The sequence below is a fragment of the Pipistrellus kuhlii genome, unplaced genomic scaffold, assembly GCF_014108245.1.
Source record: "Pipistrellus kuhlii isolate mPipKuh1 unplaced genomic scaffold, mPipKuh1.p scaffold_m20_p_8, whole genome shotgun sequence".
In the NCBI taxonomy this organism is placed as follows: Eukaryota; Metazoa; Chordata; class Mammalia; order Chiroptera; family Vespertilionidae; genus Pipistrellus; species Pipistrellus kuhlii.
Window position 1 is genome coordinate 44,441,185 of NW_023425584.1, and position 288,358 is coordinate 44,729,542.

A 288,358-nucleotide genomic window follows, 5' to 3' on the forward strand; every position below is an offset into this window, starting at 1 on the left:
AGACCAACTCACTCACACCACAGCTTCCTATCTCAGGCATTTGGAGCTTTTGGGAGCTAGGCTAGGCAGAATTCTGGTATTTATCCACATTTAATAAGTGGAATAATTTTTTTTTTTTAATAATTGAAATCAGAGACACACAAACCAGGCCAGCTTGATCCCTAGACGGTTTTGCTTTCTCCCCTATACTTCTATTCTCTTGTGATCACAGTTCATCTGCCTAAGTATCTGATGACCCTTTCAGCTCTTTTTACACCCCGGAGAGCCTCAGATAGCTCAGCACAAAGGGCTGCCTCTTCCCAAGTGATGAGAATTCGCCAAGCTCTGCTTTGGCGTGGAAGTTGGACAAACCCAGGGGCTTCTCCCTTTCCCAATGAGCAGAGCATTCAAAGACACTTTCTTGGGTGGACTTACATTTTTGTTTAGGCAGCTCTCACAGTTGGATTGCTGAACTCCTTCAAATGGCCCAGTGAGCACACCCAGCCATTTTCCTGAGGCTGCCTCCGTATGTGTGGGTGTCCTACCTGGTGGGCTCTCAAGGAATGAAAGTTTTCCTTTTCATTACCACAGTGACAGTGCTTCTGCCTCTTTGCAAAAACAGTTCAGACCTCCAGCCGAAACCGGTTTGGCTCAGCGGTAGAGCATTGGCCTGCGCCTGCAGACTGAAAGGTCACAGGTTCCATTCCAGTCAAGGGCATGTAGGTTGGTTGCGGGCACATCCCCAGTAGGGGGTGTGCAAAAGGCAGCTGGTCAATGTTTCTCTCTCATGGACGTTTCTAACTCTCTATCTCTCTCCCTTCCTCTCTGTAAAAAGTCAATAAAATATATTAAAAAATAACAATAAAAGCCGATGAAGTGTAGGATTTAAAAAACAAACAAAAACAGCCTAAACTGGTTTGGCTCAGCGGTAGAGCGTCGGTCTGCGGACTGAAAGGTCCCGGGTTCAATTCTGGTCAAGGGCATGTACATTGGTTGCGGGCACAATAATATATATATATATATATATATATATATATATATAAAACATTTCAGACCTCCAGAAATTTATGGGAATTTCACATACATAACACAGACTCAAAAATGCCATTCAGCACCTTCATTTATAGTACAGTGCTTCAGTCACACAGTCACATAAAAAAAAACAGTACACAATACAATTGCAAAACACACATATGTAAAAACTGTATTGTGGGAAACCGCCCATTGTCTTCACTAGCAGAGAGGTGTGGGCAAGGAACCTGGAAAGCTGGAGACCTTGAGCTTTGGCAAAGGACACAGCTAGGCACCCACTGTTTAGTCAAAATAATGGTAGCTGAAGCAACTTCCCTACCAAACAAACAGCCGAGTAAATCCTTACTGATAAGATAGTGTGTGCCTGTTACTGAAATTGCCTGCCTAAGGGCAATGGGTGTATCCCAAACCTGAATAAAAAGGATGGCAAGGCCAGAGCAAAGCAGAGTCCTTTCTTGGGCTTCCGCTTGGCCCCCAATTTCCAAATTATTATTTCTTGTCTTGTCTCTTTCATTTGTGCGCATCCTCCTCCAGAGCTGGAACACGAACCCTGAACCCCGTGAGACATGGGACACTCTCACTCTATTAATAATATATTAGAGGCCGGGTGCACAAAATTTGTGCATGGGGGGAGGGATTGTCCCTCAGCCCAGCCTGCACCCTCTCCAATCTGGGACCCCTTGAGGAATGCCCAACTGCTGGTTCCCCACAACTGCCCTCCCCTGTTGGCCTGGCCTCCCCCAATTGCCCTCCTCTGCTGGCCCAGTGATCCCTAACTTCCCTCCCTGCTGGCCTGATTGCCCACAACTGCCCTCCCCTGAAGGCCTGGTCCCCCTCAACTGCCCTCCCCTGCAGCCCTGAGTCCCCCCCAACTGCCCTCCCAGCAAGGGAGGGCAGTTGGGGGGGACCAAACTGCCCTCCTCTGCCAGCCTGATCACCCCCAACTTCCTTCCTCTGCTGTCCTGGTCACCCCTAACTGCCTACAACTGCCTGCCCTTGCAGGCCATCTTGTGGTGGCCATCTTGTGTCCACATGAGGGCAGCCATCTTGTGACTTGAATTGATGGTCAATTTGCATATTACTCTTTCATTAGATAGGATTTATAACTTTTAATATTTTTGAAGTGCTTCCATAGATGTTTTTTCATTTTAAGTAATGTTTTTAGCTTTATATATATATATATATATATATATATATATATATACACACACACACACACACATTATTGATTTTTTTACAGAGAGGAAGGTAGAGGGATAGAGAGTTAGAAACATCAATGACAGATTCTGTAACATTGATCAGCTGCCTCCTGCACACCCCCTACTAGGGATGTGCCTGCAACCAAGGTACATGCCCTTGACTGGAATCAAACCTGGGACCCTTCAGTCTGCAGGCCTACACTTCATCCACTGAGCAAAACTGGTTAGAGTGTAACTAACGTTTTTATAACCTCTACTGAGTGCCTCCCTACTATCTTTTGGAGGGTCCTTATTATTCTGCTCAATGTTGTGACTTGACATTTCTACTCTATTAGATGATCAGCCACCTCCTGCACCTCCTACTGGGGATGTGCCCGCAACCAAGGTACATGCCCTTGACCGGAATTGAACCTGGGACCCTTGAATCCATAGGCCCATGCTCTATCCATTGAGTCAAACCGGTCAGGGCTAGATTAACATTTTTATCTATTGGTGCCAAAATGCTGCTTACTTACATAATTCTTTCATGCATTCATTCAACATGTAATTGTTGAATGTCTGCTATACACTAGACCCTGGGATATCAAGTGAACAAAACCTACAAAATCTCTGCCTTCATGAAGATTTATATGTAAAACTAATCATCAAATTCAAATCAATTTTACAAAGACCTGCTTTGAAAACAAGATTGGACACCAAGAGGAAAGAGAAAAAAGATTTTTTAAATTGTTAGCTGCTTTCTGCTTTCTTGAAAGAATTAGAGCATTTTCTCCAGAAAATCAGGGATTCCGTTATAATAATGAATTGTGATAACCAATAGTAGAAGGATGTTGCAAAGAATCACAGAAATTACAAGGAGGTGCCCAGATGGCATGGCTCAGTGGTTGAGTGTCAACCTATAAATCAGGAGGTCACGGTTCGATTCTCAGTCAGGACACATGCCTGGGTCTCGGGCTCGATCTCCAATATGGGTCATGCAGGAGGCAACTGGTCAATGAGTCTCATCATTGATGCTTTTATCTCTCTCTTCCTCTTTCTTCCTCTCTGAAATCAATAAAAAAAAATATTAAAAAAAAAGAAAGAAATTACAAAGGTTATGGCAGCTTACTGGTCCGTACTCCTAACTGCTCCTTTATTAAAATGTGGCTTTGCTTTGTGTTTTTCTTAAATCAAATATACCTGAACTAGAAATAATCAAAGAGAATTTAACTAATCCAACCAGTTTCTCAGTGAAATGAGTATTTTTAGCTTTCAATTTATTCTTATCTTTATTAAATCCAAGGATTATCTCAAACCACTTAAGAGGAAAAGCACTGAACAGATGCCTAGATAAGATAGGGGCGAGTGATTTAGTCTTTGTGTCTTGCTGAGATCTCTCCCTCTGGCCTACCCCAAAGGGAAAGAAAGTATCAACACTTTTAGAGGTCTTACACCCTGTAGCAATCAATAGGTTTTCTAACTAATCTGCAGGTCTACCTAAAGCAATACTATTGTATGTTGGTAGTAAATTTGCCTTTGGCACTTTTCACCTGCTTATGTATCACTTTTCCACCTTTTCTGCTTTTTCACCTTCATAGTGATATATTTTCCTCTCTATCTTCACCCTTCTTCCAGTAAGTCCTCTACTTTGCCCCCTAGGGACTTGCCCACCCCGGGAAATACCGTGGAGTTCACGGTACTTGATTTCTGTCCACACCCTTACCTCCCATTGCTGTGCCCTCCTTCATGGCCCAGAAATAGGGATAAAAGCTGCAAAATTTTATTCATACCAAGCCTCCCATTGCCCAGTACGCCCAGGTGTGGTCAGGCCAGTAGAAAATTCAGTTAGAGTTCCCACAGTGAGAATTCACCCAGCAGAATAATAAAACGCTAATGCTTCCCTGGAAGAAGGCAACACCTCCCCTTGCCTTCTTCCTAAAGGTAATAAGTTAACATGGACCATTAAAAAAACACACACACAAAAAAAGCGAAAACCCAGAACTTCGCTGAATAGCCTGGAGGGACAGTAGCTCCAGTAGGGTATTTGGAATGTCCAGTGTCCAGTGAGATAGAAGGAGAACAGTGGCCTGTCCGAGCAGGCGAGAGTAATATTGTTTCCAAGATCCAAGACTTTGCAGTAGCTTTGATATCTGATATAGTGACCTATACCGTGCACCTGAGTTGCTTGCTAATCCAGCAGGAAAAACTAGATCAACCAGTCATTAAAATGTCTGCTCTGCAAGTAATAGAGGTAATTGATGATACAGAAGCCATAGTTTGGTTCTTTCCATTTTAAGAGGCCTCACGGGTCTGCAGGCAGAACCATTCTTATATACAGTATGATTGGAGGGAAAGGATTCTTTGACATAGTGGTAATCTGTAATAGTATTACATTGCCTTCATTCAGTGGATCACTCCACCTTTTGAATCCTGTGATGCTCTGGAAACTGAAAAGAAATAAAACTTTATTTATATCTATGTTGGAGATACTATGGCCAGGTGACCTGTGTCAAATGCATCTGAGTTCCTAGAATGAAGGAAGGAAAGAAGACAGCAACCTCCTCAGAAAGAAAAAAATAATAATAATAAAGCAAGGTATTAGCAGAGACTCATTTGCTGCTTAACTCTTTGTCATGGCAAGCCTTAATGGGTAGGAAAGAGTGATAAGGTAAAGAGCTTAGACTACAAGGGAAGGTTGGGAGACACTTGCCTATTTCTAAGTTCTCTACTCTGAGTTCCCAGAAGGCAAGACTGTGAGATGGTGTTAAATCCCCAGGCTTAGCACAGGGCCTCTGAGCATGCCCAACAAGGAGGTGCTTCCGTGACTCTTTAGAAATTCTTCCCCTCCTTTCCAGGAGCTGCATGGAGCAGCACCTATTTCTCCATAACCTCATCTAACATGCTTGTAGGAAAGTGTCTTGCACTGGTTTTTATTTGGGGTGGAACATAGTTATGTGACTGCATTTTACTGCAGTTTCCATTACATTTTAAAGCTTTCAACCGACACAATAATGCTTTTCTGTCCAATATGAAAACGGTTCCCTTTTTCGGGTTATAAAAAGAATAAATGTTTATTATAAAAATGATCCTAATAGGAAAGTATAAGAAAGAAAGTAAAATTTCCCCAAAATGCCATTTAGAGGTAACCATTAGAGATTGGTTTATTTTTAAAGATATATTTTTAAAATATCTTTTTATTGATTTCAGAGAGGAAGGAAGAGGGAGAGAGAGATTGAAACATCAATGATGAGAACCAATGATCAGCTGCCTCCTGCATGCCCCCACTGGGGATTGAGCCTACAACCCAAGCATGTGCCCTTGACCGGAATCAAACCCAGGACCTTTCAGTCCCCGGGCCAACACTATCCACTGAGCCAAACTGGCTAGGGCCCATTAGAGATTGCTAGCAAGATTATTAGAGATTTCGCCATTTACAGATAACAACTGGTGTTTTGGTGAGCATCTTTGCAAATATCGGCCTGTGAATATAAACATGTGGACGAAGACCCTCCTTTATTCCCATGGCTGATTGTTATTTTGAGATAATGTGACTCTGCCTCTGGATCCAAGATTTCTTTGATGCTTCCTCCCCACGTGGAGTTACACTGCAGAGCAGGCTGCGGCTCTGGCCTCCTCCTCTCACCGGGCACAAGGGCGGGTCCAGGTGCACGGAGATTTGATTATGTTCCCCTTTCTTTCAGATGTGTAGACTAGGCACTGAAAAGAATCCCCACTGAGTATAAACAGGTCAGGGATTACCCAGCATCTTGCTCTCAAGTGAAAGGGAAACAAATGGGGCAATGCCAAGGACTCTAATTTCCCCTTTAAGAGACATCCACATTTTTCATGTGGAAAGCTCGTGGTAAACTTCCCTGGGCTCCTGCCAAGGCCCAGGCAATGTTTCCTAAACAGGGCAGGCCCAGGGTCACCAAGCAGAGGGTCCCCTACAGGCACAGCTGCTTCAGAGTTTTCATGAATCTAACATGTTTTGAAAACTGATGTCTCATGGAACTTTTTTTTTTAAGTTCATGAGAGAGATATTTAATTTTTAAAACCACATGTTAACAGTTTTTCCCCTCAATTATGGAACTTTTATGGGAATGGCTGTACATGATAGTTAAGTTTTGAATGAACATCTTATCCACCTTGGGTCTTAATGGGATTTTTTTAATTGATTTTTATTTATTTATTAAATTATTATCTGTGTACATATCTTACCATCCCCCCCACTCCCATACATACCCTCCCTCCCCAGAGTTTTGTGTCCATTGGTTGCACTTAAATGCATGTATACAAGTCCTTCCGTTTTGCTAAGCACAAAGTTTGGATGTGCATCTTCCATGCGATTGTCCGTGGTTTTGTCAAAGCATTCTAGCCTGTGAAACCATAATGCACTAGAAGTGATCTTGTCCCATGTGCTAACTTACAAAGTGGCTGGGGGAGAAGGCTTGATTATCTAAGCTATGAAACAGAAGACATGATTTGGCACCCTCCTCCCCATTATCATCTGGCCCCACTGTATGAAGACAGGCAGGATGGGATGCATCCCCTCTTAGTCATGCTATGTCATGTGCACCATGCCAAAGAGGATGCCTGGATTACTCACACACTCACAGTTCTGTGCTGGGCACTTCCCTCATTGAATTGTGCAAGGACAGTGACTGCCTGAAGCATGAGCTTTCAAGTTTCAGTTCTGAAGGAAATTGGCAGTCACCTGATCTGTCTTTAATAATTTAATGGTGCAATTCTGGGTTTTTCTCCTTAAGAAGTCTCATAGTCTACACATTATGGAAGACAATCACCTGACTTTGCCCTCTGATTTCCTCATGAGGAGGTCCTTCTGACCATCTTAATTGCAAATCAACCCTTAGATACATTCACAGAAGAAACTTACTGGCAGCAGCTGCGTCCTCCCAGGAGGAAACTAGCTTCTCTCCAGGAGCCAATGTTTGTATGACTGGGTCTTGTTCAGAGTCTGGGCTTCCGGAGCAAACAGAGGATATGCTTTTCATGCTGAAAATGGGATCTTTGCTTTATTTTCCTCACAAAACCTCTACTATTGGTCTACTCTTTCCCGAGGGAAACAGCCATAAGATGCTAAACATGTATTTTTCACAGTGCATAGCAATGATAGGAAATGTTCCAAGTTTGCTCTGCACGCCCCCAAATGCTCAAAAAGTGCGATGGAACTTACTTTCCTTATGAAACACAGCATAGCTACCATTTTAATTTACCAGCCTCAGGAACATACCAAGCTACGGCAATCTCAATTTTGAGGAGAGGATGATAAAGAAGAGTACAGCCAATTTAGACTTAGGTGTTGAGTTGTTGGTTCTGCTCACTCACTAGCTCAGAGTTTCCTCTGACACTGTGATCTTCGCAGAAAGACAAATCACCACTTACCATGTGCCTTCAGGTCAAAACAGTACATTTTAAATGCTTGAGGAGAAGGATCGGTTTGATCTGTTTACATATCTGTTATCCAAACAAGATTGTGAATTCCAGGAGAGCAGAGGGAGGCTGTAGTACTGGGCCTGCCTTGAAATAAGGCTGCAATAAATGAATGAATGCGTCAGTGTTTACCCATCTTCCAGGGTAAAGAGCATTTGGGTTTGCAACTGCTCTCTTGCTTCTCACAGTGTGAAGAAGCGTTTGCCTACTTTGACTTCCAGAAAGCAAGCAACAGGTAGGTAAGCCGGCAGGCACCTCTGTGCACTGAATTCCTTGTGAGTAATGATATCGTATGTAGGAATTCCACCTCTAGTCCCAAGTCTAGTCTCCTCCAAGCTCCAATTTAACGCGGAGAAAGTTCTGATTGCTCTGAACTTACTAAATTTGAACTGTTTGATTAAAGAATCAGGAGGTCAGGTTTTGATTCCCTGTCAGGGCACAGCCTGGAAAGCACACCCAGCATGCATGAGAAATACCCAGAGGTGAAGGATGAAGAAAATGAGAGGTCAACAGGGGGGTTAGAGGTCACATGGCATGTCAGAGGGGGGCCACACACTCTACTTGAAATTCTGTAGTTGTACCCCACAACTTTGCAAATCAAGTCTCAGCTTGGTCTGCAAGGACCTCACCCTGAGGACTCCCTCATCCTACTCTGTGCTCTGGCAACACAGCTGCTCTGGATGCTGACGTCCACCCCCTTTACACTGACTTTAGATGCTTTGTCTCCACTATACTGTATCCTGAGCCTGAAATCTCCTTTATCCTTGTATTTGCTTTGATAACTCTATCAGCATCCAGTGCAAGAGTCATCGCCTCTGGGAACCTCTGGGTATTCGGATTAGAGGCTCCATACTCTTCTGTGTCTCCTCACTTCTGGCCTCTCTCTCTCTCACTTTTGTATCCTAAGCTACATAGTGTCTGGTACACAGTAGGTATTAAAAACAAGCAAACACATCTTTATTTTATTTTCTTAAAATATATTTTTATTGATTTCAGAGAGGAAGGGAGAGGGAGAGATAGAAACATCAATGATGAGAGAACCGTTGAGCAGCTGCCTCCTACACCCGCCCCCTTCTCTCCCCTGCCAACTGGGGATGAAGCCCACAACCCAGGCAGCATATCCTGTTTTCTCCGGAAGCCCAGACTCTGAACCAGACCCAGTCATGCAAACATTGGCTCCTGGAGAGAAGTTAGTTTCCTCCTGGATGCAGCTGCTGCCAGTAAGTTTCTTCTGTGAATATATCTAAGGGTTTATTTGCAATCTAGGTAAGCCAAGATGGCCAGAGGTTATCTCCTCGTGAGAAAATCAGAGGACTGATTGTCTCCCATAATGTATAGACTATGAGATTTCTTAAGGAGAAAAAACAAACAAACAAACAAAAAAACAGAATTGCACCATTAAATTATTAAAGACAGATTAGGTGACTGCCAATTTCCTTCAGAACTGAAACTTGAAAGCTCATGCTTAACGCAGTCACTGTCCTTGCATAATTCAATGAGGGAAGTGCCCAGCACAGAACAGTGAGTGTATGAGTAACCCAGGCATCCTCTTTGGCATGGGGCACATGACATAGTATGACTAAAAGGGAATGCATCCCATCCTGCTGGTCATACAGTGGGGCCAGATGATAATGGGGAAGGAAGAGGATGCCAACGTCACGGTATGTTTTGTAAAATTGTGTCTTCTGTTTCACATACTTGACTTTTTGTCTGGTATGTAAGCATGAGAAAGGAAGTATGACGTGGAATTTGGCTCAGACTTTTCAAAGTTGCTCACTATCTTATTAAATCAGTGTTTCTGTGATTTGGTTCATCCCTGGGCGAAGAGGAGGAGGGAGGCGTGGGAACAGGACACCACTGACATCTCCTGAGTGCTGGTTTTGTTCCCGGGAGGGCACAGGGCACCTCACCTGACGTCAGTGACTCGCAGCAGGACTGGCAGGGTTAAGGATAGCCTCCAGGAGCAGGCTCCCGGTTGTTGTCCTGGTTCAGCCACTTTCCCCTGTGACTTTGGGCAGGTTATCTGGCAATACACACTCACTGAGCTTTGACTCTGTGCTGGGCAGCATGCTAAGGATTTCCATTTTTTTCTCATCCTCATAACATCCTATACGAAGGTACTGCTATTACTCCTGGAAGACATTGAGGAAGAGAGAAGGGAGGGAGAATGATGGAAAGATGAAAAGCATGTGGCTCTGGAGTAATAATACTGCTGGTGTTCAAATCTCAGCTAGACTACCTTTACCTGTGTTTGTTTAGCAAATTATTCATCCTCTTTTGAGACACTTATAGCATTTTGAGACACGTATAGCATACGTAGAACAGTGCTTGGCACATAGGAAAAGCTTAGTAATTACCAGCTGTTATTGTGAGTCAGTGAAATGGCAGGTGTCCCTTTTGTGTAGTACATTGGCATGGTCTTGAGTAACCTAGAGAGGGAACAGGTAACTTGTGTTTAGGACATCTTGTGATGAGACCAGTCACTGTAGGGCACACTCAGGCATGTGTGTGTGGGGATTTAGAACTGTGCCTATGCTCTCCGGTCTGTCTTTAGCCCATTGGGTCTGTGCTTCTCTCTCAGTTCCCCTCAGTTGAGATGAGGTGAGGATGAGTGGGAAGGGGGTTGCCACACCTCTGAGAAGAGCACATCGGGGCTGCAGTAATGGATGATATGGAGAGCTATGGCTTGCCCAAGTCAAAGGCCTTAAGCATCCTGCAAGGGTTGTAGCACACTCAATAGGAAAAAACCGATTGACTCAGAACTGTGTTAGGGGGACTTTTTATTTGTGCTCCAGGACTTTATTTTACGATACTTAGGAGTTTCTTTGACTTAAGATTTGTTGAACATAGCAAAGAGACTAGTCTAAAAAGATTAAACTCTCTCTTGCAATAAAAAATTCATGAATTATTTATTGATCTCAATAGAGTAATGAATTGGATTTGTGCTTAGCTTATTTTCAAAACTAGTACTTCGATGTTAAAAAAAATATCTTTAATCATCAAACCACTGAAGACCCATAAGAGAAGACAGTTTGTATAAGGGCAGTTATCTATTTTTAAAAAATGGAACAGACAGAAATTCACTAATGTTCCTCCTTTATGAACTGCTACTCTAACACTCTTTAATTTTTGAAGGTGCTGTCAGCTCTGATGGCTGAGGGATGCCATAGGCCTCCTTCAGGACCAGCCACCTTGTCTGCACTCTGACAATCTGAAGAGAGAGGTCCTGGGCTCAGCAACCCCAGATGCAAATAAGCCATCATCAGGCGCGCAACTTCCTGTTTCTGTTTTGGTGTTGCCACTTCTCTTTTCCTTGGCCCACCTCCTTCTCCAGGTCTGACCTCCAGCCTGTTATGACAGAAATTTGGCCTGATGTACTTAGAACAATCTCCAGACGGAGAAGGAATGATCTTGGAAACAAAATGACCCCATCATTTGAATAGTTTCCACGAATTTCCTTTGGGGATGTTGGATGGAGTGTCTCTCAAGCAACCTGATGGTTCAAAATGCAGCATTTAGCATTTCCTATCTGACCATAGTTAGGTCTTTTTTGAGATCACCTTGGGAATCTGCTCAGGAGTATGAAAGTGCCTGTTTAAATCCCTAGTATAGAGAAGACAACTCTACCCCCAGGTTTGGAGTGTTGACTGGTATCTGTTCATTTCTAAAGACATTTTCCAAGGTGAACACAGATAAATAAAGACTTAAAATTAGCTGGCAAAGAAAATCAAATAATATATGGAAAAGCTAAAGAATGACAATTATCCAATAAGTTAAGCCATAAATAATTCTTAAGATTATCTTAATAATGTTTACTGACATTAAAAAATTAGCTTAAAAATCTTATAAATATCTCTCTATATAAAAGCCTAAGTGACCATCCAACTGTTCGATTGTTTGCTTGGTAGCTATACTGCACAATGACTATGAGGGGGCAGACACTCTGACCAGTAGAAGAGCTAGACCAATTCCTCATGGCATTGACCATGGATCAGATTGCTGCTGGGCACTATCACCCCAAATATGCTTCACCCACACTCCGGACCCAGAGATCAGTTTTGGCCTGATCTATGCAGGCCAGGCCAAGGGACCCCACTAGTGTACAAATCAGTGCACCGGGCCTCTAGTCTATTATATAAAAAGCCTGTGGTTGTCATACCATCACGCCATAATGACCAATCAGCAGGAAGCTGTGAGGCAAGCATGGGTGGGTGGGACTTGACTCTGGAGGACTTGACTGAAGGTGCAGGTGGGTTTCTGGGTCCTGCCTCCCATGGCAGTGGCAGCCACCAGACTCTGGGTCCTGGGTCTCCCACAATTTCTCACACTGGGCCCCTAGTAGTAAAATAAAATTATGTAAAATAGGTTGAGATTGTTCCCTAAAGATCAGAAAAAATATAAACAAAAGATTAAGCTAAATGGCTCTGGACACTGCTGGTGATGGCTAGTTTGTTTCTATATCAGGTGCTGGGGATGGGGCATAAAGTGGTGTGTGTGTGTGTGTGTGTGTGTGTGTGTGTGTGTGTCTAGAATTGGCTATTCTCTCTGCCTCTATGTTCCCGCCCTACCTCCCCATTCACTCTCTGTAACAGATGGGAGGGGTCTGAGGAATGTCACCTTGACTTGAGTTGACATTATGTATGTTTTACTAGTAGTATGAGGATGAAAATTGGAATCTGTACCCAGAGCCAAATATATATTCAGCACTAAGTTACGTTACTCAGAAGGTTTATTGGATAATACTCTGCTTTGCCTTTTAATGGCTCTGTGGGATGACTTTAGGACCTACTAGGTGCCTTGAAAGCTTCCTTCTATTGTCAGGTGTCGTCTCCTCCAACTCCATCGCTCCACGCTCCACGAGGATCGTCCCCATTTTCCCAGTTGTCTGTTCCTTCTTCCTAGCTCTTTTAACCCAGAGTTTGTTTTGAATGAGGCTGTCCTTCACTCCTTTCTTACATGTAATCTTGGCTCAGGCCAGCACCAGTCCATGGATGCACTCCGAGGGTATCCGGTGCCTTGGCCTGGGCAGTGCTGCCATCACCCTTGAGCTCTTGGAGGGAATTTGATATTCACTGAGAACTGTCTTTCCAAGGACCTGGGAGCTGTCTCTCAGAGTTGCAAACATTCAAGGAGGCAGTGTCCCTCTCTGCTCCACCGGGCACCTTGCTGTAATTTATGTCAGGGCTCCCTGTCATAGACACCAAGAGGTGTTTGCCCTCGGATGAGCACCAGTGAATGAGCAGCGGTTGGCTAGGCACACGGACCAACCGACGCTCTTCCTAGCCCTCGGTGCCTTTCCGTGGTACACCTCCATCTCTGAAAGTCCACATGGACTTTCCCCCACTGCAGTGGCTATTACTGCGTGAAATCCACCCTTACCACTTGTGCTGGAGCCCAGCTTTGTTTATCCTTGACCGTCAGTGCTGCTTTCATTTAGCTTTTCCCTGATCTCCACATGCCCTTGACGTGTTCTCATTCCCCCCAGGATTTCATCTGTCTTTTTCACTGAATATGGGAAGTGCAACTGCCAGACTCTCCTGATGAAGGACAAATTGGAGTCACAGTGAGGCACAGCAGAGAGGGGGGTGGGGCACTTTGGCCAGGGGATAGTGATTAGCATATTATCTGATTTTTTTTTTTTTCCCCCCTGAATGACTGGCCCCAATGTTGGGTAAGGCTTAATAAAATGCCGCTTCCTCTGGGCCCTTTTCTTCCTCCTGCCCTCACCCTTTTCTGGTCTTCCTGCCTATCCTTTTTGTATTAGGGCATTCTCAGGGGATCTTCAGTGAGACTTGGTGTGAGAAACAAAATGCAATTTCCTCAACATGGCTTGCTTACCTAGAGCAAAACTTCTGGGCCTAACTACCCCTCTTCTTTTAGGAGATGGAAGGGGTTTGGGGGTAGGAACTTCCCGGGACACTGCCCTCCTGAGGCTGCCTGTCACTACTTGAGCCAATTCAGCAGAGACAGGGCGGAATCATGTATGAGCGTTTATTCCACCCAATACTGCCAGCAGTGCGGGAGAGCAGCAGGTCACCCATGAAAACCTGCTCTGCACATCCCCATACACCAGCTGCTCAGGGCACTTGGACAAAGATTACATGTGGAAATAACAAAAGGAATAAGAATGGGTATGGGAGATTTACTATCGGGGAAAGGGAGGGAGGAAGAGACTGAACATAAACTGTGCACCAATGGATGAAGATGAGGGGGCAGAGGGTGGGGTGGGAACCTGGTGGAGGGGGGAAGAAACGAGAAACCTGTGTAATAATATGAACAATAAAGATTGATTAAAAACAAAACAAAACAAAACAAAACAAAACAAAACAAAACAAACAAACAAAAAAAAGAATGGGTATGGGAGCCCTGACCGGTTTGGCTCAGTGGATAGAGTGTCCGTCTGTGGACTGAGAGGTCCCAGGTTCGATTCCTGTTAAAGGCATGTACCTTGGTTGTGAGGACATCCCCAGTAGGAGGTGTGCAGGAGGCAGCTGATCAATGTTTCTAACTCTCTATCCCTCTCCCTTCCTCTCTGTAAAAAAACCAATAAAATATATTTTTAAAAAAACAACAACAACAAAGAATGGGTATGGGAAACAGGTGTTACAGGCAATGCTGGCTGGGGTGGGACTCCTTTGTTTCGGCCCCAAGGTTATTCATCTTTCTTTTTAAATGGAACTGCATTCCAAGGTTGACTCCCAGTTCCTGGAGGTGTACAACCCCCAGCCAGGCTAGAATGTGTTTTTTTTAATCAGAACAACAACAAAAAATCACAGTTAACAGAGCATGATTAAAATTTCTTATAACTACTAGTTAGTCCCCAATATTCTATTTCTGCCCCTCACAAGTTTAGCTTTAATCGAAGTGTGGAAGAAGGAAGCAGGGCCCAGGGGTAGTCTGGCTCTTTGGCTAGCTAACTGTTTGTTTCTGGTGTTTTAGGCCTGCTCTATTGGCTTCCTCTCATTTGCATCAGCCTTCAGAATGTGGAAGCGAAAATCCGAGTCCTGCCCGCCCCCCCTGAGTACCCCTCATGCCTTTTTACTTTTTTCCTCTTCACTTGTGGGGACTGGTGCTGTCCTCTCTGGAAAAGATTCTCAGCTGAGAGGACCACGTTTGCATTGTTGGGGCACGCCTTCCTTGAGAATTTCAGCCACGCTCCTTGCTTGCTCGGTCAGGCAAGGCACATCTCTTTAGTCCTGGGGTAAAAATGGATTCCTCATCTGTAGAATGGGTATATTATTTGATCTGTCTAGTGTTGCGAACCCAGGGCCCATCCCCGGTCTGCTGACTTACCCTTTAGGGATGCTTTTGATACCCTTCGGTTAGAATGTTGTGTCTAAGACAGGAAGGACTGTGCACCTGAACAGGGAGGGCTGTTCAGAGACCCCTGATGTGGGAATGAATAAGGAGGTATAATTTCCAGGACTTGGCAGCCAGTGGATGGACTGAAAGAAGAAGCTGCACAGATAAAGTTATCTGCCATTGTCCTGCGGCCCTTTGGTGAGACCTGGATAAAGTCACCTCTCGGGGAACAGGCTGGACTTCAGCTTCCCACTGGCCCCTCTGCCAGCTGCTCCCGTCCAGTCATCCATCATAGATGGCCGTCCTGGTGTCCCACCTGGAAACTGGGGTCCTAGGGGGCAGAGGAGGTGGTCTGTTTAGCAGAGACTGTTGAGTTGTGTTTGAGTCATGGTGTGTTTGATGCACAGTAGAATATTCCTCTATCTGCAGGTATTGGAGCAGGTGAGTGGAAATGGGAGGGGAGTGTTGGTGGTGGCTACTGCTTGTTGAAGACCAAAGGTGGAGCTGAGAACTGTTATCACAGTGGCAAAGCCAAAGGCCAGACCTTGTTTGAGATTAGCCAAAGGGAAGATTAAAATAGAAAAGAATCCCCTGTTTCTCAAGTATAACTGGTGGGAGCTAAATTAAACTCACTGGGAATAAACAATCACTTAGATAGTAGCAACATTAGAATAGAATTCCGTCCCCCAAACTTTTTTTCCTGAAACTTAGCCTAAAAATAGTAAGAAAGTCTATAAATGGGTAACCGAAGGCCTTCGGAGAAAATAGGCCAGAGAAACTGACCTTGTGGGAACCTACAGATATTATCACATTTTCTAAACTCATATGATGGAGGGCACACTAATAGACCATAGTGACATTAAACACAGCCTCAGTTAAAGGACACCGGGCAATTCATCGCCATGTACCTTCTTCTGCTTGCTAGATGCTTGTCAGGATTTCTCCCCTATTTCATTGAGATGGTGATAAGGTCATTTTGCAATATTTTTTAAAGGGAAAAATTAAAAAAATATATTTTTTATTTATTTCAGAGAGGAAGGGGGAGAAAGAGAGAGACAGAGAGGAGAGAGAGAGAGAGAGAGAGAGAGAGAGAGAGAGAGAGAGAGAGAGAAATATTAATTGATCAGCTGCTTCCTGCACGCCCCTTACTGGGGGTTGAGCCTGCAAGCTAGGCACCTGCCCTGACCAGGAATTGAACCTGACCTCCTGCTTCAGAGGTCAACAATCAACCACTGAGCCACACTAGCCAGACCATTTTTCATTATGGCCTATGTTTATTTGCAATTTAAGCTATGTTTCCTTGCCTGGCCAGTGTGACTCAGTCATTGAGACAGGAGGCCACAGTTTGATTCCTGGTCAGGGCACATGCCTGGGTTGTGGACTCGATCTTCAGTGTGGATCATGCAGGAGGTTAGCCAACCAATGATTTTCTTTCATCATTGATTTTTCTATCTCTCTCTCCCTCTCCCTTCCTCTCTGAAATCAATAAAAATATAAAAGAAAAAAAAGTTGTTTTTTTCTGGGTCTGGTTTCCTGCTCAAGTGTCCAGTCCTTTCTGATTTGCAGATGTCTTCTGCATCCTAGAGTAACATGATGTTTGTGAAGGAACATTTGCATAGGTGAGGAGGGTATGTCTCAGCTCCTCTACTTATTTCACAAGGTTGTAGACGCTCCATCAGAAGAGAGCCGAGCATCGCAACCTGGCTCTGTGGGTTCCTCCTCGAGGTTTCAGTTCTCTTCTTCAGGCACGTAATGTCCAATAATATTATCAACATTTGTTAACATTTCTACGCACCAAATATTGGGCTCAGAGTTTCATATCCAATGTGCTATTTACCTTTATAGCAACATTGTGAGGCAGGTATTATTATCACCATTTAGAGAAGGGGAAACGAAACTAGCTCTTAACCTAAAAAGTTTGGTCAAGGTAGTATTGCCAGTCAGTGTGACCAGTGAAGTCAGCAGACCAGAAATAACACAGGGCAGATTTTATATTAGGGACAGGATATGAAGCCCAGAGATGGAGGAACTTTGTGGGAAGATCACGGAGACAGGGAACTTGAGCTGTGATCTGCCCTGTAGCCCCTCCCCCCTTCCTGAGCTGTGGGCTGAGGGTTCAGGACAGAGGCCCTAAGGTTTCTCACAGGGCAGGTGGGAGACACTTGACTACAGGGACCTGCCTGCAGTCTCCCCTGTGGTAGTTTCAACCCGCCTTTTAAGCCTACATTGGCTGTGAAGAGAAAAGCCATCTCAGGGAGGGTGAATATTTTTGCTTCAGCCATTTTGTGAGAATTTCATGTATTGATGCATTAGGAAATTCATGTTTTGGTATTAAGATCAACATTCTCTCTGAGGTTTATAGGCTGCAGGTGGAATTCCTTCTTATGTAATTCACAGAATAAGATACTGGAATCCATGTAAATAGATATTAATTTTGAAATCAAATCTAAAAGTAAGCTTACCCAGCACTTTGGCTGCCTGGTTGGTAGTCGACATTTTAACATCTCTTGCCGTCATCTCACCTCCTTCCTCCCTGACCAAGCAAAGGGCCTCTCTTGGCTCTTCTCCACCCATTCTAGCCCGATGCATCAGTCCAGATGCAGTCCCATGCCAGCTCTTCTGAGAAAGCAGCCTCTGCTGTCCCCACCCCTGCATGACCTGTGGTCGGTTGCACATGAACACTCACATAACTCATCTTAGACCCATCCGATACCACCCCTGGAGAGGGGTCCTTGCTTCCGGTGCTCTTCAGGCATTTCAAGGGGGTCGTCTTGGCCCTTGAGAAGACTTGAATGGTGGGTTCCTTATATTGTGAGCTCCAGGTAGGTCCAGCCCAGAGCTGGGCCCAGAACTGGTTCTCAGAAATGGCTTGTTGACTTGGGGGTAGGGATGGGAGGGGCGGGCATGCACCAGGAAATCATGCCTCAGTGCCAGTGCAGGGACATTCAGGGCGAGGACTTGCCCTGGCTCAGCAGACCTTGTCTCTCATGCTTTCAGTTAGGCCTCTGAGTGTGATTTTCTAAACCTCACAACCAGAGAGGAATAGTCAATAGTCAGAACAGAGGAACAGGGGGTATTAGTCAGGCTTTTACAGATAAACAGAACCAACAGGATATATATATATACATTCTCTGTGTAACTGTATTTATGTCTGTCTATCTATCTATCTATCTATCTATCTATCTATCTATCATCTATCTATCTAGACATTTATTTTTAGGAATTGCCTCACATGTTTCTGAAGGCTTGGTAAGGCCAAACCTACAGGTTGGAGACTCAGGGAAGAGCTGTAGTGCCAATTCAAAGGCAGCCTTGCTCAGGGGAGGTCGGTCTTTGTCCTAAAGGACTTCACCTGGTCTGATGAGGTCTATCCACAGAAAGGAGGTTAATCTACCTAACTCAGGGCCCACAGATTTCCATTTTAATCTCCAAAGAAACACTCCACAGCCGTGTTAACACATAAAATTAACCACACGGTGGGGAAAGAAGGAAGAGGTAAGACATTCCCTTTCAAACAGGGAAGCCGCACTACCTACTGGATTGACTAACAAACACAGAGGCTTTAGGGGGACAAGCCTCGTAGAAATAGTTTCTAATGAGATCAGAAAACAAATAAATGGGAAGGTCAAAGGGAGAGGCGCCACGAGGGCCAGACTGTCGATCTTCCCAGGAAAATGAACAGATGGCCAACCCTCCTGGTGAGACATAAGGCACCTCTCCCAGAGATAGCTGTCGAGGGAGTCTCCGAGTCCCTGGCTCCCCCACACCCAGCTGGGGGCTCCTCTGCTGGCCTGCTGCTGCCCCTCCAGGCCCTTTGCCTCTGGCACCCAGCCAGAGAAGCCGGCTGGGGCAGAGAGCGCCTTGCACCTCGCAGAGCCTCAGCTGTCCCTTCTGCAGCTGAGGGACAGTCTCCCCTGCTTTCCACCTCTACCAGGCACTTCCCTTCAAGGCCCTGCTCTGATGGAGGATGCTAAATGGACAACAACACAACGTGAACACCAAACAAGACCCTCCTCCCTGCCATGCAGGAGCCTTAAGTTCCTGGATCCACCTTGGCAGCCAATGGGACTAGTGCTGAGCACACGGACGGCTACAAGCAAGGGGTGGGATACGAGTGGAAACCATGTGAGCCCTGGGCCACTCCTTCCCAGAGGAGGCCTCCCGTCTTCTCCGCAGTGACAGGCTTTGCAAGCAGCAGAGTCAGCGTTTCCCCGGCAGCAGATGGCTCCCACATAGCCTTTCTGATGGCGAAGCGCAGCTTGGGGACATGATGATGGAGCATGTGGCACATATCCAGAGGATGATGACAGCAGCTTCTGTTACACACACCGCAGTGTCCCGTGGGTACCTGGAAACGACAGAATGGAGATGCCTCCCCACTCACACTCGTCTCCCTAACACTTACTTTGTCTTTGGGGAGAATTTGGTCACATGTTCAGAGCATTATGCTACTACCAGGGCTAATTAAAGGGCCTGGGCATTTTGCTCTGCAGAACTTAATATCTTGATTAGGGAAAGAGATGGGACTGGAATTCACTCCGGCTAAGTGCCTGCAAAGAATTGTTTTCAGGACTTCAGTGCCCTGTGGCTCATGGGCATGGTTCAGATTTTAGCACTAGGAGAAGAAAATCCTGTAAATGATGGAAATCTTACATCTATCCTGGAATTGTTCCAGCTTTGTTAGAATCTAGGGTAGCCCTTCCTCTCCTGCACAGCCCTCCCTCTGGCCACCTAACCCCTGCCACCAGGCTGCCGCCTGGATGTACCAGACATGGGGTGCTAGTGGTGAACGAGTGACGAAAGAGTTCCAACTATCAGTTAGTGAAAGCTTCATGGTGAAACACAAAGCTTCATCACAGCCAATGATTAGGGAGTGATGGTGGTCAGAGGGGTGAGGAAGCATCAGGATAGAAACAAGGGGATGAGAATTTAAGGGGCAGTAGAGGCTCTGTCTGAGAGTTTCATCTCCTGCTAATACTATGGACTTGTGCCCGAGTCTCGGGTAGAAGGGCAATGAGCAGCAACACAAAGGATGGTTTTCACACCCGGGTCACTGTAGGGCATTGGGAAGCCAGGGTGCGTCTCTGGGATCATGGTGACAGGGGCTGGCAGAGGAAGGCATGTTCCCCACTTCCGTAGGGCTGTTTTAAAGCAGATCTGTGCAGACACAGTGTGACATCGATGTCCAACCTTGGTGATAGAGGACAGGCATCCTCATTGGATGTGGCCAGCAAAACTGTGAAAGAGAGCCAGCGTAAAGGAAAGGAAGGAACTAATGTCCAAGAGCTGTAAATAGGGGTTGTCTGGGGGAAGGGGGGTGGTACTCCCCCTTGCCCAGGAAGCACCACAGAAGATAGCAGGCTACCCAAGTGAATGGGAAGAACCAGATAAATGTGTTCTATCAAATTAGCAAAATAAGGTGCCTCAAATTGTAAATATTTCTCTCTTTTCCACGTCCAGTGCGGCTAGAGAGCAGTCCAGTTCCTGAGTAGGTTCTGCTGGGGATTGAGAAAATGACAGAAGGAGACAGACACAGAGATGGAAGGAAAAAGCTGGGGCCAGGTGGAACCACTGTCCTCTGATGGAAAGACAGGGATCCAGAGCTAATAAAGCATGTTTATTTTATACAGCAAAAACCAGGAAGTTTTACTAAAGGTCAAGACAAAGGGTGGGCCCGAGTCATATTCTTGGGTGGGTCCGAGTCATATTTATTCCTAGAGCGTGGCACCTGAGCTGAAGGTCAAGCTGACCACATTCCTGCCTCTGGCAAGGTGTGTTTCCAGGATGTGGCTCTGCCAATGCCACTGGATTCAGCTGACAATAATTAAAGAAATGCTCATGTGCCTTCCCAGGTGTTCTCTACATCAAATACTCATCAACTTATGCCCAATCTTAAGTAATGACATCACTGAAGAGACTGCTTGTTATTCGTTTTCCAATTTAGTTTGAAGGCTTGGAGGTTTCATTTGATTCAATCCAGTTAGATATCAATAAAGCTTGCACATGCCACTGTAAATGAGCTCTTCCAAGAGAAGACTGCAAAGATGCATTATGTTTTTCTCCCTGAAGTTCCTCCAAAGATAAAGCTGTTGAAAAATGAACTTCATATTTTTAGGATTCCACCATATATATATATATATCTATCTATCTGTATTAGCTTTTATTAGGAAGGACATCTTCACACCTGGAGATCAGCTAGGTGTATTAATTTGTGTATCTGCTATTATGAAATTTCTTGGGGATCATTGTCAGCATTTTCTAAGCATCCTATCTTGTTATTACCAATAACTGTACATTTTTATAATGCTCTTAAACTCACAGAGCACATTGACTTAACCCCTTTATGTTTATTCTTCTTAAAAGAAGGCATAGTCCAGGAAACTAAGACTTGAGTATCTTCTTCAAGCAGCTAATGAGACAGAAGCTGCCTAAACCCAGTCCTGGTGTTACACCTGTATTCCCTCCGGAACCCACAGGGATAGTGTGCTATCAGTGTTATTCATGAATCATTTCAAAAATGTAATTTTATCCATACCATATCAACCAGATTTGGAGCTAGAAAAACTGAGTTTCTTCTCTTTGATGTAATTCAGAAAATAGACCAAAATGTAGCTAATGGGATGATGAAGCATTGTGAGAAAACTTAGGCTGTGATTGTGGTGTATGCTTCTCAGAAGTTGGCCAATCCCCTGCACACTGTTGGCTGGGTCAGTACTGCTCCAGCTTAGTGCACTGGTATCCCAGTCCTTGCTTTAGCTGCCTCCTTCTGGGACTATCCTCCTTGTCTGGAAGCTGGGCCTGGTGCAGGTTAAGTCCAGCTTCCCTGTTGTTAAAGCAATAGCCCACCTGAAGCTGTTAAATATACTGTAAAACACCACAAGGCAAAGTACTGTAGGCATAGCCCATCCCCCTTTCTTGGTCACTCTCAACACTGCCTCTTCTGATGTCTTTTCCCTTCAACACCATTTGTGGTGGTCACTTTAACTCGATGGCTCTCCTTTGACAATGCCATTGGTAGCCCCATCATTTCATTGCCCTATTGAGGCACAAAACAACGGCCTCTTCTCTTGCTGAATGACAGCTTTTGCATGTCCCTCCTAGAACTGTCTTCCAAAAACCCACTTGTCTCCCATGTTGTCTTCAGGTGAAAAGCTCATATGATTGATGTGGGTAAACGTGTGAAACCATTGGGCCTGCTCAATGAACTGGACCTCAGCAGTGAACTCCCTCCTTGCAGTTGTTGGCACAATGGCTCACTGTCAATTCAGTAATACAGGAGAACTCCTCAAGGGCCAACAGCAAGGCACAGGGCCAGGCAGGAGAATTTCCTACCTGTTGGGTGGTTACCAAGATTAATTCAAAGCATTTGCTAAGCAAGGCCTGGTGCTATCTTTCTGCACACATTGTTTCAGCATAAAGTGTGCTGTTTGCATTTCTAACATACAAAAGCAGGGGCCATGTATGAAAAAGTGACGTTTGTTTATGAGTCAGAGCACCTTTTGTTTTTCTGACTGTGGTTGGCTTGGTTCCCTTCATTTGGTTACGGTTTGTGCACAGCATACCTCATCGTGAGCTGGAGGCCCGGACCTTGCAGGGGGCTCCCCATGGCTTTGGCCTCACAGATGGGATCTGGGGTTGATGTCACACTGGAGTGATTGCCCATTTCTGTGAGAGACGCTGGTCCCTTCACATGAAGTTGGAGCTAAGGAGAGCCACATTCAGATGTAGGAAACAGATCCCAGGAGCTTCCTAATCACTTGTCTGATATTAATCATGTCCTTCTTTACATTTGTTCCTGAAATATATGTTGCAGGGCACGTTCAAGCTTATTATGGAGGCTGTGAGAAAAGGTCTGTTCCAGGCTCTGTTCCACGAAAGGGAACAGGGTGGAGAAAGCCATGGAGTCATGGGACAGCATGGTGTGCTTGAGAAGTAGCCAGCGGTCCAGTGCAGTTGGAGTGCAGAGCATGTTGGCAAATGGCTCATCTCCAGGACTTTGTTGTGGCTCAGGAGAACAGCTCCAGTCTTGTTTATGCTGGATCTATATCAACAGGTTATTGGATAACTATCTAGACTGCTCAATTTTTTTTATATAGTTATTGATCCTTATACATAATGAGTGGCCCGAGAATTCTCTGGTTCTAGGGAGAAGCAGAGAATTTAAAAAGAGGAACAGAGAGAAATGAGGAGCTTTGTTCAGGTCTAATTTCCTCTGGTGTCTAAGTTTGAATGTCACAGGGTTACCTTGAAATTTTATTGTGCATTGTAGTAATTATTTGCCTTTTAAGATAAAATAGTTTCTCTATTAGTTTTGGGGAAAAGAAGCCAGACTTCATTACAGACTCTATTCCTTTTATGTCATGAAGGTCCTGGGGGAAATATCTGAAAAGATTTTTGCTCATAGCAGGAGGGCTGCAACTCTCACCTTCTCAAAGTCCTTGCTCACCTATTCAACAGGCTTATCCTAACTATCCTATTTAACAATGCAAAGATTCCTCAACACCCATACCCACTTCCCCTTACCCTGTCTTATGCTTTTTATTCTTTATATTACTTATTACCTCCCAAATTACTATCTTTATTGTCAAGTATCTATCTTTCTTCTGCTTCAATATGAGTTGCACAAGGGTGTGGATCTTATTTTTTCTCTGCTCTCTACCCAAGGCTTAGAGCAGTGCCTGGCACATAGATGGTGCTCAGTAAATTTTGTTGAATGAATGGAGTCCACCGAGGCCAGGCTTCGTTTCAGGCCATACTTTGCAGCCTGGGAACATTTTCACGAAGGATGAGAGACATAGAGAAAACCAGTGATGCTCTTAGCTGTGGCTATTGGTTCTCCAAAAATGGAATTAGATTTAATTTGTTCATAAGGTCAAGAAATGAGATGTGATTAGTAAATGCCAAATTGGTCAGTGATGGATGTGCAGGTCTCATTATCTCCTGCTCTCTGTCTCTCTGTTTCGGCCATGTCGTCTGTCCCACAGCCATCTGGTTTTCTCTTTGTCTCACAGATCTTTGCCCATGGAGGCTGAGTAGTGGGGTGAGAGTCTGGGGATGTGGAGTGACTTGTGTGTAACTGGAACCAAATCAGTAGCCCTTAATCCTCATCCCCCAAAGAACGAGGAGATGCTGGGAAGCAGTTCAAAAAGTTCAATGCCACACATTTTCCAGGCCTTGCAGAGACTAGGAAGTGATTAGGGGAAGTGAAGCTATCTTTACTGACCTCTCCTTTCTGGTTTAACTTTGTTCTCACTTGTGTCTGATTCGCTTTGCGCTCCCATGCTTGATGGTTTTGAATTCAGCTTAATCCTTTAGCTAAGCTTTTAATGTTTTGATGGGTGGGGGACCATTACAAAGATTTTCTTCATAATTGAACGAAGTTCACACATCCAGAGGATGATTCAAAACAGAGCAAGCTTTGCTCCTGTGGCAGCTACAATCCAGAGAGTTCACTTAGAATGAAGTGTTTCCCATCTCTCTTCTCTCTCTGCCCCCACACTCTCACTTCTGCTTCTTCTCTAGCCGAGGTTGTCATCCATTTATTTTAATCAACCTGGTCTTCCCTTGGAAGTGGCTCCACATCACATGCAGATAATTAAAGGAATGAAGGAACAGGTGAATCTCCTATTTAGACCTCATGTTTTATGTGGTCCTGGGCTTTGACTTCTCTCTTCCTCTCTCTGGAAGGTCACTAAAATGAAAATCCTAATTTTTAAGGGTTATCTACCTTAAAGTGAAAGAAGCTTCTGTTTGCTTGTTGCAGATAAGAAAGTAAAAGTTTATTAGTTGAGGAAGTGATGCCAATACGGGAGTATCAAAAATAAGCTAATGCTCAAGTACCTGGCTCCCTGCTGGCTCCCAGGGGATGGGTTACATATGGAAAAATCACTAACCAGGGTGATTAAAGGAGTTGGGATCCTGGGCTCAACTGAATTGATTTGGGTCAGGGCGGGGAGGAGTTGATCATTGTATCAGGTCCTCATGTCAGCCAGGGCCTTGGCCTTGTTCTGTCTGGTTTTGTGCAGGTGTGGTCCGTAGGTAGGGTCATTCCATTTCATGGGGTTGGGGCTAAAGATAGCAACTGAAGTCAAGATGCTATCTTTAGCTTGACCGAAACTCTGTTTTTGTGTCAACAGATCTGAGGCTTTGTTCTTAAGACAGTTTGATACTGACCTGAATCTGATGTCTTTAGGACTTAATGATTAAAGGTCAGCAGGAATGGGTTTTCTTCTCATCAGAAGAAGTAAATTATGAAATCTAAGTGTTGTTTTTCTGAGACTGTTACATATGTAGTGTGGGGCAAATGAATATTTAGTAGATATTGTCATTCTATCATTACCTGTGTCCTTGAGATTCAGAATTCTCATCATAGAATTAAGGAAATGTATACAGATATAGCAGTGAAGCGATTTATTAGAAAATTTAGTAATACTAAACTTAAATTGGAAATGCCAGTAAATCAAGAGATTTTTTTTCTTCTTTTAAAACATGTATCTACCACTGAAGAGGCATCTAAACAATAACCAAGCTAGTAGCCATGTGTTGGTATTTTTCTCTTTTCCGCATCCAGTGTGGAAAGAAAGTGTGTCCAGTTACTGAGTAGAGGAGCTGGGGGTTTGGAAATAAAAGAAAGAAAGAGACAAGACACAAAATGGGAAAAAAAAAAAAGGCTGGAACCAGGTGGAACAGGGACCCAGAGCCAATCCAGCAAGTTATTTTATACCTCCAAATACCATGGGCCAAGGACAGAACGCACTTGAGGTCACAGCGAAGCCTAAGCAAAGAGTGTTCTAATTGGTCCAGGGCAGCGCAATATAATCTTGCATTGAACATAGCTTTCCTTGGGATCCATGTTTCTCTCCCTATGGCCTTGCTAAGTACAGGCTGAGCTGAGTTCTCCAGGTTCCCTGGTTTAATAATAGCACCAGTCTCACCTGAATGAACATGTAGAGGAGCTAACCTGCTCCCTATCAGCAAAGGTGTCCTGGGAGATGTTTCTCTGTAAAATATGCCCTTCTGATGACCTGTGTCAAATATGACAACATGTTTGTTTTATGTCCTCTTATCTCTTATTCATATCTCTTATTTTTACTCCATATTTTTGTAGCTAATATTTAAGTGCTTTGCTGACATTAGTTTCTCCAAATCTCCCAAACAGCCTGGCACATAATACCCAAATATTGCTAGTTCTAACTTCTGGTGAAAAGTTTTTCTTTTTAACTCGGTTGTTCCACCAATCATTTATTCTACAATTACATATGGAAAGCCTACTCTAAAGCAGGCTCTGTGCTGGGCACTGGGACATATGGAGAAAAAAAAATTCATCCTAATCCCAAGGAATGTGTGACCTAGAGAGGAGAATTGATTTCAGTCCAACCATGGCATCCATGAATTAATAATGCTGAACACGGTTTAATGCCGTGTTTACTACATGGAGCAGGCCTATTGGTAGGCTCCAAAGGCAAAATGCAAGATGCTCTGTAAGCTTTTAATGGGGCTACTTAACCTGGGCTTAGAGGTAAAGGTTTTCCCAAGAGAAGGCTGCTGAGCTGAGACCCACAGGATGAACAGGCAGTGATTAGAGGAGGGTCGGGGTACAGAGATGGAGTGGGAGCAGCACAAGATCATTCTGCAGATGGTGTCAGGGGCCAGATCATGCGGGAATGAGATCATGTTAAGGCTTCTTGGGCTTAATAGAAATGGGTGGCCAGAGGAGAATCCAAGATGGCTGCACAGGTAAACACCTAGCCGCAGCCGCACACAACAATTTCAATAAAATACAACTAAAATATAAAATGGACATTACGCAGAACTACAGGAAAGTCAACTGACTGGAAATTCTACAACGAGAAGCAAGGAGAAAACCAGAAGGAAGAGCGGAGGAACTGTAAAAACCTAAGGTACAGACGGAGAGGACGGAGCCGGAGAGGAGGGGCGGCTGAGTGCCTGGCTGGCGTTCCCTAGTGGGAAGGAGATAAAAGCTCCAAATGTGCTGGGCCCCAGTTCTGACTGCTCTGAACCCCAGTTCTAGGCCAGACCCTGGGGACCCAGGCTCATCCAGAGGGAGCTGGGCTGTAAGGTGGAACCCCAGGAGAGCAGTGAAAGGAGGTCCCGGAGGCGTGCACATTGCGTGCAGAGAAGGGACAATTGGCTGTGCCCCGGGATTGCCCTGGCAGGAAGGAGACAAAAGCTCAGGACTGCTCTGAATGCCACCTCCAACTCCACTTCCAACTGAACTGAACCCCAGTTCCGGGCTCATTGGGGGAGAACCTAGACTGTTTGGTAGCAGGCGAAAATCGAGGGCACCTTTCTCTCAGAGGTGCTTGCAATGAGTACTGAAGGACCCTGGGGATTACTGAAACTCAGGAACCGCATAGGGCGGGGCTGATGGAAGCCAAGGCTGTAGGCTCCACCCTGAAACCCTGCCCCATCAGGGAAGCTTCGAAAATGCCGAGACAATGAAATAGATCACAAATGAAAGAAATGGAGAACAAAAAGCGACTGGATATAGAGTTCAAATCTACGCTTATAAGGTTTTTCAAGAATTTCGTAGCAAAGGTCGATAAGACCTATGAGGATATGAAAAGGGATCAACTAGACTTAATAAGGAATCAACAAGAAATGATAAGGGATCAACAAGAAATAAAGAATACATTTTATGAATTAAAAAATATTATACAGAGTCCTAAAAACAGAATGGAAGATTACAAGAATCAAGTTAAAGATTTGGAACATAAAGAGCCAGAAGACACTCCTCCGCAGAAGCAAGAAGGCAAGAGAATCCAGAAAATTGAAGATAATGTAAGAAACCTCTGGGACAACTTCAAGCGAACCAACATCAGAATTATGGGGGTCCCAGAAGATGAGAGAGAGCAAGATATCGAACTTCCCCCACCTGGTGAAAGAATTAGACTTACAAGTCCAGGGAGTGCACAGAACTCCAAACAAAAGGAATCCAAAGAGGACCACACCAAGACAAATCATAATTAAAATTCCAAGAGCAAAAGACAATGAGAGAATATTAAAAGCAGCAAGAGCAAAGCAGGTAGTTACCTATAAAGGAGCACCTATACGATTGTCAGCTGATTTCTCAACAGAAACCATGCAGGCCAGACGGGAATGGCAAGAACTATTCAAGGTGATGAATAGTAAGAATCTACAGCCAAAGATAATCTATCCAGCAAAGCTATCACTCAGAATCGAAGGCCAGATAAAGAGCTTCACTAATAAAAAAAAAAAGCTAAAGGAGTTCATCACCACCAAACCAGAATTATATGAATTGCTGAAGGGGGTTCTTTCGGAAGAGAAAGTAAATAAAGATAAAAATTATGAACAACAAATACAATACATAACTATCAACAAGTGAATCTAAAAGCCAAGGAAATTAAAAAAAAATTTGATGAACAATATTAACTGTTGAATATAATAGAATCAGAGGTATGGAAGGGGAGTGAACTGATGATTCTTGGGGAAAAGGGGAGAGGGGGATGTAGAAGAGACTGAACATAAACTGTGCACCTATGGATGAGGGCAATGGGGGGTGGGGAAAGGGCAGAGGGTGGGGTGGGAACCTGGTGGAGGAGAGCAATGGGGGGGGGGTGGGGGAAGAAGAACATTTGTAATAATATGAACAATAAAAATTCATTAAAAAAAAAAGAAGAAGAAATGGGCAGCCATAAAAGGATTTTAAGTGTGTGTGTGTGTGTGTGTGTGTGTGTGTGTGTGTGTAGGCTTCTAATGCTGCTGCATTTAAGAATCAAGTGCATGAACTATCCTGGAAAATGCTATGTGGAACAAAACACTCATGGTCAATAAATAAGCAGATGATACTCTAGGAACATTGCTCCCACTTTTTTTTTTTTTTTTTTAACATGGCTTAATACAAGATATTTCTAGTTTTGTCATTTCTAACCTGTTTTCATTGAGAGGCAGATACCTGGCTTCAGTAATGTGTAGGCCGAAGGGGCTGTTATCTGGTGCAGTCCAACTTATTCTTCCTTCTGTGAAACACACCCTTCTCCAGCCGTTTTGGTTGGAATTGTCTAACTCCCCCTTCCTTACTGTACAGGTTTTACTGGAGAAGGTTTCTGAATGGTTGTTCTCCCTCCAAGTTATCCTATCAACTTCAAGGTGGAAGCCTTGCACCTCTGTCCACCTCTGCCAGGGCATTGTTTCTATTTGATGGCCAATGGCGCCTCCTACTGGGAGAAACAGCTCAACTGCAATAAATACCAAAACAAAGGGTAGTGTTCTGTAACATTTGGTATATTAATGTCTAACATAAGTGGCTTTCTAACATAAGTGGCTTACCCATCTTATGTTAAATGTAATTGCTGTGCACCAGCTAAGAAACTTATTTATTACCTTTGCAATAAGTTTGGCATAATTACAAATGATTAGCTTCTCATTTGGCACATTTTCCAATTACTCTGGATTAAATTAATACAAGTCACAAATTTATAGTCTTGCTGAGCGGTAAAGGGGGTTAAAAAATGGTGATGGAAGGGGACTAGACTTTGGGAGGTGAGCACACAATGAAGAATACAATTGTATTACAAAGTTGTACATCTGCTATTTATATGATAGTATTAACCAATGTTATCCTAATATATTTAAATAAAAATAAAATAAAATAACTAAAAAAAAATCTGGATTTGATATTGAGAAATAATTCAGTTTCTCCTGCTTCAAGAAGAAAATATAACCACTTCAAGATACTGAGTTCTCCCTTCTATTTCTATAATTTCCAGGGGAAAAAATTCCACAATATCATCAAAAGCCAATTTTCATGTCTCTAGTAATCCAATGGGTTCTTAGAAAAGCATCTCTTTTTCTTTTCAAATAAAGTTATTTTAGGGTAGTTTTAGTTTTCAGAAAAGTTACAAAGATAGCACAACACCTGGTTTCCCCTATTGTTAACATCTGCCATCACTGCGATACATTTGCTGCAATCAAGGATCCAACATTGGTACATTACCAGTAACCAAACTCAGACTTTATTTGGATCTCACTAACTTTCTCCTAATGTTCCTTTTCTGTACCAGGATCCCATCCTAGATAGCAGGTTATGTTTCCTTGTCCTACTCTCCTTGGGCTTCTCTGATCTCAGACAGTTTCTGTGACTTTGTTTCCGATTATCTTGACAGTTTGAGACCACAGGTCATGTATTTAGTAGAATAATCCCCTCTCCACGTGGATGTATCTGGTGTTTTTTGGGAAGAAGAGCACATCCATGCCATCATAACTGGGAACACACCACTGACATGACTTAAAGATTAGAGGTGAGCTCTGATCACCTGGTGGGATTGTGGGTTGTGGGGGATGCTTGTTGGATTTTTCCACTGCAAAATTACTTTGTGGTTGTTCTTGCTTCTTTTAATTTAAATATCTTTCTTCTTATGTTATAGATATAGAGAAACCCGACAACTTAACTTCCTTTCCAAAGACAAAAGGAAATGTAATATGGTGGCAAAGGGCAGCTTTTAGGAGACAGAAGGACTTGAGTTTGTCAGCAGTTTTGCCAGTTACTAGCTGTGTGATATTGGACAAGTCACTTCCTAAGCTTTACTAGCTGAATTATAAAATGGGAATAATATCAGTACTTTCCTCAGCTGGTATGGTGAAGGCCAAAGGACAAGAAGTATAACAAGCACTTACTGAGTGCCTCATGCACAAACATGCCTAAACCAACTCTAACACTCAACTGTTTGCTAGTATTTCTTTTTTTTTTTTTTTTAATATATTTTTATTGACTTTTCACAGAGATGAAGAGAGAGGGATAGAAAGTTAGAAACATCGATGAGAGAGAATCATCGATCAGCTGCCTCTTGCACACCCCCCACTGGGGATGAGCCCGCAACCAAGGTACATGCCCTTGCCCGGAATCAAACCTGGGACCTTTCAGTCCACAGGCCGACGCTCTATCCACTGAGCCAAACCGGTCCCGGCTGTTTGCTAGTATTTCTAAATTAACATGATAGCAGTACTCATGAGCACTGTGTATTTATTTTAAAGTCACTACGGAGTTTACTCTTCAGAGCCAGCAATTCCCAAACATGTAATTCTTTCCATTTATAAGCCAGCCTGGGCTTGGGGCCTTTGGGCTAAAAGGCTGCACACTGTGGGAGCAGCGCCCCCTAGTTGTGCAACGTGGTTTCCCGTTGTGGGCCTCTCCCTGGGGAGAGATGACTCCTGACCAGCCATTAGTTGACAATCCTCACTAAGGATACAGTGTTGAGCCAACAGCTCCAGGGTGAACGCTGCCTTGGCAGCCGGGGATAACATTAGATGGAGGGACCTGGGAGATACAGGCAGGGCTAGATCACATGGGACCCCATGGGATAACCCAGATTATTCCTTCCTATAAGCAAGTTGAACATAGCAATAAAACATTTTTTTTCTTTTTTCCCCCCCAAAATATATTTTATTGATTTTTTACAGAGAGGAAGAGAGAGGGATAGAGAGTTAGAAACATCGATGAGACAGAATCATCGATCAGCTGCCTCTTGCACACCCCCTACTGGGTATGTGCCCTCAACCAAGGTACATACCCTTGACCAGAATCAAACCCGGGACCTTTCAGTCCGCAGGCCCACGCTCTATCCACTGAGCCAAACCGGTTTCGGCTAATAAAACATTTTTTGATGAAATTTAGTCTCCTCCAAATCCACCGTCATAGGATCAAAGCAACCCCATCAAAATAATGATGATATCTGCTCTCCAGTCCTGCTCTGTTTTTGGGGCCCTGCTATTGGGTATGAAATGACTACAGTGGTAGTTTGTAAACTTTATAGTGCATTGGAGTCCCTGGAGGGCTCCTTTAAACAGGGATTTTCTTTGCTTTTCTTAAAAAATTTCAAAAATTGATTTCAGAGAGGAAAGGAGAGGGAGACACAGAAACATCAATGATGAGAGAGAATCACTGATCAGCTGCTGACTGCATGCCCCCTGTTGGGGAGTGAGCCTGTAATTAGGGCATGTGCCCTTGACCGGAATAAAACCAGGGACCCTTCAGTCCACAGACCAACACACTATCCACTGAGCAAAACTGGCTAGGGCTCAACATGGATTTTCTATTTTTCACCCGATAATTCCCATGTTGTCAATCTTTATGAGTAGGACTCTGCACGCTCTTTCAGTGGCTCATTTCCTCTATATTTTGTGTTGAGATTTTTTTTTAATGTGCCGCTTTAACAATTTCTTTTTATTTATTTATGGATTTGCAAGAGAGAGAGGAAGTAAGAGAGAGAAAGAGAAAGAAACATCAATTTATCATTCCACTTATTGATGCATTCATGGGTTGTTTCTTATATGAACCCACAACCCTGGCATATGGAGATGATGCTCTAACCAAGGTTTTTTATTGAGTTTGTATTCCTGAGGCTTGGTGTGTGAGAATCTTTGAGGTCTGGGTTTAAGAAGTATAGTTTCAGTGAGATATGAGTTTGATTCTACCAAACACTTCAGTGTAGCTGCTAATTAAACTAAATCTGTGCCTTGCTTATCTGCCACAGTGGGTGCTGGCTTTGTGCCAAGGTCTCTGACTCTGACCCTGGACTTTGACCCTGTCCCTGAAAACCCTTGTATGGCCTTTGAGTGAAGGACAGTTTGTCCAATTTTAAAAAGGATCATTAAACACTATAATGAAAGACAGCTATAGAAATTATATGTGATCCACAGAGCCTAAAGTATTGATTATCAGGCCCTTTATAGAAAAAAACAAACAAAAACTGTGGCTCCCTGGACCATGAGGATCAGCACATGCGTCCAGGGCAAACTCCCTTTCCCAGGGTCCTTTTCTCCTCCTGATGGTCCTTCCTTCTGGCTTCTGGCTCCCAGGCTTTTCTCCTACTTTCCACCAGTAGAGCTCAAATCTTAGGAGATTTGGATGTAAGGGCGATCTGGCAGCGACACCTGTCACCCCATTAATCGCCAGGGTTGATTCGGCTGATCTGGCTGGCTAGGCGGGTGTCCCCCTCCTCCCTCACCGATCCATGTGCGTCCCTCCCGAAGCTGCGCGCTCGGTCTAAGAGGACGACTTTCCCCCAAGAGGAGAGGACCGGTCTTCTGTCAAGGGTATATGAGTAGCTGCGCTCCCCTGCTAGGACCTCCAAACAAGCTCTCAAATCTTAGGAGATTTAAGGCATTTTATCCCCATGCTTTCAAATGTCCTGTAGTTGGGGGGTTTCTCTGACATCTACCCCACCCCAAGCCCCCTCCCCGCAGTAATACAAGAGAAAGAAGTCCTCCCTCTGTGTTTCTCGGCAAGCACAGCTCAACACCAGAACAGGGGCCAGAAGAAGAGCACGAAATATAACTCCCCTTGGGATCTTCATGCGATAGCTTTTTTGCAAAGCTAAGAAGAGACAGCATTCACTGGGAACTCACTGTGGGGTTGTGGTTGCAGTGGTGTGTGTGGTTGTGTTGGTGGTAGTGGTGTGTGTTGTGTTGGTGGTAGTGGTGTGTGTGTTGGTGGTAGTAGTAGTAATGGTGGTGGAGGTGTGTGTGGTTGTGTTGGTGGTAGTGGTGTGTGTGGTTGTGTTGGTGGTAGTGGTGTGTGTGTTATGTTGGTGGTAGTGGTGTGTGTGGTTGTGTGAGTGGTAGTGGTGTGTGTGGTGGTGGTGGTAGTAATGGTGGTGGTGGTGTGTGTGAGAGTGAATGAGTGTGAGAGTGTGTGAATATGTGCGCTTGTACCTTCTCACATACCGTGCCTCCCTCCATCCTATTCTGCTTGCAGATTAGAATTGTTGCTGTTCAGGAGCATTTCCTGACTGTAGGACAATTTCCCCGTTGCTATAACGAAGTCCAGCTCTCAGTGTTTCTTGTTTTCCCCTCCGGAGAGCTTTGAGCAGCCTGGAGCTTCCAGGATTTATGGAAGAATTGTGGTGCAGGCCAGAGAACTCTGGCACTGGGTCAGGACCCCCCCCCTCTCCCCCCCCCCCCCTCCAGCTCTAACCCTGGCCTTAGTTAACACCCTCCCTTTCCTCTTCCTCCTCCATTCACACAAAGGGAGTGGGAGAGAGGAAATGGGAAAGTGACAAGAGGCAGGGGTCCACTTTTAATATACTCCATGTTGTAAAGGAAAGGCTCTCTGTGTGACTGGACTCACTGGAAATTTTGTGGGTGTAACATCGGCCCCGGGCCCAGCGTATCTTCAGGCCTGACTCCGTTACATCCTTACATTCTCTAATCAGCGGCGCTGCTCTCACATTTATTTATAGACACTGATGCCCATTCCAAAGCGTTGAATTGTGTGTGTGTGTGTGTGTGTGTGTGTGTGTGTTTCGGAGAGATTTGAGAGCCTTGGCTCCCGCTGGATCTATAATATCGGTGGCAGCTGTGTTGTGTATACAGCTCTCATAGCAACCAAAGGCAGCTGCTGGCCGGAGAGCTGGCTTCGGCTTCTCTCCAGTTTAGTGCACGACCCTGGAGAACAAAGAGGGTGGGATTGTCAGAGGGAGGTGAGGAGGGGGTGTTGAGGGGCAGGAGGTCAGGGCTCTGACCAGACCTTTGGATGTTCCCATGGGGGCAGGGCGGGATTGTCTTCTAAAGCAGAGGTCTGCCTCCCAGGGTGCCAGTGAGTACAGGCCCCACTGCCTGGGCTCCCCGTGCCTCCCACCTGGGCCAAGGCGCTGGGGCGGGAAGCAGCAAAAGGAGAACTAACCTGTGAGGGCTGAGGGTTCCCTGGTCTGAGATCACAGCCCCTTATTCTGCTCCCTGCCAAGGACAGACAGTAATAGTGAGATCTGAGGGAGACTCCATACCAACAGGTGTGAGGACATACGAGGTAAATTAACTTTCTGTGCTTTGATCACTATGGATGGCCCTAAAGTAGCTCATAAATTGTCACTTGAATTTCTCAGGAGCTGGTACTCTCACTCTTCTGTAATCATCACTGAGCAACAAACAAACAAACCACAAACAAAACAAAACAAAACAAAACAAAGAAAACAAAAACCCTGCATTCTCCCCTCACCAGCCTCCTTCCCCAACCTGGCGCATGTATTTCTCGGCCAAGGCAAGGGGAGGAGTAGGGATGCTAACATGGGCTTAGGAGGAATAATGAGACTTAGAAAAAACCAAACACATTTAAAAAAAATAATATATATATATATATATATATATATATATATATATATATATATATATATATATTATTGATTTTTTTACAGAGAGGAAGAGAGAGGGATAGAGAGTTAGAAACATCGATGAGAGAGAATCATTGATCAGCTGCCTCTTGCACACCCCTTACTGGGGATGTGCCTGCAACCAAGGTACATGCCCTTGACCAGAATTGAACCTGGGATCTTTTAGTCCGCAGGCCGGCAGGCTTATCGCATTTTCTTTTGCTCCCTGAATAGTGGTTTAACTCCCAGTACCCCAGAGGGGTTAACAGACTAAGAATCGAGTGCAAAGCTGGCCTTGCTGGCTTGTTACAAAACTCTGGGGAGTTTTCCATTTTCCATCCTCAAAAGGTAAAAGATGCTGCAGAACCAAAGCCCAGAGTGGAGTGTCCAGGAGGGCAGGGCCCCTACTTCCCGAGAAAGTGTGACTGTGAGCGCCCAGTGCTCCCTTGCACACACATGCCCCCGAGCAGTACCCATCACGTGTTTCCCCGGCGCGTCTCCGCTCCAGGTGCAGCTGCTCCAGGCGGACCTCACCCTGCTAGACGTGGCGCAGGGACAGAGAGAGACAAGACGCTTGTGGGCCATGTGAGATGGGGGGTGGGGGTGGGGGCAGGGGGAACCAGGTCTAGTAGCTTCTTTGTAATTTGAGCATCAACACGTTCCACACCATGGTCTTGTCCAATGCAGTGTTGGAGAATATAACCCTTAAAATTGGGATTCTGTTTTCAATCAGCTTTAGAAAAGCTGAGTAATGCAAAGTTACACCGGTAACTTCAGAACAGCCTTCTTGCAAGTTCTTAATAGCTCCTATGTCTTGTATGAAGCGTTTTTTCCAATGAATTGACCTTGGGACTCTGTGCTTCCACCAGCGTCAGGGCCCCAGATGTCAGCTTTACCGCAGACAGTAGGCGTCTGGGCAGAGAAAGATTGCACTGCTGTAAGCTAAGCAAAGTTTAAAGTCCCTTGTCCTGTGGCATAACAATCCCTCTAGAGTCTACTCTAGAGCATCTTCCTCTGTGAGCTCAGTGTGACCTAGCCTTGAGAGCAAAGACCCGGGCACTGATGTTTTCCCTGTGGTCACAGCAGCTCTGGGGGGAGCGGGGAGTGGGGGGGGGGAGAATAGAGCAGAGAGCTCAGGAGGCTGCCACCCTCCCCATGCAGTCTGAGTGGCTGCCAGCAGGTTGTGTGCAGCCCACAGCAGGGAGGGGCGCCCGGCCAGGTGGAAGGCAGGCTTGGCCAGGCTGCATTGTGCTCGCCATGCCCACCCCCTGCACTTCCAGGGGCTATGCCTCAGCCTTGGACGGCCACGCTGAGAGGCCTGGCAGTTTCAAGTGAGTGAACAGCAAATGGGGGCCTTTCCTTCCTCCCAAGGCTGGCGGCTCCTGTCTTTCTTATTTCATTAGCATTCCCTTTCTCTGCTAATTCAAAAGAACTGATGTTTGAAAATCCTTTAGAAATGTGCAAGTAAATATAAAAAGGGACCTGGCCACCCAGCGCACCTGGTGGGCCCCGGGTGTGACCCTGCATAGGGTCGCCTGCTCCAGACGGCTCAGACTATAGGCCTCAGTCCCATCATGATGCACCACAAGCTAAGTTTGCCCCCACGTTTCTGAATTGTTCAAACTATGTTCATCATTTCACCGAGATGCAAAGAGCTATGAGGAGATCAGGTGCCTAGGACCTGACTTACAGGAGAGAAATAATGAAGTTATTGAAATCTCTCCTTCTTTGACCATAAACAAGATTTTTATAAATATCAGGGTTTTAAAATCCATAGGACAGCCCTAGCTGGTCTGGGTCAGTGGAAAGAGCGTCCACCTGTGGACCACAGGGTTCCAGGTTTGATTCTGGTTAAGGGCATGTACCTTGGTTGCAGGCTCCTCCCTGGCCAGGGCCCAAGTTAGGTGTGTGTAGGAGGCAACCAATCAACGTGTTTTTTTTTCCACATCGATATTTCTCTCTGTCTTTTTCCTTTCTCTCCCACTCTCTTTAAAAGCAATGGAAAAATATCCTCGGGTGAGAATTAAAAATAATAAATAAACAAATAAATAAATAAATAAGATAAAAAAAAAAAATCCATAGGACCCCCTCTGGAACTCAAGACGAGGCAGCACCATGAGGAAATACAGATGACACAAACACCAGCATCCAGTTCCATTTTATTAAAAAACAAAATCAAACAAAATTTTTGCAATGAAATTTCCTGGAATCCACAATCCTTTTCCAATCATTAGAGTTGCACTTTTTTTAAAAAAACCAGTACATAAGAACACGATGGCACTTATTTACACGATAGTCTTCTATATAACAAAAATAGCCGTGTTGTATGCTTGAATGTTTCTGACTCTCATCCTTAACACTTCCACACTCCCAGTAGGAGACAAAAGGTTTATGCTCTCCAAGCACACAGAGAATAGAATCAAGGGGAAGAAAAGTCTGTGTCTCCCGACAGAAGACAAATCCCTTTAAAGACTGTTTTTTAAAACTTCTTTGTATTTCGAGATATAAAGTGCTTTGGAAGGAATAAGGTAGGGGCCCAAAGTGGGGAAGAAGAAAAGAAATTTACACAGGAAATAAACAACTACACTGCCTTAATCATTTAAATATGCCCGTGGCTTTGTACAGAAGATGATGTTTGGGTAAAATAGATACACAACCCTTCACTCAATTTTTCAGCTATGAAGAGAAAAATCAAAGTCCAAATTAAAAGTTACCCATGAAAATGCCACCAGGAATAACTGTGGCTTTTGAGTCATGTGGCAGTTCAACCAGGGAGCTCAGTCTCAGGATCTGAATAGGAAGAGGGTGGGGACTGCTGGGCCGGGGCCACCATGTGCATGATCTGCAGACGGACCAGAGAGACCTCCTGGGGAAGCGAAGTCAAATTCTATGTGTGACGTCATTCATTTTACAATAAAAACACAATTCATGTTTAGAAAGAAAAAAAATAAAGCCATTGGATTCTTTCTTGCTAGTAGGGAGCCACTAGAGATGGATTTATGATGCCATGTTGGACTATTTCATAATGGTAAGTGCATTCTTTGTAGCAGATGTCTTTTTTGGTGGAAATAATGTGCTATATACAGAGGGGTTAAAATAAGTTTTTTTTTTTTCTCCCTTTTAACATTGAACTGGCAATTGCAGGTCATGGTCTGCATCTACAGAATTGGGTGTCACATACAAGCTTCTTGGAAGGTTCCCCTGGAAACTAGGATCATCATTCCCCCAGCTTATGAATATTTTGAAGAACAAGACCCATTATTATTTTTTTTTTTTCAGGAATTGAATGGAATGTAACTTTTCACAAATACAAAATTACTTCAAGTGTTCTAAATATAAGGAACATCCCACTATAAAAATAACAGCCCTTCAACCCTCCCCAACCCCTACATCTCTTTCTAATTATAAAATGGTACAACCATTTCAGATTACTAATGTGAAAGCAGGAAGTCAATATATTATTATGTACATATACAAAAACACATATTTCATACCATCTATATTCATAGAAAAGAAGTATGTTTATTGATCTTCCTTTGCAGTTTGACAAGAATCAAGTTAAGTTACAAAACCATCAGGCCCCTGCCTTATAACTCTGTACCAACATTCTGGCCAGAGGCATCTTGTTAAAAACAGAGCCGATAGTACGTGCCAACCTTTTGCAGAAGGAAGGGCTACTGACAATGAGGTCTTCAGTGGGGTTTGCTTTCAACCTTTCCGGGTTTGTGACATTCCTTTCTCTTTTGATAGACCAAATTCTCAACTACGGAGAGGAATTGGATAGTAAAAGGCAAATAACTAGGTGTTGATGAAATGACAACTCTAGTCAAATCAACTGGCTGAAAGAATGGTGATTTTGCAGCAGAGGGCGCTCTGCCCTCTCACAATAACATCCTACTGAACAGTCAGTGCCATAGATACCAACACAAACGCAGACAGCAGAGTTCCTGTTAATCATCCTTCTTTAACTGCCACGGTTTGGTATTTTCTTCAAAAGAGTGGATACTAATTAACTAGCTCTTATACATGAAAATTCTTTGGCTCTGAAAAATCGTCACATTCTTCAAGAGGACAATATTCTGAGTTGTATAAAGCACTCAGTTTCTCTAAAAGTTCTGAGGGAAAAGGGGACTAACCACTAGACTTTAAAGATGCTGTGGTACTAAGGCCACAAGACATTGTTTTTATGTTTCTGGATTTAGAAAGGACAAGGTCAATCACCAGTATGCAAGAGAAACCCCCTGAAGATTTCAAGGTTTCCTTTGACGAGGCAACACACCTTCACTTTTCTTCATGAGAACATTAGGAGACAATGCAACTGGTCAATGGAAGAAGCACGAGTCCATTTGGATGGTGAGCCGTCTTTGGTTTAGAGAGCACACATGGTCCGTACATTTCCCCTGCTTCTCTAAGCCCTCCACTTCCTTCATGACAAAACCAAGCAGTGACTATGGGTAACTCAGGTTGAGCTACCTTCTCTGCAGATCTTTCTCCTGTGCTCTGTTTAGACTTGCAGCCTTTTAAGAAATGCAATTACTTGCCTTATCATATCATCAACAGATATTGATCAGGTGGCCACAGAGTGAAGGACTCTGTAGTTAAGTGCAAACATCAATAGTGACAAGGATGAGAAAGTCTTTGATCACTGAGATTCCTGAAAAAAAGCCACGGATGAAGCGCTGGAGCAGGCATAGCTCAGAGGGAGGAAAGCAGAGACGTGAACGACACCAGCAGGCTCTTTGCAGAACAAGCTGGTTGTGCAGTTAAGCGGATAGAGAGTGCAAGGTCCACATCTAGGACCAGGAATCACTTGTTTAGTTTTGGGGTGACACTTCAGTGCTGTCCGAAGACTCAACATGAAAAAGTGTGGCTACTGATCTAAGGATCTTTATAAATGATTGTTCCTATTACAGAGGGCCTGGAGTTGTGCGATGGGGAGCAAAGGGGGAAAAGGGAAGAGGTAAGTGATGAGAAACTTATACCTACTTCTCAGAATTAGTTTAGTTTTTAGGTAATCCAAACCTCTGCTATCATGAGTGTTTAACTCCTTCACACACCCACACAAACACACGAAAGAACCAGGTTGGCTCTAAACCCAGGAGAGGAGCATTTATTGAAAAGAATGTCAAAGAATGTCCCTATTCATATCCTGCCACTCTCTGCTCCCACTCCTTGCAGGTGGTATCCATACCACCTTGGTCTGCCATCACCAGATGTGTTCTCTGTCCTGGCCCTGCAATGGCATGGATGAGGGACTTCTGGGACACAGAGCAATGCCCAAGGCACCCCGTGTTCCTCCCCTTAGGAAGCTGGTTTCTTTGTGTCTCTTTTTCACTCTAAGGAAGAGATGGCCTCTCAGATCACTTACAAAGAGCAAGATCTTATGCTACAATGTTAGGAAGCAGAGTGGCCATTGGATACGGTTTGGCCCACACAGTTTTCTAAGAAACCCTAGCCCCTGGGGCCTGGGATGAGCCAGGAAGCTGAAGGTGGAAGATACTAAACGTAGATAGCATTCTGGAGTTATTTCCTTGCCATTATTTGCCTGGGAGACTTTTCTGGCAAGGAAGCCTGGGAGAAAAAGGCAATAACTATAGATGGTCTGTGATAAAATTAGACATGAAAGTGAAAATCGGGCTAGCTCTTTTAAGGAGGAAGTTAATTTGCCTTTAGAGTAAACTGGGTATTGTTTTTTGAAGTGCAACTATAGATGTTGTCATGAATAAGAAAACACCATCATTAATGATGGTAATCACATTAGTGACTCTGTAGGTCTGGAGCCACCAAGGTGTTTTCTGAAAAACGAGAGAAGCATGTGTGTAGGTGTGCACACACAGAGGCAGACAGGCAGAAAGAGAAAGCTGGACACAGAGTCAAAAAAGGGGAAGGAAACTAAGTCAGAGCACATGACACATGCTCCCGGACATTGCCTCTGGGACCCTGGGACCAAAGGACTGAGTCCTCGTTCCACAGAGGGTGTGATTCTACATCCCAGATTTTCTGAAAGAGTTGATTTCATGGGTCTTCTTAGTGGGCAGTCAAGGCGAGGCACTCAATGGATAATTAAATGCCATTTATTCTGCATGCTCTTTGAGAAGTTCCACCTAAACAAAACTCATAAATGAGAAAGAATCCTATGCTAGGACCCCTGTCAGCATTTTCAGTCCTGAAAGCATGGTGGCCGCAGGGAGGTCAGGGCACTAACACAGATAGCCACTGGCACCATGGTGTTCCATACGACCAAACCCAGAGCCAAGAACGTCCAGAGACATTTCTACCAGAATGAGGGAAATGCTGAAAACAAGACAAAATAACCAACAAACCTCTTTGGATGGAGACTTGCCTCTGTGGGTATGATGCTCACTATGTGATGTCAGAATAGGCATGTGCCTTTGCCATTGGTAACTTCCTACCTTCTCAAACTCTCCCCTCACCCTGCCTAGATGGTGCAGTTGACATTTCAGGGGTGACAAGCTCTGAAGTCTCCATCAATATGCAGGTGCTGCCTTCAGGATCGGGACTAAGTTTCTCCCAAAGGGACCAGCCAACAGGTGGTAGCAACTCCTAGAAAAAGAAGGACGGCTAGGGGTTGAGGTCAAGTTGGATGACTCCAGTCTGGGATTCTCTTTGGCTCTTGAGCGCCACATATCAAGTCTAAGGGCTTGCCATGGAAGTGAGGGATATCCTTTTGTTTCAGCACCAAATCAACATGGCTTGTGTGACTTCCTACAAAACAACGGCCAGAGAAATCACAGCAACTGGTAATGAACATCAGTGGTGTGGTTAGAAAGTCCAATTTCCAGAAAGAGCGGCCTGAACATTCATCCATTACAAACTAACGGATCTCGGGCCTCTGATTAGGCAACTTGGGTGGAGTCTAGTTCTCTTGGGAGGTAATTAGGTTTTCACCTTTTTTCTTGTAAGGGCCGGGGAACCTTGTGAGAATATTGTGGAAGCTGGAGACCTGCGCTGTCCGATCGGTAGCTCATCCAAATTGAGATGCGCCATGAGTGTAAACTATGCAATGGCTTTAGAGGACTAAATATGGAAAAGAAGGTATTTCATGAATTCTTTTTACAGGAATTGCATGTTGAAACAATAATGTTGGATTCAAAAAATATATTAAATTATTATTACATGTTTGCTTCTTTTAATGTGGCTAGTAGAAAACTTAAAATCACATTACATTTCTATTGGATGGTGCTGGTCTAGAGACAACAGAAAAATGCAAATCAGTAAATACGCAGAAAGTTTGCATATACTTCTAGAGGGTTCTCCAACCTTTTGACACCCTCCATGAGACACGGGATCCCCAGATCTTTGGTGGGAGGTAGTGAGGAACACTGTGGGGGAAGGGCTGTTTCCATTTCTTCTGCATCCTTCTATGCTGGTTAAAAAAGTTGTTTTTTAGCTACCTAAGCTACAGGAGGCATCTCTAGAGACAGACCTTTGGTAACACAAGAACCTCGCAGATTCAGGGGGTTTGCAACAGAGTCTTTGTGGGGTCAGGCCCACAGGCCTCCGGTGAGCCTCCTGGCCCCCAGCATCCACACAGCGCCCTCTAGAGGTTGCTGCAGCCACATGAAACTGATTCCTCTGCACCTAGTCATGGCAGAAAGAGAGAACCGTGGTCAGAGGACCATGCACTCCACAGGCATTTTCTCTCTGGGTAAGCAATACGATGCATCTTTCTTCTGCTGTTCAATTATCCGTCTAAGTCCACTTGACTAAAGTTATCACTGAAATTTGTTTGGGGCCACATTGACAGAAGGAGGTGTAGGTACTGCAGGCCCATTCTGACTGAGAAAGGAAACTCCAGGAGAGGAAGAATTGCACACTGAGGACCAGGATTTGAGGGGGTCCAGAGAAGGCAAACTCTGTAACTAACGGCAGTTTGAGAACAAGGTGAAACCAAACAACTCCTCCTTTTGGCTGAAAACTTCAGTCACTGAGATGTTCCTTCTTAGCAACCCAGGAGCACCCCCAAAGCTGTTCCTCTATGTTACACGCCCAGCACCTCTGCCTCTCCAAGGTGAAAAGCTGGCTACCTGCCATCGCCACCTGCAACAAATGGATCCTCTGGCCGACTGCTCACCTGTGGTCCAAAGGCCACCGGAGTCTTGGGCACCACCTTGTTAAATTCCTCCACGTTACAGAGAAAGAAGGTAAAGGCCCAGCAAGCACGTGGCTCACCTGGGCTTCCTGCCTCCTGCCTCAGCACCCTCTTCATTCCTCCCTGGATTTCAGCACAGGAGAGGCTGGACTCGCAGACAGATGAGTTATTTCTGAAGGTGGCAATCAGGTCCCTTTAGCCTTACTACCTGAGCAGAAGGCATCAAGTAGGAAAGATCAAAGGTGGTGACAAAGAGCACCCAGCAGTGTCCCTTGACCTACACTCTCTGCTTCAGCAGGCAGCAAGGTCTCATGGCAGAGCCAAACTCTGTTTTGGGATGAGTGTTAATGTGAGGAGAGGGAAAAGCCTCATCAATGCACAGAGAACTCAGGGAAGGCAGCTTCCTGTCCCTGTCAGCCTCCTACAGAGGTCAAGGTGACCATGGCTCACCACTTCAGTCATATGCGTGGGGAGAGTCTAAATGGATTACAAAATTGCCCACAGGAAAAAATAGCATATTTCTGTCACAGTTATTAAAAAAGATACAAACATAACAGTTTCAAAATGCAGATACCTCTTTTTCTTTCTCTGTCTCTCTCCGTCAGGAGAAACTTGACTTAGCCAACTCCCATGCTGAACTTTTTAGACCAGATGGTTCATTGACTTTTACCTTCCTCCTCGCTTGATGTCTGGACTGGGAAGCAACCTGTAAAGGATTCACTGACATCCCTCGAGGTCTGGGGAGGTGTAGCAGATGTGTTGGAATGAAGGTGAGACCCCCATGGTGGTGGACACCAGGCTCAAAGTGGACGCTCCTAAAGCCTTGTCTCCTGCAGAAGTCAGTGAGGTAACAAAGCCTGGCCTAGCCTAGAGGGCGGGGGGGGGGGGGGGGGGGGGGGGGGGAAGGGGGGAAGAGCCAGCACAACAGGCATTTCGCTTTCAGGAAGAATGGGCAGTACCTGGTTTTAAAACCAGGCCTGCAGTCCCAGCTATGAGTCCTACAGCCAATGAGAGGGACCTTAATGCCTGGAGGGGTCTTCTGAGCTCAGAGTTTCAGCCACGCACTGCACTGTAAGTAAGATCCAGACAAATTAAACTGCCTCCCTACAGCTTCCTTCTCATGTCCCACGGCCCTGCACAGAGCCTGGCAGTTGGGAGCCAGTGTGATGTCATTGAGAAGGATGAGCAGCAGCCTCAGCACACTCAGAGTTCAGTGTTGAGGTCTCTGGCAGCTGGGAGTATTAAGATCCATTGAAAAGAATTTAGATTCCTAACGAAAGCTGGCCTTCTTCTGTTTCAGGGTGCTGAGGCCCTTCCCAAAGCCATGCACACTCATGCTGAGAGGTCAAGGTCCTCCTGTCTCAGGTCTCAGAGACTGACAGGGACTGATCACAGCAGGGATGGGTGCTTCGAAACACAGCTCCATGTAAAAGCTGGAGTGGATCGAAGGAAAAACAAAGGAGTGGACCTACAGGAAACTATACACAGTCTTTAAAAAGAATCTGCCAAGGAAATCAAACAACAATTCCAAAACAAGAAAACAACACTGAGGAAAAACTGAAATGAACACTCAGAAGCTCCAAAATTATCCTTTCAGTCTGTGTTGGGGGCCTCTGTGTCTGCAAGGGCTTTGTACTTCCAAGCTGTCGAGGCTGTGGGCTGTTGTAGAGACGGAGAAACTGCATTTCGATCAACTGGACTTTGGATATTGCTTTTCATGACCATTCTTGAGCAGAGCGCCCTGCTGATGCTGAGGTGTTCTGGAGGTGTGTGTGCCTGGTCCAAGTCTCAGGCACACCTCCTCTCCCTTCCCCATGGGTCCTACCATCCCTTTCTTCTGTGTTCACCATCTCACGATTTCACCTCTTCGCAGTCCTGGTCAGTGGAAAGTTCTACATCAGATAGTCCAACCTCCATTGCCATAATCAGCGAGATATCAGAGTCACTGCTGACAGCTGGCTCCTGCTCACCTGGGAGGAGAGAGGAAAGTGCATGGTGAACGCTGAGTTATGGCTTCAAATGATGTCGGTTATTTAGTACAGTTGTCTTTAATAGCATTTCTTTGAAGGTCAAAAGAAGATATTAGAAAAGTTGACTATTTTGTGAAAAACATTAGAGTCACTTACACTATCACCCAAAATAAATTCTAAATGGGACAAAAAGTTAAATGTAACAAAAAAAACTAATAAAGCTAGAAAAAATATATCAAAGTAGGAAAATATCTATCTAAGAAGGGCAAGAAATTCTGTAAGAAAAAAACAACTGAGCAATTCACAGGAGAAAAGATTTATAAGTGCGCATAAAAATAAAAACACAAACACAAATCAAAAGGCCCATATTACACTGGAAAATTTGTAAAAATTTTATAAATGACTGTATTTTAAACATATGGAGAGCTTTTAAACCAATAAGAAAACTAACAGAATAATAGGAAAATGGACAGATTACTATGGTACAATTCACAGAGGAGTATAATAAAAATGACCAATAAATATAAGGTAAAAATGAGCTATTCTTTTTGTTTCCGAAATCTTTACTTTTTAATTTTTTTTTTTTGCACTGAATTTTCTTTTTTTTCTTTTTTCTTTTTTTAATATATTTTATTGATTTTGTACAGAGAGGAAGGGAGAGAGAGAGAGTTAGAAACATCGATGAGAGAGAGTCATCGATCAGCTGCCTCTTGCACACCCCCTGCTGGGGATGTGCCCGCAACCAAGGTACATGCCCTTGACCGGAATCGAACCCGGGACCTTTCAATCCCCAAGCCGACGCTCTATCCATTGAGCCAAACCGGTTTCGGCCGAAATCTTTACTTTTTAAAAAAGATAGCCTATAGTTAAGGGTACATGGAGGTAGGCACTGTGAAATATTCACCTAGTAACTTCATTTTCAGAATGTATTATAGAGAAAAAATCAGATGCAAAAACACTCATTTAATCATTATTTATAGCAGCAAAACATTCCATGTAACCAAGCCCAACAACAGGGAATATCTGAATGAACTATGTTACTTCTAAAGGGCATCTGGTTACAACCATTTAAGCGACATTTCCAGAGAAGTTATAGTTACATTAGAATATGCTCACAGTATACTGAGAAGTGAAGACAACGTATTCAAAGCTTTTTGTGCAGTGAGCTTGACATAAAAAGTTAATTAGAAGCAAGAAAAAAAAATGCTAATAAGTATTGTCTCAGGTTTTAAGACATAGTCATTGTCGTTCAATTTGTTTTTCCATTTTGCTCCCAAACATTCTGCAATTCACAAATCTCATTCACACACCCGAGGCATAATGAGTCCCCACTCTTAAGAATTGTGCTAGGTGCTAAGGACTGTAGGGGAGAGACAGTGAGATGATTCCTGTCCAGTAGGCAGGCCGACCAGTAGCTGCTAGTCAATTACAAGACAATGGGACAAGCACTGGGCTGGTGTGATAGCAGCAGGAAAGAGGGCTACATATCATTTGCTGAATCAAAGCAGGCTTCTGAGAGGGTGCAATGACTAAACTGAACTCTACAGGGTAAATCGTATTCTAGCCAGAAGCGTGAGAAGGAAGCATCGTTTAAGCACAGCAATAGCACATGAAGATGTCTGGAGGTGATAGGGAGCCCTCGGCTGGACATCAGATCGTATTTAAGTATGACTGGAATGCGGAGTCAAGCTAGGGAGTATGAGCAGGGGAATCAGGGGAGCTCAGCTGCAGAAAAGCCAGCTTTACAACTAAAGTCTTGTATGCTCAATTATCCTGCAAGATAAACATGCAATGAAAAGACCAAGCAAAATGTCTAAGTACTGAAGATGGCTGATGGTTATAAAACTTTTGCTCTGATAATCACGGATATAATTTATTTAATGTTGAAATACAGGTAAGAACTCATCACAGTGGTACTGTGACTTTCATATAAATCTAGGGGGGAAAGGCAGCACAGATAAAGCGCCCATTTAGAGTTCCATAGGGATAGCTCAATGCGCCTGCTCAGATAGCTTCTCACCTTCACTCCCAGCTCCTCAGCCACCAGCCTCAGCAGGTTTCTCGGATTCGTCCTCACCGAAGTGTTTTCTAAATTGGAATGTGTGAATTAAAAGCAAAAAGGGCCATGGGGACTGCAAAAACTATGGGCCATGGGACGCTGAAGTCATGATGCTATTTTGGAAAGGGACTCTCCTGCACAGCTCAAAGCAAAGGCGAATTCAAATCAATAAAAATAGAGATTTGCAAAGAAAGGGTTTGCTTTTCATGATGTGACATTGCATCAACCACATTATCTAATCATTTTTTATTTCAAAACATTAAATATTATCTGAAGACATTTGAAATTATTCTTTACTGTGCCCTATGCTTTCAACTGAATTTGGTCTGCTCCATCCTTTTTAAAAGCAGGTTTTTATCCTTTAATCAAGGCAGATGTTTTACTTTGAGACCATGATCATATAAAGGAAAATGCTGTCACTAAGACATTTAGAAGGTTCTCTCAGGTGAGTGTGAAGTAGCTGTGTTTACCTTCTTTCCTGCAAAGGCCAATGCAAAACTAATGTGGCAATAACAGTGGCCTTTACTGAATTCTCACAACAACCTTCTGATATAGGTATTATTAGTACTGCTTTACAGGTTAAAAAAAATCCTCTCAGTCTATTTTATACAATAGTACATTATCTTCTTGACACACTTCCTTCTCTTGGGTTTCATGCATTGTAGACTGTAGAGACACAGAGAGCATTTAAACAGGGAGTGATGTGATCCACCTCGTATTTTGAAAGATCTCTCTGGCAGTTAAGTGAAGAATAGACCGGTAGGACAAAGGACAGAGATAACCCAGGGGAAACTATTGTGGAAAACAGATGGAATGTAATGGCAGTTTGCTGTGGCAATAGGACTGGAGATAAGGGGACAAATTAAAAAAGGATTTGAGAAGAAGAATATACAGCAAAGTGGTGGACTGAACAAGGGCAGCAAAAGAGGAGAAATAATGACTCCCACATTTCCTAAGCAACATGGGTACTTTTTACTGAACTGGAGAAACTGGGAGCCAAACAGGTAGAGATAGAACAAGAGTTGAATATTGCACGTGCGATGCTTCAGGTGCCCATAAAAACAGCATTATTGTGGAGTTAATTGGCAGCTAGATGTAGAGTCTGGAGTGTAGAGGAGAGGCTGTGACTATCAGGAAATTTGGGAGGCTTCAGTGTAGAGAAGATATTGTAAACCATGGGAGCAGATGAGGTTTTCTAGGAAAAGACTGTAGAACGAAAAGACAACTCAGGGCTAGAGTTCCCAGGATCATCAAAACCTATGAGCAAAAACTCAAACTGGTGCCCCCAAGATAATCTGTTTGGCCCATACAGTACTTCTTTGAAAGTGTGAATTAGTTACCGGTATTTAAGTCAGGTTATTTCACATGCAAATTTATATTTGAATTTTATCTTCAAAAATAAATAAATAAATAAATAAAGTGCTAACAGGTGCTCAGTTCCCAGATGGAAATCACCGGGGTGAACTGGGTAAGGCTGTCCCCCTTAGCTCAAGGCAAAGAGGCACCAGGGCACCATGGTTGGCCAACAGTTTGCACACTGGGTCATGTTACTTGCTTGGCCTGTGTAGACATTTGAGTCTCAAATATCAGGGAGAAGGCAGAGCACAGCAGAGAAAAGTAAGTCAGCAAAGAGCCTGAAAATAGAGAACATTGTTTCACTGATTTCTTTTTTTATTTTAATATATATATATATATATATATATATATATATATATATATATATATATTGATTTTAGAGAGGAAGGAAGAGGGAGAAAGAGAAAGAAACATCAATGATGAGAGAGAATCATTGATTGGCTGCCTCATACATGCCCCACACTGGGGATTGAGCCCACAAGCTGGGCATTTGCCCTGACTAGGAATTGAATGGTGACATCCTGGTTCATAGGTCAATGCTCAACCACTGAGCATGCTGGTTGGGCCTTTCAAATATATTTTTGCTTCTTTATCTTCTATAGGTACCCACTCACCATTAACAGTCCATACCCAAGGAAATGAGATATCTCATTGGTTAGGGTGGATTTAAAGACTGATCCCAAGTCATCTAATTCTCAGCTTTAAACCTCTTTGTCACAGCATTAAAGAGAATCTGATTAGCTGGTAAGCAGAAAATACTGCTCTCAATGCTGCCTTGTAACCTACTTTGTTGACCCATAACTACTGTATACTTCATGTATTTCTACATTTAATTCTAAGTAAAAAATTTTTTAAAAAAAATATTTTATTGATTTTGTACAGAGAGGAAGGGAGAGAGATAGAGAGTTAGAAACATCAATGAGAGAGAGTCATCAATCAGTTGCCTCTTGCACACCCCCTACTGGGGATATGCCCGCAACCAAGGTACATGCCCTTGACTGGAATCGAACCCGGGTCCCTTCAGTCCCCAAGCCGACGCTCTATCCACTGAGCCAAACCAGTTTCGGCTAACTTCATAAATTATTATTATTTAATTTGTATTAGACTCACTGGGGTGACATTGGTTATAAAGTGATATTGGCTTCAGGTGTACAGTTCTAGCATACATCATCTGTATATTGTATTGTGTTCACCACCCCAAGACAAGTCTCCTTCCATCACCACTCATCCCCCCACATCCTCTTTATCTCTCTCATCCCCACTTAATTTCACAAATTATTAATACATTTGGTTTATCACTTTCCTCTTTAATAGAAAGAATGTTACCGAAGGAGTCAGAGGTCTCCCTTTGTGAAACAGGCACTGCAATCATAGTTCTGCTGTGGGTTGGATGTCACTGTCTGTAGCAGAGGGTCTGGTTGAAGTTTCTTCCAACCTGAGACGGTAGGACCCTGAGGTCTGTCCTGTCTAGGCTGGGGCACACCTGATCTGTCTTTATCACGTCTCTGGCTCAGGCCCATGCTAGGGTCCACATTCTCATTTTGGAATCCTGCCGCTGGTAAATGTTTGTAGCAGTGAAAATGAATTAAAGTTCCTCTCTGGCTTTGAGAGGCTCAAGTTTTGTATTCTATTAGCTAATAACAATATTAGTGCTTCTGGAGTACTTAGTACATGACAGGGACTATGCTAAATTCTTTAAATAGATTGTCTAATTTCATATCCACAATTAACCTATGACACAGGAAGAGTTATCATTTTCATATGTAGGTGATAAAATTAAAGCTTGAAAAGGTTAAAAATGCAGGGAAGTAGAAATCCCAGCCTTGTCTGATTCCAGAGTCCATGAACTTGGCCATATCGACAGTACAGAGTTGAAATTCTTAACAAAAGATTACTGGGCTTTCAGGGGAGTCCAGATACCTAGAATGACAATCACACTTTTATGGCTATATGCGTATAAGCATTTTTCTGGTGAGAGGGTTTCCTTTATCAAATTCTCACAGAAACCAGATAAGGCTAAGAAGCATTCACTAAGAGCTTTTGCATCCTGGGTGAACTGAAGAACACATTTTTGTCCCCAACAGAGTGGCTTGGCTTTTTTTATTAAAGCATATTTTGGTTCCATGTCACTGACTGTGTTCTAGTCACTTCACATTTAGTCGGTGCTTTCCTCCTTAATTGTTTCTTTATGATGGTTATGCAAAGTTAACGCAGAAAGTTATCCTTCCCAGAATGAGGTTTGACATTTACTCCGCTGCCTGTCTTATGAAAGAAGGCATAGAGCGGTAGCAGGCTGGAATAAGCCCTCCTCTGTTAGGAAGTAACAAACATTGCCCTCGGAATAGTGCTCTCTGTGTGGAGGGGAAATACTGGGTGATGAATATAATCCCCCAGGTGTCCTGATTCTCCAGCAGGTTTGGGGTCACTTGCTGGTCACTGCTCTGCATCACACAGAAGCCCATCTCCCCCCACCCCAATGCACTTAATAAGGTCCAAAGAAGAACAGCATCTTTCTGTCCACTGCTACCGATGCTGACCTTCTTGAAAAGGACATCATTTCCATTCCCCCTGGGTTACACAAGAACACCATTGGGGAGAAAGCTCAAGCAGAGGGGCTGACTGATACTGCTCTCTTTGCATCTCTTCTCAGAATTGCGGTTTCTTAGGGCTAGGGCACTACCTATTTATTATTCTCCATCATTATCTCAGTGGGAAAGTTCATTAGACGTCAAACACAGTGTTTTCTTTTCTTTCTTTTTTTCTTTTAATATATTTTATTGATTTTTTCACAGAGAGGAAGAAAGAGAGTTAGAAACATCGATGAGAGAGAAACATCAATCAGCTGCCTCCTGCACACCCAATACTGGGGATGTGCCTGCAACCAAGGTACATGCCCTTGACCGGAATCAAACCCAGGACCCTTCAGTCTGCAGGCCAACGCTCTATCCGCTGAGCCAAACCGGTTTCGGCCAAACGCAGTGTTTTCAATAAGGAAATGTATTCCTTCCAATTATTTTGTTAACAAAGAATTTCTGAGGAGTTAAACTTCCGATTCGGTTTAAATTTTCCCTCTTGTGAGTGGCTTCTGCAGTGAGAATGGCAGGGCTCTGGGTCACTTTCCTAGGGGTTGTGTGATAATGACAATGACCCTACGGGTCAGGCATTATGCTAAGTGATGGCATACATTATGTGGTTATCCTGACAATGACACTGTGAAGTAGGCATGTGATTCCCCCAATGACCACTCACTTCACATGTTACAGGGGAAGTCAACAAGTCCAAAGTCAAGTCCATAGCAAGGGGCAGAAACGGAATCCTCCCCATGAAAGCAAGTGCTGCTGACGGCTATGCTGTCTGGAGTGGCAGAGCTGTCAGATTTCTATTTGGCTGCCAAGCTGTTCCCACAGACAAGCCTTGGCCACCTCTGGGAACCAAGCGTTCCCAGCTGTGATGCAAATTCATCCATTTGGACAAGCTACTCCCGATATCATTAGGATTCACTGGTATTTTTGCCTTTTCAAATTCTTGCTCATAGTTATAAAAACAAACTTCATGAGCTCAAATCAGGAAAATTCTTCCTTACCTTCTAGTTAGGGAGGTCTAAAGCATTGTTTTTATGCTGACTTGGTAAAGGAGAATTCCCTGGAAGTTTGTATATTAAATTAGGTCACAACTGTCTGAATTCACTTGGCTTTTCTCTCTTCATCATTGTTTTCCTTTCTCTGTGACACTTTATCCAGCAAGATAAATGTTTTCTTCAATGGCTCAAACCTTACTGACTTCCTTAACAGTTCATTCACTGAGTAGTTCCTTACACAGAGAAGAAACACTGTGATATTTGCACTAGCTTTACATAGCTTGTGCAGCAAAAGGAACAAAATCTAATGGACATTTTTGCTGTCAGTAGCTTTTTTACAATCCCAATTAGAAAAATCTACAGACACCTTAAGCATTAAGCAGAGTATTGGGTGTATGGAAGGTTATTGTAAATGTGAATATGATTGAAATAAAATAAGAAAGAGTGAGAAAGAGGAAGCTGCCAGATGAAATTAGAGAGACAGGCAGAGATCATGCAGTCTCACTCACTTTTGCAGTTGTATAAAATTATTCAGAGACTTCATTTATTTATTCACTCATTGATTCAACAGGTATTTATTGATCACCTACTAGGTACATGACAGTGCTGATGAGCTTTGCAGGAGATAAAGATGACCTTAAAATAGGCTCTGCCTCTAAGTTGAACTTGATCTAGTAAAATATATTAGACTTGTAACTGCACATTTAATACAAAGTGATATGTGCTAAAAAACAGGAATAAATAAAATGGCAAGAAATAAGGGGTGGGGAAATTCCATCTCTGATTGGGAAGTCAAAAGGGTTCATAAAGTAGGTGACATGTAAACCTGTAGGGAGAAATCTGATTAGTATTGTTAAGTATAAAGATTCAGAGAAATCTTTATACATTCCTTTCAGAAGAACCAGAGCAAATGTCAGGCATGTAGATGGTTCGGTTTTGGTGTAGCTTAGGTTATGGAGAATGATAAGCTATGTGCCAGATGTATCTGGTAGGTACTCTGTCCTCTTCCTGTTTTATAGGAAGCTAGAAGGCTGGGAACTTCATTTCCCAGACTCCCTTGCCAGCTGGCTTTCTCCTAGGTCTTGCCAAGGAGATTGGAAGGCAGGAAGAAGAGGGAAGCTATTGTACTTCTGGGTCAAGCAGGTCACTGTGGGCTCCAGAAGTGCTTGCAATGCTTTCAACAGCATTGGAAGGAGGAAGATCCCAACTCCTCAATTTGCAGCAGTGCCAGTGGTTTCCCCAGCAGAAGCAAAAGCACTCCAACAGCAGAACCCTGGGTATATGCTCAGTTGCTCTGGGTAATGAATGCCCTCTAGCTTCTCTAGTCTTCTAAACTCTGCCTCCCTCCCTCCCTCCCTCTCTCTCTCTCTCCCTCCCTCCCTCTCTCCCTCCCTCCCTCCCTCCCTCCTTCCCTCCCTCCCTCCCTTCCTCCTTCCCTTCCCTCCCTTCCTATCTCTCTCTTTTCTTTCTCTCTCTCTTTTCTTTCTTTCTTTCTTTCTTTCTTTCTTTCTTTCTTTCTTTCTTTCTTTCTTTCTGTACATCAACTTTATCAAAGCATAATTTACCTATAATAAATTGCATCTATTTAAAGTGTATGATTTAATAAAAAAATATTTTAAAAATATTAAAAAATAAAATAAAATAAAAAATGCCATATCCTATGAGGGGGGAAAATAAATAAAGTGTATGATTTGATGAGCTTTGATGGATGAGTAGTAAATTCCCCTATTTATAAATATTTAGAGTGATTCCCATTTTCCCGGATGGTCTCATGGAATACAGGCAATAGGTTTGGAGAAAGAGGCTGTACTAAAACTGAAGAGGGATTTGAATGCAGGCCTGAAGTGTCCTGACTTTACCATACATGGATTATATTATGTTTGTGCATAAGAAGTACTTGCTTAGATAAACTGTTAAAAAAGAAACAATGTCAGTTTTCTTATCCATAAAATAGTGGTAATTATAATACATTGCTTCATTTCCTGGCACATGCTATGCCAGATAATGCTCACTTATTTTATATACAATATTTACTGAGGACTTTCCCATAAACCTCTTAGCTTCCTCCTTTGTCAATTAATGTGCTGGTAGACAAGAGGTGTCCTCTCTTTCCCTGGCCACTACCCCACTGTTTCCGTAATGTTCTATTTCTTCAGAGTTATTGGATGTAGTTGATGCATCAACATTTCATAAAGAGTTCATTTGCCATGTGACTGCCTCCTCCTTACTGCTTGTACAAATGCCACCCTGTTACAAGATAGTCCAGCATGAGTGCCAGAAGAAATTAGAGAACAGAGCTCTGATGGAAACAGGTCTAATTGAAAGGTCAAGCTGTAGGACATAGCACAGTGGGAAGCTTTTGCCTCTCCCCAGAAGGTGTTGGGGAGGGGAGAACAGGAATAGACTTACATATAAATTCTGAAAAGGAAAGAAGCATTTTAAATATAAGCTGCTAACATATCAGCCACAAGAAGAGCATCAGCAAATGATAAGCTAAATGAATAGCTCAATGCTAAACTGCAGATGGAACACTGCTATGAGAACGTTTGGGTCTCGATCGGCAGGCTTCATTTTATATCATCCTGCTATATGTCAATTGATTTAAGGTGTTTAATTAGTTGCCATTTATGACTGTCCTGACCATCAGTTTCCCCAGAAAGCATGAGAGAAACCTATTCATAAAGCATCAAAACTGAAAGTCATTCATTTGGAAGAACCCTTGGTTGCTGGCACCTCTGCCATAAAGGCTGCTTCATTTGCCTTTGGCAGGTTTGAGAACTGGTCACAGCCTGGTGTTTTGGGGGATGGTCAAAGAGGACAGGGCTCCAAGTTGGGGCACAAATATGCCTTGAAAAACTGATCAACTTGCTGAAACCTGTTTGGCTCAGTGGATAGAGTGTCAGCCTGCAGACTGAAAGGTTCTAGGCTCTATTCCGGTCAAGGGCATGTACCTTGGTTGCGGGCACATCCCCAGTAGGGGGTTTGCAGGAGGTAACTGATTGATGTTTCTCTCTCATCGATGTTTCTAAATCTCTATCCCTCTCAATTCTTCTCTGTAAAAAAATCAATAAAATATATATGAAAAAAAGAAAAGAAAAAAAGGAAGAACTGATCAACTCTCTCTTAGCTAAAGAAAAAAGGCCTGATGCTTTGACCCAGAGTATGGTATATGATATCACACCATATATTTCTGAAATTCCTATAAATGTGTTTACATGACTTCCGAAAAAGCTTAATGGTTTCTCTCTAAAGCTTATAACAGCAACAGTAGTGGTCCAGTCACCCATATCATAAAATCATAACTGCATCCATTCGTCTGGCTCCCAGGATACAATTTCTAGCTCTTTGTGTTTAGAACAAAACCAGAATTTGTAATCAATATTTGGGCATGCAATGGGAATTCTGTGCCATGAGTTTAGGGTATGAATAAAGTAGATACAAATGAGGTAAGCTGTTCAACAAGGCGAGGGCCCGTGAAAGGGCACAGGAAATATGGGGGACATTAAGCTCAGCCACACCTTTGCCTCCCATTCTGCCCTCAAAGATAGAAACCTCCGCTCTCCTGGTCTCTTGGGTCTTCTGTCACTTTGTTTCATAAGCAACTGGATAAAACTAGAAGAGTTTCCTTAATCCATCACTCACTTGGTCAACCAAATAAGCTAATGGCTATAAAGCATTGAGCCCAGTTTCCGGTTTAGAGCAACACTTACTAAAACAGCCTGTGATAGTGGTCATGATAAAGCTGCTCTCCTATTGGCGGTCACAGCTGGATGAACCCATTCCACCAATTTAATAAATGAGGAGGCAGATATGACAGTGTGTCTGGAAAAATATCCCATAAAGTATCGATTTCATTTCATATCTGGACAATGCCAAAATGTAAATAATTATTTTTTTTTAAAGTTCAACAAAATCTTCCCAACAGGTGGGGTCCAGGAGAGATAGCAGTGTCTCTCAAGGGCAAGGTTGGGGGAAGATGTGGGTTCAAAACCCTCAAGAGAAAGGGTAAGATTTTTATGTTTATCAGAAGAAAGTATGGCGTTTTTAAAAACGATTGAGAGTGTGTTCATAAAGGGGAAATAAGAGAGTTGAGGAGTTAGAAGACCTAATCTCACACTGACATGATAAGCATTGTTCAATTTCACTAGCAGGTGCTGTGGGTTCCTTATCTGCTCTCAGAGTATGGGGACTTATGCGTGGACTGTACCAACGCTCCATCCCCAATGCTTTACAAATAGAACCAATATCACCCTAATAAATTCAATAAAAAGGAAATGTAATGGTTATCACTGGAATGAATAAATGAATGGGAACATCTGAAGATATCGTGTTGATATTTTAAAGGCTAAATATTGAATATATTGACATCAATGCTGCATAGTGTACATTACACTAAGGCCAGCCTTTAGAACAGCCAAAGCAAAACTAGGTCTACACCGCACAGCAAGTAAACGGTCCCATTTATTTGCCTGGGCCAGCAATCTTATCCCTGCCTCCCAACCCCTCCACCTTAGTTGGGATCTTCTAAGATCCGATTATGATTATGGTTTCTTGTTGCTCTTTCATGGTTTCAGAGTTAGGCTCAGCTCCTCCCTGTGGGAAGCCTGTCTCTATGGCAACACAGGTGGGTGTGGCTGAGCCAACTGTTGTGCCAACAGCTTGTTAAACATAAACAAGGAGTGGTGAGAACTGAAAAGGTACCCTTTATAGTTGGACCATTGTGACTGGGTGAGCATATCAATGATAAACACAGAATTAGGAAAAGGACTTAAAAACCCAGCAATTTCCCAATAGTAACAATAGAAATCTAAGACAGATGCATTTCATCCTAATAGCCTTGAGTCTGTGTTCAAAAGGCCAAATTCCCTGAACAAATCCCAGTGGGAGTTTCTGGAATTTAAGGAGGGGCATTAAGGTCTTACTATTTCCTGCATCAGCCCCAGAGTGACCATTTCTCTCTCTCCCTCTCTCTCTCTCTCTCTCTCTCTCTCTCTCTCTCTCTCTCTCTCTCTCTCTCTCCTCTCTGATAAACTAATACAAACTCCACAAATCCCTTATGTGCACAGTAACTTTAGAAGATATGGCAAATGAGACCTATTAAAAAAAAATAGCACTTGGCAAAATCACTTCTACTTTGCACACATCTGTTAGAATCTAACTTTCTTCAAAGAGAGTTTCATCCTACCTCAGTAAAGGCATTAATAAATATTAGACTACATCCCTGGTATTATTGGTAAAATGGTTTTAATTAATGAAACAGACTTTTAGATTAATTTCTGTGGAGGTCTTACAGATATTTTCAGAGTACTTCACAATGTCTTTTTTCTCTAGTTACAGTATACTTTTTAAAAAAATATATATTTTATTGATTTTTACAGAGAAGAAGGGAGAGAGATAGAGAACTAGAAATGTCAATGAGAGAGAAACATCAACCAGCTGCCCCTTGCACACCCCCTACTGGGGATGTGCCCACAACCAAAGTACATGCCCCTGACTGGACTCGAACCAGGGACCTTTCAGTCCGCAGGCCGATACTCTACCACTGAGCCAAACAGGTTTTGGCAGTATACTTTTTTTTTTTTTTTAAAGCAACAACACAGGGAACTTTTGTATAAATAAGAGGTGCTGGGGACAGGAAGGGCCTCGAGGAGTTTCCATAACTTAACACTTTTTAAAAGCACCAACACCAGCAGGGAAAATGGGGTTTGGGGTCAGGAGGGGCACACTGCCGAACTTCCCCCTCCCCCGCCCCATGACCAGTCATAAGCTGAAGACAGGGATGAGGCTAACACTAGTTCCGGAATTCGTACCATGGTTTGTGAGCTTTGCACAACATAAAGTCATTTCAACATATGGCCCATGCAGAGTCTGGATTTTTATTGTTTTTAAGGACCACACTGCTGCTACTTGAAATGATCACTAATGTTGACGATGAACCACTCCTCCTCCTCCTCCCTCCCCCCTCAGCCCTTAACTCCTTAGTTGGCCTAAATATTTGTCCAGGACAGAGTTCCTGCCTCACCATAGCCCTCTATGGCAGCATGCTGCATTGATGATTTTGCTAATATTTCTCAGTAGCCCACAACCTAGGAACCTTTGGAACCTTCATTGTTGAAGACTCTGCAGCCAACAAGCATAGCCCGAGTCCCAATAGAATATGATAGTCCCGCAGGACAGGTCTTGCCATGTAGTCTTCAATGTTTATTTCTTTCCCTCTTGCAAATATTTTTATCTTACTTTGCCACAGAACAACAGCTCCCCACACTATTTCTAAAGTCCCCTGCAAAGTGGGATGCTTTGTCAAAGATGATAAATACGGTGCAGAATGGTTCAAATCCATAAAAGCTCAAATCACACATAACGTGCTGCTCATCTGGTGTGCAGCTGAGTCTCCATGGTTACCAAGGGATCATCCTCAATTCCCGGAAACCCCCAGGGAGAGCAGACACCTTCACCCCGGGGGTCTGCAAGCCTGGCAAAAAGCAGCCAGCGTCCTGAGAACATTACATTTGTAAAGCCTGTTTGTGAACCCAGTAAATCCCAGGCGGCCTTCCTTTCCTCCACTCCCCCAAGAGCAAGTCTCCTGGGCAGGGAGGGGCAGGGGCAGGGGCAGGGGCAGGGGCAGGGGCCGGGGGTGCGGACAGCATGAGAGCTGGGTGAGATTTCTGAGGCTATTTGAGGATTTTTTTTTCTTTAAAACCTTGTAATTCCAGCCACATGGGTGTGTATATTTTTCCATTTTATGGATGCATTTTTAGACCCAGGGTTTCTCTAAGAGAGGATGCATATGTAGGCACAAGGGAAGCCGGGAAGATGAAGACGAGGATATCATAGCGTAGACATGAATCAAAGTAAAGGCAAATTCCCAGCAATATGCCTGGGAGCAGAAAACATCTGACTCTACCAGTGTTTCCCAAAGTGTGGTACGCATACCCCCAGGGGTACGGGAAGAGTTTGGTGGGGGTACATGTTGCACCGGAGTTTGGTGGGGATATGCACTGCACCGTGCTTAGCTGTGCCTAATTCTACGTTCTCATGAGTACGAGGGGTACTAAGCGTTACAAAAATTATAGAAGGGGTACACATATGTCAAAAGTTTGGAAAACACTGCATGAGCGATGTATCTTATGAGTTAAGTCATGGTCCTGTGTTCCATAACTGCAATTATTCTTCAAGATAGAAAAGTAGTAACAAAGACAGACTTTCTATCATTATTACCACCTTCCAAGTATTAAGCTCTCCAAATATATTATCTACCCTGGACCTTGGTGGAAGATAAAATGCTGCTCACCTGTGCCCAACTAATTAATTAGTATATTTTAGCTGCCATGAGCCCTAAGGTACTAACCTTGTTGCCTTATCTTTTTTCTGCTCAGGAGTTAATTTTATGATACTAAAGGCCTTTTTCCTTAGTAAAATTATATATCTGAAAAAACCAATTGCAATTCTTTCCAAATGGATCTTCTGCTCTCCTGGATCAAGGACTTAACTCTAGTATTTCAGCTGGTTGAAGTATTTTCTCCGGAGAAAGCACCTCCCTTTACCAGTAGGCAATGCTGGAGTCAATGCTTTGCTCAAACTCAGTGAGTGCCTGAACCACAGGTCTGGTCCACAGCGTTTCATGTGCCCTTCTGCCCTCTACAGCAATGTTGGCTGCCAGGATTCAACCTCCATGAAGATCACAAACAAGGCAGGACTGAATAAAAATGTATTTGTATTTATATATTAGAGGCCTGATGCACGAAATTCATGAAAGTGTAGGTCTTCCTTCCTCTGGCTGCTGGCACTGGCTTCCCTCTGGCACCCAGAACCCAGGCTTCCCTCAAAGCCCCAGCTTTGTCTGGAAGGTTGTCTGGAAAGACATACAGTCTAATTAGCATATTATGTTTACACACACACACACACACACACACACACACATTGATTTCAGAGAGGAAGGGAGAGGGAGATGGAAACATCAATGATGAGATAGAATCATTGATTGGCTGCCTCCTGCACGCCCCCTACTGGGGATTGAGCCCATAACCCGGGAATGTGCCCTTGATCAGAATCAAACAGGAGACCTTTCAGTCTGCAGGCCAAAGCTCTATCCACTGACGCAAACCGGCTAGGGCTATACTTGTATTTTCTATGGTTTTTTGTCTAGGACTGGGGTCCTCCCCACAGGGACCAGTGGTTGTCCATATTGCATGCGTGGATAGACCCCACAAAAGGGTTCAGCTGGGAATTTCCTAAAACTGTGACAACAAGAATTAGGTGAAGTTGGTTGGGTTGAAGAGAATGTTCCAATTCCAATGCCCTTGAATAGAAAAAGCAAAAGACAGACAGAGTGTACATGGACCATAGTGGTAAGACCGCACTTAGGATGCGTGTGTCCCGGGTGTGTCCTCTTTGGGTAGGCTTTCTGGGCCAATGGCATGCGGTTTCTAAGTTTGGCTTTAGAAAGACCGTGGCGGGAGCTCACCTCTGAAAACTGAGATTTAGCAATCTGGGTGAGGCCAGGGTTCTACACTATAATTCCAGCCCAGGTAGGTGTTCAGGCCACACCTGAGAAGCTCCACTGTGTTGAAATGAACATGGACTTTGGAGAGGGACCAGAGTTCTCCTCCCTGCCTGCCAGATACTCAAGGTGTGACTTTTGATGAGTTTCCTGGACTATTCTCCACTTCAAATCTTTGTATGTAAAATAGTGATAATGACTGCAAAAGTGAAATAAAACACAGAAAACAATCTCTCTGCAAGATCCTTGGCACAAGGTATATGCTTAAAAATGTCTGAATTCCTTCTACCTTTTTCCTCTGCAGATAAGTAGGTCTGAACGCTTATTATGGGCCAGGCACTTTTCTAAGGAGTTTGTATTACATTTAAACACCTGAGGAAATTACTTCCATTTTACAGATGAGGAAATGGAAGCTCAGAGAGGTTTAGCAATTTGCCCAGGGTTACACTGGCAGCAGGTGGCAGGGCTGGGCCTAGACTTAGCTCTCTGCCAACAACTTAAATTATTTTCAGGGGTGTTAATTAGAAAAGGATTTCGATACCTCTCTCTGCTGTCCAATAAAGTCCCAGTGCCCTTGCCATTTGGTCATGTCCTCTGATGCCTCATCAACTGAAGTTGTCCTCCACTGTGGCTACAGACACGTACTTTGACCAGAGAGTGTGTGAGTCTATTGTAGGGCATAGGTGCTACCATGTTTCCCGGAAAATAAGACATCCTCCGAAAATAAGACCTACTTACAGGTTTCCTTCTGAGTGAAATATAAGGCATACCTTTGAAAATAAGGCCCCCTCTAGGCTAAACATGAGAAATTTGGTCCACTGATTCTGAAAGAAATAGAGTCACAAGAAATTCACCAGGAAATTCAGGAATTGGATTATGATGATGTTTTAGAAGATGATGACATGATTGTCATTGAATAAATGAGTAAATTCTTGATACTATAGAATTCAGTTTGTCTGGTTTGTGTTGACAACTACCGTACTACCGTACCATATACAGATAATAAATTTCCTTTATTTTCATTTTACAATAAATGTGTACCATATTCTTCTTCATGGAAAAATAAGACATCCCCTGAAAATAAGACCTAGCACACCTTTGGGGGCAAAAATTAATATAAAACACTGTCTCATTTTCGGGGAAGCAGGGTAGGAATACATTGAACCTGACAAGATTGTCCTGCTTTTGGCGGGACAATCCTGAATTTTAACAATTTTTCCTGCGTCCCTTTAAAAAAGTCCCGATTTTTGGAAAGAATCTTTCCAATCTGTCCAATCTTTCTAAAAATCGGGACCTTTTTAAAATGCCGTGGGATGAGGGGAAAAATTGTTAAAAATTGAGACTGTTCCACCAAAAGTGGGACAATCTGGTCACCTTATTGAAGGGCTGGCTTACCTGTAGGGGCATATTTACTCTTTCCAGATATTAGACAGCCTTTAAGTCCATTAATAAAATAGAATAATCTATAGGTTTATTTTGGGAGTTGTCCCCTCTCCAATGAGCTCAGTTGGAACTACAGTTCCATTTGCAGGACTAATTGAGTCATGATCAGAAACGTCAAGTCTTCCTGCTGAGACATGTTAAAGCCTTGACCCCGAGATGGTGGTGCTGAGTCATGTGTCTGTGTGCAGGCGTGCATGTAGACCACACACGTGCAGGTGTGTATATAAAAGTACTGTCTGAAGCATGGACACATGCTTCAATTGGTTTGCAGACAGGAGTGTATATACATGCTTGTGTATGTAACTATGTGAATGTATGTCCTCGACACACACATGTGCACCCACATACATGCTTTACCATAGGCATTTATGTGTGTTTGTGTGTGCCCATGCACACACGTGTGTTTATCCCATTGCATGAATTTTCCCTAACTTCATAATAGGGAAGACATGCCTTCTAACCCATTGTGTTTCTGCTCAAACATTGCTTTCCAATTTTCTAATTAGCTCCATATTTAAGTAACAGTTGCAGTGTTATTATAATGTGTTTTTTTTTAAAAAAATTATTTCTACTGTTTTTGTTGCATAGAGGGAGTTTAAGTGCTGCCAATGCTTTCTGATTAAGGCATGAGTTTTTATATAAATGAATGATTTGTTTGACAAAAGAATTTCGATGGAGCTTAAGTCTATAAATCTACTAATTGTTCCTCCCTGCTGTGATCATTAGTTACCAGTGAGCTAATTAACTGTGTATGCTGTTGCTTATTAAGCACACATACAGTGTGCTACATGATTTTACTAATATGTCTTATTTTAATGAGACCTAGTAGGACAATTTACAACAGTGATTGTCTCTTGGACATCTGTGCATATGAAAGCAGTACTGTTGCCCTGAAACTATCCCTCAATTTCGGGTTGCAAAGCTGTGGGAAATGGCAGAGGACACCTTGTCTCCAGGGTGCTGTCTGACTCAGGTGCAGCCAATTGTTATCATAAGAGAATGAGGCCCATGATGCTGCTGTGCACAGGTGTGCATGCATGTGTGAGGAGCCTGGCTTGCTTCTCACCGGTGTCCTGGTGTGTGCTCCCCAGGAAGTCTCCAAGGTGAGGAGGAGGGACAGTCTACCTCTCACCCTGGCAGCCTCAGACTTATCCAGACCAAGTTCAGTGTGACCTAACTCATCATCACCACAGCTGTGTCCTGGATGGAGCTGGGAGGGGAGTTAGGCTGGATCACTTAACCACAATCTATTTCATTTTCTCCAGAAATTTCCCTGCATTTTTTTTGTTAAAGAGGAGAAGGAAGTGCAGTGAAGACCACCCTATAAGAAGCTGTTGAGTTAGATACCTCGCATTTTAAAATGTTTCCTTGTTGATTTTCTATGTGGGGGTATGGGACTCTATTGCTGCAAGCTTGAACGTTTATATCAATGAGTACTTACAAAACTGTCCCCTAAGGCTACACTTATAAACACATAAAGAACATCAAGACTTAGACAATCTGAAATTATTAGTTTCTCAACAGATCATTTGTCTGTGATCTGCATGCTCAAAACTCTAAGATTATAAGTAGGGTGGCTGCCTTTAGAATACAGCCAATAGAGAGCCATGTGGGGGAAGACATAATTATGACTTTCTAGGAATTCACACTAATGAGCTGTTGACTGATGGGCTGCCTCATGATGATGCTCACAGGTTTCTCTGTAAATGATGTTGTAAGGACGTCATCACTTTATATGAGATCATGGTAATACCGTGTTTCCCTGAAAATAAGACATCCCCTGAAAATAAGACCTAGCACAACTTTGGGAGAAAAAATTAATATAAGACACTGTCTTATTTTTGGGGAAACGGTAAAAGACTACAGCTCAAACGATCAATCAATGAAAAAGATAAATAATGACAAGCAGGCATGCAGTTCTGGCTCAGGACATAAAGCAATTGTGATAATCGAAGTCAAGCAAGGTAATGACATTTTTCATCCACACAGACAAATGGTTGAAGATACAACTTAGAGTTCCCAGGCTTTGGAATCCATGTGGGAAAGGTGCTGTGGAGATACTTTTCTATAAAGACAGTTCGGTTGCACTGATGGGTACTTGGGATGCGTCTGTTCATAAGGGGGAGAGATGTGCACAGTGGGACCAGGGGTACATTTATGATTTATTGAGTGTGAGGCACTGAGCCAGCAGCTGTATCAACATTGATACATTTCAACTGTGAGGAGAATTTTAAAAACGAGGAGATTGAGGCCAAGGGAGGTTAAGTGAGTTGGTTACTAATTCAGTGGCCAGCCAGGATTTGAGCCCAGATCCATTCAATGTCCAAGTCACCTGGCTTTCCCAAGGCCATATTATCTCTTAGTAGGGTCATTTTGATTCAATATGGGTTAATGTTACAAATAGCACCAACGGTATAAAACGAAAATGAAGAGCTTCATTTAAGCTGCACTGGTTTCTGGGCACTTGGTTTTGTGATATTTTCAGGGCATTTGCAGAAATTGATGCACAGTCAGGTGTGAGAGCCTTTCTCCACCACATTTCGCTTTGTTACTATTTCTGCCACTTCATCTTTCTCTACGGCTTTTAATTCCCTGTTTGTACTGTGTAGTCTAATATCAATGGTGATAAATAATAAATCATCAATCCATTCCTACAAGGCATTAGTCTCCCACCCTCCTCATGATGGGGGAACAGTTAAGCATCTGTGTTCCTGTCCCATGGGGGTAGGGAGGGTCACAGTGTCATCCCATAGGAACTGGCTCTAGGGAGGCTTGTCTGCTGGGACCTTGGAAGAATTTATATATATGCATATATGTATAGGTATTTTATTTTCATTAGCACACAAAATGAAAACATATATTGCAATATATTATTTCTCCACTTCTGATTATCGCTATTGTTAGTTTCCTTTAAAATTCAACATATTAATTCATTAATTAATTCATTCAGCTATTTGTTGAGTCTAACTGGATGCCATAAACTAGCACAGTTTCTGGCATCCAGTTAGAGTAGGGGTGTCGAACTCAATCAGAGAAGGGGCCAAAATCTAAAATCCAGCCTAAATCGCGGGCCGAATGGTTTACTGAACAGTCATAAACTGACAATGTTAACCAGAAATGTGAATTTAAAATGAGTGGAACAATCTTTTCCTTAACAGTGCTGTTAACCAACTCACATGCTATCAAGGATTTGGCCCGCGGGCCTTGTGTTTGACACATGTGAGTTAGAGCATGAAGGTGAAAAGCCAGGGTCCAAATTCTATGAAGACCTATATGTTTTGTGGGGTGACACATGCTTTCTCAAGGAATAATGACAGAGCTAACTATCTGAAAGGAGATAATTGTAGGATGACAAGCAGTAGCAGAGAAGATGTCTCAGAGAATACAGCAGAAGGGTATGTACAGCTTGTGGGTGGAGGGAAATGTGTCAGGGATAGTGAATCTGGAACCAGTGGCTTAGATGTGTGATGTGGCAGGTGGAAGTGGGGGAAAGACAGAGAGAGATGCAGAGGCCAAATGCTTACCGATTTGTTTCCATTAGCCAGCTTGAGACAGGTGATAAAAATGTTTTGAGAAAAACAGTGAACTAAGATCAGATTTCTACAGATGATTATTGAGGAAACAGGATCAAGACAGACTGGGAATGGCAAGACTAGAAACAGGGGAGTGAAATGGCAGTCATGGCTAAAATCCAGGTAAGAGATGATAAGGTCTTGAAGGGTGGCAGTGGCAGAGGAAAATGGCACACGAAGAGAGGTTTAAAGAAGAATGAACATGGTGAGGGGATTGTTTTACTATGCAGAGCAAAAGAGTAGAAAAAATATAGGGTAACTGGATGTTATTGGCTTGAGCACTAGGAAGTAATTTCATTGTAAAAACTGAAGTCACTAACTTATAAAATAAATCTATACACCAGTGCATTGCAAATATAACTTAAATGTAGCATGCAATAAGGGAACACTCTTAAAAGTTTGATACCATACACAGTTTCTGAAGCCAAGTATGCCATACAAGGCCATAATTTTTACTATAAGACAAAGCACATATTGAGGGTGGGGTGTGAGATGCTAATACAAAATGTGTGTTGAATTATTGAATTAATTCTTCAATGGCAAGTCAACTGACTCTGTTTTTCCTTTTTTTAAAAAAATTTATTTTAAAAATCAGATTAATTATAAAAATTCATTTCACACCACAAGCATAATTTAACAAAGCAAATAGTATTTTATCTTTGAATTTTCACTCTTCTATATGCTTTAATTGCCAAGACCTCTTCCTCATTCTCTGAAAATTCCTATCATATGTTTCTTTCCCATGGATGACAAGTGAGGGCACTATTACCTCATATCTCTAAGGATACACGTGATGGTTTATAGAATTCTGTGCTGAGTTATTTTGGTTTCCTTGAAATTTATTTTTATTCATTATGTTCTCTCTTTTAGATTTAGTGTGTGTATTTTTTTCCAACTCTCTAGCCATGCTTGCTTTCCATTCCTATTTACAAATGAGGCACTGTGATTAAGTGGATATGGGTGGGGCTTGCCAACTGGGGAAGGGACCTCAATATGGGCCTAAGGCAACTAACAGAATGCTCAGGATGGCGAGGGAACTTGGGGGGCCTAAATGCTATACAAAGTCTTTCAAATGGCCTTCTTTTGAGCAACACTCATTATTATTTTTTTTAATTAAAAATACATTTTATTGATTTTTTACAGAGAGGAAGAGAGGGGGATACAGAGAGAATCATGAATCAGCTGCCTCTTACACATCCCCTACTGGGGATGTGCCTGCACCCAAGGTACATGCCCTTAACCAGAATAGAACCCGGGACCCTTCAGTCCGCAGGCTGACGCTCTATCCACTGAGCCAAACCGGTTTTGGCTGAGCAACACTCATTATTGCAGCCTTCCTGGGGACTTGATGCTCTGAGGGTAAAACCACCTGCTTCTTATTGTTTTTTTCCTTTAGGAGGCTCTTAGATTCAGCTTTCCCTATTTCATGAAGAGAATTTCCACTCACTTGTCATTCAAAATGTGTTGACATATTGTATATTGTAATCTTTTCTCTTTTTTAGTGTCCTTGCAGGTTTATACCTTTTACAAGGTTGGCAGGACTTGCTTAGATAGCAGAAATAGGCATGTGGGTTCAATTTGCTTTGTGTTGCCAAAAATCTTCAGTTGATTCTAGATTAGGGGTGTCGAACTCAATCAGAGAAGGGGCCAAAATCTAAAATCCAGCCTAAATCTCGGGCCGAATGGTTTACTGAACAGTCATAAACTGTCATTGTGATGGAAACGCAGCGGAGTGCAGTGATGACAGCGCGGTGCGGGCCACATTGCAAGGCCTGGCGGGACGGATTTGGCCCGCGGGCCTTGTGTTTGACACATGTGTTCTAGATGGTTACTTTACCAAGACAACCAATCTCTCTCTCTTTTTAAAAAAAATATATTTTATTGATTTTTTACAGAGAGGAAAGGAGAGAGATAGTTACAAACATCAATGAGAGAGAATCATCGATCAGCTGCCTCTTGCACACCCCCTACTGGGGATGTGCCCCCAACCAAGGTACACGCCCTTGACCGGAATCGAACCTTGGATCTTTCAGTCTGCAGGCCAATGCTCTATCCAGAGCCAAACCGGTTTCAGCAAGACAACCAATCTTGATGCCTTTGAGTCTTATATCACCTCATAGGGGCATCTTTTAATTCCATTTTTAACTCTGTACTCTTAGTCTGGAATAAGTGAGCTTCTCAGGCATTTCTCTGCAGGGGCCATGTTTAACGATGTGGTCCAGTATTGGAGAGACAGTTGAGCCAGGGCAGAAACTGGATGTACCTCATCTGCTTTGGTTTTTCCTTTGGGGATAAATATTACTGTACAAGAATGCTATGCAGGCAGAACAAGATACTGTGGGTGAATTATTCTTTGAGATCTTAGGAAGAACAATCAATCGATGGATTAAAGATATATTTTTCTGCTAGTAAAAGTGACTCAAGTGAAGAAATGAAAGTACAGACAGAGTAGTCAATTTGTCCAAGGGCCCACAGGTAATTGGAGGCCAAATCAGGACTGAGGACCAAACTTCCTGCCTCTGGCTAGTGGTGTTTCCATGATATCATCTTATCTCAAGTAGCCCCAGTAGTTATACACCCCCATCCTCTGGGACATTGAATTTCATTTCTGAAATACTTAGACTTACAGAACCCCAAGACTCTGAATTTTCAGAGCCAATACTCATGTCATCCAAAAGGCATTTTCAGCTGTTTCTGCTTTCTCAATCTCTGAATAATGAAACTCCCCACGATTTGTTTTTAAAATTGAAACAGAAAGAGAAATTTTATCTTATTTACACTTCATGCCGCTTAGACACTGAAAAAAGTGCTGACCTGCCAACTGTGATTCCTGCCATTAGTTGCCACATCCCTGCTGAGACCCATGCTCAGTGTGACAGTGTATGGTAAAATGCAGGTCTGCTCAACAGCCTTTTGCCCAGCTCATCTCTGAATAGCTGCCGGGCCATGACACGTACCCAAGCAAGACAGCCTTGGGAGATGGTGCTATCGATAAATAACTCAGAACATGAGACCATCTCCCGGAAAGGGAAGAGCTTAGTCTGCTGGCTGAGTTACTTCGTTTCAGGAAGACATATGTTTCTTCTGAGAGGATAGCGTGTGTCCTGTCCGAGCTGAGTGTTCCAAGTGGTGACAGATTTGTGGTCTAAAGCAATGAACTGTCTCCTAGGCTGTCTGTGAGTCTGCAGATCCTCAATCCTCCCTGTCAGAGGCACCAGACATGTAAGATGGGAAAACCCTGGGAGGCTGGCCCTGTGGGCTTTCTTGGACTGACAAGTGTTTTTAATCCAGGAGGAATGTTATCATGGAAAACCCAGTGGCTTGTCGATTGGAGAGTTGCCATCTGGGTCACTTGATGATCAAAAGGCATGTGCTTATTGCAAAGATCTTCACTCTTCAGAACAGCTGTCCCTCTGTGGAAGCTGTCATTTGAGCTGGAGGGCCCAGAAAGAAGGAGGTGATGTTGCTTTGGGGACCTGGCACGTGATGAGACCTAGGGAGCAGGGTTATGTCCTGCAAATGCTTCGTTGTGTGAATTCATCCACCATGGCTTAGCTGTTTTCTGAAGGGGAGATGACAGCGGGGCCTACAATCTTGAAGGATTGGCCACTTCTGTTGGCTGACACAATGGAATATACTCACAATCACAGAAGTCATCTTGTCAGGGCTAATGTGAGTTTTATGGGCACCAAGGGAGAACATTCTCAAAGCTGGATCTAGCCAGCATATTATCCACAGTCAGGAGTAGCCACTTTGCCATTTCCAGCTTTGATGCAAAAAAAAAAAAAAAAAAAAAAGCCAATGTGGCTACTCACTCTTATTCTCCCTTGTAAACAGTGGAATGCTTTCTTGAGATGTGTTTATTTCTGGATGCATCAGTATATTTTACAGTCACATAAAACCTGGAAATTATTGCTTTGCAAATGCAGCAAAGTGTAGCTGCGCATTTGAAGCAGAACTGTGATGCGGGAACATCACCAACCCTCCCCTTTCCTCTCAGTTGTCTGGGCTCCGAGTCTCAGAATCAAGTTTCCTGGGAGGGTCCTGGAGATGCGCACTTTCTCTTATTTTTACGCCCAGGCTGCGGTCAGAGCATGCCCGGGGCATTGACAAGTTTGAATATTCATGTTCCGAAGGCTTCGTGAACTGTCCCTTAAACAATAGACACAGAACTTCAAAAATGCAAGAGCGGATGTCCTTTCTGGCCTGATTTTTAAAGAATGTGTCTTTAGCAACGAAGACGCCCCAGAGAGGTTTATACTGAGGCCCTCAAATGAGAGAGAGTGCTTCGTTCCAGAGACTCCACACAGTCTCTGATGAAGTCTTTGGGAGTCTCTTCAAAATCGGCATGGACGGTGTATCTCTGGAGAGCTCCTGTGACTGCAGTGACAGTTGTTAATGACTTTTTTTTCTCTCTGAAAATGACTTTCCTCTGGGCTTTAGTTTCAGCTGTGCTGAGATAATTACTTTTGTCCTCGTGAGTGCATTTTGAAGAGTATGAACTGCTCTTCAACCCCCCCCCCCTCCCGCCCCCAAAAGGCTGACCTATCTCCAGGTTCCCTGCAAAGGGATAGTAGTTTAGTAGCTAAGACTGTATCCTCTGGTGAAGATTATTAAGACATCCAGGAACTCATCCTTTTGCACACTCTCAAGGGATGCTTCCTGCCTCTATTTCTACTGAAGAGACGTGGACAGCAAGGGAGGCAGCCTCTCCAGCCTCCCACCCATCTTTGCTCCCTGCCCATTGCCTGATGCACAAGGGATCTGAAGGGAAGCAGGTTTGTGATTCTTGACCCCATCACCCATTTTGAGGCAATAAAAAGGAGAGAGAGAGAGAGAGAGAGAGGGAGGGAGAGAAAGAGGGAGAGAGAGAGAGAGGTGAGGTGAAGAATTGGTAAAGAGATAATGGAGAGAGAATCATCCTGCTGAATCCACTGCTTTAGTCAGTGTGGGAACCCGGGGATGCTGAACCTGTAGGTGGGGCTCAGGGAGAACTGACTCAGCCTTAGAAAAGCTAAACAGGCAGTCATGGACTCAGGTGTCTTTCCTGCCTGGTGCCTGGGAGAGGAAGTGATGGCTGGATAGTGCCAGGAGCACATGGCATAATGTGTTTGGCCAGAAGAACACCTGGCCTGGGTGTACTATTGTACATATTAGATGCCCAACATATTAGATGCACTCCACGCCCCCCAGGACCGGAGTTGATAGAGTTAGCAAAGGAAGTTTCTCAGAGGAATTCCATTCCACACTACATTTAAACAGGCTGAGTTTTAGCAGTAACTCGTGTGTTCTGCTTCCTTCCGTAACACTGGAAGACCAGGTGTTCTTCTGGCCAAACACATTACCAGGTGCTTCTCAGAGTACTGGGGCAGATTTATGGCATCCTGATTCTGTCGTCCCCATCTCTTTCTGCCCTGGCTCCCTCCACCCTCCACTCTCCACCCATGGGCTGACAGTGGAGTCCTTCTAGTTTGATATGAAGGAAGGGCAGATGGGTAACGATCTAGAGTAGGGGTGTCGAACTCAATCAGAGAAGGGGCCAAAATCTAAAATCCAGCCTAAATCGCGGGCCGAATGGTTTACTAAACAGTCATAAACTGTCATTGTGATGGAAACGCAGCGGAGTGCAGTGATGACAGCGTGGTGCGGGCCACATTGCAAGGCCTGGCGGGACAGATTTGGCCCGCAGGCCTTGTGTTTGACACATGTGATCTAGAGGCACTTAAAAATGGTTGTGTAGATTCAATATAGGAAATGGATGGTGGCTTCAACAACCTCCTTGAGAAACAAAGGGAAGGTTTCTGCCCTCCCCACCTCCCCCCTGTAAGACACAAAGCACACTGAGTGTCTTGGGAAGGGGTTGATAGTCTTCCTCTTGGTGTCTTTTTGGAATCTCCCAACACCCGGGGCTGTTTGTTTAGCTGTGTTTTCCTTTTCCTGAGGCTAAGGGACTTTCCCCTTCCTGAAGCAAGTACAACGACTGCAACCTGGGCTTGGGGAATCAGAGGGAAAAGTAAGCTTTGTGGTCATTAGGAAGCTAGACACTGGTGAGTGACCTCTGAACATCCGTACAAATGGCCACTTGCATTAACCAAGGCACAGGAGAAACACTGTGATTTGGCACTGCCACATGAGGTCATACTAGGTGAAATGTCAGGAACATTGAAGATATGCATAAGGAATGTCTTTCAAATGTCAGTCTTGCAACAAGTTCCGATTTTCTCTGCTGTGTCAATGCTTTTCCTTGTTTCTTTTTCCTGGGAGCTAAAGATGATCCTTTAGCGTCAGATTTTCCTGTCTTCACTCTAAAGGCGATCTGTTAGACCCCCCACCCCTGTCCACCCCCAAGTGCTGAGATGACTTTTAAATGCATTTGACCAACCCATGAAGAGTCTTTGCCAGGAAAGGAAGAACAGAGGGAGGAATGAATGAGAATTCAAGTAGGAGCTACACACATTATTGAGCTTTAAGAGGTTTAGAAAAATGGAGGAAAAGAAAAAATGAAATGGAAAGGGAGTGAGTACCTGTGTCCATTTTCTCCCTGAGGGCACCTTTGAGTAGTTAGCATGGGGCTCTGGTCAGAGGCTTCTCTGAATTCCAGCTCCATCTGCCACTATTAGCTTGGGCCAGTCATTTCAATCTCTCTGTGCTTGGTTGCTGTATCAGTAAAATGAGGCTAAAATAATATTTACCATAGAGTTGTTGTGAGCTTATTTTATAAGTGGTATTAAAGGGTGCCTATTGCATAGTTGGTGTTATATATTTATTAGCTACTGTTATTTCCTCATTTCTAGTAAATTTCTTGGGTCTATAGAGATGTGAGGTGGGAAAAGATAATGTAAAGAAAAATCAGGTCCAATCCCCAATGGGTTGTTGAGCAATACTGTATCACAACTACATTTTTTTTTTCATCCAATTTTTTTTTTTGGATAGCATTATATAATTGGTTACAATAATGCTGATGAGAACTTGAATTTTTTTCACTCACTTATTCATGCATCTGTGATTGTTTATTTGTTGATTATTTATTTGAGTTAGGGCACAATGCAATCAATTTACAAACCTGTAGAGAGCAGAGTATATTCCCCTTAGGAAATCTACAGTAATTCGGCTAATGGTATAAACATCTAATCAGAATTATTATATTTGAACTATTCTATTAAATCCCCATAAATCAATCACAAATAAATTGTCTAGGAAAATATTTTATGAAAAAATTAAGTTTCTATATTATGAGATTGATATCTCTACCCACACACATACACACTGGTATATGACATCAATTTTCAGACTATAGATGTGTTCACATACCTCTAGTCACTCTGAGTCTCTACCCATACCTTCCTTTGAAATTACCTGCCATTTTTCTTTCTGTGTGAGTAGAGGCTCCTTGTTTCAAGCTTAGATCAAACACTTTCACCTCAGGTCATTCAATCAACATCTACTGAATGCCTGCTATGACCTAAACACTTGGAGTCTATGTTGGGCAAAACAGTTTACAGATTATAAATTATATGGATTCTGATCATAATTTTCAATTTCATTTTTTATGTTTTTTAAACCCACATGTTATGCCTCTTCATTTGCCATCTGGGATTTACTGAGATGTATGAAGCATGTAGTCACTTTTCAAAATCTAATAAAGGACAGATTTTCTTCTGAATATTTAAAAAAAAACATTTCATTGCAAGGACAATAATGCATTTTTGACTTGGTTCTTCTCATGGGCTCAAAAAAGGTTCATGTGTTCCAGGTTTTTGAACTGCTAGCAACATTCTATCAGGCTTCCCTGTATACTTCAGAGAGGCCACTGATGGATATACCTGATGGTAACTGAAGATGTCCAATGACTGGAAGTGAATAGGATAATCTGGTTCTGTGAAAAGAGAACTTATTCTTTGATCTGAATCAGCCACTTACTCCTCTGGGCCACGATTTTCTCATGGTTAAAATTAGAAGTTTGTCATGGCAAAAATTAAATGACCTTCGAGGTTATTCCCAAATTACTAGGATTCTAAATGAGTCCTCCCCTATGGGGCCACTTGCCACACCTGGCTCCCAGGTACTTGCTTCATGGCTTGTAGAATTGAGATGTGCCATAAATAAAAAATACTCACCAGATTCTCAATGAGTACCAAAAAAGGTAAAATATTTTGGCTATAGTGGGTTAACAATATGATTAAAATGAACTTCACCCATTTTTGTAGTGTGGTTGTAGAAAATGTAAAACTACATTCGTGGCTTGCATTAACAACATTGGGCAGCATCACTCCACACCTTCAAAACAAAGGGATCAAATTCTATTTTTAAAGGCCTTTAATGTTGAATGGCGAGTGTTTCAATTTGTGGTCCTTATGCCTCTCAAAGTCAAGTTAAAACACTACCCCAAGTGAATGAACCTTGCGTGGGCAGATATTTATCACCTAGTTCCTCTTGAGGTTTCTTTCTCTCAGGTCCTGTGAGAGTCCTATGATTACAACACTCAACCGTCAGCCCCTATGGTTTTGCCTCAAGTAGATCATAACAGATAATCAGGAAATATGCCAAAATGTTATGAATGATTATTTCTGGGTAATGGGGTACTGAACAATTTTTGAATTTTTAAAATTCTTTTCTTCATCTTTCAATCTTTTAACAATGAAGACCATTATGTTTCTTCATTAGAAAAGTGCATATCTTTGAATTTCAGCATGAATGGTTTATAAATTGTATAAACATTGCAAACGTGTAAAAAAGAGGACACTTAAAAGGAAATATCCTAAAATGCTTTAATCTGCTTTTCTATATTTCCAAACTTTCTATAGTGAATTGGTTATTTCTGTCCAGGGACGAAATACACCTTATTTAAAACTTACACTATCCATCCCCACTTTTAATCTTCAACCTATGTTAATTTGTGGGCTGGCTTTCTCAGAACGCCTGAAGCTATCTCTACTGTATTAAAGTGATGAGTAAATACTTCAGATTTTTTTTTGTTTCAATCTTCAATATTTTTACAACTAATACCAAACAGAACAGTATTGAGTTAAGTGTTTATGCAGGAGATGGGGAAGAAATCCCATTGGTAAATTAATATGCCGCATGTACAGGGGTTTATTTTTTTATTTTATTATTATTTTTTTGTATACAGGGGTTTAGATTGTACTGGGAAAATGCCCTTCTAAATGGGTGTCATTTACATATGAGTCCTGGGGTAGCAACGGAGAGCAATTTCTTGCATGCAGTCCAGACCAGTACACACACACACACACACACACACACACACAACACACATGCATAGGCATGTGTGTGAGGGGTGTTGTGCCCTATCTCAGTCTCACTGAGCATCCCCAACAGCTGCTTTTCTCACCGGCCCTCCATTCTTGAGGCCAGACCCACCCCCCTCCCAGCTGCAGGTAGCCCGGGGCGTGTGCAGAGCTGGTGTCAGTGTGTGGGCGGCAGGACAGAGCCAGGTGTGCTGACTCTGGACAGAGCTGGGCTTCTAAAGGCCTATCAGGTGTAATCGTTTAACCTGGAAATTTTTTTGGTCCTGATGGAATTTTCCCCCCCAACTCCTACAAGGCAACAGCCCTTTTGAATACGGCACTATTGAGCACAGAACTTACTGTTAGTAGAAAAGATAACATCTCCCTCCTGCGGGGTGGGGTCTGTATCCTGGACTACCTGCAAGGCTCCCACAGTCCGGACAGCAGGGTCCAAAGTGACTGAACTTTCGTTTACAGTCGTGTCGCTTGCACCTGTGATCTGGTTGGTCGGTGGGCCTCCCAGGGACCCCTCGTAGTCGGTGGGCAGGTCATCCATGCAGTCGGCATTGGGCTGACAGGAGTAGAAAAGAATCTGTTCTCAGTGTGTGTCATCAAGTTAAAAGCAAAATGTCTGCAACCTAGATATTTCACCCCAAAGGAAAACCAAGTTCTTTACTGCTTTCATCCTGAACCATTTTATTTAAAAAATTTCCCCATAAAGTTTGTAATGAACAAAAAAACATTTTCCAAAATTTCCTTTCCAAAGGTTCCAGTTTGATTTACACACAAGGTTTTAATCCCAGGATTAGCAATATAATTACATTAAGACCGATGCATTATTTGCAAATACTGATGATATGAGAGGTGGATAGAACTGAATTATTCAACACACACACACACACACACACACACACACACACACACACACTATAAGGTGAGGCTATTTTTTTGTTGTTACACATAAGCTAAAAAGCTGCTATTGAAAAAAAGCCCTATTTATTTAACATGCAATTGAGCTAAATGAAAATCTTAGAATCATGACACTAGAGTATAATAAGACCATGAAGTGCAATTACCCATCATTGCAGGACTCTTTCCCACACTATCCACTTCACAACATAGAAATGGGAGCTCTCTGCTTTGCAAGGCAGCCTGCGTTGCTCAGCTTTGCTAGATTATTCCACTATTGGGGAACGTGGCAAATTTTACTCATTGGTTTTAGTTCTGCTGTTTAAAGTGATATTGATTATATTTATATCTTTTCCACAAGCAGCTTTTAAAATGACTTTCCATTGTTATACATTCACCCAAATTCATAAGAAAGGTGGTGTTGGAGAGAGATAGGCTTGAGAAATACTAAGAATAGTTATTAATTATTATTACTTTTGCTCTGTTCTGAACATCAACATCATCCTGAGTGATGATGATTAAGTGGTTTTGCACTCCCAATGGATAAAGAACAAGGTGTGAAGGTGGGAATTCTGGGTTGACAGTGATTATGCTGTGTTTAAAGTTCATTAAAAGAGAAAATCTACAGCTCATGGACTCATTGGGAGCAAAAAGCAAAAACTCAAAGTGCTGGACTCTTGTCCTAGTTTTCTGCTATTAAGCCAGTCTTTTGACCACCAACCTATATTTCCAACAGCTAGAAATCTCCATCACCCCACAAAACCCTCAAATTCAGCTCATTCCTTTTTTTCTGTATTCTCTCTCTCTCTCTCTCTCTCTCTCTCTCTCTCTCTCTCTCTCTCTCTCTCTCTCTCTCTCTCTCTCCTTCTTTGTCTCTCTTGGAAGTGAATCAGTTCATTGAAACTCAAGTTGTTGAAAGTCAATTCACTGAATGACTGAACTGTCAAAATCACTGATTGAGGCATTGATTATGAGCAATTATGCTACGAACATTTCTCATCCCATTACTGGTCTCCTAATCTCTCTATAGTTTCCTCCCGTACATCCCATTCTCCACTTCCTCTTTTTTAAAAACACAGGTATGCTTCTTCTTTTCTCCTAAAGAATGAATTATAATCTTAGCGTGGTAGAACAGGCCTCCTACAGCCTCTCCCAGCCTATTCTTCTGGCCTCATCTCAGCCTTTGGAAACACATGAAACACCATATATTCCCTGTCTCAGAGCTTGAGCTCATGCTGTTCCTCTGCTCAAGGTGACATTTGCCCCAACCATCCAGTTCCCCTTTCCCATTCCAAGTTCTCAAACTAACCCTCCTGGGGAACTCCTAATCACTCCTTAATTCCAAGTCCAAATGTCACCTTTTCTAAGTAGTGTTCCCTCCCAGGTAGCCATCCCCAGAACTATAACATCTTATTCTTACTTCTTCCATGCTGTTACGGGTTACTGCATTTTCTCACTCTACTAGGCTGACTTCTTAAAATTCCAGTTTTATTAAGATACTAGAGGCCTGATGCATGAAAATTTAGGCAAGAGTAGGCTTTCCTTTCCCTCACTGCCGGGACCAGCTTCCCTCCGGCACCCAGGACCCAGAATGGATTCCCTCGGTCCCTGGCTTCATCAGGGAGGATGACTGGAGTGACATCTGGAAGACATCCGGTCTAATTAGCATATTACCCTTTTATTATTATAGATAGTTAACATGTACTATTGTATTGTAATAGTGTATTAATTTAAGATGTACACATAGTGATTTGGTATACTAGTATGTATATATTGCCAAATGAGCACCACAATCAGTCTCATTACTATCCATCTCCTCACCTAGTTACATTTTTTTTTTTTGTGATTAGAACTTTTAAGAGCTACTGTCTTAACAACTTTCAAATATACAAAACAATGCTGTTAACTATAGTCACCAAGTTGTACATCCTCAGAACTTATTTATTTTATAATTGGATGTTTGTACCTTTTAACCACCTTCACACGTTTTGTCCACCCTCCACGTTCTGCCCCTGGAAACCACTTACCTATCTGGTCTCTCTTTCTGTGAGTTCAGTTTTGTGGATTCCATATATAAGTGAGACACAAATTACTTTTTTAAAGTAACTCAACTACATTATATTGCTCTGGAATCACATAGTGCCTGACAATTAGTAAGTGGTCAGAAGATGTCGGTTTGAAAATGTTATCTGAGTCTCCGTTTACTGCTCTGAAAACTTGGGAACGTTAGAATCTGCTCTGCATTAAGAGAGGATTTGAGAAAATACTTTAAAAACTGACAAGTTCTGTCCAAAGGGTAGCTACCCCTAAATATGTTGGCATAAGGATTATTTTGAACTGAAATAATTGAGAAGTACATAAAGAAATGCTCTCTGTCCTTCTATGTGCATAAAAGCAGGACATACATTAGTAGACGTGTGCCCCCTCTATATCAGGAAGATCAGAACATTCTTATCACCAGTGATTGGGAATTGACTCTGAAATGGATCTGCATGAACAAACCTTATTAACGTGACCTTATCTGCCCTTAGTTTCCCCAAGACAGTTACCTCCTCACAATCTGCTGCTCTAGAAACCCAACATTCTTTTCCCTTGTCTTGCTGCTTCTCTAAAATTTCATTACTTTTTTTTTGAAGATGCTATATAAGCTCAACTCCTAACCACCTTTTTGAGTTACTCATCACTAAGCTTTCCCATGTGTAGGTGTGTACATGTGTTAATAAATGTTGGCTTGATTTTCTCTAGTTAATCTTTTATAAGTTTAATTTACAGGGCCCCAGCTGGAGAACCTAGAAGGGTAAGAGGAAAAATAATTCTTCCCCCTCCCTAATACCATGTAAAGATGCTTCTAAGCAAAACCTATTGTGTTGGGATATCAGGGAGGAAAATGTTTCCCAGTGAGGATAGTGAGAGGTTGTTCTTCAGCCATAAGCACCTAAATGCAATCATGTATGTGATAAAAACTGACGTTTTTCAAAATTTTGTGTTTGCTTGTTAATATTGTTCCTTTATTTAAAAACGTATTTTATCAATTTTGATGCAGGGTGTTGGCCTTTACTTTGTGGAATAGTAAGAACAGTGTTACATCTTTAGTAGAGGAAGGAGAGGAAAGAGAAGGACAGATTAGCTCACTGAGACTGAGTGTTAGCAGGCATAAGTAATTTGGGTTAGATATAATATTGAATACATCAGCCTTACTAACTCTCACATAGATTATATTCACTCTAAATGGTTCATCAAATAGCAAGTTTTGAAAAGAAACTCAATTTACAATCATATAAGATGAATTATCATAATAATGTTTAGTAAAATATGTCAAATATCATCTGAAAGTGAACAAGTTATAGGTCTTCAAATTCAGGTTAGCATGGGGAAATTCATCAAGTCAACCAACTGCCAAATAGCTCGGGATTTGTGAATATACCAGTTACACTATCTTTGCCTTCAAACAGCCATCCTATTCATGCCTGGATAACAGTGATGGGAGAAGGTGTTTGCTGGGATATGAAAAGCCCAGTTTATATGGTATATTATTGGTGTATTCACCGAAACCTGTGTTCTCTCATCTTACAGGACACCTAGTCCTGACTGAACAGAAAGAGGCTGAAGCACCGTAATGTACATAAAGAGATGAAAACACTTCTGACAATAAAGGACACCCCCCCACGCCCCCCTACACACACCTCTCACCTCTCAGTTCAGTATTCTGTTTCTCCTGGTAAAATATAATTTAAAAATATGCCCATCATAATGGGAATTTCATGAGCCCTGAGCGGTGCTTTTATTCTTTAGTTCATTTTAGAGAAATCCACTTACAAATGAAAATGTTTCCAGCTCTTAGCTTCCAACTTATATTTATTTGCCTTAAAGCACAAGCAGCCACCAGGATACTCAGTTAAAAAACAACAGAAATAGCCAAAACCGGTTTGGCTCAATGGATAAAGTATCGGCTTGGGGACTGAAAGGTCCCAGGTTCGATTCTGGTCAAGGGCATGTATCTTGGTTGCGGGCATATCCCCAGTAGGGGGTGAGCAAGAGGCAGCTGATTGATGACTCTCTCTCATCGATGTTCCTAACTCTCTATCTCTCTCTCTTCCTCTCTGTACAAAATCAATAAAATATATTAAAAAAACAAACAAAACAAAACAAAATAAAAACAACAGAAATAAAAACAAACCAAAAAATCCTGCTCTCTGTATGTTGACTAGTTCATCCATCAGGATTACAACCAAGTCGTTGGTGAGTGGACATTGATTAAAGAGGGATCAGGGTGAATTTCGTAAATTATGATTCTGGGACTGGCAGCCTTCAGACTCCGAAGGGCTATGTGTCACAGACATTTACTGAGCAATGAGCATATGTAAGGGACACAGAGATGGAGGACCAACAGGCACCAATTACCAGAGTGACAGGCTCTTTTTAATTTTCCTTGATTGAGAAGAAATGGAGTATAGAAGTTTAGGAAGATCGTAAACCAATTCCTAAGCTGTATAGAAAGGGTTTTCAGTTAGCTATAGAAGTGTTTTCTAGCTAAGAAGGCTGCAACCTTGGCCCATGACATGGAAAGTTCTAAGAATGGAGTAAAAATTTTGTCTCTTTGGCATACTTTAGGCATGGTGCTACTCATTGATGGAGGATAGAGTGGAAATAACAACCAAAATTTTCTCAGATCCAGACTTCAGTATCACCCACCAGGACAAAAATAGAGGAGTCTCAGGAAGCCACGGGGGCAGAGTGAGGGGGAGTCACAGGCCTCGGTGCTGCTGAGAAGTGTAATCTACCCGCCTTCCTCATGGAGGATGTGCTGTTCTCTGGGGCGAGCTTGGCCGGGTGTCACGTTCCTGTTTGCCTGGCCTTTACGAATCCTTGGCAAAACCCAAAAGATGCCACCAATGTTTATTTTCCCAGAAGCCAAGCATGCTAACTAAAATCCTATCCAGATTTGATAGGTATAAACCCTGGCCAGAAGGCCCACCTGCTAAAAGTCACAAAACTATACGTTTTGTAAATAAGCCAAATGGCCACCCAATATTGCTCTTTTAGAAACAACTAATAGCTGTATTCTCAACTCATTTACAAGTAGCTTCTGGAGAAATTGTACCTTCCCAGGAAAAGTCTGGAGTCAAATGTTATTTAGTTAAAAATTTGGCTTCATTGTTCTGAAGTAGGAGTATTGGAATCAATATTGAGGAGCTTTGAAAGTATCCTGTGCAAGCGATGTGACGACCTCTAATTGGGAGTACATATTCTAAAGATGTCAGAGACCAAAGACACACGTACACACTTGCAAGCACACATATACATACATTCCCCCCTCCCTTGTAAGAACTAGTTACGGCCAGGAGTGTGAGAAGTACAAGCACTGAGATGAATTCCTAAGTCACCAGTACCTGGTAGAGATGTTGGGTTTTAACTAATGGCTCATGCTCACAGTAATTGATTTTCACCTTGACTACATTATGCATTTACAACTCTGGTCTGAGAATTTAATGCATTGCCTTTCAAAATCTAATTCAAAGATACAGTCACGCCAGTTGATTTGTTTCTGGTGCATCAACCACGAAAATCAGCACTCAGCTGGCACAGAGGCAGCTGGTACAGGGGAGAAATGTCAGCCAATGCATAGCCTCCTAACGCTCAAGGTGTGCTCTCTCCAGCAGAGTCCCTCTGATAGTCCTAGAATAATGAGCCCTTCCGCATTAAAGAAAACCTTTGATATCTGACCTGCTCCTTCCTCCTCCAGTGACATCTTGGGACCATTAACATTCTCTTTATTCTCTGCCATTAATGTAGTGAGGAGTGACAACAGGGAGGTTGCAGTACAGTGTGGGGGAGGGGGAGGCCAGTGTCTGCCTCCTGCTTGTTTAGCTCCTTTTAGCTGGTGCCTGTGTTTTTCTGACATCGCTCTGTGCAGCCCTCGGATTGGGTGGCCTGGATGGCTTCCTGCCCTCACATGGTAGCTGCTGTCTCCAGCCACCAGTCTGTGGGCTTCACTTGCCATGGGCCTGGGAAAGTCTTTCCCTGGAGTGTCAAGCCAGCCAGCTGGTAGGATTCTCTTTGCACTGGCAGAGAGATCCGGTTTTATAAAACATATAATAGAGACACCAGATGGAGGGGGTCACGCTAGAATGAAGGGCTTCTGGCTCTGGTGTCCTGCTTGCTCTAGGTCTCCACAGATCTGAGTTCAGCAGCGGCTCTAAACCAGGTTCCCAGCAGCTGCTCTCCCCCACCCAGTGTTGGGAAGAGCCCGCTTCCTCTGAAAGCTAGGGGAATGGGGCATGGTCAGAAAACGTGGCTTGAGACCTCTGTGATGACAGTGCAGGAGCCGTGACACAAGAGGAAATCAATGCACAACTGGCCCATGGGGCCTCTGCTGGTGACCCGCCTGCATCTACTCACTGCAGCCTGGAGGAGAAGCTGCACAAGCAGCACCTGGACTCTCAGACACATACAATGGACGTGGGGAGAAGGTCAAGTGTTTTCAGACATGGGCATTCCCTTAGGGCCTCATCGGAGGACGCCCGTGGGGTTGAGGGGACAGAGGGAAAGCCAGGTGTGACGTATTCTCCCTGCTCCAGGGGTAATGCAGAAAGACAGACATGACGAGGCTGTAGGCTGTGCTGTGCTTACCGGGATCCCTAGGGCTTTAAGAATGTTCATCTTGCACATGGGGCAGGTGCGATGGTCTAGGAGCCAGGGGTCAACACAGGACTTGTGGAAAAGATGCCTGCAATGAGAACCATACAGCTTAGAGCGGCGGCAACTGCAGAGACTCCCTAGTCCACTAGGGCCCAGACGCGTGTCCAGAGTCACTCAGCTGCTCAGTGGCAGAGCCAAGACTCGAACCTCCATCTCCTAACACCTGGACCGATGTGCGTTCTGTCCTGTCATCCCCTACGGCGGTGCAGCCAAACTCTGTCTGGACCCCAGGAGTGCCCTACAGAACTCCAAGTTTCAGAAAGTGTAGAGACAGAGAGTCATTTCTCTTTTTCAACAGAAAACATGTTTACTGGAAAGAACACGAGGAGAGAAACTCGAACAGACCTGTCAGGGTGACTTGATAGATACTACGTGTACAGAACCCCAGACTTTCTTTTCCCACAGTCGGAAGACAACTGCAAAACAGAGGCTTCTTTCCATTAATAGTTGGAGGTCTGACATAAAGGAAAGAGGATATCCTGGGAGCATTTAACAACACACATGGCCTTGTTAGTTGTCAAGGCTGCTGGTTGTCAAGTCAGAAGCCAGAGTGAGAGGGGCTATAACCTTTCCTGTTTGGACAGATGACGTATGTGCGCAACCCCGCTCCATTCGCTGGTGCCAGGTCCTCTGAGCTTTTATCTGGGGACGGGCTAAGGGGGCGTTTGGAGGATGCGGCCTCGAGGGCGTCTGACTGAACTGCCTCTCCCCTTGGCACTCTGTCAGACACTGTTGGAGTCAGAAGCTTGTTTTCTCACTCAAAAGACTCCAGGCCACGGGCAGAAGCAGTCAGACGTGCCTGCCTGGGGCAAGAAGTGAAACTGTCTGTCTTAAGGGTGAGGGCTTCCTCAGGACATGGCATCCATGCCTGATGGTCTCTCCTCAGGGGTGCCCTAAACCTGGAGCACTCCCACTCTCTCTCTTCTCGTTCTTCTCTCACTCCAACAATTCTCACAAAGTTCTTGGTGTTAGACGGCTTTGGGCCAAGTGCTTAAAAAGTCCTCCCTGCCTCAAACGAGAGAACTGTGCAGGAAGGGGCTGCCCTTTCAGTTGAACTTGGGCAGTTGCCGTGTGCTAAGGATGGGATTAGCTGTATAGAGGATATGATCAGATTGGTGATTAGAAAAAAGGAGAATGAAAACTTAGATGTGTCACTGTGTCTGCAGATTACTGTTTAGAATGCCCTGCAGATGCACTGCTTGGGAGGCATGTATCTCATTCATTCATTCCCTCATCCACGCCTGCGTCCAACAAGTAGTGTCTGCCAAGAATTGTGCTCATTACCGGGAGTTGGCATAATGGAGATTTAGCCTCTTCCCTTAGTGAGTATAACAGGAGAGGCAGACATGAATAAGATAATAATATAAAATAAACGGCTTAATGACACCAGTGCTAAGTACCATGTTAGAAGACAGGAGTGGGGAGGATTATAACAAGGAGAGTTTCCTGATGAAGTGCCGAAGCTAAGACTGGAGGGCTGCATAGACATCCACGTGAAGGAGCGGGGAGAGGAAGGAAGGGTATTCTATGTAGAACCACTGGCTGGACAAAAGCCCTGAGCTGGGCACTGGAAGAAGTGGTCCCAGCACAGTGAGGGAGGAGCTCAGCTGCCTGTACAACCATCCCTCTCCCCGAGATATCCCTCTCTCCCTATGTTCAGGTTCTACCTTCAGGAAACAAGTTCCTAACCTGACTTGGCTCACCACCTGGTGTTCCTCCTGGGAACCAAGTCAAACATTCTGGCCCCTTTGACAGGCCCTGGGTGGCTCTGCTGTGTCTCCTGAACACAGACTGGAGTGGGAATGAGGGCAGGCTCCCTCATTAGCTGTTTTAGCTTAAAGAAGTCACTTAATATCGCCAAGTCTCATCTGCCTCATCTGTAGGTTGAAGATCTACTACTCACATGGAGAAGACTTCCCTGAGTATCCAATCCACAGAATGAGTGCTTCTTGCCTAACACTCTGCATGATTTCTTTCCATTCGCTGGTCTTACAGCCTCTGTAATGGTTACGGTTAGTGCTATGTGACAACTGGGTCAGGCTATTCAACCAAAAACTAATCTAAGATAGTCTGTAATTACGATTAATATGCATAATCAGTTGACTTTAAATAAAGGAGATTATCCCAAACAATCTAGGTGGGCCTATTCTAATCTGTTGGAAAGTTTTAAGAGCAAAACCTTCTTAAGAAAAGGCATTCTGGGGCAAGGAGGCAGCATTAACTGCTGTGCAGTTTTCAGCCTGTAGCCCTGCGCTGCAGATTTCAGACTTGCCAGCTCCTACAGTCACATAAGCCAACTCCTTAAAAATATATAGTGGGACATCATGTTTGGAACCCTGACTGATGTATCCCCCAATGAGGAGATTACCTCCATGAGAGCAAAACCCCCCTTTGCCTTGTTGACGGTTGTATCCCAGCATTGAGAATAGTTTCTGAAAAACACATAAGAAATATTTGCTGCATTAGTGGGTATTTATCAAAGGCCTGGTACTCCTCACTGCCTGCACATGGTCAGGCCACCCAGTCCCATGGACCCACTCTTACTAAATTTCTTTCACATTCATTGCTTTTCTATTCTCTGTGCTGTTCCCTCATTCATAATCTCATGACCTTTTTCTCTGTATTATTCCACTAACATCCAAACTGGTCTCCATGCCACCAGTCTTTCCCTACTCTCTTCATCCCACTCTTCCTTGCCAGATTTATCTTCTTAAAATAAAGTATGAGTTACGTCACCCCCTTGTTCCATTCTGTTCTGTGCTAGGAGCTGGTATGAATTTGAATAAGACAAGGTCCCTCCTTCAAAGCAGTGCCACAGCCCTCAAGCGGTTCCCTAGGAACTAAAATGTCAAGGCCATTGAAAGGTCACTCCTGGATCCATTTTCTGACTGTTTGATCTAAGGCACAATCTGAGCTCTCCAAAACTCAGATCCTCAGTGGTGAAATTTTATCTTATAAGTATGGAGTTTGCAAGTGAATAAGTGTGAGTGTGTGTGTGTGTGTGTGTGTGTGTGTGTGTGTGAGAGAGAGAGAGAGAGAGAGAGAGAGAGAGGGAGAGAGAAAGAGAAAAGAGAGGGAATAAATAATGCTCACAAAGCTTAAATCATAAGTCTTGGCCCTCCTTAATTGTAAACTACCATTAATCTTATCAATTCTACTATTGCATCTTATTTTATTTACTAGAGGCCTGATGCATGAAATTTGTGCAAGGAACTTGGTCCTTGCAGCCTCAGCTTTGTCCAGAAGATTGTCCAAATGGTCAATCTGCTGTTCTGTCTAATTAGCATATTAGCTCTTTATTATATACTAGAGGCCTGGTGCACAAAATCCATGCACAGGTAGGGTCCCTAGGCCTGGCCAGTGATCAAGGCCTTTCTTCCCTGGCTGCCAGCTGCAGGCTAGGGCCTTCCTTCATTCCATGCCATCTCCTGATAGTCAGCACACATCATAGTGAACAATTGAACTCCAGGTCAAACTCCAGAGGGAACACTTTGCATGTAAACCTTTTATATATATATATATATCTATATCTATATCTATATCTATATCTATATCTATATCTATATCTATATCTATATCTATATATCTATATCTATATCTATATAGATATAGATATAGATATATAGATATAGATATAGATATAGATATTTATTTATTTTAAAAATTCTCATCCAAGAATATTTTTCCATTGATTTTTAGAAAGTGGAAGAAAGAGGGAAAGACAGAAATATCAATGTGAGAAAAACACACACATCGATTGGTTGCCTCCTGCACATGTTATGACCAGGGCCTGGGCTGGCAAGGAGCCTGAAACTGAGGTATGTGGCCTTGACTGGAATCAAACCTGGGACTATCCACTGAGCCAAACCAGTTAGGGCTGCATATTGTTTTTAGCTGTTGTTATTACTCTGTATTCTACTCTTCAGAATGAACTTTCTAAGGTTGAATGAAAGTAACTCAAAATTTTAAAAAATCATGGAAGAACTAAGGACAAAAGGAAATGCTGAAATGACTCATAGGGTGATCATGCTGATCATTAACAAATATTTCTAGCATCATATTTTTTGTTAACCATCAAATATTAAGACTATAATTAGACAAGAGGCCTGGTGCATGAAATTCATGCATGGGGGATGGTAGTGTGTCCTGCAGCTGAGCTTGAACCATCTCCAATCTGGGACATCTCTCTCACAATTCAGGACTGCTGACTCCCAACTGCTTGTCTGCCTGCCCCTAACTGCTTCTGCCTGCCAGCCTGATCACTCCCTAACCACTCCCCTGCCAGTTTGATAGATGCCTAACTGCTCCCTGCCATCCCGATTGACCCTAAATGCCTTCCCCTGCTGGCCTGGTCACCCATAACTGTCCTCCTCTACTGGCCCAGTCACCCCTAACTGCCCTGCCTTGCCAGCCTGGTCACTCCTAACTGCACTCCCCCACAGGCCTGGTCCCCACCAACAACCCTCCCCTGCAGGGCTGGTCCCCCGAACTACCCTCCCCCGAAGGCCTGGGTCCCCCCAAATGCCCTCCCTGCAGGCCTGATCCCCCCTAGCTACCCTCCTCTACTGGTCTGGTCATCCCTAACTGCCCTCCCCTGCAGGCCTGATTGCCCCCAACTGCTCTCCCTTGTAGGCCTAGTTCCTCCCAACTGCCCTCCCCTGCTGACCATCTTGTGGTGGCCATATTGCGTCCACATGGGGGTGGCCATCTTGTGTGTTGGAGTGATGGTTAAATAAATAAAAGAATAGGGTAAACACTGGAATTTAGTGCAATGCACCACCAGTTTACTAAACATCTGTAAAGCAGAGTCAATCTCAACTCTTCCTATTTGTGCAATTCTCAGTAGAGCACTGTCCCTTCCCATGTTTTAACAAAGGCTGGGTGAGGAAATACATCAGAAGAACAAGATATTCTATCTCTTAACAATCCTGACAAATTAGAAGTACAACAGGGGGTTGATCAAACTCTTCTTCCATATTCACCAAAGGGTAGCAAACATTTAGAAATTCTTTAAACACCTCACAAAACATGATGTCTACAGCTGCATAATAATGCAGAGAAGATGATGAATAAAATCAGGTCTCACATTTTTAGCAGCATTGAAAACCCAGTTTGACTCATTTCCCCTTCAAATGATTATTGTTTTCTCTTGTCCTTTCACCTGTATGTATAAATCCTACCCCAACTGAATGGCAATTTGTTTTCTCCACATGGAGGAGAAAGGGCTGTTCTAGCCTTTCCATCACATTCCCTTTTGCAGGCCATTGAGATCAGGGTTCCCTGGCTTTCCTTTTGGCATCAATGAAAGCTGTTTCATTCCCCTTGGTGAAATGGCCATCAAGAACGTGATGATAAACTTTGTGTCATTAAGTGATTCCCTTCCATACTGTCTCATCTTTCTCTGTCCCCTCTGCAGACAGTCCTTACAGTGATCACTGTGCTGTGTTCTGGGCTCAGTGTGAATCAGGGCAGTTAAGCAGGCACAGCCCCTTAGGCCATAAACTCCTTCCACCTCCTTCTGCGGTGGGGGCGACTCTGCCATTGGGCATAGTCTGAAATGTTTGGACCAATTATGAGACACTGCATTTTCTGGATTCACTCAATTTAGGCTACATAAACATCGTTTAAAATAAAAAAAAAAAAAAAAAAAAAAAAAAAAGAAGAAGAAGAAAAGGAAAGGGGAAAAGAGCTGTCACACAGAACCAGTAGAGACCATATTCTGGCTGTTGCTGTAAACATAATTATTTTGTTTAGGTAAGCTAACAGGCTAAGCTGCAGGTGCACCTGCTGGAGAGCGAAAAAGAATGCAGTACAGTACATCACTGCTCACCTCTGGCACAAGCACCGCCCTCTGTGAAGAAGGAGGGTGTTTTCAGGCCCAATAACAACAAGCTTGAACTCACTCTGGAGAAAGTGAAATCCTTAAGGCTGGGCTAGATTTAAAACTGATGTGCATGGGGTCCTTTGACATTTGGCTTTAAGGGAGTTTCTGAGGCAGATTTTTAGCCAAAACCATATTCCCAGAGAGTTGAGAGCACAGCAGAGCACTCTTATGGGGCAGGGGGAGGGTGGGGCCAAGGTGTCAGATCCAGAGCCAGTGGTACAGTAGGAAGACTGGCTCAGAAGTCAGAAAATATGGCTTTGCTTTGGGCCCTGTGACTAATCTTTCTAAATTAAGTTTTTTTTAAATTAAAATAATGAAGGGGGGGGGGATAAGAGATCAATTGAAGGACTTGTGAGCATGCATAAAAGCATAACCAATGGACGCAAAACCCTGGAGGGGTGGTGAGGGCATGTATAGGAGTGGGGTGGGGGTGGGGGGCAATGATAAGATATGCACACATAAAATACCTTAATAAAAAATGAAAAAATTAAAATAATGAGGCATTCATGATACCTACTCTATATTATAAATATATAAGATATATATATATATAATTATAATATATATAATTGTGATACCAATTAGTTATTATATGCAAAAGAATATATTTGTAAACAGTAGAGTGCTTTTCAACGTTAAAATATTTTAATGAACAGCCACTTCTTTCACTCGGTTGCCCATAGTATTGGATTTAAATAGCAGTAAGGAAAAATCAACATAACTTAAAAAACTAAGACAATGCATCAGATCCTCCTGCTACCAAACTGCATTGCTTATTTTAGCCACAGGGGACGAAATCAATCCTTGGGGAAAGTTCGTAAGTTCCGAGGGCGCCTCCGAACCCTTCTCTCGTAGCCAGTGTCACTCGCGCCTCTGGTTTCTGTGGAGGGAGGCTCCATGCTGAAAACTTGACCCTGGTCTAATTATATCGCTTGGCTGGGGCAGCAAAGCTGGCTGGCATTCCTCCCGTCTGTCTAGCTGGTGAATATAACTGGGGATCAGGACATGTGAAGTCAGAATGCCATATTTAACAAGGTTATTATAGTTCGAGACCTCTTTCCTCGGGCGGCATTTGCTCCGTGGCAGACAACAGAAAGTAACACATCAGACATCATTTACCAGCCCTGCCATCTCCTTTTCTGTTTCCTCCTTTCACCCCTGAGACTCAGTGATGTCCCTAATGCTTGGCTGGGCACATACAAATCCAAAGAAATCAAAGGAAAGTTATTAGAAAACACCATCAGCACACTTTGAACTTAAAATTTATGTAATTTTGACTAAGGCACAAAGTGAACTGTCTTTTTTTAAATTGAAAGGATAGCTTCTTCGGTACTTAAAATCCCCTCTCCCCTTCCCCACTAATGTAAGTATAAAAATTGCTTAAATCTTAAGAAAGCTCCATGACTGTAGTGCACGTACTATTCAGATAAAGATACCGTTTCCCCAAAGACCTCTCCTGCCCCTCACCAGTCAGTACCCACTCCCTGCCATGTACCCGCCATTATGGCTTCTGCAGCATAGATGAGCTTTGTTTGTGATTGAATTTCATGCAAATGGGATCCTTATTCTTTTTTTTTTTTGGTCTGGGTTTCTTTTGTTCAACATAGTGTTTTCAGATTCATGTGTGCTTTAATGTATACTTACTAATAAACATTGTTTTTTTAATGTTGAGTGATATTCCATTGTGTGTATGTACCCCGATTTGTTTATTCATTTTTCTGTTGTTAGACACTTGGGTTGATTTCCTTTTCGGCTATTATGAGAAATGTGCTAGGACAACTCTTGTACAAGGCTTTCTGTGAATGTAGCATTCATTTTTCCTGGGTACATATCCAGGAGTGGGCCTGCTAGGATAGATGGGTAAGATGTGTTTAACTTTAGTAGAAACTGTTGAATTTCCAAAGCAGTTGTGCCATTTTAAACTCCTACCACATTACATAACTTTTAATTTGGCAGAGTATGTTAAGTTATATTCCGGAAAGTATGCGTCTTTTAAATAATGGTTTTAAGTGGAATGCTTCACACCAACATAAATTTCTGATACATTTAAAAAAATGTAGTTAACCAATGTTTTTTTTATTTTTTATTTCTTGATAGGGAAGCATAGAGAGGAAGAAATAAAAATGAACAAGGATAAAATTCATATATTTTATCTTTTTTTAGTGTTAATCAAAAAGCATTATCAAAACAAAGTAGAATATTTAAAAAAGAAAAAGCACTATTTACTGAAAATATCAAAATAAAAAATTTAAAATATGTAGTGAATATCACATTTTATCAATTCTAGGCCTTCCCATTTCCCATCTCCATTTTAACACCTTTAAAATTGGTAAGCATCTTATAGATAATGACAATTTAGATTAGATATATGAAGAGCTTGTTAGTCAATAGTAATATCTCAAAAAAATAAAAAAAAACATGGTAATTAAAACTAGTGCTACCTTGCCTGGCTGGTGTGGCTCAGTGGTTGAGCATTGGCCCATGAACCAGGAGGTCACGGTTTGATTGCAGGTCAGGGCACAAGCCTGGGTTTCAGGCTCCATCCCCAGTAGGGAGTGTGTAAATAGATGTTTCTCTCTCATGGAGGTTTCTCTCTATCCTTCTCCCTTCCTCTCTCTAGAATATATATATATATATATATATATATATATATATATATGCGCCATTGGTTCTGAATATTCATGGCAGTTCCTTAAAAAAAGAAAAAGAACAAGAACAAGAACTAGTGCTACCTTTATACTTGCCTATCAAATGAGAAAGATGTTTAAAATGGTTCAAGTTCAAAGTTCCAAAGTGACACTAATATAAGCATCCTCACATCACATTCAGTGGAGTGTAAACCTTTACTATCTTTCAGGAAAGCAATTGGACAAAACTTACAAAGGTCCTTTAAAGTCATTTTTGGCCTTAACTGGTTTGGCTCAGTGGATAGAGCGTTGACCTGTGGACTGAAAGGTCCCAGGCTCGATTCTAGTCAAGGGCATGTACCTTGGTTTCGGACACATTTCCAGTAGGAGGTGTGCAGGAAGCAGCTGATCGATGTTTCTAACTCTCTATCCCTCTCCCTTACTCTCTGTAAAAAATCAATAATATATATTGCCCTAGCCGGTTTGGCTCAGTAGATAGAGCATTGGCCTGTGGACTGAAGGGTCCCAGGTTGATTCCAGCCAAGGGCACATGCCTGGGTTGTGGGCTTGATCCCCAGTGTAGGGGGGTGTGCAGGAGGCAACCAATCATTGATTCTCTCTCATCATTGATGCTTCTATCTCTCTATCCTTATCCTTTCCTCTTTAAAATCAATAAAAATATATTTTAAAAAATCAATAAAATATATTAAAAAATTGTTTTTTGACCCAGTAAGTTCACTTTTAGCAATGTATCTTAGGGGATATTATACATAGGAAAAATATATAAAAACAATTAAGGTAATATTTTTATAATGATGAAAACTGGAAGTAATTTAAATGCTGAACAATAGGAGTGCAGTTAACTAAACCCCAATAATGGGCTACTCTGCAACCACTAAGATATTTTAAAATAATTTCTAATTATAGAAAATGCTTACTTTAAAAAATATATATTTTTATTGATTTCAGAGAGGAAGGGAGAGAGAAAGAAAGATAGAAACATCAACAATGAGAGAGAATCATTGATTGGCTGCCTTCTGCATGCCCCACACTGGGGACTGAGCCGGCAACCCCAGGCATGTGCCCTGACCAGGAATCGAATTGTAACCTCCTGGTTCATAGATCTCAATGCTCAACCACTAAGCCACGCCAGCTGGGTGAAAATGCTTACTTTTTTTTTTTTTTTTTAAATGCTTACTTTTTAATGTTAAATAAGAAAGTAGAATAAAAATTGTGTTAATGTTCTGACTCTACAATGTTTGACAAATACATGCTATATATTTACCAATACACAATGCATAACAACATATATAGTATTTATACAATGCATTATAAAAAATGAAATAGACCAATACTAATAATAATTTCTTTCTCATAGTGAGATTATTTTTTTTGTTTACATCTTTATACTTTTCTCTATGTTAAAAATGTATTAGCCACAAAACCCTGAAAGTTATTTCAAAAATCACACCTCTATATAAGCAGAATGCCCAATAATCTAACTCGCATAACATAGGCTTGAAAGAGTGAGTCAACCTTATGAAAACCAGCCAACATTTATCACTGTTTTCAAAAAAAGGAACTTGGAAAAAAACCTGTTCCTCATCAAGATATGTCACAGGCATGCAGGGTGAAGTCAGGACAGACCATTGCTGCCTGGCTAGAAAGCGCCCCTTTATTTTCCACTTCACGAGTTATAGGACTCATTGTTGGAATCCTGATCACATTTCAGCATTTTGTAAATTTCTTTTACTCATAAAGAGGTTGGAATTTTCTCCCCATAAAGACATTCAGTTCATTTGACTCATCTAAAAATCACACTGGTCCCTGGGAAAAACAGCTATGGGGCTAGTGTTTATCTTTAGTGCTTTCAGTAAAACTTGACTGTGAAGTTTTGAATTATCATATGTCAAAATGATTCCCATTTTTATATCAGATTATAATTCTTCTTTATGTTATGTTCTTTATAATGATCATGCCATGTCTGGCAAGGAGAGTCTCGTGTCCCCCGCCCCCAAAAAGGAAAGTTTCCAGGTGAATATCAGCATCCAACTGAGAAGTCACCTTGGGTTATCATGAAAGGACCCAAGACATGGATCCCACTTCAGTTTCAGGTAAGACAGGTGAAGCTACAGACTGCCCAGGTGGGTTTGTTGGAAGCACCCCTGAGCACACGGAAATGCTCCCGGAGACACTGAACAAACAGCCTTTCAGGGGGCCCATCGGACACCAGTTGCTCATTGGTGTACTGCTGTGCACTCACCTACATTAGCTCAGTACATCTCATTAACTTGATTTTAACGAGGCTGGGCCTTGGCAGGCACGTCTTACCATAAGTGCTTGTTCAGAAAGTTCTACAAATGGATCCCTTTACTGTTTGCCAGGTCCTTTCTACTACAATAAATGTCTCCCAGAGCTACTTCTCTGGTGGAAGAAAATGTCACCTGTCTTTGGGGACAAGAGTTAACGGGTGCTTGCATTTGAGGAGTCAATGAATAACCAGGTTCATGTTAAAAATATATGTCGTTCACATCAACTGAAAAAGAAAAATAGCTATCTGTCTGAGTGGTTAGATGGACAGGGATGATTTATGAATGTCTTTGTCAATTGTAGACACATGGTAGCTAACAGACCTTCAAAGAAACTAGAAGACCAAAATTGGGCTTTGTCCTAAAAAAATTATTTTTCCAAATCTCCAGGCCTATCACTTTTAGGTGCTATCTGAGTCAGATATTGAAATGTCATTAGGAATTTCTGTGCCAGTTAGGGTATCTATGTCCCCAATTGGCACCTACAAGCTTCACTTGTCCTCTGATGGTTAATTTATACTGCACTTTAACGGTAACCACTTATTCTGTTTTGATTTTTATTCTGGCATATTACTGTGTTTAAATCTCTATTTCATCTCTTACAGCAGGAATCCCATTAGTCATGTTCAGATATTTGTAAAATGTAGGCTTAAGTTTAAAAGAAAAAAAACCAACAGTATTATAGCTTGCATGCCCTGCATTACTAAAAGAGCTCTTAAACGGATACAACTGAAATTAAGCCTTGTTCCTAAAATGGAGAGAAGAGAAAGAGGAAGGGTAGCACAAAATCGAACGAGTATCTACCCAAAATGGAAGTGTGCCTCAAAGACCCAGGTACAGGGGTTGTTCTGGGGATGAATAACTCAGAAGAAGTCACCAAAAGATAAGCCAGAGTTGGTCCTCACATGTTTTAAGTGATAAAAGAACTCTGTTTTAGTGCTTAAATCTGTTTTTCTGTTATGTTTTGAAGCAATAGTGTACCAGCTGCTGGATTTCTTCTATTGCTTAGAATCTGAATGAAAAAGATATGAGCATGTGTGTGTGTGTTTTTAAATGTAAGTAACATTATCTATTTAATTATTTAATCCTCACCTGAGGATATGTTTTTTTAATTTTTATTTTCTTTATTGATTAAGGTATCAATATTATATATGTGTCCTATTCCCCCATTGCCCTCCCCACTCCCCATCCCCAGAGCTTATGCCCTGGTGTCTATGTCCATTGGTTATGCTCATATGCATGCATACAAGTCCTTTGGTTGATCTCTAAGAGCATGTTTTAAACATAAACAGATGCATCTACCAGTCACCAACCGATATAGGCAGCCACTTTCAACTATTCCAAAAGAGGACTCATGCTGGATTTTCCTCTGAGTCTCTCCTGACAAGATCCTTTTCTCTACATCCCCAGTGCCAAGGGTCCTACTCAGGCCTCTAGCACTTCCTGCCTCAGTGTTACAATAGTCTTAAGGGAAGAGTGAAGACAGGGAATAAAAAAGTGGAGTTCACTCTAACCGAGCTGCTAAGATTATTAACATTATGAAAGTTGTGGTATGAGGAAAAACTCAATTCCTGTTCTCACTATCCTAGGAACTTATTATACTTGTTTGAATTTCCCAGTCCTTTGTTGATGCCTGGATCTACATCTGGACCTGCAGATAACACTCTAATTGCCCCCTGCAGAACTCACATATCCAGGTCACCTGATTACCCCCTGCAGGGCTCACATAGACATCCATTTTCCAGACCACTGGATGAGACCACACCTGTCTCATCCAGAGGTTCCCATGTTCCAGACCACCTGGTATCCATCATCAAGACCACCTGACATCTGACTAATAACCATCCTGTACTAATCCTATAGCATTAAGAATGTAGGACTGATAATTCTCAAGAATGCACTTTTTACTCAAAGAGCATTTAACTTTTTTTTCTTCTTTGGGTCACTATTTCGGTTTCTGCATAAATCAGTATTTCCAGAATAATTATTCTTTTAAATGCAAATAAATGATTCTTGCCTTTCACTTTGGCCTTTTATTTTTAGATTAACAGTCTCTTAGCTGGTCTCCCAATTCCAGTCACATCCCTTCAAGCCATATGATGTTGCACATGGTGTCAGCGTGCTGTGCATGTGACACAAGCTAAACCCCTCAGAGGGCCCCCAGCAGCTGCCTACAGCCCAGGCTCCTTGGCTGGGCATTCAGGTCCTAAGTGATCTGAACCAGCCTGCTCCTCCACCATTCTGACGGGCATTATGAGCTAACAATTCCTGGTTACCATGAGTTGTCTTCGCTTGGAATAGTCTTCTTAGCTCTGACTGGCTGGAAAACCCTATCAGTAAAACTTTATGAAAAACAATTAGGTTATTTGAATACCTAACCTAAAAAAAAAAAAAAAAAAAAGAAAGAAATATGCCAACATGTGAGCTAAGGTCTACACACATAGCTATTTATGATAGCCTATTTTTAACAGCAAAAAAGTGTGTATGTGTGGTGAGGGATGAAGGGGGGGCAAATGAAATGTTCAAAAATAATCAAATAGATTATGCTAAATGGGATGTTATAAAACAACTAGAGGCCTGATGCACGAAATTCGTGCAAGGGTAGCCCCTGGTAGCCCTGGCTGCCTCGACCCTTGCAGCCACTCTGGCTTCCTTTGGAAGGTCATTCTGCTATTTGGCCTAATTAGCATATTAGCTCTTTATTATACAGGATTAAAAACTATGTTGACAAAGTTGTAAAGACATGGAAAATGTTTATTCTAGAAAAGACTGAAGAAGACTTAGGAGATACAGATATCCCAGAAGATGTCATAAAAGTAAAAGAAGAAAGAAAACCAAGAATGCAGGCATAAAGCAGAGTCAGGGATGAGGCTGCAAAGATAGCTTTTGACTATGTGTGTGGGCCACAAACCGGGCTTTTAGTTTCCCATCAGCAAGCACAGAGAGAAATCTGGGTAGTATCACCATCCAGTATCCACAATATAAAAACATTCCCTTGCTTGGGAGAAATGTAGTTACCCCATACATGAACTGCTGTGGCGAGTCCCCATGGAGAAGAGTATAAAATACTAAGGCACACTTGGCAGGATTCCCAAGGGTGATTCATACAGAGATCCAGGATGAAGGCAATGGCCATTGCACTAGCCAACTCAATCCCCCTTGTAAGGAGCCAATAGTTAATAATGCACATCTTTAGTTTTCTATGAATATCCCTTGTTGCAGAAGTAGAATTTAAAGAAATGGAAGGACTGAAGTAAATTTCATTTAATCTCCTTTCAACTAATTTTTTGGTCCTAATACTGATACATTTGATGAATTTAAAATTGTATTTGCTGAAGAGTAATTGGAGTCAATCTAGTCTATAGCCAGATAATTAAAAATAGACTTATCAGAATGAATAATTAAGGAGCAGGAGTAGGAGCAGAAAGCTTAGTAAGAAGACTACTGTAGAAAGACAGGAAACAATCGAAGGTCATAATGATGTAACCATTGTACTAGGAATAGTAATAGTAATAGTTCCAATAATGATGATAAGAGTAACGTCACATTACACTGTAACAACAACAACAACAACAACAGTAGAAACACGTATCATTATTATTACTTATCAGGTTTTGAATTGAATATGTGAAAACCAATCACTTGTTAGATAAATTAGATTTTTGTATCAAAATCTAAATCCCTTCATTGACATTTTCTCCTGTTAACAAAAGTCAAGCCTCAATTAAAAACACAGCACTCACAATGCTGGCACCCTCTCCTAGATTCCCAAAGTTTTGGTGGTGCTGTCACATTCGGTTTTGGTTTGGAAGAAGATGAAGGGAAATGGAATCTGCCTTTGACTTCCTACTCATTTCTGATCATATTCTGGTGATCGATCCTTTCATGATCATTCATAAAGTATTTTAAAAGAGTTTTTAACTTAAGATAACACTTGTAAAAGCAAGAATTGATTCTGAATAGCATAGGTCTATTGTTAAAACTCACATCTTGGAGCTGGTAGGTATGTCTGTGCATGACTTTAATCATTACCATGACAACAAATAGGAGGGAAATCATTATTAGTTCCTTACGCATGCATGCAAGGGTCTCCGAAAGAGACAAAGGAAAGAAACAAACAAGAGAATGATTTTGAAAATATGGTGGTACAAGAGCTTCCATTCCTGAGTGATACGGAAAGACACCCTACCCAGTAACAACAGGACAAAGATATATCCAGCGTGTCAGGGGTGAGGAGGCCACGGAAAAGAGTATCAGAGGAGGAAGACAGTAAACTGGAACATTTTTGGAAACAATTTTTACTCCAAGGAGATGCAAAGAATTCTGCGTATGAGTCAGCCTGGAAATAATGGGAGAGTCTATGAAGTTCATAGGAACAAACGCTTAATAATACCCCAGAGGAAATTACCTAGCAAAAAGCAAATGCCAGTGCCTTTGTTGAATAACATCCATTACTGCAAACTGCCTGGCAGAACCCAGCAACAGGCATACAAATATCTTGATTTTAAAGTCAGCCAGCATAGAAAAAAAATGTATGAGCTCTTCAAAGAGGGAATACATGTGGCGGAGTCTAAGATCAAACGGTCATAAGTATAATCTGTATTTGGGAATGCTCAATGAAGTTCACTATTTAAAGGAGGGCCTACAATAAGGAAATAAAAGCAAATGAACAGTAAAGAGCTCGAAGCAAAAAGAATCAAGGAATAAGCTGAGAACCAAATAAAGATATAAAAAGGGAAAGCTTGAGGCCAAATTGAACCAGCCTAGGGCAAGGGCTAATATACATAAAATGAAAGTTTCAAAAAAAAAAAAAAAAAAAAAAAGGAAGTTTATAAAGTTTTGGTTTTGTTTTTGTGATAAATATTAAAATGCTATTTTTTCTTGGTTAATATTCCCATAATATTTTAGAGTAGAAGGAGATTTGGCTTGATATATTATGAAACTCTAAATGCTGCTAAAGCCATGTAATTTGTTATAATTACAAATTGCAATCAGCCAGCTGTTACACACAGGGGCATGGTGAAGTGAACGGTGGTACATCTATGACTAGGCTATTACGCAGACTCTAGCAACTGTAAGTAGTAACATAGAACATACATACCTATGCCAGAGCTCTAAAAGCACAAGGTGTTTTACACTGTATGAATTACAGGGCTGAAGTAATGCTGCACCAAGTTTTTAAAACAGATTTTCTTTTTTAATTCTTTAGTGTTTAAAACATTACATATGTTTCCTTTTCCCCGCATTGACCTCACCCCAGCCACTCCAACACCCCCCCCTCCCCCTCGCACACGTCCTCACCCCACTAACATATTTTTTAAATTACATTTGTAAAGTTCTTTGGCGATTCAGGAAAAAGTTGCTATTTAATTTGCTTTAGATATTTTTAAAAAATATATTTTTAAATTGATTTCAGAGAAGAAGGGAGAGGGAGAAAGAGAGAGAAATATCAATGATGAGAGAGAATCATTGATTGGCTGCCGTCTGCCCTCCCCCTCCCCCTCCCCCTGCACTGGGGATTGAGCCTGAAACCTGGGCATGTGCCCTGACCAGGAATTGAACCATGACCTCCTGGTTCATATTAGATCGATTGCTCAATCACTGAGCCAATCCTGGCTGGGCTGCTTTGAATATTATTATTATTATTATTATTATTATTATTATTATTATTTTAATTCAGAGCAGCCTGACAGGGTTCTAAACAGTCTCCAAAGAAATAAAATAAAGAAAAGCACTTTCCTTACTTATAACTATCAGGATATATAAAATCCCGAGTAAAATCTGCAGAGATGAAAAGATGCTATGCTGAGAGGCTCTCTGAGGTTCACATACTGCTACTCTTTGCCAGAGTTTCTAGAAGTCACCTGGTAAACGCCACATATAATGTTTAGAGAGAGAATTTATGTATAGCACCCTCATGTGACGGAAACTACCGCGTCTTTATGTGCCCACTGTACTATTTCATCTTAGAGACAACCAGGCATCTATACACCAATGAGAAGAATCCCACCAAAGGCCTTGGCTGGGGCCACCAGGGTGCACCTCCCCAGGCGTGGTTTCCTAATGATCAACTGGCCTAAAAGCATTTCAGGTACAATCCATTCATTCCCCTCGAGGCTTTCTGCATTTATTTGAATATCCTGGGTGTGATTTTTTCTCTCTGTCACTTCTTTGTCATTTTCAGATTATTGAACCAATTCCGCCAAAGGCATATTTTATTTCTTTTGTATTTCTAATGAATAGCTTTTAAAGATGCATTGTTTTATGAGTAAATGGATTGTGTTGTATCTTTGGGTGTTTCCTATCTTTGTGTATTTTTCTACTTTATGTATGTGAATACTTTAAGGCTCTTTAAAGCCAGTCTTTTCAAGTTAAGACCATTTCTTCAAGGCAGAATTTAATTTTATTTTCAGAATACTTGAGCAGATGCAGAAAGGCTTTTAATTACAGGAGGACAACTTTTAAGGCAACTTGAAAATAATTTAATTAAGTTATTTAAATGTGTTTAATTTTAACTGTATAAAAAGAATTCAGACACCTTAACAGTAAATATCAATTAGCAAGAGGAATGAGGATTGCGTGAGAATCACCTGGGGAGCTATTCCAGTTACGCTTGCGGGCACTCTTTCCTACAGGTTCTAGGAGAGGGAGGTGGGGAGGACTGTCACTTTCTGTTCCAGTTAGTAAAACAAACAAACAAACAAACAAAACAAAAAACCAACCCCCTCAAAACAAACAAAACCCCCCCAAAACAAACAGAGGAAATGGAATCTGTGGTTGGTTTCCTACTTAATCCTGACCATTTCCTGGCTGCTGATCATTCATAAACTATTTGAAAGATTTTACTCACTTAATTAAAATAGCACTGTAAACTTAAGTATCACAAATCTTCTATTAAAGAAATCTAGTAGTGGGATCCGTGCTATCAAACTGTATCATGAGGTCCTCCTTCCTAGAGGTATACCTCCTTTGGTGCAAAGAGGATCAGGAGAAAAGTTACACAGAAAGAATGAGCTTTCCGGTTGTTTGATAGTGAGACATGGAAATGTTAGGGCAGATGGGCCTAGCAGGTCTGAGCCAGAGGCCCGCGGTCACTCGCCACACTCGCCCAAGTCAAAGCAGGCAGCCTGGTGACTCACCGGCAGGGCAAGATCCGGACCACATCGCTGGGCTTGTACCCTTCAATACAGACTGCACAGTTGTCAAAGTCAGGCTCTGTTTCCTGCAACACAGAAAGCACACGTGAGCCTATTTTTGTAGTTTCAACTCTTGTAAAGATACCCAAAAAACACGCCAAAGAACCGTGCCTCAGAGGCAGGCTTCAATGGTCTTGGGCTCAGTTTTCTTAATCAATAATTTACTATTTACTGGCTTAGTTTCCATTCATTCTAACCTCCATGTTTTGTCTCTGGGTTCCACTGTAAGTGGAATAATTTTTAAATGTACCATTACTAATAATGCTATTCATTATAATTAGAGGTGACATAGCAAAAACTCAAAGATGAGAAATACCATTTATGGAGAAGTATCTGAATATTAAATCTTTTCATTCCTCAGGAATCTAATGTACACAATGCTAAAATAGTGTTTCTGACTTCTTTCTTTCTTCCCCAAGTATATAAACCTCCTTTAATTCCCCATAAAATATTACTTATATAATAATTCTTATTATTTTATTATTCCCTGTTTCAGGGGGAAAAGTAATGGAAAAATACTTTCAGTTCAGTAGTGATTTTAAATGAATGTTATCATAATAAGGTCAATAGAATTTTTATATAGTTGAAAAACAGCAGAACATAATTAGGGAGACAAATCAATTATTCAGACTAAAGACAAACACCTGAAATGCATGTTGAGTCATGAATCCCTTACAAGCTCCCAAGAGCCCCAAATCCATGTCTGTAACCCACTGCTTTAAAATTTCTCCTGGGCGAAGAAAGATCCTCAAAGGCCACCGTATGGACTGCACTGCTCTGAGACACTAAATATGCTTCCTGCATTTACTGTAGTGGAGGACATCGTTCAGCACATAACATTGTCTTCTTTGCAAAGAATCAAGTCCTAATACAGGAACCATCTTTTTTTTAATCTTGTGGGACACTGGAATAAGGTAGCTACTTCTTGAAAATGGAATATTATTTCCTTCTTTGCATTGGCTGCTAAAAAGCACCCACCTAAATTTGGGACCCATTTCTGTTAGGCATTTTAGGTAATGCATTTGTCTATTGATAATTTCATCCTGGCTTTATCTGCTCTTCCTACATTAATTTTAAATTCTCCAAACTACTTTGCTGTTCTATTGTATACCTTTTATAAAGGGCTTTAAATTATCTTATGTAATAAAAGCCTAATATGCAAATTGTCTGAATGGTGGAACCACATCAATGGTTGCTATGATATGCACTGACCACCAGGGGGAAGACGCTCAATGCAGGAGCTGCCCCCATCCTGCAGACCCCAGGCCAGCTAAGGTGGGTGCAAGTCCCTCTCCCCCCTCCAACCCGATCGCCCCTCCAGTTGTCCCACAGATTGACCCTGATCGCTGGCCAGGCCTAGGGACCCTACCTGTGTGCCAGGCCTCTAGTATTTAATAAAGACAGGTAAGATAACAGATGCCTATGGGAGAACTAATAGCATTCATTCCCCCTTTCCCATCCTTCTCTCTCTTCTACCTTGATGGCCAAGTAAAGCCAAGAGCTTGTTTAAATAGCCCCTCACCCAAAAGAAAAGAGGCTGTTACCTTGTCGCCCTTCTTGATGGTCCTGACCTGGAGCTTACTGATTGCTTTCTTGGCTGCATCTCCAAGTCGGCGCTGAAACAGCAAATGCTGCTGGTTAGTAATAAAGGCCTGTAATTTTTGACTTTGCTTCTAATAACACTTAATAAACCAGGGCAACTATCTCTGAACTCATGCACGAGTGGCATGAATGTTAATATGATGTCTGGAAGAGATGGCATGGTAATATCTGAACAAAGCGGCTCTAGTATTTGAAGTCTATTAGAGAGAAAGTCTTCATGCCCATGTTAAGCAAGTGGCATATTGTATGGAAAGATCCTGTTCAATGACGTTAGTGCAGGTTACATTTATACAGATTACCAAAAAAATAAATTGAGGCCCCAGCCAGTTTGGTTCAGTGGATAGAGCATTGGCTTATGGACTGAAGGGTCCCAGAATTCGATTCCAGTCAAAGGTAGATAACTCTGTTGAAATTTTAAAGAATTTCCATTACTTATATAGATTCAAACTAGGTTTACATTTAGTTTGTACTACCCTTTTATTGTACATCACATTCTTACATCCAATTTTGCCTCCTTTGTATACGTTTAAGTGTGAATGTGGGTATAGGAAAATACATAAAAATATGTTTAGTTTGACAAATAATTATACAGCAAACCCCTATGTAGTAACCACCATAACCCACATCAATGAATAATATATTCGACTTGGTTCATTGGTCAACACTCAACCACTGAGCAACACCAGCTGGCCTATACACACAGTAGTTACAGTAAATAAGTAGAAAAGGAGATATTCTCCAAGCTAATTAAATTTCCTCTTTGATATTTCATTTTTAGTTTTAAAAATCATCATTGGCATTTTTAACAGGAGAGTAAGCTTGGGCTGTTTCCTAAAAAGATACCCATATACACTTGAGATTTATGCAGAAGTCCACGAGTAGATAGCAAACTAAATTGGCAGGAAAAATAGAAAGAGTCTATAATAATACATATGAATGGGGGACATAGAGTAAGAGGAAAAAGAACTGAGGTAAAACTAAACAGGATGCAACTCTCTTCCCTCTTCTTTTCCTCTAGTTATTGACTAATTATCCTTTGGTCTCAAATCAAGTCATTTTGGGGGGAGCCCTTCCTAGATGTCTTCCAGGAGAGAAGACCCCTCTGGTCTACACCCTCACAGCACCTTGTCCCTCTACTTCAGAGCCTTGTGACAATATATGCATTTTTAAAGATCTATCCCAGTATCTTTTCTCTCCTGTAAGCTCCCTGAGGACAGAACTGTATTTATGTTTGCTTCCCATTAATATGAATAGAGCTGCCTTCAGAAATTGACATTGGATCATTCAACACATATTTCAGATCACATACTTTCCCCAGTTTCAAAAACTCTGGGTTTTGAAAAAAAAAAAAAAAAAAGGTAGTAAAAACACACAAATTTCTGCTCTCTGTAGTTTACTATCTAGTGGAATCCCCATTAATGATTGTTGAGTGAATAAAATCTTAAACCAAGAGACCATTTTTATTTATTTATTTATTTATTTATTTATTTATTTATTTACATGGAAAACAACCTGAGAAATTTAGCCAGTTAAAGGGAAAACATATGAACTAACCACGATACATGTGGTTAGATGAGCAAAGCTATGGTCCTGACCTTGGCAAATGCAGCTTGTTGCAAATAAAATCTGCTTTTCATTGAAGAAGACAGGAGCAAGAATTGAAAAACATGGAAAAGGGACTACTTGTTACAGGGACTAAATGCAGAAAACCAATAGAATATTATATTTAAAATAAGAAATCTGGGCCTACAGTCAAGTATTGATTGTTTTAAGTTTAAGTTATGAATTCAGATATTTCTGTAATTGTGTTTAATTTGTATTATATAATATCTGGCCCCAATTCAATCACTTAAATTGTTTTTTTACTTTTAAAGTAGAAGCAATAAGGCAGCAATAATTATTTGCAAACAATGGTATTGGATTATATTCAAAGAAAGACCATCCTTTTTTTAAGGAGGTGAACCAGAAAAAATGTTTTCAAAATTTAATTTATTTAAAATCATTTTTAAAGCAAATGAAATATGTTCCTTTTAAATATGAACATGTAAGGTAAATTCAAAGACTACGTTCTATCTTGTCCATGTATTTTATTTTGCTTTTGGTTATATCTGAATTAAAAGGGGGTGTTAAAAAAAAAACCAAAAACCCTTTTCTCTTCCACAAAAATAAAAAGCTGTTTCCATACCCTTTAAAGGGAAGATGTAAGCTGCCTTTATAAAAAACAAAAAGAAAATGGCTTGTCTGTCCAGGAAATGTAAGCTGACATTAGGTATCAGGGATTATGGCTAATAGCAGAGTTAATGGTTAGGGGATTAGAAAGAGGAATTGCATTGCTGTCATTTGGTGACTGGGGGCTGAGAGGTTAAAAGAGTTCAGTGGAGGATAAAAGTCATTTGGGAGATGGGCTTCTCACATGAGCAGAACTAGCAGATGGAGAAATTCGAGTATAAAAGAAAATGATAAAGTCCCCTCAACACCAAGTCTAAGAGGTCTTTCTCCCTGAAAAATCAGAGGACTCACATAGGAAGGAAGACATGTTTCCCTTCATCATTCTGGAAAAATGGCCCGAGGGTATTTCCTTTCCCTGATGTGCCTCTAGACTACCCTCATTTCAGATGGTAATTCACATACACCTCCTTTCAGGAGAGAAAGGGCATCGTTTTGTGAGTGGCTGACAAAGGATAAGAAAGTCTGACTTGCCAGGGGCAGAGCGGATGTTATAGATACCTTGGAGAATAGAGAAAAGTCCACTTCTGAGATATAGATAGTAGTTATGAAACTGGGGAAGCTAGAGTTTTCAACAAAAGTCTAGATTAACCAAGAAAGGGGAAAGCACCATAAAGTTTTAAAATGTAGTCACATTTTGTATTTCTCTTTAAGTGACACAAAAACGACCAGGAAATATTGACTTCTAAATAAAAACACTGACTTACTTGCAACAATTTTCTAAACCAGTATTACAGGATTTCCAAAATGCAAACTAAAGAGATGAGTAAAAACACAAGCATTCTTAATGAAATGGTCCAACTAAAGCAGTTGTAGCTTTTGCAGTTGGTCTCTTCTGTCTTTGGGTTGTTACCTGCACCAAGAATAAAGGAGAGAAAAACCACAGGTCCTGCTCAAACGGAGTCTGATGTGGAGCCTGACTAGAGAACCGAGGGATTGGAACCAGAAGTCTGTCACCAAACCCATCCTTCCTTTGTGGTTGGTTCTCAGAAATGCAGACTAATGGGAGTTAGCGACCACCACAGGTACATTTAAGGGCCACCTCGTACATTAAGGGACCACCTCAAGTTTCTAGAGGCTTTTTGTTTCAGAGGGCGATTCCTCTCCCTTGTCTAAGGGCTCCTACAGATTTTCTCTAACCCAGATCCAAATCATGCTTTTTACTAAAGATCACTAGGAGTTGGACCATCTTAATAATTAGATTTATCCGTCAATTGAATCTAAATGAGTATAAGGAAGTGTTTACCAAGGTTATTGGTTCCTTGACAGTAGTGAAGACAAATGGTTTCATGGAAAATAAAAAAGAACTATTTATTAAAAGAAGCAAGTCCTACATAAATGCCAACAAAGACGGTAAATAATGGCAGACTCCAGTTCAACACAAGACACAAACCTTCTAAATATTTAGGAGATGGAGAAAAAGAAGACACTTTCCTCTTGTCTCCTTCTGTGTTATAAACAGACATGCAGTGAATATGATTAAAAACTAACTAGGAACATAAGGACACCAATACAGCATCAAAATCGAGTTTATGTTCCATCTTATCAGATTGGATAATTTTGTTTCATATTTGCCCCTTTTTACTGATAGCTGTATTTGATCATCACGATTCTCATCACCACCACCAAGTGGAAAAACAGCAAAGTGTTCTTACGGCCTAGGTCAGTGGTTGGCAAACTCATTAGTCAACAGAGCCAAATATCAATAATACAAGGATTGAAATTTCTTTTGAGAGCCAAATTTTTTAAACTTAAACTTCTTCTAACCTAACGCCACTTCTTCAAAATAGACTCACCCAGGCCGTGGTATTTTGTGGAAGAGCCACACTCAAGGGGCCAGAGTTGCACGTGGCTCGAGAGCCGCAGTTTGCTGACCACGTTCATAGGTGAAGAAAGGAACTATAACCATAAACAGAGTTGATCCCAGTCATCTGGAACCTCATGTGGCCATGGGTGACTCAGACACTTTCCTTGCTCATAATACATAACAATGAGTTTTCCAGGCCTGGCTGATGCAACAGAAATCACTGCACAGCCAGTTCAGCTGAGTTCTATGATGTAGGTCAGCATTCCGTCAATGTAGTAAAGTGGGTAAGGGAATTGGTCTGGCTGCCCTCACAGTATGGTGACCTCACAGAGTGATGACTGCACACGTGACATGAGGTAGAAACATTAGGGTTATCTTTCGTGGGAGGTGCATGGCTTGGATGTTAGAAGATCCAGCTTTCAGCCCTATTTATGTCACTAACTGTGTGGCTTTGGCCAAGTCACTTCAACATTCTGGACCCCAGTTCCCCTCATTAGTAAAACCAGGTTTGTGGAGTTGTGTCATTTCCAGTTTTACCAGGTCAGGATTTTCTTCCACACAGAACAGAACTGGGAGGCAAAGATCCCTGGGACCTGAATTATCTAAACATGGCAAGTCAATGGCTAACTATGTCACAGATATAACATACATTTTGCCTTTCTATTCTCCCGAGGGCTCTCTACGTTCTGCAGGGACACATCAGGGACTAAGTTGGTTGTCACTTTTTAGGAGATGGAAGCATCTCTGACCCCAGGGACACTGGGCATACTCCTTTCCCTTTCCGTCCCTCTTCCCCTATGGCGTTCAAGTTTGTCTTAAATACCATTGCATCTCTTGCTCCAGCTTAACTTCAGGACCAAATGTGCAAAGGAAATCAAAGGGCCACGGGCCATGTACATGCAAATACCAGGAAAAGTATTCACACAGAGGAGTACCTCTTTCAAGAAAGCTTGGTTGAATGTCATTACCAGGCCTCACATAAAACAACACAAGCCAGGTCTGGTTTCCTTGGGTTAGCCTCAAAGGCAACATTGTTTATGAAAAACAAAAAAGAGCCTTACATCATTTATCTGATCTGCCCATGTTTGAAATTGCCATCCTCTACCGAGAGTCCTGTGGTTTTCAGAACACAGACCCAGTCTTTGTGTCAGAGATGGGGTATCCTAAGAGACAGAGGGACAGTGTCCCCAGCATCCCCAGCAGGCAGGCTCACCTGCCACAGCCACGGCAGGAATGCTGCTCGCGGCATCTGCAGGGTGGACAGCTGCCAAAGTGCACATCTGGGAAGTGAGGGACACATGGCTCCTTCACCTCCCAGAGGGCAAGGGAGGCTGCCTGGAGTGGACATTGGCATTCAGTCGAGAATCTGTCATGTCCCTGGCCTACCAGATGCTCAGTTGATTAGAGCATCATCTGGATATGCCACGGTTGCCGGTTTGATCCCTGGTTAGGGTACACACAAGAATAAACCAACAAGTGCATAAATGGGTGGAACAAAGAAGCTGATGTTTCTCTCTCCCTTCTCTGTCTTTCCCTCTCTCCTCCTCTCTCAAAACCAATCAATAAAACAAAATTTAAAAGAATCTGTCATGACCCTGGGTCTCCATCTCAAGAGTTTAAGAAGGGAGGTGATTAGTTGAGAAGAAGAACCCTGAGCCTCCTTTGTGGAGCCCCTGGAGTTGGAGGATCTTAGAATAGATACCAGAAAGGACTTAACAACCAATCTTTACTTCTAAGGCCAAAAACGGCCAAATTTGGTCAGAAGGATGTGCTTAGTGTCACTTGTAAACTTTTTTTAAAAAGAGAAAACATGTCCATCAATAGGAGTTGGTTTAATAAATACAACATACACAAAAAAGGAAATGGTATCCAGGCATTAGAAATGAGAAGGCAGCTTGGATTGAGTGTTGATATAAATTAATCTCTAAGATACAGTGAGAAATAAGGGTACAGAGTTAAGGTGTACTATTATTTGTTCTCTCTCTCTCTCTCTCTCTCTCTCTCTCTCTCTCTCTCACACACACACACACACACACACACACACACACACACACACACACACACACACACACACAAACACACATGCATTTGCAAGCACATAAAATATCTCTAGAAGAGAAGAAATTCCAGGCAGAGGACCTTGGTAACTAAGGGGCATACATGGGAAGGCAATTACTTTTCATTTAACTATTTTATACCTTTTTCAATTTATACCATGTATATATATTATCTGTTCAAAATGTAATAGCTTTTAAAATAGCTTTTATTTACCTCCTTTTCTTCTATCCTCAAGGAGGAAATTTGGGCTTTTCCTAAATAATGTTGCCACTATTAGCATAATCTCAGCTCATGTTCCCTTTCTCTTTTATTATGTGCCTAAATAAAGACGAGCAATAGGAATATAGGACAAAACCCCTCCGTTTAACAGGACAATACTAATAAAACATTAAAATATATGTATTGGCAAAGATCTGAAAAACTATGCAACAAATATCAATTGCTTATCTTGAGAGGGGGAAATCATAGGTAACTTTGGTCTTAGTTATTTTGTGTGATTTTATAAGTTTATACAATAACATGTCTTATTTTTATAGTAATTTTTAAGTTTTAGAAAAACTTTTTGCTACTCACCTGGTTCCTGTCCCTGGCATTTGCATATCGAAACCTCTGGATATAATAGAAGACCAGCCACGCGAGAGAAATGATCATCAGGACGATGAAGGAGATGGAGACAAACACAACTGACGTGCGGCTCACGTATTTCTGCAAGTTCCGTGTACCGATGGTGATGTACATCGTCACGGTGATGTTTCTTTCCAGCAGGCTCACTATCTCCTTCCCTTTGGGCTCAGGAATCATTATCGCCACGATGTCTTCTACGCCTGTGGCGAGAGGGATGAGGGTGAGGGGATATGAGAGAGAGCAGGAAGCTAATGGTGAAATGTCCGGATAAAGTCACATACACACCCACATAATGACATTACTTGTGATGATTCTTTGCCAGATCTAGTATCCAGGTGCATTTCTAAGATCCAACAGCCAGAAACTGAGTCAAATTTTCTCTTTCTTGCCGAAACCAGTTTGGCTCAGTGGCTAGAGCACTGGCCTGCAGATTGAAGTGTCCCAGGTTCGATTCCGGTCAAGGGCATGTACCTTGGTTGCGGGCACATTCCCAGGAGGGATTGTGCAGGAGGCAGCTGATGGATGTTTCTCTCTCATCCATGTTTTTAAACTCTCTATCTCTTTCCCTTCCTCTCTGTAAAAAAATCAATGAAATATATTAAAAATTTTTTTTTCCTTTTTCTTCAGCTACTTTGAGATGCTGATATCTTGACTATGAGAAAAGAACCCAAAAGGAACTCATAATTTTGGTAGCAGTGAGCTCATGATCAACCTACCCTTCAGCTGTCCAAGGTGTTATTGACCCTGCTAAATAAAGGCGGCTGCTTTCCAACCAGTCCAAGTTTATAGCCCTAAATTGCATTTCACAACCCTCCCATCCCCTGAAGAGAGGAAAAGGCACTCTGACCCCATGGCACAAAGGTCAAATACAGATTTTTTTGCCATCTGTCTGCGACCTTTTTCTCTTTCCATCACTCAGACACTCTGAATACTTGGTCACATATCTGTACTTACCATTTTCAAGTCAATTTTCTCCTACAGCGAGTACCCAAAGCAACCCCGAATAGAGTTCCTTAACAAGCTCTAACATGATCTGTTAACATAAAATAAATGGTCTCAGAAATATTTTTCTGCTTATTTTACCTAGTTCAATGTAAACAGCTTGTGCATCTCCATACCAAACCAGGGAGGATGGAGGCTAATAGGTAACTCTGGGATTATTTCACCTCCACTCCAAAATACTCCCCCCACAATGCCCCTATTACTGGGTAGTTTGAAGCAAGAGGGGCAACTTTCTTGGATCAGAGTTATCTGGGTCCCTGTCCCTATTTCTTGTGACACTCAGCCTCTCAGTGAGGAGTTCTGGGGCCTTGACAAGGGGGTCTTTGGTAAGGATGCGAGACCAGCTCCAAATGAACCAACTTGGCACATCACTGTGAATATCAACTTCACTAGGATAGGTTCTCAGGGATCTCCCCATTCAAATGTAGGCCCACAAAGCTCTTCCTGGGCCCCAATTTCCACATGGAGATATCTTATTCCCCGAGGTCACTACTAATTAAAGAGAGCAAATTCACAATAAGGATGTTGCAGTTTAGGGACAAAATTAAACACTGCCATAGCTGCTTAAAGCTGGCCTTATTCACAGGCTGTGGCCCGTCAGACTGAACTGCCAGGTTACAGTGGCTCAGGATGGTGCAAGTCTCTTAGAAGCTACTTAGGGCTTTCACTTGGCCTTGATCTCTACGCAGGTTTTCAATCCTACATTCTTTGATTCCTTTACTCACTGGGGCTAAATAAATCTTTTAAAAGTTAATGACATAGAAAGTTGTCTGTGTAGGCTACACCAATGATATCCTTTTAAAAAAGAAATTCCAGTTACCTTTGCATGGGCCCAGCTGTAAAATCTCAAAGCCACACAGTGTTTAGATTTAGCTGTCAACTTCTGGGAATTACTGAAACTGATGGCTTGAATTTCAACTTTGCAGAATTTACTGACAATTCCAATGCTCCTCTTTCCATGTTTACTTTGGTTAATGGCTGCATGTGGTCTGAGGTTTTGGGAGGGATTGAGGCTGCCAGCAGGTTTTGTCTCCACAGAAATAACTTCTTTGCATTGCGGACTAACCTGGCCTGGTGAGGCTCATCCTGTTGCTGTGGCCATCTTAGAGAGACTTAAGTGGTGGGTAGATTCATAACTTTTCACTTAATCCATCCCCTTACTTACGTTTTTAAAGCTTATCTATTCAAAGCTCTAGAATAATATATTGTTTGAGAAGAGGATTTTGGGTTATTTATAAGACTTTGTATGCTCAGACTTGCACAAGTTTAAAATTTTGAGTAGTCAAATATTATCATTCTATTCCTTATGACTTTTAGTTTCAACACTCTGCTTAGGAAGCTTTTCCACCGAAGATGACAGAAATATTCATTTGAAACTGCTTTTCGAAACATTTTAGTTTTACTTTTTACATTTAAATCTTGAACAACCTAAATGTGATTTGACAACAACACAACATGTATTGAGCTCTTATAATGAAACTCGAGGCCAGGTGCATAAAATTTATGTTGGGGGGGAGTTCTCTCAGCACACTCTGCACCCTCTCCAATCTGGGAGTCCTTGGGGGATGTTTGCCGGTTTAGGCCTGATTCCTGGATTGGTCCTTAAACTGGCAATTGGACATCCCTCTCACAATCCTGGACCGCTGGCTCCTAATCGCTCACCTGCCTGCCTGCCTAGTTGCCCCTAAATGCTCCACCCACTGGACTGGTTGCCTCTTACTGCCCCTCCCCCCTGCTGATCTGGTCACCCCCAACTGTCCCCCCTGCCAGCCTGGTTGCCCCTCACTAACGCCCCTGCTGGCCTGGTCGCCTCACACAGCCTGCTTGTTCAGTTGTTCGGTCATCCCTCACTAACCCCCTGCTGGCCTGGTTGTGAGGGCGTGAGGGTTAATTTGCATATTGCCTCTTTTTATATAGAATGGCAGAGGGGAGACAGCTAGGATGAAATTTATTTCCACCCTAAATTCTGAGATATATTTGGATCTACCTTTGGACTTTACTTCACTTAAAGGTTGATCCACTTTTTTGTGAACCTACATCAGGCTATTATAGTTGTCTAGGCTTTCAGCAAATTTACTGTCTGGTAGCCTACCTCTTCTTCTGCTAATTTCTCCCTTACACTCTTCCTTTTATCTACTTATAGAAAGAGATCACAAGGCCTAATGGGTCTCTGGAAACGAACAGTTTGTTTCAAACCCCAGATCAGCATTTTAAAAATAGGCAACCAAAGATTGGACATCCACGAGGTTCTAAACTACTCATCATCCATTTTCAGGAACCTGAGGAAACATTTTTTCCCCCCTGTGGGGTAAAGTATAATTAACTATTTTAGACTGAGATGCTTAGTTACACTACCTGTGTGGCTCATACCACTGCTCACTGCTCTTCATGGCAATGACATCTGCTCGGAAAGATGGAAGATGGCAGTTGGGAGGTTCTAGTCACCCGGACTTTAACCGTATTCATCATCCATATTCATAATGAATTTCTAGGGCTGGTGATGGCAAGTAATGGACGGGTTTCTAGGGTATCTTTCCATGCACACTGGTATGAATTGTGCATGGTGTGTATTTATCCCAGAAGAAATAGTCAACTTAGGCACACAGTCTTTCCCCAAACAGCACAAAGGAAAGTAGATCTGGATGACTTATCTGACCAGTTGGGTCAATGCACAAAGTCCAGGGCAAAAGGCTATGTGGGATCGAATTGTTCTAATGGGACATGTGCACCATGACTTATCAGACAGTTCCTGCTCTTTGCTTCATTCTGGAATGTGCAGCTGGCATCAGGGGAAGCCAGCAGGTTCTTCCCAGGTACACTGTGGTGTCATTGCTTCTGAGGGTGAATGTGAGGGGGGAAGGGAGAGAAGGAGGGAGGGAGGGAAAGAAGGAAAGAGGGAAGTAAGAAGGGAATACTGAGGAGGGGCAAAGAGGGCTGAAAGCTCTGCTGAGAGATCTTAGAGTGAATGCTCTCCTAAGTACCTAACCTATGACACACCAGAGGCTCTGAGACTCAGGGAAGAGAGCGAACAAATGGCATATTTTGTATGGGTCAACTCTACAAACAGGCCTTGCTATTTGAGCAATTCTATGTTTACTGTGATGCCTAATCTGTTACCAATTTCCTCTTTTTTGCAAAATTATGTCAGCCACCCATCTATTTTCCTCCCAAAGGCACTTTATACGTCTGGGCGATCACTGTTATGTAATGGTTGTGTATTCTGGAAAAGCTCCTGGAAAAGCTCCTTAACCGAGACTGTGACCAGGGCATGTATGTGACCTGGCCGCCAGACGGGCAGCGGGAGCACCCTGTATGTTTAGTGCTTCCTTTTCCCGGGAGAGAGCTCAGTTGCCACGACCTAATTTAGTCTGTGCAGATATGATGAAATCAAAACAAAAGTTAAGAAAGAATGTTTAATAACCAGGAAATCCTTTACTTATAAATTCAAAATCAGGTTGTTTAAACATTACATTGATAGAATGTCTAGAACATCAGCACAGAGCTAGACATTTAAAGGGCAGGCAGCCCCATTCCTCCTTGTGCTTTCTGGGGGTGGGGGTGGGGTGGGGTGGTAACTCCCTCCTAGATTCCTGTGAGCAAAAACCCTTTCACTCCTCTGCATCCTCTTCCCTCCTAATCTTTACTTTAGTTCCACTGACAGCCCTTTAGAGTGTAGGCAATAATAAGAAAAGGCAGTTTCAATTTATAGATGTTTTCTATTTACACATTATATACTGCTTTTTTAATAGCTCCTGATAATTATCAATTCTCATGATGATAACACATATGAAATAATTTCAAGAACTGCAAAGTACCATATACTTGTAAAGTATTACAATTTTCCACATTAGTTTAAAAGTACTTTTCGTAAACAGAGATGCCAAAATCCTAAATAAAGCATTTACAAATCAGCTCCAACAATCCAGTAAAAAAATTTTTTTTTCCTGACCAATGTGGGATTTATCTTAGGAAGGTGAGGATGATTTAACCTTAGAAAATACAAGAGTGTTGCCAACATTGGTTTGGCTCAATGGATAGAGCATCGGTCTGCGGACTGAAAGGTCCTAGGTTCGATTCCAGTCAAGGGCATATACATTGGTTGCAGGCACATCCCCAGTGGGGAGTGTGCAGGAGGCAGCTGATCGATGTTTCTCTCTCATCGATGTTTCTAGCTCTCTATCCCTCTCCCTTCCTCTGTGAAAAATCAATAAAATATATTTAAAAAAAAAGAAAATACATGCATGCTTTGTAGTGCACCCACAAATTAAAGGAACAAAGCATATGATGATCTTGTATGTAGTTAGCTGTCCTCTAATCTCTTACACTTCAACAGTATTCGTGTTTTAGAGGGGCACACGCACTGCTCAGGGAGGTGTGAACCCTCACCGTCCCCTGTAGCTAGCGGTGGCTCTGAGATTAGTATTTGGCCATTGAGATGTGAGTGGAGTGTGTGTGTTAGCTATTCCACGGTCCCATCCGTACAGAACTGAGTATGTGCACCCCAGGCCCTATCTCCCCTTTTCTCTGACTTCAGATAGAGAGATGTGGGAACCACCAGCTTCTTAGAGAAGGAAACTATATGTTGAGGATGGCACCCATTCTTGATTCTTATTTAAGGGCAATATAAGGAAATTTCCTTAATGTGAAGCAGAGCATATTACGGAATTAATTCATTAAGTGGAGAGGAAAACATTAGAACAGCACCCCCTTTTCTACCCATATTCTCTGTTAGTGATCTTATTGCTGGAGTCACTGAGAAAAATACCAGTTTTTTCTATCCTATGAGTAAATGAGGTAATTCACAGTGAAGCACTTAGCATATGGCCTGCCACATAAGAACCAGGACATAGATGTTAAGTTTTATTAGCATCATTATTGTCAAACAAACAAATGAGAATGCCTTGGCCCCATCCTTCTCATGGTACAATGAATCCTCAACTACAAAGGCCTAATCCTGTCAGTGCAAAGTGCCCTACTGGGCATAGTTCCTGGTCGTGTATGATTAGGGCACACAGGACTTTTATTTGAATTAAGAGAAAAGCAAAGGCCCTCTTTCTCTGCTGGTCTTAAGCAGGACTATCTATCAGATTAAGTTGTAGCAGTTATTTTAGCAATGCAAGGGGAAAAGACTAGGAAAGGGGATGGTACAGGAGGAGAGCCAAAAAGTCAGGACAGAAATAATCTGATGACATGACTTGAGCCTTGAACAAGCCATACCTAAAATCAGAACCTTTAGACTTTGCAATTATTTTGCTAAAGGCAGTTTGGGCTGAGTTTTCTGCCCTTTGCTCCCACATTATATAAACATATCCCAAACCAGAGTCATTAAATTTCATTACACTGTCATGTAATTTTTCAAGTGATCTATAATTTAATTTTATTTGAGTTCATAGTAAAATTCACCCTCAGTGTTTCCATCTGTGTACACTTTAGTAAAGAATGTCCATGTCAAGCAAAACTCTTGCTGTCTGCTTTGCATGAGTGATTACAAAACCATCCTTGCTCATAATAAGCAGTCATGCTAGATAGCTCTTAAGTGTGTTCTGTCAGCTTCTCTATTTCAGGGTGCTATCCTGAACCAGGTGCCTTTCCTGAAACCCATGTATTACTATACTTGTTGGGAATGGGAAGGGTGTTATCTGGAACATAGTCTTATTCTGTAAAAAAAAAGATTTTTTTTTTCAGGGGTAAAAACGAATTCAGAGTAGATCTAGTTTAGGAGTGTAAACATTTATCATTTGGGAACCAAATGAATAGTTTGTAGTGCAAGCAAACTGACATGATTTCTCCAGAAGACCACTAAGCTCAATATATCAAAGGCTCACCTAGTTGTTGGGTAAAAGCTGGTTAATCTGAGCTCCCCCAAAATTTTGCTGAAAACTTGAAATATGTCAGACACTGGGTGTGACTGAAGTGCATTTCAATTACACACTGGAACCCTTAGGTGGAGATTTGTCATTACAGTCAGAGGCAGACACTCAATAACAATTAACTTTTATGAGATTAAAAAAAATTAGAAGGTGCTAACAATAGCCAATTTTATTTTTTCTTGATGGTTCTAGTAACTTAATTACCTCACAATATTGGCTCCTCGGCTACATCTGAGATGATCAATGACTCATGCTTTTTTTAAAAAATTCATTTTTTGGGGGTTTACACATGTATAGAATTTTCTATGAATTTATGATAGCTGTAGGAGAAGTTATAAATATAAAATTTTCTTAGAATATAGTCAGTGAATCAGACTTAAAATAAAACTTTCTTCTAGTCTTTTAAGAATTTTAAATGGTTAAAAATGATATCAAAGTTGAAATAAAACAAATCATTGAATACTAAATTGATTTTTTACAATGATTCAGTTTTATTGTTTTGATCCTCACCGAATGATATGTTTACTGTTTTTAGAGTGATGGGAGAGAAAGAGAGAGAGAGAGAGAGAGAGAGAGAGAGAGAGAGAGAGAGAGAGAGAGAGAGAGGGAGAGAGGGGGGGGGGGGGGGAGGGGGGGGGAGAGAGATCAGTGTGAAAAACATTGATGTGAAAAACATCTATGGGTTGCCTCCTGTATATGCCCCTACTAGGGATCAAACCCTGCAACCTAGGTATATGTCCTGATGGAGGGATCACATATCAAATGTGCAACCTTTTTGGTGTATGGGACAACGCTCCAACCAACTGAGCACCCAGCCACAGCCAATTCAGTTTTTATTAAAGCAAATAATTATGCTTAAAGCACCATCTGTTTGTATATAAAATATTTTAAATTCTCATTTTTAGTTTGAACAAAAACCAATATACATGCAAATCTTATTAAGGAGCAGACCAGTGGAATCATGATAGGAAACCCTGAGAGACCAAAATCCCTCAGCATTTTTCTTTTCTTAATAATTTAATAAATGAAATGAAAAAGCAGAATCACTTAGCATAACTTCTAGTTGGGCGACTTAGGAAGATTTCTTACTTTTTAAAAATTCAGATTCATTATCTTCAAAAACTCTAATGGTAAATGTACTGACTAGTCCAAACGATTGACTGAGGATTAAATGAGATAATGCATATAAAGGACCCAGAACCTAGTAAGTGCTCAATAAATATTGTTATTGTTATCATCAACATCACCTATCAAACAATTATTTAAAAGATTCCAGGCAGTGTAAACCTTGCGTTTTGACCAAGAGAGGTAGTGTGGGGGTGGGTGGGAAGGAGCACACGGACCTTGGCTTCCACTGGAGCCTGAAACAAAGATTGATCTTCTGGACAACCTAGAGCACCTGATTACTACACAGACCCCTCCAAATAGAGGACCAAGAGGCCCAGGCTGAGCAAGTTGTCATTTCTGAAACATGAAAGGGTTAACTTTCCACTGCAATTGGTCAATGAAAGGAATCTCTGAGGCAGAAAAATAGAGCACTAATCTTCAAAGGAAAAAAATGATCATAACTAGGGGTTAGCAACTAACGGTCCAACTTATATTATTCTCTTAAGGGGATAGAAAATACAAAATAGTTTAATTTGTCATTTGAAATAGATAATCAAAGCAAACCTGGACTAGTGTTTTGTTTTATCACATCAATTATTCTCCACTACACTATTTTAATAATGTATGGCAAGAATTTAAAATTACAATTGACAATCACAATATCTTAGATTTAATGAACTTACAGATTTTTTTGGTACAGATATATTTTTGAACTATTATGTACAATTATATAGAACAGAGAAATATGCATGAAGCATCTCTTCTCACAACTTTTGCTTATTTGTTTGGCAGAAGTGACGTGGAATTCCCAACTTACTGCATCAGAATTTATGACAGAGGCCTGGCCAACATGGCTCAGTGGTTGAGCGCCGACTTATGAACCAGGAGGACACGTGCCTTGCTTGTGGGCTCGATCCATAGTAGGGGGCATGCAGGAGGCAGCAAATCAAAGATTCTCTCTCATCCATGTTTCTATTTCCCTCTCTTTTCCCCTCTCTATCTCAAAAATAGGTAAAAACATATTTAAAAAATATTATGACAGAGATCTTAACCTAAACAGGAACCAAAAAGCCTGTGGGAGGAGCTGTCACATTCTGTGTCATTGCCAGGGTCCTACAGGAAGAACTCTATGCTAAACATAGCTCTAAGGCTGGAACACACCTCTCTTTGACTTCCTCTTCCCCTCTATAAGGTACTTCCTCTTGTTTTGGGCAGAACTTGCACACTGATCACCATGTCTGTACTCTCTGGACTGCAATCCTTTCTTTTTCCCAAATAAATCTTTTGTGTGTGTGTGTGTGTGTGTGTGTGTGTGTGTGTGTGTGATAAAGTTTCTAGTCAACCTCTGTTTTATGGTCAACAACTGCATAACTATTAAATGCACATTCCTTCACTGGACTCATCTCTGTGTTTCCTTTCAGTATTCTCCAAAGTTGTATTCAGTAGTTTTGAAAACTAGAAGATCTCTCTCTATTAAAGATCCAGATTGGAAATTCTCTTTCTTAAGAGCAATTAAAGTTTACTATTTTAGTTTCCAGGTCTAGAAAACTCCACATAGCCTCACTGCTTCCCAAGCCTGGTTGCTTCCAAAGTGATTCTAACCCCTGGAGCACATAGGCCTGGTGTCAGCAACATTCCCAGAATCACCCCCTTTTGTTTAACCCCTAACTTTCGAGCTCATCATTGTTGGAAAATAGGACTGAGAGGCCTTTATGCTCAGGTAATGTGGACCCAGTAGGAGTGTGAAGACAGGGGTGTGCTATCATGGTGGGGATGGTGGTGATGGCTTTCTGCTTATCTGTTCACCCAAAGAAAGCACCCATTTTCAGCCGACCACTGCAAGAGGTTCCAGATGTGGACAGAGCCATGAAAAGCTGCTGAAGAACCACGTTGTTCTACTTCCAGGTGCCACCCAGCAACCATCTGTAAAGTCCAATCTCTATATTTTTCAAAAGAGAAACTTGAGGCCCAAAGACTTACTCAAGACAAAAAGGGGGTTGGTGGCAGCTTGGAAGCAGGCTTTTAAAGATGTTTAGAAAGATGAATGCAACTGATTGCCATCAGAGAAATTATGATCTTACACATGGATGTTGTTATTTTGCATAAGCTAAGCTTACTGGAAGAAGTAAAATCCTTGAAATATTTATATTAACAAGAAGAAAATTCTGAAATGTCCTCAATTAAATTACAGATGGGAGGGTGAACGGAAGAAACCAGAGAGGTTAATCAGGTAACAGCTGCAGGCTGAAAACAGCAAAAGACCGATAACCTTCATGAATAGACTAGTACCTCCAAGCTTTGAATTAACTTCCATCCAGGTGGCTACTTTTGCAGTTATCTAGACAGAATAGCCAAGAAGCTGACCACTAGGCGCCATGGCATCTTGCTTATGCAAGCAAGCCCCCCAAAGCAAACACAGTGCCCTTATAGACTGCACCTGTACTAGAACTAGCTCCCTTTAGATTCTCCCATCACTTTATCTAGAGCTGATGTAAATTCTCTGAAAGCAACTTATATCTTTCTTCTCCAAATGGTTCATATAAAAGAGCCCTGTCAGCCCAGCAGATATTGTTCAGTGGTTGAGCGTCAACCTATGAACCAGGAGGTCACAGTTCAATTCCAGGTCAAGGCATATGCCTGGGTTGTGGGCTAGATCCAAAGTGGGGGATGTGCAGGAGGCAGCCGATAAATGGTTCTCTCATCATTGATGCTTCTCTCTCTCCCTGTCCCAACCTCTCTGGAATCAATAAAAATATAATTTAAAAAATAAAGAACAAATAAAACAGCCCAGTCAATCTCAGAACACTGGACATGTTTTCTCCATCTAGCCCTCCTGCCACTGCTGGTGGTCCTTTCTCACATGCATAGAGCTCAATGAACATGCCTTTCACAAAAGCTTTTGGCTTGGAAAGCTTTGCTTAATGATATAGATAATTCTCTTTTGGGCTTTGATCATGTAATACCATTAACAATATACATTGTAAGGAAATGTGTAAATTGGAGCAGCAAATCATCTATTTCCCTTTTAGTGTTTTACCACATGAAACACAAATCTTGAATGCTTTTCAATTATTGAGCACCTGGCCTTAGAGATGATAGTACTTGAAGCAAAGGATGTGTGAATGCTGACAGGCTGGTTCTAGAAAGACCTAGCCAGTTCTGGGTGGCTGCTGAACATGAAAGGTAAGAGCATTTTTGCCTTCAGAGAGAGAGAGAGAGAGAGAGAGAGAGAGAGAGAGAGAGAGAGAGTGTTCTTAGACATGGGACTGATGTGACCACTAATTTATGTAAAAAGACTGTGGCTACTGAAAAAAAAAAAACAAAAAAAGTCAAGAACCATTGAAAAAGAATTGTTGTTTTCTTCTTTTGGACCTGTTTTTCAGCATTTATTTGAATTTCCCAAATTCTAGATACTGTAGATTACTCTAAGAAACACTGCTCATGCAAATCATCTTATAATTTACATTCATTGTATAATATGTGTACAATCTGCATCCACCATGGAGCTAAAGGCCCATCTCGATGCCCTAGCCCTCGCAGGCTGTCCTTATGCTGTCTTCACAGTCAACACAGAGTGTCTGTTATTTGGCGCTAATCATTTCCCGTTGCTTATTCTGGAAATTACTACTTGTTCTCTCTTTTATAAACAACTCCAAAGTGAAACAAAATGATGGCTTTGTTCATCACATTAATAACTTTGATTTGTAAAATCACTTGCAGATATTAGATCTGGAGCCGCACAGCCAATTCCAACAGATCCCAGCCATAAAACTCCATTCCTCACTAGAAACATTCCACTCTGAATGTCAAGACTTCAGCCTTGAATAAGATTCTAGTGAAGGCAAAAGACAGTTACATATTTGGGTTGCTCAGCAACCGATAAAACAGCTTTCCAAATCTGAAGCAAACCAATAAATTCTAACTGAAATGTGAGAACAATAATTTTATATGGGAATCATAGTAACTAAATGATAAATTCAAAGAGTCAAGAAAAGCATGGTTGATTGTTCCAAGCACAGTGGTAGAATAAATTATTCCAAGTGTGGAAAGACTGGAATCATGGGAATGTTCTTATCTTCAGGTAGTGCAAATTTTAAAGGGGTCATCCAAGAACCAAAATTCTTAAAATAATGCCAAATGCCATCTGAAAATACATACAACATAGTAAATCTGTCATTTTCCTAAGAGGAAAGGATTTTATTGAAAAATTCCTCAAGTTCTCAGATTCCCTGTCACAAAAGAATGTGCAGTAATGATTCCAACCCCAGTTCTATTTATTTAAAATGTTAGTACCTTGAGTATCTATATCTATATCTATATCTATATATCTATATCTATATCTATATCTATCTATCTATCTATCTATCTATTTGTGTGATATATATATATATATATATACATACACACACACACACACACACACACACACACACATATATATATATATATATATATATATATATATATATATATATATATATTTAATTTCTGCAGGGGTCCTCAAACTTTTTAAAGTGGGGGCCAGATCACGGTCCCTCAGAGAGCTGGAGGGCCGGACTATATGAACTACTAATTCCTACTGTAACACCTCGGCTGCGCTCACTGCCCAAAAAACCTGGCAGGCCGGATCAGACTCCTCTGCAGGCCGCATGTGGCCCGAGGGCCGTAGTTTGAAGACGCCTGGATCATTAAGGTATCCCATATTTGTCCTCAACCCCCCATTGAGTATATTTTTTAAGTGCCTTATTCTTAACCTTCAGAATTTCCATCTGAGTACACAGGCATTGTCAGATAAACTTGTTAGGGTTAATGAGATAAAGCGTTAACCAAGGATTGGGAAGGGAAAAGGAAGATATCAGAAAGCTGCACAGTTGAGCTGTATCTTGGGGGAGGTGTGGGAGACATAAAGAGGCTGTAGCATGTCAGATGAGTGTTGGCATTGGCCTTGCTCCTGAGGCTGGTAGCAGGAGAGGAGTTTGGTCATTGCCAAAGCAGCTGAGGGAAAAGCACAGTATTCCACTTTTACTGCAGTGAGAGATGCTTTTCTCAGCATAACAAGGCTCTCTGACGCTGATCCTCCCTGGCTGGAGGGAGGCACTCAGACATAGCTATTTCAAAGGGTGAGCCAGGTTTGGAAATGAGAAATCCTTCTCCTGTCCCCAACTCGCCGACAACCAGGGAAGATGGTGTCAGTCCTGCGTGGTGAGGGGCTCTTCTTCGAATCAAGGGAGAAGAGCTGGGGTTTGGTAGTCAGTCTCCTCCCACCTCCTCCCACCATAGGAATCAAGGGACATCCTTTGATTCACAGTAGCAGGGGACCCAGTGGAGAGGATGAGAGATCATGTTCTGGGGAGTGATGCATCTCCCCTCAGGGTGCCAAATCACCTTCATGAGTATATCAGTTTCCCATTGCTGTGACAAATTACTATCAACTTAGTGGCTTAAGCAATACTAATTTATTACCTCACAGTTTTAGAGCTCAGAAGTCTGAAAAGGGTGTCACTGGCTAACATCGGTGTCAGCAGGGCTGTGCTCTTTCTGGAAGCTCTTGGGCAGAAACTCTTCCTTGGCTTTTCCAGCTTGCATTCCTTGGCTTGTGGACACATTTACTCCCCCCCCCCCCCCCCATACTTCCTTTGTCACATTTCCTCCTCTCTGACTCTCATGACTAAGGATCATTATAATTACACTAGTGGCCTGGTGCACAAAATTAGTGCACGGGGAGAGGGTTTCCTCAGCCCAGCCTGCATCCTTTCCAATTGAACATCCCTCTCGAAATCTGGTACTGCTGGCTCCTAACCGCTCACCTGCCTGCCTGCCTGATCATCCCTAACCAACTCTCTGCCTGCCTGCCTGATTGCACCTAACCACTCTGCCTGCCTGATCACATGACTGACTTCCAGTGTTTGGTCTCCGTTTGGTTATTTTGGATGTTACAAATCCTGGCTCTTTATATATGTAGATTGGCTAATCCAGGATAATTTCCCAATCTCAAAATCCTTAACTTAATCATACCTGCTTTATGCCTTATAAGGCAACATATTCACATGTTCTGAAGATGGGGGTGGGGGAGCATTATTCTGCTTACCAGACTGAAGGTGGAAGTAAGACATATTTCTGGAGGGGCCTACCAGAGGCATGCAACTGGAGCCAAATATTTCTGGATTATAGTGAGGACCCCTGAGTTTCCCAGGTGTTTACATGGCTGGCGAAGTAAGATTATTTATGATTTCCCTAAGGCCCTAAACCTGCTGGAATAGACTGACTTCAGTCAGAGGCTAATTTCAATAAATGATAAAGCTATTCTTTCTCAAAGTTGAGAAGGGTAATTAATCCCTGTCTCCCTTTCCTCCTTGCCCCCACTAGCTGCTATCTCATACCCCATACTCCAAACTTAAATCCTAGGACATGAGCAAGATCCTGGGGACAGAATTTTGACTAAGGCAGTGATACTCACTCCATGTAAAACACTGGCTAGGAAGGATTACAGGCCTGGTTCATTTTGGCATGAAAAAGGTTGCATGTGTGGGGGTTTGTTGGCATAATAGTAATAATTTGCCTCCAAGGGCCTAAAAATAGCTGCCACCAGCCTCTGAGAATGTAAGAGATTTCCAAATAATTATTCGCTCCATCTAGCTCCCTCTAGACCTTTGCATGCAGCACGGAGGCACGCATTCATGCCTCCAGACTCCGGGAGACCTGCTCACGGAAAGGATAAAAAAGGAGCCAGCCAATTAAGCATATTTGGAGTGGAGATACAAGGATCAAGTGTTGCAAACTGAAGGCAGATTAACATTTCCCCACACGAGGAGTTACTGGGATGTCTGGAAGGCAATGGCCCAAAGAATCTGAGAGGAGAGACAAGCCTGGGACTAGGCTGATCTGTGTGTGTATCAGGCCAACGATGCAAGCTAAAGGCGAGAATACAACTAATCAGGAGATCAATTCTTAATAAATGTTGGTTGCAGAGCTGCTACACACACACACACACACACACACACACACACACACACACACACACACCTTCCACTGCCTATTTAATCAGCCCTAACAAACCAAAGCTGGAAGCTAATAGCTAATATTAAAAAGTGAGTGACCTTATTGTGGTGGTTGGCCACACAACAAAAGCCACATTTAGAAGGCATCAAGTCCAAGAAAAGTAAGGACTGAGAGTGAGGAAATCTAGGCTATGAACAAATGAAAAAGGTTTTAAGTATTCCCTGAAGGTAGCCCTGAAGGGCAACATGATTCATTGCCAGACTTGGAGAGCAGAGAGCAGGGCAGATTTTTCACTCAAGGCTGTCACCCATCTGGTTTTCACCTGGATTTAATCTGGATGGAAGCTTATGTTTAATCAACCTACTACAATTTATTGAGTGCTCAGCACTACTCAGTGTTAGCAGATAGTATGAGATAGTGGAAAATAAATTTGATCTGGAATAGTTAAAACTGAAAGTCCTGCCTTTATTAATGGCTGTGTGACCCACACATTTAATTTCATTGCATCTCAGTTCTTTTATCTCTATGATAAAATAATAATAATAATATTATTATATATTAAGTATGCACTAGTTATCTATTGTAATTATACATTACTAATAATAATTTACATACACTTGAGAATTTATTATTATTACTAGAGGCCTGGTGCATGAAAATTTGTGCACTGGGGTGGGCGGGGAGGGCAGTCCCTCAATCCCCCATTCTGGGAACCCTCAGAAAATGTAGTCCTGCTGGCAGGCTAAGCCAGTTGGTGGACATATGTTTCGCAGTCTGGGACCCTTCGCTCCTTATGGCCCATCTGCTCGCTGCTCCTTAGCACTGCCTTGGAGGCAAGAGAGGCTCCCACCACCAATGCTGCACTCACAAGCTGTGAGCCCAGCTCTGGCTGAGTGGTGCTCCCCCTGGGGAGCACATTGACCACCAGGGAGCAGCTCCTGCATTGAGTCTCTGCCCTCTGGTGATCAGTGCATGTCATAGCTACTGGTCATTCTGCCGTTCAGTTGACTTGCATATTAGGGTTTTATTACATAAAATTTTTACCCTCTGGCTACTTCAAAAGGGTGAGTAAAGAATAAAATCCTATATAATAGAAGTGTAGTATGCTAATTGTCCCCTCAACTGGGAGTTCATTTGGGAGTTGGACTAGGGGGTGAGGCCAGCCAGGAGAAGGGAGGGAGACCCCAGCCAGCAGCTGGCAGCTGTTAGGGACTCTACCAGTGCACAAATTTCATACACTGGGCCTCTAGTATGAATATAAAATTTCTTAACATACTAAATGTTATAAAATATACATTGCTATTATAGAAGTAAGGTAAACTTTGGGTTCTACTTAAGGAATTTAAGGAAATTATGTATGCACAAGAAATATAGTTAAAGAGAAAAATTGTATTTAGCAAAGTGTTAGAGTCCTCTACTCAATTAGATTTCCTGAATCCATGCACTAAAGATGCGTTGTGTGGTACAGACTAAGAATACAACTGAGAAAAGGAGTCATCAAGAAAAACTTTGTGGGTACAAGGAGGCAAAATAGTACTTGGAGAACATTCCAGAGTGTGGGAGATTCATGAGCCAATACAGAGAATGAAAAGCAAATCTGCATAATTTCCCCAAACCCTTTCCTACAAATCACAGTGGGGAACCATATGGTGATTATCTACCAAAATATAAGCTGTACATACCTCTGACATTGCACTTCCACTTTTAAAGAAATCAATCCTACAGATGTTTATGTATGTATATAGGTGAATAACATTCTGTAAAAAAAAAAAAAAAAAAAAAGTATTCTGCAGCCCAGTTTGTATATTTGATAGAAATATAATTGAAAAATCTAGAAATATAACCTTAGAGGCCATCAATAAGAGACTGGGTAGAAAATGGTGGTATATTCTCAATGAAATATTTCATGGATTTTATAAAATGTGAAGTATACAATAGGCTCCACGTGCACTGGTTTTTTAATAATTTTCAAGATTTATTATGTAAAATAAGTAAAGTATAGAACTGTGCATACAATGCCATTATTGGTGTAAAAATAAAAAGACTGTCACAGATGGCTTGTCAATGCAAAGACTTCCTGCATCAAAGTAAAAGTCACCAGTGACAGATTAGGAGAGAGGAGAGGCACCTGCACTTGTCACTATATATCTTTTGAGTTCTGTATCATACTCATGTATTATACATTCAACAATTACTTTAGAGTACCATTTGGTGGCCCCATGCTTTTAAAGACTCCAAGTAACTCACACCCTGACTTCAATTTAGGAAGCTCTGGTGCACAATGTTCCCTGAAGAGACTCAGTTGAAATTGCTTCCTGGTAGATAACAATGCAAAAATAAAGCCCAGCTTGAGTCTAGTTCAGTTCCCTGTGGACTTTGTTTAATGGTTAGGTACTGCTATGGACTGCATTGTGTCTTCTTCCCCAAATTTATATGCTGAAGCCCTCACCCCAACGTGACTGTATCTAGAAACAACCTTTAAGGAGGAAATTAAGGTTAAGTGAGGTCATAGGAGTGAGGCCCTGATCTGATAGGACTGGTGTCCTTTTAAAAAAAGAAAGAGATGCCAGAACTTTCTCTCTCTCTCTCCAACACGCAAGACACAGGGAGAAGGCAGCCATCTACAAGCCAAGGAGAGAGCCCTCATCAGAAACCAATCCTACTGGCAACTTGATCTTGGACTCTGAACCTCAGAACTGTGAGAAAATAAAATTCCAGTTTTTAAGCCACCCAGTCTGTGGTATTTTGTTGTAGCAGCCCAAGAAAGTCAGACAGGTACCATCATGAACTATAGTCAGAGTAAACCAAGCTCAAGTGGTAGCTGTAATGCCTGGCCTGCAGAGGAGCAATGGGCTGATACACAGTAACACAGCCCTACAGAATGTGTGTAAGTAGCCTTGGGTCCTAGTTCCTGGGTTGTCCCTGGGGCTTTGACCTTGAACTATCAACCTCTGTAGGATGTATCTGAAGAATCTCTAAGTCTTTTGCAGCTTGTGGGTACCAGGATCAGAGAGCAAAATATGCCACTGCCAAGAGTCAAGTTCACATGCAAAAACAGTGCCATTTCAGACTAATGAAAGATAAATAGTAGATTGTAATCCAGGAATTCCTTATCAGTGTGAGCAGATCTACTTAGATCTCTAAGCCTCACAAAGATGCGGCTGCGGACACAATCTTTCTCATTCTGACTTCTGTTAGCCTTCTCAAGGCAGGGAAGGCAGAACATGCTGGACTTTGAGAATTTACTACTCTGAAAACCCACCTTTCAGAAAACTTGACATTCCCAAACAGGGCAGTACAGAGGCACTCTATCCCACAGACAACTATGACAACTCCTGTTGCTATCAAAGGAAAAGAGATGCTGTTAAGCCAATCACTAAAACACACATTGCTCAGGTATCATTGATACCAAAGAGGAAAGTGAAAGTGACTCTACTGGTGGGCAATCCAACACTTGGAAGAGAAAGCTCCAGAGTCCACTTCCGGTGAAAGAGCAATATTGAAAAGCCTACTGAAGCACAGATGCTTCTTCTTCTCCTTTTTTTTTTTTTTTTTAGTCTAAGATTTGAATTCTTATTATCAAGGGTATATATAACATAGCAACACCTAGGAACAGATACCCTTATGGTCTTATGGTTTGGGCATGGAATAATATTCTTAATGACAATGAGGCTAAAAGAATGGCACTTTTGTTACCAAGATTTGGAGGATATGGCTACAAGAGAAAATATGGCCCAAGATTGTGGGTGGCAATTTCATAATATTGAACTCACCCTGAACCTTGGACAGAACCCATTTCCATTGTATTCATTCATAGCAAAGCTGGTGAAAGAGCTTTATCAGATTAGGAGTTGAAATGAACTTGAAAACCAGTTTTTGAAGACAAGCAAGGCTCTTTAAGGAATTGTTTTAGAAAATTCTGCCTCCAAATCTCTCCTAGTGAATAGTTCTGAACACAGGACAATCTTTTATCTATGTGAGTAATTAAAAAACAGGAAAGAGAAAATATTTAAGCACAAATTTTATAAATACATTCTAGATTCCCTGGGTCAGTACATGTAAAGGAGACTCCTGGTTACAGCTTTAAACCTGTCAAGTCCCTAGAACTTTGGATGAAAGAGCAGGTTATCCCTTAAATCCTTATTAAATACTGTAAGTACACAGACATATTGGCTTACCAACAAATAAATTTCAACTTGAGCAATGTCAAATTGCCATGCAGGTGGCAGACTAACTTAAGTAATTCTTTAAGAATATTAAAAGTAAATACAATAATATTTTCACGCACAAGTCAGAAGATCTTGAAAAGTATATCAATTTCAAGATAAATATAAGTGCCTACTCTGACTTAAAATTTTTATCTTTGTTCTTGCCACACACGTAGGTCAAGACAGGGGTCATGGGATTTTTTTTATTTTTATTTTTTAATTTGTCTCCCCACACCTTAAATGAGGGGGAAAAAATTTTTTTTACAATTATTTTTTAAAAAATGAATCAAACATTCAAATGAGTAGTTGCTTAAAATGTTATATTTCAACATGATGTTGTTTGGGAGGTTTCATAAATGGTAATCCCTGGCCATAGGCGTCCTTATTCAAAAGTTATTTCAGCTGGTTAGAATTACAAATGGCAACAAATATAAATAAGTTTAACAAGTCTTAAGCTATAATAACTATCAGAATGACTCATTCAGTACTAATTTATCTGTGACCTTCTGAAAATTGCTACACAGAAAAGAAATTAAATAAATTAACCTGATCTAACTTACAATTGAATAATTATGTTGGAAAGATGTTTGAGGTGCACAGATTTAACCCACTAAGACACAGGCCAGGTATTTCCCATACCTATGTTTATGGAAAACTTTCAAGAGATTATATTCCACTCTGCTTACAGTTGTAAAATGCAACCCATCTTTAAAACTCTAACTGGAAATCCCTCAAAAACGAATTGAATTTTGTGTTACTCCATCAAAGCCTAGTTCTCTGAGTAATTTTTCTCTCTTTTCTTTAGATACGCTTTATATATATTTCTCTCTTTGACTACTTTCTATCTTCTCATATTTCCAAGTTCTTGCTCATTCTTGAAATATTCCCTCTTCATTTATCCTCACCACTCCTTTCTCTCTTGTCTTTTCTGTTTCAGTAATTATACCACAGAGATTTTCTCAATTATAAAAGGCAATGAAAACATTAGTTTAATAATCTCCTAAGAGAATTAAAAATATAACCAAATTTTATAAAACTAACTTTCATAGTAATAAATAACATCTGTGAAATAAATTAGATGTGAATGATATATGTGTTTATATCTATATGTGTATATGTTTCTATCTACAATATTGATTTAGACTTCACCTGAAATCATTCTGTGTATGAGTCCCCACTTTATTTGGGAAAATACAACATCTCAGCTCTGCTTAAGAAAGCAAATAATTTTATCACAGATTATTATACAGTGAAAGCAGCATTAACTGAAGTTACAATTTTGAGTGTTAAAAATGCTTTTCACTTTGAATATGTTTATTGTCAATGCCACATGCAAAACAGTCTTCACTGTATTTGATTAAGCTCACGCTAGGACAGGTTAACTGACTCCTCCCATGGCTCTATCAACAGTCTCTCATTCGAAGAACAGATCTATGCCCTTTTTTATTTTTAATTTAAATTCTTCATTGTTTAAAGTATTACACAAGTCTCCTTTGTTCCCACATTGACCTCTCTCAGGCCACCCCCACCCATCAGCAGGTGCCCTCACTACCTCCCCTTCCCTCTAGGTTGGACAGCTCAATGCTTCTATGACTCTGGTTCTATTTTGGTTCCTCATATTCCACAAATGAGTGAGAATATGTGATATTTATCTTTCTCTCACTGGCTTATTTTGCTTAGCATAATGCCTTCCAGTTCCATCCATGCTGTGGTAAGAATTCCTTTTTTTTTTTTTCCTCTTCCTCTTCTTCTTCTTCTTCTTCTCCTTCTTCTTCTTCTTCTTCTTCTTCTTCTTCTTCTTCTTCTTCTTCTTCTTCTTCTTCTTCTTCTTCTTCTTCTTCTTCTTTTTTTATAGCAGCATAGTATTCCATTGTGTAGATGTACCATAGTTTTCTAATCCACTCATCTGCTGATGGGCATTTAGGCTGTCTCCAAATCTTAGCTATTATAAATTGTGCTGCTATAAACATAGAGATGCACATATCCTTTCTGACTGGTGTTTCTGGTTTTTTGGGCTATATTCCTAGAAGTGGGATTACTGGGTCAAATAGGAGTTCCATTTTTAGTTTTTTTGAGGAAACGCCATACTGTTCTCCACAGTGACTGCCCCAGTCTGCATTCCCACCAGCAGTGCACAGAGGGTTCCCTTTTCTTGCTTCCTCTCTAGCTCCTCTCTAGCGCTTGTCATTTGTTGATTTGTTGATGATAGCCATTCTGACAGGTGTGAGATGGCACCTCATTGTTTTGATTTGCATATGATCACTTAATCCATCTCCCTCCCCCACTTCTTTCCTCTCCTCACTATCTTAAACTATGCCACACTGAATGATTAAGAGCCTGGGTCAAAATTATGTGATTACATAAACACCCACTATTTCTGTCTTATGGAAATGCTTCTGGCGAGTTGCTCAATGCATCTCAGCTCAGAGAATGCATCTCCTCTGTGGGTTTGCATCGAGAAGAATACCGTTTGGCCTAATCTCACCAAGAAACTGCTAATCCTTTTAAGCAGGACTGCTGCATGCACTAAGAGGCAAAACTGCAAACAGCCTAGGAGCCTATAAGCAAGTCAGATGTAATGCGGAGGGGAAGGGCTGCAGAGGGAAAGCTGGGCACCTTCCCATATGGAGCCACCATATTCTCAATGAGGAGGTACGCCAGCTTTGATTATTTCAAAGGGCTGTTCTAGTTATGTCCTTTAAGCTCTTCAAGGAGCACTCTCAAAATTCCAAAAAGAAAGAACATTTTCTGTAGTATTCATCACTGTATACCTAATGCCTACAGCACTGCCTGACACATAGTAAGCGCTTGAAAGACATTTGTCGAAAGAATGATCCAAATGGCAGGATTCCCACCACCACTCTAAAGTGGTTGTTATTCATTTAGGAGACTCAGTTTCTCTTTCTGCCCTAATAGATATATTTTTCTTGAGCAGACAAAAAATTACTTATTATTTATTGGGCCAAGTATGAGAGATAAAAAATAAATAAATTAGGAAACTACTGAATTTTGAGAAGCAAGGAGAAAAAGGACCATGAGAATGATTTTAGGGTGTAGCACACGATATACAACAGAACTACAGTGGGTGCTAGCTTTCAGGATTAATTTATATTACAGAAAAGAACATGGTACCTCAGGGACCTAGGCAGTGTCCCACACCCCAAACACACAGATTGATATTAGACTAAATTACAACCTTGGCAAACTACCAGGACAACAGTTCACTGAAGTCTGCTGAGGAGATTGGTGGCTGAGGAGATAAATGGCTTATCCTCTCTAGTACTCTCACCTTCCCCATTGCTTTTTGTCTACGTCAATAACACTGGCCACATTCCAATCGTCAACAGTTAGGCACACCATTTTGTTCTCCCCACAACTTCTTAAATCCAAGAGAAGAGGAGGAATGCCTTGGGTGCTTCTGGTGACCCAACATGAGGAAACAAAAGATGCTGCAAGATTGAATTGTCTTTCAATCAACAGAGATGGGGTTCTGAAGGGGCAATTCAATCACCAGAGCCTTTGGAGAGAAGGGAAGCCATCCTACAAGGTTCTCTGTGAAACGATGCTACTTCCACAGCTAAGGATTTCAGCCCCACTCTTGTCCAGTGCTCCATTTCCATTATGTTACCCTTCCAGGTCTTTCCTCACTCTTACGTTTCTGCTTCCCCAGCCATAGCTCTGGTAAGCCATGATTAAGGCCATGAAAATACTACCAGCTGTTAGATCTCAGAAGTGCCTGCAGATAGCGGAGGCCCACCAAGGTCGGGGGGAAGGATGGTTCTTCTAGCGAGTGGAAGGAGTGGGGTTGTGTACCAGAAACCAATTAGGAGTCCGAATGCAGTTTCTCAGAGACGTTCTATCTGCCATGGTGGTTCTGTACAGTGTTCAGTTTATTCATTCAGCTGGCACTTGGCACATGTCCACTGAGAATTTACAGTGTGCCATGCTGGGCTCTGGGACTGTAATGATGGTGAACACAAAAAAAATACACATTCCCTACATTCAGGGGGCTTAAAGTTTAGTGGAAGAGACATATATTAATAAAAAGGTCTCCACTAATATTTGTACAATTATAAACGCAGATAACTATCAAGAAGGAAAGAAATGAGATTCTCTACAAAGGAGCCTGGGGTAGGGCCAGGAGTCAGGAAAGGCTTTCTGAGGCCTGACACTAAAGCTGAACTCTGAAGAACAACTAGGTTTCTCAGCAGAGGTGGGGGTGGGAGCAGAAAATGAGGAAAATGAGGAGGCAGGAAATTCTAACTCCTTGAACTTTTTGAAGTTATGTCTATCATTTTCTACATTATGTTATTCAGAAGTAGCTGATAGAATGATGAAAATTTGCTAAAAGGCAGCTGTTAGTAAGTATACTCTAGTAAGGTAAGAGGTTATAGACCCAGGTGAGTATGGGGACAGGAATCTGATCAATGATCCTTGTCTCATTGATTCTATAATATCGATAACTTAGAGTCTTATAGTAACTTTTGGGGGGTATTTTGTAACTATAAAATTGTCCTTGCTAGATTTTTTTTTTTTTTTTTTTTTTTTTTTTTTTAGAAGTTGCCACCATATGTGAGCCACATGGGCTTCAACTTACTGCCTTTCTAATACAACCATTAATCCTGGTTGTCACAGGAAATTGCTCCCTACCTGGTATTCAACAGGAAACCTTCAAAACTCTACTTTCTATTAGTCTCTCTTTAGACTTGAATAATTCAATAAATCATTGACTACAGCATATGATTTTCTTTTAAAATAAAAATAAAGCTCAAGTGAGGGATTTTTTTGTTCTAACAAACTGCAGGAGTATTGGCCCCATAGCAGGAAAGAGCACAGAATGTTCAGTGTATTGGAGAGAAATTAGTAGATTCCAAGTTACAATGGACAGTACTTATAGCGGCCTGAGGAATGAGAAGGAGATGGTGCCAAGAATGACCCACTCACCTCCACAGATGGTGGAGCCATTTTTAAGTTGGTGGGGGGACATGGAAGAAATCCAAATTTGGGGGAGAAGACATGTTTTTGGATATGCTAAGTATGAAGTGACTTTGAGAAATCATACAGATACTATAGATGATCTGTGGAGAAGTTCAGGAGGGGAGATCTACATTTAGCAGCTGTCAGAATGTAGATGGTATCTGAAGCCCAGACACGGACAAAGTTGAACAGGTAGATAGCACAGAGAGAGAAAGAGGATCAAGAGTAGGGGAATTCCACATGTAGTGCTGAGCAAAGGAGAAGGAGCCTGTCAGAGTGAGAGAATTAGCACCCACGAGGCAGAAAGCAACTCAGTGCTGCACTCATGCCTGGTAAGAGAGGAAGTATTTACCAAGCACTTAGACTTCCAGGAGCAGCAGGCTTCTCTAGGGTGGTAGGAGAGCCCAAGCACTGTACAACATACTTACACTGGGGAATGTTTCCTGAACTGAATGTTTCCTGAAGATGAAACCTGCAAGAAATGTGCCTACATTAACATGGGTGTTAACAAATTAATTTTTGGAACACAACCCATTTATAACTTGAGTACATTACGCCCTATGACAGAGGGACACATTTGACTTTGGTCACATCTTAAATATTATGAGCAAAGAGAATTATTTCTTTCATTATTTTTTTTTCTAATAGCACTTCATTCCTAGAATTTGCTAAAATTTGGGTTTCTTTTTTAAGAAGCAGAATGAAGAAGGAGGAATGAGACGTACACACACTGCCCTACTTTTGGTGCATTTTCCCTTGGTCTCGGACTGGTTGGCTTAGCTGTCAAGTCTGTGTGGCAACAGTAAGAATTGACCAACATGATCCCTGGCAGAGTGACATCTGGTAACAAGAAGCTGGGGGAGGAACACAGTTAAAACCAGAGACAAACGTCAAGTTCCTTCGTACTGAATCCTCTCAGTAACATGTGATTGAACCGGACAGGGTTGATTAGGCAATGCATGCTTGTTTGTTTTACTTGACATTTGGAAATTTGTGGCTGTGGCTCCACTCAAATCTTATCTCTGCCTCAGGGAGGTGCGTTGAGAAAGCATGGGTCCTAAATTCCCATTTGTGATGTTCATTCACACCCAACCGTCCAGTTAAATAGCACATCATTTCTAAGTTGGAAGAAATGCTTTGAAGATTAATAAATCTTTCTCTCTTGAGGTTGTCTTAACTCCATATGTTTGTTTCATAATTGCACTTGAGATTATAAAACATAGGAGAATAAATCAGATTTAGGTACTTATTCCTTTAAAGCAAAATGTATGTATACTTGAGTTCATACTGTATTGAGAACAGCGTAGGCCTAAAATATAGATGTTTGTAAGAAAACAACAAATATCTGAGAGAGTCAATACTTTTTTTTTTTTAATCCACACCTGAGGATACTTTTCCTTTGATTCTTAGAGAGAGTAAAAGAGAGGGGTAGAGACAGAGAAAGAAACATCAGCATGAGAAAGATATATTGACTGATTGACTCACACACGTCCCCTGACCAGGGTTGGGGATTGAGCCTGCAACCGAGTAGGTGCCCTTGAATGGACTTGAACCTGGGAGACTTCAGTCTGCTGGCCCAAAGTCATAAAGATATTTCCCACCAGAAGATCTCTTCTTTGGCAACTGAACTGAGTGGTCTACCCGACTCCAGATTCTGCTTCTCCCACAATCCACCCTTCTCTCAGAAACACAGCTGACAGATCATCTGATTTCTTTCCTTACTCATTCTGAGAAAAACAAAATTTATAATATACTCCCTGTCTAGACAGCATGCCTCAATAACTCAAAAATAAGCTTTGAAGTCAAATAGATTTGATTTCCATTTTAGCTCTGTCATTGTGTGACATGGGCTTGGTAAATACCACAAAGTCTACAAACTGTAAGAATTAAATAGAATAATTTCTATAAAAGCACCTGGCACAGTGCCAAGATAGCCAATAAATGTTCATTATCTTCTCCTGTCCTCTATATTGCTCTTCACTGCCGTCAACTCAAAATTTTCAATTATCACAAAGGTAAATCCATAATGACAAATTAGAATCTAAGTGACTCTCATTCACTCAGTGATTATAAATTCTGTCTTAGGGCATATAAAATCAAATTTCAGGTTCACACGCACAAATATCTTTTTAGAGTGAAAGGAATTTCTATAAGCTTATCAAGGGATGTACCTGGTGATTTGGAAAACAAAGAACATTCTTGCTATTAAATAGAACTCCGAGGCTTCATAATCTAAGGCCACAGCTGCATACTGGTTAACCTCATTCTCTTTTGGGCACAGCTACTCTTTTTAGATATTACTTTTTCACTAATCACTGCCAATCACATTGAAGTTACTGTGAAAGAAAGGATCTTTTCTTTCAAAAGCCACAATTCAAATCATAACAAGGATCCCTACAAAGAGCTATTAAAGCTCCCGGGGAGGCCTCTTGTCCTGGAGGAACACTGGGAAGCTGTCTGCAAACAGTTCAGGGCCTCTTGTCCTGGATGGCCAGCGGGAGTGGGGGGGGCAGTGTGGGGTTTGCCCTCCAGACCTGGCTGTGAAGCCACAGGAATTCAATTTCCCAATCCCTTCAATGTAACAGCTGGGTACTGATGGGCAAGTAAATTGGCTTTTCCCTTCTCTCCTCCTGCATTATAATTTTTTGAGTTTGCGCCCGCGTGTTTGTGTGTGTGTGTGTGTGTGTGTGTGTGTGTGTGTGTGAGAGAGAGAGAGAGAGAGAGAGAGAGAGAGAGGGAAAGAAAGAGAGAGAGAGAGCGCACAATATCAGCAAAGTGCAAAAATTTACATGAAAAAATGGAGTCTGTGTACATATGTACAAAATAGTGTTGTGGCTTTTTCTTTTTGTATGTAAAAGATGCACTAACTTCTTTATTCTAGAATACAACACAAAACTGCTTGTCACAGACACACCAATGTTATATTTAAAAGAAACTGGAGGAATATGTAAGTTTCTGTTCTGTCTGTAAACAATTCACAGCAGCATCTAATTGAGACACTACTCTGGCTAAGCACTGGAGTAGAAGCTCCAGAGGAAAAGCAGTTTTTTGTTTTTTTTAAAGGGGGAAATCCTTGTTGTAAGGAGCTTACTTACTAAAGTTAGATTAAAAACATTTCTAAGAACTTATGAAAAAATATCACAAATTTTTAGTCAGAGTTTCTGGGTTCTTTTTCATTCAAAATGAATCCAGGGAGTCTGAGGTACTTGAGAGCAAATATGAATCCATAGCTGTCTTTTACGCAGATGCATACACCACGTAAAGAAACAAATGACCAGCACAATTAAAAACCCAGGTGGGGCCCTGGTCCGTGTGGCTCAGTTAGATGATGAAGAGTCATGAGTTCCCACCAAAGGGTTATGGGCTCGATTTCCAGTCAGGACACATATCCAAGCAATCTCTCTCTCTCTCTCTCTCTCTCTCTCTCTCTCTCTCTCTCTCTCTCTCTCTCTCCCCTACCCTATTTCTCTCTCTTTCTAAAAAAGAAAAAAATCAATAAAAATACATCCTCGCCAGGTGGTCCTTCTAATTGGGAGAAATGTTTATTTTTTATCAATAAATTTAAGGATGTTAAGAAGTGAAAGGCTCTGATAGTATAAATGCTTTAGTGACTTAAATCAAAACAACCATATTGTAAAGAAGAAATATAATTTTAGAAGGAGAATACTTGGATCTTCAAAGGCAAACCTAGTGAAAATCATTATTAGAAGCAAGAATGAGGTGGCAGAGAGAAAAGGAATCATGTAGTCTCTGCTTTTCTTTATCCTAAAGACATCCTTTGTAAATGCTCCCTATTCTACACCTTCTTGCTTAATTAGACCAGTTCTCTCCTTATCCAGCAGGATCTCTTGCTTATTCCAAGGACACTCGGCTCAGTCCACCTCGGAGTATCTATCCCTTTAAATGCTGCTGGCCCCACCCACAGATCCCAGGGCTGCCCTTTTATCCCCTGCACATTTTCTGTATCAGAAACAGTCAAAGGAACACCCCTGGCCTTACATGCCTTCCTCTGAGCTTCCTCTCTATCACCTTCACCAAGGAGTCCAGAGACAGGTAGCACAGACACAGGATGCCCAGAAAGGTCACCCACTGTCCATTGCCTGCTGGCATGATCACAAGAGGATTGGGGAGAAGAGAAGATGCCACCTGTCACCCTCTCAGCATTGTGCCATCGCATTCATGCACACCTTTTTTAAATGAGGGAAATTGAAATTGCCACTAAAACTACTGACCCCATATTTTTTACTCAAAGAAATAAAGTGAAGAAGATATAATAATATATTCACTGAAATATTGCACATATCTCTTTCCTAGGGATTATCTCAGTTGTACAACATTGCTGGGATTTTCCTTCTATACAGTATAGAGTTACAACAAATGTTTCTCATGTACCTTTAATGCTAACCAATTACAACCTTGCAGCAAAGAAATATATTAAAAAAGAAAGTTAGGAGAAATGCATTTCAATGAATAAAATGAATCTAGGATTCCATGAAACATAATTCTGGTTCTGTGTAGACCACATTAACATTTTCATCTTGTTTACAAAGAGAAACCAACTAATGGATCTCAAAATGTAAATTAAAACAATGGTCTATAACAGTGGTTCCCAACCTTTTTCTGGCCATGCCCCACCTAAGCATCTCTAAAATCCTGATGCCTCCTCCCCACCCTGTGACTGATTCTTATTATTCAAAAAGTGAACTCCTATTCACGTGGAGAAAGCCTAAAAGCCCATTAATTTGGTCTAAACAAGCTTCCAAAGAACATGGAATCCATGAAAGAGAAAAATAAAAGAACTAAAGGACTGTTGAAATACTGAGGAAGAAATTACTAAGAAATTTGTTAAAAAATAATAATATGAAGGAATATGAAAAAATAGCAAATAAAATTTCAAATCATAATAGAAAACTGGAATGCATAAATATGTCACTATATATTTATATACTACATATGAGATCCCTAGAACCATAAGAAATGCAAAAAATTCAATCACTGTTAATAACTCATTCTCAAATTGCCCCCCTTACAAACCAAATTGCCCCTCTGTGGGGTGTGTGCCCCACATTGGGAACCAATGGTCTATAATGAAAGATTCATGTCAGAAATAAAATGCCTTATGATGGTCAAGAAAATAATTTTAGGTATTGGCCTCCAGTTCTATGTAATTGATTTAATGCCATTTCCCCCAGGTATAAAAACCCAAAGAATTATGTTTCAGGGAATCTTAAATTCATTTTACTCATTGAAGTGCATTTCTTCTAATATTCTTTTGGTAGGTTATTTTTAAAAGTGTCAGTGTTGTGCTTTTTAAGAGTCTGAATGATTACGTTTAGTTCTTCTTACATGAAGAAAACAATTCGATCACTTTCACTTGAATGTAAATTTTACTTTAAGAAAATCTGAGAACAAGTCATAGTGTTTTAAAGTGACTTCTCAAGTGAGCTGTGTGCTGGATTATAAATATGTGCTACATTTTCATAATCATTACCATTACTTCTCCCAACCCCCACCACCAAATTCCCCAGCATATGTTTAGGCGATTCAGATAATCTGCCATCTGGAAAATGCATGTGAAAATCTTTCTTCATTCCCAAGTCTGGGAAGAGAAAATGTTTCTCATGTACCTTTAATGCTAACCAATTCAAATGGTTTTTCTGAACAACAGGTATTTACATTATGGAAGGTTTCAGAAGCAAAGTTATTGCTTTTGTCCTTTGATGGAGCCTCTCAAGTTGATAGCTTTAAATACATAAACTGAATAGTTCAGCAACTTAGGGTTAGGTTCTAAATTCAGCTTATAAGGCAGATTGATCCTGGCAAAGTCCCCGAACCACCTGTAGGTACAATGTAAGTATTTGGTTGGTGTTGACTGGACCATCTGCTTGGCAACTTTATCACCACCTTCAACTCAAGACAGTCAGCGCTTCTCTAAACTCCTCATTAGGCTGCTTATTCACCCACGGAGCACCCTCTTCTCAATGGCCACTGGAGATTTTCTTTGGGGCTTGTTGGCTTATTCTCATTTTATTTTGTTTTACTGGAGAATGGCAAGAAATGCCCTTCAGATCTTTCATGCATGCTTTCTGTAGGTTCCTCTGGTTTCGGCCTGGTGCTGACTGGTGCTGACTCTATGGTCTGTGGGACTATTTAAAGTTATTATTTTTCTCTTCTCCCCCCTCTCCCAATTCCCAGTAATGAAGAGTTTCACTTGGATCATGGATATGCACTCGTGATACAACCGGATTCTAAGGTAAAGCCACTGGTAAAGGCTGAACATGCTGAGGCTGTGGGTCTCTAAACCCCAATCTTTCTAAACTATCAGGACAATGTGGTAAGCCCTATGAACCACAGCCAACCGTACATTCATTCCTATTTACTCAACTCAGCCGGCCCACTACCGTCAGGCTAAAGCTAGAACACATCATCCCATGATATGGTGGTGTTTTTTCCCCTAGAAGCTCTTCATGATCTAAGCTGTTACATTTAGTTAGATTATCGGGTAAGACCCATGGAGGATTGAGGATGAGATCCAGGCTAGACTAGACCCTTCACATTGGCCATGAAAATAAACACGCACTGTGGTTAAGCTTCTTTGAACAGGTAAAACACGTTCTCATACTCTCCGGCTCGGCTGCTTCACTCCAGCAGAGATAATTTAGCTATCTTGCTCACAAACACATCGGAAGTCTAGGGGTCAAGAGGTAATGGAAGAAAAGAGGCATAATCACTAAATCTGGTTCTCCATTAAGCTTTAGGAACATTTTGTTCTCTGGGCAACAATGGAGGTAGTAAATGGACAATTTCTTGCCTGCGAACTGAACACTAAGCATATGGACGGAATCAGGACGGCATCTGATAAAAGTTACAGATAATTCCACTTCAAAGACGCTGTACTTTCCATTTCCAAATGCTTCCATCATTTGGCCTGTATGTCTGTCTCATGCCCTTGGGGGAACAGATGTGTCCCCCAGTTACAAGTAAAGGCCCACCAAGTGGGAATAGGGTTATCAGTGACACCCCAGGACAAAGCCCATCTGACTCTGGTGCCCACACCAGTACTCCACGCATGAAGACACTGTACATGAAATAGACTTTTGTGGCAGTTGGTTTCAAAAGGAATACATGACACCTTAGCTGAGCCACTCAGCTTGCTAACTCCCCCCGAAGTGAGTGAACAAAGGAGAATTTGCATCGCAACTCATGGTTCATTCTTCCTCTGAACAGAATCCTGGGATGGCAGCTACAGTGGCCACAACTGGAGGCCCGCCCATGTGCTAAGGCACTGGTGCCAGTGTAAGAGAATAAGGGACAATGAGAAAGGAAGGCCTCTTTACACACGCACATGCGGTCTCTGGAGACAGTCAGCTAAAACGCAGCTAGGAACCACGGGTTGCATACCGGGGTTTGTTCTCCAGGCTGGTGGAATAACAGCTCTCTGGAAGCCTCAGATCTGTGAGCCTATGATCCTCTTTCATAATTTTACTCCCTTCCTCTCCCCCACCACTTTGGAGAAACACATGGACTTTGTTAGAAGGGCTATTGTGAAATGTACAGAGTGACAAAGACAAAATATGGCAAGACACCCTTAAAATGTCACATTACTGGCTTAATGACTGGCCACAGATGGGAATGCGATGATGCCTTTGGAAATTTTTTGTTTGGTTGTCTGACTTTACGGTTATAGCTCATTTCTCAACCAAAAGGCAGAATATCTTTCAATCACTGAGCAAGTTTAATGAACCCTAATGAAACATATATATTGAGTGTATGGTGTTTCCCACATTCTAGCACTCTCTTTCTCATTCTGTATACCCAAATGATAAATGAATGAATACTGATTTGGCTAAAATGTTAGAGAAAAAAATACTATCAAATTGAGAAAGTTTCTTTTCTTTTTTTAGATTCCGTTTCTTATGTGCTTTTCATTCATTATATATTGTGTGAAAACTTTTTTACATCATCCAAACAAAGTGTGACAAGAACATGGAAGACTTGCCCTAACTGGTTTGGCTCAATGGATAAAGCGTTGGCCTGTGGACTAAAGGGTCGCAGGTTTGGTTCCAATCAGGACACATGCCCAGGTTGTAAGCTTGATCCCCAGTGTGGGGCATGCAGGAGGCAGCCAATCAATGATTCTTTCTCATCATTGATGTTTCTGTCTCTCTCATTCTTCCTTCCTCTCTGAAATCAATAAAAATATATTTTAAAAACAAAAACAAAAACATGAAAGACTATTACCAAAGAAAGATAGGTGTGTTGTTCTACTGAAATGATTGTCAAAAGCATTTACTAAACTCATTTCCTCCACTACTTTCCACCTAAATTTGCTACACTGCAGTGAACTAAATTCTATTCTCTCACCTCAAACTCCTCCTTTTGCTATAAGAATTGGATCCATAGTAAAGCCAGGATGGGAAGTATTTGCAGGTATTGTGGGTCTCATCATATACCACGTTTAGGAATAGTGAGAGAAAATTTGAGTGTACCCTTCCTTTATTCAACCCGTACTTATTGTGTACCTACAACGTACTCCCAATAGAAATAGGGGAGCTACAAATTAAATTTCTAATAGCCACATTAAAAAGCGCTGAAATTAATTTTAATGTTTTACTTTATCCAATATATAAAAGTAGCATTTTAATACATTATCAACATAAAAATTGAGATAGTTTACATCCTTTTTTATACCATGTCTTCAGAATCTAGTTTGTATTTTATACCTTCAGCATGTCTCAATTCACCATCCACATTTCAAGAGCTCAAGAGCCAGAGAGAACTGGTGGTTACCAAGTTGGACAACATCTGCCTAGACAAACTGAATTATAACAAATCCAGTGTTTTCCTGCCTCCCCTACCTATTTGCTCTGGTGTCTCTTACAGATTGTTCTTATACTCCATCCACAGACCACTACTCACTTAACATGCATTAACAGTTTATGGCAATATGGCAGAATAATTACCCTGTAAATCCACCTCTTATAAAATCCTAAGAAATGCTTGCTAAAACACATTCTTTGAAACGCATAGCTGCAATTGTGGGAACATGAGAAACATTTCCAGAACCAAGAACTAGATGGAGGTGGAGGTGGTGGTACTTGAGCTACCAATGGGTTGGTCCCAGGCAACTGAGAAGTCTGGCTTTCACACAAAAACACAGAGGCTTGGCAGATGCTCAAGACATGAGTTGGAGTTGAAATCCATCTCTAACAATGGGACCACAGAATGTGTTTTCCACAGCAGAACACTGAACCAGGGAAAATAATCTCCCTCAACCACAGGGGAAGACAATAAGGATAAATGGGGAAAGATGTTTCCTCTTGAAGTTCATATGGGTCTCTTCCCACTTGGGCTTGGGGTTCAAATTTAAACTAACATGTGTTTCATTAACTCCCAGAAACACTACCAGGTGCTTGGCAGAAGCAAAAACAAGACATCTCATGGGGGATATACCCTCATCCCAGGGCACATAAGATTATAACTGGTTAAGCTCCACCAAACATGAGCCCACAATTCCAAATTATAAACCAAATGAGAAAGCAATGCATTCTGGGCAAGAGTTAGCTGATAGAACCAACTGCTGGATTAGACCTCCTCAAGCAAGTCTGATCATAGAAATAACAAAGAGAACTTATGAAATCAACACACCAAAAATGTTAAAATTATAAAAGGAGGCAGCTAAAACAGTGAAAAGAACAAAGTTCACACAAAAAACCAAATAGATGAAAACAATTCAAAATTGTACTACAAACGATGAATAAAGTCATTTAATTAAAAAACCTTCAATAATTGGGTTGAATATTCACTTAGATAGAATTTAAAGAGAGGATTAGTGAGCTGGAAGAAGATGATTTATAATTCCATAACTAGATAAACTACCATTTAAGAAATATGTTGAAATAAGGGCATATTTAGACAAAGATTCAAAGTTTACCTCTAAAAGACCCTTGCTAAAACAAAAAGTATAAAACATATTGATAAAAATGGGTTTATAGATCAGCAAGCATCAATTGTTTAAAGTGGATATAATTGTAATAGAATTCAGCAAGAATTCACAAGAAATCCTAGAGCAGTGCTGTCCAATAGAAATAAAATAGAGACCCAGGCCAAGTGCTCCATAGTTCCATGTGTCTAGTGTGATCACATCAGACCCCATACATCTAGAGCAGCAACATCCCACTTGATGCTATGTGCATCCCTGTGCCCGAGGACCCCTAGGTAGGGTGGGTGCACAATGCATTTCCTATGTTCAATTGAGCATGGCAAATTCCAGGCTGAACAAAATTAAATAAGCATCTAAGCTGTAGACCTTTTCAGAAGTTCAGTGCATATGTACCTCCAAGAGGAAACGCAGCATGCAAATGTATTAGTACTTTCCGAATTAATGTAAATACATCTTGTTTACAGCACACCTGATAATGCCTCTCAGAAAAGTCTTCTGTGGAACATCAGTGTGAGAAACCCTGGTTTCAGGCACAGAGAAAACTAAAAGGAAATAAAAAATGGCAAGATGCAAAGTTGGCAACAGGCAAATGTCAGATGGACATCTTATCAGATAGTCTAAAAAGGGTGGATCCTGTGATACGGAGCAATATGGAGCTCCGAAGACATCCGAGCAGCGGGAATGAGGAGCAATGCTTCTGGGTTGCAAATGTGGCCCATTAGGCTGCCCAGAGCAGGGTCTTTACAGTGACTGCAGGATGGGTGTGGTTGGAACTTTTCCCCAGTGAACCACAGCCAAGACTAACTTCCTTCTTGACAGGTTATCATACAACCATTCTCTTCAGTTAGCCTGTCAACTGAGATGAGAAGAGGAAAAGAAAAATCCCCAAAATGCAGTGAACCAGGTCACGGAGAAGTTCACCCTGAGCCCAGAACCAGCTTGGTTAAAAAGGAATTAGAGCATGCTCATAAGCCACGATAAATAACAACATTCTCTGGAGTACATGGTTTATAATTAGGTAAGGAGCTCTAAGTGTTATTTAGAAAATGATTTTGTGTGTTTTTCCCCCTGAAAAATGTATTTTATATTTTGAATAGGTCATATATTTACATTGTTTAAATCACACACACACACACACACACACACACACACACACACACACAGAGGAATTTAATGAAATGCTCTTCTTTTACCTAGCTTCCATCACCTATGTAGCAGAGATTGGGGTAGTTGGTATCTAAACCTGCTTCTTCTTTGTCTTGGTATATAGACTACAATTCCCAGACTTCCTTGCAATTAGATATGGCCATGTGATTACATCTTGGTCAAGGAAATATGCATCACTTACCTGCTTATCCCACAACAACCTTCCACATTTATCCTCTCTCTCTTTTCCCTTCTGCTGGCTGAATGTCCACACAGACAGCAACCTTGGAAGTCATGCAATGAGGAAGTTGTGATGTAATGAGGAAGATGAGGCCTCTTACAACCTTGACCCTGAATGGCTAAATGGAGCAGAGTAACCTCTCTGCCCCCATTGTGCAGAATGTATGGATATATTCCAATTGCTTTAACCACTCTCATTCATGGATATTTGGATTATAAATTGATTTTTAATGTCCTTGCTAGCATTCTTAAAGCTCCTTAGTTAATGAGCTTAGAACATTTTTGTCTAATCCTGTTTCATCAAGATACACACGTGCGTGCGCATACACACACACACACACACACAGAAATTTAAAGTTAGAATCTAACAGATGATGGACTACAAAAGATTGAGAACACACTGCTACTGATGGATACACTGTTGAAATCTCACTTTGCATACTGAGTACACAGTGCTAGGACAAGCTGGAACCCCCAAACCTTTCTTTAAAACTAATCATATTAGTCCATAGAGTGCTAGACAACTGCTCCATTTAAATGTTTCTGATGTCATTTGAAAAAAGCTGATGGGTTCACATCTGGCATCCATTAAGAGGCAGTGGCTGGAATTAGTCAGAATCCTTGATGATTAATCTTTGATATGCATGGCCACAAATGGAGTTTAGTCACTTAGCCAGATGTTTCTTATGGATCCTTCTGAAGGACTGGGGCATGATTCAGAAACCATTTGCTTAGTCATTTAACTAGAGTGCTTGCTTTTGCCAAAAGCTTGACAGTTTAAAAGAGAATAAAAGCCTGTTTCCCACTGGGAAATGTTGGAATTTTGCCATAATGATTATGTACACTGCTCTTAGAAAATTCCAGCTTTATGACTCTTTAGACAAATGGAGTATGAATTTTACTGAGAACACTAAAGAAACAACAACAAATAAAAGGAATCAACAACACAGCCCCATGTCCCTTAATATCCTTCTTGAAAAATTAATATTGATTCTGATTTTGCAATTTATTTTCAAGCAAGTACTGCTGAGTATTTCAGGCTCTGGACTTGAGTATTAATGCTAGAATTACAATGAAAATGAAGTGCTGTTTAAATTTAGAACACTATAAAATTCCTAAGGGTAATCTTGAAACTTCACTTTATTTCATGTTTTCCAATATTAAAAATACCATTTCAAATTAAAAATAAATGTTGTCAGTAAAGCTCATATCCTAAAAAACAACCATTTACTTATTGGGCTTTCTATGATACAATGACATTAGTTTAGGAAAGGAAGATTCAGAAATTGGCAATCATTAATGTTCACCCAAATACACATCATTTATTAAAACACACCATGATCATGAATGATTACTTGCTTTCTCTGTGACTACCTAAGAAGCATATGATTCTAAGAATGGGTGGCCTAGATATTTTCACAGCTATTCTTGCAATAGCTGGCTGCATTTTAATGGAGAGGTTGACTATATATAACTTGTGAACACGCTGATATTCCCTGAGATAAAAAGGAAAGGTTTTGCAGAAACCATAGATTGTATACATCTCCTTAAAAAAAAAAAAAAAAAAAAGAGGCAAATACTGTCCCTAGATTCTATTCTGGTTACTTAGTATATATCATTTCCTTGATGATATATAGAAACAGGCTCTGAATCCCCATGCTTCTCCAAGTAACTTTCAAATTGTCCCTGAATATGGTATAGCTCATATTTTCTCAAGTTCCATGAAAGTGGCTACACAATAGAAACCAGCCATGGTCCTCCACAAACTCAGAATCAGTCACACCAGACTTAGGACAAACAGCCTATCTGCACCTCCAACTTTAACCATTGAACAATTTCTGGAGAACTTAAACCAGAGTGCCATTTACTACTTGACACGCTAGAGCAGTTGCAAGAAGAAAATGCTACGGTTTTTATTAAAACTTTAGTGCACAGAAACGTTTTACTGCATTGCCCCTACTAGTGTGTTTAATTTTATGGAAGTTGGATAACCTTAACAGAGAACTGGACTTCATGGTCAGATATACTTATTTAGGCAGAAGAGATTACTGGTTACATGTCAGCAGACCAGCCAAAGACAATTTCTATACAAATTATAGTGTCAAATATTAAAGTCTGTCCTATTAATCAACAGAGTGAAAAGGCAAACTCCAAAATAGGAGAAAATACTTATAATTATATGTCTGATAAGGAGCTAATACACAGAATATTTAAAGAACTACACTTCAATAACAAACAACAACAACAACAACAAATAACCTAATTAAAGATGGGCACAGAACTTGGATATTTTCTAAAAGATGACATAGAAATGGCCAAAAAGCATAATGAAAAGATGCTTAACATCACTAATCACGAGAGAAATGCAAATAAAAACCATGAGGTATCACCCCACATCCACTAGGATGGCTATTATTAAGACCAAACTATTAGAAAAGTTATCACCAAATAAGTGAAGAAATTGGGATCCTTGTGCGCCACTGGTTTTAAGGTAAAATGGTACAGCCATTATGGAAATCAGTATGGCAGATTCTCAGAAAGTTAAAAGCAGAATTACCATATGATCCAACAATCCCACTTCCAGGTGTATAACCCCAAATATTGAAAGTAAGATCTCCAAGAGATCTTTGCACATCCATGTTCATAGCAGCAGTAGTCACATTAGCTAAAAGGTGGAAGCAACCCATGTATCCATCCCCAGATGAAGAGATTATTATAATACTAGTAGTCTATAACTTGATATCGTGTGCAGTAGACTGCTCACCACTTCCCAGGGAGCTGGTGGGAACCGCAGTGTGCTGCGAGCCCGCGCTGCTTCCATTGGAGCCATGCAGCTTCCACCGAGCTGCGAGGGACCTGCACTGCTTCTGCAGGAGGCAGCCTGCTGTCTCCTCTCTGGGCCTGTGCTCAGCCATGGAAGCTTTGGGCCAGCCCCCCATCCCCCAGAGGTCCTCTGTGGTCAGGGCATTGCTGCGGTTATTGCCCCAGCCGCTCTGCTCCTGCTGCCCAGAGGCCCTCCATCACTGCAGCGATGAAGCAAGCATTCTGCCAGGCCACTCATGCTGCCCACTCTCAGCGGCAGCCCTCATGACATTGGGGGACTCTGGCGAGGCTGAGGTAACTGAGTGCCACCATCTGTGGCTATAGGCGCTGCCACCTTTGTGATGAAGTGATGGTTAATTTGCACATTGCCCTTTTATTATATAGAATGGCATATACATACAATGGAACCCTGTCACATGCTACAGTATGGATGGGCCTTGGGGACATTATGCTAAGTGAAATAGCCAGTGTCAAAAACACAAGTATTAGCCCAGCTAATGTGGCTCAGTGGTTGAGCATTGATCTATGAATGAGGAGGTCATGATTTGATTCCCTGTTAGGGCACAGGGTAGCAAGCTCAATCCCCAGTGTGGGGCTTGCAGGAGGCAGCTAATAAATGATTCTCTCTCATCTCTGATGTTTCTATCTCTCTCTCCTCCATTTCTCTCTGAAACACACACACACACACACACAAGTATTATATCGATATTATTCCACTTAAGTAATGTATTTAAAGTAGTCAAGTTTATAGATTCAGAAAATAGAATCATGGTTGCTAGGGTCTGGGGGAAGGGGAGAAGGGAGTTATTGTTTAATGGGTGTTGAGTTTTAGTTTTGGAAGATGAAAACTTTTAGAGATCTGTTGCACAACAATGTAAACACACTTAATGCTACTCAACTGTACACTTCAAAACGGTAAATTTTAAGTTGTTTACCACAATGAAAACTTTAAAAATTTACAAAACAAAACATAGTCCTGGCTAGTCAAAGAAACCACAGTTGATCTGATGACTCCCAAAGGCAGTGTTGGTTGCTCTTCAGCTAACCAATGCAACCTGTGAGGTGATGAAAGTCTTTTTCACTTTAACCAGCTCTCTATAATTTGACTCAAAAAGCCACAGATCCAACATGTTTTGATAACTCTGAGGTGGTTAGGCATTCTTCCTTCCAAAGCTGAGAGAGAAATAAAGAAGAAAAAAACCTTAAATTTATCAAGAAAGTATAACTTAAATATTCTCCTGGGGGAAAAAAAGTAAATATATGTGGTGACAAACGTGGGAATCTTTTCACAATGTATAGGTATATCAAATCAAAACACTTTAAATACCCTACGATTTTATGTCAAATGCACCTCAATAAAGCTGAAATTAAAAAAAGAGTAATTGACAAAGTTAACTTAAAATTAGATGTTCGCTCTGGCTCTGGAGAATGCAGAAACTGGCACATGCCCATATGTTAGTCCTCTTGGTGTGAGCCAGAAAACAAGAGGCTCCAAATCTGAGCCCCCGTCTGCTGCAGCGCACGGCTGACCTTCACAGCCTTCAACGTCACGAACATGGGAGCCCTCCCTATAGTTTATGCCAAGAAGAATGCTATGGAACGTTTAGTGGATAAATGATGAAGAGGACACAACAGAAGTTAATTGTACAGTTAATAACAATGGGGAAATGTACATGTATTCCCAAGCCTTAAGTAGTAACATAGATCTAAATCCCATAAAATAGCACTATTGCTTCATAAATGGTATTCTAAAGCAGCGAGTCTCATTAGTTACTCTACTCAAGGCCATGTCTATGAACCAATTCAGCTCCTACATAACAGAGAAAATCTAAGTACACATGATAAGCGTAATGAAGTATATAGTCATTTAGTGGTATGCAATTGAACCTTCAGATCCAAAAAAAGAAAGGTGATAACTACAATAAACAAATAAATAAATGTTAAATATAAATATAAGTTTATGTAAATTATTTTAATTAAAAATTAAATATAAATAAATATTTAGACAATGAAAACAATGTATTTGGTATGTACTAAGAAGAGAATTTCAGATATTTTAATATGCCACTTCATTGAGCAAACCTGCTTCTGTGTCTGGTTCATGCACAACACTGAACCAACCACTGAGTCAGGCCTGTGGAAGACAAGGAGAGGCACATAACACCACACGACATGGCTGCCAAAGAAAGAGCTTTATCTTCTGGTCATTTTTAATTTTTTTTTTTTTTAACTGTCAATTGGTAAGAATAAGAATTGAAGCGAGTGGGAAAGCAGGAGGGCAGCTAGGACAGACATTATGATAAACAAAGCTGTAGAAGTACACAAATGTGAAGTGTACATGGAAAGTATTAAATAACTATAACAAAAGCATAAGGAGCAAGAACATATCAGTCCTTTCCAGTCTAGCAATACTTTAAGTTTTGCATGTGGGGCTGGGCCTTTTCCATTGCTGTGCTTTGTATGCTTCTGAAGTATAACAGGTGCTTGAAAAGCTTTGTTGAATGAATGAACAAAAGATGATGCAAGCAAGACAGTTGAGAGACCAGATCATGACTGCCCTTAATATATAAATATTAAATTTAATATTTCAAATTTTGCTGTGGAAAACAACATAAAACACATAACATTTACTATCTTAACCATTTTTAAGTGTATAATTCATTAGTGTTAATTATATTCATGTTGTTAATATCTTTGGAACTTTTTCATTTTGCAAAACTAAAAAACTAAAATTCTATGCCCACTGAACAACTCAATATTTTATTCTTGAGTAATAATATGACTCAAAGTTTTTGAGAACGACTCCTACACTTTGGGAAGTAACTTGTGAGCAATCCTAGGGTGTGTTAGAGAACCAATGGGTCACACCAGGGAAAACCATTAGCTGTTTGATGAATCTCTACAGTTAAATGGCCACACTCTCTATTCCTGTTTTGTTAAGGAAAATCCCAATTGCAACATATTTGTCAGAATTGTTGATATATAAATTTATCTGAAAAAAATATTCATAATGCTTGCTGATGTCACATTTAATTTAAAAAATTATTCAAAAATAATGCCCTAATATCAAGCAGCACAGCAAGCTCAAGATAAGCACTTTCTTAGAATATTGTAATCTATTTATCTTACCTAAAAAGGTATGTGTTTTTGGTTTTGCTTTGTTTTTAGAAAGATAGCTCTTGTTCATCATCTTTCTATTAAATCATCCCTTCACTTTCTTAGAAAGCACAAATGTATCTATCACCCATAAGTTTATTGTACATCACTTAAACAGCTAGTGTATACTAAATTAACCTACTTTAAGTCAATACATAATCATTTATAAAGTTTTAAGAAGCCAATGAAGAACAGTGTGGTGATTGTGGGGTGGCGGGTGGGGAGGAGAAAGACGGAGGTTTAGGGGGGATACATCGTGATGAGAAAGAAAGCCAATGAATAATGTTTAAGGGAATATGTTAATGTGAGGATAAACTGATAACAACAAGAGAAATCAATTTCATTATGAGAATTTGGAACAAGACGGAAAACATAAATATAATCTGATAAAAACATTAGATCTGCATTTTCTCCTGAAGGAAATGCAATAGTTCAACAAGATTTGGAATTTCCAAATTACTTTGAATTACATTTAATCCCAGTTTCCCAATAAAATAATAGAATTTGTTTTATTTTTTCATCATGTAAACAGAAGCCAGACCATATTTTTGCAATAAACTGTTAGATCAAAAAGGCATTTTTCCCAAGAGAGAAAGTTAAGGCGCTCAATGCTAAGGACTAAATTATTTCCAGCTGTAAAAGTTGATTTCATTTTTCTTGGGAAAGCGGGTAGAGTCAAATTCAATATCATTTGTATAATATTTCAGAAAAGACATTCAGTGGAAGATTAACCATGCAAATCAGTTAGTGGGCACCGTGTACATAGCCCCGTAGAATCAACCAGAGTCTCACAAAAAATATTTAAGTTTCCACTTAGATATATCTTGGTTAGAGAAATTTATATTTTAAAGCAACCAACATGTAAACAATCATATATACTAATATGCTGAAATAGGAATAATTGTGTTTTTTTTCCTGAGTTCAAATATTTATAGTTTACAGAATTTAAATTATATGTTAAATAATTTTATTTTCTACCACCCTCCTGAGAAATTCAGGACATCATGTTAGTCACACCTGATTCTATTTATGCCTGTACCCCTTGGTGCTCCAGGTGAAGGGATGCCTGGCTGATTGTCAGGTTCCAGAAAGTATTGTAAAACTCCCAAACAAAGGAGGAAGACAAGACTTCCCCCAATCTCTGGGGAAAGTGATGGAACAGTTGAGGTGCATGATATATCTGAGCCATGCCTCAGAACATGACTTTCGGTGGTACCACATAAATATCTTCTACCCTGTCCAGAGGATTTAGTCCAAGAAATCAAGAAAGAAGGTTGAAGAATGAATGGAGCTGGCAACTTCTTTTGATGCTACAGTCTGAATATATGTGTCCCCTCAAAATTTACATGTTGGAATGTTAACACCTAGTGTGATGGTCTTAGAAGGTGGGAACTCTGGGAGATGCTTGGGTTACAAGGGAGGAGCCCTCGTGAATGGGATTAGTGCCTTAAGAGAGACCCCACAGAACTTCCTAGCCCCTCCCACCAAGTGAGGATACAAGACTGCAACCTGAAAGAGGGTCCTCACCAGACATGCTGGCAGACTTTCAGTCTCCAGAATTGTGAGAATTAGATTTCTGCTGTTTGTAAGTTACCCGTTCTGCAGTAGTTGGTTACAGCAGCCTGAACACACTGACATTTGATAGCCTAACAATAGCTTTAAAAATAATTTCTTTTTCATTTTGATGGCAAAAAGAACCAAAAGAAAAATGACTTGGAATAGTAGGAGATGGTAAGAGACACAAGGAGAAGCAGAGATGTTGACCATAGAGCAGAAAGAATTAATAGGAGTAGAGATCACATTTACTCCCTACAGGCAGGGGGTCTCAAGTGAGCCCTCCTGCCCCAACAATAGAGGAGGAAGAATAGGACAAGAAGCAAGAAGAGCCGGGACTGGTTTGGCTCAATGGATAGAGCGTCGGCTTGGGGACTGAAGGGTCCCGGGTTCGATTCCGGTCAAGGGCATGTATCTTGGTTGCGGGCATATCCCCGGTGGGGGGTGTGCAGGAGGCAGCTGATCGATGACACTCTCTCATCGATGTTTGTGACTCTCTATCTCTCTCCCTTCCTCTCTGTATAAAATCAATAAAATATATTAAAAAAAAAAAAAAAAAAAGAAGCAAGAAGAGAGCAACAGCCTTACTGAAGACAGCCAGGCCATGGGAAAAGAGAGGTAGCTTTGGGTGGTGACTCTAAGTTCTAATGTGGATGACAGATTCAGAGTTCAGGGGGTGAGGTCCCCATAACTGGTACTCCAGTACACTCAAGATGCTGTTTACCCTCAGAAAGGATGCAAATACCTAAGTTGTGTCTATGTGATGACGGGGGAGCAAAGTGTGTATTACAAAATGAACGTGTTTTATGGATATTTTGTAAGAGTTCAGGGGTGGGGAACCTTTTTTCTGCCAAGGGCCATACAAAATTATCAGCTTAAAAATTAGCTTGCTTGCTATATTTAGTCAATAACGCACCCCTACTGTCTTGGCAGGATCAGACCAAATGATTTTTCAGGCCTAGCTCAATTGGCGTGGCTCAGTGGTTGAGTGTCAACCTATGTACCAGGAGGTCATGGTTCAATTCCCAGAGCACATGCCCAGGTTGCAGGCTCCATCCCCAGTAGGGGGTGTGCAGGAGGCAGCCAATCAATGATTATCTCCCATCATTGATGTTTCAATCTCTCACTCTCCCAATAAAAATATATTTAAAAAAAATGATTTTACAGGCCTTATATGGCCCCAGGAATGGATGTTCCCCACCCCTGAAATAGTTCTAAAAATTTGCGGGCGCACACACACACACACACACACACACACACACATACACCCCAACTACACACATGTGATCTGTGTAGAAATGAATTAGGCAACCAGTGAGATTTGTTGACCATCAGGTCACTCCAGAAAATGAGGAAGAAAGGACTAACTAAATATGATCTAAGAGTAATTATTTTCTAATTTAGTATAATAATGCGACACACACACAGAAATGATAAGGCTAATGAATAGAAATTATAAGCAAATATATACTACTCTGAGCTCAACAGGGAAGAAAATGTAAGTCAACTTACAATATTAGTGGAGAAAATGCACTTGGAGATGGAAATAATAGGCTTCAAACTTTCTCTTTTATGTGTAATTCTTCTGCATCAAGATAAAACAAATGCAATACAAATATCTCCCTACAGACAGAGCGGCCACATAATTTATTGCCCAAATCAAGGCACACACTAGAGCAACAGGCATGAACTGGAACAGTTCTGTACAGAGAGGTGTTAAAAAACACATATCAATGGTTTTCTGCCTGTATAACAAATAGTATTACACAAATTGAAATGCCCAATAAGAACTGTCAGTAGGTGGACTCACAATACCCACATTTATACACATAGCATTGATTTCAAATGTCTACAGAGTATTCTATAAAAATTCAAGTACATTTCAATATTATAAAATGTGTGGTAGATTTTGATCATTATGTATTTTATGAATCTGTGGCTCCTAAAAAGGCCATCAGCCTTATGTGCCTGGCTGAGAAAACTTTTAGTGTGTGTGTGTGTGTGTGTTTTGTTAATCCTTACTCAAGAATATTTTTCCATTGATTTTTAGAGAGAGGGAAAGAACAGAGGAATATAGATGTGAGAGAAACACATTGATTGGTTGCCTCCTGAACATGCCTTTGACCAGATTTGAAACTGGGACTCTTTGGTCTGGAGGCCAACACTCTATCCACTGAGCCAATCCAGCTAGGGAAAAACTTTTAACTTTTAAAAGTGTTGTCATTTATTTTTGGGGTCACTATTTTCCAAAGCATTTACCAAACTGTTTAGTGAATGTTGACTATTATTTCAACAATAAACAAACACACAACTAATTGAGCACCTACTATGTAATATTAAGCCTAAAGATCTGAAAGTGATTTCTATCCTTGAGCAGCTCAGAGCTCAGCTAGGGAGATATTATAGATAACTAATGAACTACAGCCTCTTGTGTTAAATGTTGTAATTAATACCAATACAAATGAATCTTATGAATGTCTTATCTAAACAGCTAAATCACAACACATCATGGCAAAGGCCATACCAAGGTATAAGTAAAGTGTTCTGACATCAGAGATGGCAGAATGATCACCTGAGTAAGGAAAGGCATGAGGGTAAAGAGGAGGATACCAGATGAAGGAGAATAAAAGTACATCATGAAAAAAGACGACAGTAAAATAGCACAAAGAGATGCATGTAGAAATAATATCCTACTTTGCCGAAACCGGTTTGGCTCAGAAGATAGAGCGTTGATCTGCGGACTGAAAGGTCCTAGGTTCGATTCCAGTCAGGGGCATGTGCATTGGTTGCACACCCCGTAGGGGTGTGCAGGAGGCAGCTGATCGATGATTCTCTCTCATCCATGTTTCTAGCTCTCTATTTCTCTCCCTTTCTTTCTGTGAAAAATCAATAAAATATATTAAAAAAAATAATATCCTACTTAAACCCAAATTACAAAAAACCATACTTCTCACACAAATACAGAACTACACCTGGCCAAAAGTTTCTTAACCTCTCAAAGCTGCCAGTTTTCTTATCTATACTACTGGAGGCCTGGTGCACAAAATTCATGCATGGGATTTGGGGGGGAGTTCCTCAGGCTGGCCTGCACCCTCTTCAATCCAGGACCACTGGCTCCTAACCACTCACCTGCCTACCTGCCTGATTGCCCCTAACCACCTCTGCCTTGGCCAAACCACTGTGGCTTTGGAAGGATGCTTGGAAGACATCTGGTCTATCCAGTCTAATTAGTATATTACTCTTTTATTAGTATATACTAGAGGCCCGGGGTGGTGTCCCTCAGCCCCCTCAGCCCAGCCTGCACATTCTCCAATCTGGGACCCCTCGAGGGATGTTCAACTGCCCATTTAGGCCTGATCTTGGGCCTAAACAGGCAGTTGGACATCCCTCTCACAATCCAGGACTGCTGGCTCCCAACTGCTCGCCTGCCTGTTTTTCTGATTGCCCCTAACCACTTCTGCCTGCCAGCCTGATCACCCTCTAACTACTCCCCTGCCCGCCTGATTGATGCCTAACTGCTCCTCTGCCAGCCTGTTTGCCTCTAACTGCCATCCCCTGCAGGCCTGGTCTCCCTCTCCTCTCACCCCCCACTGCTCTCCACTGCAGGCTTGGGTCCCCCCTAACTGCTCTTCCCTGCAGGCCCGGTCACCCCCAACTTTCCACCTTTGCAGGCTTGGTCATCCCTAACTGCCTTCCCCTGTAGGCTTGATCACCCCCAACTGCCCTCCATTGCAGGCCTGGTCCCTCCTAAACGCCCTCCCCTGCTGGCCATCTTGTGGTGGCCATCTTGTGTCCACATGGGGGCAGGATCTTTGACCACATGGGGGTAGCCATCTTGTGTGTTGGAGGGATGGTCAATCTGCATATTACTCTTTTATTAGATAGGATAGAGGTCTGGTGCACAGGTGGGGACCAGCTGGATTGCCTTGGGGGGGGGGGTCCCAGATCAGGATGGGGGTTCCCTTGGGATGTGGGATGGCCTGGGTGAGAGGCCTGTGGTGGTTTGCAGGGTGAGTATCTCTTTGAAAGGCTTGCCCTCAAGCAGGACCAGGAGCTTTGGAGCCCAGAGGCCTTTGAGGGGCCCCTCTGCATTCCCCTAGTGTCTGGCTTTTACTTGAGCCTCTCCCTGAAACTGCTAACCATTCTTTTAACCACCCTGAAGCCCTCTTCCATGCTTTGGACCAAATGAAACAATAAAGCTTTTTGCAGGAAAAAAAAAAGAAAAAGTAAAAAAAAAAAGTAAAGGAAAAACAGGAAGACCAAAGAGGATTGCATTATGTAGGGGGACTATCAGGAGATGCATAGAAATGGGAAATGTTTACAGTTATGAAAATACTGGAATTAATTATGATCCCAAGATGAGTTTTAGTGCAGCAGGTAAAACGCTGTCAAATATTATTTGAGCGATTGCTGAGAAGGTTTTGTCTCTCCTTCTTACAACCTTGGGTAGGTGCTGGAGGAACTATATTTCTACAAAGCTTTCAAATTTCATCTCCTACCGAAATAGACACCAACACTCCTCTTTAAATAGAATGCATTCTTTTCTGTTACATTCATGACCGGACTAGAGGGCACTCTTCGGTTGCCAAAGCCTGGGACATATATAAACTTGTTATTGGAGCATTCTAGGAAATGCACAACCACAAGTCTGGGAGGAAGTTGCAGAGTAGACACTGCTTTCATACAACTGTTATTTACTGACACCCACCAGGGCCAAAATTGAAATTTACACTTCAGTGAGTCATTGGTTCCATGACTTTGGAAGCATGGTGCATGAAGAATTCTTTGCAAACTGCTGACTGCTTCCTTAGCTTCTGAACATCTGTGTTGCTCTGTTCCCATGACCGTTTTTATTACTTTTTTGGTCAGCTGGAGAGGAATTCAAACCAAAAGGCAATTCATCGTGCTCAGTTTTCTCCACATTCATCCCACTGGTGAGGGAATGACTGCCAGATAGGAGGTCACGTGGCCTCACAATTACTGGGCCTCTATAAGAGGGGATATATTTGTCATTCTGTAAACACACGTGAGGATAAAAGGAGAGATCTTGCTTATTTCACCTTGTCTGCAATACATTTTTGGATCATTTTCTTTACCTTCTAAATCTTAATATTTGCCCAAGACAACAATAAAACAACATAAGCTCTCTCCCCCCAAAAATGTTCAAACTCAGTTTTGAAACCCAGTCCAGATCTTCCCAGGCTCATGGGAGCAGTGTGTGGAGTGGAGTGTGTGTGTGTGTGTGTGTGTGTGTGTGTGTGTGTATGTGTTTCCCTGCTTTAATTTTTCACAGCTTGTCTACATCTCAAAAAGTTCAAAAAATATGTGTGAGGGATTGGCTTTTAAAAGCTGCTTGTTTTTACACGTTACACTGCTGTGACAATACTCTGAACATATCAAATGCCTTCCATCTTTCCTACTGAAGGAATTTTGACCCCTTTCTGCATGTCCACAGCTCTCCGCTGTCAAAGGGATTTCCATCTGTAGCAGCAAAAGGCAGAGGCTGGACCCTGTCAAGGATCTTGGCTTGTGCGACTAAGCACATTCCCAGAACTGATCAAAGATAGATGTACACATAGATGATGACTCACAGGATAAATTTTCCATCAAAAATAAATACTTTCAAGTAGTGTATCAGTGGGTATTGTTAGAAGAAAAACAGAACATGGGGCCAAATAAAGATTTTTTTTGAAATGCCCAGATGCAACCCCAAAACACAAGAAATTCTATCAAATTAATTTAAAATGGACACCAGAGTGGTGGCTTTCTATAGGGTCTTTAGAGACCAAGATCTACTCTGCACCCTGTCTTCATTTTCATGAGCACTTTCATCCATGCCGCATAAAGCCACAGTTTAGATTCCACAAAAAACAGTGATGAATGGAACTAGGGAACTACTACTTGCTGTAATATTATCAGGTGGCTGAGAATGTGTGGGGAAGAGGAGGCAAGGTGATTCATAGCAACTGCTGCACAGTAAGCTAAAGGAAGCTAAAAGAAGAAAAAAAAAAAGAAAAAAAAAAAAAAAAAAAAGCTGCTGTAAGTACAATGAAGCGCGAGGTCTCCATTTGCTATGTTCAAAAGCAGTGTTTCCCAAACTTTTGATATAGGTGTACCCCTTCTATAATTTTCGTAACGCTGAGTACCCCTCATACTCATGAGAACGTAGAATTAGGTGCAGCTAAGCACAGTGCAGTGCTTATCCCTACCAAACTCCGGTGCAATGCGTACCCCCACCAAACTCTTCCCGTACCCCTGGGGGTACACGTACCACACTTTGGGAAACACTGTTCTAAAGAAATGTTACAAATAGAACATTACCCAACAATGGACTGCTGGGCAACAAAGCCCACAAGATGACCACCTTGGCATGCAGCCATCAGAATGGGTCAGAACTACATGTAGGTGAGAAACAATCGACTATGGCAATTATATGATGAAGAAGGGGTGCCGGAAGCCAGTTCCAGCATGTCATAATTGCAAGAGTTTCATGGAAAGGTTGATGGAACTTGAGGACTTAACAAGGGCTAAGTCACATACATTATGGCCTGTTGTGGAATGGCTAAAGGCATTTCCCCAAACCTGAAAAGGATGCATTCAATTGATTGTTTGCTGCCAGACAGCTCAGGGCATCTTAATCTACATGTAATTGCCTCCTGTTGGCCAAACACCTGAACAGAAGGCACTTTCCCAATCTGACAATGCTTCTGTTCACAACCCTACTATCTGAAGTGTAAATCTCCACCTTGCCTTAGGGAAATTTGTGTTAATAAAAAGCAAGGGGTCCAGAGATAAGGAGAACTCTTAGTTTCTTTAGCTAGGCTCCTCTAAGCCCCAATGCCTTTCAAAATTATCTTTCGTCTCCGGACTCCTCCTGAAGTTACACACAGTCTTTCTCCAGATTGCTGAACCCTTATTAATGCCCGAACAAGAACCCAGGCAAAGGGAGTTTCCCCACCCAGCTGGTGTGACTCAGTAGTTGAGCATCAACCTATGAACCAGAAGATCATGGTTCAAATCCAAGTCAAGGCATAAGCCCCAATTGTGGGCTTGATCCCCAGTGCGAGGTGTGCAGGAGGCAGCTGATCAATGATTTTCTCTCATCTTTTATGTTCTTATCTTTCTCTTCCCCTTCCTCTCTGGAATAAATAATTATATATTTAAGTTTTTTAAAAAGAACAGGGTATCTTTCCTAGTCGCTACAGTTAGTTTTGTAGAAGCTACCTCAATATACCAAGCAATATAATTTTTTTCTCACTTTTCACACTCCCTTTTGATAAAATCTAAGAAGAAGGGTAGCAGTAGCAGACTTTCCAAACAAGAACAGCAGTAAGGCCAGATACCCAGCACTGGCAGGGCCAGCCAGCTGTTCAAGATCAGCACCTGTTCTGAGTGACAGGTATTATGAAATGTTGTTAATTAGTTGTGCCTCAACTAAGGGATGAAAAGTATCTTAAAAATATGAAGCAAAGGGGAGAAGAAGAAGGATCTAGGTATTTCAAAGGTTTGTATTTTGCTAATAGTGAAAAAGAAATTACAGTCTATCAATAAGTACTAGAGTTAAATGAAAAGTGTAGCCAACATGATTAAGGATATGAACATAAGCCTAAAGAAATCTTCAGATATGGGGTCTAGAGAGGAAAAAAAAATGGCATACCAGAGAGGAACATGGTAAAAGTAAGAGCTAAGAGGACAACAAAATTAAGATAAAAAAACTTAAAGATAAAAATTTTTTACAGCAGTTATAATTAATTAGTAAAAGATTAATTTCTAGTAAAATAAACACATTTTAAAAATAAACAAAATTATCATCAAAATCCCAGTGGATAAAAGTGGGTGAGAGATTCAGAAATTTAACTGAAGAGGATATACACTGTTAATAATTATAAAAATACAAATGAAGAGAATTATACCAGCAAATATTTCAGAAAAACTTTTTTTTTTTTTAAATCATAAAGGTCTTTAGTATTGGGCTAAAATAAAAAAGTTAAATTCATCAATTGCTGATAACATTACTGGGGAGATATTTGCCAATGAGAAAACAATAAATATGTTCAGTGACTCCATTTATTGTTTTAAATACATAAATATTGAATATCATGCTGCAATTAGAAAGATAAGCATAATTAATAAATGTGAAGAAACATTTATAAAATATTAAAGAAAATGTAGAAAAAACATACACATATGCATACATATATTATAATTATAAAAAACTACTTATTATATGTTTGAAACAAATATCAGACAAAGAAATGAAACTGGTTGTGGAATTTAGGATTTTTATTATGGGTAAATACTTTTCTAATTACAATTTAATGTTTCTTCTTTTTTATTATATAAATATATTTAAAAGAAAGTACTCAAATCTGGAGAAAAGCATTTTCCAGACAATGTATTCTAGATAATAACCTTCCCATCCCCTAAAAAAAATAATACCTACAACACCTGCCCAGGCCCTTGGAAATAGAAGAGTGTGGGCTGGTGGAGGATGTGGCTGACTAGTCAGCACTGACAATCTTTGCTAGATCTTCTTATAAAGAGTCTTGAGTTGCTCCTCCCCTCCCGTCTCCTCTGCATGAGGCCTTTGTGGCATATTTTTAAAACATGTAATAGAACCTTTCAGAGAGAGCTTATAACTTTATTCATATACCCTTGCATTACTTTGATTATCACAGTACGTAGGGCCCAGGGTTTGAAGAAAGAAGAAAATCTACCTATATAAAATGCACAACAAAAAATATTTTGCTTGCCAACCTGCAAATCTGTGGTTAAATTCTATACATGAAATAAACCAACATGTCACAGCCACTGAGGTAGTTGTCAAGATTAAGCAAGGGTGAAGGGAGTACATTGTCTAATTCGAGGCTCTGAGAGCCAAATTGAGTTATTTAATTTGGAATTAATATGGGATTAGGTCTCTCAATCATTCAGATTCCACAGTTGGGTGTTTTGAGCTACTGATGAGACAATGGTGGCAGAAACAACTAATTATAGTTGCCAGTCAAGAATAACAAGAGGATGGATGATTGAAAACAGATCACTGAAAAGAATCATCTGTTTGGTTTTAGAATAAAGTTGTGATCCACTTGGCAAATTCATCGTCATAATTCTGGGAGTCAGATGTTCAGTAAGATGCAGAGAAAGCAAGAGAAGGTGGTCAATATTTCTCTTTTTAAATCCACAAAGTGAATAATTCGCATTAAGGCACGTGTGTCAAACACAAGGCCCGCGGGCCAAATCTGTCCCGCCAGGCCTTGCAATGTGGCCCGCACCGCGCTGTCATCACTGCACTCCACTGCGTTTCCATCACAATGACAGTTTATGACTGTTCAGTAAACCATTCGGCCCGCGATTTAGGCTGGATTTTAGATTTTGGCCCCTTCTCTGATTGAGTTCGACACCCCTACATTAAGGTAATTAAGAGCACAGTGCTTTATTTCTCTGAATGAGCTTTAACATTAAAAAACGAACCTGGAGAAACAGTCTGCTTGATGAGTACCTCTCTGGGCCTTTAACACACAGTAGGTGTTCATAAAGGCCCTGCAGGAGAGTCATTGAGGCTGTCTGCCAGCCCTCCAACGCCACTCTTTTCTGCCGCCCCACCCTACTGGCCTCTGGACCTGGATGCCCGTGTCCTGATAACCTCTCACTTCTACTCCAGGGATCAACAGTCACTTTGACAGAACCCTTGCATTCTAAATAGTATCTGCCTTCTCAGCAACACACACAGCAAACCTGGGCAACACCCCACACCTCGACATCCTGCCCCACCAACAGGACCAAACCCTTTGCTCTGAAAATGGTGGCATGAAGACTAAACTTCACTACCATGGGCATAACTCCGTGAGATCTTCTTATGATTAAACACAGCATCACCTACCCTTTAATAAAACTGAAACGATTAAGCAATAATCGGATGCCACTAGGGCTGTGATCCATGAGCTTCTAGATAAAACAAATCTGTGCACAAAGTAAAAAAGTACGTATTATCAATGAAATGTGTACATCTGATTTATATTCTTATCTTGATATACTGAACAGATGCCTTGTTATTAAGATGAGCAAACATCTATTTTATTTATTTTTAACATGGAGGGGATATATTCTTACTGGAAACCTTTGATAACAGGTTTCTTGTAAAATTACTACATTTGTTGTAAATGTTTGGAAAACACAAAAAGGAAGAAGAAAGGGAGAAAAGAGAGAATGTAGAGGGCAGAGAAGGTGGGGGTGGGAGAGGAGGAGGAGAAAGGGAAAAAGCTTTATCCTTAATCCCCCTTCTAGGGACAATACTGTGACTATTTTGGTGGCTTTTAAAAATTGAGTATATGATATACCCTCTGATTCTTTAGCCTGCGTTCTCCCACAAAATCTAATGCAAACATATTGTGGTCAATACATAATCATTAGCATGATGTTTAATAGCCACATAGAATTCCATCCTGCTCACTCCAGGAAGAGCATGGGTCCCGGAGCCAGTCTTCTGCGCATCACAATCCAGCCTCCGCTGGTTACTGGTAATGTCAGTGAACTTCTTTATTTCTCAACTCCCTCATCCTTAAAGTGGGGAAAAACCAGCAGCTAACTTAAAGAATTGTTGTGAAGATTAAATAAAATATAGTAGGCAACATATGTAGCACAGTGGCTGGTGTACAGTAACATACTTAATATATGTTAACCATTGGGTTTTTCCTGTGTCTCAGACACCTTCACTGATGGACTGTGTGAGCTGCTGCTGCTGCTGCTGCTGCTGCTTCTTCTTCTTCTTCTTCTTCTTCTTCTTCTTCTTAAATAAATCTTTATCGCTCATATTATTACAATTGTTTCTCCTTTTTCCCCCCATAGCTCCCTTCCATCCGGTTCCTGCCCCACCCTCTGCCGTTACCTCCCCTCTCCCCCCCTCCCCCTCCCGCCCCTGTCCTCATCCATAGATGTACAATTTTAATCCAGTCTCTTTCTATACCACCCACACCCCTTTCCCCCTGATAATTATCAATTCACTCCCTTTCTTTGCCAGATTCTATTATATTCACCAGTTTATTCTGTTCCTCAGATTTTTAATTCACTCGATTTTTAGATTCACTTGTTGATATATATGTATTTGTTGATCATAATTTTTATCTTTTTTCTTCTTCTTCCTCTTCTTAAATAACACCTTTCAGCATTTCATATAATACTGGTTTGGTGGTGATGAACTCCTTTAGCTTTTTCTTATCTGTGAAACTCTTTATCTGCCCTTCAATTCTGAATAAGTTTGCTGGATACAGTAATCTTGGTTGTTGTGTGAGCTTCTTAAAGGTCCCAATGGTGTCCTTATGGGCTTTGAGATCACAGAGTTGACCGATAATACAAGTATGTTGGATGACTGCATGCATGGCTGCTGGCTGGATAACTGTGTTAACTGGCAGGAGCCAAGGTAGCTTTGACAACAGAAAAACGTCATTCAACATTGAAGAGGACTGTAATCTCACCCTCTTCAGAACTCGGTGAGTTTGGTGGCATTCGATTTCTTTGAAGAACTTGGAGAGCAATAGGGGACAACATTTGGCTCCTCCCTTGGATCATGTGTTTTGTTCTTTTACTTTAAACTCTTGACCTTCCTGTGGCTCCAAAGTCTGTCTTGCTTTGCAGTCCCCATTCTTTCTTAGCAGCTCCCTACCTCACTGGGATTGTCTTGGCCACCAATAATACGGCCAGGGGATCATACATTTAATCAAATAACTTATTCCTTGGCCTCCTCATCTTTATTCTATAATCCTTTGATTGCTTCCAGATACAAATTTCAGTTATTTGGGTTTTGCATCATTTTCACCAAGTCTAAATGTTCTAAGTTTAAAAATATATATTGTTGACTGACCAATCAACCATCAAATGGAAAGTTCTCTGCTGATTTGTTTTCACCCTCAGAGTCATATGTATTTTTTTAATCTAACAAATGTGTGCTTTCATCAGAAGCTTAACCGTGTTACTCCAGGGCCCAATATTCTGCAGTTCTCTTTAGAATTCATCCCAGTTGCAGTTCCATATTTTTTCCAGTAACCTTTCCCCACCATTGTAAACGTTTCTGTTGAAAACCATCAATTATTCAGCAAGTATTCTGGTTGCAATTTGAGCTTCAGCTATGTAGGCAAAGTAAGATGGAAAGCCGAGGTAATTCACCTGAAAATCTAACATTTAAAAAGAATCTGGCTATTTTGGAGAAGTTCACAAGGTAATAAAAAAAAACAAAGACACATCTTTTTTATATGTACTCACACTTTAGAATAAAAGAGACAACTTTGGCCTGGCCTGCCTGGCGTGGGGGCGGGCTAGAAGGGGTTAATGAGGGAGAAAGAGGGACATATGTAATACTTTGAACAATAAAGGGTTTTTTGTTTTGTTTTTTTTTAAAGGGACAACTTTAACACTCCTAGTGTTCATATTTCTGGCTTCTCAGCCAATTCTTTTAGTTTTTAGAGAAGAAAAGTATTTGGTTAAATTTCATAGGAACAAATAATTTTTACTTAATATTATAAAACTCTAGATATATATTTTGCCTTGTGAAGAGGTAGCTTTATCTCCAACTGAGTTATTTGATCATAATATGAAGAAGGAAATCATATGTTCTTACAAAATAATTTATTGAAACTTCCGCAGCCATCCTACATTATTACTTCTAAATAGCTTGGATTTCAATTCAAATAATTCTATGCTTTATTGCAAACACATTCACCCTCATGACTGAGAAAGCTGGCATAAAACACTATGAAATTAAATCTATTTTAGTTTAAGAGATTCTGTGTAATTAGGGTTACTTAATTGTCAAATATGTGATAAGTAGCAATCAAATAAAAAATTAAACATAGGTATTGAGCATAAACTATAACTAGGAAGGATGCATTTGTTTTTGGCCTTACATTTGTAAATGTAAATTATGCCAAAATATGAGAAACAAGGGGAAAAATGATGTTTCACACCTCCCCTCATGTGTTGCTATAGTGGGGATGTACATTCATGTAAGATCCCATGGATATTGGACTAAAATTCCATCTTTTTATGACTGCATGGAGGTTTAATTATTCTTTCCCTACCATTTCAGAAAATTAAATTGGAACTATTGAGCTATTTGCCTATATCCTGGGGATAAATAAAATATACTCAAAGAAAAGGATGCTAACAGTCAATGTTACCTAATACTTACATGGCAGCAACAGAAATGATTATTGAAAATAATCAGACTAGCCTTGGCCAGTGTACTCAGTGGTTAATGTGGCGGCTTCTGAATGGGAAGGGTAGTGGGTTTGAATCCCAATAAAGGGCATGTACCTGGGAAGTTTATATGGCCAGTGTTAGCACTGAGATTGAGCCAACAAAAATATTCCCCAAGCTATTACTGATGAATGCTGTCTTAAAAAAAAATAAAATAAAAAAAAATAAGAAAGTTGGGTAGTATTCCCATTTAATTCTTAGGAAAGACTTTTGCATATTGACATAAAAGGGAGAAATAAATAAAGAAGGAGAAATAAAAAAGAAAGACGACGAAAGGAGGCAATAAGAGGAAAAAAGGGAGGAGGGAGGAAGGAAATTTATTGCTAGAAAAAGCATGAAACATTTTGGCCTAGAGTTTAATTAATGTAAAGTATGGCACAAATCTAAATATGGGGTTTCTGAGTGCAATAACCTTTCATTCTCCAACCAAAACACAATATCGTATGGCTCTTGAAAGCTCGTGTGTTAACAGGGAGATGTTTATGGGTAGCAGAGCCACCTACACATTTCTAGGAAGTACAGGTACTGCAATTGAAAGAGAGCATGATGGGAGCTTTTGTTCTTTCAGGATAAAGGCCATCCACCGCTTCTGACGTCTGGACAACACTGCATTTGTGCAGTCCCAAAGAGCAAAAGCCAGAATATCAGGGCTGGCTCTTGGTAGCTCTTATTTTGTTTCTTTATGAGAATTTTTTTTTTTTTTTTTTTTTTTTTTTTAAGAGAGAAATCCTGCCACAATTCAAGCAACTTTTAGGGCAGTGGTATCCAAACCAACATGCATATGAACCGCCTAGGGACCTTGTTAGAATGCAGATTCTGACCCAGTAGGGGCCTGGGATTCTGTATGACACGCAGCTTCTACTAAGATTCCAGGGCATTCGCACTGGGCACCCACAGCCATGCAGCAGTGTCACAGGAACTGTTGCAACAGGCAAAGAACATTAAATTTGAAATACAATCTCCTATGAGTTTCATTAGTGCAATTCAATCTCTCTGAATGAAAATCAAGATCTTGGACGGAAATGGTGAAGGGATTAAGAAGTACAAATTGGTAGTTACAAAACAGTCCCAGGGATGTAAAGTGCAGCATAGAAAATGTAGTCAATAATATTGTAATGACTCTGCATGGTGCCACACGGGTACTGGAAATACCAGGAACACTTTGGATTGTCTAACCACCAGGGGTCCTCAAACTTTTTAAAGTGGGGGCCAGATCACGGTCCCTCAGAGAGCTGGAGGGCCAGACTATATGAACTACTAATTCCTACTGTAACATAGATGTGAGAGAAACACATCAATTGGTTGCCTCCTGCACGCACTCTGACTAGGGACCGAAAAGGGGAAGAGCCTACAACCGAGATACATGCCCTTGACACCAGAATCAAACCTGGGACCTTTTGGTCCCCAGGCTGACACTCTAGCCACTGAGCCAAACCAGCTAGGGCTCTAATGTAGTTTTTAATTCATGACTTTCGACTTAGTGCTTTTCTATATAACTTGAGTTGCATCTAATCCAAATAGGATTTTAAAGAATTTTCCATTGGGCTTTCCAAAATAGTTTCATTCCTAGTACTTAAAACAATATTTTGTCACTTCTTACTTTTTCTTATGTGAGGTTTGGTGGGAAAATCTCTAGCATAAGAACATTTCCTTTTAAAAATATTTTTTCAAGACCTAATTGAAAAACTGATGACACTATCTAGTCAGTTGTTTTCATAAAAATGTACGAGGATACTACCTATTAAAAGATTACATATCTTTTATAAAATTACAAATAAGAACTATTCTTTTAAGATTTCTTTGAAGTTGCACAAAATAAGCTGACAGGCATAGGTCAAATAATTTCCAGTGCTTCCCAGGCCTTGCAAGCTGTGCTCTTTGCTCCAAATTCATTTCTCCTCTCCACCAGCCTTCAGTTAGATCTACTTCCCATTTCTACACTAAAACTGCTTTTTTAAAAATAGCACACAATTGTACCATTCGTATTCAATTTTCCTTTCCTCTTAAGACAGATGCTTATTATTTCTTCCTTGATCTAGCATAAGATCAGACCGTGAATTCTAAAACACAAGCAAATCTGATTGGATTTAACCAGTCACTCAGGGTTGGTTTCCCCACCTTGACAGTATATGCTTTTTTCCCAAGGCTTCAAACTGTGTGCTTTATCCTTCCTTTATTCCCCATTCTGCTAAGTTTAGCTTCTTTGTGTTGGTGAACCCTGACTTCCTTCCCCTACACCACCAGCTTTGAGACTTCTAGCGAATTGCCATGCTGGGCCTCTGAGATCTTTTCTTGTAAGTCTCTGATTAAAAAGAAAAACACATTGCCTATAAAACACAAATATAATTCACAAAAATATTTCATATAATAAGCACTCAACAATTTTTTTTATTTTTTGCTTTATATTTTACTTGCATTTAAGTATTAAATCCATTCATCTGCCAGTGAATGGCATTTCATTCCCTTGGTCAAAATGGTTCTGTTTGAAAGAAGACGGCTCAGTCTAATTCACTACTTCAGTCACCTGATATCAATGGAATTACTATTCTTGCCTCTCAAACCCCCAAATGTTAATTTATTGGGTACAGCTTAAAAAGCAGCAGCCAAGGACCCTGGAAACATTGCCTGCACTAGAGCTGTGGTGTCCTCTACACTCACTCCATGTCCTTCTCCTCTTATTGGGAAAGAAAAGGTAAAAGAGCAAACAAGTTAAACAAGTAAAAACTCCTGGACACAGACAACAGTATGTCAGTTACCAAAAGGGAAGGGGATCAGGGAAGTAGTAAAAAGTAAGAGAGGTCAAATATATTTGACTTTTCGTGGTGAACAAACAATGCAATATACAGACAATGTACCATAGAATTGTACATTTCAAACCTATATAATTTTATTAACCAATGTCCCCCCAATAAATTTAATTTTTAAAAGGAGGAGATAAAAATTAATGAGTTAGGCCTATTCAAAGGCAAGAAAGAATCTAAGAGATCTGAAAAAAGATGTCCACACAAAAACTTGTATAGAAAAGCTTATAGCAGCCTTATTTATTTATAACCACTCAAACCCAAATGTCCTCAGTGGATAAGTGACAACCCAATCTCTGGTACGTCCACAAAAAGGAATACTGCCCAAGAGCAAACTATTGACACACAGGACACCAGGGATGAGTCTCAGGGCAGTGTGCTCAGTAGAAGAGGCCAGATGCAAAAAGCCACATTCTGTATGATCCCATTATTATGACATTAATAGGCAAAACAACTCGGTGGAGAGCAGAGTCCTGGTTGCCAGAGGGTGGGAATGGGGCAGAATTTGACCATTAAGGGGCAACACAGAGAATTTTGACAGGTGATGGAACTGTTCTGTATCTTTACTGTGATGGTGGTACATGACTCTTGTCAAAACTCATAAGATTGTACAATAAGTAAAGTAAATTTCACTGCATATGTATTTTAAAATGTTTAAAATCGGAGGCCAGATAAAGAGCTTCCCAGACAAGAAAAAGCTAAAGGACTTCATCACTATTCAGACCAATATTATGAGAAATGTTAAAGGGTCTTCTTTAAGAAGAAAAAAAATGAAAATATGAATAGTAAAATTGCAATATATACATATCTATCCACAATTGAATCTAAAAATCAAAATAAAAGAGCATGCAGAACAGAAACAGACTCACAGATACAGAGACATTTAGTTGGTTGCCAGATAGGAAGGGGGATGGGAGAATAGGTGGAAAAGGTGGAGGGATTAATAAATCCAAATTGGTAGTTACAGAACAGTTATAAAGGGTTATAAAGTATAGCATAGGGAATATAGTCAATAATATTTTAATAACTATGCATGGTGTCAGATGGGTATGAGAATTCTTGGGATGATCACTTAATACGTTTTAGAATACCTAATGACTGGGGTGTACACCTGAAACAAATATAATATTATATGTCGACTTGTAATTGAACAATAAAATAAAAAAGATTTAAAATAAAAAAATAAAAAATTCTTAAAATACTTCTTTTAGTTTATTAAATTCATTGGGGAGAGATTGGTTAATAAAATTATATAGGTTTCAAGGGTACAATTCTATAATACATCATCTGTGTATTGCATTGTGTGTATACTACTCAAAGTCAAATGTCCTTTGGCCACTGTATTATATTAGCTTCCTTCCCCCCTCCCCCTCCTGTCTCTCTGGGAAGCACCGTACTATTGTCTCTGTGTATGAGTGTGTGTGTATGTATGTGTGTGTGTGTGTGTGTGTGTGTGTGTGTGTGTGAAAGAGAGAGAGGCAGAGAGAGACAGAGAGAGACAGAGAGACAGACAGAGACAGAGACAGAGAGAGAGAGGAGTTTCCTGACTGTGGAAACAAGAACAGAGACCAGGAAGACTAAATCCCACCATCTTTCGGTTAATAACCTGGGGAAGAGTCTGGCCTTCTTTTCCTTAGGTCCCCTCTCTGGTTAGGCACGACCAGCCAGGCTGCTGCTCTCGCCATGTGCCAGGGGTCAGCACCTGCAGAGGTTCTGCTTGTCCTGGCCTCGCAAGCAGCTGAAGACCCACTGGCGACTGGCCCTCGGAGGCTGCAGACCTGGTCAGGGACGGGCTGCACGTGGGGCCTTTTCCTGCCTCCCTGACCATGAGGTGAAGTTGTTTCTCTGACCTAAATTATAAAGTCTTTGATGTTTCTTGAAACCATTTTAAAACAGACAAACAAAATCCAGCAGCTATAGTCTGCATCAATCTCTGAGATTTTAGCCAAGGGGGGAGGGGGGCGGGGGGGGGGGGGAAAGAATCTTTCCCTCTCTTGAAACCAAAGCATCCCAAGGGAAGCACAATAGTCTGCTCTCAATTTTTTTTTTTTTTTTTTTTTTAATAAAATGTGGTCATGTTTGGAAACTGTGAGGGCAGCACAAAGAGCATAAATCAGTTCTCTGAGAATTTACCCTGGTCCCAAATGAGACCCGATGCAACTGTAGATCCCTGCGCTTGACCATGCCCTGGGCCAGTGGGCAATGTGAAGTGTGACGGGGTTACCCGAGGCCAACGTGGACCTCAGTGAATGAAAGGAAAAGGCATCCATCTTCTCCTCTAGAACCTCACGTTCCAATCTCAGGAGACCTTGTGGGATCGTTTTTAAAGGGATGTTGGAAAGGAGGGCTTGTTACATGCTTTGCTGTTTTGCAAGGGAAATGATTTCACTCTATCCCATATTAAACCATTACCAGGCCTGCTTTCAAAATCAGAGCAGATTATGTCTATAAATAGTTTTAAAAGGAGTTTAAGATTAAGGAGAGGTTCATAACAAGTCTCTTCCATATCAAGTGCAAAATATCTCAGCCCACCTCACGGTGACAGCATGGGGTTGGATAGTGCCATTGAACGAAGTGGTGTTTCATCATCTTTATCAGTTTCTCCATGTTCTAACAGAGACAGTTTGCTGACAGGCTTGCCTAATTTGTTGTAAAGGATATAAGAGGCTTTTGCTGCTGTGATGCTCTCTTTGTGTGGAGACTGCTCGGAGAGGTCAATTCCGATGAAAAGGTTAAATTTTGCCCTGCCATTGTGGCTCAGTGGTTAAGCACCCACCTCTGCACTGGGAGGTCCCTGGTTCAATTCCAGGCCAGGGCACATGGCTGGGTTTCAAGCTCAATCCCCAGCAGGGGGCGTGCAGGAGGCAGCTGACGGATGATGCTTCTCTCATGGATGTTTCTCTCTCTCTGTTACTCTTTCTAAAAAAATCAATAAAAATATACATTTTTTGAAAAGGTTAACTTTCTGCTCTCTCCAACTGCAGCACTTGCAGGCCACACATCCTATCCTAGTTTCAATCTGCAAATGAAGCCTTGCTTTATTCTGAAAAACTTTAGGCTGCTACAACTCCCAAGAAAGCCAAAAGGTGGCTTTGATTTTAAAAAATATATATTTTATTGATTTTTTTTACAGAGAGGAAGGGAGAAAGACAGAGAGCTAGAAACATCGATGAGAGAGAAACATTGGCCAGCCGCCTCCTGCACACTCCCCACTGGGGATGTGTCCGCAGCCAATGTACATGCCCTTGACCGGAATCGAACCTAGGACCCTTCAGTCAGCAGACTGAAGCTCTATCTACTGATCCACACCGGTTTCGGCTGGCTTTGATGTTTTATTTTTTATTTTCTTATTTTCATTCTTTGAGGAGAGTGCATAAAGTTATTAGCTGCTAGAGTCAGACTGCCTGGGCCCAAATTCTAGTTTTACCTCTTAATAGTTGTGTGAGTTACTTGGGCAAGTTACTTAACCTTTCCATTTTCAATGTCCTCATCTGAAGAAAAGGGATGGTAAGTGAGAGTACTTACCACCCAGGATCACTTTTTTAAAAATGAGTTAATGTAGGTAAAGTGTTCAGAATAGTGCCTGGCAATAGTAGGTTCTATAAAAGTCCAGGCATACCTGGTCTTATTGTGATCTGCTTTGTCGCACTTAGCAGATACTGCGTTTTTATCAACATGGAGGCAACACACTCCACAGCAAAAAGATGGACTCGTGGAAAGCCTGGCTGATGGTTAGCATTTTTTAGCAATAAAGGTTTGCTTTTTAAAATTAAGGGGTGTACGTTTTTAAGGCATAATGCTACTATAGCTTAATAATGTATAGTATAAAGCATAACTTCTATGTGCACTGAAAAAAACAAAAAGCTCATATGACTTCCTGTATGGAGTTTGCTTCATTGCTGTGGTGTGGAACCACAGTGTCTCTGAGGTATGCCTGTACAAGTAGCTGCTATTATTAGGTCAGTATCTGCTGAACACCACAAACATCAGTAGAAAGTAGAATGATTTAGAGGGAGAGACAGACACAATTTAAAATCCTACTATGTATTCCTATCTTTGAGCCTCAGTTTCTTCATCTGTCAAATGGGGTGAATAGTACCTCCTGACAGGTCTATTATATACAGACTTAATGCCTGGCATTTAGCTGCTAGCCTGCTCCTGTGTGGTAGTGGTCAGAACCGTAGGCTCTGGAGCAGAAAGCCTGTGATACTTTGAGTGAATTGCTAACCTCTCTGAGGCTCAGCCCCTTACAGGTAAATGGCAAGGAAAGCAATACTGAGTCCAGAGCATAGCTGCGATGATTGTATGTGACAAGGCGCGTAAAGTGTAGTCAGGACTCCACATACACTGTTTAAATTTATAAGACAGGTGCTGCTCTCAAAGTGACAGTTATATTATACAGGAAAAAAAAAAAGACATATGTAAGTAAACATTTAAACAAACAAAAATTGAAAAAGGACTTCTCCCTTGAAAAACAGCTTTTCCCAGGGAGGCGGGATTAGTGGGCGGTAGCAGGAAGATTAATCTGCAAATAGTTCCATAATCTGTCATGGAGTCCCTGCCTCTTCTCTCAGGCACCTCTCCCCTCCCCCTCTTCTAGGACGCTTCAGCCAGTCTGCCACTGTTGGGTTTGCTTTTGCTGCAAAGGACAAATGCAAAACCAAACCTGTGGCTCACCATCCATTTTGAAATTGCCTGTCCTCATTCTGGCCGCTCTGCTTCCTTCACCTAAACCAGTTCCAGCTGCTATTATTTAAAATTTTCCTTTCTCTTGTCACAATGTGGCACCGTGACAGCTTAAAACATGTCTAATTTCTTCATTAGCTTCACTTTATGTTCCTGACTCATCTGAAATGTTCTCTTCTCACAACGACTCCAAAGAAAGGTTCTATTTCTGTGAAATAACAACTACTTATCGAAAATTGTACTTTTTCCTTTTTTTTCTTTTCAGCCTCTGAAAGAATTATATTTGTGTGAGAAAGAGCAAGGGGACATGTGTCAGAGGCGACAACTCAAGCTCAGTTCTGAGGAGGGCTGTAGGGGGAGACTTCCAGGCAGGCTGACCGTGATGGAGAGACTAGGATACTGGAGCTGTACCCCCACCCTCCCCACCCGAGATGGTGACAGAAAGTCAATAAGAATTTCTCTGAAGCCAGGGAGCACAGCCACAAGGATGGAAAGTTCTGGGGCCACATGCGAGAAGTCTGATGACGAAACATGATCTGCTCATATAGCTCTGGGTCAAGTGACCTATTTGCTGGAACATGAATCCAATGTGGTTGTTATCATTAAGGTTGTCAGCAGGATTTCCTAAATGTTCCCCCTGGATAAGTGGCCACCTATGGCACAGCACCTCTAATACTCCACCTGAAGTCACAACCACTGGAGGGCCCGCGGCTCTGCCTACAGCCTTCAGCACTGTCAGCCCTGCGGGTCTGGACCCCGTCAGATGCAAGCAGCCATTACTGCTCAAATTAATTGTGGAGAGAAAGGCCGAGGCCAAGGATGTGTGGGCATTCGGGGAGCTCTATTCTATTTTACAAACAGCCCTATCAGTCCTTAGGATAAATGGTACTTAGGTGTCAGTTGAGCTGTTATTTTGAGCTAGGTAGGTTTCCTCAGCCTTCTTCCTGCATCTTCTCTGAGCTCCCTCTGTAATGCCATCTGCCACGCAACTCACTCTAAGCAGAGAGAGTTCCAGGAGAGACCTTCTCCTCTCTGCTGAGAGAGATCAGGGCACACGAGACAAGAAAGAGTCCACACTGCTCCACACGGAAGCACCTAGCAACCATTGCTTCGACTGGACAGAGACCAGAAAACACCATGGTCAACGAAATCTTAGCGCAGGAGAGATTTTGTGTGGTCGATATTTATCAACTTTAGACATATGAAACTTCTCTACTAATGGAGTGAAGTTTTACCTTCCCAAGTTTATTAGATGCTATTTAAAAGCATAATGTAGCCGAAACCGGTTTGGCTCAATGGATAGAGCGTCGGCTTGGGGACTGAAAGGTCCCGGGTTCGATTCCGGTCAAAAGGGCATGTACCTTGGTTGCGGGCATATCCCCAGGAGGGGGTGTGTAAGCGGCAGATGATCGATGATTCTCTCTCATTGATGTTTCTAACTCTCTATCCCTCTATCTTCCTCTCTGTAAAAAGTCAATAAAATATTTAAAAATAAAATAAAATAAAATAAAAGCATAATGTAGAAATATAAGCAAAGAGTACTGTGAGATTGAAGACTTTTAGAACAAGTAAAAACAATTGAATTATTGGTATATGTGTGTGTATATGTGTGTGTGTGTGTGTGTATGAGAGAGAGAGAGAGAGAGAGAGAGAGAGAGAGAGAGAGAGAGAGAGAGAAAGAGAAAGAGAGAGAGAAGTTATCTATCTACTTATATTTAGGACAAGAGAATCGATTGATATTTTCTAAAAATCAATTATTCCTTTAGAGATAGGCAATTTTCATGTGTATTAAAAAAACAGCAACCCTTAAACGGATTCCTTTACTAATGTTTGCATATGCCCCCATTTAATATCAGGAGAACAGAAGAGCTTTTAGTTTTCTTTCCAATTTATACTCCCTGTGGGGTTTTCTGTTTAATTTTAAAAACCATAAACTGTTCCACTTGTGCCCCAGGGTTCTCAGGACTTTATGGTCACTCGGCATTCAATACTGTTTCGCTGCTGACGTATAATTACGTGTTTGTACCAAAGGAACCAAAGGCAGTCTGCTCCCCCAGAGCGTGCGTCAGCTTTGCCATTTACGTTATCTGCTCAGCACCCTGTGTGGCCCGATGGTGCCACACCATCATTGGAGCTCCACATCCCACTGCTGTTCGAACTCTTCAGAGAAAAGGGACTGAAATGATCCAGAGTAGTCAGACATGTTATGTTCCCTGAAGGTTCTTTAAAAATGTCTGAAAGGGATGTGCATGGTAACTGAGGGATTAGGAAGTGATTCCCACATCACTGCTGCTCCACTGTGTACAGTATGAGCCGAGCTTCGGGGAAACGACAGAACCTGGAAACCAATGACCGTGGTAATTGAGGGATTTGATTCAATTCTTGTTCAACAGCCATATGCACCATGAATGGTTTTTCTAGAATTTTCTGGCTGTTCTGATCTTCCTGTCCTGAGATGAATGCTTTCAGGGTAGCTCTCCTGCTCCTGCTCCTGACTTCCTACTTCCTTGCCTCTGCCTTTCTAACTCAACATAAGGGGGAAGATGTGCCTAATAGAGCAGGCTGTCTGCCAAGTCAAAGGACATTGGGCAAACTCATCTTTCAGTAGCATGTTAGCTACAATTGCAAGTATAATGCTCAGTATGGTTTCCCTCCAGCTTCAGGTGAAGGGTTTCTAGATTAAAGCAATGAGCACAATAATTAATCTGAAGGGAAAAAAAGACAGTAATACACCATTTTTCTTATGTTCTCAACCCATTTTAAGCCCTTTGTGGACACTTATCATATAGACTAAGAATACTCTTGTATTCTGTGTTCTGTACTCTTGTGTTCTGACTTTTTAAAGACCCTCTGCAGTAAAAGGCATATTCTTGATGAACCATCAGAATGGCTCATGAAAGAAGGTGAATCCTCTAACAGTAGTATAAAGCTCCCTCTCATACCACAGGGAGATTTACCTAGAAGCCAGAAAACACAGGGAAATAACCCGCTCTTTTGAATTTGTATAATTAGGAAGTAAGATCCTTAAATACTGATTTTTTTCCCTTTACCATAAACAGGAAAATCATCGATAACCACACTAAAAAAACATACACACAATGACTCAAGTGGCTCTGTGAGAATGCTTTATGCTTAAGGCCACTCAGTCCTAAATTAAGCCCTTTCTTTCTTGCCTTCCTCTTCTTCCTCTTCTATTGAGTTTAGAAGGAACTATGAACAGGTTTGGTTTACATGGTGGTGGTACTGGTTTTACAGAGTTTAGGCTCTGCCTTCCTGGAAGTTACAAAACTGAAGTTATGGGAGATATTGAAACCATCCAAGACCCAGAATCGTAAAAAGACATGTGAGTGTATGAAGGGCACAGGGAGGACTCTGGGCAGTAGGAAGCCCATGTCACAGGAGGAGAACCCTGTTATAGATACATCTCCACATGTTCCCTCCTTTTGGCCCAAATGCGTGGAGACCCTTAGGATGGGCACAAGGTTGGTTGTGGAGTACACAAATTGCATGGTCCAAATCCCTCACATGACCCTGTTATCTTTCCAGAAATTTATAAAAGGCACAATGGCAATTGACTAAAGCTTTACTAAAATATGCATAAATGAAGACTGAGCAAAAATTAAAAATATGCTTTTTGGCAGCAAACAGATTTTATCCCCTTCTCTGTCACATATACCTAATTTCTGCCTCTTAATAAGTAGTATAATGTGGTATGAGTAAGACTGCACCTAATTTGAATTCTATTTAAATTTAAGGAGATGTATATTCAAATGGAATGAGTCCATTTCATCGCTAGGCATGAAATCGGAAACACAGGACAAAAATATGACAGCTTAATAGTCCTGAATGTTTACCATTCAATAACTTCAGTTTAACAAATAACTTTCCATGACCTGAAGTACTATCACTGTCTCCTAAATAATTGAAAAGAATATTATCTTCTCATTCCTCTGTGTTTGTAGCAGTGCTGTATATTCTCAGATATCCCTTCAAGCTATTTATCTAGAAGATAATATCCAGGTTATAGTTTTTCTCCAGGAAACAAAACCAAATATAGAGTTTTATCCTTTATAAGAGGGAACCTGCAGAACAAATAGATTAATTCAACACAGAGACAAAATTATTCCATTTAAGTAAAATAGCTGGTTTTATAAAGTTGTATACAATTTGTATATTAGGCATATATATATATATATATATATATATATATATATATTAAGATGATAGATACATGCACACTTTTATATGGTGTATAAAACAAGAAAAACAAAAATGTGTATATATATTTTTATTTATTTTTAGGGCTGCATATGTAAGGATTAAACAACAAAGTAAGGGCATGATTAAAGAATTTCAGAATAGCCCTGGCTGGGTAACTCAGTTGGTTAGAGCATTGTCTCAATACCTCAAGGTTGCAAGTTCAGTCTCCAACAAGGGCACATACAAGAATAAACCAACAGATATATAAATAAGTGGAACAACAAATCGATGTATCTGTTTGTCTGTTGGTCTGTCTATCTGCCTGTCTTTCTCTCCCTTTATCTCTCTAAAATCAATAAACCCTTGGACACAGACAATAGGGTGCTGAAGGATTGGGGCAGGGGCCAGCTAGAATGGGTCAATGGGGAAAAAGGAGACATATGTAATACTTTCAACAATAAAGATAAAAAAATAAAAATAAAGTCAGTTTTAAGCAAATATATAAAAAATAAATAAAATCAATGAAAACAAAACAATAATGGAAAAATTTTCAGGATAATGGCTGCCTCTGGGAAGAAGACACATGTGATCCTGAAGAGGTGCCCAGGGGCTTCTAATGAGCTACTTATAAGTAATCCAGTTAGTATGTCAAGTGCTGGGAATAGATTTATTTGTAGTTATTTGTCATTATCCTTTAACTTCACATACATGTTACATGTACTCATGCATACATGATATATTTTGTAATTAAAGTAAGAGTTCTGTGCAGACAGGCATGTAACAGGTAACAGTAGTTTCCTCTGAAATGGGGGAGGGTGGAAGAGAGGGTTAGTGGCCATGTCTACTGCTTGCTCATTGTTTTCTGTTTCTAGGTTTGGGGTTTTTGTTGTTGTTTTGTAACACAAGGAGTAGTGTGCATTCATACTTAAAAAAGAACACACCTAAAGATAATTTTTAGCTTGTAAGACAATTAATTATACTAATTTTAGGGAATTATTTTCCTTTTCTAAAGCAAAAGTACCTTGAAAGGATGAGCATAAGGTTTGTACAGTTTTCATTGTCATAAACTGCAAAAAAGTCATATAATAAGCTTAAAAATAAAGATACCATATTTAATGGTACTTTAAAGTCTTTCTGGCCATACTTGTCCACTTCAAAAAGATGGCATTTAAATGTACTGTGATCAAAGAACCCTTTCATTTTTATTCTGGGCAAGGCAACACGGTGCCTTACGGGACTGCATACTCCTTTACACAGGCAAGAGATCCCAAAGTCCCGATTAGCCTCCAATTAGGCTGGAATGCCAAGAAACTCCAAGAATCATCAGTGTTGTGTTTCTTTTATCCCTAAATGACTTCCAAACTCCTTTGTTGGATTATCAGTGGCCGACAACCACAGCGAGTTCTCTGTGTGGGATTTAATGCTCTCTAATGCTCTCTCCGGCTTTGACAGTCTTTCGGGCCTCATTGAAATGCAGCCATGTGCTCAGCAAGTGAAGGTCGTGGTGCAATTACTCTTTTCATGTGTCTCAATCAGAGACAGCAGCCTGAATATAAGAGCATTATTTGCCAAAGCAGACCACGATAGGCAAGACCATGTTGTTGGGGAGTCTTTCACTTCTCCCCAAACAGAAAGTGAGCTCCGTAGAACAAGGGACCTGTGTGAGCACCTGGTGCAGTGCCAGGCACCCTACCTACTGATAACTGCTCGTGGCATGTATTTGCTTGCTTTTTGGCTAAAAAAATTAATTTGTTTCCGGCAGCCACCCATATATTTCACAAGCCTTTACTATTGACTTGCCAACTCTAAGTCAATATGATGGCAGATATTGAGATTACAAATACGATTCAGGCACTCTCATGCCTTCAGGAGGTTAAGTCTATATACTGCTGTAGAGTTTGCTATTATATCTACCCAGCGACAACGTGGGTAAAACGGACAACACAATGCTGAGTGAAAGATGCTAGGCAAAAAAAGAGCACATTCTGTATAATTCTCTTTATATACGTTTAAAAACAGGCAAAACTAATCTTTGGAATTTGAAGCAGGGGCAGTGGTTAGTTACCCTTGAGAAGATTAATGACTGGAAGAGACATAAGGATGCTAATGGGTTAGCTAGTGTTTTGTTTCTTAATCTGGGCTTGATCACTTGTTGAAAATCCATCAAGCAGTGTGTTTATGATTTGGGCACTTTTATATATGCATGTTATACTTTAATAAGAAATTCACTTTGGGGAAAAAAATAACACCTTTAAAAAGCATCTGGCTTGCATAAGTGGATTTCTGTTATTTTTCATATGGTCCAACACATTCTCAACATTCTCCCAATCTTGCTCTAAGTCAAATGCCACTTTCTGCAGAAAGTCTCCAATGAGCCCCAACATGAATGAATTTTTTCCTCCTTGGAAATGCATAGCATTTTGTGCATTTTGTATATAGATTTCCCTTACTTTAAGCATTTTTTTTACTCAGACCTCCTATCACAGTGCTTTGGTATATAGGAATTAAAAAATCCTTAAATAAATAAACATTAATCATTCTATTAATCTGCACTGCTCCACATGGCCCCTTCCTGGGCTTCTGGCTATTCCTTAGTCTGTCCCTTTACTCAGCATCACACATATTAATACTACATAATATGTGGGAACCTACTCTACATGTGATATCAATAAACCTGAAACCCTTTCTACTGATGGCTGGGACCAATTAGAAAGAAAATAGCATTGTTCCTTTATTCTAGTGAAAAATATATAAAAACTTCAAAGAAAAAGAAAAGTTACCAGTAATTTATTATACACACTAGAGGCCCGGTGCATGAAATTTGTGTATGGCGTGGGGGGTGTCCCTCAGCCCAGCCTGCACCGTCTTCATTCTGGAACCTGGGATGTTTAGCCTGGATCAGGTCTAATTGGGCAGTCAGATATCCCTCTCACAATCCAGGACTGCTGGCTCCCAACTGCTTGCCTGCCTGCCAGCCTGATCACCCTCTAACCACTCCCATTCCAGCCTGATTGATGTCTAACTGCTCCCCGGCCAGCCTGTTTGTCCCCAACTTCCCTCCTCTGCCAGCCTGGCACCCCTAACTGCCCTCCCCTACAGGGTTGATCGCCTTCAACTGCCCTCCCTTGCAGACCTGGTTGTGCCCAACTGCCCTCCCTTGCTGGTCTGATCACCCACAACTGCCCTCCCTTGAAGGCCTGGTGCCTCCCAACTGCCCTCCCCTGCTGGCCATCTTGTGGCGGCCATCTTGTGTCCACATGGGGGCAGGATCTTTGACTATAATACATGGGGGCAGCCAGCTTGTGTGTTGGAGTGATGGTCAATCTGCATATTACTCTTTTATTAGATAGGATAGAGGCCTGATGCATGGGTGGGGGGCTGGCTGGTTTGCCCTGAAGGGTGTCCCGGATCAGGGTGGGGATTCCCTTGGAGTATGTGACGGCCTGAGCAGGGGGCCTGTGGTGGTTTGCAGGCTGGCCACGCCCCCTGGCGATCCAAGCAGAGGTCCTGGTATCTGGAATTTATTTATCTTTTACAATTGAAACTTGTAGCCTGGAAGAACAGAGTAAGAGATTTTCACTTTCAATTAGAGAAAATATTCTGGAATGAGTTTTGGAAATTTTTGCACTAATGGAAAGGAATAATAATTTTCTTCTATTTTGTCTAAAGTGAAAATCACAAATACTGGATATCAGCTATTAAAAAAAGTACTGGCATCAGCCGAAACCGGTAGTAGAGCGTCAGTCTGCGGACTGAAAGGTCCCAGGTTCAATTCCAGTCAAGGGCATGTACAATGGTTGCGGGCACATCCCCAGTAGGGGGTGTGCAAGAGGCAGCTGGTCGATGTTTCTCTCTCATCGACGTTTCTAGCTCTCTATCCCTCTCTCCTCTCTGTAAAAAAATCAATGAAATATATTAAAAAAAAAAAAAAGTACTGGCATCAGGGATGTTCAAACCTTCACACTGCAAACTGATCAATACAATGCAAGTTGGCACAGGGACACAACTCTACTGCCTTTCCCCTGCTGACATTTAGCAGCCTCAGTGATATCTAACCTGGGAGTCACTGACAGAGGGCACTGCTACGGAAACAGATGTATTTGGACAAGCTTTCAAGTACACCAACTGAAGGTGCATAAACAAAACCACATGTTATTCTTTTCGGGCCATTTCTCTATAACACTAGAGCAATACTATCAGCACGTAGAAAAAAATATTGATTAGAGTTTCACTGTTTGTTCACCCATCTAGGAAAGTAAAAGTGGTCAAAGACAGAATGTAAGGTACAACAAGGAAAAGCAACAGTGCATACATTAAGCAACTGCTCCCCAATCCTTTCCATTCCTAAGGGTCATGAACATTTCAGCTCGCCTGTCAGCACACATACTCTGCCATTATCCACCTTCTACCTTTCCTGCCACACCAGGAAGCAGATGGAGGGTTGCTATTTTCACATTAAAAGAGAAGTAGGCAGTGTCACATCCACCCCATAGCTGGAAAATTCCTATGTAAGTGGCAGTGTCCAAAAACAAAAATAACCCTCTCTGGAAACCACTCTACTTTCCCAGCTCAGGGACATCCACACAGTGATTGCAACCACAGGGGTGCCTGTCATGCCTGCTGAGCTGATAATTTCAAAGAAGGACCTTTGACTTCCAAATTTATCACACCATGCTTGAAAAATGTATCTCATACAATAGAACGAACTGTATACTACTTGCTAAATAGGGCCTTTAAACAAAATAAATAACTGAATAACAAAAACAGTAGATAATTAGAGTTTGGTTCTGGTGTTACCTCAGTGCTTCCTCACGAGGTACCGGTACAGACTAAAACAAAGCCTGGGGGCAGGAGAGGGGTTATGGCTCCCAGTTCATATAGCTGTCCCCCGATTCTGTCATACGCTCACTCACCTTCATTCCTCGGACACTTTAAAATGAAGAAGCTCACTGCAGGATCCTCACCTCGCCATCCTCCATGGTTGGGAGGTTACAGCACAGAGCCTGGCTCCTGGATGGTGCAGCCTCCACCAACTGGACTTGCAGGGTTCTGGCGGATCTGGATCCTATTTGCTGGTTCCCAGGAGACAGCACTGCCAGAGACCCTCCCCCCCATGTGAACCCACGGCCCTCTGCCTCCGCTAAAGACTACAAAAGCCTCTGCACAATTGAGGGCGGGTGTTTGGTTTGGGAAGGTCTAGCCCTGAGGTTGTGAATACCCCTCTACTCAGAAGCCCCTGTGTGCGAGCTTGTATTAACAGACATCTTAGCAACAGGGGGAATCGGGGGACAGAGGAGATGACCCAGGATCATAATGCTGAATGTTGGAGGCATTTTATTTTAGAGCAGAGCAAAAAGCCCATCATGAATCACTAGGATGTTCTCGAAGACCTTAGCTTTTAAATCCATTGTGACCTCTCACACACATATGTGGGTATGTAATAAACGTTTTTGCAAAACAGCAGCTACCTTTATGCGGTGAATTGTAATATTTTTCTTTTCTGATTCATTTGTGAGAGTGTTGCGCAACCTTCTAAATTTATTATTTGAATTGCAGTTAGAAAAACAACTGATATAAAAGGTTAATGAGACAGGTGGGAATGTAATTAAATTGCCCTATCTACAGGAAGTCTTAGGAACACTGGTATGGGAGGTGAAGATGTCAAGTTCCATTCCCTCAGACACTGGGATGATTCCGTTTACAATATTACAAACACAAAGGTCTCAGACGTCCATTTAAGTCTTTACTAGAGGACATGCAGTAAGATTACAGGGGGGAAGCAGGGTTTTACTTCAATTCTGAATAAACACATAAAAATTTAACAAGGTTACACCTCACAATAAGGAAATACTTAATGGAGGCAGCGTGTTCTGATCAGGGGTTGTAAAAAGGAGCAGGAGGCGATGAGGTGTGGGGGCATAAGAGGAAAAGAATGAGGGGCAAGTTGTCTTGGTTTGTGCACATCACCTAACTAGCTCACCCCCGAGCCCGGTGGAGAAGGTTGGGTGGCTGCTGCTCACAGCACAAAGAGAACAGTGGCTCCTGCGATTCAGAACAGAGGTCACTCATAAGGATCAAGAAAGTATCTGTGCATCCTTATTACATGGGCTCCAAGCATAACCACGGGAGCCATCTTCCCAACTGCTACAACATCATCGCAGAATGTCTTCTGTTTTGAATCGCCTCCAATAGAGCTAATGACAGTTGGAGCTAAGTAGCAACTTGGCAGCTGAAGAGCTATGACATGTTTATATTCTTTAAGGGGGAAAAGAGTTAATTATAAAAGATTGCGAGGTTCCAATGACTAGATGTTGCCTTTAGATCTCTTTATATACTAACTGTACATATTCAAGCTTGTGCAAAACACTGCTTTCCTCGCTCTGAAGCCTTCATTCAACAAATGATACTGTGTATAACAGCAACAGCAACAACTTGATGATTCCATTCAATGTCCCAAATCCAAATTGGATGCAGAAATCAGAGGAGCCCAAATTGTTAGCCTCTTTTGCAAATAAAAGGTAATGGTTGCTGAAATGCCAGCATTTACAATGATCATTTATATATAGCACCATCAGGGTGATCTCTCTGTCTCTCTCTGTCTCTTTCTCTCTCTCCTCTCCTTGCCCCCCCCCAACCCTTACCTTTATTCATCAACTACAGTCCCCAGACATTAGTTATCCTAACTATGACTTGGCATCCAAATATTAATATGCTGACTATGCTTTGCCCTCATTTAAAACAAAATGTTTTTATTGATTTTAGAGAGGGAGGACAGGAGAGGGAGAGAAAGAGAAACATCAATGAGAGAGAAACATCAATCAGCTGCCTCCTGCATGCCCCCTGCTGGGGATCGAGCCTGCAATGTGATCATGTGCCCTGATCAGGAATCAAATCAGGAACCTCTGGGTGGGTGGGCTGATGCTCAATCACTGAGCCACATTGGCCAGGCATGTACTCATTTTTATAATCCCTACCATGCATGCCTATTGTTTAGAAGGTTAAATTAAGTATAGTTTTCTAAATTTTATAAGTCCCAACCATTAACAAATTTATTTCTGGAGATTTAAATGCCAGGATTAGCAATGATAGTACCAAATTTATAACCATAGATAAATAAGAATAATCTCTAGTAATGATTTCATAAATTGAAGAATTTCTCCAGAAATTGTCCTAATATTCTTATTTGCTCTTGGGAGAATCTAGAGGAAGCTCAAAGAGCAAATATGTTAATTGAATGGGACTTATGATATCATTTAGTTCTAGTGCATCATTGCATGTCAAATCCAATACCATCAGCCTCTTGATCTCTTAGCACAGTGGTCGGCAAACTCATTAGTCAACCGAGCCAAATATCAACAGTACAACAATTGAAATTTCTTTTGAGAGCCAAATTTTTTAAACTTAAACTAATTCTAACGCCACTTCTTCAAAATAGACTCACCCAGGCCGTGGTATTTTGTGGAAGAGCCACACTCAAAGAGCCAAAGAGTCGCATGTGGCTTGCGAGCCGCAGTTTGCCGACCACGGCATCAGACAATCAAACCTCAGAGGGAAGGTAGGGGAGGATGGGAGTAAAGGGGAGAGATCAACCAAAGGTCTTGTATGAATGCATATAAGCCTAACCAATGGACAGAGACACCAGGGAGTGAGGGTATGAGTGGGAGGGATTGGAAGGGGGCAATGGAGGGAAAAGGACACATATGTAATATCTTAATCAATAAAAATAAAAAAAATAACAACCTTGAGTTGGGATTTTACCAAATCCCAGTCCAGCAGCTACACTCTGTGGATAAGTATCTGAATATTGCTTTTGTGGTTTTGTACTCTCTGCAAAACTCTTTGCCTTAATTTCCTTTTTAAGGTTTGCTATTTTCATGAAGCCTTCTCTGACCAAGAGCCAAAGACAATTCCAGAGTTTAATGGCTTCTTTATCTACTAAAATAAAGTCTTTCTTCTCTCTGGAAAAAAAAAAAAATCAATGTCTCTTATATACACACTTAACTATGCTAGAACAATTATTTTCTAAAACAGAACTCTGACAATGTTTGTCAGAAAACCTTCCATGATTTCCTATCACTTATAGGAAATGTCCAACTTCCTTAGCACCCTTCCCATCTCAAACTGTGTTTTAGTCTCACCTCACCATACGACCCCTTGGCTTGTCACTTTGGCCAACTCGCCTTCCCTCAGCAATCAAATAAATGGTTTCCTCTACATAAAGTGCTCTCATCTTCTGCCTTTCACACAACTCTACCTATTGTAAAATGTCACCTCCTCTGCATAGCCTCCCTCAAATCTCGAGGCTATTCCTGGATGTCCCTATAACACTTGGTTCACACTAATAACATCACACATCCACTGGACCCTTCTTGTCTGCTAGATGGTGATCTGTACTGGAAAAGGTGCCATCTCGTCATTATATAGCTGGGGCTTAATACAACTAACTGCTAAGTATGTGAACACAGTGACAAAAACTCTTGACTTAAGAGTGAAAACATATGAGTTTAAGTTCTGTTTTGGCTAGAACTCAAACTCTGTGAGCTTCAACTACTTCATCTATAGGCTGGGTTACTAGAATCTTTTACACCTGGGAAATGCTATATTATAAGAGTAAATAAAATCTCCCTGGCTGGTGTGATTCCATGGTTCGAACATCGGTCCATGCACCCAAGAGTCTCAGGTTTGATTCCTGGTCAAGGGCATGTACCTGGGTTGCAGGTTGATCCTCAACCCCAGCTGCATGCAGGAAGCAAACAATCAATGTGTCTCTCTCACATTTATGTTTCTCTCCCCCTCCCCTTCCACCACTTCCACTCTCTCTAAAAAAAAAAAAAAAAAAGACAGAGAGAGAGAGAGAGAGAGAGAGAGAGAGAGAGAGAGAGAGAGAGAGAGAGAGAAAATCAGTGGAAAACGATATCTTCAGGTGAGGATTTAAAAAAAACAAACAGAATAAATGAAATCAAGTAGAGAAAAGTACTATGTCTAAGAGAGACAAATATATTAAGTATGATCCAAGAGTACAATATTTTAATGTCTAGTCTTTCAGACTAAAATATATCAAAGGTTAAAAGATGCTACAGCCAATGCTATAATGGGAAAAAAAAATAAACACAATAAAAATAGATATTTTCTCTATCTTAGCATTCACTATTCTTAGAAATCAAAGGTGACATAAATTTAAGGTGATCTGTATAGCGCAGTGATATTAGTTAGCATGTAGAAGCACTAGATTATAGGGAGGGAAAGCACAGGCTTTTAGTTAAAATAGACGTGAATCCTACTGCCATGTGTTACCCTGCTTTCTCATAGCAAATGCTTTTATAGTGCTTATTATGTAGGTAAGTGCTTTATGCACATTAATCCATTTAATTCTCACAAGAACCCCCTGAAATAGGTCCTATTATTATTATTATTATTGCCATTTTACATACAAGGAAACTGAAGCAGGGAGGTTGGTTAATTTACTATAATGAGGCAGAGCTGGGATCTGTGTCTGCTGGGTCTGGGTCTAGCCTGGCTTTAACCACTGAACAATGTAGCCTGTCCAAATAATGATGTGACGGCTAGCCCAATGCCTGACCCATGGTGAATTCTGGACAAATGTCAGTTTCCTTTTGAACATAACGGTGCTTCGGTGATGAGGACATATGCCAGTGAGTGTGAGGTCTGCTACATCATCTGACAATAACCTCGTGACACTTGGACTCCAGGAAAGGGGATTTTATCTGGATAGTGTATTACCATCCTTTCCATGTGAGTAGGATTGCCAAGAAAACTAGACAAGATCAAACCACTTTAACATCCATTCAAATGTCTCACACACACACGCACACACACACACACACACACATTTTTCTTCTGATGAATCATTAAAATGCCATTATACTGGAGTGAGACCAAGGTAGACAGTAGCCAGCTAATTTCTTCCATTCAGATCTCCTGGGTGTCCTCTGACACATCCCAGCACACCAGTTATGTTCTCTGTCACAGCCAGCGTGGCTCACCCGGTATTAACTTGTTCCAGTTCTTCTTCCCCACTGATAATCTCAGAAGCTCTCCTCTCTCAGTGAAGTTGTTGCACTTCCCTCTCTGTCATATCGTTCCGGGAGGAATGGTGTGAAATGGTCTCCAAAATTGCTCCCACTTCTGTGGGGCTCTTGACTTGCTTCATTTGTGTACAACTACTGGGGTAGGTCATACTTCTCCGCAGTTCTTCCAACGGCGCTCATTCTTACATAACCTAGTTGCTAGTTGCTATGATCATGCTTTTGTTTTCTTCATTTTTTTCCCCAGTTCAACAAATACCATGTCCATTGTCAGCTACACAATGATGCACCAGTTCTCAGATGCATCATTAATACTTAGGGGAACCTAGGAACAGAATTGCATAGGCAGAAAAAAACAGGGCGATTTCTTCTTCTACCTGTGCTGGAGCAGAGTGTAACAGAATAGCCCTACCAGTAACAATAACAATAAAAGGAGGGTTAAGCCAAAACCGGTTTGGCTCAGTGGATAGAGCATCAGCCTGTGGACCGAAAGGTCCCAGGTTCGATTCCGGCCAAGGGCATGTACCTGGGTTGCGGGCACATCCCCAGTAGGGGGTGTGCAAGAGGCAGCTGATAGATGATTCTCTCTCATTGATGTTTCTAACTCTCTATCCCTCTCCCTTCCTCTCTGTAAAAAGTCAATAAAATATATATAAGTATATATATAAATTAAAAAAATAAATAAAAAAATAAAAATGATTAAAAAAATGTGGATTAAGAAAAAACACACAAACAAATAGCTATTTAAAGATCATGACCATAATCAATGCAATAAGGCAAGAGGGGCCAACATCCCAGAAAGGAGAAAAATACACTTACATGAGCCCTACATTTGCTTTTTTTTTTTTTTTTTTTTTTTTTGCCTCAGGTAATTTGCCAATTAAGGTCAAAACCCATAGTGACCAACTAGAAAGCAACAGCGGAGACTTGTTGCAGTCTTACTGGGTTGGGAAGGGAAAATGGAGTGTAAGGCTACCAGAGTTGCCAGAAATTGAGAGACCAAGGACCAGGACTAAAAGGCACCGCACAGTGAGAGCATTCTGAGATTTTCTCTTCAGGTCTTTGAGGACTCAGCTGCTCATTTTCAGGGCAGGATGCTTTGAAACTCACCAGAAAGAGACTGGTTCAGAGGCTAAAAGGCTATCTGGGTTTTTGGGCAATCCCCGGGTACTTACTGGAGGACAAAAACTGCTGCTCAGGTTCCATCAGGAAGGAGGTTTTCTGGGAGTAAGGACAGACCAGGAACCCAGGATCATCAAAAACGTTTGTGTTCAATTTCTAAGGGCTCCAGGGCAGCAGGGTGCAAATGCAAATGAGTGTGACATAACCCTCTCCACCGCCCAGGACCTTGTTGTCTAGCAACTCAGGGATGGACAAAGTCGGACTGTGTCTTGGTGTTCATGAGCTTCGGGCTGCACGGCAGTCGGACACCAGTTCCCCTGAGACTAGGGCCTGGGCATCCCTGCGGAAGAACTTCAATTGTCATGAGTAGATGACAGCTGGGGAGCCTGTCAGCAGCCGCCTTGTGAGGGTACATTGGCCATTCTAAAGAGCCACTGAGCTGTTTCTCAGTTACCTTCTCTTCCCCTGGGAGAGGACTGAAGGAAAGCCTCTCCCCTTTGGCATAAGCTAAGACATCCTTTCTGAAAATCACCTCTTGGTTCCAGGCATATGTATTAAATTCATCACCCGACTCACTAGAGAAGCGCAGCAGTCCAGGCAGAGGTCAGGGTAGCTGGGACTCAGCTGGTGAAATATAATCTAGGTGTTAAGATGTAGTGCGATTGCAAATATATTTCTTTTTAAAAATATATTTTCATTGATTTCAGAGAGGAAGGGAGAGAAAGGGAGAGAGAGAAAGAGAGAGAGAGAGAGAGAGAGGTCATTGATGGGAGAGAATCATGGATCAGCTGCCTCCTGCACACATTGGTGATTGAGCCCAAAATCTGGGCATGTGCCCTGACCTGGAATCAAATCATGACCTCCTGGTCCATAGCTCGATGCTCAACCACTGAGTCACGTTGGCTGGGAGCAAATATTTTTCTTTTGACGGCCCAGGGAGGTGATGCTCTCGGGGTTCAGATGCAGATCAGTTGTGCACTAGAATCATCTTTTTCACCACCACCCTATACTGCCTCCCAAACTAGGCTGATGACAACCCAGATAAGTGGGATGGGGTACTTGGTACTTCCTACTTGGAAAAAATACCAGGGTATCTCTACCTCTTATGTCTGAACCTATAATCAAGATAATGAACGTAACAATAAAATTTTCCTGAACTTAATTTAAACGGCTAATCATTTATTAACAGCTCAAAGTTTCCCCTTTGCTGCATTATTTAGTGCAAGTGTCCATAGCAGCTCTGATGGATAAGGTGTGAGGCTCATTTCACAGGCAGAGACTCAAAGACTTAGGCAAACTGCTTGCTTCTTGAGATTCTGCCAAGCAAAACCCCCAGTTCTGGGCAGCCCCTTCCCCACGCTGCTCACATTCTTACTCCCAGATAACATTCTTCCTGGTGGCATCTCACTCTCACCAACCAAATGGCTTTAAACAACGGTCTTTGTTGGATGGAATAAATATTAGAAGGAAGAGAAACAATGCTAACCATTTCTGACACACTGCTGTACTCTTTTTGACTGTTTTACACTAGTGTGTATGCTTCCCTGTACTTGCTGCATTTGCCAGTTGCCTTCTTGTTGGTCTCTAAACCTGTTTATTATTAGCAAATCACTAATTCATGTCTTGAGCTAATAGTTAACTGAACATACCACCATAGTTTTAACTACTAGAGTTAACAAATTAACAATTTTTTTCATGTAGGATTTTGATATCAAAGGAATAGTTTTAAGTATTTCTTTAAATACTTAAAGAATCATGAGATCTAAGAGCCTGAGGAAGTTGACAGCCAGTGTAGTGTGGTGGCTGTCAACTCTGGCTGAACATTCGAATCATCTGCAGTGTCCCCTCCCAACACTCGACCAATTCCATCAGAATCTCTGGGCATCTGTAAGTTTTAAGCTCCCTGGTTCTAATGTGAAGCAAGAGTGGTAAGTCACAATATAAACCAAGATCCGGTGGGGGAAGTGAGTTGCCAAAGGCAAGGCCAATTTGTGGTAGAACCACAACCAAAACCCAGGATTCCTAACTCCCGGTTCAATTTGCATTTAACATCCCCGACACATAAACCACAGATGACTCGGTGCAAGGGAAAGGTGGGGGCTTCACTGGTTGTAATGCTGACGCTTCTATCACTGAGGCTTCGTTTCTTCTGATTCTCCAAGTCCTGCCCCAGCTGCCAAGCTAGATTACTTTGGAGCAAAGGGATGCAGAAAAGCTGTGCTAAGACTGTAGCAGCACCGTCGGCAGCACCCCCAGACTGCCAGCTGTCCTTTCTCCTTTAAAGGAGCGCCACACTACTGAGTGAGCACGAGTTGAAGACCTCACTACATGGGCTGTGCTAAAACCTGCTCTGCAGCCACGCACGAGGAGCCTTTGACTACCGAGGGCCATATTCGGGAACCTGACTTACGATGCACCCATTTTTAGGTACATGAGGATGTAGGTGCAGCAGCATTGTCTATGTAGAGGAAAAGTGGAAACATCATAGAAATATCATGGAAGCATCAAGAAAATGTCAAAATATAACCTTACATTTTAAAAAGCTTTTAAACATATATGCAACATTCCCGATTTGGTAGAAGTAAACATGTACCCACAAAATGAAAAATAACATAGTAGAGTTATTGCTGGTTATTATTGTCCTCTTTTTAAGTGTTTGTATATTTTCTGGGGTATATTTCTTTTGTTTCACTTAAAAAACCCCCACATATATAGATACATCTCTATATAGATATATCTATCTACCAAAGCAGCAGGACCCTAAACACATGCACAGAATTGTATTTGTTTATAACTTTTGACACCCTGGATCCTTCTCCTTGTTACTTAATACATCTTTTCCCTGTATGGACCAGGCCTCCACTTCATGCCATATTCTACAAGAGGACTAGACATTTTAATGGGAGACTCAACTTAGAACTTCCCTGTCAAAAGCTAAGAAAAAAAAAATTTTTTTTTATGTCACAGAATACTTTTTTTCATGAAATTAGAGACTAATATTCACAGACTCCATCTTTCCAGGCTCCAGATTATTTAACAGATGTTAACAATAAATATTCACTGAGTGCATTCTATCACCAGGGACTTGTCTAGGCTTTGGGAACTTTACCATGAACAACAATAAAAATAACTTCTGAAAGCTTTGCTGCTTGTGGAGCTTACATTCTGATGGGATAACACATTATATGAAGCAGAAAGAAGGGTAGGGTGCACTGGGGGTGGGATGTGGGGGAGGGACATTGCTGTTGTCAGTAGAGTAGCCAGGGAGTGCCTTAGTGATGAGGTCATATAGAGAAGGGACCTGAGGGAGGTGGAGGCAGCCAGTCCTGTGGGTATCTGGGAGGAAGAATATTCCAAGCATTTTCTTAATAAATAAAGGGGGAACATCTTTTCTCTTCCACTATTCTTTGGATCATTTGAATTATATTCCTGATGAGGGTATAGTCAGTACATGGCTACAAAATGGCTGGACAATATCTTCTGTAGACAGTGAGGACCACAGATTTAAGGGAGAAAAAGGCATTGCGTATGTATACTGTCAAAACATCTGAAAAACCTCAAATCTATGCCTTTTCAATAGTGTTTGAGTGGACTGTATGTGTAGAACATATTTATGATGGAGAGATATCAGGCTGATTGGTTAAGAAACAAAACATTTCCTGGATTTTACCTAATATATGAACTCATTGTATATCTTTGCCTGGAAAGAACATGAATAAGCTATATATTGCATCTAAAAATACAACTAGTTCTTTTTTTTACTCTCTATTATGAAATATTCAGACAATACAAAACATAAACTTCAATTTTTTGATAAATGATGCTTCTTTCTATAAAAAATACTTTCTAATCATCACAATATTATAGAATATACAAGATATTTTAAAGACAAACCTTATAGGAATAATTTTATAACCAATGCTTTTGAAGCAGTAAAAATATTTAATTTTCCTCTTATATAGGGAAAAAAGACCTAGATCTAATCTTAATCATTAATATTTTGACTTCAATCTATAAAGCACACTTAGTTTATCATATGTTCAACTGCCAAGTGATTAATCCCTGAAATTTTAAAATAAAACAATTATATCTACAGACAATGTTTTCATCTAGAACCATCAGAATTTCTCTGAGTTTTATATTACCAATAAAAACCCTATGAGATGCGATAACCAGAATAGGATTTGAGGTTCATTTTAATTCAAATTTAGCCTCCCTGAATTTACATGATCATATACACAGAATTCCATCCCCACTTCAGTCAATATTCAGCTAAGATCCTCCTTAAGAGTATATGCAAGATCAAGTATCTCTTGTGGGGATACACTGAAGACCTTCAGGGACTAGCAAAATACCACATTATTTATATACCGAGTTTCATGTCCAGAAGTGGAACAATAATGGTTAGGCTCCTTCTACAAAGGTGAGACTGGTTTCCAAACAAATTAACCTGACACCAAAGGCATACTCATTCCTTAAAAAAAAACACACAAAAAAACAAAAAACAAAAACCTAAAAGGGTGAGTTACAAAGCCCCAGGTTTTCATGGTCCTGAAATTCCTTCCTTTTTGAGACCTCAGGGGAGTCTTAAGAATAGAGACATTGCCTAAACCGGTTTGGCTCCTTGGATAGAGCATCAGCCTGTGGACTGAAAGGCCCCAGGTTCGATTCCAGTCAAGGGCATGTACCTTGGTTGCGGACACATCCCCAGTGGGGGGTGTGCAAGAGGCAGCTGATCGATGATTCTCTCTCATTGATGTTTCTAGCTCTCTATCCCTTTCTCTTCCTCTCTGTAAAAAAAAAAAAAAATCAATAAAATATATTAAAAAAAGAAAAGAAAAAAGAATAGAGGCATCAAGAGAGACGAGGATGGTTAGGCTCCTTCTACAAAGGATTATTAAAGATGAGAAGGTAGGAGAGAGGATGCCTTTCGAATCCCCCAGACATGGATTTCAATGACCCGCAATGAGTAGACAAGACACACAGTTCCCTGAGATGCCCAGGCCATATTAAATTACACTGCCAATAATGTTATTGCACACTGACACTGAAGTATGGCTTTTAATAACAGAGTCTGGAGTTCCTGGCTGTTGGCTATCTGGCTGCCAGCAGACAGACAGGTGAAGAGGAACCGCTTAGTGCCAAACAAACACACAAAAACAAAGAGGGGCAGTAGAGAGTGTGGTGGCCTGGGGAATTGAGACCAAACATAAATGGTAGCTTTCTGTATGCATCTTAAGAGAAACATGAAGTGGAACCGGAGGATCTTCAGGCTTGGAAAGGCCCTTCAGACATCACCCATCAGGACCTGTTGCACAAATCCTGCATCAAGCAAGCATGCACCATCCATGTCTGATTTCCACCTGAATGCAAGAGAAAGCTTCCCCTTTCAGGGAAACCGCTTCAATTTCTAAACAGGTTTTGAGCCTTATGAATGTCTCCCTCTACCAGGCCACGTCTGCTTTCTGCAAACTTTCCTCACTAACCCTTGTTTGACTCCATAAAGCTGAGGCCGCAAATGGCCTTGGGGTTGGGGCAAGGGGATCAATGAGCAGCGCAGGCTAAGAGCCAGACCATAGGGAGTGATGGGGACCGGGGCCAACTAAGGGGCACGCTGACCATCTACAGGGCCGGCCAGAGCTCTGCTCCGGCTGCCTGCCGCCATGCAGGCATAGAAGTCCCTGCCATCGGATTTTCCGAGGCGATGCCAGAAATCTGAATTTTAGTAAAAATATCTTAATGTTTGAATATAAAAGAAAGAAATTATGGAGTTCAAATAGCACTTAGAAAACAACTAGCCAAACCTCTCAATTTTTAAGTGAGAAAACTGAGACCCAGGATAGAAAACGTGGCTGATCCAGAGCCAAGCGTTTAATCAGGGGAAGGTCCCACTTCTCCCAGCTCAGAACTGCAGCCTGCAAGTTGGTGCATTTGGCCTGTAGTTGTGTGTAAGAATTCTGAAACAGGAATTGGCTTCAGATCTTTCCCCCACATCCAAGATTAAGTCACCACGGTCCTCCTCTAATTTTTAGAGCATCCGTTCAAGTTGAGAGGGCAGATGGGGCAGTAGTTACAGGCCCAGACTTAAGGGATAGACTGCTGGGATTTGCACATCCAGCTCTGCCACCTACTACCTCCCCTGGCTAGGCCTCAGTTTCCCTGTCTGTGAAACAGGGATAATTACAGTGCCTATCTCAGCAGAGTTGTGAGGATTAAATGAATGAACATTCATAAAGTGCATAATACATGCCCGGCACAAAGTAAGTACTACATGAACAATAGTATTACTACCCAAAGAGAGGGCTGCGATACACTGAAAAACAGAGTTAATGCAAACATATTAGTTAAAAGAAAATGTAAAAAAGCAAACATGCTTTTTAAAAGCCCTGAAAATATTCTAGAAAAAAATGAGTCCTGGGGGGGGAAAAATAATTATAGCTGCCCGTTCCTTTTTAGAAGTTAAGGCAAGGCGGACTTGAGCATTGAAAGTAATGGCCATAAAGGTAGCATGAACCAGGGAATTAAACTCTTAGCACCCACCTACGCGGCAAAGAGCCTTGGTAAATATCCCACGTTTTTCTCCTCGAACCTTGGAGAAAGTACCAGAATACAGGGGATACACTTCATCCGGGATGCTTCCTCGCCAAGGGCTGAGCTTATTGCCTAGGCCAAGGGGTCTTCAAACTACGGCCCGCGGGCCACATGCGGCCCGCAGAGGAGTCTGATCCGGCCCGCCAGGTTTTTTGGGCAGTGAGCGCAGCCGAGGTGTTACAGTAGGAATTAGTAGTTCATATAGTCCGGCCCTCCAGCTCTCTGAGGGACGGTGATCTGGCCCCCACTTTAAAAAGTTTGAGGACGCCTGGGGACAGTTACTGCAGCCATCTCCTGCCTCCATCCTCGAACTGCTATTAGGGACCGCACCTCTCAACAGTTCTTCCTAGAAGGCTAGATGTTTCGTTTCCGCCTTTCCCTTTAACTATGTATGAACTATAGACACAAAGGGGCAAGCACACTCTGAAAGAGCTGGGGAGAGGGGGAGGAGAGAAAACACACCATTTCTTCCATATCACAGTTCATTCAGAAGCTGCATCCGTACACCTGCAGATCCACTATGTTTAATATACAAGTCCTGCCATGATGAGATTTCAGTTGAAGCCAAGACAAAGCACAGATGCAACAGGAGAATCCTAAAAAGCTCACCAACCATCCGAAAGACCTGGAACGTTTGTCTCAAATCACATGAACCGCAAGGACTGGAGCAACCGCTCTGACCTCTAATGCATAGGAGGGTCCATAAAGAGCTCTCTCCTGAGGCTGCCAGGGCCTCCCGAGCCCTGGGGTTGGATGCTCCAGTTTGGGGATCCGGGGTGTCACCGTGTACAGTGCTTACGAGGGTTAATATTTATTGATGGCCTCGTCCCAGCTACAGGTGTAAGCACTGTGCTAACTCATTTTCCACAAAACAACCAACCGAGGTAGAAACTGCTCTCTCCCATTTACCAGGCGAGGGAACGGAAGCTGCAGGAGGTTGAGTAACTTTCTCAAAGACGCCCCGTGAGAGAAAGCAGCAGAGCCAGGGCACACACTCAGGTGGTTGGCTCTAGAGGCTACACTTCTTCATCTAGGACTCGTGGCTTTTGCCTGCACCTGCAAGTTCATTTCTGGGGCTCTCACCAGGTGGAGACTGTATTCTTATGTGTATAGGTTTTTGCTCCAACCCGCTGTCCCTTCCACAAGGCAAACCATGCCAGAAGCTCCCTCAAGCAATGAAGACACAGTTCCTCCCATCCTTTTATAGTGAGCCTATAAAATCCCTGGTCCATGGGCTTTTATTTTATTTTTTTTAATTGAAAGAGATAATCTCCTTTCTCTACCAATGTCCTTCTCTCTCTCTTCCCTAAGACAAAAAGTGTATGGGCTGAAAGAACAAATACACAACTAACAAGGGGAGCAGAGCAAAATAAAAAGCAGAGAAAGAATTAAGATTATGTTGAAAGTAACTATAGTCATCAGGGAATTGTAAATTAAAACCACAACGGAGACACCACTTCGCAACCACAGTATAGTCAACATAAAAAATACAGATGACAACACATGTTGATGAGGATGTGGAGACACTGGAATCCTCATACACTGCAGGTGGGGATGTGAAATGGCCCAGGTGCTTTGGAAAACGATCTGGCAGTTCCTCGAAAAGTTAAACCATGTGTACTTTTTTCAGAAATTTCACTCCTAGGTATGTACCCAAGAGAAATGTTCACACACAATTTGCACATGGATGTTCATAGAAGCATTATTCTTAATAACCAAAAAGTGAAAAGAACCTACACATCTATTAATTGATGAATAAACAAAAGGTGGGGTATACATACAAACGAATATTATTTGGCAAAGAGAAATGTAATACTGATACATTCTACAATATTGCTAGACCTTGAAAATATTATGCTAAGTGAACGAAGACAGTTACACACCAAAAAACCCCCACAATATATTACATGACTCCGTTGATATGAAATGTTCAGAATAGGCAAATTATATTTAGAGGCATAGAGTGGATTACTGATTAACTAGAAGCTGGAGATTGGTTAGTAATGACAAATAATTGCTAATGGATATAGGGTTTATTTTTGGAATTAGTGGTAAGGGTTGTAGTATGGAAAAGGCCATTAAATTATTTACTTTAAATGAGTAACTTGTAGGGTATGTGAATTGTATGGCAACAAAGCTGTCATACTTCAAATAAGATTTAAAACCTGGTTACAAAATAAAACCATTAGTCTATCCCAGGAGAATCTGTGTCTTTGTGAATGAGAAACCATAATTGCAGAAGTGACAGAAACCCCAAATCATTTAAGCAGGAAAGGGAATACATTCTAAAAGAACTGCTATATGGAAATGTGAAGGGGAAATGATTTCCATTTCATGGAATTCCGAGATAGTGGGTGTGTGGGAGTCATATCACCATAATGCATAAGTGTTACATGATGGGTTGCGTAACTCTAAATTCAGACCTTTCCCTCACCTGAAAGCTATCAGTTCCAAAAATAAAGGATCTAGAGGAGGTGAGATAAAAAAAAAAAAAAAAAAAAGAAGGCTGATGTTAACTCTTTTGCGACTATATTAAAAAGTTCACAAATGTAAGGCTTCTCTGCATTTGTGAACTTTTTAATACTGAATCCCATGCTCACAAAAGAAGATGTGATTAGCACCTAAAATGTATTTCCTACAATGAATTTAGAAATCGGACTCAAATTTAACTAGAAAAATGAAAGCCTCGGGGAGCTAAGAGGGAGACACTGACAGCAGACTGGCACTGTTTGAGATTCAGGGAGAAGAATTTAAGCGTTTGCCAAGCTGCTGGGCTATGTATCTACTTATAATGGGATTTTAGCAGAAATCAATGCAATCTCTGAGTAAAGCGAATGCAGCGTCTCCTGGAGTGGCAATACATCAAACGGTACTATGGAAGTTTCATGGCTATCAGAAGACGCAGCATTTATACGTTTTTCAAAACAGAATAATTAGATAGTAGAGAATTTCCTTCGCATTGTTTAGTCTCTAACTTTCAAACTATTACCAAGTCCTTTACTCCCACGAGGTCTTAATCAAGCATCGTTTGTGTAGAAAATCAGCTTACTGCTTTCTTTAAAAACAGGCGAGCCATTAATTGATCCAATGTGTTGGCAGTTCTGGCAGAACCTTTTTAGACAGGAACAAATGATGCCTCTTAGTCTGTGTTCCAAGAAGCCAAGTTTAAGATTTCATGCATATGCACAAAGAAACATTGAAAGAATCCTGCGAAGTCAGCCAACAATCTTGGCATTTAATGGAAAAAAATTTTAAAAAATCTCCCTCCCACCACCCTGCCAGTTGAAGATAAGATATTAAATATGTTTACTTAAAGATACTTTACATGACTTAGAGTGCTCTTCCAAAGTCCTCCAAATCATTGAATATCATACTTTAAGTAATGCTCTTATGACTCAAGGTCAGAATGCAATCTTTCCCCTTACAAAACTGTTGAGCGTGAGAAAGCACATCATATGTTCCTATTTGCACTATTGTAACTTTTCTAAGTTTACTGCCTCTCTGCCTCCTCATTAATCCCTGCACTGCATTTTTCTGGCCTAGGTGTTAGGGGCATTGCTGTCCACACCTGTTTTTGCTACGGTTGACCATTTCCTCTTCTAAAAACAGCTAGTGATGGTGACCCTCTGGTAATAAAAAAACCAATTAGATTTTTCACTAATAGGTGACATGAGGTCTTGGAATGAAAACTTAACCCCAAAGAATGCACCCCTTTCTCGTCCCAATGTAGCCAAAGCTTGGTGTTCCATTTCAATAGTATAACTGCTTATTAGCATCTGGCTTTTAAGGAAAACAACGTTTTTTGGGTTTTTTCGGGTTTTTTGTTTGTTTGTTTGTTTGTTTGTTTTGTTTTGTTTTTTGCTTAAGTGACTCCAGTCAGAAAATGCACCTGTCATTTCTATTCCCTTCTCCCTATGGATGTCACAGCTCCGCCCAGGAACTCCTCTGTGGAAGGAGGGGCACAGGAACAGGTAGCGCCCTGGACTCCGGGGTTCTGCTAAATGGAGCTGCTTATGCTGACAAGCCTGGAGAGGACTTCTTGTTCTTCCTGCCACCCAAGCACTGCTGTGTCAGTCAGGGCTAAACGGCCAGTTCCAGGGCAGTCACCTCTTTCTAGTCCCGGCACCCTGTGATCATTAAGAAAAGCCTAGCCTTTCTCTCCTGAAGTCCTTTCTATTGCCACAAACATAGTTAACCTCCCAATCAAGCAAAGGACAGTGCAATACTGCAAAAAAGTAGACATAACTTTATGGCCACCATGTCTTCCTGGGCTTGGGGAGGATAGTTATTACTTACCACCATGCCCGCCTGTCAGCTTCTCCGCATGACAGCCTGACAGAGCACAAGGCTTTTAACATCATGTTTGATGTACGGCAAGCCAGCCGGGGTGTGTGTGTGTGTGTGTGTGTGTTTGTGTGTGTGCTGCCCAGTCTCCCCAGAAGCACTGAAACCTGACTTGAGAAGCTAGTTCTCAGAGGAGACGAGCTGGAGCTGCTGGAGCCAGTAACCCTACCCACCTCCTGATGCACGAATGCGAGTATACCTGATGCACCCAGCGAGCGCAGAGCCCAGTTATCAGATCTACCCCATTGCACACAGGTGCTGGGCGTCCCTCCCCAGGGACAATGCCTGAGTTCTGCCCCTGAACTGCACCTTTCGGTTCAGAGAAAGTAGGCCACCTCAGCGACCCTCGTCCCAGCGACTCTCATCAAAACCGATCACACACACTCCCCAAACCCCCCAATCCAGTTCACCCTTGTTCTTTGTAACCCCCACAAAGTGACGACGCACAGAGAAACTTAGTAGGTCCAGGGAACAGAGACGCGTCTTTGCAGGGCACAGACTTCCCAGCACGGCGCTGGGAGGCAGGCGCAGGCCCACCGCCTCCATCCCCGGGACCTCCCCCCACCCCGCGCCGCCGGGGCGCTCAGCTCACCTGGGTGGGCCATGGTGATGGTCTCGTTGGCGCTGGCGCCCACGTTGAAGATGACCACGGCCGAGGCGTTCTGCAGGAAGGCGTTCCGGATCTTTTCCCTGTACGAGCAGTTGCCCTTGGGGATGAGGGCGATCCAGTTCCTGCCGTGGGCCGGGGCGGCGAACTTGGTGCCGGGGTCGCAGGCCAGGCGGTCGTGGGCCGCGCTGGCCATGACCACCTCGCCGCGGGCGTCCTGCTTGGGCGAGTGCTCGCCGTAGCGCCCGCACTCGGTCTTCTCGGTGTGCAGCTCGGCGCCGCCGCCCCCCGCCCCGGGCTCCGGCGGCGGCTCGGCGTAGGTGATGTTCACGAAGGCGGTGTACCATTCCTCCTTCTCGGCCACGGTGAAGTCCAGGCAGAGCAGATGCACGAAACAAAAGGAAAGCAGCCATGTTGAGAGAGCGAGGCTGCGGCACGCTCGGATGAGAGACATGGCCATCTTCATCCGCCGCCGGGGCCCCCTCCCCGGCCCCCCGCGCCCTCCTCCGGCCCCGTCCCTCCTCCCCCGCCCGGCCAACCGCGGGCCGGCTGCCTCCTCCTCCGGCTCCGGCTCCGGCTCCAGCTGCTGCTCACTCCCGAGCCCCGGGGGCCACGGCCGGGACGCGCAGCCGCCGGCACGGGGAGCGGATTCCGAGCGGGTGGGTGGCGCCCGCCCCTTCCCCTCTCAGCCCGAGCGCGGCGGCTGCATGTCGCTGCCCGGGCGCTGGAGGAGGGGAGCGGGAGGAGGGGGCGCTCCGGGCTTGCAGAGGAGTCCAGCTGCTGCCGCCGAGCGTCCTGCTCCTTCGCTGGGCTTCTGCTCTCATAGGGGTGGCAGGGGCCTCGGGAGCGCGCGGGGGGTCGGCTGGGCGCCCTCCAGCCCCGGCGCAGGCGGGCGCGGCTGCCGGGAGCGCAGGGTGCAGCCCGGGGTGCCCGGGCCGCCGCTCCTCCGCGCGCCTCTCCCTCGCCCTGCGGGCGCTCCGCTCCGGCTCCGCGCTCCACGGGTAGCCACACGCCGGACACTCTGGCCGAGGGAGAGCCCGGCTCCTGGGGAGTGGGTGCGAGCGGGCAGAGAGAAGGACTCGGTCTCTGTGTCCGTATATGGTGTGTGTGTGTGTGTGTGTGTGTGTGTGTGTGTGTGTGTGATGTGTGCGTGCAAGGAGGGGCTTAGTGTGATGTCAAAGATTCGAGGCTTCGCTTTGCCAAGCTCCCTGGGTCTCTCTCTATGGGCAGCAGCGACCCCTTCTGGGTGTCAGATTCAACTCCGTACTCGATTTGGATCAGTAGAGGCAAAAAAACGGATGCGCCCCCTTGACCTATGCGTATAAGGGGACGACTTGCTGCACCTTATATACAGCGGTGTGTGTGTGTGTGTGTGTGTGTGTGTGTGTGTGTGTGTGTGGTCATCAGCCTTCCCATTCGCAGGAGCAACTGCAGTGAGCTCCCTAATTACCATCCGAGGGTCACAAGGTAAGGCCTACTGGTGGGGAGGTCCTTCCCAGCCACGCCTGAAAGATCTAGGGCAGTGACCCTCAAATGTAAGTGTGCATCAGCATCACCTAGGGCTTGTTAAAATTCAGACCGACGGGTTCTGACACAGACTTTCTGATTTAGCACATCCCGGGTGGGGCTCCAGACAGCATGTGTCTTTCTAACAAATTCCCACCCAGGTGGCGCTGCTGGTCTGGGGACCACTCTGTGCAGGTGGGCACAGGAATGGGCTTCTTTCCTTGCTTCTGGAAGCAAATGCGTGATGACACTTGTTTTCTTGCAGAATGAGTGTTTCCAACTCTACAAGAAGAGAAGCTGGGTGCGATGTTTCTTCACTGTTTATTCTGGTTGTCAGGGCCGGTAACAGAGGACTCACTGCCGCAATAGGCAAGGGAGGTCTGTGTGGGTTAGTTGTGCAGAGATCATAACCCGTCAGCGGAGAGGGCATCCCCTCTAGAGTAGTGTCCTTCAAACTGTGACACAGCACAATTCCCTCCAAATTAAATGTTTGATTATTTTCCTTTCATACCAACAGTTTCCTCCTTGACTTGAGAGAGGTGCCATATGAAGTATCTAAACCAATTTGCATTGCGGTTCTCAATGGCTCCCATTGTACTTCCCACCTGGCGCTTTTTCAGACAACCCGGGACCCAATTCACATGCAAATAAAAGTGTCCCTTTCCCCCAGGACCTTAGTAGTTTCCAGGTTTCTGTTAAAGACCTTTCACCAGCAGCTTTTCTTTATCCAGCAGTACTGCAAATAGCTGGTAGCTACATCTAAATTAGAAGAAGGCACAAAAAAAGAATTACTAAGAAGAAGTTGTCTCTGTGGTATTTGATGTGCTGGATTTGTGTGTTTTCACTTTAGAAAATAGGCTTCTAGGCAACTGGGACAGTGCTTTTTATAGAGCCTGATGCCGCAGGCAGAAGTGGAGACTGCCTGATTCCCGAACCACCACGGAGATGAGGGAGGGGACCATTGGCTCTCGCTGCTCCTCCTCAGCCCCAACTAGTTCTGTGCAGATACCATCGCAAACCAAGGTGGCTCCCCAAACCTCTCTCTGTTTTAGCAATCCTTCCCCAGCCACAACACTGGAGGAGTCTGTTGTGCATTAAGAATGCACAACAAATCAACAAACGATGTGCAGAAAAAAGGAACCCTCGTGCACTGCTGGTGGGAATGCAGGTTGGTGCAGCCACTGTGGAAGACAGTTACGGAGTCTCCTCAGAAAGTTAAAAATAGAACTCCCATTTGACCCAGTAATCCCACTTCTAGGAATATATCCCCCAAAACCAGAAACATCAATCAGAAAGAATATAGGTATGTGCACCCCATGTGTTCATAGCAGCACAATTTACCATAGCTAACACTTGGAAACAGCCTAAATGGTCATCAGCAGATGAGTGGATTAAAAAACTGGTATATCTACACAATGGAATATTATGCCACTATAAAATAAAATAAAAAGGAATTATTACCATTTGCAACAGCATGGATGGAAATGGAGAGCATTATGCTAAGTGAAATAAGCCAGTCGGAGAAAGATAAATCAATACACACACATATACATATCTATACATATATATAGACATCATATCTAATCTCAGAGGCTAGAAGTATTAGATACATCAAGTGGCCAGACGTAGGGGTGTCGAACTCAATCAGAGAAGGGGCCAAAATCTAAAATCCAGCCTAAATCGCGGGCCGAATGGTTTACTGAACAGTCATAAACTGTCATTGTGATGGAAACGCAGCGGAGTGCAGTGATGACAGCGCGGTGCGGGCCACATTGCAAGGCCTGGCGGGACGGATTTGGCCCTCGGGCCTTGTGTTTGACACATGTGGCAGAGGATCTTGGCTTCTAAGTGCCATAAGCTTTTAAAGGGAACCAGGGCTGAGTCCAGGGCTTGGACTGGGAAAGTGCAAAGTAAGCTTGGAGGGAAGTGCTCAGAGCATGATGAGAGCATGCCAAAAGGACACATAAGCCAGCTCAATGAGGCTCCCACTGGCCAAATCTGAGACAATTTGAGCATCAAAATAAAGAGTGATAGTAACTGATTCTAACCCATGGGCTAAAACAAGAATCCATGAATCCATGCTAATACAAAGGGATAAATAAATAATGATAGAACAAATAAATAAATGGAAAAGGAAGGATATCTCTTTCTTGTGGAAGATGTCAACTAAGATGGTGGAGATAGAATGTCACCCCTTGACAATGTTATTTGACTTAGGCAGGAGTCCTTAGTGGGTGCTAAGGTGGGTGAGTGGGTATGTGGATGCTTGATGTGAAGAAGGATATAGCCTACTCTTAAAGTAGCTTCTGAAAAGTACTTATTGATGACAAGATGGGAAATGGTTAATTTACTGAAGAGAACCCTGGGAGACAGCAAATTGACCAAGTGATCAAATAAGCATAGCCAGCAGGAAAACTGGTCATGTCACGTGCTTCCTGTTGTGATATGCGGAGGAGAGCACAGCATCTTTTCTGTCACATTTCTGCTAAGAATGCATAGCCTGAGTCTGGACTTAGGAAACCTTTCAATGGGCCCAGAATGAGAGGCATCCCACAAAACAAAAGGTCTGTATTCTTTAAAACTCTTATAGCTTATGAGAGACAGAGAAAGATGCAAGAACCAATCAATCCAAATTAAAGGAGCCTTAAGAGTTGTGACAACTAAAGGCAACAAATGATGCTGTACTGGCTCCTGGTCCAGACAGGAAAAATAAACAGTTTATTTTTCTGACCTGGATGTCCACACTATGTAGAATGTCCTTGTGTGGAAATATTGCCCTTAAACAAGGATGGGTAACATCTGCCAGAGGGCCATAGAAGGCTCTCGAAATTATTTGGTCTGGCCCTGCCAAGGCATTAGGGGTGATTTAATTAAATGTTTGACCAAATATAACAGGCTGATTTTTAAGTGGATAATTTTTGCATGGCCCATGAATGATGTTATAAATATCCAAATGGCCCTTGGCAGAAAAAAGGTTCCCTACCCCTGCCCTAAAGTATTTAGTAGTGATAAGGTATTCTGTCTGTACCTTGTTTTCAAGTGGTTCAGGAAAAAAATAATGATAATCTGTAAGATCTTGGTTTCTACTACCCATTACTTCAGTGAAGCTGAAATCTAATTCATGATAAAATAGAAAGTCAAAAGCCCATTATTTGGGGTGGGGAGGGGGGAAGAGAGAGGTGAGGAATATTCATCTATTGCCACCTTTGTGCTAATCATTCTCTTCCAGCACAACTGCTCCTTTGCTCCAGTAGCTTCACTTGAACCACTGAGCTGGGTATTCCAGAGGGAATAAAATGAATAAGGTTCTCCTTTTCATGGAGTTTACATTCTGAGGTGGGAGAAGTCAGAAAAAAAAAATAAGTTTTAGATTATGTCAGAAAGTGGTATTAAGACCAAGGCAACAGGCTGAGGGAGGGTGACCTATTTACACTAATAAAAGAGAAAAATGCTAATTGACTGTACCTTTGCTATGTCCACAGCCAATCAGAGTGAGTATGCAAATTAACCCAACAAAGATTAGTTTGCACATGCTGAGGGAGGGAGGAGTGAAGACTGAAGACAGCTTAGAAGGAAGAGGGAGGAAAAGCAGAAAGCAAGGAGGCTGCCAGAGGGAAAGCACAGGCAGAGTAGGGCAGGAGGCAGCTGTGGAGGCAGTGTGCGTGGCCACAGTGGCCACTTGCAGGAATCTTCCTGCAAACAGGCTCCTAGGGTTATATAAGGTGCTATTGTACATCGGGATCAGTTGCTCTGATGAGGTGACTTCAGAACAGAATCCTGAAAGAAGGGAGGGGATCCAAGTGTATGTTTGGGGGCCCGGTTGTACCACAAAGAGGAACCGTACATGCAGTGGCCTTGAGGTAAGTTTGTGCTTATTGTGTTTGAAGAACAGCAAAGAAACCATGGAGGATGGAGAGGTGCCAGAGAAAAAGTGAAGCAGATGAGTGAGGGGGTGGGGTGGAGAGCCCATGGAGCCTTATAGTCCAGGGTGACAACACTTTGCCTTTTATTCTGAGTGAGAGGAAAAACCTTTGGAGAGGATTTTTCCTTAAGGAGCGAAGTGACACAGTTTTAAAAGTTTTTTCTGATGGTATTGGAGCAGGTTCGGAAGCAAGGAGAACAATCATGAGCTATAACCATAATTTGGAAATCAGAGGATAGTGTTGTTTGTACCAAGACAGTGGCAATGAACAAGGTGAGAAGTGATTGGATCGCAAGTATATTTTGAAGATGGAACATACAGAATCTTCTGGGGCATCTGGAATGGGGTATGAAAGAAAAGACTGCAGAAGGACTCTACAGTTTGGAGCCTAAGAAACTGGTGGGAGGATGTTGTCATTATCTGAGAAGAGGGAGGCTGTAGGAGGAGTTGTTTAGGGTAAGAATCCCGTAATTCGCCTCTGGAAGGAAGATTACCAGATCAAAGCACATGAATGGTTTTCAAGTTCTCCACAGGTCCAGGATGCAAATTGCTTTTCCAAAGATCAGCCACACTTACTCTGTCGTGCCCCAAAGTAAAGGGAGCTCCCTGAAGTCGTTTTTGAAATATCACCAGAAGACAACTTCGTGGTGAGTCTGGGCCTAAGGGGGGACTTGCTCCCTCAGCCAAGCAGCACAGGCCGCAATGGATTAGTGGGTGTCTCCGGGGCTCTTGGGTGTGTGAACCTTAATATGAATGCAGACACTTTAAAATGGAGTCAGAGCTGCCATCCCAGATGAGCTTCCTTATACATCTCACTTCTCAAGCCTTTGGAATGTTAAACCTGGGCACAGTGACCTTTGGGCTGGGCCTGAAGCAGCATTGGATCCCACAAAACTGGAAACATAGCTAGAAAGCAGACATTATGACTGCAGGGTTAAAAATTAAAGAGACTCTTTAGAATTAATATCCCTGTGTCAGCTTATCTGCATCTATAAAAGTTCCTGCCATTGATGTAATTATTGCCCTTCTCCTTCTCATAAATAATACCCATTGCCTTTGCCTCCGAATCAGCACAGTTTGGGTTTCTGCCTGAATCAGTGCTTCCCAAAGAGCTATTCTTTTGGATATCAACTGAACATTACTTGGTATTGCCTCTCACTTCGGCTTTTATGTTCAGACTGACAGGTGTAGGGAGGTGTTCTCGGTTCTTAAGGAGTGGAGGCAGATTTGCTTTTACTGTGGCAGCGTGTAAGCCTCCCAGTCAGAAATGAAGAGCAGCCCCCACCGAGGACAGCAGGGTCCCACTGCTCTGAACGTCAGCAAACTGGACTTGCCCCACTGCGCGCTCATCCCTGACACTGCTTTGTCACCCTGCCATTCAGGGGCACTGCACGTTGAAAGGGAATTCTACCCTAGAAAACGAAACATTAGAAAATGAATAGAAACACTTGAAAATATAATTTCCCCTCCACATATGTATTTTAACGGCTTAATAAAAATTTAATGTGAAGAAGTTTCAATAGGCAGGGTTTGATCCCTATGGTATCTTTCAAAGTTGACACTGATTGATCACAATGTTTAAAAATTGATACTTGTTCAGTTCTTCACATGAAGCTCTTCAAAAATATATTCCACATGTCTGAGAAGGAGGAAGAACCCTCACATATAGCAAGGTTTGCATTGCGTTGGTAGAAGGGCTGGCATTACTATTTTAAAAATCAGTTAGTTTCTTGTGGTGTCGCCGCCTCTGGCATGTATTTGCATGTGGCCCGTCCTGCGGATACATCCCTCTTCCCCTTCTTCTGTACGTGCTCAGAGGGGATGTGCGACGTGCTGGGTTGGAGGAGTCGGGGGCTTGGCAGCAGAAGAACCAGGATCAGAACCTCACAGCTGCCACGGGGGCTGTTTTACAGTGCTGAGCCACAATTTTCTCTGCAAGACTTGAGTGAGTACACCTCCTCCGGGAATGCTGGGAGATTGTAAGGGGCAGCTTGTGTTGGGTAAATAGAAGAGTGAGAGAGACTCCAAGGAGAGGTCAGGACAAGGGGACAGGAGGGAACAGAGCCTAGAAATTTTAATGTCTAAAGCGTTTAAAGAAAGTCGGTTTTGCCATGTATGTGTATGTGGTTGTCTGTTTTGTGTTAGACTCTTGCTGGGTGCTGAGGACTAAACAGAGCTCTCCCCTGTAAATATTTTTGAACATTAACTTACCAGACACTGAATAACTGCACAAATTAATAATTGCAAATAAATTTATTTTTCTTGTTTTCTGAAAGCAAAATATTTCCTGTTGGGCACACCAAACAAGTCAGATGTGGCAATTGGCTGCTAAAATATTTGCTGCTATTATTAGTAGAGAGAAATGGTGCACCTATGTGGAAGACTCATAAGGAAAATAAATGCAAATGATCATACACTGAGTGGCCAGATTATCATGATTTTGAATGCATAATAATATGACCACTCAGTGTATATCCTATATAATAAAAGGCTAATATGCAAATTGTCACCTTGACCAGGGATTTGACCAGCAGGCAGGCCAGCCAACCGCCCATGTCCCCTTCTCCTGGCCAAGCTGGCTGGACCCCACCCATAAATTCATGCACCAAGCCTCTAATTATTAGAGTCTAATATGTATGCCAGATTACTATGTGTTCAGAGATCATAATAATCTGGCCATTCAGTGTAGTAATCAGTCATTTTCAAATGTTGTAGTTTGTTATTAATAATTATGTATAACAGGATATTGTAAAATTAAGTTATGAAATTTTTATTAAAATGTTTCTTACATACTGTAATTTGGCTGGGCCACAAAAATATTCATTTGGGGCCCCCTGAGTTTGACATGCTTGCTCTACAAGGACTTGGCCTGCTGAGCTCCTCCAGGCAGAATGTCCTACTCCTATCTGTATTCCAAGCATTTACTACAATGCCTGTTCCACAGTGAGCATCAATAAACATGTTAAGTAATAAAAAGTAATGAAGAGCTGTAATTTTGCACATTCAGTATATATGCAGACACTATGTGTTCTAAACACTTTACACAGAACAGATTATCTTATTTAATTCTCGGGATGACTTTATGAGATAAAGTTTTTTAAGATAAAGGTCTCATTACACAAATGAAGAAACTTGAAGAAGTGCCCACGGTATTCTCTTTGTCTTGGATATTCACCACCTTGTTCATTACCTTGACTCTGACTTGTAACTTCACTTCTTTTGCCTCTGGCTAATCCCTCTGATCACCTCAACTCAGATGCTGTTTCTTCAACCTCATTTGAGCAGGATCGCTTCTCTGAAACCATGAATTTTCAGAGTCCAACCATTTCTGTAGCTTCTGTTTCTAGTATTGCATATGGAAATGGAAGGTTATGGGAAAGTTATGGGGGGAAAGAGAGAGTGTGCATGAAACTAGTAATATTCATTTCTTTGCTTATATTCCCTTATTACGTTCTCAAGTTTCAGAACAATACATTGCTAAAAATCATCTTCCTTCTTTTTCTCTCCTTCAAATGACCAAAGAAATTTGTACTTAGTTCAGTCTTTGGTACAATTTTGACATTTAACTTGGGCTACTTTATGCTTCTCACTAACCAGAACCCTTCCAAACAAGTTTGTCATGAAATTCTTTGAGAGACTTAGACATGGAAAGCCAACATATACAAACTCTTGGCATGTGAGCCAAAACCAACAGAAAACTTTCCTACTACCACACAACTTCTTTTTTCCTTATTTTTTTCCCCAATGGTTGTTCAGATTTTGTTTTAATTTATTACTTTATTTGTGTATATATTTTAAAACTGGCTTTTTGGGGGTCCTTTTTGATATAATCTTTTCCTCTTTCACCAGAAAGTCAGGATGGGGTGATGTATTTACAAACCAAGACACAGAGAATTGTATGCTGACAGCCCATAACAGCTGTTAGACATGAGCAGCTTTAAACTACACTTTGTCAAATACCAGAGGGGAGAGAATCCAGGCCCTCCTCCTGCCCTTTCTAGCCAGCTGCTTAGAAGGACACTTTTATAAATATTTTCCCTGTGACAAAGTGCATTCCCACAGGGCTGGTGAACAGCCATCAGCACAATTGAGGGAGACAGCCAGCCAGACAGCCAGACAGCCTTAGGATTGAACGGCACAGGTGTCAGGGTTTTAATCCAAGCTTTGTGTTTAATTTTCTATTGAAGTCAAGACTGCAGGATGACTAATCTCTTATTTTGGTGTATTTTACTTTGGATACTAATTCCTAAACATCCATTGAGCCTGAGTCCCACAGAGCCATCACAAGAGCTCGGCATTACCCTATTTCCATTGACAGATTATCTTGCCACATAGTAAAGTCTCTGAGAAGGAATAAGGAGGAGAAAATAACATTTATGTATTTTTTTTCTCAAAAGCCAGTCCCTGTGTTTGTTTTCATATAAGTTGTCTGGTCTGAATTATCCCCTCTTTGCTACACATAACTAATGTGAGGGATCAGACCAGCCCCTTTGGAGTATATTTTCTCTTCTGTAAAATGAGTGTTGACTAATGATTTCTCCAGATCTCTCCAGCTCTAAGGTGCTGTGGATTGGATGATTCTCTTAATCAGGTCGAGTACAATTATACAATTCCTCTTCTGCTTTGCTGCTATGAGGCTGGACTCCGTTAGGGTCTCCAAATGGATCTGTAGAACTTGGAATTCCTATAATATATCCTCAGATTTATTTGTGATGATAGCTGTGGAAGGACTATCAATTCACTTCAAGTCCAGATCCAAACTTTGGAATAAATCAAAACCCTGGCTATATATTAGAATCACCCAGGAAGGCCTTCCCCTCCCCCCCATAAATCTACACATATTTGAATTAAGTTGTCCAGGGATGGGGCTCTCACAATGGCAATTTTAAAAGCAACTCAAATACTTGTACTGTGTGGCCAGGTTGAGAATCATAGATAATTTAGATAATTAGGGTGGAGTGGGAGTGGGAAGGGGGGGGGGAAAGTGAGGATTAAAATAATCAATGAATAACAACAGTTATATCTCAGTTCCTCAATTCCCACACTAGCTAGTGTTTATAATTAGCTAACTAATTTTCTGAACTTTACCCAAATTAGGTGTATAATATAATTTTTAATGGCAAGAAGCCTGCATAGAATTTAAATAGTTTCTGAAATATCATTAAGGTGACAAAAAAAAGAAAGAAAATAAACACAGGCCTATGAAGAAATAAATACAAATTGAGATTGAAATAATACAAATCGATAAGATAAAATTAATAAAAATATGTACAAAATGCAGAATATTATGAAGCCTAGCTTAATATGAGGCAGGCCATAAGGAAATATAAAGCTATTAAGACAAATTAAAAATAAAGGAACTCAAAAGGCTATATGGCTAAAATATGCATGGATCATTTCCAATTAGGAGGAAAGTGAGAGAGAGAGAGAGAGAGAGAGAGAGAGAGAGAGAGAGAGAGAGAGAGAGAACACACAAACATGTGCGTGTTCTTGTGAATAATCTAGTTTCCATTTATCACAGTGTAACTTCTGTGGGATAGCTTATTTCACTTGCTATATTTGCTATGATTACACTAAATGGAATAATCTTTAAAACCAGGCATTACAAAAAGAACATGAAATCCACATTTTCTGGTGTATAGACAAAAAAGAGAAAACATAAATCATATCAACTGGACAGCCCATTTATTCGCCCAGGATAGAAGTCTCTCCCTGGCAGGGCCTACTTGGGTGACTGGATCTTATGGAAGATACACCAGTGCTTGGGTTCTGCCATGGTTCAGGTTCCCAACTTTTCTATCTTGTGGGGATTTTGAGGAATCAAGGTGTGTCTCAGGGTATACCTGTATCAGGATGGATGTAACATCAGCCATACATGCCTCGGTACATACCTGGGTTCAGGCATTTTTAGCATCTTACTGCTCTATGCAAGGAGGAGGTGAGGGGGTGGGCCATGTGCACACCGTGGAGGGAACAGCCAGCACAGTGGCCTTGACATGAGAGCAAATGTGGCACATCCAGGGAACAGCAAGGAGACCCATGTGGCTGTGTGCGGTGAGCAGAGGTGACATCGAAGGGGCAGTGTGGGCAAGTATATAAGGATGTTGGAGGAGTTAGTTCAGGAAGGGCCAGGGAGGCCATTCTAAGAAACTTTGCCTTTTACCCTGAAGGAGATGGAGGCATCGTGCAAAGAAGTGACACCATCTGACTTGTGTTCAACAGGATTCCTCAGGCAGCTGAGTTGAGGAAGCTAGAGTAGGAAAGAGGATCATATTTGTGAGTGGATGATTTCCCTAGATTAGCACTCCTGGAGTCGCTCTTCCCCCATCCTCTGATTGATGACATTGAAAGCATTAGTAGAGCTCAATCAATCAATCATCACCCTTTTCTCCACTTTCTTTGGAATTTCGCCCACAGAGAGGGTGCACTCTGAGTCTCTGTCTCAGCAATGCTATAAGCTCAGTGAGATAGGTTCAAACTTGCAAGGGATGTTCTGTTGTTTCTCAGGAGTAAATCTGCTTAATTCAGGAAGGGAATATTAGCATGCCAAGACTATGTTTTCACCAACATGCATTTTCTCTTCCTTTAGTCATAGAGCTAGACTCAATTTTCCCATCTTCCCAATCTTCTTTGGTGTTAGGTGAAGTCATGAATTCTAGGAAAGAGAGTGTGAGTCAATCTTATATACACTACATCTGGCACCGGCACATGCAGGCCTCTGTTAAAAATGAGTGGACACAGAAAATGGGGTGGTGAGGGCCTGGGGTGAAGGTGGCAACGGGCTGGAGAGGGTCAATGAGGGGAAAAAAGGAGATATATGTAATACTTTAAATCCTTGGTTGGCAAAGAGTAACACATGTGGTTCTTTGGCCCTTTGAGTGTGGCTCTTCCACAAAATACCACGGCCTGGGCTAGTCTATTTTGAAGAAGTGGCACTAGAAGAAGTTTAAGTTTAAAAAATTGGGCTCTCAAGAGAAATTTCTATTGTTGTACTGTTGATATTTGGCTCTGTTGACTAATGAGTTTGCCAGCCACTGCTTTGAACAATAAAGAATTGTTTTTAAAAAATGTTCACTCCTCTTGTATTACCCACTTCCTTTCCTACTTTTTGTCCCCAACTCATCTCCATTTAACATTGCACGTAATTGATGTTTTAAAAAAATGTCTTTCTCTGTCTCTCCTCTACTAGAATATAAATTCCAAGAGGGGAGAGATTTTCATCTGTGGTCTTTCCTGCTGTGACTCCAGCACCTGGGTTAGTTCCTAGCATATAGTATATACTCAATAAACAATTTTGGAAAAAATGGATCAGGTATATTAAATTAAACTTATTGTTTGGTTATAAATAAGTTTTCTCGCTTTATAGTTGCATAAGAATGATAAGAATCCCCATTGGGTGTTTGAACCTACATAAATAATCTATAATAATAAAAGCGTAATATGCTAATTAGACCGGAGACCTTCCAGAAGAAGTCGTAGCTGTGAGGGAAACCCAGGTCCTGGGTGCCAGAGGGAAGCCAGTGCAAGCAGCTGGGGTGAAGGAAGGCCTTCTCACCTGACACCATATGTGGTTATTACAATATTATTGACTATATTTTTTATGATGTACTTCATATCCCTGTGACTATTTGAAAAGGTAAAATTTATTCCCAGGAAGCACTGCCTCTAGTTTCACTGAAGTGAATAATGGACCTTTTTATAACTTATGTATTAAGATCTTCCCAACCCTTCTATTTCCTTTATCCTCATTCTTAGGGTCAATTCTTCATTTTATTCTGCCCCAGAAGATGTTTGAGATAGACTAACCCCCAAAGGGGACAGGAAAGAGTACTTCACCTATCTTTTGTTTTTAGGATAAACTTCACTTCATATTTAATATATATATGTAATATATGGAATACCTTGCAATGAAAAATATATTAAATCAACCTATGAAAACAATTCAAGGCAGTGTTTTTGTTTTTTTAATAAACGAAAGCTTGTCGCTAGGACTCATTCACATCTTAATTATACACATAGCTTGCAATATGCATAATTATATTTGTCTTTCTCTGCCTTGAGCTGAGAAAGGTTTTTAATTCTTCCAAGTGCTGGGGGTTTAAAATCATTAAAGTTGTCAAAGCCCTTTTTGGAGAAGTTGGTGAGGAGAAGGAGTTAATGCAGTAAATGGGCTGAGTGTGCCCACCCCCCCTGAAAAAAATTCATATGTCAGAGTCCTAACCCCCCAATAACCAAGATTGTGAGTGTATTTGGAGAGAGGGGCTTTTGAAGAGGTAATTAAGTAAAAATGAGGTCCTTAGTTTGGAACCTAGTCCAATTTAAAAATATATATATTTTATTGACTTTTTACAGAGAGGAAGAGAGAGAAAGAGGGACAGAGAGCTAGAAACATCAATGAGAGAGAAACATCGACCAGCTGCCTCCTGTACACCCCCTACTGGGGATGTACCAACAACCAATGTACATGCCCTTGACCGGAATCAAACCTGGGACCTTTCAGTCCACAGACGATGTTCTATCCACTGAGCCAAACCAGAACCTAGTCCAATTTGACTGTTGTCTTTATAAGAAGAGGAAATTTGGGCACAGAGAGGTAGAGGGAAAACCATATAAAGCCCCAAGGAGAAGATGGATAGCTACAAGCCAAGAGAGAGGCCTCAGATGGAACCAACCTTGCTGATACATTGATCTTGGAATTCTAGCCCCCAGAAATGTGGAAAAATAAACTTTGTTTCATGCCAGAGAGTCTTTGTTGTTATGGAAACCCTAGTAAATTAATACACATAGCAAAGTAGTCATGGCTAAAAAGCACACACCAGTTGAGCATTAATCTATTAAAGTAGAAAGAAAGTGCTGAAAGGGTGAGTAGGAAGAGACTTAGTAGGAAGAGAACATCCAAAGGGATGTTGGGTCCTCAATCTGATACCTATTTTTCTATTTGTTTCCCAACTGGATTGTAGTGTTGATTTGAACAGAGATGATGTCTAATTTGTCTTTGAACTTTCTGCTCTTTGCACACAATAGGTGCTTATATGTCTCATGAATAGATCAATAGTTAATTAGGGGAGAGTTGCAGTAAGAAACACACACCACGATGTAATGTATGATTAAGAAAGCAGGCTATGCAGTGAGACTAGTCAAGGTTGAATCCCACATCTGCCAATTGGGCAAGTTTCTTCACCCATCTCTGCCTCTGTTTCCTTATGAGTACAACAGAGATCATCATTATGCCTTTCTCATCAGTTTGCTGTGAATATTAAATGAGTACACATATGGAAAAGCTCTTAGAATGATTCCAGGCTCATAAAAGGCACTCATTAAGTGTCTGCCATTAGTTATTTCAAGAATGTCCAGAGTTGAAAGGAAATTCTGCCTTAATAGCTAACATAAAGCAGGACTCTGGGTCTGGGTGATAGTGTTTTCTGTTCTTTGGCCAAATTCCAACTTATTTCCTTCCCACATAAGTAGCCAAATTCTCCCCACTCAGGGAGAGAGACTTGTTTTTATAAAACTAAAAAAGGAACTTTGCAGGCTGCATAATAAAGAGCAGGGTCATTCTGACCTTCATTAGCCCATCTGTTCAGCTCAATAGCATTATGTGAATAGGGCTGCTAAGGTGGGCAGTTCTCACCACTAACCGGTAAAGGCTATGTTTAAATCCAAGGCTAAATATTGGAGGATTATGGAAGAATTGAGAAAAGTCAGAGAACATACATACTTAAAAACATGTGGAGGCCAAAATCTCTCCTTGTTTGAGCTCCTTGCAATCCAGGTGTATATCTAGAGAGACAGAATATGCTGGCGTGCAGCTGAAACTTAAACAGTTGTATCTAATGCAGCCATAGTCTTGAGTGCAAAGGGGACATAAATTAACAGGTGAATTTAATTTGGGGAAAGCTTATGTGAGAAAGTGAGCTCTCAGTAAGATATGATGGATAAAAGGATATATGTTGGTAGAGAGTAGGAAGAGAGGAAAACCATTATTCAATGAGAACCTACATTTCAGAATGAGAATCTTACTTAACTTTTTGTACACCGTAAGCATCTATAAATACAATTAAATTCAAAATACCATGGCCTGTGGGGATGGCTTCTGTTTTGGACACATGGCAGTTCATTGGTTAATCCTAGAAGAACAGAGAAGGAAGAGGCAATCAATGATGTCCAGCTCAGGGAATTCATCAGAATCCAGGGGGACTTCACGTTTCTTTTTTCCCAGTCCATTTGGAGTTGATGTCACATTTTAGCTTTCAGAATGCAATCAATTTTCTCCTCTTCTTGGGCCCCAACTGCTCTGTTGCCCATTCCTATACTGATTCCATGTATCTCAAATTTCTTGGCATGTTTTTAAAACTCTGAGGATCATATGTGATAATAACACATTAGCATCTCTTATTTGCAGTCCTTCTATATAACAAAGAGGCAATATACAAATTGACCCTCACACCCTCATACAAGATGGCCGGCCCATGTGGTCAAAGATGGCCAGCAGGGGAGGGCAGTTGGGGGTGACTGGGCTGGCAGGGGAGGGCTGTTGGGGACAATTGAACCAGCAGGGGAGCAGTTAGGCGTTGATCAGGCTGGTAGGGGAATGGTTAGGGAGTGATCAGGCTGGCAGGCAGGCAAGCAGTTGAGAGCCAGCAGTTTTGGATTGTGAGAGGGATGTCCTACCGCTGGTTTACCCACAGGAATCGGGCCTAAACTGGCAGTCAGAAGGGTCCCAAATTGGAGAGAGTGCAGGCTGGGTTGAGGGACACCCCACCCTTGAGCACGAACTTTGTGCACTGGGCCTCTAGTATACATTATAATATAGAGTGCTTCTGCCTATAGTTTCACTGTTACTCACAACAGTGCTGTGAGAAGACCAAGGCTCAGGTAGGTCAAAAGGTGTCAATCTTGAGTCAAAGAACTTTTAAAATATTTTTTTTTATTAATTTCAGAGAGGAAAGGAGAAACATCAGTGATAAGAGGGAATCACTTATTGGCTGACTCCAGCATCTCTCCCTCAGCCCCCCATGAGAGATTGAGCCCACAACCTGGGCATGTGACCCTGACTGGAATTGAACCTGGGACCTTTCAGTCTGCAGGCTGACATAAATAAGTGGACTCACATTTAAAATTTAGAAAAATGGGAAATTCCATTTCTATAATTTTTAGGAGAGTTTGAGGAAATGTAAAGCATTATAACAAGATAGCCACTAGAGGTAGCTATTGTTCTACAAAAGGAGAATATGTTTTCTTTTTTTTCCAGAAAGAACAGCCTGACCCTGTTACAAAATCCCACACCAAGTGTTAGAAACTGTTGTTGCCTAATATTTACTGACTTCCTGTGCCTTAGGAACTACAACTAAAGAAAGCTCATGTTTTGTGCATTTAGCATTCACATTTACCAAGCGGTCTATGGAACTGACAGCCACTTTTTTTTCTGTGACATTTCCCCTTATTTAGAATGACTGTTTCTTCTTCTTCTTCTTCTTCTTCTTCTTCTTCTCCTTCTTCTCCTTCTTCTCCTCCTTCTTCTCCTCCTCCTCCTCCTCCTCCTCCTCCTCCTCCTCCTCCTCCTCCTCCTCCTCCTCCTCCTCCTCCTTCTCCTTCTTCTTCTTCTTCACAAGACATAGAGAGTGGGATTATTTGTTAATGAAAAAGATTATTTCCTCAAATTTGTTTTCCCTGGTTGTTATACTCCCAAGTAAGAGCCATCTATCCTGTGGGTATAATTTGAGAGACACTTGGAATTCAAGTCTTCTTCATCTGGGCCATTCTTGCTAATTTGTTCACAGATATTTCAGCTTTAGCTCTTCATTCCTTCTGGTTCCCTTTGTGTCCCCACTTTGAGGGCCTGTGCTCCAGAATGACATTGCCAGAATTGGCGTTCCTCAAAATATGTAAGACATGAAACATGCTGTAAGAAGGGCTCCTTGGTGGTCAGCTCAGGAAATGCTGCAAAAACTAGCTCCCATTCGGAGCTGCAAAACCACATTAGTACTTTAAAGGGGGAGCAGCTCAACAGCCAAGAACAGTTGGTGTTACTTGGTTTAACAGGCTGTTTCTAAATCTTTTCACAGAAGTCAGCAAACTTCTGTGAAGGAACAGATAAGAAACTATTTTGGGCTTTGTGGTCATCCTGGGTCTCTCTCGGAACTTCTCAACTATGCCATGGTGACATGAAAGATCACAAAAAAGGCGATGGACAATGTCTGGACGCATGTGCATGGCTGTGCTCCAAGGGAACTTTGTTTTTAGACCCTGACATTTGAACCATAGATAATTTTCATATGCCATAAAATATTCCTGACACATTTTCTCCCAACCTTTAAAAATCTAATTTTTTGTATGATGCTTGTAATGTGTACCAAAACAGGCAGCGGACCAGGTCTGGCCAATGGGCCCAAGATTGCCAACCCCTGCATCAGGCCACATGCCCTTTCTCTTCACCCACAGTAAAAACATCATTCATCCCTGGAACAGACTTTCAATTTTTTTTTTTGAACTACACATTGGAAATTGAGAGATAATCATACAAGTCTAGGAAGAGAACATGACCTTCTAGAATGACACTCTAAAAAGGTCATGTCAGTGCAGAGCAGGATAATTTTTGAAAAGTGCATAGAAGTAAAGTACACATCCTACATATCGGGTGCCGAGGTGGCAGACTGGGAGGGGATAGCAGCTCCAGGCGTCCTAAGGTCTCTCATGTTTGCGACTCTTCATTCTTTGAAAATGCTTCCAGCTCTGTCTTTCTTATTTCTGATTTCTTTACATTTCAGACACAGCAAACACCAATTGTTTTTTAACTCCCAAACTACTTTCGGCAACAATTGTGAAACATTTGCAATAATCCATTGTCGTGAGGCTCCCTGGTTTTCCAGTGTTCTGCAGCTGAGTGTCTGGAAAAGAATAAAGTAATTCATTAGGAAGGAGAAGCAAAACATTCTCATTTTGAGTAGTAGGAATATGTCAAAGAATCACAATAAAAATTTAGAAGTGAATTTCTCCCTATACTCAGCAATATTCTCGGCTTCCTTTGAGTTATCTACTAATTCAAGTTTTAATGAATCTACTTTAAGTTATTAAATTTAAGTCTCTAATAATTTACTTACTTATTTCAGCTTTTAGTTCTAACCTTTTTGTTGTAATATTTGCCATTCATTCCTTTTTTGGCATTTATAAATGTAATTATAATTCTGGTACCTTTACAAGAACTATTTAGTTTATCATACTCATGAGTCATTTATTACATTCTTCTCATTTCTGTGATCTTCAAGGTTCTCACTCCTAAAATTCCATGATTCTATAATTTCTAATTATGCTGTATTCTAGAACTCCCAAGAAAAATAAAGGATATGAATGAATTTGTTCAGAAGCATTTTAGAAAGAAGATTTCCAACATTAATATTTATTTTGCACCAAACTAAACATGAATCTAGATTTAGGAATGGTTCACTGCTCACATAATTAAGCTAATGTTATAGAACTATGGAATCATAGTTTCGAAAATGAAAAGAAATGGAGATACTGAATCAAATTTAGAGTTAATGAGCCTATTCAGGCTTCATCATGTTAAACAATATATTCCATTATTATAAACTAGAGGCCCGGTGGACATAATTCATGCACAGAACTTGGCCTGCACCCTCTCCAATCAGGGATTCCTCGGGGGATGTCCGACTGGGATTGGGCCTAAACTGGCAATCATACATCCCTCTCACAATCCAGGACAACTGGCTCCTAACCACTTGCCTGTCTGCCTGCCTGCCTGATTTCCCTTAACCCCTCTGGCTGCCTGCCTGATCACCACTAACCCTTCTGCCTGCCAGCCTGATTGCCCCTACCTTGCCCCCTGCCTGCCTGATTGCTGCTAACCTCTCTGCCTGCCTGCTGATCACCCTAACTGCCCTCTCCTGCTGGCCTGATCTTGCCCCTAATTGCTCTTCCCACCGAAACCAGTTTGGCTCAGTGGTAGAGCGTCGGTCTGTGGACTGAAAGGTCCTGGGTTCGATTCTGGTCAAGGGCATGTACATTGGTTGCAGACACATCCCCGGTAGGGGGTGTGCAAGAGGCAGCTGGTCGATGTTTCTCTCTCATCGACACTTCTAGCTCTCTATCTCTCTCCCTTCCTCTCTGTAAAAAATCAATAAAAAATATATTTTAATTGCTCTTCCCTGCCAGCCTGATCTGCCCCCCAACTGCCCTTCCCTCCTGGCCTGATATAGCCCCCAACTGCCCTCCCATGCTGGCCTGGTTGCCCCTAACTGCCTCTGCCTCAGCCCCCACCACCATGGCTTTGTCTGGAAGGAAATTGGACATCTGGAAGATGGTCAGTCAACCCAGTCTAATTAGCATATTCCCCTTTTATTAGTATAAATAGATTATATAGGATAGGATTGCTTAAATGGTGGGGTGGAGGAGAGGGAGGAGCCTTTATTAGCAGAAGGAGATGCTCTTGGCAGACAAAAATACATAATCCCTATATCTGTATCAATAGCCAGCCATATGTACTATACTGCCAAACCGGTCAGTAAAAAAATTAAATTGCTTTCTTACAACTTACACTAAACAGCTATTGCCCTTAAAACCCCTAATCAGCCCCCACCTTAGATTCTTCCTTCACAGTTCACCCAGATTAGGTACTGATTTGTCGGTTTCTATGTCAGTCAGTATCAAAACTCCACCTCCTAAGCAGCCATTTCTCCTCACAGTTCACCCAGATTTGGTTCTCATTGGTCAGTTTCTATGCCAGTCAGCATCTCCAGGCCTATCTCTGGGCCTGATCATAGAGGCAGGGCTAATAAGCAGCTGCCCCAGGCTGCTGGCAGTGGGCTAAACTTCTGACCTCTGGGAGAGAGAGAGAGGCTTGGCTGCTGGTGAGGCCCAGAGAGAGAATCAGGATCTGATCACTCTGCTTCTCTCTCAGGGCCTGGTCAGCAGCCACTGCTGCTGCTGATCAACCCCACCTTGCTCTGTCTCTGAGAGGTCAGCAGTTATGACCCTGACTCTTTATATATATATATATATATATATATATATATATATATATATATATATATATATATATATATATATATGTTTGTAAGAGTTCTAAGCCAGATAATATACAATACACTGATGGTCCAGCTTAGACCAAGTAGCCTGTAATACCAGGTACCTCAATTATTTTAAGGAACTTGATTATATAGATGATATTTATTCCTTGTCTTGGGACACCTGTATATGATTTTAATTATAACATGAGTCAGCATATAATACTTGAATGGCTGAAGAGTGCCTTTACATTATCAGACTTGTCAAACCCCATTTTTTATACAACGTATTGAAAATATGGTTAAATGAAACTCCCTTCATTTAAACTTGTTATGTTGAGGTTCAAGGGAGCCTAATATAGTTCAACTCTGTTTCCCACTTACACTCAGAACCAACTGAGGGGTATAGCAAAGGAGCCATATCTATTACTGAGTAAAGTTAGATTTGAGTACATTGTTTCATCCATTGCAAAGGTTGACTTTAAAATATTGAATTCATCTAACTTTGCCATCCCTTCACTGGCAATACTACTTTGTTTACTTATAAACAAACTATAATGTAAACACTCACTGTAAAGCATAAAACAGTTAAAAATCTGATGAGCCTTACCTGGCATAGCTGAAAGGATTAGACTCTTGGCCCAAAAGGTCACAGGTTACATTCCTGGTCAAGGGCATGTACCTGGGTTGCAGATTCAATCCCTGGTTCCAACTGGGGCACATGCAGGAGGCAAACAATGGATGTGTCTCTCTCACATTGATGTTCCTCTCTTTGTCTCTCTCTCTAGCCTCTCTTCCACTCTCTCTAACAATCAATGGAAAAAGTATTTTTGTGTGAAGATTAACAACAACAAAAAAATCTGCTGAAAAAAACTTTCATGCTCAAGATATGGATTATATTTTTTAGTGTCATCAAGGAATATAACAAATATTTCCTCATCTTTTATTTTAACAAGCAAAATATTCATTCAGTGCCTTTCATTCTCAACATTTTATGACACCAGATCAAAGCTTTTTAATCCTTTCAATGCTCTCTACTAAACACACTCATGTCTGTTGGATTTGAGTCAAGAATTAGTAAAACATTCAAGCTATAAAAAGTTTAATGTTATAATATCTATCTATCTATCTATCTATCTATCTATCTATCTATCTATCTATCTATGTATATATAAAAAGCCAGAACGACCAGACAACCAGTCACTATGACACCCATTATGGTCAGTGAACCCAACCCCTCCCCCCGTTGGCCCCACCCCTGATCAGCCTCTCCCACCCCGATTAAAGACCGGGTGCTGGCAACCCCCACTCACTCAGGCCTGCCCTGCCTCCCACTAGGGGAACCCCCCCCGCCCCCCCCCCCAAGCTCCCCACCTGTGGTTGGCCTGAAAACTGCCCACAGCCCCTTGCCCAGGCTGCCCCACACCCAGCCGAGACCACAATCCCAATCAGGGGTGTGGCTGGCCAGCAAACTGCGGCAGCCCCTCACTCAGGCTGTGGGGCCCCTTCAGGGCAGACCAGCTGGCCTCCACCTGCGCACCAGATCTCTATCCTATATAACAAAAGGGTGATATGCAAATTGACCCTAATGGAAGAACAACCAGAATGACCGCTGGACCAGTCACTATGAGGTGCACTGACCACCTCTTCGTCCCTTTCCCCGATGGACAGGTTCCAATCACCTGATGGCCACCCATGGTGGGGGCAGGCCAGCAAGAGGGCAGGAACATCCACCCTCTCGGTCCTTTTCCCTGGCTGTCAGGCACTGATTACCTAACGGCAAATGGGGAACTGGGGGTGGTGGGCGACAAGGAGTGGGGCAAACCGGGGGGCACCTGGGGAAGATGGCCCTGGTCGTAGGCCAGACCTAGGAACTGTACCTGTGCATGAATCTCGTGTGCTGGGCCTCTAGTAGTTATTATGGAACCAGGAACATCACAAAAAGGCTAGCATCCTGGGTTTACATTGTACACAATTCTATGAAAAGGAAAATTCCAATGTCCACATTAAAATATGTTTCTATAATAATTCCCTCCAGGAACCCATGATTGAGATGGGAAAGTCCAGTCTTGGCTCTTTGTGGCTCCATTCTGATACATCCCAAACCCAAGTCCATGTTTCACTAAGAATAGTAGGGTCTGGCATTATATTGCTAGAGTTCTATAGATGAGGTACACTGGTGTGTATCCCCCGCCCCCCACCTTCTCTTTCCTCTCATGAAACAGCCTCGAGTGTACATTAAGATCATGGCAGAAACTATGACACAGGGCATTTCGTGGTCTGGGAATGTCAAACTTTCCCAAGAAGCCAATATTTCTTGAAGAGCATTTCTGCAATCTAGATGCATGTGCTAACATTCTCTTTCCTGGATATGTGATTTCTCATATTCAGTTCTTGTTCTGCTTTCTCTGACATTATAGAAGAAAATTAATGGAATGAAATAAATTAAGAGCCCTGGTGCTTTATCATGACTGTTCAGCAAATCTAATTGATACCTTGGGGAGTTCGGGAGGTGCTTGCTGATAATTTCTGTAGAGCAAAGGGCTTATTGTGTGCTTTTTTGTTTGCTTGTTTTCTTTTATGTTCTGTTTACCATAGAGAATATTATGCTGTTATGGTGCACTATAAATAATAAATACAATAGCAAATATGACAAATGTTTTTGGGAAAATGGAAATAACTTACACTTTTCAAATTAAATGGCAATATTTCATCCCCAAATATATAAAGAACTGACAAATATGGTCATTTGATTAAAAAGAAGTAAACTAAAAAATTATGTTTCATTAAAAATTTGGAAATATTTATAATATTGAAAAGAAGTACTCTGGAAGACTGTAGACATTCTCTGTTTGGAGGTAACTAAAATAGCATTTCTTTACTTGGGGAAGATTAGGGCTGAGCCTTAGAATCTTTTCTCAAGTGTATTGCAACCTCTGTGTGTATGTGAGTGTGTGTGTGTGAGAGAGAGGAGACAGAAGCAAGAGAGGAGAGAGAGAGAGAGAGAGAGAGAGAGAGAGAGAGAGAGAGAGAGAGAGAGAGAGAGAGAGGGAGGCAACATTCACATGCTATTTTCTCTGGATTTGAATTCAAAATGCTAGTAAATTGGATTCTTTCTACTTCTGCTGTGCCCACTTCCCTGCCCTTCCTGTTCACTGGCTTGCTTGCCTCTGCCCCTTTGTTTGGGTGGCCGCTTTCACCTAATCATGTGGCTCTGCAACCTGGGCACCTGTCATCTGGGATGAGTTGACTGGGACGTGGGCCAAGGCCAGGGACCTCTGCTAACCCTCTCTGAGCCACAGCATTGGCATGTAGAATCTGGGCACAAAAATCCAGTTGCTGGCTCTGTTTCTGTTGTGCTACCTCCCTGGTTGGTTCTCTGGCCCTGCTCTCCCACTTGTCAACAATCCCATTGTCAAAGTCCTTCCAGAAAATGGGGTGTGCCTGCCTACTTGGCAGATTATGTTTTGCTTGGAAAATAATTGTTTTTTGGGGTCTTCAAACCAGCTTGCTTTAGGATGATATCCTGGCCTTTGGCCCCCTGTTCACATGCCCACCTACAGACCATCAGAATTCCCATCCCTGTTCACCTACATCCTTCTGTGCCCTACTCCCTTGATCATGTGCAGTGGTCCGGGGCCCTTCAGGTGGCTTCGCCCCCTGTTCACGTGCCCTCTTCCGGATGTTTATGTGACCACACCTTGCTTTCTCCTTTTACATTCCTGTTTCAGACATACACACACACACACACACACACACACACACACACATACACACACACACACACACACACCCTTGCCCACAGGCATAAACCCCTCAACGAAATGAAAAGAGAAGAGGCTGCTTCACAGGCTACCAGAAAAAAGACTTCATTCTTTCTTGGGGTTCCTAATGTAGTGCCTATGCCTTTAAATAATCTTGGCCTGCCCTTGTAACTCTGAGCTGGAATTATGTAAATGGCCCCTGCAAGGCCTGCATACTCTGTCCTTGGAGTGATTCCAGGTGATTTCCATCTATCAGGCCTAATCCTTGACCTTGGCATGACTAGTCTTTGTAGATATTAATTTATGTGGCTTTCTCCCATATCTTCTCTTTTTCAACTCCTTGACAATCTCTCCTGCCCCCATTCGAGTGGACCCTGGACATGGACTATCAGCTTTCTGGCACCTCGCAGGGATCCTTCTGCCACATGGTCCCAGATAGGCTTCTCTCTGGAATCTTGTCATTCTACACCACAATAAGACAATCCTGGCTTCCTGCTGTTTTTAGACAAAAAGACAAAATTTATCTATACACCTTCACAACTGTATTATTTTATAGTAGACATTCAATAAGTACAAATATTCTTCATCCAATCTCCTCCCTCTTCTATGAATTTGTGCCTCTGATCTATTTTTCTTTTAAGGGTGGAGTGAGATTGTAAAGGAGATATACTAAGGATACTGTCAGTGGCAGAGCTGGAAATAACTCTTAGGGTCACAGTGACAACTTTGACACACATGTTGTCCAAAATAATAATAATAATTAGAGTAAAGTTATCAATAAACATATTTGTAACACAAATATAAAGATTATGATAATACTTGCTGAGTAGGTCCTTAGTCTTTGGTAGAATATTAATGTTTTTAGGGTCAGAGATATTAATGTCCTAATATCAGCAAGACTGCAAGCTAAGGCTATTAACTATTTTAAAAAACCTTTCTCATATAAGCAAAACCCAGGGGTATTTTAAAGAGTAAAATTTTGGTAAGGTCATCTGATATATGTCTATAAATGTATGGCTTGAGATTTTTTTTCTAAACATAATTAACCCATTTGGGATAAACATTATTAAAGTAAAATGGATAGTAAAGGTATATAAACTATTCACAAAGAGTGCTTATAAAATGTTTTTCATATCCTATCTTTTCTATAACGTTCAAAAATCAAAGGAGCTGAGATGATAAAACAAGATTTTTAAAACTATTATTTATCTCTGCATATTTCATTTTTTCCTTTCTAGACTATGCTCTGTAGGCAATAAAGGAAATAATAAGGATGGGAATTGGGTCTCGGAGGACAAAATTAAAGAGAAAAAATAGTCACTATTATTGAGATAGATGATGGATTTATTAGAGGCAGGACCAAAAGTTCAGTCATTCTTCTAATGAATATTTTTGTCCCACATCAAAGCACAAATATGGTTTGAGGGGGTATCTATTATGATGAGAAATATTTCTTCTTGGGAGCCAAATAGCAGGGAATATATCTCATCTCTGTATGAAGCTAGACACATAATTTGTTTATTTGACAAGAGAATTGGTAATATCACCATATCCCATAGAGAAACCTCTTAATTTCTAGGACCTAAGAAGCAATTCCAAATTCCCCATCCATGTCAGAGCAGCTTTTGGCAGAGACTGATTTTAAGAAATTACTGTTTCCCAAGTGTGTGTGTGTGTGTGTGTGTGTGTGTGTGTGTGTGTGTTTTAGAAGAGAGGCTGCTCAATGAAAAAGAACATGTTTAGCTGCTGGAGAAGAAATTTAAAAAAATGAAATCATTAAGGTGATATCTGTATAAGATGATGCACTCTATATTTCGAGGTCATCCATGACCACTCCTGGAGTACTCTCTCTAAAAATCACCTTGGGGTCTGTGTTATAGTTGCTTTCCTTGCATTAGCTGTTCCTTTCCATCTCTCCCTCACTTCCTCCTTAAGGAGTGCCTCCAAATCCAGATACCAAGTTAAGGAAGATTGCTATAGTCAAGGCGGGTCATAAGATTTCAAGTGAGGATGTCATATAAAGAAGATATAACAAACAATATTTACATTTTTAGATGTGACCAGGCTCTAATCCTGGAAACCTGCCCTATGTTATGTGACTTGACAAAAGGGACTTTGCTGGCAAAACTGAAGAGAAACTGAGCGAAGGAGTTTAATTCTGGGTGGTTTGGGTGAGCGCAGCAGAGAACCTCCCCTGGATGGTTTCACAGAGATGCAGCAGAAGAATCCAGAAACGTGAGAGACTTAACTCCACTAGTCTATGGCTGGAGGGACCATATAAAAAGCAAGAGAATGAATCAAGGAAGCCTCTGAGAGCAAATGCCAGCCCCTGATGATGGCTCACACAAGCATAAGGACCTCAGTTTTACAATCTTAAAATCGTAAGACAACGCGTTGAACCGAAAAGCTGAATAAGACTGGGAAAGGATTCTTCCGCACAGCCCCCACCAAGGAATGCAGCTTCACCGACACCCTAATTTTTTCCTTGTGAAATCCTATATAGAGGACCCATGTAAGCCCACTAAAACTTTTGACCTACAGAGCTACAAGATTTAAAAAATTGGGTTTTAAAAAAAAAATTGTGTTGTTTTCCTAAGTTTTTGGTGGTTATGGCAGCAATTTAAAACTAAACTCTTATGGATACAGATTCTAGTACTATTAAAGTTTTTGACAGTATAAAAATTTGAAAATAAACCAGATTAGAGTAGCTTTTCCTCAACTTTTACCTTCTTTTATTAGACAGGGTTCAGTTAGATCAGTGGTCAGCAAACTCAGTCAACAGAGCGGCAAACCACGGCTCGCAAGCCGCAGTTTGCCAACCACTGAGTTAGGTCAAGAGAAACCATTGCAGGCCTTTTCAGGTAGGAAGGATTTATAACCCGAGGTTTTAAGTACTTTAAAAACAAACAAAACAAGAGCTGAGGAAGCAAAAGTGAAGACAATCACTTCTATTGAAATGTGGAAAATGAAGGAACTGCAGGAACCCACCAATCATCTCAGTAATCTACAGAGCCGAAATGAGTTATGCTCCAAAAATGATTGGAAGTTGCTGACAAAACTCCATTTCTACTGTCAGCGAGAGCGAGTGCCTGCATTGCTCTGTAGGAGAAATAACCATGGCTTCTGCCTCTCTTCCAATTCCTAGGTCACATGCCTCTAGCTGGTGGAATCAAACCCAGACCCCTGCAATACAGAGAAAAAGCACAGGAGGAAACGGACTGTGAGTGGCTGGCAAGTTTTTCTATCTCATTGTTTCCATTGCATCAATGCCCACAGGTAGAAAAATAAAGAAAACAGAGGCAGGAAGAAGAAAGAGCCTCACCCACCAAAGCACTTGGCTATGTAAGATTCAGACACAAAGTGAAGTTACAAGAGCTTCTATTCCTTCTTGCAAGCTCCATTTTATCTGGTTGAGTGCCTTCACTCTAGATCTCAAGACATGTTTCCATACTCACACAATATAGAATCACAAAGTATTAGAGACTATCTACTTCAATGATATTCTTTTTCATAAAAGGGACAACATTTCTGTAGACAGTACTGAATAGGCCCACTCAAGATAGCTAGTTAGTGACTAAACAGGGTCAAGGTCTTTTGAAATCTTTCTAATCTCCCAGCTTATTGTCCAAGTCTGTGAAGTGTCTGAGATTTTACCTAATTTGCAGACTGTTACTCTTATGGGTGCTGGCAGATACAAGACTCTTGAATCAGGGACAAAAGACTTTAGTCTAATGGCACAGCAGTGGCTGGAGTATCATGATCCTATTGATTTCCATTGGTTCTCAAATTTCATGGAAATAATCCAGAGGGGCCAGGCAGATGCTAGGCACACAGTTGATTTGCATCATCACCAAAGAAAGGTGAACTTGAGGAATTTACCTTTTTTTAGCCAGTGGAAGCAGGTCTGATCTTTGTGCAGCGAGTCATGTTCGTCAGGTGAGAGGGCCTTACATTCTCGGTGCACTCACAAGAATGTAAGTTCATGGCAAATTACCTCTGAGGGTCCATGGCAAATTATCTCTCCCAGCACCCTCCAGTGTAGGGAGTAATGAGAGGAGACACAGGTGATTCACACTTAACTAGTATAATTTAAAATATTTAATATTTGCTACATGAAAAATAATATATATATAACACATGCAAACATTCTATTTCTGAAAAGCATCCACAATTCTGCATATTGTTGTAGTTTGTTCATTTTCATACCATTTCATAACATTGCATTGGGTGAATATGTAACAATTTATTAATCCATTCACTGGTTGATGAACATTTCAGCTGGTTTGCAGTATTTTTCTATAAAATTACTATTCTTGCATACATTTCCTGATAGTTTCTTTATAGTTATTTGACTAAGGTGTGAAATTACCAGATTTTAAAAGAGGCTAAAGATAACACAATTTGTGTTTTTTTTGATGTGGATTGCATATTCATGTATTTTACCCACTTTTGTACTGGGTTGCTTCTCTTTTGAATTTTATTTTTAAGAGTTCATAATTTTATCTCTGATTCATGTTAAAACAAAATCTCTCAGTAATAGAAAAGAACATTCTTAATCTACCCCTTGCTACCAAAAAGGGGGTATCTATTAAAACCTATTAATTTCAAACATTATTTTCATGTTGATAAAAGCATTAAAAAAACAACAAAAAAAAAACAAACAAAAAAACCAGAGCCCTAACCAGTTTGGCTCAGTGGATGGAGCGTCGGCCTGTGGACTCAGGGGTCCCAGATTCAATTTCGGTCAGGGGCATGTGCCTTGGTTTCGGGCACATCCTCAGTGGGGCGTGTGCGGGATGCAGTTGATCGGTGTTTTTTTCTCATCGATGTTTCTATTTCTCTATCCCTCTCCCTTCCTCTCTGTGGAAAATCAATAAAATATATTTTAAAAAACTAAAAACAAACAAACAAACCAGAAGCCTATGATCCTGGGAAGAAGGGGCTTACTAACTGCAGACCAGCGATATCAAACTTTAGGAAGGTTCTGGAAGCCCTTCAGGTTTCTCCTATTCCCTATGCTTATTTCACTGTGAAATAGTAGAGAGAGCCTTAATATCAAACAAATGCTTGAAGGTGGACTTGCAGTTAGGGATTCTCTTGTGGTGCTATTAATTTTTACTATAATATTTACCACTCCACTTAGAAACAGAGGTGATGCAGGTAATTAACCATCTTTTGGTTGCAAGATTTTCCCTTAAGCTTGTTTTTGCACTGAGGGCATTGTCCTTCATGAGCCCCAGCTTTATGCCAGAGTTTCATCCCCAACATCCTATCTTTTTTGACTATGGGGCCCCTATCTCCAGTGTGCCTGTTATTCACTAGAATCCAAATTCTGGATCAGAGTGGGGTTTCAGATGGACCCAGCCAAATGCAAGTTGTACCTCTGACTCAGTATGCTTCCAGAGAAGTGAATCTAAGAGTGTTGATGTCACAGATGAGTCAAGAAAGGAGAAGCTAATACGGAATTTTGGACTTGAGCCATTGGCCAGCTGACCATCAATGAGACTTCCTCATTGGTAACAGGTGTATGACAGACAGACCTTGACACAAGATAATAGTGCAAGAGATAAAACTATCATTAGTAGTGAACTGGGATGTATTCTAATGGAAGGTAATACATGTTTCCCTTGCTCTCTGAAAGGAGAGTGTTCTATGAAACCTTTCATGTTGATGGTAGAAAGCAAAAAAGCAATTAGCATTAAATTATATGGAAAAATGTTTGCTCATTCCCATACCTCAAAAATAACCTCGCTGATCATACCAAATAACACATAAACCTAAAATAACAATTATGTACAGTTGTATGCTAACCATAACACCCTTAGTAATGCTCAGGCTTTTCTGATACCTTAGGACACATCTTGCTAATGAAGCACGAAATAAATCGAGATACAGCAAAGATGCTCAGACAGTTCACAACTATGGGGCCTGATGTGGAGATGCTGAGTGTAGTTCCCAGGGAGGGAGCTTAGCAGGACCAGGCTGACTGCTCAGGTGCATGTCAACTTTATAAGGGCTCCCCGCAAAACAAACACAAAAGGCTATTCTTAGATCCTGAGTAGGGCCCAGAAATCTAAATCTGTTCTTTCAAGAATTTTGGCAGTTGATTTTTGAGAATCACTCTTAGAAATCCTCTTTGGATTTCTTTTGGCTAGTAAAAACAGGTACATATGTAGGTCTTTTGTAAAAGTGAAGTGGTGTAAATGGTTACCTGTACACTAGAGTGGGTGTGATGCATTAGACATTTAAGAAATAGGAGGGAGATAATAATCTTAGAAACAGGGGATTGGCTGTTGCTAATCAAAATCCAGTCTTTGCAAAACACAAAAAGCCGAGAAAGATTAATGGCTATTAAATACCTGAGTAAAATTCAAAAGGTCTCCTTGGTAAGCAAATTAAGAAGCTTTTATCTCCTGTAGTGGGAGGGCAGAAAGCTGAGTAATAGGCCCAGCACTGGAAAAGTGCGGTAGAGCTCAAATGGAGATGAACAGCCTTGCAGCTCAGTTAGGTTGGCCATGCCAGGGTCCCAGTGCTGACTTGGAAAGAAACCCTGTTGCAATGAACTGGGATGAGATACTTGAAATATGTGAATCCTACATTTTCCTGAACACTATGAGTCTGAACATGGTCCTGTTGTATCGTAAACCAGCAAGTTAGATACAAGATGCCTTAATGAGCCAATTAGTTAGGAGTTTTTATTACATGTGGGCTCAGAGGGAGGTGTCTCCCCAATCTCTGAGCAAAGTCATAGAGGAAGTTTGCATGTCCCTCTTCCTTTTTTTTTTTTTTATATCCTTTTGAGCTCTTTGTCTGCAGATTTTACAAAGAGCTCTGTGTAAGTTATTTTTGCAGACAGTTTGTGACCTTGGATACATACTGAACAAACAGTTGGCATGAGAATATGGGAATATTATCAGTATTAGTCTTTTATGTTAGATGGCCAGCTTTCAAGGTCAGACAGTTAAGTTCTTATCTTTCTCTATTATTCAAGCTAAAACAGTTATTTTACAGAAGAGGGACTATCTAAAAATAACAGAGTTGACCTTATAGAACAAGGGATGGTCTAAGAATAACAGAGTAATTCAAACATCAGTTCTAAACAGCAGTTTTCCAAAGGAGGGATTACTATGCTTCAGTCTGTATTCCTGACTAATGACTAGTGCCCCCAACTTGGTTGAAAACATTACAGAGGCCTCCTCCTTATCCCACAACCTGTGCTCCTCTCAGAATCTGCCCTTGGTTTTCCTCCTGAACACTGGGTCAGTAACTTGGCTTTCTTTACTATGTGATTTTACTACACCAGTGGCAAGGGAGGTGTGGCAATGAAGGAGAGGGATTGCTCCTAAGATTAGGGGAATGAATAAGAGAATACAGTGTCCCTAGGAGCATAATGAAAACATAAAATAGTCGGTCTCTCTCAGCTCCTAGGAGCATAATGTATGGGAACCAAACAAGGACCCTGCTCAGCCTGTATAATAAAAAGAAATCAAGGAGTGTAAGACCAGGAGCCCGAGAACCACATTCCAATAACTAGTCACAGTTCTTTGCTAGGTGTTAAAGTCTGAGCCAGTTTTTGGATCTGGAAACCATCAGCAGAGAAGAGGCTGGATCCCCAGGAGGAAGCCTGGAATATCATAAAAGATGTACACTGTAATAATGTCCCCAGTCCTTCCCCAGAAGGTTCTTTGCAATTACTCTGGCTAACCATATGTTGGGAAAGTGAGACCATCAACACATTTTTCAATAGCATGGCAGATATAAGAATTCTCCTGCCTTCTATTAAGCTTTCTATTAAAGAGACTGGCAGAACTGTAAAAGAATACCACTCTTCTATGTTTATTGTTTGGAAAAATAAAGCTATTTTTCCCCCATTTAAACATGTTCTTTATACTAACATGTAATATACTTACGAGTATTATTTTTATTGAATTAGTATTTAAAATTTTGTTTTAATATTTGTATATGGTAAATATCAATAGACATAACTCACATTAACAAAAGCTCATTAGGGTCTTCAGTTTTTAAGAGTTTTAAAAGGGTCCTGCGACAAACACATTTAAGAACTGGGTGCCTGTAGTGGAGTGCAGGTGATGGCTACTGGAGCTGAAGAAATCCAAGTACCCAAGAGAATGGGTCCTCCCTTTGGATGATGTTAATGGGTCTTCCCTTTGGATGATGTAAATGGGTGAAGGCAGAAGTTGGAAGTGAAGTTCCAAAGTCTTCCATTACTAAGTTGTGGGTAAAAAAGAGTAACCATAAAGGATGAGAAGCGGCATGGCTACACAGAAAAGGGAGTGATTCTCTTTGTGAGGCCCTGGGAGCAAGAGGGGGTTACCCTGCCTCCCAACAAGAGGATGTGTGGGGGAAATGCGTATCCGTATCCTGCACTTCGGAGACGCTTCGCCAAGCAACCAAAGGCACAGCTTGGGCAGCAAAGAGGAAGAGTGGGATGCGAGGAATCGATGGTGGGAAGTTTCCCAAAGACTTAGGCCAGCATTTTTCAGAGTCAACTGAAACGGTGCCAAATTTGTGAATTCATGTCCCTCTTCCTTTTAGTTTTTCTCTTCCTTTAGATTCCTCCTTCTCTGAAAACATAAAATAGAAGGGCCTTCCCAGCTCCTTAAGCTCTGTTTTCCCCTTTTTCTCCTTTTCTCTCCCGCATCCTCCTTTCCATCCGGCCTCCCTCTCCCCAAGAGAGAGCCCCTCCCCAGCAGGAGTGGGCGGGGCGGGGGTGGAGCCAACAAAAGTGGGCGGGCCCTCCCCTGTCTACGCGCCGCCGTCAGGACGCGCTGACGTCAGAGGACATCCGGTCCGGCTCCTGGAGTCGGGGAAAGTGACTGCCCGCCTTCCCTGCGTGTCAGTTACCTCCTAACCCCGGGTCGTGGTCCACACGAGCCGGCTTTCCTGTCGCCGCCGCGGGCGTCACCCCGCCGCTCCCTGCCTCCTCCCTGCCCTCGGAGTGAGCTCGGCCTCCCCGCCCGGGTGAGCGAGGGCGGCCCGGAGCGCGCGCGAGGGAGGGTGTCCCGCGGGCGGTGGCGGTCGGCGGGTCCCCGAGCCGCGTGGCACCTCCGGCGAGTCTCCGGCCGCCCGCCCGCCCCTTCGCCCTGCCCGCTGCGTCCCCTCTGGCAGCGGGCTCTCCCTCCACCCCAGGCCGTGGCGACCCCGCGCCCTTTTCCTCGTTTGGCGACAGGGGCCACGGTCTGGAGAGGTCGGAGCGCAGCTGGAGGAGGGCTCAACCCCATCTGAGCCTGAGAAAATTTGCTTTTCAAATTTCCAAAACTGGAGCGGGGGGGAAAAAATGAGGCCCAACTTTCTCAGCGGCTCACCCCTGGGGACGTAGAGAATTCCCCTTTATGGTCACCGGGAGATTGTGTCCTGTGCTCTGTTGGCCATAAGAGGCCACGTTTTCCCCACCCTGTAGATTTTGTCATGTTATCTACTGAAAGGTGACCTGGTGGGCTTGAGCAGGACTTGAGGAGCCACCTATCTATCGAACGTCCTGGCTTGGTTTGTCCAATTTTTTTTTAAGTCGCAACTTCCCATCACTTGGTTTTTGATGGGATAGTCTAACCTAAGAGTTGAAACCCAAAATAGGAAAAGTTCTTGAGGGACCTTCGTGTTGTTTCCAGGACAAGCTGGTGCGTGGTTTTGCTGTATTGTATGTTAAATACGCCCTTTTGAAAAAGAAATAGAAGTCTCTTCAAGGCGGGCTTCCTTGAACTCTGTCCATGTGTCCTGGGCACGCCTTGATGTCTTGGAATCAGTGTCTTCAGGGAGGCTGTGTGTCACAGTCCCCACAGGGAAACCTGAGTCTGTCCTTGGAGGCTTGGAATTCCTAGATCCTGAGTAGGGCCTGGAAGTCTCAATCTGTACTTTTAGGAATTTCTGCAGTTGATTTTTGAGAATTACTCTTAGGAAAAAAAAGACTTTAAAAATATGTACTTTGAAGAATACTAAGGAATTTGAGATTCAGATTTCAAAGCAATCGCGTGTAAGTTCTTTCATGAGTGTGTCTCTTCATTTATTGAGTGATTAATATATGCCAGGCAGAGCTGGGAGGCAAACATCCTCGAAAGATGTGTTATTGAGTAAAAAACTTGTTCTATTAAATGTGGTAGTTCTTTCAACCAAATGATGAAAGCCAGTTTTAAAGTCATTATTTTTTAAAATATATTTTATTGATTTTTTATAGAGAGGAAGGGAGAGATAGTTAGAAACATTGATGAGAGAGAAACATTGATCAGCTGCCTTCTGCACACTCCCTAACGGGGATATACCCACAACCAAGGTACAAGCCCTTGACCAGAATTATCCTAGGAGGTGGAGTTGTTGATGCTGACTGGCATAGAAACTGACCAATCAGAACCGAATCTGTGTGAAGTGCGAGGAGCCAGTGACTGCCTAAGAGGTGGAGCTTTTGACACTGACTGGCATAGAAGCCTACCAATCAATACCTAATCTGGGTGAACTGTGAAGGCAGAACCTAAGGTGGGGGCTGAGGAGGGGTTTTAATGGCAATAGCTGTTTGGTGTAAGGTATAAGAAAGTCATTCCATTTTTTAATGACCAGTTGGCAGTATAGTGCCTATGGCTGGTTATCAGTCCAGATATAGGGGTTATGTATATTTTTATCTGCCAAGAGCATCTCCTGATGAAAATGGCTGCATCCCCCCCCCCCCCCTTTAAGCAATCCTATTCTATATAATATATCTATATTACTAAAAGGGTAATATGCTGATTGGAAAAGGGTAATATGCTGATTGGACAGGGTCAACCGGCCATCTTTCAGACGTCCGACTTCCTTCTAGACTAGGGGTGTCAAACTCAATCAGAGAAGGGTCCAAAATCTAAAATCCAGCCTAAATCGCGGGCCGAATGGTTTACTGAACAGTCATAAACTGTCATTGTGATGGAAACGCAGCGGAGTGCAGTGATGACAGCGTGGTGCGGGCCACATTGCAAGGCCTGGCGGGACGGATTTGGCCCGCGGGCCTTGTGTTTGACACGTGTTCTAGACAAAGCCATGGTGGTGGGGCTGAGGCAGGGGCCATTAGGGGCGTTCAGGCTGGCAGGGGAGGGCAGTTGGGGCAACCAGGCCAGCAGGGGAGGGCAGTTGGCAAGATCAGGCTGGCAGAGGACAGCAGTTAGGGGTGATCAGGCAGGCAGGCAGAGAGGTTAGGGGCAATCAGGCATGCAGGCAGAGGCAGTTAGGGGCGATCAGGCAGGCAGGCAGGTGAGCAGATGGGAGCCAGTGGTCGCAGATTGTGAGGGGGATGTCTGACTGCTGGTTTAGGCCCAGTCCCTAAACTGGCGGTTGGACATCCCCCAAGGGGTCCCGATTGGAGCAGTGCAGGCGGGGCTGAGAGATCTACCTCCATCCCCCACACAAATTTTCATGCACTGGGCCACTAGTATATATATATAAAAGCCTAAATGATCATTTGCCCAGTATCTATGATGTGCACTGACCACCAGGGTGCAGACACTCTGACTGGTAAGTTAACTTGCTTATGGGGTCTGGCCAATTAGGACTAGGCAAGATGGGCTGGACATGCCCTGGAGCCCTCCTTTGGTTTTTCTTTGGCCCTGACCCTGCACCAGTGTGGCCCCTTGGCCTGCCTGCACCCTCTCACAATCTGTGACCCCTTGGGGGATGTCTGCAGGCCAGGCCGACATGACACACAATGACTACCAGGGGCCAGAGACTCAAATGCAGGAACTGCTGAGCTGTGGTGATTTGGCAGCAGCAGTTTTCAGGTGATGCACCAGAAACCAGAGAGGAGGGAGCCTGGTTCCAGGGTGTTTCACACATGAGAACTGCCCTCTCAGAGTCCGGGACCCCTCAAGGGATGTTGGAGAGCTAGTTTTGGCCCGTTCCCTGCAGGCCAGGTTGAGGAACCCCACTGGTGCACGAATCCATGCACCGGGCTTCTAGTTTGAATATAAAGTTCAAAACAGTGATGTAAACTGGGTAAGTAATATACTTTTTAAACTTTATCTGCCTAATTATTTTATTTTTTTACCTTGGTACAGAGTAATTTTTAAAGAATACTTAATATCAGGGAAACATTTTTTTTTCTCCAATGGGAAAGAAAACTTGGCTTTTAAGATGATTTGGGGTGTGTGTGTGTGTGTGTGTGTGTGTGTATTTGTATTTATATTTGTTATAATTATTTGGTAGTGCAAGTAAGTACATTATTTTAAAAGCATCTACTGTGTTTCCCCGAAAATAAGGCATTCTCTGAAAATAAGACCTAGTGCAACTTTGGGAGAAAAAAAATTAATATAAGACACTGTCTTATTTTCGGGGAAACGGTATTTTACTTGGGATAATGTGTGCTTAATGTTTCATAAAGTCTTAAAATTGCTTACCCATCAAAACTACAGGTTTGAGTTTAAAATTTATTAGTTTATTTAGAATAGCAAATGCAACCTGGCACTTATACTTTCTCTGTTCTCTTTTGTTGAAAGAGGGAAAAATGCCTAAAAAAAAGACTGGTGCAAGGAAGAAGGCAGAGAACCGCCGGGAACGTGAAAAACAGCTGCGAGCATCGAGAAGTACTATAGATTTAGCTAAACACCCATGCAATGCTTCAATGGTAACAGCTTTTTATGTATCAGTTGATAGTTGAAAAACTGTATCAGATATAGGAAAAACACCTGAAAAAAATGTTAGTGAATACAGTGTTGTTGCATATATTTTATTGATCTTGAAATCTGTATTAGAGGCATGTCCATTGTTTTTATTAACACTGAGTAGCAGTGATTTTTGTTTGATTTTATGTTATTGATAAAACCTAGCATATTACCTTGCCTATTCTTGGTGATGAATACTTACCAAGAATGCATACTAGGATTGCTGTGAAAAATTTTCCAGCTTCTCTGAGCTTATGTGTCCTAATTCAGTTTGTCTTATTTGTTGTAACCTTTTTATCATTTTCTCTTAGCAGTTCTTTGTAACTCATTTGATTTTTCATTTCTAAACTTTCTACTGTTCTTGACATCTCTTTTGGTTTCCTGTTCTATTTCCTTATTTCCCTGTGCCAAATGGGTTAGTGCTGGCCACTTCTGGGCTTCTTTGGTCAAAGTTGCGAAAAGCAAGCGCTATTTATGTCAGCATTAGTCCTTTTCTTTCTTTGACTTTGTTTCTCTGAGTTGTTCCACATTTCCCAATTTCTACTTCTCTCTACTTTTTCTATTCCCCCTACTCCTCTTTTATCTTCTGTTTCATCAGACATACACAAAGTGTTTAACATGACTTAATTCCACAAACTGTTGTGCATCTACTCTGTGCTGTCAGATACTGTTTTAGGCACTGTGGGGGTACATAGGTGAATGACACAGTCCTGTTTCCACAAGCTTATGGATCAGTTGTTTTGCGCAGTACTTAAGAACTGTTTGTTTATAAATGACAAATCCAACCTATGTAACCAGGAGAAATAGTGGACTAACTTGTATAGTTGGGCAGGGCAAGGATATAGCTGGGACACAGGGACCACTGGAACCTGGAACAACCTTGTAGTTCCATCTTTTGCTTTTGTTCCTTTTTGCTCCTTAGTTCCATTTTCTCAGGTTGCCTTATTCCATTTGTTTAGGTTCATAGGCACCGGTAACTCGCATATCTTGCATCACATGTCATTACCTTAGAGAGGGAAAGAACTCTGACACTTTGGACTTCGTGGTGCCATTTCCAGAACTGACATTTATGGCTGGAATGGGGGAGCAGGATTACATAGCACAGATAGGACAGTGGGGACCCTCCTTTTGTGTGTCAGGGTCATTTCTATGATAGAGTCCAGGGGCAGAGGGCAAGATGAAAGAAGTAATTCACATTTCTAAGTACAGTATATACAATGACAGCCAGACTTGGTGAGTATTGCAGTGGAGGCACAATTAGGACTAAGAGGTGATAAAGTTGAATGTGTGGATGGGCTGCAGTTTAAAGAAGAGGTGGGATCACCACCAGAACTTCCAACAGGGAAAGACTGAGGAGAGACATTTCAGGGCAAGGTGTTAGAATAAATAAGGCATACACATAAAGAGAGTACAAGGCATATTTTGAAATTGGCTGAAAAATAGTGACTTGAATCTAAAGAGAATAGGCCAGCAATTTGAAAAGTAGTTAGAGACCAGATTGTTGAGAGTTTTTAATACCATGCTTTAAGATTCTGGATTTTCTGTAAGCTTTATCATATTGTGTTCTACACTGTTTCTTGTGTCTGTTCTTTATTATTTGTGTGATTCTTTAAAAAACAAACTACCTCTATTTACCTCTTTTGTGAAAATGCCACTTCTTTGTCTAGGGCACATGTGTCAAACACAAGGCCCGCGGGCCAAATCCGTCCCGCCAGGCCTTGCAATGTGGCCCGCACCGCGCTGTCATCACTGCACTCCGCTGCGTTTCCATCACAATGACAGTTTATGACTGTTCAGTAAACCATTCGGCCCGCGATTTAGGCTGGATTTTAGATTTTGGCCCCTTCTCTGATTGAGTTCGACACCCCTAGTCTAGGGTGTCACGTCCAAGAGCATACCTTTATTATATGTAGATTCCTGTATACTGGAGAGTGTTAGAGGGTTTGGGCAAGTGTCATTTAAATTTTAATATGAAGAACAGGATATTCTTTACAATGCAAGTAAATTTGCAATTTTCAGCCAGTAGGAAATTAATGTCATGTTTATATTTTACAGGAATGTGACAAATGCCAGAGGTAAGTTTTTATTTCTTTTTCTATATGTATGTAATAATATAGATCCTCTGATATTTTATCTGATATTGACTATATTTTCAAATTTATTTTACATGACAAGGCGGCAGAAGAATAGAGCATTTTGCTATTTTTGTAATTCAGTACAGAAGTTACCAATTTGTGCACAGTGTGGTAAGTATAATAACTAAAGGCACCTGCCTTTTATTAAATATTTGTTGGCAGTTAATCAATATGAAATGGTGGGTTTATCCCTGTTTATAATATTGTTATGCCTTACCATTAATAAAATATCATTAAATGTTATTTTGCCTATCAAAATATTATCAAGTCTTGATTTTGATTCTTTAATTTAATGCTGGTAAACGGTTAACATACAGGTTAGATATAGGTTACCAACATGTTTTTGTTGTGTTTTTAAGATATTTTAATTGATTTTTAAGAGTGAGAAACATATTTACTGCCTCCTGCATGCCCCCTACCAGGATCGAGCCCACAACCTGGACAGGTGTCCTGACTGGGAATCAAACCAACAACCTTTCAGTGTATATATTTACTGATGCCCGACCAACTGAGCCACACTGCCCAGGGCTATCAACATGTTGTTTCATATATTAAAAGATCAGATTTCAGACTAATACTACTTGGTGGTCCTGGATTTTTAATTATACTACTTTAGTCTTGTCCATAGCCATTTGTTTACTTTTCTAAAATTTGATTCCTGCTAATGTTGCCTGCATTATGTTAGACCATTGGGAATAGTTTTATTCCACATTTACCTGATGATTTGTTTTTTGTTTGGCATTTAGCATATAATTCTTGAAATTCTTCACATGGATTCCCAAGTGATAAGAATAGAGTTCTTAAGCTACATACTCATTTCCTGGGTATAAGTGGAAACTAAGAATAGATGATCATTCAGAGTAAAACTAAATGTAGTTTATAGAACAAGATTGGTGTTTGTCAAATAGTATTCCTCAGAATACTTGTACTATTAATAAGTAGTTTTTAGCACAGTGTATACATTTGAGAAATGTTGTGTGTTTCATTCCCTTCCCATCTGGGAGATTTCTATTATATCGTGTTTAATAAAGAACTAATATGCTAATCAGACGGAACAGCAGAACGACCATCTGGACAACCTTCTGGACGAAGCCAGGGCTGTGAGGGCTGAGCCCCTTGCACGAATTTTGTGCATCAGATCTCTAATATTTATATGTTAAAGTTTCTGAAGACCTCCAGTAAAGAAATACAGATTTTTCTCCCCAAACTTTTACTTGAACAAATATATCTTTTGGTTTTGGTATAATTGTTTCAGGTGTAACACATTTTGGGATATGCTCATTTTAATTTGTTTACATATGGTAACATTGCAGAAAGTTAGGGATGTTTAGGGCTATATCCCTGAATATTCTAGTATAGTTCTAGCTTTCAAAGAAGACATCATTAAGGTTTATAATTAATGAAAAAGAGAATACTGGTGTAGTAGACTGCTTATCTGCCAGTTGTTACATCCTTATTTTATAAAAGAAATGAATATAGAATGAGAAAATAATTTATGGAAAAGATTAAATTCTTGCTAGGACCTTCCTATAATTCCAATGTTTTTGAGCTTAAATTTTGTTATACATGGATGCATTTCTCATTTATTTTATACTTAGTGTTAGACATGGAACAGTTGGGTAGCTGTTGGCTCTCATTTCCAGTATCTCTTTCTTCCTATTTCCTGTTGTCTAGCTTTGTTCCTCAGATAATCAGGATAATGGAAAATTGAATATCTTTTGTTTCTTTGATGTTCCACTTTGTGGAGTATGAAATGGATGAGTACTGTGTCATTATTAATGTTCCCATAGTATATGAATTTCCTATCAGTGTTTTGAATTGGTAATTAGCTGTTATATCAGAGCTTTTGTGGCTATATGGTAATTTTTTAGCTCTATTGCTGTTTTTTGTGCTCAATTTGGGGACTATTTGAAAGTTTTTTTGAAAAAATATTTAACTGGAAGTTACGTCTGTAAATGTGTACATATGAATAAACTTAAAAAGTGAACCAGATAAGATGCATAATCTCTGTTTGGTTGTTTGGAGATATTGTGTGGAAAGAAATAAGATGTTACCTACAAGATTCAGTGAGCACTAAACCTGACTGTGTTTATTGCGAATTATGAATGGTTAAATTCATTTTTTATTTTTTAATCCTCACTCGAGGATATTTTTCCATTGATTTTTTAGAGAGAGCGGAAGAGTGAGGGAAAGACAGAAATATCAATGTGAGAGACACATCAGCTGGTTGCTTCCTGCACGAGCCCTGACTAGGGCCCAAACCAGGGAGGAACCTGCAACTGAGGTACATTCCCTTGCCCGGAATCATGTCCAGGACCCTTTGTCCACAGGCTGACGCTCTATCCACTGAGCCAAACGGGCTAGGGCATGAAAGGTTAAATTCGTTTTAAAGCGTATTTTAAAACCTGCTGTTGTGGTTTGGTTACAAAACATAACCTGAATTTCTGATTTTAGTACAAATATAAATTAACACAACTTTATTGTGCAATTGGTTTTTAATAAATTTCTAATCTCAAAAGCTCTGGCTCAGGTAATGAGATCTCAGTTATATCCATTTTTTATTTTTTGTTATGTAAGCAGTACACTGCTTATTTCTATCTACTTAAAATTATTTTCACAAGCTAGATAAAGATAACTAATGGATTACTTGCATGTGCTACTTTTGCCAGGCTAATTGCATAAATTTGTTTCCTTACTAGGGAAAACGAAGTGCATGATGAAGTCTTCAGACTGTGTCATAAAGCATGCTGGTGTATACAGTACTGGTCTTGCAATGGTGGTAAGCTTCTCGTCATTATCTCTTAGACCGGTCAGTGATTTTCAACCAGTGTACTGCAAGAATTTTTAAAACATGCACTAACTGACTATTTCATCAGGGGCTCTGACCCCTTTCTCTTAGATTGTGAATTAAAAAAATGACAACAGCCAGCACAATAATAGCAATCCAATGTGAATTAAAATTACACGTATTTAAAAAAATGTTTTCATTGATTTCAGAGAGCAGAAGGGAGAGGGAGAGAGAGATAGAAACAACATTGATGAGAGAGAATTATCGGCTGCCTCCTGCACTCTTTACTGGGGATTGAGCCTGGAAACAGCATGTGCCCTGAAATCCTACTGTGACTTCCTGGTCATTGGCTGATGCTCACTCACTGAGCCACACTAGCCAGACTATATCTTTTTTTTTTTTTTTTGTCAGATGGGCAAATATATTTTTTTGCTAAGCTGGCAGAATTTTAGTAATTTATTTGTGTCATGGAATGAAAAAGGTTTAAAATTGCTGTCTTAAGACTAGTTGTATCCACGGATAAGAAAACATCATTTTGACCAATGGTTATTTTTTATAACCACTGTATTTTATAAACATACTAAGGCCCGGTGCACTAATTTGTGCACGGAGTGTGGTGGTGGTGGTGGTGGTGGTGGGGGTACCCTCAGCCCAGCCTGCAGCCTTTCCAATCGGGGACTACTGGTTGTTACAACCCAGGGTTTTTATATATTATATTAATCACATTGCTTTATCCCTTAGCTTAATTAATCTGGAGTTATCTGGATTATCTGTGGCATGTTTTTGTATGAATTTCCTTTATTACCTACTTGTTTTTAACTGCTTCCTATTTTTCTTACTTGGAAGCATACAAGGAATGGAAACATTTAATTTTGACATAAATAGAAGTCATTTTTCATTGGTATCTTTCTAATGTGTCTTACTTAGACTTCATTTACTATGAAAGCCTTGCTTACCCAAGGTTCATGCTGTTGATTGAATAAGCAACCTTGTTCTAAAAGAACATAGGATCAGTATTTTTATTTTAGAGCTTTTATGTACAAAAAAGTACACATTTAATACAGGTTATACATAATTTCTTCATTATATGTATAAGTTGCTAAGGAAAGTCATTGTTTTAAGTAATAAAAACATGTTTTTTGTGATGCATTTTGCTCTCTTTTTCACTAAAAAGTTATCCTTTTAATCAGTTTTACTGTATTCCATTGTGTGATTTTATGCTCTGGTTCAAATTTCAGTTCATGATTAAAATAATACTATTTTACATCAAGCAGAATATTTTATTTTTAGTAACTTTTCAAGAACATATAAGTACCTATCAGAAGGCAGATCTTTATATACATATTTCATGTGTGCTTATCTTACAGATGCTAGGAGCTAGAATTATTGATAGTCATCTTGTGAATTCTTTATTTTAAATATAAGGTTGTCAGTGTTACCTTTCAGAAATCAATCAAATATTCAAAAACCATGGTCATCTTCCTTGGTAGCTTGCTTATGTCTAAATTTATCAGATACTTTAACTGAGTTGTATGAGTCTGTATGATCTTTTCTAATATAAATAAAATATTTAAGTAGAATCATGAATCATTAGTTATAAATTCTAGAAATCCTCTCTTTGCCCTGCTTTGTCCTAGAAGCCTGACTGGATCATTCATGGCTTTCTTATGTTATGGCTTCCTTTTGGTTCAGCCAATGGGAGATGCTGGCAGGATACCTTAGGATAATAGGAGAGTACCATCTGGGTCATTATTCTTCCAGCTCATTTCCTTCCACGTTGCCCTTGTTTGGATGTGAATTGGGTAGAGTTCCTCTCTATATGGCTCTCGCTTGGGTTCTGGTAACTCTCACCTTTCTCTGTCCCTTGATGTTTTTTTTCTGAGCCTATCCCTGTCCTTTGTAAATTATTTCTTTTAAACTCTCCCATGTTACCCATTTTAGTGTGCTATGTCTTTGTTGTTAGAACCTTGAGTAAGCCAAGAGACATTTGAGGATTTGCTAGCTACAATGTTAATCCATTTTTATTTTTTATTATTTTTTAAAATATATTTATTGATTTCAGAGAGGAAGGAAGAGGGAGAGAGAGATAGAAACATTCATGATGAGAAAATTATGGATCGGCTGCCTCCTGCAAGTCTCCCATTGTGGATCAAGCCCAATTCCCCAGGCATGTGCCCTTGACTGGAATCGAACCCGGGACCCTTCAGTTTGCAGGCTGACGCTTCATCCACTGAGCCAAACCAGCTAGGGCTGTTAATCCATTTTTATAAGTCATAAAACATTTTTCCTATTTGCTCTATACTATTTTTGTTATAGGGCCTTGAATGGTATAACTGGGATTCAGAAGACCTGGATTTAAATCTCAGCTCCTCTATAATGTAGTTCTGGGATTTGGACTTGGTCTCAGGCCCCTGTACCTCATCTGTGAAGGAAAGACCATTCAGTCCATTAAGAGTCTTTATAATCCTTAATACTCTTGACCTCATATTATTGAAAAATGTAGTCTTAGTATCCTATCTTTTTTTTTTTTTTTAAATATATTTTATTGATTTTTTACAGAGAAAAAGGGAGAGAGATAGAGAGCTAGAAACATCGATGAGAGAGAAACATCGACCAGCTGCCTCTTGCACACCCCCCACTGAGGATGTGCCCGCAACCAAGGTACATGCCCTTGACCAGAATCAAACCCGGGACCTTTCAGTCCGCAGACAGACGCTCTACCACTGAGCCAAACCGGTTTCGGCTCAGTATCCTATCTTGATAAAGAAATGGAAAGTCTTATCCTGTCATTTAGTTCTATATATTATACTTTTATTCCCCCCCACCCCCCAAAAAGAAACAGGACAATTGCTTTGAAGCATAAGATGCCTTAAAAGAAGAAAAGCTGCTGACAGACATTTAATATGTTGTCTAGGCTATCCTAGAAAAGCTATATGATTATTTTATAAATTACACAGATAAGGAATTTTCTTCATTTTTAAAAATAAATCTTTATTGTTCAGATTATTACAATTGTTCCTCTTCCCCCCTTTCCATAGCTCCCCTCCACCTGGTTCCCATCATACCCTCTGCCTTTACCTCTCCCTGACTGTCCTCATCCATAGTTGTACAATTTTTGTCTAGTCTCTTCCCATACCTCTCACACCTTTTCCCCCTGGGACTTGTCAGTACACTCCCTTTCTATGCCCTGATTCTATTATATTCACCAGTTTTTTCTGCTCATCAGATTTTTTATTCACTTAATTTTTAGATTCACTTGTTGATAGATGTGTATTTGTTGTTCATAATTTTTATCTTTACCTTTTTCTTCCTTTCTTCCTCTTAAAGAATACCTCTTAGCATTTCATATAATGGTGGTTTGGTGGTGATGAACTCCTTTATCTTTTTCTGATCTGTGAAGCTCTTTATCTGACCTTCAGTTCTGAATGGTAGCTTTGCTGGGTAGAGTAATCTTGGTTGTAGGTTTTTGCTATTCATCACTTTGAATATTTCTTGCCACTCTTTTCTGGCCTGCATGGTTCCTGTTGAAAAATCAGCTGACAATCTTATGGGTGCTTCCTTGTAGGTAGGTAACTGTTTTTCTCTTGCTGCTTTTAATATTCTCTCTTTGTCTTTTGCTCTTGGCATTTTAATTATGATGTGTCTTGCTGCGGTCCTCTTTGTATTCCTTTTGTTTGAGGTTCTCTGTGCTTCCTGAACTTGTAAGTCCATTTCTTTCACCAGGTGGGGGAAGTTTTTGGTCATTATTTCTTCAAATAGGTTTTCAGTGTCTTGCTCTCTTTCTTCTTCTGGCACTGATATAATTCTGATGTTGGTATGCTTAAAGTTGTCCCAGAGGCTCCTTACACTATCTTCATATTTTTAGATTCTTTTTTCTTTCTGCTTTTCCTGTTGGGTGTTTTTTACTTCTTTGTATTTCAAATCTTTGACTTGATTCTTGCGATCCTCTAGTCTGCTGTTGAATCTCTGTATATTATTTATTTCAGTCAGTGTATGCTTAATTTCTAGTTGGTCCTTTTTCATATCCTCAAGGGTTTCACTAAATTTATTGGCCTTTTCTAGAACATTCTTGAAAAACCTTATAACCATGTTTTTGAACTCTATATCCAGTAGTTTGCTTTCCTCCATTTCTTTCATTTGTGACCTGTTTCTTTGTTTCCACATTATGGGTACTTCCCTGAATTGATAGAGTGGCTGTGTGTGCTAGGTGTCTTATAGGGCCCAGTGGCTCAGCTTCTCCAGTTACCTGAGGTGAACACTCTTGGTGCACCCCTTTGTAGACTCTGTGCAGTCTTATTGTAGTTAAGCCTTGATTCTTGTTGGTATCACTGGGAGGAATTGACCTCCAGACCATTTGGCTATGAGGATCAACTGTGTCTACGATGGGAGAATTTCTGTGCTGGAGATACCCTTATGAGGCAAAACTTACTTCAGTGGGCCTTTAGTGCTCACTGAGTCTGCCCCTGAGTGTGTTCCTTATTGATCTGAGGAGTTGTAATCTGGTCCCAGTCTGACCCCTGGGTACATTGGCTCCTGGATCTCCAAGGAGGTGCTAATTTAGCCTCTGCCTGAGGCCACCCAGCAGGAGCTACAGAGAGATCTGCAGATTCTTCTTTGTTTGGGTTTTGGAGGTGCCCAGATGAGCCCCAGCTGTGAAGCAATGCAAGCTGCTGTGGGGCCTTGGGCCTTCTTTTGGATGTTCTGGGTCTCTGACTCAGCTGCAGTTTGCTAGGTAAGTTTATATTTCAAAGGACCAGGCCATTCATATGCAAAAGCCTCTGGGTAAAGCTTGGATGGAGCAGAGTCTCAAGGCAGAGCAAACAGCAATGGCTTCCCATCCACCCTGCCCTAAGAGGCCGCCGGGTCTCAGTGTCCCTTGGTAATCATTGCAAGCACCTCTGAGAGAAAGTGGCACTTGAGTTCCGCCTGCTGCCAAACAGTTTCTCCCCGTATGAGTCTGGGTCCCCTGAGTCTCGCCTGGAACTGGAGTTCAGAGCAGTTGGGAACTTGTGTCTCCCTGTGGATTGAAAAAGCCAGCTGCATACTCAGTTGCCAGCCCTCTCCATGAGCACGCGCCTCCGTACCTCTGCCTTTACTTCCGCAGCTCCTCTGCATCTCAGTGTGCTCTTCTTTTCCCCTCTATTTGTAGAATTTCCACTTAGCTAGCCTTCCTGTGGTTCTGGATGATGTCCATTTTGTCTTTTAGTTGTAGTTTTGAATTTGTTGTGAAAGGCAGCAGGTTCAGGTGTTTACCTATGCCACCATCTTGGTTTCTCTCAAGGAATTTTCTCAAGTTGGAAATATTAGTATTTGGAAGGATTCAATTTAGTTACTGGAGTTGCTGTAGACAAGTATGCTTGAGCTGTGGACTCCAGATTTCATTTGAATTAGAATTCAGTTTGAAGGCCACACTTATAGCTCCTGACTTACTTCAGTGATTAATATTAGGGTAAGTGTATAGTTTTCCTTTTGCTTCTTTTTCTTTTGATATATAGCTAAGATCTGTATAAATAGCTATTGGTGTAGTAGTTTTCACTCTTAATTTTAGCTAAGTATGTAAACAGTAAATTTTTTTTCTTCTTCAATGAAGCCACCCACTGTCCCTGAAGTTTGATAAATTACTAGATATATATAACTTGGATGGTAGCTACTAGGTAGGACAGAGACTTTCAAACTTTTTCACCTCATGTCACAAATAAACTAATTAACTAAAATTCTGCGGCTCACCGAAACATATTTTTTGCCAATCTGACCAAAAGGGGGGGGGGGGGGGGAGATAGGTTTAACTTTGATTGTTTTTTAAAATAAATAATAATAGCAGTTATTTACCCTTTTTACTCCAAAGTGACTTAAAAAAATCAGGTGCCTATATTTATATATAAGGATTTTTGGTACCAAGAATTGATCAATCAGACATAAGCCTTCTTATGCAGTGTGACCAACAAGTTGGAACTCTATTAAATGACCTATGTATTCATGGTTTAAGACAGCACATTCATACTGGCTGACTCTTGTGTTGGCTATTGTCATTTTTTTTTTTTTTTAATTTACAATCTAAGGAAAAAGAGATTAATGCCCCTGACTAGGTATTGTACATTGAAAAATTCTTGTGGCACACGGAAAATCGCTGTGTTAGGCAATGGCTGCAGCTGGTCAAGTGACGAAGATTAATTTTTGTCTTCCTTGGCTGCAGGGTGCAATATGTGACTTCTGTGAAGCTTGGGTGTGTCATGGTCGGAAATGTCTCAGCACACATGCCTGTGCCTGCCCTCTTACCGATGCAGAGTGTGTGGAATGTGAGCGAGGTGTCTGGGATCATGGTGAGTGATTACATATAGGCAGTGAACTTGGCTGTAAGAGAGGGCTGACTTTGAAACATCCTGGATACTATTTTTAACATATTTTTCAGGATGCTTTCAATCCTAAATATGGACACTGTTTTGCTTATTAGTTTAGTTGAAAAAGGGATTTATATTAGCACTAACAGTCATTTGGATTGTTTACCAAAACAGGGAAGGTAGTTATGGGAGAGCAAGTGTCTCTGAGCATTGTATTATATTAGGTATGTGTAGCCAGGGGTTAGTGGGAGTCTCTTTCTTTATGGTTAATTTTGGCAGTATTCATTGTAGCTTTTATCAGATCAGAAACTCCTGTGTCATTATGGTGTAAATCTGAAATAACTTGCCATCCTTTTTGAGCAGTTTTATAGATATGAGTTTTTTCAGATTAAAACTTATTATATTTACATTTTTATGTTTTGTTTTTTTTAATCTAATAGGAGGCAGAATATTCAGTTGTTCTTTTTGCCAAAACTTTCTCTGTGAAGATGATCAATTTGAACATCAAGCCAGTTGCCAAGTTTTAGAAGCAGAAACATTTAAATGTAAGTTTTTATATATTAAATGTTCTTTATATCCAAGTTTCTTAATAGTCTGAGTGTTAAACAATGAAAAAGGAATCCAGTTTTTCATTCGGCCTCTTATGGACTGTAATTTAGCTCAAATCTATTTTCTGGGTGTAGAAAAAATTCATAACACATTTATTTTCTCTTTTTAAAAGAGGTGCCTATGGTATTTTAATTGGGCCAATTCTTTATTTTATGGGAATGATCAAGAATTACTGGTCCTGAATACCAAATGTCATTTTCACCTCTAAGCTACTAAAATAATCCCCTTTGTCTCCACACACTTCCAGATGCCCCCAAGTAAGGAATACCACCCCTATTTTCTTTTAAGTGATTCTTAGGCGGGAGTATGCATCAAAGACACCGTGGAGGATTTTAAGAAATACGTGTTCAGGCCTCATCCCTGAGATTCTATATTTACAGTTGTGGTGGGTGCCAGGCACATGCATTTAACCTGCACACATAATTCTCAAGGATCTTTCTATTTGAGAACCAGTGTTACTGACGGGGTGGATGGTATTATCTTCACAGATAGATTGTATTTTATTTCTACTCTGATTCTCCAAAGCTCAAGTTTTGGAGTCAAACACTACTTGATTTCTACTTTTTGATCATATGACTTGGGGCAAATTACTAAATATTTCTGAACCCGAATCTCCTTAAAAGGAAGATGTGAATTTCTTTTTCAAAGTGTTAATTGAAATGAGAATCCAGACAAAGAAAAGCATTACTATAATATCTGGCACTTAGAAAACCTTCCTATATAATAGAAGCCTTATATGCTAAGTGTCTGATTGTCTGTTCAACCAATCAAAGCAAAGTATGCTAATGATATGCTAAGGCTGCTCAACTGCATGCCATGACGGGCAGACGCTTTGACTGGCAGGTTAGCTTGCTGCTGGGGTCTGGTAGATCGGGACTGAGTGAGATGGGATGGACATGCCCTGGGGCCCTCCTAAGGTCTCTCCCCAGCTGGCCATCCTCCTGCGTCCCTCCCTGGACCTGATCATGCATTGGTGGGGTCCCTCAGCCTCTCTTGTGCCCTCTTGCAACCTGGGACCCCTCAAGGGATGTCAGAGAGCCAGTTTCAGCCCAATCCCACAGGCCAGGCCAAAGGACTCTACTGGTGCATTCCAAGGGACCCAAAATTCGTGTACCGGGCCTCTAGTTATTATATAATAGATGGCATCTGATATTCCCCAGATATTCACTTCCTTGAATTTGGTTCTTGTTCTGGTAGTTCTGGTATCAGTTATTAATCCTTATATTCACATAAATTTAAAATTGAGATATATGTGTATATGTGTATGTGTGTGTGTGTATATATATATATATGTATGTCATTATTAGATATATCTATAAGACATATATATCAATTATATATATAGCTCTTAGAATGTTTTTATAGAAATTCTCAAAGATTAAAAGAACATCTTAAAGTATATAAGAATTGTTGATTTCCTTTCTTGTGATTTGGAATTCAATCTCATTTTTATGTGTCCTCTAAGTTATACTATGAGACAGAAAAGCAAACTTAGTAATTGACCTAAGATAGTACTTCAAGTACAAATCTGAGGAAAATAGTATTTTTATTCCAAGTTTAATCTGGGCATTATGTATTTTCCCCACAGGTGTTTCGTGCAATCGGCTCGGTCAGCATTCTTGTCTTCGTTGTAAGGTATACTTGAGTATTTTTTATATTTTGTTTTTAATTCCCATATTCCACACCAGTCCTTGAGTTACGTACAGCATTGATTAAACATTATTTAGTTTTGTTTTTTCATTTCAGAGCTTGTGGGATTGAGAAATCTCTGTGACTTTGCAAAGGCTATAGGTTGGCTTGTCTAGAGTTGACACTAGTGCACATGCTTCCTGATTCTTGGCTCAGTGTTTTCACACCTTACATTTATGGAAAAAATTCTAACCAAAATGATGGAATGTATTTTAGTTAATGTCAAAATGCACTTTTGTAGGAGAGTGAAGATTTTCATAATGTTCTAATTCTTTGGAACTTATCTCTAGCATTTTTGTTTGTCAAAGATAACTAAATAGATACAACCAATTCACTTGCTCTCGAAAACATTTCTCTAGTTTTTGCTTATATTCTTAATCCTATCTTATTTCTCTTTCCACTTTTTTTCTAATTTTGTCTAAGCTGTGTCCTTTCCCTTAGATCTCTCTCCCGTCTTTATTATACCCCCATTCTCCTTCAGATCCCAGCTAAGACTTCATGTTCTTTCCTGAATCCTGCACCGGATTTAGTGATCCTCCTCTACTTTTCTCTTTCAATGCATAATGCCTTGTAGTGGCCTCTCCACTTGTCGGTGTCCCCAGTTAGCCTGCATACAATGTGAGGGTAAGATAGGCTCTTCACCATTATGTCATCACGGGCTTTGCTAATACTCATATATTCACAAATGAGTCTACATATCATATCCTGTGTATAGTTTCTGCCTTGTGTTAGGTCATAGTTCTGAAGAGTCCTGACAGAGAACATTTCTCTTAAGAAATTAAAGTCAGGAGTGTGACCAGCCCAAGCTCTTCTGCCCTAATGAACCACACACACCTTTAAATTTCCTTGAAATAGTGAATGTTATCTTTGCGTATTTTAAATTTACTTATTGTTACCTTAGCTGGTTTGCCTTAGTGGATAGAGCATTGGCCTACGGACTGAGGGGTCTCAGGTTTGATTCCAGTCAAGGGCACATGCCTGGGTTGTGGGCTCCAACCCCAGTAGGGAGTGTGCAGGAGGCAGCCAATCAATGATACTCATCATTGATGTTTCTATCTTTCTCCCTCTCCCTTCCTCTCTGAAATAAATAATAACATATTTAAAAAATAAAATGAAATAAAAATAAGTCCTGCTTGAAAGACTTCTTTAATTATTGTTCATTTTTACATCTCTGTATAGGCCTGTTTCTGTGATGATCATTCAAGGAGCAAAGTATTTAAACAAGAAAAAGGAAAACATCCTCCTTGCCCTAAATGTGGACATGAAACTCAGGAAACTAAGGATCTTAGCATGTCAAGTAAGGCTCTTAAAATGACGGTTGGTTTTGCTTTCATGCTTAGACAAAATGTATCTCTTTTTTCATTTTCTATTTTTGTTTTTACCTCTTTTTTCTATTTGGAAAGATAAATGTGTTCTCTTAAGGAAGTGGGATTTTACAGCCTTGGAAAATATATGGGTAACATTTCTCAATTTTCCTTAAGAAATATGCCATCATTCACTTTGATATTTGGCATTTGCCTCAGTTAATGACATAGTGAATACTGAAATTTAAGACCAAAAAAGGAATCTTTCTTTCTTTCTTTTTTTTGCTGAGGCTTCCTTGTTCAATAATTGAGTAGCTATAAATCCTTAATATTTAAGTGCTGGTAATCTTTAGTACTGGAAAGTTGGAATTCATTCTTAAGCAATTCTTAGGTACCGTATTTTTCGGATCATAAGACGCTCCGGACCATAAGACGCACCAGTTTTTAGAGAAGGGAAATGAAGAAAAAATGATTCTGAAACAAATATTGTCCTAAAATATTTTATGTGCATTAAAACCCAACATCACAGTCATAAACACATGTAATCAACCCTGTAAAGTAAACAGCAGCATTTAGAACCATTTTAGAGCCGGGCTAGCACACAGAGACCACACAGAGCCGGGCAAGTAAAAAAACTTTTTTTTTAAAGTATATGTGTAGGCTATATTTGGACCATAAGACGCAGGGACTTTTTCCCCCCACTTCTGGGGGAAAAAAAGTGCGTCTTATGGTCCGAAAAATATGGTATGTAGTATTTGAGCAGCTATACTTATTATGTACTACATCACTACTGTAGGAAATTGCTTTCTGGTTTTTATATAACTTTTCTATGAAGGAATAAGACTGCCATAAACATTTATAGTAATGTAGCTCACAATTTGACTCTTTACCAAACATATCGGAATGGAACCATAATTCTAAATGACTTTGCTTAATCAAATGAGGTAAGACTGATGATTTTGCTGATTTTTTTCTGCACTAGTTTGTATTGCTGGAAGGATAAATTAAAGACTTTGTCTTCTAGGACATCTGACTTATAAAATTGCCCTAAAAAGTATTATGACATGAAATCAACTCTGCTATAATTTGAAATAAATGTTTAATTGATCAAACAAAAGGGCATTTTATTTTAATTTTTAACATGCCTTATTATGTTTAGAGAGTGCTGTTTTGTTTCCCAACTTTTTCTAGATTTACTGAAATGACAATGTCATCTTTATCATTTGTTACACGTGTATGTAGACCTCAGATTGGATAGAATTGATAGTCGTTTTTTAAGGTCTTCTTTTTTTCCAGTTAAATATTAAGTTAGGAAAGTAGGAAAAATGTGGCTTACTTGTTTGGGAGTAAGAAACAGCCAATCAAGTTCATGTAATGTTATGGATTGTAGAGGAAAATGAGGATGTAGAGAACAGGAACTAATGAGGTGCCGTGTACATACTGTGTTTTGTAGCACGCTCCCTGAAATTTGGCAGACAGGCTGGAGGTGAAGAGGGAGATGGAGCTTCTGGGTACGATGCTTATTGGAAGAACCTTTCATCTGATAAGTATGGTGATACCAGCTACCACGACGATGAGGATGAGTCTGAAGCAGAGGATGAAGAAGAAGATGATGAAGGTGGAAAGGATTCAGATGTTGAGTCATCAGAATTGTTTACTAATTTAAATTTAGGAAGGACCTATGCCAGTGGCTATGCTCACTATGAAGAACAAGAGGACTAGAGGAACTACTTGCCCGTTGGTGACCTTGTCTGAGAGGAGCAGGAAAATGTGTGCTTGATGAATCGTGTGTGGGTGTTCAGAAGTACTGTCACAGCCTGGTGCAAAAGACTAGGCACACTTACTAGGCAAGGGGTAGGCATAACATTTTTATAGGAACTGATAAGCAGGCTTATGGCATAAGAAAAGTGATTTTCAAATGTAAGATGTTTATTGATACAAGGAATTAAGCATCATGGATTGGATTTTTACTGATTTCAGTAACTTGGTAGGTTTTGCCAATTAGATACATGTGTAGCATAAAGGAATAATTGGAGGGTAATATATTTGAAATTAAATTGCTCTTTTTTATGAAAAACACTGCTAATAAATACATTCTGTCTGATTTTGTAAAATGTAATGAATAAATAGAGTTATTGTATTTTTCTTTGTATGTCTCTAGGATGCAAGTCAGATGTTCTATAAAATTTTCATTAAATCTTCATGTCATCTTACATAGTCATGATATGTGTGCTTTAGCAACTGATTTTTCACAATGTACGTCCTGAATAGTACCTACTAATGCTTAAATGTATAGACAAAGGTGACTACAAAGCTATTTTTTCAGACACAGAATCAGAAATAGTATTACACAGATGTTTTACCCAGGAAATTTAATTTCTTTTTGAATAAATCTAGTATTACAGTTACATACTTTTGATATTTTATTTAATTTCTTGTTCTTAATTTTGTAAACCTTGGAAAGTATTCTGATATTTTTGTGTAATCTTCATTTTTTTGGTTAATATGAGAAATAAGTAGCAGAGATTAATATTGTGGTAGACAAAAAGTTATGCAGCCAGACCCCATCATTCATGGAGGTGGAGAACAGACAGTTGCTGGCACAAATTTCAGTTGTTACAGCTTATGAATTGGGATGGAGTGGTAGAAATAAACACTATGGGACTGACCGGCATTTGAGAAGTACAGAGAAAACTAATTTTGAGGATAAAAGGGTTGGATGGCTTATTCTATAGAAACATAATGAACAGCTGAGGGCAGTAATAGGCTGTGGAAACCAGGTGTGAGAGCCAGAGGGCCTCTGGATGCATGCAGAAAAAGCTTTCATCTCTTACCAGCAGGGCTGAGAAAACAGGACCAAGCCGAGGATTTAAAAGAACGAATGAACTTCAAGGACAGTTGCCCATCAAGTAAGTCCATATGCAAAGATCAGGGCACTGTTTGAGAAAACCCAGGTCCCTAACAAGTGAGATAAAAACTTCTGAATGGATGCTGCTGTAGATTTTTACTCCTCAGACTCCTGAACTTGCTCAGCCTTGCAGTCAGCTCACTCCTCTCTGTTAAGGACAAGCATCTCCCATCCTACTCCCCAAGCTGAACAGAAGTCTCCTTCCCTAGGCAATATGTGCCCCCTCAGGACTTGTCCTATTTCCAGGCTACTAGGCCTAGAATTAGGGTTAACTAACTATTGATAGAATTTAAATTAAACAAAGCTCAGGTGGGCTAGCAGAGAGGAGAAACCACTATTCCTCAAAGGAACCCTAAGAATTGGCCAGCATGTGCTGGGAGGAGCCAGGAGGAGTACGCTTGAGACTAGAATTCGAGAATGTTGATAATAGGGGTCAAAACAAAATTAGGGGAAAGTTTGATAGCACCACATTGGATTCTTAGGTTACAGGACTTAACAGGACTTAACACCCTGGCTACTGGGAGATGGTGAGTAACTTCCAGAAACATGGAAAAAGCAATGGCCAATTCTGAGCAAAGCTGAAATGCCTGCAATACTGTGGCAGATGGTGGAGAGAAGGAGTAAAAGGGTGAGGAAAATGGGCATGCTGGAATGGATAGATTATCTTTGGCTGGAAGATCATCAGATGATTATGTTCAACTGGAAGGCCCAGGGACAAACCATTTAACAAAGGCCATAAAGACAAGAATTGATAGGGGAGAGAAGGGGACAAGGGTCACTAAAAATTTAGCGATGACTCTAAGGTATTGCTCACAGTAGAAACAAACTATTACAAAGGTTAGTATTTATAGTAATGGGCAATAAGACCCTGAAAAAATAGTGGCCAAGTGGCAATGCCTAATGCCAAAGTCAGATGGGGTCATAAGTATCAAAATGACTCAAACTGGGAGTGATTATCCAAGGGGGCCTGGCCTGCAGAGAGTTATGAAGAAGGCTAATAGAATATACAGTGAGTGGCCAGATTATTATGACCACCCCATCAATACTTCGTTGGGCCATCTTTTGCCTTCAATACTGTGGCAGTTCTTACTGGCATTGACTCCACGAGATGTTGAAAGGTGATAGGAGGAATCTGACACAGCCTGACAAATAGCCTGTCCAGTTCTATATTTGATGGTTGTGGAACCAGCTGCCTGATGGCTCTTTTAACTTCGTCCCACAAACGCTCAATTGGATTGCGATTTGGTGACTGTGGGGACCTCCTAAGCAAAGTAAAGTCTCCCCCATGTTCTTGAAACCACTCCTGCACAATATGAGCACCATGGCATGGTGCATTGTCTTGTTGGAAGAAGCCATCTCCATTGGGATACACCATCAACATGATAGGATGAACTTAGTCAGCAATGATACTTAGGTATGTTGTGCTATTCAGATATTGTTTCACATGAAGTGAAGGGCCCAAATCATGCCAGGAAAACATGCCCCAAACCATAACACTGTCCCCACCAGCTTGAAGGGTTGTACTAATGCATGTGGGGTGTATACTTTCATGCTGTTTCCTCAAAACTCTCATTATGCCATCTGCATGATGCAACTGGAAATATGATTCATCAGACCATAAGACTTTTTTCCAATGCTCGACTGTCCAATTTTTGTGTTCCTGTGGGAATTGGAGATGTTTTATCTTGGTAACTGCAGACAGCAAAGGTGTTTGAATTGGCCTTCTGCTTCCATATCCCATACGATGCAGTGTACGGCTAATTTGCCTACAAACGTCAGGTGGTCATAATAATCTGGCCACTCACTGTATATAACACCCTTAGGGGTAAAATAATTAATGGGGACATTTTTCTTTCCATCTCTGATACTGGAGTTTCCATAATTAGAATTCTATGTCCTCAAAGGTGGCATCTTTTTAAAAAAAATATATATTTTATTGAGTTTTTACAGGGAGGAAGAGAGAGGGATAGAGAGTTAGAAACATTGATGAGAGAGAAACATCAATCAGCTGCTTCTTGCACACCCCCTACTGGAGATGTGCCCGCAACCAAGGTACATGCCCTTGACTAGAATCGAACCTGGGACCTTTCAGTCCACAGGCCGACACTCTATCCACTGAGCCAAACCGGTTTTGGCAAAGGTGGCATCTTTCTTCATGGTACCCCAAAAGCACTCCAATGAATTATAAACTATGCCTACTGATTTGGTATTTTTAGCTTTATATGTCCAGGGATCTGCATGCAAGAAGAGAAATCACCGTCTTGGCTGATAATGTGATTCCAACAAGAAAAAATAGGGCTGCCTTTATGTATGGGGCAGGGAGGAACATCAGTAGAGTTCAGGAGATTCACGGAGTTTCCTAGGTGTTTCTTTGCTCACTTGTCCATAAATGGACATGGCAAACTCCCCCAGCATGTAAAGGGTATGGTGACTAGATCCCCAGGGCGTGAGCATCTGGGTTATACTAGCTGGTAATCCACTGAGACCAGCAGAGGTAGTGGCAGTCAGATAGGAGGTGACAATACGGAAATATTTTTCTTCCTCTTCATTCTTGTCAAGGTTAGTAAACTGTTGGAATATTGTAATGATGTATGTGAAGTTGACTTTTACACATCACCTACAAGTTCTGCTCATGTAGAATGTATTAGTCCATTTCAGAGAGTGAATAGATCATATAGCACACCCACCTGTGCATTACAGAATAATCCTGGTTACTTATCTGCCCAATGGGAACAATTCTAAGGATGAAACTTAATATATTAAATGCTTAATATTTTGTGGAATCAGACATAGATAGTTCAAATGATAAATTAGACATATTAAAGCAATCTTTATAAGGAGTCAGAGTTAAAACAATGTATATAAAAGACAGACTCACACATTGCTATCTTAAAGTTTGAGATTTACATATTACCTGTGTAATATGAGTTTATATATTCCTTATTATATAAATTAAATACAAAATCTCTTTATTCACTTGATTTTAATCTTAGATATCAAGTTTTTCTTGGCCGCCAAGAAGAAAAGGCTTAAAAAACAATGAACACACAGTTGGCATAGTCTATATAGTTTTGACTTTTAAGTACCTAAGGTCTAAGCCAATCTATACTAATAAAATCATAATATGCTAATTAGACCGGACAGCCAAGCAATCTTCCGTCATCCTTTTGGATGAAGCTGCCATGGCGGGGGCCAAGGCAGAAGCTGTTAGGGGTGATCAGGCAGGCAGGTGAGTGGGTAGGGGCAATCAGACAAGAAGGCAGATGAGCAGTTAGGAGCCAGTGGTCCCAGATTGTAAGAGGATGCAGGCCAGGCTGAGGCACCACCCCCACTCCCTTGTGCACAAATTTCATGCACCAGGCCTCTAGTATGTATGTAATATACCTTATATGTAAATCAAATTATTTTACTTTGCTGATAGGATCTCTATTTTTTAAAAGAAATGTAGTGAACACTACCAGACAATCATTAAAAAAGAAGTAGCTATTGAAGCTTTGTTTCTGTTGTATAAAAGAAAATGTTTCTGTATTAAAATTTCAGTCTGAAATGCCAGCCAGGCCTCTCAACCCAGCCTTAAACGTGAGTCTAAAGAAAACATTTGATCTTTATCTTTTCAACTTGACAAAATGTCCTCCTTATTTGAAATCCATTTTTTTTTTTTTCATGTGCTTGTCAATGTGAGTTAGAAAAAAAGCTCTTGGCAGTAAGATAGGAACCTTCTTGTTTAGTTTTTGAACACACTCTACCAAGTTGACATTCCAAAAATATTGCTCATTAAAATCTTAATCTTTTTATAGTGGTTTAGAAGTAGTAGCAGGAGTTGTTGGATTTAGCTTCTTTACTTAGAGGCTTAAAAAAAAATAAAATAAAAACACTCCATAGGAACATTACATCCCATTCACCAAATGTTCTTTGAGGTTCTTCTGCACAGCAATAATGAATGTTCATTGGAAGATTAGCTGACATAGCCACTACGATCAAGTTCTGTGGTTGATACATAAAGAACATAATAGGGATTCATGGATTCAAAAAGTGCATGCTCTTATTGAAATAAAATAGAAGTAAAATAGAAATTGATTTTAGATCAGACAAAACTTAGTCCATCAGTTTCTGCTTTGAGAGCCCATTTCAACTGAAAACTCACTATTAGGAAGAAATGTATTAGCTGCTAAAATAACCACAAAAAAGTAAGGATATAATCATGTATAGTTTAAAATAAGAGTATTTGCATAAGACTACATGTCAAATTATAAAGCACTCATGATAAAATCAGATATATTTCCGCCCTGGCATTTTTTACTTTTCCTTTCAAATGGCATTTATTTTGGCTGGCCTTCCGAGAATTCCTGATTACTCATTATGCTGCTGTCCTCTGATACTAGTGTGTAAGACCACCATGACCTTTATTTATATTTCAACCATGAGCTAACTCTAGAAATAAATGTCATATCACCCATGAGAAAACTGTTAGATTAGCACTCTGTATTACAGAGACAGGATTTTTAAGAAGAATTAAAAAGTATAATTTTTTTAAACAGATGTGGCAAAATAAGAAAGTCCAACATGACTGTGGCAGAGTGAATAACTGCATCCCCAAAGGGCTCCAGGGTCTAGCAGGAGGGCTGCTGGGTGAATGCTGAAACCCAGAGCAGGAATGGTTGGTGCGACCACAGCCACACATGCAACTTTTGGTAGCAGGAGCAAATACAGTAGGCTCCCTCTTATCCATAGGGGAAATGTTTGAGGAAAACCAGTGGGTGCCTGAAACCATGGATAGAACCAAACTTTATATACCATTTTTTTTCTTACTGTTCACTGAAAAGAAGTACTTTATAACCTTTCTTTGGAATATCTGAATTGCTAGCTTCACTATTCTTGTACTTTGGGACTGTTATGAAGTAAAATAAGGGTGAGTGGAACACATGCACTGCCACAGGGCGATGGTCAATCTGAGAATATGAGACATCTACTCAGTGACTAATGGGGAGGGAGCATCTACAGTGTGGAGACACTAGAGTCTAGTGTCTAGTGACTAGACAAAGGAAAGATTCGCATGCTGGGTGGGACAGAGCCGGAAGAAGCAGTATTTCATCATGCTACTCAGATGGTGTACAATTTAAAAGTTATGAATTGTTTATTTCTAGAATTCTCCATTTTATATTTTTGGATCTTGGTTGCCCGAGGATAACTGAAGCCATGGGGAAACAAAATCATGGATAAGGGAGGGCTACTGTATTTGAAAGAGGATTTTAGGGTCCATGATGTCACCTTTCATCCATTCCTAATGTCAATGTGGTTTCTACTCATTCCACCTCCCACTTCTCAGAGAGTATTTCATTAAGTCTAGCAGTGATCTCCATGCTCTACCACGTCCAAAGATCAGCTCCCTATTCCCTTACCTAGCCTATCCTCAGCATTTGACATCAATGGCTACTATCTTTTCCCTCAAACATTTTCCCTTTGGTTTCCACGCTATCACACTTTCTTATTTTCCCTCCTACCTTGCTGGCCAGACCTTGTTAGTCTCTTTTCCTTTCTCCACTTTAAATGCTATATCATATCTAACTGCTATAGCTCAACATGTCACTGTACATATCCAATCCACATGCTATTAACTAGTGCCAAGGGTTTAATTCTATCTTCCAAACGTAAGGTACTGCTGCTTGAGACATAACAGTACGGGGGTGTGGGAGAGCATGGTGGCAGAGGGAGGCTGAAAGGTAAAAGGGCACCTTCTTGAGTTCCTTGTTTCAAGAAAAGAGACCATGGAGTTGTTTGAACAGGAAGGACCTCAAGTTAGGACGGATGGGGTCTAGAAGGCAGAGAAGGTCATGATAATCATCCAGTTAAAGATACATGTTGGTGCCAGAGCCCTAATTTTCCACAGTACTAAACATTCTTACGTCTCAGTTGTGCTGTGTCTCTCTTGACCAGAGCTGTGAACCCCAAGTCAGTGACAGGGCTGTGTATGCAGCCTCTCATGTCATAGGAATGATTGCAAAGCATGGGGCACCATGTGGAGCCTCCAGTGACTGTTACCAACCATCCTGGTTAAATCTGGAAAGAGATAGAGGAACATAGGCATTTAAATGTCGTTCATTGAAAAGGAAGTGTGCCTGGTGGTGTGGCAGACGATGTACAGAAAACAGATGACAAACTGAGAGTAGGGGGAAGTGAGGTTTGTTTTGAATTTTCTGGGGTGAGGAACATATTTTATGAAGTTCACCTGTGTTTTTCTGCTTCTAGTCTTTCCAGGCATGTAAGATTGGGACATGGAAGTGGGAAAGAAATTGTATTTCCATGCCCCCATGAGGTTTGGTGTGATGATATGACTCACTTTAGCCAAATAAAATGAGAGTAGAGAGGCCATGTGATGCTTTGGTCAAAGTACTCAATTCCCATATGAAGCTACCCTGTGAGCTCCTGCCCAGCTTCGTGATCACAGGTGCCCTGAGTGTTGCTTTGCAAACTGGCTCCTGTAGGTGGAGGGTGAGGAGAGCCCAGAGAAAGACGCAGAACACTCCAGTTGGGTAGGTGGCAGCTTAACAAGCAAGCAAACTTCCCCACAAGGCTTGTGCTGAGCAGTTGTGAGACTAGTAGACCCCAGCTCCTCGGGCAGAGTCTGAGGTTTATATAGACATGTTGCGGTGGTCAGTCATGTGTACCATCCAGATGGTGTTAACTGCACATTGCTCTAGTCCACTATGGGAACGGTGGACAGAATCTACACTCCAAAAGCAGTGGAGGGGTGAGTAGCCTCTGATTGCTTGGGCCCAGGTCACAGGTCAAAGGACAGTGATATTCTCGTGGTTACTTCCCCCACCACTGGATCAAGCCAAGACCATGCCTCCAGGACAGATAGCAGATCTAGGTAAGAAGCACTTCCATTCTGTTAAGCCCTCAATGTTTTGGTGTTTTCTGTTTACCATAGCATAAAACAGCCAATCCTGACCTGTCTACATAGATAATGTTTCTGTGTTTAACTAGCTTGTTCCTTAACTAGAAGTCCCTCCAATTTTCCGAACTTTTGTCTCTTCCACTGATTGTTGATAACCAGTTGTCTGTTTCTCTAAGGAGTCTGAATCTTTGGAGCCTTCCTGCCTTTTCACTTGTACCTTCTTGAATAAAATGTACTTAGATGTAGCATCTGAATTAAACGATTCCAAATCCATTTATATTGGCTCTAACAAAAGAATTTTTTGAAACATGGGGAGGAAATTTTCCCATTTATTTGATTTTATGGGTGAACACAGAACATTATAGAAACAGTGAATGGGATGCCAACCAGATAGCAGAAAAGGACTTTGTAACTGAAAAAAAAAAAAAAAAGTCAATAGGAAATATAGTATGCTTGTGTAACTTTGATAGAAACTACTGAGGATTTGACATTCTTGCTTCTTTAAAAATCCTGGTTCTTGAGTAAATGAAGAAAGAAGTACTCACTTTGATGTGGGGACTTCCTTAACATTCTCTTTCTCTTGGCGCTTATTTTATGCCATTATAATCTTGTATTCAAGCGGCTTCTGGAAGAAGGATCCAAGATCCTTAATGGAGGAGGAGGGGACCACAGTGGCTCATTTAACTTGAATTCTTAGCAGGTCTTTGGCAATCTTAGTCTGGTATTCCCCAGCCAAAGAAAAAATAATTGCTGATGGAAAACCAGGGGCACTTGAGAATTCTGACCAAAAAAAAGACAAAAAAAAAAAATATATATATATATATATATATATATACACACACACATATACACACACACACACACACACACACATATATATATATATGTATATATATATCCATTTCTAACATACATTTAATTCATTTATAAAATACACTCATCCAGAGTACACTCATTTACCATCTAAATGAGGCTTCAATGGATCCAGCCGAGTGTAGTTGCTGTGGTAGGTCTCCAGGCAGAGCTCTGGGCACTTCTTTTATCTGCGGGCGATGTCATTATACGTGGCAATCAGCACGACGGCACCTGCTCATTAGGCATTCCTGAAGTGCTCACGCGGCTATCGTGCGCTTCCATTTGTATTCCACAACAGTTTCGCAATGGGGACTTAAAAGTCATTTGATCAATCTTGTGTGGCGCTCTTGTTGTTACTCCAGGCAAATTAATGTGAAGACGAGTGCAACATATTAAGCAGATTTAATTGTTCATTGATCAAGCATCTCCTCTGAAATGCAGGCACTTGAAGCCGTAATATTTCCTCAGGTTTTGAAGGTGTGAAAATATATCAGTTATCCAGTTAGATTGAGTAATGGAAGATGAGCATTGAAATATATGTAAAACTCATTAACTCCCCCCCCTCTTTTTTTTTTTAACATGAGGTATTTTAAAATATATATATTTTATTGATTTTTTACAGAGAGGAAGGGAGAGAGATAGAGAGCTAGAAACGTCGATGAGAGAGAAACATCGACCAGCTGCCTCTTGCACACCCCCTACCGGGGATGTGCCCGCAACCAAGGTACAATGCCCTTGACCGGAATCGAACCTAGGACCTTTCAGTCCGCAGACGGACGCTCTACCACTGAGCCAAACCGGTTTTGGCAACATGAGGTATTTTTTTGACATGAAGTTATATTAAGTATCTATGATCTCATAAAATCATAGTTTCTTTATTTTAAAAATCATAGTTTCCTGTCGTTAATTATAAAACAGTGCTGAATTTGCAGATTAGTTTTTCTCTTTTTTTTTTTGCTTTTCTTTATTTTAATGGGTTTAAAATGATTATAAAAGGTGGGACAACTATTGAACTTGGAAATTTAATACCTCCTCACATTTTTACCAAACTGGGTGAAGTCATCAAAACTTGAGAATAGACAACATCTTCAAAGTAATAGTACTATGCTGCTGGGAACTGGATTTTGTAAACTTTACCATATTACTTAAAAAAGCACTTGTCAAGAAAGAGGTTGAAGGATAAAAAAAGGAGAAATTCCTCCTCTCTCAAACTTAACTGCATGTAAATCTTCCCATGTAGAGCTTTTTAAACAGTCTTGTTTTACGAATGGTTGTTATCAATGGATTCTGCTTCATCATTTTAGTATCTAGTAATTCCAAAATTCAGAGGTTTGCTCCAATTAAGAAAAGCCTGTCTGCTCTTTCTCTCTTGCTTTTATGTATTTGTAAATATAAACTTAGAATTTCTTATTTTGTAGAAGAATCCAGAGATGATGAGATTATGAATTAAAGGCAGGTTATAAAAAAACAGGCCAGTCAATGCATTATGTGAGGGGCTAGGACTGGCAATATTTCTGACTTTGATATTGGAGCAAACACCTGAAAATTGTGTTTAAGCCTGGAATTGCAACCCTTTGGAAGAGATCATTATGATGATGTAGTGCAATCTTCTCAGCTTACAAATGAGAACATGGAAGTCTAGTTATAAAATTAAAAGCCTTTTTTTTTTTAACCATCAAGAGGACTTATAAGCATGTATACAAAACCCATGAACACAGATAATAGTGTAGTGAAGGCCCAGAGGGGAATAGGAGAGGTAGAAGAGGTCATTGTTATTAAAAAAGGGGACATCTGTAATACTTTCAACAATAAAGGTAAATTAAAAACAAAAATTAAAAGATAGAAGAGTGTTTAGAAATGACACTAGTAGGTACCATAGAACAATTGACAGAGTAAAAGGCCATTTTGACATTTTGCTTCGGGTACTGGATTAGAAAGTATGACATTTAAATTTGATACATTTAATTAGATGTATAGCTTGAGCTTATAAGGAATTTCTATTTATTTTAGTTGGTTCAGATGATATTAGCTCATTAAACATTTCATGAGCGATTATTGTTGACACTAGGATAAAAAAGTTTATCTAACAGGATGAAGACTCTTTGTTATCAAATTTTTATTCTTTGATGTATTTTTCATTTAGTGAAGTTTTAATCTCATGTTTTAGTGGTTTCCTGGTTTTGTAGTTTATGACTCAGATAATGCTATTTAATCAGTGGGTCAGACTAATAAACCCTATCTCATGCTCACTAAAATTTCATCACAGAATTGAATGAATGTGCTATTTTGTCACCACATGGATTTTTTTTAATGTGCAATTGCTCATGGAGCTATTGCCCAGTTTATGTTGTAAGCTTTGGAGCGACAAGAAGCATGTCTGTGTAACTTGATCCAAATAATCTTTAATAACATATGAAGTTATGTTAGAGTAAATTATGGCAATAACAATAACATTAATTATAACCTTAACAAATAAATTTAAAAATTTATTTATTCTATAACTACTCTGTGCATGGCACTGTGCTAAGAATTAGATATTAATTATCTTTGCAAGATAGGTATTATTATTTCCATTTTATACATGAGTTAATTGAAGTTACAGAAGGTTCTATAATTTGCTGGAGATTCAGTTAATTACATGTTAGAAATAAAAAGCAGCCTGCTTTAATCCAAAGATCACAATGTTCCATTGTATATGTTCAACTGAAAGTTGGATGACATCTGTCCATTAGGTGTGCTGTGTTTCACTGTATTCCTATCATGACAGAGCAGTGCTTCTTAGACTTGAATGTGAGAATCTAATTAAAATGCAGATTTTGATTCAGTGATTCTTGGGCGGGGGCCCGAGAACCCAAATTCCCAACAACCTTTCAGGTAATGCCAGCGACACTGGCCTGTGGACCACCACTTTGGGTATCGATCTCTAGAGCAGAGGTGCCCTACTTGGTGGGGAAGGAATGTTGGGAAACACGCTCATCCGACCTTCATGGGAAGCATTTAGAATGACTTTCAACCTATAGTGTTTTCCTGTTCCTGGAAGAATTTCACATGCTCTTCTCCATCCCCTAAGGTGAGGCTGGAGAGAGCCTTGGAAGCTGATCGGAGGCCTGCTACTGGGATAGAAAAGGATGGAAAAGGGCTGATCCGGCCGGTTCAGAATAGAATATTAAAAAGAAAACACAAAACAGTCTGAGGCCTGGGTGAAAGCATCCATGCTAAAGCAAAGGGGGGAGAAAACAAAGAGAGGAAACTGAGTGAAAGAAGAGATGCAAGGAAGGAGAAAGATGAGAAAACGTGGAGGAAAGTAACTTATCATGGAGAGCCTCTCGTTAAGGTGACAACGATATGAAATGTAAGCATGAAGGTGTTTGGTGGAAGAGCATTTCAGTCAAAGGCATCAGAAAGTGCAAAGGCCTTCCCTGTGGCGGAGTAGAGAGGGAAAGGGAAGAGGCAGTGAGGTTAGGGAAATAGCTAGAAACACAGTTATATGGGACCTTGTAGGTCAAGGTCAGGAACTGAGAGGAGGCTGAGCAGAGGGGTAACATGATCTGACTTGGGCTTCAAAAGGGCCCCTCTCACTGTTGTGTAGGAGTAGAGAGACCAGAAAGGAGGCCAGAACAAGAGTCCAAATGAGAGACAGTGGAAGCTCAGAGTAGGGTTTTGGTAACTGGGAATGTTAAAAATAGGTTGGATTTTGTGTGCTCTAACTTAGTGTCTGGAATCCAGCTGTAAGGAATAAAGCTGATTAGTTCAAGGAGCCCTACTGTCTACTACAGTAATACTGGTGCATTGTGGGCCAGCTGCACCAGAACCCACTGCAGCTTTTGTTAAAATAAAGATTCCCTGGACATGCTCAGATCTCCATGGAATATCTGGCCAACGAAGCCTAGGAATGAGAGATAAATAGCCCCTCCTGTAATTCCCCATGCTTGATACATTTTGAACCACTGCCTGATCCTTATGAGAGAGAGAGAGAGAGAGAGAGAGAGAGAGAGAGAGAGAGAGAGAGAGAGAGAGAGAGTTGAGCCCTTGCAAAGATTTGTGTCTTTGTTAGCCATTTCAAGCCCACACTTTAAATCCCTGCAGGCCAGAATTGAGAATGTATTGTGGGCTTAATAATGAGAACTGGAACAGCTCACTGTTTTGGCTTAAACTCCCAATATGGGATGCCTCCAGCAGGCTGTTCCATTTCAGCCTTACCAGGGGCTTCATCAAACTTTCTGGCATTTTTTTTTTACATTGATTTTCATATTATGGAACCTTTTTGGTAAACTTGATTTTTAGTTTTAGAGTTTATAAAAACTGCTAGGCCAGTGTGGCTCAGTGGCTGAGCATCAACCCAGGAACCAAGAGATCATGGGTAGATTCCTGGTCAGGGCACATGTCCAGGTTGTGGGCTCAGTCACCAGTAGGGGACATGCAGGGGGCAGCCAATCACTGATTTTCTCTTATCATTGATGTTTCTATCTTTCTCCCTCTCCCTTTCTCTCTGAAATCAATGAAAATATTAAAAAAAAAAAAAGAGGTTATAAATACTAACAACTGAACCTAGAGTTTTCTTAACCTTGTGTCTGTATCAGCCCCAAAGTGTGAAGCTATGTGTTTAAGACATGAGAAAGAAGATCTGGCATAACTTTCTAAGGCTATTCTGCTTTCTTGTATATTCATAAGTGAATACTCTATGGAAGAACTATTTTTGTTTTGCTTCTTTTATTTTATTATCAAACTATTAATGTAATAAAATAGATATCCTTGGCTTCTCAAACAGAAAATGATGCTTTCAGATGAGGTAGTGAGAATTAAAGCATTAAATAACAGCTAATCATTTGTTCTATCTTGCTTTCATTCCCTCTACTACCTTCTTTATTGCCTCATCCTTAATCTTTTCCGTAGGTAAGAGTGAATACTGAACTGTTTCTCTAAAATCTTTTACCATTGTGTGCACTTTTACTGGAACCAGGGTATTACGTGTGTTATGTGTGTCCCTGAACTAAAATTCTTCATGGTTTTATGACAAAGTATTGTGATACCATGCTGTATGTTATATAACCATTTCTTTCCTGCTTGACTATTGTATGTGAGTTTTCCCAGTTTTACACTATAAAGTAATGAAACACAACACTGCTCTAAACATCTTTATATAACTTACATAATTTTCTCTGGGGCTATTTATTTTTTAAGGAAAGGTTCCCAAATGTAAAATCACTGGACTAATTTATAAGAGATTTAGAAAAAAATTATAACTTATTGTCAGATTGCTTCTCAGAAAACTTGAGCTGATATCCCATGCCAGGCCATGGGTAATATTTCCTCTTAATTCATCAGAGCAGTATAAAATTGAAGCCCTTAATTTTTTTTTTTTTTTTTTGTAGTTTAATAGATGGGACTTAGCCTATTATTTAAACTGTCTTATCATCTTTTCTGTGGTTAAAATAGGGTCCTTGTAAAATTGGGACATGAATTTAGGGCAGAGTCAGAGTGACAGCTTTCCTGCGAATGGCTTTCTGGCTCAGAACTGTTGTTTTTCAGTCTCTTTGTCCCATTTTGCAAGGCACATCCTGACCAAATAGAAACTCCAGGTCTGTTGCTTTGTAGAGAAGTTCTGCTGCTGGGCACAAGAGGGCACTGCTTGTTTGTACCAAGTAGGGACAAACCTGTCCGACCCATGTAGGAGAGTAATTGCTGCCAGGAACAGCACTTCACTTAGGGGTGCGAGGACTACCTTGGTGAAGGCCTAAGCTCCACCCATGCCTGACGAAATCTGTTAAGCATTCAGTTTGCCGTTGTTCACGGAGCTTAGAGTTCCAAGTTGTAGATGTTACATCACTGACACCAAGACTTGGCACTCAGGCAGGCACCTGCCTCAGGAGTGCTGGCTTACCCCAGGAGACGGCCGCCCAAGCTCAATACTTGCAAGACTCTGGGAAACCAGGAGGTTAATTAGCATTTGATGAGTGGTGAAGGCCAGGAACTGAGAAGGTAAGGACATTTTTTATTAAAATTGTGAAGTTTAATAAAAACCAAAGATTTTCAGGCCAATCATATCACCCTCCCCCCCTTAAAAAGTCACAGAGGCCATGCACAAATGCATTATTAGTGCAAACGGTTAAATCTTAACATGGAGAGCTGAGCAATCCTTAAAGTCTCTTTCTTACCTTCTTGTTCTACTCACACTCCCTTCCTCAAAGACCACCACTGATAAAGTTGGGTGATTTTGTGGAAATATATAGGTTCACATATATCTTTTTTTCTACAAAAATGGGCTTTTACGATACATACTACCCCAAAACTAGTTATTTTTTTTTCACTTAATCATACGACTTCCCACTGTTTCCCTAAGAGTTCACATAGGTCTACCCTATAATGACATGTGATCTGAATGATCATGAATTAATTAACCATTATGCTGAGAGAGACATTTAGCTTGTTTTCAGTTTCCATTATTACAAATGATGTGAAGTGAATGTCCTTGTGTGTATGGCTTTGTGCGCAGACTTAATTGCTTCTGTAGGATGAATGCTAGATGTAAAATTGCAGGGTCCATTTTTATGTGCATTTAAACATTTAATAGATACGGTCAAATTATCCTCACAAAGGGAGACTATGACTTCTCAAAGCCATTGATATGAGTCAGATGTCACTGCAGGCGGCTAGCTCTACAAAACACAGTCCACAGCCACGAACACTTCTTTTTAACAACTAGTAGTTTGTTCCCTAACTGACTCATCTCTCATTGCAGGGTGTTTCCTGTTCAGCTGTGGGCTGGAGGAGAGAGATTTCATCGTAAGGCCTATGTGGTGGTGAGAAAACCGCCAACAAAAAGAGGCTGGTGTCACCGCAGGGTGCAGAGTAACCTTGGAGGGAGTTCAAAACCAGGAAAACTTCCTGGGGGAAGTGTCCCCACATGGAAATCTCTGAGAGACCTTGGAAGTGCCTTGTTTAGGACAGAGACAGCTCAGTATCTGCTGACTCGGCAGGGACTTCACGTTTAACCGTTTGTCAGGCCGCAAAGTCCAAAGAAACGTTTCAGCTACATCAGAACTGTGCTGGCTCCTCATCCCTTCTCACCCTACATCTCCTCCCATCCCCGCATTCTGGGAGCAGAATCAAGTGTGGGGGCAGGTGAGCAGCAGGAGCAGAGAGCAGGAGGATGGACCACCACCACCCCTTCACTGCCCCCAGGCAAGGGAGCTGGGGAAGAGAGATCAATGCTAAGTTAAATAGAGGAATTCAGGGCTTGCTACTTATAAGATTTGGAGAGTCAAATTTTGAATTGAAATTGTGTTTACATAAAATCGAACAAAAGGCCCTATCATCTCAGAGTTGCCAAGAAATCTAGGACTTGCTCAAATCAGGAATCTTCATTCAGATATAAAGCAGGGTTCTCAATCTTAGCTGCACTTTTGTAACATGGGGGAAACTTTCAGAAATCTCAAGACCCAGGACATGCCCCAGACCAAATACGTTAGAATATTGGCAGGTGCGCCCTAGGCATCAGAATCATTACAGCTCCCCACGTGATTTTAATGTGCAAACAGTGAGAGGCAAAAATGAAGTTGCATTTTTATAATAATGATGAGACTGTTTATCCATACTGGGAACACTTTAGTTTGTGCTAATCCCAGAGTCTTTATAATTGAACTTTTTCCAGAACTGATGGACAAATTACAGATTTAAAAGTAAATTTTAAACATATTTTGTCATGTTACCTAACTCTACAAAAGACACTCTATTAAATATATATATATATATATATATATATATATATATATAGTAAACTACGTTTGGCATTGATGACTGAGAAGTCTGTCTATAACCCAAGCTGTTAAGTTGAAAAATGGCTGTGTATTTTATAAGTAGGCTGTAGTGGGATGAGCTTTCGATTAAGTTTATAGCTGGATATACTCTAAATTACTGTTATATAAAGGTTTGAATAGCACTATGCTTTGGGAGCACTGCAGAAAGTTTTGGTTGGTTTGGCTGTCTTGCTTCAATACCAGGAAGAAGAAACTTGGAGAAAACTGCAGCTTGGCAGAAGAGGCAAGAGGCTCACTTATGATATTTTTTTCTCATACTAACCTTCTTGCTCCTTGTGTTAATTGATTCCCAAACACTGAGTGTTTTGACTGACTGCATCAGAATCCCTGTGGGAGCTGCTAAAAGTATTGATTTCCTGGCCCAGCCCCAGGCCTCCAGAATCAGCATTTCTCTGGGTAGGAGTCACGGGGAAGCTGGGCAACAGTGTTTTAACAAGGGCTCTCAGGTGGTTCTGAAGCCCAGCCACATGTGAGCAGTCCTGGCAAATGCCAACTGGTAATGAGACCTTAGAGTAATTAAAAAACTGCTGTGGGGAGAGATAAGTCATCAATTAGGGAACAAACTACTAGCTATTTAAAAAACTTATTAGTGACTGTGGGCTGTGTTCTTACAGAGCTAGCTGCCTGTGGTGCCATCTGAGAGGTTCTTCAGTAGATGTTTTAAGCAATTTTAAAAGCCTTTGAGAGGGCTGCCTGCCTTTTCAGTTGGGTGGGGTGAGGGTCACATGCAGAATTTTCCTTGACTTTTTCTTCGTCTGGTTGTATGTCAAAATGATTAGGTTAGGAAAGAGGACAGAGGAAGAATCTTGGGCTCAGCCATCTTATGGGACACCAACTCCTTTCATGTCTTTCATCATCTTTCTCTTTGTAGCACACAGAGTCCAGGCAGTTATAAAAAAAAAATCCTGAGGCTGCCACCCACTAGCTGTGTGAGTTTAACCATGTTCCATCACCCCTCTGGACATCAGTAGATTCATCAGTCATGGGGGGTTAACTTCTTGCTGGTTTTGTGAGGACCAAATGAATTAACACATTTAAGTATGCATCCAACTACTGTTGAGTACTTTCTATAAATCAATGTCCCTGGCTTCTGGAATACAGTCCATGCTCACTGAATGATAGCTAGTGATTAAAGAATGGTCCAGTCAGTAAGTTTTATGAGATCTCAAATCTATAAGAAGTGCCAAAATATTTCTGGAAATGTGCTAAGATATAGAAAAATCGTGGTTATCAGAAGTCATCTCAGGTAGTATTTTATGTGATTGGGAGAAATTCTTTTGTAAGCTGTCTGGAGTGAAAGTAGAGTGTAGAAGTGTGGGTGTTGATGGGTGAGACATATTCTTTGCCTGAGACAGGCTCAGCTGATGCCTGTTGTAATATTACCCCATTTCGCTTGCAGAAATGGGGTAATATTACATGGCCATCCTGCCTGGCCGGTGTGCTCAGTGGTTGAGTGTTGACCTATGAACCAGGAGGTCATGGATTGATTTCATCAGGGCTCATGCTGGATTGTGGGCTCGGTCCCCGGTAGGGGATGTGCAAGAGGCAGCCAATCAATGATTCTCTCTATTATCATAGATGTTTCTATCTCTCCCTTTCCCTCCTTTGAAATCAATAAAAAATATATTTAAAAAATAAATGACATGGCCATCCTATTCAAGAACCATGCTTAAGGAACATTCAGTGGTCCCTGAACCACCTCTTGGGGGAGCAGAGTATGCAAAGTGGGGACTGGAGATCACCTGCTCGGATGCTCAAGGAGAGGCTGCGCACTGCCCCCTCACATTTCCCCATGTAATATTCAGTCCTTTTTCTAAATATGCATTGAAGAGAATAGCAGTTTGAAGAAGCAATAACAGGCCCATGGCTCTGGCTAGCCCAGGTGGGACTACTTATACTACTGCCTCAAAGATAAGATGGGAGAGTCATTTATCAGGAAAAGAAATGCGCTAAAGCACCAGGAAGTCCAGACTTTCGTCTTCATCACCATATCCGACTCCTTTTTCTCAGTCACTTCTAGCTGTTGTCGTTATTAGGCTCCTGCTAACTTCTGAGTACCAATATGCTGGCAACGAGATCACCACACTTAATAAGTGGGTTTAAAATATAAGTAAGTCTGGAGTGGTTACTCAAGCGATTCTTCTGAGTGTTACAGAGAATACATTTCCAGACACCCTTTAACTGCTTTAATCCTTTTATTATTTGAAGAACTTCCTGCTGGAAAATTCCTATTGGGGTAAGTGTGAAGTAGCTCTATTGGTAAGGTGTGGCTGGAGTGTAAAGTTACACTATGCTCTGGGAGAGGACCAAGGCCATGGACATGTGGCCTCCCCATTTTTCTATCTATGTTGTTCAGTCCCTTGATAACCTCTTCTGGTGTCATGATTTTATGTTGTCTCCATGTGGATGACTCCTAAAGTTAGCCCCTCAGCATCAGCCTCTTTTCTGAATCCTAGATTTATCTATACAGATGCACCATTTCCTTTTTGGTGTCTAACAGGGACACTCAGTATGTCCCATGTAGAACTTGTAATTTTTATCCAAATCTATTCTTCCTGAAGTCTTTTCCATTTCACTACCTGGAAAATCCATACTTTCGGTTGCACAGGCAAAAAAAAAAAAAAAAAAAAAAAAAAAAAAAAAAAAAATCAGAGTAATCTTGGATTTCTCTCTCTCATGCATACAACATGATCAAATTCTAGCTGCTCTGCCTTTAAATATGTCCACCATCCAATGGCTCTGTGTCATCTGCATTGCTGCCACTTTGATGTAAGCCAGGTTTGTGTTTTGTCTAAATTATTTCAGTAGTCTTCTAATTGGGAATCTATTTTCTTTCAGTTTTTTTGTTTTTTTCTTTTCCCTCTTGATCTTCTTATATGAGAGAAATTCTATGAACTATAACTCAGATCTTGTACCTTGGTGCACCCTCCCTCTCCCCCCAATTAAAGTCCTCCAATGGTTTCAAAATTCCCAGAGGGAAAAAGCCAGAGCCATTATAATGACCTGAAAAACTCTACATGGCCCATCCTTGAACCCTCTCTGCCTGCACATTTTACCGCTGCTAGCTACACTGCCTCCTTGCTGTCCAGAGAACATAACACTGCACTTTCACAAGCTGACTCCCACCAGCAAGTTTGCATCCTGTCATTGACCTTGCTCTTTCCTCTGTCTGGAGTGCTTTACTTTGGAATGGGATGTCTACTTGGCTCATTTCCCTTACCTCCTTCATGTTCTTTCTCAGATTGTTCCTTCACAGTGAGGTGTTCCTTCATCTCAAGCTGTATCCACCCTTCTCACTACTCTTTCCTTTCCTTGCTTCTTGTTTTACTTGGCACTGATCATTATTTGACATACTTTATGTTTTACTGATTATATATATATAACCCTATCTAATAAAATGGTAATATGCAAATTAACCATCACTCTGTCACAAAGATGATGGTGCCCAGTCATCTCAGCCTTGCTGGAGTCCCCCAGTCTCCAGAGCCTCTGGGTAGTGGGTGTGGAGTGGCTAGGCCCCACAGAGAGCTACTTGCACATGGATTTGTGTGCAGGGCTACTAGTGCATATATAAATGTCCGTGTTTCTCAATTTGAATGTAAGCTTTGAGGACAGTGATTTATTTCTTCTTCTTTATCTGTTTGGGACTGCTAAAAGTGACCCAATCTGGAAAATATCACTTAGTCGTTCTTCAAATATATTTATTGAGGCCATGAATGAAATGAATGAATCCTATTGACATCACCTGAGACTTAGTGAGCAAGACACATAGTGGGACTTAGTGACAAACTTTATAACTGATGTATTTTTCAGTTAATCTTTCCCCCTACTCACAATTATATTAAATTAACTTATCTTTAAGGGTTCTCCTGCTGGCTAGGCCATTTTTTTTGGGGTGGTGGGGGGTGGGCTAAAGGCCCTTTCTAGTAAAGTATTATTAATATATACATTATTCATGTTTTGGTATGAAAAGTGGCAGGGAGCTAATTTGAAAAGAAACTTCGTGTGTGTGTGTGTGTGTGTGTGTGTGTGTGTGTGTGCGCGCGCGCACGCAAACTTTGATCTCCTGCTTTCGGTCAGCAGATACTGTAAGTTCCTTGGAGCACTGCCACAGTTTGTACTGACCCTCTTTGGCATGCAAACATGAAGTGGGTTGGTACTGTGTCTTGGGTGAAGAGTGTAACCCCCTTTTCCCCATATTTATGCCTAGCAAAGTCTCTGCCTCTTCTAGGTTTGCAGAACTCTCAGAAAGATGTGAAATACTAGTTTGGATAAAGGGCACAGGGCCTTTTGAAAGGGAAGAAACTGTGTTCTAACCTAGAGGTCATATGGTAAATATTTAGGACTTGCTGGCCAAATGGTCTCTGTCACAATAACTCAAGAAACAACTTTGCTGTCATAATGCCAAAGTAGCTATAAACAATACTTCAGGAAATAAGCTTGACCGGACTCCAGTAAGAGTTTATTTACACACACTGAAACTTGACATTCATTTAATTTTCCTGTGTTATGAAATATTCTTCTTTTGATAGATATATTTTAACCATTTAAAAATGTAAAAATCATGTTTAGCTCATGGGTCATATGGAAGAAGACACCTGTGACCTGTGAAACATTGCTCTAGTTTCTGATTTCCAGGGGCCACTTGTTGAGGGAGGGACTTATCCCTGCACACAGGAAGTGGCGCTGTACTTTGAGAAGCCTTGGACCGTCATATATGAGAGGGAGCTGTAACCCAGGGTCTAGGTATGGGGCACCCTTATGGGTTATGCAGAGTTTGGAATGATCACAGTGTTAGATGACCGCCTTTGGGGTTGGTAGGGCCAGTGATCAGTAGGGCCAGTGGTCTGATTAGGCATCCCAGTGTCTTTCTGTTGAGCATTTGGAAGATGTACCAACCCTGTGAAATCTTTGTACAATTTGGCATAGGGATTGGGAGAGTTCTCCAGAGGAAGTTACTGGGCTACCTGTGCATGTAGTTTTATAGGTTCAAGCTAACCCTATTTGTAACATAGGATAGTGAAAAGGTTCATATCTGTTATTCATTTTTGTTTGTTTGATTAGAGATAAGCAATCAGGAAAAATGGATGTTTTGGTATATCTGTTACTCTTAAATAATTTCTCATTAAGCCCCAGAGTTCCATAACATAGCATCTCCTGAGAGCTCAGTAAGCCATGAGTTGAAGAGTAAGAAACATAAAGCACTGCCCATTCCTTGGTCAATTTTTTTCTCTCTCAAGAATTTCTGAGGTTAAAAGGAAAAGGGTAAATGTGTATTAAACTTGCCATCACAATTATTAGCTATCTGCTTTCATCCTCCCTAGAAGGTAGACATTCTTGTTTACAAGTGATAAGTAACCTGTCCAATAGCTTATAGCTAAAAAGAAGTGGAGTCCATTTTTGAACACAGGTCTCTCTGGCTCTTTACACCTCCATTGTGTTTCAATAGATGGATGTCACCCATCCTCTGTAAAACTTGGGAGGAAAAGTGAATTCGATGTGTTGGTGAAGATCATTTTCAAGCTCCTTCACTGTCACTAAAACTCAAATAATCTCTCTTATACCTGGTTATTTTCCTGCTCATGCCAATTAGCTTGTAGGCTTTGATAAGATACTTTAAAATGTAATATACATGGGTGGGCAGAAGTAGGTTTACTATATTTTATATAGAGAAAGACATGCAGATTATGATTATAACAATAGATTTGTTAACTGACTCTGTTTCACATATATACATCTGTAAACCTACTTTTGCCCACCCTGTATAATCTATAATAATAAAAGCGTTAATATGCAAATCGACTGAATGGCTGAACAGGGGAACGACTGTCTGGATGACCTTCCATACGACCTTCCATACAAAGCTGGGGCTGCAAGGGCCAAAGTAGCCACTGGGGGTTAGAGTGAGGGTGAGTGGGAACTACTAGGGCTGAGGCAGCCATCTGGAGGTGCGGGGTGGGAGTGGGGGGATTTCGAGGCCCGACTCTTCCATGAATTTCATGTATCAGGCCTCTAGTCTTTTATAAGGATGAATTCTGTCTTGCCAATCAGCCTAAACTTTCTCTTAGAGCATTACAAACTCAGCTTTGAAATATACTTGAAAGACCCCTTCATACACACCCCCCGCCAGTGTCACTCAAACTCCTTTTCTTTAAAGTCAAACACTTGAAAGCATATAATGCCTCTCATCTCCTTTTTCATAAACGAGTCTCTCTCATCATCTTCAACTGTTGCTCACAGTCCAGACTGCTCACCTTTAGGTCCCTTATGGCTTCCCTCTCTCATTCTCTCCCTTCTTCATTGGTCCCATCTCTCCATGTCTTGGCCAGGGGGTGGGGAGGCCACAGAATGGTGAGGTGGCTATGCAGTTAGAGATGTGCTGATGTGTCCTCCCTAAGGTACAAGAGAGAAGCTACTGCTAGGCAGTGGCCTGGCTATACCCTTGATTTCCTAGAGCACAGCAACATGGTGTATAGCATACCTAGACAGTTTGCAGACCGCTGACCTGAATACTTGATGTTATGTCTTCTACTCAGATAAGATATTCAGGTAAGACCCATCAAGACCAAGAATCTGTAGAGAACAATACTAGAAGGATATTTCATAATGGACTTCATGAGAACCACTAAAGGGCTTATTGAGACCATTGGAATTGTACTCTTTCAAGAAAACTATTAATATTTGGGGGCACTTATATGTGACAAGCTACAAAGGAAACACAGTAGGTTCAGATGACAGTTTCTGATTCCAGCTCACTAAGAAAGTGGTGATAACACCTCTTCCACCAGTATGGCTAAGGACCTAATTTTTAATGTGTGAATCTTTGCAAAATTCCACACTGTTCTTGTCACACGTGATACAGTTCTACTTCAGAGGCCTTATGGAGAGTTTTAAGTTTCTGATCATTCACTTCATCCTTTCTTTCATATCTCTTTTCACTTTCCAGGTACCTTTTAAACTAGAGAATCTTTTGATCTTTTGTGCTCCAAGGACAGGAGAGGTTGGAAAGCCGGGAATGGACATGGAAATCAGGCCTCACATTTGGGCAGCTACATCATGCTTCCTATGAGTTGCCCCTCTAGTTCCCCTGGCTGCCATGGCTCAGAATGCTGCTGTTCAACTTCCCCTTTCCATTTAAGGTGAGGGCGATGACAACCATGGAAATGCAAGCAGAGGGCCTGACTCTGGGTTAGAGGTCAGCAAGTGCTAGTTGACCTTAGTTCTCTCTCAGGACCCTGGGAAAGCATCACATGTATGAGTCTGCCTGCAGGGGACTCCACCTGTGCATGCAAGAGGGGCATTAACTTTGGACCTGGCAGGGCCTTGGTGCCATTGCTACCCATACACATTCAGCTGGCCCGTCCTCCCCACCTTCCCAAGATCATTTTAAGGAAACAAAGAGACAAAACCAGAATATATATATGATTCTGATGAAAAACTAATTAAAGGAGACAGATGGCCGACACACACTTCTTTGTCTGGATTGTTTTGAAGAGTTATTTTTATAGCGTGTGAGGCAATGCTTGACAGCAGGTGCTAGTCTCCAGCATTTAGAGTTTGTGTCTAATAGAGCCTTAGGTAGGGGAGCAGGAATACTGACATTTTCCTATTAAGATGTCAAACATATGTTTTAACAGCATTTTTAATGATTTCAGGGGACAATTTATCAGCTCTTATCTCTAAGCAGCTAACACATTCTTTCAGATTAGAACATCCTCTCTCTGTCTTTTCAAAACCAAGTGTTTCATGGAAAGAATATCATGTATGCTATTCTTTTCAAATTATAAAATTTAAGTGAAATATGGGCCTAATGTGCTGTTTCTTAGGATAGTATTGAGATGAAATCACTTACTTGCAAATCAGAGCTCCAGGGACCTCATCCCAGCTGTGCAACTGAAATAGCAGAGGGAGCCAGGTGAAGTCCGGTTAGGTTTCTGGGAACATCATTTTCCCACTGAGAAAGAGCACTTAAACAGAGAGGGGGGGAAGAACATTCAATAGAAGCAAGTGTTGGAGGAACTTTTAAAATTCTGACAGTTTTATCACTTAATTCTATGACTCTTTATACTATCAAGTACTGCTCTGAAAATCTGCAGAAAGTTTATGTAAAGAATAAAGAATCAATCGGAATAAAGAGTAAGAGAGCACAACATGAGAGCAGAAAAGTAATTTGAGATATCTTTGAAGGGTTTTAAAAATATGTATATTTTTTATTGATTTCAGAGAAGAAGGGAGAGGGAGAGGGAGAGAAAGAAATATAAATGATGAGAGAGAATCATTGACCAGCTGCCTCCTGCAGACTCCAAATTAGGGGTTGAGGCCACAACCCAGGCATGTGCCCTGACTGGGAATTGAACCTTAACCTCCTGGTTCATAGGTCGACACTCAACCATTGATACACACCAGTTGGGCCAGAGAAGGGGTTTTCCCGAAAGATTTTTTCCCCCCACAAAATTCAAACACTTAAGTATAAAACAACTCAGGAAAGTAGGTGATTGGACTTACTGAGGAAAAGAGGAAAAGTTCACATTATTAATTCAGGAACATATGCTCCCACTTGAGATTTATGGGGTTGGAGAACTGATGGCAAAATGTGTTGGATGACTCAAAAATTATTTTTCCACCCATTAAGGGGCATTAGGAATAGAGAGTGGTTTTGAAATAAATAACTTAAAGGAAATACAAGGCTCTTCCTGGCTTAATTTTTGCTATACATACCTATGTGGACAATAATTATTGAGAAATGAAATTATTACTGGAAAAATGTAATTTCCTGCTTAGGGGGACATTGCAAATTTCTTAGTTAAACATTGGTGAAAAATAAAATAAATAGCAAGCTTTTTTCAAATTATATACCTGAATATTTGAATCAAAGATTTCTGATAAAATATTGCTAGTAATTTTTAATTTAATATGTACTTGTAAGAACTAATTTGAGTTCTAAGAATAGAACTCTAAATCTTTACTTCAACTAGGCACTGAAAATTGTGGAAATATGTGCAGAAATATGTCCCATATCATATTAAGGTACATCATAGTTATTCTTTTATAGCCTAAGATATTCTTAATGGACTACTTTTTGCAATCAAATAGCTTTCCTCCTTTATCATCTTGTGTTCATGTCTCCACTTGCATATTTTGGTCTTTCTTTTCTTTATACAACTCCTTGAGTAATACTTTCACAATTCATTTATGTATTTATACATGGAAAAGAACAAATATAGAGTTAAAGATTGGAATATGAAATTCATCTTTAGCAATGATGACCTCTTCATTATGATCAGGCTACAATTATTGGACAATATTTGTGGACAATGAACACAGTAGTAATCAGAGAATGTTAGAGTTGGAAGGAACTCATCTATCTTAAATTTATTATTTTCAGACTCAATTCCACTCAGTTAAGAACCTCATGTAGGGTTGAAGATGCTCTGACATATCAAACGTCACATGTTATATTGGATATCTTCTATTTGATCCACTTTCCACATTCTCAACTCTGCTCTAAATCTTAGATGCGGATTGTTAGAGACATCATATGAATAAGATTTCTAGTGTTCTGTCTTCTTGTTGAGATGAACTATGAGGGCATTGCCTAGAGACCAGAGAGTAGGGAGGAGAGTGAGGTCAAGGCATTTATCTTCCTGGTTCCTTTACTTTAGGGTGCTATCAGCTGGCTGCATCCTTGAAGTGGCAGGTAGCCCTCTGCATAAAATTCTCCCTCTCTGGATTCTGACAAGTGTTCCCTCTCCTTGCTCCTCAGTTTATAAATGTAGAGGCACTACACAGTTACTAAGCCAGGTTCTACATCATTCCCGTGGTTCCCTATACTCTGCCCACATCTTTGTAAACAGTTCTTTAATTAAACTCCCCTTAAATGGCCCAATTTTAGCATGCCATCTGTTTTCTGTTGGGACCATGAGGAATATATAACCTATAGAATGACTTTCAGTTTACTTAATTTGTAATGCCCCTTGAGATGTTTGTAAACTAATTTCTATTTAAGGTTCACAAAGTTCTGACTGTTGACAGAACTTAGCCATTTTAAAGCCTTCAATAGATGAGGGAATTGCAGTCAAGATCAGGAGGCAGGGTCAAGACAGGGGTGGCACTGGAAGTTTAAATTCCATTTATTCACATTGGCATTGAAATAATTGGTTGCTTAGTTGCATTCTTTAATTCTGAATTCTATCAAGTGCAGTTTTATTTGGTAAAAGATCCATTTTCTGTCCTTCTACTATAAACTTTACAGTGAAGAGCAAGTCATTGCCATTTGACTGGATTATCAAGTTTGATTGACAAAGCAACAAAATGAACAGTGTTGGTTTAAACCTGTGAAATAAAGGGTGCTTTAAGAGGACTGAGGAGACCTTGCTGTCTGCCATCTCTACTTGCCTTCTAAAATTCTGTTAACCGCTGGCTTATGGTTAAAAATCTTCCAACAGTAGAGCCCATTCTTGAGTTTAAGACATTGGATTTTGTTCAAACTGTACTCTGGTTGATAATAATAACACTTTAAACTATTGGTGACTAAAAATGACCTCAGGCAAATATGTTTTAGCTCTTTCTGAGAAAGATTTGATTTGGGAACAGCGGGAGATCTGAAGGATTTGAATCCTTGAATTGGTGTATAAATGAGAGGAAGGCAGTGGGAGCAAAAAAGAGATTTTCATGTGGGGAAAGTGAATATTATAATTTTCCCAGACTGGAGAATAAGATTCGGTTTACGAAAAAGTTGAAAAAACTCCCAATTACAGAACCTAGTGTAAGGGATGCCAATAGGGAAAACAGTGAGACGCAGTTTGAGAGAAATGCCCATTTTACTGGTCCCAGCCTTTGGCATTATACATGAATATACATTACAGTGAATAGGACTCAGTGAAGAATTAATACTAGTATTTTTTGACTACTTGCCACATGATAAACAGTGTTCTAAATGTTTACACTTATTAACTCATTTGATCCCCATAACAATTCCATGAGGAAAGTTGGTTATTGGTCCCTGCATTAGGTTTTTAGGACCATCATAACAGAGTATCACCAACTGGGTGGAGTAAACAACAGAAATATGTTGTCTCACAGTACAGTAGCTAGAAGTCTAAAATTAAGGTGTTAGCAGGGTTGGTTCCTCCTGAGGGACATACAGAATATACTCTTCTGGGACTCTCTAAGCTTTGGCATAATTAGACATTCCTGGACTTGTAGATGGCCTTCTCCCTATGTCATACTGTCTCCCCTCTATATGTGTCTAACTCTATGTCAGATTTCTCATTTTTATAAGGACATGAGTCGTATCGAACCAGGATCCATCTCATCTTAAATTGATCATCTATGAAGACCCTATTTCATAAGTACTGGAGATGAGAACTTCAACATCTATTTGGGAGACACACTTTAACTCATAACAGTACCCATTTTAAAGATGAAGAAATGGAGGCACAGAGAAGTCAGCTAAATTGCACACTATCACTGAGAAAATGTGGTGCTGGCTCCTGAACATTGTGCTAAATCCTCTCTCCTAAAGGAAATGTAGGTGCAGGGAGGCTGGATGACAATACAGCAAAACGATCGATAGGGTATATGATTGGAAGTCTTTACCGTCTTCTGTTCTGAAGCAGGGATGGGCATGATCTAAGTCTTATAAAATTATTTCAAATTAATAATTACCTTAACACTATCTAAAGATATGTCTTCTGAGATTAGTTAACTGGCACTGGAGAAGTACGATTCATTTGACTGCTTAATATGCCCTTTAAGTTGAAACTCTGGAAGAAGTAAAAAAGAATGACAATCGCTTTGTTCATGCCTACTATTTTTATTTTTTTTATTGAAATATACTTTTTATGTTGTAAAATGTACATGTATTTGATGAATGTTGATAAATATCTGTATCTGTATGTTAACTATGGAATTGAATCTTCACATTATTTTCCACCCTAACTAGTAGTAGAAGTCTTCAACTAGAGAGAATTTTGAGCACCTGTCTGATTGTATTATTTTATAGAAATAATGAGAAGAAATGGTGCATAGAACAGGCCTTATTTTATTTTTCTTTGTTTTCACAATCTAAAGGTGTTCCTTCCCCCCTTTTCCTTTTATAGTTCACTCTTATCAACCATCTTAATTTTCTTCTTCTTTTAAAAAAAATATATTTTATTGATTCTGTACAGAGAGGAAGGGAGAGAGATAAAGAGTTAGAAACATCAATGAGAGTCATTGATCAGTTGCCTCTTGCACACCCTCCACCGGGATAGGCCCGGAACCAAGGTACATGCCCTTGACTGGAATTGAACCCAGGACCCTTCAGTCCCCAAGCCTATGCTCTATCCAGTGAGCCAAACTGGTCTCGGCTTTATTCTTCTATTTATTGGGGTTTATCCCTATTGGAGATGGCCCCTTAAGAACTTGCCTTGGTATATCTAATCCAGACTGATAAGAGTGTTTGAAGGATTATTATGGCCATTTCCCCCGCAAGGATATAAAAGCAGCAGGATTTAAAAAATTAGAGAGAAGCTTAAAGCAAGATGGGGAAAGGAAGATCGAAGAGTGGCAGCTTGTGTGTAGAGAAATATGCTGCCTGCCAACTCTCTGCCTGGCACCTTTCTCCTCTCTCCTGTCACAGCTTTGTACAGAGGCTGAGACACATGCCACTGATCTTGTCAGCATCCTCCTGACCTCTGAGGACTGCTTGAAGTGGTCCCTACAGATGTGGCATCAGCACTAGTGGTTGCTCACTAGATATTCTTCAACTCTCTTGTTCTTCCCTGCATTCCTACAAGAATAATGGAATTCCAGAAAGCCGCAGTTGAGAGAAAACTTTGAGATCATGTAGAAAACCTCTGGAAGACAATTGGGCTAATTTCCCCTCAGTTTGCTTCCAGTGATGTGATTCTAGAATTAATTTTTCCAATAAAAAAGTTGAGGCCCTGGAGAAGTAAATGGCTTGAAAAAAATAACATACCAATAATTAATGCAGAGTTAGGACTGCATGGCATGTGATGCAAACTTTGGCACATCCATGATCAAATTTATAAGCCCCCATGCCAGTCCTTGGTAAGAATCTGCATTCTTTCTACCTCACTTTTAGACTTTCATTTCCTACTCAGACTCTTCAGTCTTCCAAACTCTTGTTAAAGGGCCCACTCACCAACTGAGGATACAATACAGCCCTGGAAAAGGTTGAGGTGAGTGTGTCAACACAGCACACTAGTCCTCTGTCATTGTCACAATTACTGCAATCCCAATGATATAATAGTTCATAAGACCACATCCCACACGTATCACCCCCTGACTCAACCCCAAATTACAAATGTAGGAAACAACCTCCCAGCTGATAAGTTTGCTCTTGTAACTATAAACTTGGGAACAAGAAGAGAAATTGCATTAATTGAAAATGAATATTGATTTTGAATACCAAGCCAAAATATTCCCGATTTTCCAAGTGCTCTGTCAATCACAGAGAGACGTGTGGAATTTGCAGTCCTTTCTGTCGAGGAGCAGATTGTAATCTGCAAGGCTCATTCCCTTCCCCATTGCTGTTTCCTCCATCAGAGCTCAGTGAGCAGCACAAAGCTCTGAAATGACGCATGTCTAGTCAGTGGGAAGACATCAGAACTTATTTTTTCCAAAAGAAGAGAATGCTCTGCAGTAAGTGGAAGTCTCATGAACAATGTGGCAGAGAGAGCAAAGGTGCACCATGAAATAAGCCCAGGGCAGCATGGGATACAACTGAGAAGCAGCCTAATTGCCAACAGCCAGTCCTTGAGGTCAGTACCCCTTTATGACCCAGGTCTTTTCTTCCTTCCCACAGCACCTCACATAAAGCTCTGAATTCCCAGTTCTTCCTGGTCCCTCTGTGAGCACAGCCACTAGCTGCCACCTTCTTAGCTAGCTCCTGCTCTATCACGAGATTGCATCTGCAAGAGAAGAGACGTCCTCCTCTCCGGTCCCTGCCAAGCTCTCAGAAGCTTTTGGTCCAGGTGCTGCTACAGAAGGATCAAGGAAGAGACTGCATTTAATCAGTTCTGATTTTTATCCTCTAAGTACACATAAGTGTATGGTAATGCATAATGATTTATCCTAACACATCTTCATCCGAACTCCGGAACGTTCTCTAAGTAATGCTCCATCAATCCTCCAAGCAGCTTTTAACACGGATAGGAAAGTGAACATCTTTTCTATGACTCATAAACAATATGGATGCACTTAATAAACCTAATTTTATGGAGATTGTGATGACGGTTCCTCAGCCTCAGTCCCAGAAGTGGGTTCTCACTGGGGCAAAACTTGTACGTAGATGGAGCAATGTCAATGGGTCTGCTTTATACTTGGATCTGTTTTAACCATTAGCTAGCTATTGAGTAATGTATGACTCCATAGAAAATTCCTTCCTGCCCTTGCCAGTTTAACTCAGTGGATAGAACATTGGCCTGTGGACAGAAGGGTCTCATTTGATTCCAGTCAAGGGCACATTCCTCGGAGGCGGGTTCTATCCATAGCGTGTGTGTGAGACAACCAATCAATGTTTCTCTCTTCTCTCTTCCTACCTTCTACTCTCTCGAAAACTCAATGGAAAAATATCCTCAAGTGAGGATTAACAATAAATAAATAAATAAATAAATAAATAAAGAAAGAAAGAAAGAAAGAAATTTCCTTATATTTAAAAAGTTTTATTTTTAAAGGACAAACTCTTACATATAATTATAAATTCAAAATGTGGAAGTCACTCCTATCATTACCCCTTTTTGACTCTGGCATAATAACTTAATTTGTGTATATGGGGTAACATTTAAAGGGCTATATATCACTGTGCATCTCATTTTTGTCACTTAGTAACATGTGTGGTGTTATAAAATATAGAAATCTAAGTGATGCTTTTTAATTGCAGCATGCTTTTTTTTTCTAGCCTAAAAGATTTGATTATCCTATTGATTATCATTTATGTAGTTTCCAAGTATTTTTCCTACTGCAGATATTGCTATGATAAGTATTTTTGTGAGCAGAATTGCTACAGTGAATATTCTTGTGACATTGTTTGCCACAAGAAAACAAATGTTATGATTTTTCTTAGAGAAGGTATGGGTGTCTTCAATATAAATTTCTAAAGAAAGAATTGCTTTCAAAGGATAATTCCATGCATCAGTTTTGTTTAGCAGCTTAAGACCATCATTCATTATTATTCACCAGGTGGCATACTGGCCTAGTGGTTCTTCTTTACTAGATTGAGTCATATGTCTGCAGTCAGCTGTGGGGTGGCTGGGCAGTCCTGTTGGTCTTGGTGGGGCTCTCCCACATGTCTGAGAGTAAACTAATTCTTGGCTGGTCTACATAGCCTCAGCATTTCTTTAAGTCTTAATATTCTCTTGAGTGTGTTCTCTTGGCAAGACAGAGCTCAGTGAGAGGAAGTAGAAACATGCAAGCATTTCTTCATATCTCTTGTGTCCAGTTTGCTACTAACCCATTGGCCAAAGCAAGCTATACGGCCAAGTCCAGACACGTGGGAGCATTAGCAGAGCTGTGAAAAATTAGAATCATTTGTGCAAGCAATTTCCACACATACTTAGATTGCCAAATTGCCTTCCTACAGGATTTAACTATTTTTTATACCACTACCAATGGATTATAAGAGGATTTTGGCAACAAGATCCAGCCTCCCAGTGTGAAAGATGAGCAGCATAGCACCATTTACTTCCCTGATCCTTTCCCTTTCTTTTGACTTCTGCTCTTGTCTTCTAGGACTATGGACTAAGTGAGTTTATTATGTTCATTGCTTTTCCTTTTGTATAGTTTTTTTCTGAAAGATTTATAACATTTACATTCTTTTTTATAACTTTAATTTTTAACTTTAATTAAAGCAACTTGAATAGTCCTTTTTTGCCTTAGCCATAATTAAAAAGGAATTAATGTTTACTTCATTAGTCTTTTCATAAAGCAGCCTCCCCATTCCTAAGCATGCATATTTTGAACTGCATTTTAGTTGGATAAAATTTTGCTGTTAAGTTTGCTAAACATGGTCATGGGTGCTGTATTTTCTGAAATCAGACAGGATCTATTATATTAATCCCATCTTGTTGCTTTTACACACGAATGAGCTGAGAATAAATTATTGGGCCACATATTTCCTCTCTTTTATCTAATATCTTCTGGAATTGAATTATCCTATAGAGAGCTTTGAAATGGATGATTTCCCCCCTCATTCATCCAACATTTATATTTATGGAGTTTCTACTCTGTGAGTGTACTATGCCAGGTACTAAGAGTATAGAAATAAGTAATACACACAAATACCTCTGCTCCCCTGCAGCTTGAATTCTAGTGGGAGGACATAGACAATAAACAAAGTGAATAAGTAATAAATATCTACATAGTATAGATGAATAAGTAAGTATAAGTAAACCAGAAAAAGGGGCATATGGAGTGCCAGAGGGAGGGTTATCTTTAAAAGAGGGTAGTCCGGAAATGAGTCTATGAGAAGGCGACATTTGAAGGAGATGAGTAAGCAAGACTTACACATACTTGCGTCAAGAACATTCTAAGCAAGGTAAGCAATAAGTGCAGAAGTCCTGAGTTGTCTAGTATAGTTGAGGGAGAGCAAAGAGGCCTGTTTAGCTGGAGGTGAAGAATGGAGGACTGAGGTCAGAACATCGTGGTAAATAAAGATCAGATGGGGCCTGGTAGATGATTTTAAGAGTTTGGTCTACATCAGAACGATATGTACAGAGGGCAGCTGGGTTTGAACAGAGAAGAGACAAGATCTGACTTATTTTTATTAGGGTTATTTATTTATTTATTTATTTATTTAGCTGTTCATGGTCTTCACCCTTTTTTTGTACTCCTTCCTCTGACATTTTATTCTATTATTTGATCTCCTCTTTGACATCTTATTTATAGATAATTTTCTTATTTTTTTTGTCATTGTGCGAAGTCTAAACTCTCTAATTTCTTGGTGTGTATATAATTCTAGTGTTTGTTGTTTTAATAGTCTGCATTCTTTTGCCCCCCATTTTACCCTGCTCTGGCATTTTTGCATTATTGATGAGACTTTTGTTTTCAGGCTTTTCATTTTTTAAAGGGGACAGGGGTGTCTGAGCCTTCTCACTGCTCCAAATGGTCTGGGTCTATTCTATTTTGCACCTTTCTGTATTTTCACCCAGCTTTGATCTCATGACAGATTAGGCAAGAGTTGTTAGAGAACACTGCAAGTTTGTAAAACATTGAGATGAAACAATGAACTAAAAAGCCTTCAGGAAACATTAGAAAAGCTTTCATTAATGTTTACCTGGCCTCTGATCCAGTTCTGGGTACACGTTAGACATGCGGTAGATAGCTATTCAATGATAAAATGGCTGAGTCTTACACTGGAGAAGGTCGTTAGGAATGAAAGGTCATTAACAGAGGAGATAAAATTAAAAGAAGAATGAAAATAACTCGAATAAAAAATGGGGTCCGTGCTTTAGTTGAATTCCTAAGGAAATTCTTGTAATAGCCTTAAAAAAATGCTGTGACATTTTCAAATGCTCAAGACTCCTGGTTACTTTTACGGACATGAATGGCTGCAACGTTTGTCACCCTATTGATCATCAGGATTCATTTGGTTGATTTCCCTGGATAGTCTCTTTCCCCCTCTCATTGATCTAAATATCATCTAGAAGCTGATTTCACAGATGAAAAATGTGTCTATCTGACATACAGCCCCCCTCAGGATCATTTAGTGTCCCCAAGGACTCTAACGGTACAGGTATGGAGGCCACAGAATTAGTGACTGAGAAGATTTGGGGCTGGGATTTGTCCAGTCTGCATCAACTTCTTACATTGTTTTATTTCCCTCCTCTTCACTGCTTTTCTAAAATGTCAATTTCCTGAATGACCCAGAGATCATCTCAGTATTTCCTAGTTCTCATTAAATGTTTCAAACAAATACTTGGCTATTAATCTGCACTAATACTGGGTTGCAATCAAAGGAAAACCTGAGTTCTCCTGGTTTATAATGTTATTGTTGACAGGACTGTGAATATGAAAGTTTAAGACAGATGTGACCCTTTGACTAGTTTCTGTAAGTGCTCATTATGGGGAACATTATACATTTGCTTGGAAGTGGAAAGGGAAACCTTTATGCTGCTGAGTTAAGCCAGAAAATCAGTGGTAATTGTAATCCTGTTTGTTTTTTGTCTTCTGAAATGTCAAAGTGTATTAACATTTTAGCTAATGTGCTATAAGACAAACTTAGGTAATGTATTTTACTTTGTCTAAAATATAAAAGGGGCTGGAGGAACCTTGTGGTGAAATGAATGGCTGGTATGTGAGTGAGAGAATTGTGCTGAGGTTGTAGGCTGGACGCTGGGAGGGTGCAGAGAGCTAACATTGACCTAGCACTTCTCAAGTGCAGGCTCCGTACAGGTGCTTTAAGTAGAGTATAGTATCTAATACATAGAATGACTATGCTACTTTTTTTTTAAATTTAACATTTTAGAAGGTAGAGCCAAATGAAATGGCCATTTTTGTGGGTAAAAAAAGACTGCACCTTGGAAATTTCAAGTGGTTCAACCTAATATTTTATTTTTATGGAGTGAAAAAGCTGGTATGTAGAAATATGAAGTAATTTTCCCAAATCATGCAGTTTCAAACTCAGTCTTTATGACTCTCAGATCCATCCT

General features: G+C 41.2%; 2 protein-coding genes across 3 annotated transcripts; one reads left to right on the top strand and one right to left on the bottom strand.

Annotated features, from left to right (window-relative positions):
• Positions 1-44,149: 44,149 nt before the first annotated feature.
• RNF150 (ring finger protein 150) lies at positions 44,150-200,680 on the bottom strand. Its single transcript, XM_036423736.2, has 7 exons — positions 199,503-200,680; positions 108,794-109,044; positions 102,072-102,143; positions 100,471-100,553; positions 82,443-82,539; positions 75,264-75,474; positions 44,150-45,151 (listed from the first exon to the last, which is right to left on the bottom strand). The coding sequence occupies exons 1-7, from the start codon at positions 199,981-199,983 to the stop codon at positions 45,033-45,035; spliced, it is 1,314 nt and encodes a 437-aa protein (XP_036279629.1). The 5' UTR covers positions 199,984-200,680; the 3' UTR covers positions 44,150-45,032.
• A 31,842-nt stretch (positions 200,681-232,522) lies between these two features.
• Positions 232,523-253,635, top strand: ZNF330 (zinc finger protein 330). 2 transcript variants are annotated; one of them, XM_036424069.2, is made up of 10 exons: positions 232,523-232,711; positions 236,200-236,327; positions 238,420-238,439; positions 238,540-238,610; positions 241,199-241,278; positions 247,481-247,607; positions 248,066-248,170; positions 249,823-249,869; positions 251,103-251,220; positions 252,681-253,635. In XM_036424069.2, the coding sequence occupies exons 2-10, from the start codon at positions 236,208-236,210 to the stop codon at positions 252,947-252,949; spliced, it is 957 nt and encodes a 318-aa protein (XP_036279962.1). In that variant the 5' UTR covers positions 232,523-232,711; positions 236,200-236,207; the 3' UTR covers positions 252,950-253,635. The 2 variants fall into 2 exon arrangements, with proteins under 2 accessions (XP_036279962.1, XP_045432404.1); XM_045576448.1 differs by lacking the exon at positions 232,523-232,711 and having other exon boundaries at positions 236,197-236,327.
• Positions 253,636-288,358: the final 34,723 nt, after the last annotated feature.

What these genes read in the sequence shown, in the direction of transcription:
- RNF150 (XM_036423736.2), bottom strand. Translation starts at nt 199,983, where the DNA reads ATGAAGATGGCCATGTCTCTCATCCGAGCGTGCCGCAGCCTCGCTCTC. An exon ending in CATCACCATGGCCCACCCAG is followed by an intron (nt 109,045 to 199,502) that starts GTGAGCTGAGCG and finishes CTCTCGCCACAG; the next exon opens with GCGTAGAAGACATCGTGGCG. An exon ending in ATGCCAGGGACAGGAACCAG is followed by an intron (nt 102,144 to 108,793) that starts GTGAGTAGCAAA and finishes TTGCTGTTTCAG; the next exon opens with CGCCGACTTGGAGATGCAGC.
- ZNF330 (XM_036424069.2), top strand. Translation starts at nt 236,208, where the DNA reads ATGCCTAAAAAAAAGACTGGTGCAAGGAAGAAGGCAGAGAACCGCCGG. An exon ending in ACCCATGCAATGCTTCAATG is followed by an intron (nt 236,328 to 238,419) that starts GTAACAGCTTTT and finishes TATATTTTACAG; the next exon opens with GAATGTGACAAATGCCAGAG. An exon ending in TAAGGATCTTAGCATGTCAA is followed by an intron (nt 251,221 to 252,680) that starts GTAAGGCTCTTA and finishes TGTGTTTTGTAG; the next exon opens with CACGCTCCCTGAAATTTGGC.